At 40.1% G+C, this 288,358-nt stretch overlaps 1 protein-coding gene, 1 non-coding gene and 1 pseudogene across 2 annotated transcripts; 2 read left to right on the top strand and 1 right to left on the bottom strand.

Moving 5' to 3' along the window:
• Positions 1 to 168: 168 nt before the first annotated feature.
• LOC117019258 (U6 spliceosomal RNA) lies at positions 169 to 271 on the bottom strand. Its single transcript, XR_004422457.1, has one exon. It is a non-coding gene; the product is annotated as a U6 spliceosomal RNA (small nuclear RNA).
• Positions 272 to 64,081: 63,810 nt separating this feature from the next.
• Positions 64,082 to 214,794, top strand: PIP4K2A (phosphatidylinositol-5-phosphate 4-kinase type 2 alpha). The gene is made up of 10 exons (XM_033100702.1): positions 64,082 to 64,501; positions 151,860 to 151,957; positions 153,614 to 153,710; positions 168,001 to 168,153; positions 180,106 to 180,252; positions 184,104 to 184,142; positions 198,817 to 198,930; positions 207,613 to 207,856; positions 209,256 to 209,359; positions 212,516 to 214,794. The coding sequence occupies exons 1-10, from the start codon at positions 64,358 to 64,360 to the stop codon at positions 212,594 to 212,596; spliced, it is 1,221 nt and encodes a 406-aa protein (XP_032956593.1). The 5' UTR covers positions 64,082 to 64,357; the 3' UTR covers positions 212,597 to 214,794.
• On the top strand, positions 134,595 to 134,973 carry LOC117019184 (uncharacterized protein C12orf31 homolog; annotated as a pseudogene).
• Positions 214,795 to 288,358: the final 73,564 nt, after the last annotated feature.

Below are 288,358 nucleotides of genomic sequence, written 5' to 3'. Positions count from 1 at the left end.
GTAAAATATACATAACATAAAATGTACTGCATTAATCATTTTAAAGTAACACTTTTATGTATATATTTCTAGTTTTATTCCTATGCATTTTTATTGTGGTAAATATACATAGCATAATATTTACTGTGTTAACCATTTTTAAGTGTACAGTTCAGGGCAGTAAGTACAAAGAAGGTGTAATGCTTCTGAATTTGTGTGTCATGCTTGTGCAGGGACCATGCTAATCTTCTCTATCATTCCAATTTTAGTATATGTGCTGCAGAGCAAGCACTCTTTGCATATTTAAAGGTACATGTTCCAATATTATAAATGTAATAATACTGTATGGAAAAAGAAAAAATGAAGGTGAAAGATGGATTTTCCTAGTAAAAGAAAACCAAAAAAATTTTCTGACCAGTAGAACTGCAAGCATGTTAAAGCAGAAGGAAAATAACAGATGGAAACTTTAATCCACACAAAGGAATAGAGAATGCCAGAAATGGTAAATATATGGGTAAATACAAAAACATCCTTTTCCAATTTAATTTCTTTAAAAGTTTTTTGACTATTTAAAACAGACATAATAAAATGTGTGGAATTTATAACATGTAGACGTAAAATATCTGACCATAATTACAAAGTACAAGAGGAGGATAATGAAAGTACACTGTTGTAAAGATCTTACATTTCACATGAAATGATATAATATTATTTAAAGGTAGATTATAATTAGTTATGAATAGTTAAATGTTGTAAACTCTAGAGCAACCACTAAAACAATTTTAAAAAGAAGGTGTAGCTAGTAAGCCAATAGTGGAGATAAAATGGAATCATAAAATGATTAGATTACTATAAGTGAATAAAGAAACAAAGGAAAAAGAGAACAAAGAATATATTGGGAAACAAATACCAAACTGGTAAATTTAAACCTAACCATATATTCAATAATAACATTGGCTATAAATAGTCTAAACATTTTGTTACTACATATAGCGAATCATTATGTTATACAACTAAAACTAATACAATGGCACATGTCAATTATACCTCAACTTAAAAAAATACCATTAAAAGACTGAGATTATCAGATTGGATAAAATAAAAGCAAGACCCAAATATATGCTGTCTACAAGAAAACTTTAATTATAAAGACATGGGCAGATTAAAAATAAAAGAGTAATAAATATTATTTTAAAAATTTACAAAAAAAAATAGATAAAAGGTTAGATAAATATATGCCACACAAGCAGTAGGCAGAAGAAAGGAAATTTGTTATATTAATATTAGACAAAGTAGATTTCAGATCAAGGGATCATGATGATAAACGGATTAATTCATGAAGAAGACATAATGCTTACGGAGCTTCATAATACATGAAGCAAACACTGATAGAAGTGGAAGAAGAAACAGACAATATTACAGTTAAAGACTTCAACACTCCTCTCTCAATAATTGCTAAAATATATGGACAAAAAATTAGTACGGATACAAAAGACTTGAATAACATTATCAACCAAATTAAATTAATTAGCATTTATAAAACACTCTAGCAACAGCAGAATAAACATTATTTCCAAGTGTACCTGGAACAGTGAATAAGACCAAGTAAGACCATCAAGTAAGACCATATTTTGGGGCCATAAAACAAGTCTCAATAAATTTTAAAGGACTGAAAGCATTCATAGTATATTCTCTGACCACAATGGAATTAATTAGAAATCAGTAATAGATTCTGGAAACACTCTGGTGTTTGGAAATTAAACAACATACTTCTAAATAACACAAAGGTAAAAGAAGAAATCACGAGTGAAATTAGAAAATATTTTGAACTGAATGAAAACAAAAGCAGATCCTCTTAAAAGTGCATCGAAAGCAGTGCTAAAAGGGAAATTTATTATTTCCGATGCTTATGATGGAAAGAAGAAAAGTTTAAAATCAAATATCTAAGCTTCCACATTAAGAAACTAGAAAAAGAAGAGCAACTTAACCCAAAGTGCAAGGGAAGAAACAACCAAAAATCAATAAAATAATAAATGAACAAACAATAGAGAAAACCAGTGGAACCAAAAGTTGATTCTTTGAAAATAAAACTGGTAAATCTTTAACTACACTGAACAAGAAAAATAGATAGAGAACACAATTACCAATATTAGGAATGAACAATTCTACAAACACTAAAAGGATAATAAGGGAATATTATGAAAAACTTCAAGTCAATATATTCATCAAATTAGATAAAATGGAAAAACTCCTTGAAAATCAGAACAACTAAAGCTCACTCAGGAAGAAATGATTGAACTATCCTGACCTACTCATATATTAAAGAATTAAAGTTGTAGTTATAAACCTTTCCACAAAGAAAACCCTTAGTCCAGGTATCTTTACTGGTCAATTTTATCAAACATTTAAAGAAGGAACAAACTCAATTCTACATAATAGAGTAGAAATGAGAAGACTATCCTATTTATTTTATGAAGCTAGTAATACCCAAACACCAATACTGAAAAAAAAAAAAAAGGAAAAGAAAAGAAATTACAAGGATAGGAAACTATAAACCAAAACACCTTATGAACACAGAAACAAAAATCATTAACAAAATGTTACTAAATCAAATCCAGGTGTGTGTGTGTGTGTGTGTGTGTGTGTGTGTGTGTGTGTGTGTATGTGTGTGTGTGTATATATATATATATATATATATATATATATATATATATATATTCACTAAATGGGGTTTATCCCAGGTAAATGTAAGATGGATTCCACATGCAAAAAGAAAATCAATAAATGTAACTCACCATATTCACAGACTAAAAAGGAGAAGCTAGCTATATGATCAGCTCAACAGATGCAAAAGAACTTTTGACAATTTTCAACACCTATTTATGATTTAAAAAACAAATGAGCTCTCAGCAAACCAGAAATAGAAGAAAATTTTCTCAATCTGATAGAGTAAACATACAGCTAAAACCATATTTACTAATTTAAAGCTGAGTTATTTCCTCCTAAAATTGGGGGAAACTCCCCTCTTGCCATTTCTATTCAATGGGAGCTCTCCCAGTCAATATTGTAAGGCAAGAAACCAAAATTAAAACCATGTAGTTTGGAAAGGAAAAAATAAAACTGTCAGTATTCACTGGCTATCTCGTTGTTATGTACAAAATCCTCAAGAATCTACCAAAAAGCAACTACAACTAAGAAGTAAATTTAACAAGGTCACAGGATACAAGGTCAATATACAGAAGTAATTGTTTCTGTATGCTAGCAACAAGGAATTGGAAATTGAAAACAATTAAATATATCATTTACAATGGCATCACAAAGCATGAAATATTTAGGGATAAGTTTAATAAAATATGTGATCCTATGTACATGGAAAACTCCAAGACTTTTCTGAGATAAATTAAAGAAGATCTAAATAAATAGTGAGATATGCCATGTTTATAGTTCAAGTGACTCAATATCGTTAAGATGTCAATTCTCCCTAAATTAATCTATTGGTTAATACAATCCCAATCAAAATCCCACCAGGATTTTTTGTAGAAATTTATATAGAAATGAAAAAAAAAAAAAACTAGAATAGCCAAAACAATTTTGGAAAAGATCACTACTTGACTTCAAGACTTATTAAAAAGCTAAAATAATCAAGACAGTGTCACAATACCATAAGGATAGACATATAGATTCATGAAGCTAAATCTAGCGTTCAGATATTAGCCCATACATAAATGGTCAATTGGTTTTCAGTATATCAACAATAAAAAAGATGTTCTTTTTAACAAATAGTTGAAATAAATTCGGAAAAGATAGTCTCTTTTGCAAATGGTTCTAGAAAAAATGAAATTTTTATATGAAAAAAAAAAAAACCCACTTAACCTTTATCTTACACCACTTAAGAAAATTAATTCAGAAGTATTCTAGATCTAAATGGAAAATCTAAAATCATTAAACTTCTAGAACAAAACAGGAGAAAAATTATTGTGATTTGGGGCTAGCCAAAGATGTCTAACAACATAAGGCACAAACCTTGAATAAAAATTAATAAATTGAAGATGGCATCAAAATTGAAAATGTTTGGTCCTCAAAATATAGTACTACTAAGAAAGTGAAAAGGTAAGCCACGGATTGGGAGAAAATATTAGCAAAGTATACAGATATATGATAAAGGACTTGTATCCAGGAATAGTAAAGAATTCACAAAACTCAATAATAAGACAAACAACCTGATTTTTTTTAATGGGCAAAAAATTTGAACAGACACTTCACCGAAGAAAATATACTAAGGGCAAATAAGCACATGAAAAACAAAAACAAAATGCTCAACATCATTAATCATTAGGAAAATGCAAATAAAACCACAATGGGCTACCACCATTCACCCTCCATACTGACTAAAATTTTTAAACTGGCAATATCAAATGTTGACAAGGATGTGAAACAACTAAGATGCTCATACATAGCTGATAAGAATGCAAAATGGTCCACCACTTTGGAAAAGTTTGTCAGTTTCTCATGAAGTTAAGCATACACTTACCATATGACCCCACAGTTCCATTTCTAGATATTAACCCAAGAGAAATGAAAATGTACATCCATGTGAAGACATGAATATGCATAACAATTTTGTTCATAATAGTCCAAAACTGGAAACACACCAAACATCATCAACAAGTGAATAGCAAAACAAATTACAGAACACTACCTGGCAATACAAAGGAACAAACTTCTGAGATATGCAATAACACACCACACTGAAATTGTATTTTGCTTGTTCTTTTTTCCCTTTAGCTTTTTTCCCTTTAGCCAGCCCCCTCCCCCGTCACCGTCCCCACCCCCAACACACACATACACTTCCACCACTGTAAACTCCTTGAGATCAGGAGCTGTTTCCTCTTTTTTCATCATATTCACAGTGCCTCACATAGAGCCTGACATACAATGAGCGCCCAGTAATTGTTTGTTGAATGCAAGAATTTTATTGCTTTTCAAAGTTCATGAGGTTCTTATTTTGCCAAATCAGCTTGCACATTCTGGGGCATTGGGTTCTTCTCTCATGTAGTCTGTTTTGGTGAAAAACAACCTCCATCTTGACTTCTGGATGATGGGTCAGCAGAGTTTACAGTGGCAATAATGAAAGCTCCTGTGCTCCTGCTTCATTCTCTCCTCTTGATCTGAGAGGTTCAAGCTGAAGTTTCTTCCATGCCTGCTTTAGGCTCAGGCACAGCGCCAGCCCCAGCCCCAGTGTTTGAATTATATGCTCCTTTGGCCAAGTTTTAGAAGCCAACTTGCAATTTGGCTGTTGCAATATGTTCTGGCTGTTTCGAGTGTGGTTTGGGCTCACTGATACTCATGAACTTGCAAAGAGAAGGCTCCTCTCGCCATGGAGGCTAGGCAGTAGAAGAAGGGTCCTGGTTTCCGTGGGACACTGGCCAGGCTGTGTGTCTGCTGAGAATAGCTCAGATGCTTCCTGAGGAATTCCTTAGGTTCCCTTCCAGATGGAACAGACTTTTCAACCTTGAACTTTGGGTGTTTTGGCTTCCAGAGATGAGTACCCCAAAGCCCAATTTACCCTGAAGACACAGATGAAGTTTTCACCTCTTGGAGCCCCTGATGTGTTTTTCATTCAGTTAAAAATGTGTTAGTTCCCAGGTCCAGCATCCCACGGCAGCTAAGAGGGAACGCCAGGACAGAATAATGTCTCCCATGGCAGAGGTTGCTGTAGTTGTGTGGGCCAGCAGCCAAGGAGATTGTTTTTTCTTGGAATAAATTACTATTTCTGCTTTTTTTCTTCTTCTGGTTAGGTCATGGACAAATAGTACAAGCATGCTTTTGCTTTCCTTAATTAAATTAATCCATTTTCCAGAATAAGCACTCTCCTTGCTTGATTTCATTAACTAGTATGTACACGCACGTGCATGCATGTGTGCGTGTGTCAGTATGAGTGTGCAAACAATATAGGGCTCTAAACTATATGTGCCACACTTTCAGGAGTTCAGCAAATGAGGGCTTCCTACTAGTTATAGTAGAATTACTAGCTATAGTAAAATAACAATACCGTGTGCCGGGCACTATGTTAAACATTTTTCAAGGCTTAGCTCCTTTAATCGTTATATTGATTATGTGAGGTAGGCTAGTATCAGCCCCATTTCACAGATGAGGGAACTGAGGTTCATCAAGGTGAAGTAATTTTCCCAGAGTCACACTTCTAGAAGTAATGGGGCTAGTTTTCAACAGCAGCAATCGACTTCAGAACTCTGCTTTTTATCTGCACATATTGAGATCGATGGGTTAGCCGTTGGGATAAAACCATCAAGTAAAGATGGAGTACAACGGCCACTCTTAATTTCATATTGTTGTCTTTGAATGGGCCACTTACTTCTCAAAGGTAAGTGTCAAAGTGTCTGGACTCTAACTTATAGCGCTGGGTAATCTTTTACAGAAGTGACTGCTTGGTGTTTCTCAAACGTCCTCTAACTGGACCCACAGGAACTTGACTGAGGTTCCTTGAGTGGGGGAAGGGGTAGTGATTTTCTAGGAGCCTGTGAAGAATTGTAACTCTGGTGAGAAGAAAATTCCTCCACTACTGAGAAAGCACCGTGAGGAGCCATTTTTTCATTCATTCATCACCTCCTTTTTGGGGTGAGAAAGGCAGCAACAGACGCTGTTTTCATAGAGCTTACAATCTGGCAGAAAGGATGACAATTAAATGAGCAATTACAATAAGCGCTATGAGAGAAATGCTAGAAGAGCTGGTGTAATGGGAGTGTAGGACCCTGGGAGGACACTTGTGTTCCATGGAGAGGTATGGAGAAGAGCAGAGGCAAAAACTAGGGTCAGCCCAACTGTGAGAAAAGGTAGATTAAGACCCCTGGGGGGAGGGTGCTGAGGAGATCCTCATCTGTAGCTGTCCCAGGATATTTTTAATGACCATCAAAAAAATAGTGTTTGCTCTCTGGGACCCTCAGAGCAAAAGACGTTGCAAACTTTCAGCGTTCTGGTGTTTCTGCTGGTAGGCACGCAGAGCCCAGACATTCTTACTCTCATTGTCAACGTCAACCACACTGCTAGCGTGATCTATAGAAACTTGATTCTATGCAGCCAGTGCTAGAAGTTTCTTTTTTCCCCCCAAATATATATATTCATATATTGGAGCTGCCATCCTCTGAGGGAGAATTATTCTTTTTCCAAAGTTGATTATTTTAAGAAGTAAATTCTCCTCAACTTTGAAAGACTACCACAGAGGGACTTGGCAAAAGCCAGGGAAGAAATGCAATAATTAAAAAGAGCACCTCAAGGCTTCTCCAACTTTTCATTAAGTGCCCCAACAAAAGAGGAGGGGGAACCCTGCCCCTACAATGTATGGCACATCACTACGAGCTCTCATAAATTTCTTTGAAGTTTTTTTTTGTTTTATTTTAAAAGGTGATATGAGTATTAATAAATTTTGCATTAACTCTGTCATATATCAGAGGTTATTTTCAAATGAAAAGAGTATATTGCTCCCAAATATACCCATTGATACTCTAAACGAACACCCCTGAGTGAGAAAACCCTTTCCATTCTTTTTCATTATATTTGACTTTTTTTTTAAACCACCGGGAAGTGTATAAAATGTATAGTAAATTTTTATTTACAATTTTTTTTCCAGAGTGAGCAGTTGCCTTTTTTTATTTTTTAATTTTTTTAAAGATTTTTATTTAAAGTTATAGCTAACATACAATAGTATATTAGTTTCAGGTGTACACTATAGTTGTTCAACATTTATATACCTAAAGAGGTGATCACCATGATAAGTCCAGCAACCATCTGACACTATACCACGCTATCACAGTGTTATAGACTATATTCTCCATGCTGTACATTACATCCCCATGACTTACTTGTTTTAACCTGGAAATTTGGACCTCTTATTCCCCTTCACCTTTTTCCACTTTTTAAATTTTTCATTTACAGTTAACATTTGATACTATTTTGTGTTAATTTCAGGTGTACAGCATAGTGTTAAACATTTGTACAATTTAAGAAGTGATCTCCCTGACTAGTCTAGTACCCACCTGGCATTATACATAGTTATTACCATGTTATTGACTATATTTCCTATGCTTTACATCCCTGTGACTACTTTGTAGCTAGCAATTTCTATTTCTTAATCCCTTCACCTTTTTCACCCTGCCCCACCCCCCCTTCAATCTATCACCCTGATAAATCTAGTACCCATCTGACACCATGCATAGTTATTACAATATTATTGATTATATTCCTTATGTTATACTCTACATCCCAATAACTACTTTGCAACAAACAATTTGTACTTCTTAATCTCCCTTTTCACCCATTCACAACCTCCCTCCCATCTGACAACCATCAAAATGTTCTCTGTATCTACGAGTTTGTTTCTGTTTTGTTTGTTTGTTTAGTTCTTTAGATTTTACATATAGGTGAAATCACGTTGCATCTGTCTTTCTCTGTCTGACACTTCACTCAGCACAATACTCTCCAGGTCCATCCATGCCCCACAGGTGGCGAGGACCCATTCCTTTCCACAGCCAAGCAATATTCCATTGTATATATGTACCACCTCCTCTTATCCGTTCTTCCATCGACAGACAGATACCCAGAATGCTTCCACATCTTGGCTATTGTAATAATGCTGCAGTGAACATACGGATGCACACATCCCCTCGAAGTATTTTATATAGTATAAGTATGGATATCCCAGCTTTTTATGTTTTTTCCGTTTCCATTTTCATGAAATATCTTTTTCCATCCCTTTACTTTCAGTCTTTGTGTGTCTTTTGTGTGTGACCTGTGTGTGAGTCTCTTGTAGGAAGCATATGTAAGGGTTTTGTTTTCTTATTCATTTAGCCATCCTATGTTTTTGATCAAAGCATTTAATTCATTTACATTGAAAGCAATTGTTGATGCATATGTAACTATTGTCATTTTATTATTCATATTTTTTATTTATTTATTTATTTTTTGTCTCAAAGATGTCCCTCTAAGATTCCTTGTAATACTGATTTGGTGGTGATAAACTCCATTATATTTTTCTTGTCTGGGAAGTGCTTTATCTGTCCTTCAATTTTAAATGATAGCCTTGCTGAGTAGAATACTCTTGGTTATAAATACTTGCTTTTTCACTACTTTGGCAGGCATATTCTGGCTTGCAAAGTTTTTGTTGAGAAATCAACAAACAATCTTATGGGAGCTCCCTTATAAGTTATTAGTTTCCTGTCTCTTGCTGCTTTTAGGATTCTCTCTTTGTCTTTAACATTTGCCAATTTAATTATAATGTGTCTGTGTCTGGGTCTGTTTGGGTTCATCTTGTTGGGGACTCTCTGTGCTGGGCTTCTATGTCTATTTCCTTTGCCAGGTTAGGAAAGTTTTCAAGTCATTATTTCTTCAAATACATTTTCAATTCCTTGCTTTCTCTCTTCTTCTGGTACACCTATAATGTGAATGTTGTTATGCTTGCTGTTGTCCCAGAGGTCTCTTAAACTATCCATATTTTTTTTTTTTAATTCTTTTTTTTCTTTTGCTGTTCTGATTGGGTGTTTTCTGCTATATTGTCTTCCAAATCACTGATTCAATCCTCTGCTTCATCTAAGGTGTTGGTGATTCCTTCTAGTGCATTCTTAATTTCAGTTATTATATTCTTCACTTCTGACTGTTGTTTTTTTAGAATAATTTCTATGTCTTTTTATGCTTGCTATCTCTTTGTTGAAGTTCTCACTAGGTTCCTTGAGCATCCTTATAACCATTGTTTTGAACTCTGTCTCTGGTAGGTTTCTTGCCTCCATTGCATTTAGTTCTTTTTCTGGAATTTTCTCCTGTTCTTTTATTTGGAATATATTTCTTTGTTTCCTCATTTTGTCTGCCTCTCCATTTGTTTCTGTGTAATAGGTAGATCTGCTACACCTCTTGCCAGGTGTCCTTAGGTAGTGGGTGACCTGTGGGCCTTAGGCACAGTCTCCCTGGTCAATGCTCTGAGTGCTCCAGAAGTGCCCCTTGTGTGGGCTGTGTGTGACCTCCTGTTATATTTGAGCCTTGACTGCTATTGGAACCTCATTGGGTGCGACTGACCCTCGGGCTGATTGGCTGTGGGCTTTGGCCATGTCCACAGCTTATAGACTGCTGCTCGAGGGTGCTTACCTCATGGAGTGGGATTCACTCCAGCAGGCTCTGGTGCCTGTTGAGACTGCTCTTTGTGTGTGCCACTTGTGGGACTAGTTGGGTGGTGCTCTGCTGTGGTCTGAAGCCAACCTCCAAGTATGTTGGTTATAGGGCCTCTTGGGAGGGGCTCTGATGCAGGCCCAGGTCACCCACTGCCTGTGACCGGCTGGGATCTACCTGGTAGGAGCTACAAAGTGATCCATGGTTGGCCACTGCCTGTGTTGGGCCTGGAGGCATGTGGGAGAGGCCATGCTGCGAACTGAGGATGGCTATCACCAGTACTGGGTCTGGGGTAGTTCTGCATAAAGCCAGGAGCAGGGAAGCCTGCTCCCACCTGTCGCTGGTTGCCAATAAAGCCTCCTGTGGGTATGGAGTTGAGTGAGGCAGGGTCACAGTGAGTCAGCAGGTTGGAGCTGTGGAACTCCCAGGCCAATCAGATTCAGATTTGGCCATAAGCATAGGGGGTGGGCTCAACACAGGAAAGATGGTGCCCAGCCGGCTACATGGGAGAATGAACCCCCACAGGGAAAATACCCACTGTCCTCCAGGCCACCCCTGAGGCAACACACCTCAGCCTGCTCCCTGTATGTCTCTGATGCCTCCTGCATCACTGTCCCTCTGCTGGAATCCAGGGTGAGTACCTGTGAGCGAGTGAATCTGTGCATAGGCCATTTAAGAGGATGGCTGGGTTTCCCACCATCTTCTGTCCCACACAAATGGTCGGAATCCTCACTGTTTTTCACAGCCAGATGTTGTGGGGCTCCTCTTCCTGGCACCAGTACTCCTGGCTGGGGAGCCTGGTGTGAGGGGGGGTTTCTTGCTCCTCCCTAGGGAACCTCTGTGGCTGAGTTATCTCTCCCAATTTTCATCTGCCACATGGGAGATTTGGGGCTGGCCCATTTCGTATCTCTGCTCATTTTACCAGTCTCAATGTGTCTTCTTCTTTATATGCTAAGTTATAAAACTTCTGTTCAGCCAGACTTCAGATGGTTCTCCAGGTTGATAGTTCTATAATTCAGTTGTAATTTTGATGCATTCATAGGATGAGGCAGGCATAGCATTTGTCTACTCCACCATCTTAGATCATTCAATCTATAGTAAAATTTGAAAATACTTCACAACACTTAACAATGGATTCCTCCCTCCTTGGGAATAGTGATCCCAAATTTAAACCATAAAGCTGGATTCTTCCTAGATCTCTTTGAATCTCTGTTTTTGTTTTTAACTTGTAAAATGGGGACAGCAACATTTATCACATAGGGATGTTAGAAGGACTAAATGGAATTAATGTATGTAAAGTATTACGCAATAATGGATGCTCCATAAAAATTATTTTCTTTCCCATAGGTGCATTTTATAAATCAAGACAGAATTTTTCATACATTATCTGAAAGTCAAAATACTTAAAATTTAAAATAGATGATTAAAGTTCTGGAAATTTACCTTCTCTTTTCAACTTCCCTGCTGACTTTAGGAATTTATTAATTCTTTCTATGCTGTGGTCTTAGTATTTAAAAATAGACACAGTAATACTGACTTCTTATGGAAATTAATTAGATGAAGGAAAGACACTATAATCATACGTCAGTGACTGCTCTGTGTACCATCCTTGACCATGGTTTTCTAAGTGCATTTCAGAAGTTAGATGACCACCATTCTGATAGAATAATAATTACTCTTCTCCTGAGAAGAGATAAGAAATTTGAGAGAAGAGGAATGAGCAACCTGCTCAGATAAGAATGTTAGTGTCCTATATACCATGGAACACTTACTGAACCATAAGAAAGATGAAAGACTGCCATTTGTGACAACATGGGTGGACCTTGAGAGTATCATGCTAAGCAAAATAAATCATATGGAAAAGGACAAGAACCATATAATTTCCCTCACATGTGGGATAAAAAACAGAAAGCAACAAAGGAACAAGCAAAACAAACAAACTCATAGAGACAACAGTATGGTGGCTATCAGAGGGGAAAATGGGTGGACGGAGGTTGAAGAGGGTAAAGAAGATCAAATATGTGGTGACAAAAGGAGACTAGACTTTGGGTGGTGAGCACACAATGCAATATACAGATGATTTTTTACAGAATTCTACACTTAAAACTTATACAATGTTATTAACCAGTGTCACCCCCATAAATTCAATAAATAAATAAGAAGGGGTAAAAATGAATGTTAATGTCCCTGACTTCCGTACACTACAGAGACCAGCACATCTGTAAAATTATTATGCTAGGTCAATGTTTTGCTGATAATTTGAAACATGTGATCAAACACCCCCTACACATCATTTTTAAAACTATGGTACAAGAAGACTGAAGAAAGGAAAGGAAGAAATGTTATTGGACCTCAAATCTGTAACTTATGTTTTTAAAGTCACAATATAGCATTCTGTATCCTTAAGTGAAATTTAAATGGAGAATCATTGGTCATATGCTATTAAAATAGATAATTATATATTTTATTTTTTTAAAAGCACGAGAACTAAAATGAGCTGTGTGATGCAAATAAATGAATCTATTAGGAAGAATATGAACGAGATAAACCTTCAAATTAAATTTTTTTGCATAATAAATTGTAATGTGTCATTATTTTCTTATAAACAACAAAAGAATTTTCAAATAATTTGGTATAAGTCACTAAGAATTATTTTTATAGCCATATTCCTTTTAAAGTAAGTTTGCCAACTTTAACCATTTTTAAATAAAGGAACGTTGCTAAAGTTTTGTTACACAGGATTGAAGAAAATGAAACCCTATTACTAACGCAAAGTTCTCCTCTTTGCCTTGGTAAAGAGAGCAAAATATTGCATAAATTACTATAATACCTTGAAGAGTTATTACATTTCTTTGATAAATAGGATAGAAGGAAATGGTATAGGAAGCAATAAGCTGGACATACAGTGTGACATTTTATTGTGCACATAAGATTCTCATAGTTATGTTAGATGTGTTTATATCGTACAACTATCATTGACATTTTCCTTAATCTATTTTGTTCATTCACTGCCTTCATAATAACCATCGTGCACTGAAAGTAGTCTCACAAATTTAATCTTTTCCTATTAGATTGCATTTTCATATTTATAGGGCTATTAGGGGGAAAAAAGACCAGGGGAAAATTTTGATGCCAGATTGTCACGTGAAATTAGATCTATGTCCTTAAAAATGAAATGGTGCATTCAGCACATGGCTATGCTCTTGCAGAATTAGATTTAGCATTGTCTATGATTTTTCATGTGGCTAAGAACTATTTCTTGCTGTCTGGAAAATTCCTTTCTGAAATTATCTGTGCAATATTTCATTTAAATTGCAAGATAGGATAATCTGCATTTCACTAACACTTCTAGAACTACTATGCAAATAAACGCATCAACCTAAAGACAGAACACTAGCTTATATGTGTAGTTAAAGAGGCACACACAGAAAAAGCACTCTATTTCTGTATAGCCGTCTATGGCTGATGCTAATTATCGAGTATAATCTTTTGCCTTGATTTGAATTGTTAACACTTAAAATTCTATTTCCTGAAATTGGCTTCTTGCTATGAATATCAAGGCATATGAATTTCAAATAGACATAGAGGAGGCAGAAATGTTTTAATTTCCTAAGAGTTATAATCAGATTTTTTTCTTATATGTATATGTTTATATCATGTTTGTTGATACTAATATAAAATAATGTTAGTAATAACAATATGAAATGAATTTGTTGATTGGCCTCTATGGGCCAGGCATTGTACTCCGTACTTTACATGACTTACCTTCTTTAATCCTCAAAAACCTCTATGGAGTATAAACTCTTCTCCCCATTTTGTAGATGAGAAAACTGAGGTTTAGTGACATTCAATAACTTGCCTAAGGTTGTACAGTCAGTAAGTGGTGAAATAAGGATTTGAAACAAGACATTTTTAACTTCAGATCTCCTACTCTTAACCTACTAGTCTACCTCAAATAGAATTTAAAGTAGTTTTGAAAGATACATACTGTATATCAAAAGAATATGAATTAGGAAGACATAAGAAAGAGAATAGGAGTGGGAATGGGACCAGGAATTAGGCCAGGACATGAGATGTAGGGTACTTGCTTAGACTGAACCATAGATTTACTCTAAGCTTTTTAGCAGTCTTTGCACAGACCAAACACAATATAGTGTCTGTATCATAAAAGTGAACACTTTGGTCAAGAGGAACACAACTATTCTTTATATGAACACTATAAAGACAGCCTCCTAAGGATTCTCATAAACGGAACACCATGCAATAGAATCAAGTTCATTTTCAACAGTATCCTTTCAGTAAAGGCAATGATGAACTTCACAGGGCTGCTTCTTACTGATCTGCTGACACGACAAATAGCACAATTCAGTGAAAACAATTCTCCAGAATGCCAACACAACACAGTCCAGACACACAAGGGCCATAAGCGAGACTGAAGGCGTTCATGAAGCCATGCATTTGCTTTCAAAATATAAAGCTAAACAAAACACACATAATAAACTTACTGCATAATTTCCCTGGACTTTTGTCTATAGTTGTGGCATATGGACAATATTTTTCAAGAAGTGAAAGTAATAAAACATAAAATTTGATCTCAAGAGTTTATATCTTAACCTAGAGGTTATTAAAATAGCATGTGGCCACCTTTTCAAGTATCAGTGACTTAAGAAGACTTGATTTTCACACCTGCTGCTACCCATTCGCCTCTTCCCTTTTTCCATGCTACTGTGACAAGGAACATCGTGGAAAAATCATGTGGAGATTCTAGAAAATCTAGAGGTGCAGAAGTAGACCAAAAAATTTTTTAAAAAGAAGTCATAAAAATCAGTACCTGTTTAAGAGACTGTATCATGAGGTCAGATTTCAAGACAAGGCTGACCTTTTTTATAATCTTTGCTCCCTGATTATTCTGCTACCCACTCTCTGAAGTATTTCACTTCAGTTTGTGAGACTGCATACACACCCAGAAGGAACGGTTGTGTGTAGATAGTTAAATTTTCCAGGGAGATAAATTTATATTAGATAATTCAGATAATAGAATGAGAGAACACAAGAATATTTACATTGGAGGATACATTTGGATGTGTTTTATTGAAAGATATTTTTTCCTTTATGAGTTTCCTTTATCCATACATATAAATGTAATCTTTTAAAAATGGAATGCTTTAAGGTCCAAGTTCTTTCAGCATTTGGTAGAATTCTTGGAATATTGTTTGATATAAAAAATTGAGTTGATTTTTCATGATTGTGTGTGTGACTGTTGTTATGGGAATTTTTGTTTGCTTCTTAATGGAAAGAGATTGACTGTTTTGATCAAAACTGCTACTCTCTTTCTTGATGAGACTGTGGAAAAAAAGGTATTTTCTACATGTGTCTATATCAGAGTAGGAAGACATTGGAGGGGCTTTCTATAAGTGAAGAAGAAAGAAGACGAAGATAGGCATTCTGGTGGAAAATTAAGAAATTCTCAAAAGAATATGAAGGAAAAAAATCAGAGATAAGGAAAAATACTCAGTTTGTGAGGTGACAAATACAAAACCTTAACACGAGAGAGGAAAAGTTGAGGGTAGGGAAGAATAGGTGAGACTTGAACGAGGTGCTATAGATAAAAGTGTAGTGGGTATGAACTAGAGGGAGGAGAGAAGGGAACAAACGCTTTCCCCGAACACATTCTCAGAAGCAATGCTTCATTCTTGGCAAATCTTAAGTTAGTACGTTGGCGAGACAGTTAAGAGTATGATGAGAAGGTGTCAGAGGAAGAGGTGCAACTGACAGACCTGGAGAAGAGAGTCAAAGAGTGTGCTCTACGCTTGCTTATCCCTCCACCAACCAGGGGCTGGACCCACTCCCACGGACACCTGGACACACACACACACACACACACACACACACACACACACACACATCCTGATGTACTGCTGAGGGCGACCCCAATCATAGTAGCCACTGCAGTCCTCCAGATTATAGCAGAGAGTCTAAATGAAAAAAATTCAGCACTGTCTTATCTGTAATTTGTGTTTCTTATATACCCTGGGAGATCAACTAGAAAAATTAAGAGAGTAATGTCTAAGAATGAACACATGAGAAAAATTATTTTTATCCTAATAGAGTGAAATCGGAGAGCTGACTAGATTATTTCCTTTTTAAATGATCTCCTCCCCTTAAAAAAAAAAAAAAAAAAAAGTGCTGTTTAAGGTCCCAGAAGTTTTTTAAAACAAGCAGTTTGTCCCCTTTTTCCAAAGCACAAGGCCAAAAATAGGAACTTTTTGGCTTTCTCTTCTGAGGCAGACCTGTGTAAGGCAAGCCTGAAAATCCCCCTTGCCAGTTAACTAAGGGAGCTGTCAGGAAGGAGTCCTGGGAATTATGATATGCGTTTATACACAGAACGTCTAATTGGGAAACAAAGCTTGACCTGGTTTTCTTCAAAACCAGACCATACTTTCCTTTTCTCTGCTCCCTTTAAAGATGAGGAAGAGAAAAAAGCCTCAAACCAACACTGCCATCTTCTCCTAAGTGAAGGAGAACCTCACCTCATTCTAATATTGACTTAAAAGAAAAGTGACAACATTAGAATTTGTTGTTACTTCCTCCTTGGCATCCTACACAGAATATAGGACTTAACTCCAGTCCTGCTGGACAATGCTTTTGGTCAACTCGAGTCACCAAAAGCAAGATGGTCTCCTGTATGGTATAATCTGATTTTATAAATATTTTGCCTCTAGATAAAGTAAAAATGCAATGCTTATCAATAGGACACATTTACTATTAACAGCTAACCTTTGCTGAGTGCTTCCAGAGCCCCTGGCTCGCCTGCTAAGCATTTTACATGTTATCTCATTTAATCTTCACACCCCAATGGGGACGTGTCATGAAAAGCGCCATTTTACAGGTTGCTAAACTGAGGCTTGAGGAAATGAACACTGTGGTTACACAATTAGTGATGAAGCCCAATGTTAAACCCCGGCAAAGCGACTAGAGCCATCGCACTTGACCACCTGCTGTAAATTTACAACTCAGTTATGGAGACAGAATGGGAGCCTACAGACATTTAATTATACCAGCTAGCCTACGCTTTATGCTGAAGAAATGGAATGAACCACTGCCTGCATGGAGCACAGAAAAGGATTGCTGTCAGTGGGATGAGCAGGGATGGGAGGGCGAGCCGATTGTGCTGCTGCTTCCACCATGGCCTCCACAGAGCAACGGAACAGTATTAAAAACATCGTGGGCAGACTAGAAAGGAAGTCATTTTTTACAAACACTTTAAGCTGTGATCTACTTGTGAAACCAGCTTTATAAATGCAGGAGATGGGTGTAGAGGAGCCTATCAGTTTGTCGGTTGAAATCTCTTTAATCCTCCCCCTTCTCACCCATGACAGGGGCAGGTCTTAAATTTCAAGCCGCTTTCACCAAGGCTACGAGTTTCCCCGGGCTTCCCCGGGCTGTCAGTTTCTGGTGAAGGAGAGCTCAGAATAAATTTGACCAATTATATGCCCTAATCTCAAACAGAAAGAGGAAAAGGTCTTCCCCTATCCCACCCCCACTTAAAATTGTCAAGTCCTCTCTGCAGTTTTTGGCAGACCTTTTGGGAAATATTAAGTTAAACTGAAAATTCAGAGATTCCCAGTAACTTTCTGGGTTACTTTCAAACAGCTAACATATTATGAATACAGCCTAAAATTATGGAAACATTGATTCTATTTATTTTAGCAAAGACAGCAGACCTAGAGTCAGAATTGAGAACAATAATCAACTGAGGGAAAAAAGGCTGACTTTTTATGGAGGCTAAAATGTCTGATGTGATAGATATATTTTAATAGCTACAAAGCACCTCACCTCATTCTAATATTGACTTAAAAGAAGACTGACAACATTAGAATTTGTTGTTACTTCCTCCTTGGCATCCTACACAGAATATAGGACTTAACTCCAGTACTGCTGGACAAAAAGTGCTTACCAATTAACACAGTGACTGCAGTGGGCTGGGCTGCAAATATGTGCTTCCTGTTAGGGTGCACATTTAGCTTGTCTTCGGAGGACAGATTTGGAACAAAAGAAAAGGAAGTGGAAAAGACAATTTCATCTTCAGATGTAGCAACAAACAGAGTGCAACGAAAATGGGAATTTTGGGGGGTCTTGTATTTTAGACAACGTGTTGCCCTATGCTTTTTTGGTCCTCACTTAATGTCATGCAAATATAGTAATATGTCAAAAGTACAGACATTTTATATGTCAGGAAAATTCTCTCATACTAAATTCATGCCCATGCAAATGGTACATTTCTCCTTAATCTTGCCAATGATTGGACCCTTTGCAAGCCACTAAACTGTGACAAAATGTGTACTTTAATGAAATAACATGTAAACATTTCCTAAATGAATCTCAAATATTTCTGAACTATTTTCAGACGTAGTACTTATGAAACTATTAAAACTCATTACTTTTGCCATTTTTTTCATGAATTGAAAAGTAAGCACAGGTTATTTATATCATTGCCCTAGAGACACTAGTAATTTTGGTCTGGAAGACATTTGCATTGAAGATACATCATGCAACTGGCATCAGTTTGTTTTTTTAAAATTACGTTTATATAGCCATCCACTGGTAGCAATTCTAGTTAGTTCTTTTAAAGAACTCTGTAGAGGAAATAGATCATGCCTTTTTTTCATTAATAGAGTTGAAGAATCTTATGCCTTGAAGGAAGAACAAGGCAGTCTCTGGGGAAATCTGAGCGGACACTTACTGTCTCACCAGCAAACTGGACCAGGAGGAAAACAGAACCCCAGAACAAAAATGTTCCCAAGTTCTTTCCCTTTTGTAGATTTCCCATTCCATGTGGAATAGACGGAGAACATGTTAGAACTGATATGCATACACCTCAGAGAGAGAAACAGCCTTGTGCCCCAAAAGACCCCTGAGCATGAGACCATCAACACTTACTACAAAGCTACACAATTTTGTTTTCTACCAGTTAACTTCAAATGACGTACCCTTCTATGTGTGTGTGAGAGAGACGTACACAGCCCGTCAGACTTGTCTTTTAGTAGGACTGAATGATGCTAGTTTCTTCTCCACAGGTCTACTCTCTCATTTTTCAGAAGCCCTTGTCTGAGGTAAGGTTTGGGAAGCTCCCTGACGATGTGAACGGTTTGCACACAAATGTATACCTGTCCTGAAAGCAGTCCAGGGCGAGGTAGACGTTGTTGGGCAGAATTGGTCACACGCTGCCACCACCATCACCACTCCCTCCCACCCCCAACCAGCCCGAGTTCCTGTTTCTGGTGCCCTCGTTGTTTTTCTTGATTTGTGATCCTCAGAACCGGAGTCTGGCCTGTCCTGGATTGTTGACTAAAGCCATCACCTTGAACTTCTTCAGGCTTGTTTATCTGTGCTTTTTTTTTTTTTCTGATTTGCTAAGTAGGTCAAAACTGGCAATAACAGAGCGAATCCTAAATACCAAAATTTAATTATACAAATGACTCTAGACCCCTTCCATTCCCTGCCTGTCACCTCTAATTTATCACCATGTCCTCTCAATTCTACTTCCTAAATACACTGGAATCTGCCCTGTGGGCTCCATGCTCACCACCACCTCACCTTAGGTCCTAAGGATCCCTTTTCTGGAAAGCTGCAGAGGGTCCTCTGGCCTTCTCTGAGTATGCTCTCCCTCCAGCCCCTCCTCCCAAGAATGCCAAGGAAAAGCCTCAAAAACAGAACTGCAATTCTACTTCTGCCCTAGTAGGATACAGAACCCTTCCTTGGTTCCCCATGGCACTGGGAAGGAAGCTAAAGCAGCTTGCTGTGCACAAAAGGCCTCTCCATCATCAGCCTCTTTCCGGTATCCTGGGCCCCCTACCTAGGGCACATCCAGAGTCATGGCCACGCCCACATGAAGCGCTTCTTGCCCAGGCCCCTGCTCACAAGCTCTGAACTCACTCTTCTCCTTTGGGCACTTAACTCTTTTGTGTGAGGCGTTCCCTGGGCCTCGGGACCTTTCTCGCATTCTTCCAGGAGGCTTTGCAGAATAATTGAGAGATGGCAAAACTGGGGGTATGTGCATAGCTGATATAACTGAGAAAATCTGAGGAAAACGATCATCAAAATCTAATTTGAAAGAGATGCTGTTATTGTTAAAGGCATATAAAAGAATAAAAGGAAGGTTTTCAAAGAATGGGAAGTTTTGACTTGAATTCTAGCCTCAAAAATCCTTTATCTGCTCAAATGAATTCTTATATTATCTTTTTGGCTATGTCTCTCTTCCAAAAACCTCTCTCCAAGCCCCAAATGATCACAAGATAACAACATATAAGAATTTGCTTTTTACTTTATCCTCAATCAACCTGGGTTTTATGTGTACAGCTAGGACATGATCACAGCTTTCATATGGACAAAATGAGTTCAAAATGGACAGAACTTTCCCCCCAGATATACAAGGAACTGCTATCTACACAATTAATCAGATTAAAGGGCAAAAGGAAAACAAGTGTGAAATTGGGAGGCATTTTGAATAAATGTCTATGTGACAAGCGTAGGGAACTCAGGTGGATACCCTGGCATTTTCATCTCTCACCCTCTGAAGGGTTTCAATTCCTCCTCTGCCCTCATCCCAGTCTCTCGTTTAGATGGAACCAATAAGAGATGGAAAGATCACACAAATGGAGCTTTGTGAAATAACAAAGAGGAAACAAAGAGGTATAGAGGGGTCCCCAGAGTGGGAGGAGGGGGGTGGAGACTGCCTCTGGCTTGCATTCCTGAATCCGGGGTGGGGGTGAAAGGAAGCGACAGGGCTGCTCACAGGTGTTGGAGGAGGGCTGCCTGCTTCCCCGTCCCCCCCATCGTCGCCAAATTCCAGCCCTTAGTGATGGGTCACTCATTAAACTCAAGCAAATTCCATGTAGAGAAGCTTCTGTTGATATTGCAGAATGACTCTGGAGCCAGGCTGCCCAGTGAGGGTCCTGGCACCCATGCCTACTAGTCACGTGACCCGGGGCAAGTTTGTTAACCTCTCTGTGCTTCAGTCCCTCTGTCTTTAAATCGCACCAGCCTCCCAGGATTGCTCTAAGGATCGTGAGTTAAGATAACTATGAAGCACTCAGAAGATTGTTTCAGTAAATGTTAGCTATTATTTTATTAAGCCAGTAAATTGACTATTTAGTGCCTTGGCTTTTTTGATCTGTAAAACTGAATTTGTTTTTACCAACTAGTTATTAGAAAAATTAGGAGTATGTTGTGAAAAAGCTTAGAAAATATGAACTAACATGTCAACTGGGGAGACATTTGAAAAGACTTCATACTCACCAAAGCGGTCAACAAACAAGAAAGAAATAACCCTGTCCACACTTAATCTTACTTCTTTCAAACACATCCCTCTAGAGATATCATTAATTCTAGCGGCTGTCCACATCAGCAGGCAGAGAAAAAACAACCATCTGCCTTGAGGAGATAAAAATGGAGTTTCCTCACTACTCATCAAGTTCCTGTGAAAACACAAGTCCAGATGAGAGGCTGAGTTTATGTTCATTTGGGCATACTGCCTGACAATTTAGAAGTCAATAATTAGCTAGAATGGGTTAAGTACCTACTATGTGCCAGATAAGGCATTAGATACTTTACATGCCTACTGACAGGAGCACCGTGAATAGAACTATTGCTACCCCATTCTACAGAGGAGAAGACTAAGGTGTAGCAAGGTTGAGTAAGTGATCTGGTCTGCCCGACTCCAGACCCTGTTGGCTCAAGCACTCAATTACGCTGCCTCTTTTGACCCTAAGTATACTGGATAATGTTAGTTTTCACCATGTAAGTGTTGATATTACTAATATTGACGTATTTTTCAGTTGTCAAGTCCACATTCTAAGACACATTTACAGATTATCTAAATGTCCTTTCCTGGGAAGGCCTGTCATTCTGAGATGACATCTTTCCCACTTTTGGAATTAAAATGCCCTTCTCAAAAATGAAATAATGCTCTGTCTCAGTTAGGGCTGTGCTATAGTCTGAATATTTGCTGCCCCCATTGATATGTTGAAATCCTAACCCCCAAAGTGATGAAGGCGAGGCCTTTGGGAGGTGCTTAGGTCACAAGGGTGCAGCCCCGGTGAATGGGATTAGTGCTCTTATAAAGCAGACCCCACCTCCTAATGCCATCGCCTTGGGGGTTACGTTTCAACGTGAATTTTGAGAGGACACAAACGTTCATAACGTTGGGTTAGTAGATGGTAAATTTTCTTTGTTTTTAAAGAGCAAAACAATCCCCCCCCCAAAAAAAAACAAAAAGCTTTTATGGATCTTGCCAAATATTTCCTTTAATTGATGGACTATGAAATTCAAACTAAGAACATTGCAGCATACTTTGAAGAATCTCCACTAGTTATTTAGACTGAAGATCTCATCTCTTTATCACTGATATCAAAATTTGATTTGTTTCAAAATACTTCAGCAAATTGGAAAAGTAAAAGAAAAAAAGGAGAGATGAAGCAAATATGTCAGTCTTGATAACTTTTCAATCTGGGTGATAATCTACTACATTTGTAATATTTATAAATTTTCATAATAACTATATATAATCATATGTAATATTCAAATCCTGTCATCAAGTGCTAATACATTTTCTCTGTTTTTAACTATGTGGACTTAAGCAGTTACCTCTTCTATAAAAATGAGGTGAAAATATCTATTGCAGGTTTTGGGGGGATTAAATGAGATGCCTGGCCCCAAAGATGCATTCAATCAATGTTGATGGCCTTTCTTCCCACTCATCTTTCCTTTTCCTACGTTATATACAAATTCAGAATCATAGAATAATATTCAGAAAGCATACACTCACATTTTACCAAGTGAGATACGAGGGAGTCTTAAAAATAACAAACTTCTCTAGTGTAACTATACGATTCAATTTACAACAATAAAACATAAGAACAGTTCTTCAGAAACATAATTTGTGGAAGTAAGTAAGGTATAGTTGGAACAGGAAATGATGGCCATTTTGACATGGTGTTTATAAAAGTGTTGCTCAGAAATTAATTCTATAAATTCTGAATCCTTTTAAAGTTCTACTTTAAAATTTTTATAACTATATTTTATTAATTGTTTATGAATCTAAAGTATAGCTTATTACATAGTACTGGCAAAATCATTCAGCCTATATTACAATTAAGTTGCTCAAATTTCTTCTTAACTTAATGCAGTTTTATGGAACTCTTCAAATTGGAAGTGATGCCTCCAATTCAGTAACATTTTCTGTAGCCAAAAAAAAAAAAAAAGTAAGTTTCTCTATTACTATAAATAGTTATTAATAATTTTCATAGGCACAGTCACTCTTTTTATTGATATGGTATGTTAAGATTCTTAAATGAAATAATAAAAAATTATGTTTAAATTAGAGAAAAAACTTTTGAAGGGTTTGATGAATCAAAGCTGCAAGGGACACTTTAAGAACACTAGCTTATGTCTTTCCTAGGTTATTTCTCATATCATCATTTTATAGGTTATTGAGTGTAAATGTCGTACTATAGAAAGTACCATATTTGAAACTTTTAGAAAAGAGCAAGTGTATTTACTATGCTTTTCCACATGGATATTTTTAAATTGTCAATTAAGAACTAACATTCATCATTTTCACTAGCACCCTCCTGTGCCCAGGCCCTTTTAAAAGGCATTGGAACAATTTTGTAAGTTAAATCCTGTCAAAATAACCTATCAAGCGGATGACTAAAGAAACCCTTGCTTTGAAGCTTGAAAAAAAAAAATTGCTTTTCACTGTGAAAAACCGTCTGTCTTTAGGATCCTTTTCATGTTTCTTCAAACGTTTAATGTAAGCCTTTCCCCAGAGCAAACTTTGAGATGAAGTTGTGTAATTTATTGTCATGCTTTAAGCATACTGTATTTATTCTCCCCTTTGATACCTTTTTTTTTCCCTCTGGGGTCCTTGGAAACATTGATATCATAGTGAATTAATTGACTCTTCCTGTGGATATTTGGAAAAATGGCAAGATTAGCAGAAAGTGAGAAGGTGACAGAATGCGAGAGAGGAGATCAAGCATGGGGAAAGAGAAAGGTAAAGTTTTGCCGGTTTGATAGCTATAGTCTAAAGGATTTGCCTTTGGGCCTAAAAATAAAAGGTCAACCCACAGGTAAATATTACAAATATCAGTGAGGTTATGGCCCTTGCATCTAGAGTATCTCCATGAAATCAAACCAAGTCCAGCAGTCTGTTTCATGCTACAGAAAGGAGAAGTTATATTTATGGGGTGTCTCTTAGGTGTCATGAACTGTGGTGAATACGTTCTTTCCACATTTATCTTATGTCACCCTCATGGCAACCCCGTGAAATAAATGCCCCTTTCCCAATACATAGACCAGAGACTGAGACTCAAAGAAATTATAAAATAGATCTTAAGTGACCTTTGTAGCACAGCTGAACTCCAGTCTGTTCATTCTAAAGCTCATGAGTCTTTTACAACAGAAATTATTTTGCTATAACGTCAAAGTCCTGTTCTCTCTATGGCCCGTCTTTTACTCAGTTAGGATCTCAGCTCAATCAACAGCATGTAAATGAAGCTGATGTAAGAAAGTCCTGTGAAAAGAAGTCTTTTAAGCCATAAATTAAAAAAAATCTCTGAGGAAATGCATCCAAATAGGACAGAGACAAAAATCAGTAAATTTGGTGAGATGGCTTAAATGAACAATTTATCATCTGAATTTATTATCTCTGTTTGGATCCTGGGACCCTTTGAGATTCTGATGACAGCTATGAAGTTGCACATCCGCACAGCCTTTCAGAAGGCTTAAGGACCATCACTTAAGTTTACTTGGGTTAACAAACCCTACTCTCTACTATTCAAAGTGCAAAATCCACTTAAAAATGAAAATGTTTATGCATATAAATTAAGGACTTTTCAGATACCTTTATGTAGTCTGTAACATAAATTGCCTAAGCTTGACCATTGGTGACTGCATCCCTTTTGATTGATGAACCACTAGCGATTTGTATAATTTTTGACCTATCATTGTGAAAGGTTACCTGGGGCGTTGGACCTTAAATCCACCCATTTTTAAGGAAACCAAATTAAGAAGCTGTCATTGGCATGTAACTACAGTAACAGTCTCATTCCCCTCAAAGTTCTGGGGGACTATACCCTACGCTGAATGAAAATTCAGTTGTTAATTTTATTCTCACCTGTGAGATGAAATGACATCGTAATTATTTCATGTAAATTGGTGCATGACAGGGCAGGCCTGGACCTAGAGTCCAAAGAGTGATAGCCCCTGGGCAACTAGTGAATGCACTAGTTGGTCTCCTGCTGAAGGAGAAGGAAATTGTAAGAGTGTTGCCACCCACCACCTCTCTTCCGTCAAGGGTGAGAAGCAGCAAAGAAGGCACAAGAGAAAAGTGAGGCAGCAGGTTGAGATAGTAAGACGCCACCACAATAAGTACAAAAAAGGGGGATGGTGGTGAATAAGGTGGAGGGTGTTAACCAGCTCAGCAGGCTTTGTACACATTCTTAGCTTAGAAAACTTTTGACAATAATTGGTTTAAAAAAACACAACACTTTAGGAAAGTGAAACTGGTGAGTTAAATAAGATGACTTTTGTCCATGGTTATTATTTATCTTTCCCTGTTTTTATACAAAGCATTGATTAGTTAACATTACCACCAGCAGGGTGGTTTCTATCCTTGGCTCTGCTACCCATTTTCTCTGAAAACTCAAGAACGTCTCGCTGGGACATGGCCCATGACGTGACCTAACAGGATTCTTCAGTTTTCTGATGTTCTAAGGGTCTGTAATGCTCAGCAGATACATATGGAAAATTTCCCAGTGGTACAACAAAAACAGGAAATAGGAAACTTCTGTACCAATTAAGATGAGGATTATTCTGCACCCCTCCCTGCCTGAAGTCAGGGGATAACTAGAAGTCTTTCTGCCAGGGGGAAAAGAATTGGATGTTTGAATGGATAATTTTTTCCCTTCTAAACTAAAAATTAAAGGCTTGAGATGTGACCACAAAAAGACAAATTCTCAAAGTAGGCAGTTTATTCCTGGCACCACTCTACTCTCTGTCTGCCTCTCTGCCCCAGCTTTGGAGCCTCATGGCTGTATCCTTTCTTCAGTCCTGCCCTCCTCGAAACCATGGCGGAGACTTTGCAGGCTCAGCATTCCCAATCGTCTGAACAGCTTCAGGTCTTAAAATTCTCCCACAGCCCCAGCAAACTTGATAGCCTTGCTTTCTTTTAGGTTCTTTAAGAAAAGCAACTTTATTGAGTCAATTTACACTAAGATATGAATGACTAAGAATCTTTGACCATCCCAAAGGCATTTTAACAACATTCTGGGGGGCAAGTGGGGGGTGGGAGGGAGAGAGAGAGAGAGAGAAGGGCGCTTTTTTTTTTTTTTTTTACTAGTAGGATGTTGAGGAAAGTAAAATGAGATTTGAAAAGAAAAAAAAAAAGACCTTTAGTTGGAGAGATGTCTGAGCGCATGGATGCACCAAATCTGCTGAAGTCAGATTCCTATACCTGTTTTGCACAATCCCTTTCCTTCCTCCTTTTTCAAATCTGGGGAGGCTCTGAAAAGTCCTTCCTGTCCCTGCCAACATGACTGCTTTCAACGGGATAGCTGAGGTTCCAAGCAGTGGAGATAAGGGATAAACATTTATAATTGTCTGTTATTTATAAGCCAGGAAATGTTTATATTTACAAGAGTTCTAAAATTCCACTTCTAAAATTGTGACTAATAACTCCTTTCTCAAATATCAAGTTATGTTTAAAAAGCAAATCAAGCAATGGAAAGCATCCTTTTTTGAACCATTTTGCTCTTACATTGTCTCTGTTCTTCTGAAAAAGTCAAAGGGGAAGGGGAGGAAACACAAAAATTAAAAGAGATCCCTAATATCTGATTAATTGAAAACTGACAAGCACACGATTTGGGAAATCACCCATATTGCAATGTTTCTGTGTCCCTTTGAGCCTTTTAAAAAGTGATTTGGAAGTAATGAAAACAGGATTTGAAATTTTCTAAAACTTGTTCATGGTGAAAACGTTATATATATATTCATGCACATCTATACATACACACACATATATGGAAAATATATATGTGTGTGCATATATATATGTATGTGAATATGCATGTGTACGTATATGTGTATATACGTACACATACATATATAGTTGGATTTTGTTCTAAATCTATATACTCTATCATCCCACTTATTCCACTCTTATATTAATTGTAACATCATTTTGTAATCCTTCGCAGTAGAACACTAACATTTTTATACTATTGTATCCAGGATATCAAAAACAGCAAATATGGTTAACACTGTGCTGAAACTGAAAGTTACAGCTTCATCCTGTAGTTCTAGTAACACCCCAATTTTAAATTATTATGTAAATAACTGTTAACAGAAATAAAATAGGCAATTGCTACTTCTCATGACCTGATTTGAGATCTGATTCAATCTGTGCTTTAACAAAAGTTATTTGTGTTACAGGACATAGAAGCAATAACCAGAATACAAAACATATGTATTGTGTTTCCAAATATTTGGAATTGTCTTAATCTGAATTACTGAAGGGTCCTTCTCTACTGGATCAGCAAAAGGTCAAGTTGCTAGACAGGAAACTGTTTGGGTAGTAGAGACCTCATCAAAAACTTGAGAGAAGACAACATAATTTTTTCCTGATAATCTATTATTTTGGTAGGACCTCGTCATCAATAATGGAAGCAACATTAAGGAAATACAGGCTATTATTAATAGTAAGGCAAAAATGTAAATAAGGGGGAAGGAAAATAGAAAAGGCCCCGAGGCTTCCCTTTGTCTATGGAAAGCTCTTTTTCTCTAGTGATGTAACCTTCCCTTGGCATTGAGCTAAGTCATTATGTAATAAACCATCTTCTCTCCAACAGAACCACATCCTCTGAAACTCACACAGTCAGCATCAGGAAGACACATCTTTTCTCTGCACAATCCAAACACAGGTGAAATCAAGGGAGGAAGAATTGGGTAGTAGAGTCTAGAGTCAATAGCTGAATACCAATCACACTTTTGCCATTCATTAGCTCTGTGACCAAGGACACTTTTTCTGGGCCTCAGTTTTCTCATCTGTATAATGGGATAATAGAGCCTATCTCATAGGTTTTGGTGTATTAATATATGTGATGCACCTAGCATGTAGCAAGCAGTAAGGGTGGCTGGGTTCTTATTAGAATGGCCATGATAAAATGACACAAGTGTTCTAATCTACCCTAATCTACTTTATAATCTGTGAGAATTTCATGGCTTTTGTTTTTAGGACGGTTCTTCTGGGTAAAGTGTCATCTGATAGAATAACTAAGCTCCCCTTTATAGTCTCTTCAAACAAATAGCATTCTGAGTAGGAATGGGGCAATATAATATTAGGTTTGAACTTTTACTTACTAAGTTAACATTTTTCGATGTTAGCAAAGTGGTGTAGTGAAAAAAGTACAGAATTTGCTGCCTCTTGAAGACCTGGGTTTAAGTCCAGTTCCACTAGTTATTAGTTAGGTGACCTTGAACAAGTTCATTTACATTTTGAAACTTCAGTTTTGTCATGTGTAAAACTACTTTCCTCATATTTCAGTGCTGTTATGAGCATTAAAATAAGATAATGAATACAAAAGAGCTGTGTCAACCATACAGTTCTAGGCAAATATGATTATATTTGTTACAAAAATTAAATAGCCATTCAGCAATGATATTCAAATCTTGCTATAAAATTACTCCCTAATCACAGCATTTAATATGACAGATTGTTCTCAGAACTCATCAAAGATTGGTTGGTACAAAAGTAATTGCAGTTTAGGAGGTTAAAATAATTGCAAAAACCACAATTACTTTTGCACCAATCTAACATAAAGAAATGTCTCGCTGACCTCATTTTAAGGGGGTGTGGAATACAGATAAAGACCAGAGGATACGAAGGCTCCTAGAGCAATTCCTTACGATGACATGCATAACAGAAGTCTTTTTCATATTTGCATTCTAAAAATAATTAATACAAACCCAATAATGAACTCACTAAATATAACTGGTAGTTAAAATGATTGCTTTTTAAAAAATGCTTTTATTTTGTTTAAATACATACACTCACACACACACACCCTGGGGGTGCCAAAAAAATGTACACGAGTGGACACTTTGGTCAACATTGCTCAAGAAGTAATTCGCCGTAATCAGAAGTGTCTGGACACTGATGGTAACCACTTTGAGCACCTCTTGTAATTGCAGAAGTCAAATGCGACTTGTATTCTCTTTTGTTATCAGTATATTCTGAGTTGCAATTTTAATACAGTTTTCCTTTCTTAAAATGTGTATACATTTTTTTTTGGCACCCTCTGTATATATGTGTGTGTGTGTTTGTGTGTGTGTGTGTGTGTGTGTGTGTGTGTGTATTCTATGTATATGGAAGAAACTTTAGAAAAATACAAATAAGCAAAAATAAAATACAAATCATCTGGAATCTCACTACTCAGAGGTAACCATTATTAATATTTTAGATTACAATTTCATGTATTTTTAATATATATAAACATATATAGAGAGAGAAATAGAAATATAAACAGCTATAGAGTTTATAAAAATGTATCTGAACTTTATTTGTCTCATTATAAGTCCTTTTCATTCATAATTCAGCCACATGCCATTGCAGTAACATTTAATGACTTTCTATGTTCCACTGAGGACACCCCACATTTATTCAACCTAGTTTTTGCTGTGAGATGTTTTGTTTGTCTTCATTTCATTCTGTTTTGAACAGCAATGTCACGAACATTCTTATAGCTCCATCTTTTTTTTTCCATATTCCTGATTATTTCCTTAGAATACATTGCTAGAAAAGAAATTACTAATTCAAAGGGTATGTGAAATGATATGGCTTGTGATAAACATTGTTAAATTCCCCTTCAGATGTGATATGCCAATTACTGCTGATTATTTTACTAGCATGCCTATTTCCTCCTATTATCTTTTGGGTTTTATTATCTTTTTATTCTTTCATGTATTATTCTTTTGGGTTTCTTTTGGGTTTTATTATCTTTTTATTCTTTCATGTATTATTCTTTTATTATCTTTTTATTCTTTCATGTATTTTTAAAAAACTTTTATTTATTTTAAGTGTGTTTTTCCAGGACCTGTCAGCTCCAAGTCAAGTAGTTTTTTCAATCTAGTTGTTGAGGGCACAGCTCACAGTGGCCCATGTGGGGATGGAACCGGCAACCTTGTTGTTAAGAGCACCGAGCTCTAACCAACTGAGCTAACTGGCCATCCCCAGTTCTTTCATGTATTTATCTTTCTTACTAATTTGTAAAAGCCCCTTTATGTAAAACGTTGCAAAATTTTTCCTTTTTTTATTTTTTAAATTTAATTTATGATGTATTTTGATGTACATTAAGTTTTTATTTTCATTACTCAAATCTATATTTTTAGACGTTTACCTTTTGTGTCATGCTTGAAAAGGCCTTCACATCTGATAAAATTTTCTTTTTTACTATTTCCTTTTTACAATTAGCTCCTTAATCCACCTGAATCAATTTGACATCTAGTGTGAGGCTGAGAATCTAGCTAGCCAATTGCTGTAACGCATTGATTTTTTTTTTAATTATCTTTTCATAGTTGATGGAAAGATCTTCATTTTCCTTGGACTTTTATGCAGTCTTTTTCTGTTTAATTTAGCTTTTAATTTAGCTTTCTGGTAGTACTGTACCAGTACCACAGTGGTTAAATTATTTTAGTTTTATCATAAAATTTCATATAAGAGTACAGTAAATTCTGTCTTGTTGTTCTTTCCTGGGAATTTTTCTTGGCTTTTCTAGAATACTTATATTACCAAAATAATGATTGCCTTTAAAAATATTTTGACAGCATGCTTAGACTCTTATTATGTTATACTAAAAGATAAGATCTTTTTTCTAATTAGAAATCAGTATGTAATTGCTCCCTCCTCTGTCCTTTTATTGTGTCTGGTACACACCCTATGAGGCACTTAAGTCTTTGATTTACAGCAGTTTCTTGACAGCTGTGTCTCCATCATATTGACCCTTTGGGGGAACAAGATTTTGTTTTGTTTTTTATCATGACTTTCCTACCACCTGACACTTCTCACATTGTCGGCAATCAAAAAAAATTTTTAAGTTTCTTGAATAAAAAAAATTAATGTCTAATTGTAATACATCACTTTAAAATTTAATTACTCTCTAAGAGATCTAACTTTTATTTCAAACTCTGTTTCTATTTCCTCCAGAATAGACTCTCTCTCTTTCTCTCTCTCTCTCTCTCTTCCCTCCCCCAACCCCCACACACAGGAATGTACACAAACATCGAATTGGGAGCTTCAGTGAGTGTGGCATGAATCACTCCAGCTTTGGAAAAAAGTGGCAGACAGAAACAGAGAAAACTTCTAAAGCATATGGGGAATCAATGATATGTGAAAAATGAGGCAAGTTTCTATATTTTCTGTGATAATTTACATCGCTCATTTTCATCAAGGTAAAAAATAAAGCAAGGGAAAGCTCTGATCCCTTTGCTGTAACTCATTTTTCTTTGTAACTGCTAATGTCACTTCAATTCTATCAGCTCTGTCCAGAGGGCATTCTGCCAACCCAAAGACACACACTTGTTGATTCATGTTGGCACTCTTTGGCTCACAGATTTCTTACTCTTCTTCAGTTGTTCTTGTGATTTCTTTATTGGTAGCTGTAATTAAAAAAAATATTTTAAAAATTATTTTAAGTCATTCTACACAACTTCCACAAAACGTTTCTTCTCTATCTCACCCCACTGTTCAACAAGTGGTGTTTCAAATAGTAGTAGCAGAGAATAATCTAACTTTTTATTTTCTTCAATAACTAATCTTTGGACATCTATTATCAGTATAGATTAGAGAATTGTACAATTTAAAGCCAGGATCCTGTCCATAGTTTCAAATTCATAAAAATAAGTGATGGTAATATCACAAAACTTACCTTCAAACTACAAAAGGATTTCCACTACTCGAAAAGTTTTTTTAAAGCTTTGGTATTTCGATTTTTATGTTTGAAATACATTATAAATAATGCCAGCACATAGTGTTTACCACGTGCCAAGAACTGTTGTAAGCGCTTTTCTTGTTCTATCCTCAAAATGAATGCTAAGAATGAGTCCTAAGGTGCATGTACTATTAGTATCCCCATTTTGCAGATGAGGAAATTAAAGCACAGACACGTTAAATGACCTGCCCAAGGTCATACAGCCAATAAGCACAGAGCTGGAATTCAAACCTAGGCAGTCTGGGTCCAACATCTGCACACTTAACCATTACACTTTTTACCAATTCTGGCTTTAAAACAGAAAAAAATCAGAGATCATGAAACCAGTGAATTTTATCTGAAATTACTGAAATGTTGGCCTGAAGGTGGTGATGAAACATGACATAAATTGGTAAATGAGAGTACCTGAAACTCAGAGTTGAAATTTTTTTATGTTTGAAAACAGTGTTTTGCTGTGAATAAAAAAAACAGGTACTAGGTTGGAGATTTGAAAATAAGAGTAAAAAATATACACATGTTGAAATGTATGCATTTTTGAAATAAAATGTTTGGAATAATAAAGACAGAAATGTTGCAGCACATTGTCAATGAACTCAATGTTCCTGAGCTTGTTCAAAGAAATGTGATGAGACTGGGGGAATGCAAGAACAGCTGTCGTGTGTGTAATACACACCCAGCAAATATCCCAGGCCACATTCAATATAGCTCAGCCCATAGGTGTGTAGCCATGTGGCTGCCTCACAGAGCTTCAACACAGCTACAGCAAATCAGACTTGATTTGAATGACAACAGGTGGCCAGCCTAATGAAGGCCAATGTGAACAGGAGGGGAACATTTTAAAAATTAAGTGTAAGGAAGAAGAGTCAAGAATTTGAAATGAGCATTGTCAAGCACACACTTTGGATCTAATGATGAAGAGGATTTGTGGGACTCCTTTAAAACTGAAAAACACATTTAATATTACTAATTCTATATACAACAACATTCGCCCACCTGCAAACAAATGACAACATTTTAAAAGATAATTCTATGTGGAATATAGGTACAAAATGGTACCTAGTTTAGTAAAAACATATTGGACACTACACCATTATGTTTTATTCGCTGTGATTTGGGAAGTTTCTGGAGATTATTAAAATACTGGGAATTATGTCATGCAGTTCTTCACACAGGTGTACAGTGAATCTAATGGTTTGCTGATAATTGCCTCCCAGATTTAAATTTATCCTTTGTTTCTAAATTTTCATTATGTGCTAACATTACAGAAATTCTTTCTGAAGAACTTAAAAAGGAAACCAAAGACATTTTTCTTTGTCTTCTAAACTTAAAGCAGTATTTCATTGTTAGAGTATTTCATTGGAGAGACATGATGAATATTCTTAAATCATTTGGAACAGAATAGCTAAAATCATCTTGAAAAATTTCAAAGTTAAATAACAAAACAAAACCCTTCCTTTCAATGGAAAAGAAAAACTCCAAGAAAAATCGATAACGGCTACTTGTATAAAATATTTTCTCTACTTCATAAGAAAAATGGAATAAAATGAATAGTCATAATGAAGAACTGAGTACTATAGTATGGAATTTAAATATTTTTAGAGAGCAATTATAGCAACATGAAATAAATTCTAGTTTCACTATTTATACAGAATGAGCCATGAAAGACAGCAATAACCAATCACATGTAACGATTCGATAAGCAGGAAACCAATGTGATCCCAGAACTTCAATTTGAAGGCAAGCCACCATTAGCTCAATTTCAGCTACCATTATATCAACCTAAGTGATCTTGGCTATTTATTTAACATGACCTTTCTAGTAATAGTTTGTGCCTGCTCATTGTTACTGATTATTGCTTTGATTTGGCTAAGCACTAAAGCAAGGGCAGGCTGTTTTATATGCTTTTTTTCCTAAAAACCTATTTTAAAGCATCGCAGTACAGTCAAGGAAATGAAAGCAGTTCTATAAGGCTAGGAGTAGATTTGGGCAGGGGTGGAAAATCAGTGGCAAGACACGAGGTTGGAAAAGTCCATAGCTATAGGCCAGAAAGCTTTGGAAAGCTGTCCCCAGGAGTTCGCACTTTATCCTGAGAGTAATTTAAGATAGTGATATGGTCAGATTGACATTTTTAGAAGCAGTAGTCTGGCAGCTGTCTAAAAAATGTACTGGGGAAAAATAAAACTAGAGGCAAAGAGGCAAATGAGGAGACTAGAAATAGATCAAGAAAGATATGATGAGGAAATGGGAGGTATTTAACAGAAGTGCAACTATTAAGATCTATTACACACTGGACTGGAGACTTGAGCTGAAGAATAAATAATTCCTGAGTTTTTAAGTGTTATCACTGTAAGGAAAGGTACAAAAGTGATCATGTTGGTATACCCCAGAATCCGACTTAGATGAATGACATTCAGCATGGTGGTTTCATAAAACAGCACCTGTTTTTATGGTTTCTTTGGGATTAAAGAATACATAAAGGAAATAGTAGCCCACCATCCGTTAGAAAGAAGATATGATGTATGAGCCTCACATGCAGAAATAATTTCTGGGAACAAAAGTCCCAAGAGCTCAGTGGTCATCTCTAAAGGCATAAGGAACTTTGAACCAGTAACCTAAAACCTGGTGAGATTCTCTCTTGAAAATATAGCTTCCAAGCCTTTGGATGCCATATACACAATGACTCAAAAATGTTTCCAACTAGAGCTCTCATCTGAGCTCCAGCCCCATCTACCCAACTGCCTACTGGGATATCTTCTTAGAAATCTCAAAGGTATTTCAGAATCAACATCTCTAAATCCAGATGTATGATCATTCTCTCCAAATTTGATCTTTTTCCATTGTTCTTTATCTCAGTGATTGGTACTATCCACCAAAAAGAAACCTAGCAGTCACCCTTGACAGATCGCTAAAAACCTGCCATTTGCAATATCCTGTCAATCACCAACTCCTGTTACCTTATTTCTTCACTATCTCTTGAATTCATCCAATTCTCCCCACTCCCTACTCCTAAGGATTGCACTGCACAAATCCAGGGACAGCCACTCTTGTAAACCACAGAGGGAACAGTGGAGCCTCCTGGAGTTGGCCAGGTTGTGGCCCTGTCACCCTTACCATCCAACTGTGTGCCGTCATGGTGTCTTGCCTGACTACCGCAATGCTTTCTCTGTTTCTGTTCCAGCCCTGCTGAATCTACTCTTCATACTTCAGACAAATTTCAAAACTCAAATTTAACTATGCATCCTGCCTGCTTAAAACCCTTATGTGGTCTCCCATTGCTCTTAGAATCAAGACTCAAATCTTTAGCATGGTCTACCAGGCTTGACATAGCCTTTCCTTTGCCCACTCAGACCCAGCTCACATCGTGTCCCCAAGCTGTGGATGATCCATCCTCACGGGTCTTCTTTCAGGCCCAGGAACTTGCCATGCTCCCTCCTCACACAGGGATTTACACATGTGGTGCTCTGACTGTAAACTCTTTCCCTAGTTAATCCCTACTCATCTGTATCAGTTAGTTGTTAAGGCTAATAAATATTTCAAAACTCAGTCTCTAAAAACAACAGACATTGATAATGGCTTATGGATCTTTGGGTCAGCTGGATGGTCAGCTGCTCTGGGCCAGGCTTGGCTGATGTCAGCTGGCTTGACATGGGTTTGTGCCTGCTTAACATGTCAGCTGGGGCCTGGCTGGTCTTGGATGGCTCACATAACTGGTTGTTAGTGAAGGTGTCAGGGATAACTGGGCTGTGCATCTCTTAACATCCAGCAGCCCCGCCCAGCTAATTCATATAGCTGTGTCAGGACTTTCAGAGGGTGAATGAGTAGTCATGCACAAGTCATTTCAGCCATAGAAATAGACGAGAGTGGGCAGGAAATGAAGAGAAAGCTGAGGATAGAACCCAAAGGACAATAATATTTAAGAGGCAAGAGGAACAAGTGAGGTGAAACACAGTGAAGAATGCTCAGAAAATGAAAGCAGAAGTAAGAAACAGCCAGTCTCAGAAGTTAAAGGAGGAAAGAGCTTCAATAAAGAGGAAGTGGCCAATAGCACTGAATGCAGCTGAGAGGTCAAGAAAATAAGGCACAAGAAAGACTCATTCCAAAATGACATATGCTGTTAATGTTGTGAATTCTTTTTCTTCAAATGATTATTTCCACTGATATGTTTATTCTAAGAGTCTTAAGTATAATACTGTCTACATTGCAAGAAGGCAACGTACAAGCACTGCAATCCACATTTCTCCATTTTGTGGATGAACTTCTATTTGAGTGATTAGATAAGCCCTGTTCAAATTCCTGTCCCCTCCCCCATGTGCTACTTGGCCTCTCATTTATATGCATTTGTGGAATTAGTTATTTTGGTAATTTTTATTGGCACTCATATAAGTAAAAATTACCAGAATAACTTAAGTATAAGCTATTCCCATTTTCCACTTAACTTCAATTAAATGTCATTGGGTCAAAATACCTCTAAGAAAAAAAATTTTTTTCTAAGCAAGACTACCTAATAAAGGAAATAAGCATGTTAGATTTCTACTACCAAGTGAGAATTCTCCTGCCAAACCTAGTAAAATTAATTCATTTGTTAAATAAATGTTGACTATTGAGCTATCAACTGAAAAGTATATAGAATTTTCTCTATTCTGTCTTTTCAGAGAATTAAAGTACAATCAAATTATAAAAACAATGAAAAAAGAAAAAATATTAAGCAAGAGATACTAAATGTACCAAGTGTTACGGATGCCCATGTCTTCCTTTATACCGTGTTTCCTCAAAAATAAGACCTAGCCGGACCATCAGCTCTAATACGTCTTTTGGAACAAAAATTAATATAAGACCCAGTCTTATAGTAAAATAAGATTATAATATAATATAATTATAATTATAATATAATATAATAAAAAAGTAAAATAAGATTATAATATAATATAATATATAATATAATATAAAATACTGGGTATAATATAATATAAAATACTGGGTATAATATAATACAATATAAGACCGGGTCTTATATTAACTTTTGCTCCAAAAGACGCATTAGAGCTGATGGTCCAACTAGGTCTTATTTTTGGGAAAACACAGTCGATAGTTTTTTAATTTTGAGAATAATCATACACACAGTTGTTCAGCAATTTTTAAAAATTGTTTTACTAAAAAACTTTTTAATCCATTATTTCATTTTGTTATATTTTAAAATATAATATCTTAGCTTGGTCTTTCTGGTGAATAGCTCTCATCCAGGAACCCACCCAGAGTCACCTCATTAGAACAAAAGGCACTCCTATCACCCAGGAAATTCCAAGGGTTTTAGGAGCTCTGCTCAGGAACCGGGGTCAAAAACCAAATATTGGACCAAAAGATGTTCCTAGTGCTCTTGTCACGTAGGAAAGTTTTAGGAGCTCTGTGTGAACAACTGGGGTGAAAGACTAAGTATTAGAACAAAAGATTTCCCCAGCACTCCTATTTACAAGGGTTTCAAAAGCTCTGTATCAGAAACCAGGAGCAGAGACCAATATATATATTTCTTATTATTCACAGGCTTACTTTTGAGAAACCCATCAAAGTCTAAATGTAACTGGTTTTCAGTCCTTTTAAACAGAGTAAACATTATCATGGTAGTAAAAAATGTAAATTAGCAAGAATTTATTGTAGGAAATCATCTGAAACAATCCCATCTTCCATTTGGAATGATTTTGAGTATTGAACGCTCATCCTCCATTCACCACTGAGGGCCATACATCTGTTAAGTCCCAAAAGCAACAATGCAAAATTCCTTGCTACCTCTGCAATTTGGTTGAGCAATTGTCTGATTCTCATCCAGAATCATCACTTAACTGGACAAGCAGTTTTCATGGTATTGAGAAAAATACCCATATTTGTAGTAAAATGTTTGAGGTGTGGCACTCTTGCACAGTTTCCTGCAATAGTCACATAGCAATAAAATTTATGACTATAGACAAACAGCACTAGCTGAATATAAGCCTTGAGGCTGAACTAATTTTTTTTTCCCCCAAAGGGTCCTATATTAACAAACAAGGTACTTATAGTGGGCCCTGGATGAAAAGTCAGACCTTTCAAGGTGGGAGTTCACAGTGTCATAGATGGGAGCAGTTTCAGAGGTGCATCAAGCTCAGAGGAAATGAGCACAAAGAGCAAATGGGCGGGAGTCCTGAGTGACCATGAGGGTGATTAATTGGAGAGTTGCATTAGGAATAGTCCTCACATTTCAGTTCCTCCCTTGCCCTCTTCTTGTCTTGCTTAGCAATGGGCAACATTGTCTTAAACTTAGATTAAAGCAGAGAATGTGTGTGTTGGGCCTGAGAGAAAAGTAGCACCTGAAGATAAATGGCAATACCCACGAAAAACAGGAAAACGCCACACGCATATGGCAAGCTCCTGTCACACTTGACACAGTATCATATTGTCCCTTCCCACCATCACCAGAGATAAGCTCCTACAAGCAGAACTGGCACCTATGGGTGAATGTGAATGAGTGATTACAAAGGGAGGGAGCTGGGAGAACCAACACTCCAACCTCACTGTCCTCCCTTCTTTCCTTCTCCAGCTAAGGCTCCCCACTTGCCAAACCCAAGCATAAGTCAGAGGGCAAGGAGCCCATATAGATCACCCTCTCAGGGAAGAGTCCAGTGGATAAGGGTGAAGAGAGGATGTGGATCGAGTAAAGGGAGCAAATGTTAGGTTACAACTTTAATTATGACTTTATAAGAATAGAACTAATTTCCAAACTACTAGAATAAAAATATAAAACAGTGCACATTCTTGATCAATTCAACATTATGGTAAATTGCCTACAATGGTGGTGAAAAAGTTCCTCACAGCTGCACACATGACCCTTTATAACGATAGTTTGCCATTCTTCCCATCAAGCAGTGGAGTTTCCTTGTCTACCCTCCACATCAAGGCTGGTCTTGTGACTTGCTTTGTCCAGTCGAATGATGACATGATGTTATGGGGTCTGAGCTTACTCCTCAATATATTTTGTAGCTTCTACTATCGTCGTCTTGGAACACTGCTGTAGGTGAAGAGGCCCAGGATCTCATCTCCTTAAAGATGTGATACCATGTGAAGAGAGGGGTCCAGCTGAGAGTCAGCACCATGTCACTGAGCCAGGCATATGACTGAGGTCCAAGTAAAGCCAGTGCACCTGCATGAGTGGTCCCAGGCTGGACCAGCAGAAGAAACCCCCAGCTGAGCCCAGCCTAAAGTGCTGACCCATTGATATTAGTCAAGTAAAATAGTAGTTGTTTTGAGTTTTCCACTGGTTTCTTAGGTAGCAACATAAAACTAATGAATGAAATGAAAGTACATTTGAATGGCAAGCAGAAAACAAATCCAGCATGGCTGTTTGAAAGAGTTACAAAAAACGAAAGAACACAGTTAAATTGAAAATAAAGGGTCAAGAAACAACATGTTAACCAGAATGTAATATGAAGATCAGAAAAAAATAGAAGAGTTAAAAACCCTTTTAAAACTGAAGAAGGATATTTCATATTGATAAATGTAATCTTTCCAGAAATTTCAAAAGTCATGAACCTTTATACACCTAATTATGTAACTTGAAAACATATAAAGTAAGCATATAATACAAAAGGAAATTTGATAAAACACCTTGGAAGTAAACAGATTAAAAAATAAACAAAAACAGAGGATTGCATAATTAATATATTTAATTAAAGAGTTATATTTTTTTAAAAATCTGTAGGAAACATATGGGGAAAAGCACTAGATAGTTTTATTTATCCTCATTTTTACATATTATTTCCAACACAAAAAGTACAAATAATATAATAGCATGGACCTGTCACTGAGACTTTTTTTTAAAGGTTAAACTTTAAATATGTTTGTTTAGATGTATTTGTTTCTAAGGAATAAAATGCTACAGGTAGAGCAATCATTTACCTCTTACCTCTATCCCATTACCTCTGTCCCTCCCTGCAGGTAACGACTTCCTTACTAATATGGTAAATTTACTACCTTGTTTTTATACTTCATCATACATATGGCTCCATAAATAATATGTGAGATTGTTTTATGTATTTTCAATATAGACACTGTAGATGAGGGGCAAAAAACCTCCTAGGTTCTGTGTCTGGAGGCCTGGAAATTAAACTGACAAAAAGCAGATTGACAAGAGAAAAACAGAGTTTATTAACACACATACCGTGTTTCCCCAAAAATAATACCTAGCTGGACAATCAGCTCTAATGCGTCTTTTGGAGCAAAAATTAATGTAAGACCCGGTCTTATTTTACTATAATATAAGACCCAGTTTTTATAATATAATATAATATAATATAATATAATATAATATAATATAATATAATATAATACCAGGTCTTATATTAATTTTTGCTCCAAAAGACGCATTAGAGCTGATGGTCTGGCTAGGTCTTCTTTTCGGGGAAACAGGGCTAGTAGAAACCCAGTGATGAGTAACTCACAGAGCAGTTAGAGCTCTGGGCTTATATAGCATCTTAAGAGAGAACAATAACTTTGTAGAGAAGTGAGGACAAGGGAAAGGCGGCTTAGGTTTTAGGAGTGGGAGGTAAATATATGAGGGAACTAATGGAAGATAAGGGCTGTTTAGCAAGATGTGTAGATGTAGTAAGGTGATCACAATTTAAGGTATATAAATGTTGAGTCACTATATTGTACACCTGAAACTAATATTATATTGTATATCAAATGCACTTAAAGTTAAAAAAGGAGTTGTTTTCCAATGTACAGCAAAATGACTGTAGTTAACAGTATTCTAGTCTATGTTTGAAAGTTGCTAATAAAGTAGATCTTAAAAGTTCTCATTACAGGAAAAAGAATTGTAACTATGTGAGGTGATAGATGTTAGCTAAATTTATTGTCGTGATTATTTAGCAATATATACAAATATTGAGTCATTATGTTGTACACCTGAAACTAATACAATGTTATATGTCAATTATATCTCAATAAAACTGGGAGGAAATTAAAAAAATAAACCACCAACAGCAAAAAGGTGCTGTTCTTCTCTTCGTGGTACAGACGAGAGACAGCTTTACAAATGAAAATGTGTACCGTGCTTTTAGCCTGATAGGGGAGGACAGAGAGCTACTTTTTTGTGTGTGTCTGTTGTTTCTTAATTTATATAAGTGTGTATCATCCTGTGATATTTTTAAAATTCAATATAAAGTAGCCGAGTTATATTCATTTATTTTTTTCCAGCTTTATTGAAATATATTTGACATATAATATATCCATTTAAACATATAAGATTAAATTCATTCACTTTAGCTGCTGTGAAATCTTCAATTCAGTGATCCATTCTCCCACTGATGAATATTTAGGTGCTCGTAACTTTTTGCAATTACAACGATTCTACAGTGGACACACTTATATACACTTTTGTGAATATAAGTAACAGCATTTTCCAGAGAAGTGGGATTGCTGATTCGTAGGAAGTCTATACCTTCAGCTTTTTTACAAGGAATGCCCAAATTGTGCTAAGAAATCGCCCTAATTTACACTCTGCCAGCAGTGACTGAGATTTCTGATTACCCCATATCTTGACCAACACTTTGTATAGTTAGATTTTTACAATTCTATGCCAAGCTAATGGAAGAGATATGGTATAGTTTACGTAGTTCAAATCAATTCCTAGATTGATGGTGACTTACCCTCAGTTGTCTATTGTCATACGGCATCTAATGTTGCAAATGAGAGATACACTATTGGTGTAACTGTCGTTAATTTCTCTGTCTTTACTATTTTTCTTTTTCTTTGCCGTTATAGAGTTTCCTATAACGTGATCATGTGTTGATATTTTAATTCATTCTGTTCCAGACTAGGCGTCCTTCTTAAATTAGAGCCTTTATAACTTTATGAAACATTTTCGATTATTACCTTTTAAAACATTGTCTACTGACTTCTGTTTCCAGCAATCTGGTAAATTTGGCATACCCATCTATGTACAGAACCATTTTTAAATGATAGATAAAAATAGGAAAAAAGTATATTTCTAAAAGATGTTTTTCAACTCTCAAGAAAGTAAGGGAAAATTAATCAGAGGCCATAAAGCACTAGAAAGTATGATTTCACAATCACTCCAATTAGCATTTCACTGGAGAACATCTGCTGCAGATCACTGAGGGACCAGAATCTGTAGGCCAACCAGAGTAAAGGGTCAGACTAGAGGACCCAAACAAAAGCCAGGACCTTACCCTAAAGATGACACCGTAAATGGTTAACTAGAAAAGATACACCTGGAAAAAGAATACAGTATTCGCCTGTTTATTCTTGGCTCTGAGAAGAGAAACAAGAGAGGGTTGAAAAGTTTCCTGAACATTTGTAGCCACAAGTATGCACTCACTCAGCCTGGGGAGCCAGATGCACACTATTTGTATGACAAAAAAGGCCCAAGCTGGATCCTCTAGAGGAACACACTTTAACCATCAGCCTCCAGAGTGTCAAAATAGAAAGTTCCAACCATATAGCTCTTTCACTACCATGAATTTAGCCCAGTGAAATCCATTCCAGAGTTCTGATCTGCAGAACTATAAGGTAATAATAAATTTATATTGTTTTGAGCCACTAATTTGTTAGATGCCCCAAATTTCTACGCCAAGCTCGCTAGGAGGTTTTCCTCACTTGATCTATAGAAGGGAGAAGCAGCCCCCAGAACATACAACAGTGTTCTATCAAATTTACTATAATTTGTTACATCACCAAAAATAATTTAATAGTCTGGGGAAAATGCTTATGTTTTCCCATGGACTTAATAGATTTACAGAAATTAGCTTGCCCAACCACTTATCTAACTAAACTGCACATTTCTTTGTCCCTTCACCAGCAAGTGGGCTGAGTTCTATTATTGCTTTTATGGGTGGGCAGGCTTTTGAAGTCAAACTTTATACACCTAGTTCAGTTCCAGCTTTCAAACCTGTGCAGACCCAAGGTCATGACTCCTGCGTTTTAAAAACCTGAGCAGACTGCCCTTCAGGCTGTTTTCCTATCAACTGTAGGAAACATGGCAAACATGGCATCAATCTTCACTTACTTAAGTCATTTCATTCTTTATTTCTGGCTTCTAGAGATTTCCTTTTCATCTTAGCTAAGCTATTCACTAAAAATATTTTTGTTATATTTTGTCCTTCATTTCTAAATAACAGTTTCAAAACGACATTCAAAATAAAAGTACAAACTACTCAGAAAAGAGAAAAACTGAGAAAACATTAGTAATCTTGTGAGGTACAAGACGAGTGTGATCAGAGAAAATTTTACAGACTTAAAGACATATATTAGAAAAGAAGGAAGGTTAGAAATATATAAATAAAACATCTCATCATTCAACTCAAAAATCTAGAAAATGAATAAAATAATCCAAAGAAAGCAATTAAGAAATTTAAAAGCTGGTATTGAAAATATAAAGAAACAAACCAGAAGAACTAATTCAATCAATAAACCCAATAAAACTTTTCTTTCTTTTTTTTTAATTAAAGTTCATTGGGTTGACAATTTTTAGTAAAGTTACATAGATTTCAGGTGTACAATTCTGTATCACATCATCTATAAATCCCATTGTGTGTTCACCACCCAGAGTCAGTTCTCCTTCCATCACCATATGTTTGTTCCCCCTTACCCTTATCTACCAGCCCCTCCCCGCTTACCCTCTGGTAACCACTAAACTATTGTCTGTGTCTATGAGTTTTTGTTTCTCATTTGTTTGTCTTGTTCTTTTGTTGTTTTTGGTTTATATACCACATATCAGTGAAATCATATGGTTCTCTGCTTTTTCTGTCTGACTTATTTCGCTTAGCATTATATTCTCAAGATCCATCCATGTTGTCACAAATGTTCCAATATCATCTTTTCTCACTGCCGAATAGCATTCCATTGTGTATATATACCACAACTTCTTTATCCATTCATCTATTGAAGGACATTTTGGTTGTTTCCATGTCTTGGCCACCGTAAATAAAGCTGCAATGAACACTGGAGCACACGTGTCTTTATGGATAAATGTTTTCAGATTTTTTGGGTAGATACCCAGGAGAGGGATTGCTGGGTCATACGGTAATTCTATTTTTAATTTTTTGAGGAACCTCCACACTGCCTTCCATAGCAGCTGCACCAGTCTGCATTCCCACCAACAGTGTATGAGGGTTCCTTTTTCTCCACAGCCTCTCCAACACTTGTCTATTTGTCTTGTTGATGATAGCCATCCTAACTGGGGTGAGGTGATGTCTCATTGTGGTTTTTATTTGCATTTCTCTGATGATTAGTGATGTTGAGCATTTTTTCATATGTCTATTTGCCATTTGTATGTCCTCTTTGGAGAAATGTCTCTTCAGGTCCTCTGCCCATTTTTCAATTGGGTTGTTTGGTTTTTTGTTGTTGAGTTTCATGAGTTCCTTGTATATTTTGGATATTAGCCCCTTATCAGAGGCACTGTTTGCAAAAATCTTCTTCCATTCAGTTAGTTGCCTCTTTATTTTGTTGATGGTTTCTTTTGCTGTGCAGAAGCTTTCAAGTTTGATATAGTCCCATTCATTTATTTTAGCTTTTATTTCCCTTGCCTTTGGAGTCAAATTCATAAAATGCTCTTTGAACCCAAGGTCCATAAGTTTAATACGTATGTTTTCTTCTATGCAGTTTATTGTTTCAGGTCTTATGCTTAAGTCTTTGATCCATTTTGAATTAATTTTGGTACATGGTGACAGATAGCAGTCCAGTTTCATTCTTTTGCACGTGGCTTTCCAATTGTCCCAGCACCATTTATTGAAGAGGCTGTCTTTTCTCCATTATATGGTTTTTGCTTCTTTGTCAAAAATTATCTGTCCATATTTATGTGGTTTCATTTCTGAGTTCTCAATTCTATTCCATTGGTCTATGTGTCTGTTTTTCTGCCAATACCATGTTGTTTTGATTAGTGTTGCCCTGTAGTACAAGCTAAAGTCAGGGAGTGTGATACCTCCAGCATTGTTCTTTTTTCTTAGGATTGCTTTGGCTATTCAGGGTCTTTTGTAGTTTCAAACAAATCTGATGATTTTTTGTTCTATTTCTTTAAAAAATGCCATTGGGATTTTGATGGGGATTGCATTAAATCTGTATATTGCTTTGGGTAATATGGCCATTTTAACTATGTTGATTCTTCCAATCCATGAGCACTGAATGTCTTTCTATTTCTTTGTGTCTTCTTCAATTTCTTTTAAAAATGTCTTGTAGTTTTCAGCATATAGGTCTTTCACATATTTGGTTAAGTTTATTCCTAGGTATTTTATTCTTTTTGCTGCAATTCCAAAAGGAATTGTTTTTTGTATTTCTTTTTCTGAGATTTCACTGTTAGTATATAGGAATGCAATGGACTTCTGTACGTTGATTTTGTAGCCAGCCACATTACTGTATTCGTTGATTGTTTCTAATAGCTTTTTGGTGGAGTCTTTAGGGTTTTCTATATATAGCATCATGTCATCTGCAAAGAGTGACAATTTAACTTCTTCATTCCCAATTTGGATGCCTTTTATTTATTTTTCTTGCCTGATTGCTCTGGCGAGGACTTCCTACACTATGTTGAAAAGCAGAGGTGATAGGGGACAGCCCTGTCATGTTCCTGAACATAGAGCAAAGGGCTTCAGTTTTTCACTGTTAATTATGAGATTAGCTGAGGGTATGTCATATATGGCCTTTATTATTTTAAGGTATTTTCCTTCTATACCTATTTTATTAAATGTTTTAATCATAAATGGATGTTGTATCTTGTCAAATGCTTTTTCTGCATCAATTGATATAATCATATGTGTTTTTGTCCTTTATTTTGTTTATGTGATGTATCACACTGATGGATTTGCGTATGTTGAACCATCCTTATGCCCCTGGGATGAATCCCACTTGGTCATGATGAATACTCTTTTTACTGCATTGTTGCCTTTGATTTGCTAGAATTTTGCATCTGTATTCATCAGAGATATTGATCTGTAGTTCTCTTTTTTTGTGTTGTCCTTGCAGGTTTTGGTATCAGGGTAATGTTGGCCTCATAAAATGAGTTAGGGAGTACTGTCTCTTCTTCAATTTTTTGGAAGAGTTTGAGCAGGATTGGTATTAGATCCTCTTTGAAGGTTTGGTAGAATTCACTAGTGAAGCCATCTGGTCCATGACTTTTGCTTTTGGGAAGGTTTTGGATGACTGATTCAATTTCGTTACTGGTGATCAGTCTGTTTAGATTTTCCAGTTCTCATGATTCAGCCTAGGAAGGCTATATGTTTCTAAGAACTTGTCCATTTCTTCTAGGTTATTCAATTTGGTGGCATATAGTCCTTCATAGTATTCTTGGATGAAACTTTGTATGTCTGTGGCATCCGTAAGAACTTTCCCTTTTTCATTTCGGATTTTGTTTATTAGTGTCTTTTCTCTTTTTACCTTAGTCAGTCTAGCCAAGGGTTTGTCAATTTTGTTAATCTTTTCAAAGAACCAGCTCTTTGTCACATTAATTTTTTTCTATTGTCTTTTTGTTCTCTATTTCATTTAGTTCTGCTCTGATTTTTATTATTTCCTTTCTTCTGCTAACCTTGGGTTTCATTTGTTCTTCTTTTTCTAGTTCTTTAAGGTTTAATGTGAGGTTATTTATGTGGGATTTTTCTTGTTTCTTGATATAGGCATATAATGATATAAATTTCCCTCTTAAAACTGCTTTTGTTGCATCCCAAAAATTTTGGTAGGATGTATTTTCATTCTCATTTGTTTCTATGTATCTTTTGATCTCTCCTCTAATTTCTTCTTTGACCTGGTCGTTCTTTAAACATATGTTGCTTAATCTCCATATATTTGTGGTTTTTCCTGTTTTCTTTTTTCAGTCGATATCCAATTTCAAAGACTTGTGATCAGAGAATATGCTTGGTATGATTTCAATCTTCTTAAATTTGCTGAGGCTAGTTTTATGTCCCAATATATGGTCTATCCTTGAGAATGTTCCATGTACACTAGAAAAAAAATGTATAGTCTGATGTTTTAGGATGAAGTGCTTTGTAAATGTCAATTATGTCCATTTAATTTAATGTGTCATTTAGGGCTGTTATTTCATTATTTATTGTCTGTTTGGATGATCTATCCATAGCTGTCAATGATGTATTTAGGTCTCCTAGTATAATTGTGTTTTGGTCAATTTCTCCCTTTAGTTCTCTGTTAGTAGTTGCTTGGTATATTTTGGTGCTCCCTGATTGGGGGCATAAATATTGATGACTGTTATGTCTTCTTCTTGTATAGTCCCCTTTACCATTATGAAATGTCCATCTTTGTCTCTTGTTACCAGTTTTACCCTGAAGTCTGTTTCATCTGATATCAGTATGACTACACCTGATTTTCTCTGGATACCATTTGCTTGGAGTGTCAATTTCCACCCTTTCACTTTGAGTCTATGCTTGTCCTTGTAGCTGAGATATGTCTCTGGAGACAGCCTATGGTTGGGTTTACTTTTTGATCCAATCTGCTTCTCTGTGCCTTTTTATAGGTGAGTTCAGTCCATTTACATTTAGGGTGATTATTGATATTTGAGGATTTCCTGTCATTCTATCTTTAGTTTTCTGGTAAGACTGTGTCTCCTTTGTTTCTTTGCCTTTTTGTTGTTGTGTTATTTCTGTATGGTGGAATTCTATGATTTTTCCTCTGTTTCTTTTTTAATTACAGTATATATTTCAGTTCTGGATTTTTTTTTTTTTTGAGTGGTTGCCATTAAGTTTATGTAAAAGAAAGTTTGATAGTTAGAGTATTCCATTTTCTTCAGTATGCTTACTTTTTCCATTCCCATATTCTGGTTCAGGCCTTTACTCTCCCCCTTTTTATGTTTTGGTTGCCACAAATTGTCCCTGTTGATGGTGGTCAAAGAGCCTCCTTTAGTATTTCTTGTAGTGCAGGTTGTGTATTAGAAAATTCCTTCAGGTTCTGTATGTCTGGAAAGGTCTTTATTCCTCCTTCATACCGAAAGGATATCTTTGCTGGGTATATTATTCTTGGCTCATAATTTCTCTCTTTCAATAGTTCGAATATTTCATTTCACTCCCTCCTAGTTTGTAGAGTTTCTTTTGAAAAATCTGATGAGAATCTAATGGGCTTGCCTTTGTAGGTTACTCTTTTCTTTTCCCTGGCTGCCTTGAGGATTCTTTCTTTGTCATTGATTTTTGACAGCTTCAATACAATGCACCTTGGAGAAGACCTGTTGGGGTTGAGGTAATTAGTTGTTCTATTTGCTTCTTGGATTCGAGGATCCAGTTCTTTCCACAAGTTTGGGAAGTTCTCATCGACTATTTGTTTGAATATACTCTCTGTTCCTTTCTCTCTTTTTTCTCCTCTGGTAAGCCCATTATTCTTATATTGCTTTTTCTGATGGAGTTCGAAAGTTCTTTTAGAGTTGTTTCATTTCTTTTAAGTCTCAAGTCTCTTTCTTCTTCCATCTGTATTATTTTTAGGTTTCTATCTTCGATGTCACTGATTCTTTCCTCCATCTGGTCAACTCTACTACCTAAGCTGGCTATTTCATTCTTAATTTCTTCTATTGAGTTCTTAATCTCCAGAAATACTATTTGGTTCTTTTTCAAAATTTCAATCTCTTTCATAAAATGTTCATGTTTTTCTTTGATTGTGTTTCTGAGTTCATTAAACTGCCTGTCTGTGTTTTCTTGCATCTCATTGAGTTTTTTCAGAATTGCAATCTTGAATTCTCTGTCATTTAAGTCACATATTTCCATATCTTTAAGTTCATTTTCTGGAGACTTTTCACTTTCTTTCTGAGCTGTCTTGTTGCCTTGGTTATTCATGGCAATTACTGATTTATTATTTCTCTTCCTAGACATCTACAGGAGTGGGTTCTGCAACAGGTTGATAGGAAAAGGTCTCTCGTTTTCCAGTACGTGTTGGTATAATATTTTATTTTCTCTCCAACTGCAGCCTTTTTTTCTGTCTCACACTGTAGTGTTATATTTTCTCTGCACTATTCCAGCTTCTCACACAATGGGGGGATTCCCTGGAAGGCAGGCTTCTCTGTTAACAGTTCGCCTGGGTCATAGGGTGCTGCGTCCCTGTGGGGATGCGGATCACTTTTGAAGTTCCAAAGCTCTTTCTGCACCAGATTCAGAGCCTGTGTGTTTCAGCAGTTCTGTTTACTCCTGCAGGGATCCACCCAGACAGGTGGGGACAGGGACGGGGTGAGTTATGAGAGGTGGGCCGGAGCAATGGTGGCGACCACCACCACAGCCGGTCCTGCTTCCACAGCTCCCTCCCCTTGCAGGAACTAGTTGGGCTGTGAATCTCTGTCTGTGGACCACAGTTCTCAGAACTGCAAATATTCTATTCTTTTGATCTGATACTGCTACTCTTCCGCTTCTAGTACTGGGCAGGTGGGGGTGGGGTGAGCTCTGGGAGGGTAGGGAGCGGGCGGCTAGTCTCAGTGCCTAAGGCTTCCGTTAGCTCGGCAATGAGAGCTTAAACCACCGTTTTCAGCCTTCTTCCCTCAGTCTTTTCTCCGAGGTCTCTGCCATGAGCGTTGGGTTCAGCCGTGTTATATGCTGACCCCTCAGCCCTATGGGCCATAAACTGAGCCCTAGCAGTCCGAGTTCTTCCCTCTCCTGCCAGCTGCGGTAGTTCCGGGATGCAGCGAGCTCAGAGCACTGAGCTAGGTCTGCGTACTGCACCCGCGCTCCGTCTTCACACTTCTCCCTTACCTTCTCCCTTGCTCACGCTCACGCAATTTGCCCACCTTTAGGTGAATTCAGCAGTGAGCTTCTTCGTCTTGCCTATCTGCTGTGCAGGGAGTCCTTTGTGGAGTTATAGCTGTTTAATTTGTTGTAAATTCTAGGGGAGATTTCCAGAGGCTCACCTCACACCGCCATTTTGATGACGTCTCAATAAAACTTTTTTTTGAAAGGAATAATTAAACAGCTGGAATTTTGTCAAATAAAATAAAGAAAAAAATCAAAGAAAATACAACTTGAAATTGTACATAACTACAGGTATTAAAGATATTAATTTACCAGAGAATATAATATAGAAACTTATGCCAATAAAATATAAAAACCTAAGTGGTTAATTTTCTAGAAACATATATATTATCAAAATTGAATCCATAATGTAGAAAACTGAACAGATAAATAACTGCCCCAACAAACCTGCAGTATGCCAAGAGGTTTTATGAGTGGGTTCTGCTATATCTTTAATGAACAGATGAATCACGCTTTATTTCAATATGACAGAAAAAACATGTATGCTTTCCAACTTATCTGTTACCATTTTACGTGTTTACCATGTAAGTAAAATTTATTGGTAAGAATGTTATTATAGACCAATGTCACTTATTAGCATAGATACAGTAAAATGTTAGCAACCAAACCAGTAGATTGTTACATATATAACAGATACATACACACTGTGGGGACGGAAGCTCAGAGAGCAGTTTCCAGGCTCTCGGCCTCATGTGGGAGAGTGCTGGCTCAGGTGGTGGATGGCCATCTGCTGCAGCTGGTCGGCCATCAGCTGTGGTCAGTTGGCCAATTGGCCACTGATATAATTGCCGTGGCTGTGTTGGTTGGTGAGTTGGTTGGTTGGCAGGCAGAAAAGCGGACAGCAGGTTGCAGGTCGTGTGGTTCCAGCCTCAAGTGAGACTATAGTGCCACCAGTGAGACTATAGTGGTATGACTCCCCTACCTATGTCTCCGTGGGTGTTCCTTTTTGGCCTCACCATATCCTGTGTTCTTATGTGGGGAGTGGGACTAGAGACCCCGCAAGCCGCCTCGCATGACAAATGGCGCAGCGAGCAGGGTCTCCCGCGTGACACACACACAAGCACACACACACAGAGGGTACCAAAAAAATGTATACACATTTTAAGAAAGGAAAAAATATATTAAAATTGTAATACTCAATATATACCGATAACAAAAGATGAATACAAGTCATGTGTATACATTTTTTAACACCCCCGGTATATATATATATGTTCTTAGATGATAAGTCTCAATGCTATAAAGTTGTAACATTTCAATTTAGTCTGTAAATTTTATGCAATCTCGATAAGACAATTTCATTCTCAAGTTCATAAGAGAAAATGCTTAAGTATAGCCAACAAGCTTTTTAAAAATTGAGTCATGATGGAAGATTCAGCTAACCAGATACCAAAATACCAAAATACAGTGATTTTAAAGTGAAGTATTAAAAGAAAAATAGATAATAGATCATTGGAATTGCAGAGTTAAAAATTTTTCCTATTTAAATAAAAATTTAAATTCTAGTATGTATGCCCTTTTACATCAGTCTGTAGAGAACAGTCAAATAGTCGAATAAATATATGGTGCTTGGACACTACCTCTTACCATGCATAAATAATAAACTCCAGAGGATTGAAGAACTAGACATTAAAAAAAAATAGATATTCAAGGAAAATATAAAATATTTTTGTAATCTTAGAAAAAGGAAATAGACAAAATTGACTAGCTGAAAATGCAAGATCTTTAAAATAAATGACCCTTTCACAATGTCGAAAAGACCAGTGATAGACTGAGATGAAATATTTGCAACACATATATGGATTAATATCCAGAATAAAGCCCCACTACAAATCAATAAGGAAAGAGAATAACTACGAACAGGCAATTCACAAATTAATAAATATAGTCAGTGTAATGCATGCTCTGCTGTGCTCCAGTCTTAAAGGATTTATGCCCCCAGCTGCTGAGAGGGTTGCTGGCTGACTGCCCTCAGCTGTCAGCCCTCTCTGGGAATTACCATCAGTGGAAGAATGGCCTCACTCAAGGGCATACACATTCCCAGGGCAGCTCTCATCCAATGACTGGGGGACGCTGGGGTATAAGGGCCTGGACGCCATGTTGTAACTCAGACCACTCCAAAAAGCCATCCAAGCCTTGGACATCGCGAAGAGGTCAGCGGAGGCCTTACTAGTTGTGCAGCCCAGTGTTTCCCTCTGCCCAACCCTCTTTCCTTCCCAGGCCCCAGGGGTGTTAATCAAAACAGCACTCCCTAATAATTTCCTGCACCCTAATCTCCATCTCATCCCCTGCTTCCCAGGGCCTGACCTGCAACATTCAGTGAACATGAAAAGATGCCTTGCTTTAGTCCTAATTAGGGAAATGCAAATTAAAAAAAAAAAAATCAAAGGTCCTCTTTTGCTCATTAAATTGGCAATATTTTCAAAGACTGACCGTATCCAGGGGTGGTGAGGGTGTGGGAAAAGAATATTTTCACACACTGTTAGAAAGTAAATTGGGAAATCATTTTTGGAAAGCAATTTGTCATAACCTATCAATTCCACCTCTAGGTACCTACCATAGAGAAATAGTAGAACATTTGTATAAAAAGATATATAAAGCAGTTCACTGAAACATTTTTAATAGCGCAAAACTGCAAACAACAGTACATGTTCTGTTTTATAATCTGCTCAGCATTCCTTCATTTGTGGAACTGCCTCTTTCCTTCTCAGTGCAAGTGGGTCTGTCAATCACAATAGCCCTGTGATGGTTAATTTTATGTGTCAACTTGATTCAGCTAAGGGATGCCCAGAGAGCTAGTAAAACATTATTTCTGGAAGTGTCTGTGAGGGTGTTTCTGGAAGAGATTTGCATTTGACTCCGTAGACTGCGTAAAGATCCCCCTCACAAAGTGGGTGGGCGTCATCCAATTGATTAAGGGCCTGAAGAGAACAAAAAGGCCCAGGAAGGACGATTTTGCTCTCTGTTAAGCCGGGACAGCCTTCTTCTCTTGCCCTTGGACATCAGTTCTGATTCTCAGGCCTTCAGACTTATGCTGGGAGTTACACTGCTGGTGCCCTTCTCAGTCCTTCCAGTTTAGACTGGAACTGTACACCACCAGCTCTCCTGGGCTGCTCATCAGACTTCTCAGCTTTCATAATCTCGTGAGCCAATCCCTCATAATAAATCTCTTTCTGTATATCTCTATGTCAGTTCTGTTTCTCTGGGAAATCCCGATTACAGCAAGCCCCTTCCTCCATCTGGCACTGTGCTGAGCACAGGACCAATGACTAACCATAGATCTCACTCCCCTGGACCCAGAGCCAGAGGTGTGCACTGATTCCAACGGGGCCAGAACTGATAGACAGACATTGGTACAGAGGGGCTCTCTGTAGAGTGGTTGTTCAGCAGGGGGCTGTCACAGAAGGAGCCTGTCAGAGGGATGAAACCAACATGCACACAGACATGGAAACACGGATCTTTGAAGTAATCATTCAGTCTCCAGAACCAGCTATGCCCGAGTCTTCCACTGCAATAATTTCTCTAATTTTGTTAAAACTAGTTTAATACAAATTTGCAAATCTTGCAACCAAAAGAATATGAACATGATTAGTGAAGCATAGGAGGCATTAAATACATGACAATATGTGCATACTAGCAGTTGGCAAACTTTTTTCAATTAAGAGTCAGACAGCAATTATTTTAGGCTTTCCAGGTTCTGACGGTCTAGCTATCCAACTCTGCTGTTGTGGCATGAAGCAGTCATAGAGAATATGTAAATGATGAGTGTGGCTGTGTTTCTATAAAACTTTATTTGCAAAAACAGGTGGCCGGCCAGATTTGGCCCTCAGGAGATAGCTGGCAACCTCTATTATTATGCCACGGAAACTTGAAGTAGTTAAAAGTGATGTTCTTCTACAGATATGGTTTGCAACATAACCCCATGTCTTTTCGTTCTCAGTAATTACTTTTGACCTTTCTGCATTGGAGCCTTTGTACTTGCAGGTATTCTGCCTGGAATACTCTTCCCGTAGGTACCTACCTGGCCAGTTCCCTTCCTCTTTCAGGTCATTACTCAAATGTGTCCTCCATGAGGTTTCCCTTGGCCATACTACCTAAAATTGGAAGCTCTCTCCAACACTACTTTTCTTCCTTCCTGCTTTATGTTTCTCCTTAGCTATTTTCCCCATCTAACATACTCTGTATTTTTCTACTTTGAAATGTGCACGAGAACACATATTTTAATCTGTTTTTATTCACTATCCCAGTGTTTAAAACAGGATCTGGCACACAGTAGATGCTCAATAAATATTTGTTAAATGAATGAATAATAATGGTAACATTTATTGAGCACTTCTTATATGCACTACTATTACTATTGGGTATTGTGGAAAGTGCTTTATGAGTATTAATTATATTAATCCTCACAAACTCCATTTATCACTATTATCCCTATTTGATATATATCTGGGCAGTGGTGATGCTGACACCTATTGCCACAGAGAAAGGCCAAAGAGCAAAACATATAAAGCCAAAATCCTTGGCTTTTGCTTTCAGAATAGGTCCTTGAAACGCATAGTGAAGATAATAGTCTTGAAAGACAAGGTATTTGCTTGCAAGAGCTGAACTTTTAAAAATAAAAAATTTAAGAAGGTTTTTGTGTAGCCAAAAGTGAAGTCCCCAAAGGATCTGAGCATAAAGTTGATCTTTAAATCATAGTTTGGGATGAATACATGCTATCGTGAGGGGTGACCTGCGGGATCTCTTATCCTGCTCCCCACATAAGAACGCAGGATATGGCTAGGCCAAAAAGGAACACCCACGGAGCCATAGATAGGGGAGTCATGCCACTATAGTCTCGCTGGCGGCTTGGTTGGAGACACAGGAAGCAGGAGCCACATGATCCGCAACCTGCTTTTCTCTGCCAACCAACCTCACTTGCTAGCTGCAATCCACCATACTAACTGCAATCTGCTCTTGCTAGCTCAGCTACCATCTTCTTGCTAGTCCCCATTTTCTGCTAGCGTAGCCATGGCAGTTATATTAGTGGCCAATGGCTCACTGGTTATAGCTGACGGCCAACTAGCCACAGCTGATGGCCATCCAATCACAGTTGATGGCCATTTACTACCCGAGTGAGCACCTTTCCACATGAGGCCAAGAGCCTGGAAACTGCACTCCTGGCTCTGTCCCCACAATGCCTTTTAGAAGGAGATGGGGAAAAATACTCTTGGTGTAAATGGGAGATTTTCTTAGAGTAGGAGAGCTACAGAATGAGCTGCTGGTGTGGGTCGGGAAGTGTCTCAGATCAGTAAGATCAAGACTTTGATTATCAGGTGTGTTCCCAGGGGCTGAAAGCCTCATAGAGAAGAACCAGGTGGGATCAGGGCATGGAGAAGTATTGACTAACTCGGGTTCCAGGTGGAAGGGTCAGGGCAGCTCAAAGCCCTGGTGATCCTCTTAGGGCAGGGGTGTCCAAACTTTTTTCAACGTTTTTCACCAAGCTCCATATGCAGTAAAATACACAAACAGCCAGGCCACTCACTTGAGGTGAAGTATGTATTGTCTCACCTGGTTTATTTAAGTAAACTAAATATATTTTTGGAATTTGATGCGGGCCAAGTGAAAAATGGATTGTGGGCCACAGTTGGCCCGTGGGCTGCAGTTTGGACACCCCTGTCTTAGGTTTGGACACCCCTGTCTTAAGGAAACAAAGGTGGCTGAGGGCAGATCTGGAAGGAAGTGAAGTTGCGCTGAAAAGTATCCAGAGCACTGGGCCTGAGTAGAAGAGACCATGGAATGATGTAGGTCATCTTGGTTGATCCCAGGAGATGATGATGCCCACAATTCCTCAGTGGTTTCCATCCCCAAGCCACAACACATCAGCCTCCTGTCCCCAACCTAGGTCACTTCTAGGGAGAGGAGAATTGACTTTCACTGAGAATTTACTTAATGGGGACTGAGAAAAACTCAGAATTGACCGTTTTTATCTAGAAGGGACTGAATCATTCAGCTAAGTTCTCTGCTATTCAGCTAAGAGCTAAATGAAGTACAGGCTGAATTAAGAAGATGACAATTTTGTGTACAGGACATTTCTGATAGTGAGACCACTCCCTGTTACTCTGATAAAGAAAGATCTCCAAAGCATAGTGTTAAATAGAAAGGAAGCAAGTCATAAAACACTATGTACAGTATTTTCCTATTTATACAAATGAGAGTAGAGGGAAAGTGGGAGGGGGGACTTTCCCTTTTCAGTCCATGCCCTTCTTAAAGTTTGAACTTTTTACAAGAATATATTTAGCTGCTTTTTATGTAAATACAACAAAGACATAAAAAGATACTGTGGTTATGCTGCATACGCTTTTTTTTTTTTTTTTTAACTCAAGCACTATAATTTCAGGACTACCTTCTCTGCCTCTGACCACCCACTGTCTTTTCCTTTCTCCACCCCACAGGCTGATGGAGTGGTCCTCCTCCATGCACCTGTATAATCTTGCTATAGCATATGTACTATGTAGTATTGAAAATGACTGACTCATTGGTTTATCTTTACTAAACTATGATTTCCTCAAGGGCAAGGAATGAATGTGTCTTATTCATCTTTGTGCCCAGAATCTTCTAGGACTTCAACGAATATGTGATGGATGAATGAATGAGGGAAAGAATGATAGAAAACCTATTTCTGATTTCAGATTTGTCCCTAAATTTTATTTTATCAAGTTTTAAAACACTACTCTTATGACCTATTTCAAATTTGAATATGAAAGCTAAAACATAAAAAGCACAAATTAATATAAGAAAAGCAGGATTCTTTATTGAAAGTTAGCTTTCTGCTAACTCTCTAAAGAAGAACCATGTCATATTTAAGATGGAAGTACAAAGGGCATCAGCATTATGAGTAATCAACCGTCCCCTATCTTTAAAATCTAGGCCCAGAATTTTATGTAACAATGATTTCATCTATAGATTTCTTGTAGTACAACATATGGCACTAAAAATATGTAAGGGAATTAAAAGGTACTCTCCTGAGTCTAAGCAACCCATGGAGCCCAACTTCACCCGTTTCAAGTTTAAGAGACTTGAGAAAGTGACTAAGGTATGTATGGGGGCGTTGACAGAATGGACACCAGATTATTATGACTGTAAGTATGCAGCATCCAAGCCAAAAACAGTGAGAAATTCTGGCATAGGGTTTTGAGGTGTTTGTAGGAATGACAGAGAATGTTCGGTGGCTTGCAGACTTCTATAGAACTCTCTGGGGTAAAACTGGGACAGTAACATTGAGCGCCCCTAGGTTTGGGAGAAGGGGAGTGAGGAAGACAGATAAGTCTGAAGGACGCCAGGCATTGCAGTGAGCCTCCTGACTGGTGGCTCTGGGGCCTGTGCTTATGTAGGATGCTGAAACCCCTCATTTCAGGAACTGAGAGCAACGAGGAAGAAGTGGAAAAAGCCTGGGTAGGAATGGGAATCTCTCCGGGATCCCTTGTTCCTCTTACCACTTCAATTCTTCCCCATGGGCTGATGGACTGACCCTGCACGGGGTGATCCAACTGAGACACTGGGTGCTATCAGGATATGAAGCCTTTTGTCCTTTAGTAGCTTTCAAGGCTGTTTATTGTACTGCATCATCCATTTGGTTCTTCTCAAGGCAGTGTGGACCATGGGAACCATCCCCTTTCTGGCCCCTGGACACAGCAGCAGGAAGATGGCTGTGATCATTTGCCTTATGCTGACCTCAAGTTACATTTCTTTGAATGTGTTTCAAACATACACATCAATTATTCCTCTAGGTTTTCGTTAGGGTAGCACAAACATAGCATACACTGTATTTTAGAATTAAAACACTTCCATTAAAGCAGACTTTAGGGGACATTTCTCTTTAGGTGCCTTCTCATTAGGAGCAACAGGTGCATAAACCAGGGTGTTCCTTGATTGCAAGAATGTTAAAAAGGACAAATGCAGCAGTCACGGGGATCTTCCACTATGTGCCTGGCAGTGAGGCCAAGTTTGCCTTTTCTCCACCTCCATTCACATTTAAAAACTACTGCCTCTTATAGATGAAAATTTCCATTTTTTTCTTATCTTTATTTCAAGAATGTAGTCGAAGCCACCATCATCTCTTACCTGGAGTCCCGGAATCATTTCCGTACTTGTCTCTCTACTTTGACATTTCTTTTCCTTCCATCTATTCTTCACGTAGGAGCCACTGAGGTCTTTTTTATAAACAAATCCTGAGCTTCTCAGGGTTCCCACTGCACTTAAAATAAAATTCAAATCCTTGCCAGGGTCTCAGTGAGCGGATCCCTGCATGCCTTGCCAACGCAGGCTTCCTTTGGGTCTAGAACAGAAGTGATCAGGCCAGTGGCCCCTCTGTCCAGGCCACTCTCAGCCCCATTCTTTTCATGGCTGACTGCTTCCTGTCTTTCAGGCTATGTATCTCTTCTTCGGAGAAGGTTCCCCTGACTCTGGTTATTTTCTGTTACTGCACCAGGTTTATTACCTTCAGACCCCTCATCCCAGTCTGTAATTATAGAAATACCTGTTTACTTGCTTCTCCTGTGTATCATCTCAGACTGTAAACTATGATAGAAGAACTCACATGCAGGATCTACCATGTTATCTGGCACATTGTAGGTGCGATCAATAAATACCGGTAGCATGAATGCATTTTTCTGAAGTGGCAATGAAACAATAAATAACTGCGGACAATACTGACCCCTTAACAATAGTCAGACTGATGTTGCCACAGCCATAAGGGACAGAGGCAAATTCACAGGCACCTCACAGGGTTTCCTGTCTTCCCTGTAGGGTCCTCCCCAGTCTCCACACAGCAGGGGTCCCCTAACTTTCTGCTCTGGATGGCGTGGATTTTTCCCTTAGCCAGGACAAAAGGCTCAGCCTAAAATCTTCTGGTTCCCCTAGTCTTCTCGTTCAGCTTTGGTTTCTGAAGGTCTCAGTGATTTGTATGGACATTGTTGATCAACAAAGACTAAACCTCCCATCTTCCCAAACTATTTGAAAGACTTCGTTCAGTGCTGGGCATTCTGAGTATTGGAGGCTCCACTCCCTCATCGTATCAAACACATTAAAAGGAATTCATAGCCCACATTTAATACAATACTCTTGTTGTAAATTAGAAAAAAATTTGTGATTTTACTTTTGGAATTTTTGGCTACAACTAACGTTTAGTTTTTGATTGGCTATTATCTTTTTATCAATCGTTATGTATACTTGTAAGATAAGAAAAGCTAACTCACAAATTGCTTACAAATGTAATTCTTGATACTAAATTTGGATTAAATAAATGACGGTAGTATGTTATGTTTTTTTAGATGTTTCATAAAATGTTTATTAATATTAATTTTGCAGTTTTCTCTTACTGATTTCAAACTTTTCTGATCTCAAACTTTTTCTTAAAAAAAAGGAAGAAAAAGTCGTAGGCTGTAAGCATTGGGAATATGATGTTTCCTTAATATTTGTAGCCCTCCTTTTACTTAAACACTCTATGTGAACTAGGGGGAGCTGACCCTCACCCTCTGTAGGAAAATGGCCACTACAGACTTAGTTCTACAATAACTATAATAAACAGCAAGGAATAACTTTGAAAGCTGTTCTTTTATAGAAACTGGGCTAGTATGTTTAAATGCCATCACTGTGTTAGTTATTAACCGGGGAAGAAGGTTGCATTTTTAAAAATTATTATAAAAGTAATAAAAATGCAGAAATATATATTTTAAGTCACCCACAAATACATATATACCATGTTTCCCCGAAAATAAGACCGGGTCTTACATTGATTTTTGCTCCAAAAGATGCATTAGGGCTTATTTTCAGGGGATGTCATCCTGAAAAACATGATAGGGCTTATTTTCCGGTTAGGTCTTATTTTCGGAGAAACATGGTATACACGTTTTATAGTATGAATACAATTTTGTATCTTTTTATCTTACTTTTTTCTTTTATATTAACGTGATTATTTTACATCATTACATTTTCTGTGAAAATACCATTTTTGTTGGTCACATTCTAGTCTGCCATATGTAATTCATTTCATTGCTCTCTTGGAAATTTCTGTTATAAAGGTATATATAATAAAGATATAATGCCAGTGGAGACTGACTCCTGTCCTCCACACAGCTTCCTGTCTTCCAAGGGGCTGCTAAAGCTCTCATCCTTTCCTTAGGGAGTGGAGGGAAACGCAAGGCAGGCTGGGAAATGGTCACCCTATGTGTTAGCTCTTTTATACCCAGTCATCTCTTAGTCCAATTTCCCCAAGGCAGGCCAAGAAAATAGTTGCCAACTACGTGGTAGATTCTTGGAATTGCTGCCACTGTCCTGGAAGTCCCAGCCAGCTGCAAAAGCCAGAAGAATCACCATAAATATTTCAACACCTACCAGCTGGTGCCAAAACACAGCCAGTCCAGTTGGGGTTTGGACAATAAGGACCCTGAGAACTCTCAGATGGCAAGCTGTGTTCCATCATGTCCACAAGTCATCCACACCCTCCTCCCCCTGCAAAAGTGACTCACATGTCACAGTTGAATTCTTGGAGTCCACTTATTGCATTTTGGCTGAATTTGACTGTATAGGCACTGTAATTATGGTCTTCTAAAATAATATCATTTCGAATGGCAAGGCTCAGGATGACACTACAGAAGATTGAATGAAATTGTCCCATATCTTGCTCTGATCTCACAGAGCAATGAAAAGCACAAAAGCTCCAAATATCACCAAGGAAATTACTGAATTCCTCTTCTCAAGGTAGAGTTCTAATTGGAATTGTTCAATTGAGGACATATTTTTTGAACAAAAAGGTAATAAAATAAAACACAGAGCATCCACCCTACTTCAACCTCCATTTCTGGTAGTACAATCCTTAGTCAACATAACACTTTCACCATACTCTTCTAGGATAGTAAATAAAGTTGGTTACAGTACAAGAAAGTTAAAAATAAATAAATAAAACCAAAACAGTAACCACAAGCAGAAACAAGTCAGTATCGGGAGGCTTTCAATCTTCCTGACATTTCCTTCCTTCTTCCTGGTGTACTTGGCTACTGGAGCATTTCTTGCAGCTGTGATGGCCTCAGCACCTGGATGAACAGCCCAACAAGCCAGATGTAAAGGGGTGGGAACAACTGGGTGACACGACCAATGCCCATCCTGAGATGGAACGTCCTTTCTCTTCTTTCTCTAGCCAGGCCTCTCATCAAGACCCTTGTTGAATGCTGGTGGTTGGGGTGCTTCAACCCTTGACAACGTCAGCAGCCTGAATTAAGTGCTGAACTTAGGACATAGGCATCGTTTTATCATCACACAAACTCCAAAGGAAAACAGTAATCAAACTGCTAGATTGCTAAATCCACATAGTATTTAATCCTCAAGTTTAAATGTTATGTCTAACCTAACTTAATTTCCCAGCATAGTGTTTCTGAATGGAACCTTGCACAAACATTTCATGGGTGTGGAATCTTTGTGTATAACTTTGCTATCTGTGCTATGGGAAAGGGAGTTCATTGGTAGGATGTAGAGTTAAATACAGCATGGATCTTGCCTTCAGAGAGTTTATTGTCTTCCAACAAGTCAGGAAATCACTTATATTTCTCTAGATCTCAGTTGTCTTATGTATATAATTTGAGAACTGGATCAGGTACTTTTTGAGGTCACTTCTATGACTCTAGGTCTCCTGCATCGTACACACCCTCTGCAGAACTCAAAGTTAGTGTGAAAGGTCATTGGCAAAATCATTTGATGAACCTACTCATGAGTGGCATTAAAATCACCAAAAATTCTGTCCCTTAACAATGCTGTATTATATTCTTGAAAATTGCTAAGAAAATAAATCTTTAAGGTTTCCATCTCACACACACACACACACACACACACGCACACGCAGTAATTATTTGTGATGGAGGTGTTAACTAACCTTATTGTGGTAATCATTTCACAATATAAACTGTATCAAATCATCAGGTTGTACACTTTAAACTTACCCAATGTTGTATGTCAATTATATCTCAATAAAGCTGAAAAAGTATCTGCCTTTTAAAAGTTACAAGTCTCCTCATTACTATCTCAAAATATCACATGGATTTTCATTTTCATGCCTATGCCTCTGTCTGTCCCTAACGGAGGTGACACCTTGTGCCTCCATCCGTAGTTTGCTGCCCTCCTATGTGAAGCCTTATCTGACAGTGAGTGTCCACAAGCATCCATCTCCTTTTCCTGTGTGTCCATTTAACACTTTGACATTGCTATATACAATTTTATAAGCATTCACAGCAAGCCCATTATTAATATATGATTAAGTACAACAGAGCTGTTATGGAACAAATAAAGTGCTATGGAAACACTGAAGTGAACAGATTAATTTCAACTAGAAGGACGGGGAGGTGGGAGGAAGCAACAGAGAAGAGATAATATTTGAGGACAATTGTTTTCAAGGACAGGACCTGGTAAAAGGTTCATGCGGAGTGGTGATGAGAGGTGTAATCAATGCTGATTATAAGCTTTCAAGCTTGGGTCAATGAAAATTTGTTAAACAAATGAACTTCTAGCTGGGCTAGCTGAGTGACATGAATGCCATTTCCGATATAATAGAAAAATGAAGCAACATATGGGACGGAGGAGGATGTTGAACTTGATTTTAGACACTTTTAAAAGGTGCTTGTGAATAATTGATGTAGAGCTATTCAACCAGGCACTTCTCTGAGGGCAGGGGAAAGTGTATGAGTTATTGGCAAGTACTCTACATTATATCTTGTCTGTATATAGTGCTTTATGATTTTCAAAGGGCTTTTCAGAGCTATTGTCTACTGTTGATTTTGATTCTAACAACCTATGAAGTGGATAGAGCAGGATTATAATTACCAGGCCCAAAGTAGTCCCCAAAGTGACAGCTGTGTCTATCCTACTGTTAACACAAATAAACCCCTGAAGTTCAGAGAGGTTAACTGCTTTGCTCAAATAAGTGGGAGAACAGTGGAACCCCATGTTCTCACTATATATTTAAGGTTTATTTTTTAACCCCTAAGAGTGGTGATGGTTGATGCTGGGGGTGGGGGGAAGCAGATATCATTTTGGACAATAGTCTGAAGAGGGAAAGAACATAAGGACTTTGTGGCAACCCTTATGTTTTCAGAACAAAGAAAAAAGAGGAGCAAATGAAGGTGACCACATGACCTGTCACTCCCCAACCCCATGAGACCTAGGTCCTTAAGGATTGAGGGTCTGTCATCCTTGGTCTGACAGAACGAAGCAGATTTCCAAGCGCACAGGAGGTCTCCACTATATTTGAGTGGAGTAATAATGGCAATAGATAACATGTTTGTCCAGTGGGCTGTGTCAGCGTAGGTACATAGAACAGGATGACATACTTTGAATGGCAGCTTCCTGAGGTGGGCAGGGTATGGCCAGCACTAAGAAGGGCTAAATAGATGTACATGGATAAGACAATGAACAGTTTTCCAGGGAAGTGAGTGGAATGGAAAAAAGGAAGGGATGTAAGGAACACAGTGGCGGGTTTGAAGTAGAAGTTGCAGTTTAGGGCATAATTCTCCTGGCCAAACCAAGGAATCCAGGGACCTGCCTAGGGAGGGGCTGGTGGTGGGAATGACAGGCCCTTCGGAGATTGTGGGAAGGCCCAAGTCTGGGGTCCGAAAGGAACGACGGTTAAAGGCACAACGGGATTAAGTTCATTTCAAGGCCACTTTGGGAGGTGGCCAACGATGCGCCCAGGTCCTTTCCTCGGCGCTAGGGAAGCCCTGGTCTGCATGCAGCACTTCGAGTCTCACTAGCTCTCCCGACTCCTGGCACCCGCAAGCCTCCTTCTTTCGCCTGACCTCCGCCTCTGGATGCTCCCCACCCTTCCCTTCCCTCTTTCCTCTCTGGGGAGCAGAAGAGGATGCCTTGCGGGAGTCCTCACGCTCCCCGCGCCGCACACCCACCCCGCGGCCTCCTCAGCGGGCCGGGAGCGGCCACCCGCGCTCGGCCGTGCACAACGGGCCCCGCCGCCACGGAACCGGAGCCGGAGCGCCAAGACGCTTCTTAACGGTCCCACGAGCGACCGCGCCCCGCCTGGCGGCGCCGCGGCTGCTGACAGCCCGCCCCCTGCGTCATGACGCCAGCGCCCAACGCGGAAGCCGCTCGCCGCGCGCCTGGTCCAGCCGCGGGCTGAGCGCGGAGCCGCGGCGGGCGCAGGATCCGGCTCTCGGTCCCGGCACGAGCCGAGCGCAGCCTCTGTCTCCAGCCGGACAGAGCGGGCAGGGCGAGCGAAGTGGGGCCGCACGCGCCGGCGGGCGGAGCGGGGCACGGCGCGTTGGGGCCGCCGCCGGGGGGATGCGGCTGCCTCCCCCGGCGGGCGAGTAGAGAGGGCGGGTCCCCGGCCTCGGGAGCGCGGCGGTGGAGGGGACAGAGGCGGCGGCCATGGCGACCCCCGGCAACCTGGGGTCCTCCGTGCTGGCGAGCAAGACCAAGACCAAGAAGAAGCACTTCGTAGCGCAGAAAGTGAAGCTCTTTCGGGCCAGCGATCCGCTGCTCAGCGTCCTGATGTGGGGGGTAAACCACTCGGTAAGGGCTCGGGCTGCGGCGCGCAGTCCCTTTCCTCCTGCTCCTCTTCCTCCTCGCTCCCTTCCTCCTCCTGCTGCAGCTCCTGCGGGACTGGGAGCCTGAACGGGGTCCCGGCCCTCCGGCTGCTCGCCCTCCGGGGCTGCCCTCCTTCCGCGGCGCCTTGGTCACCCCACCCCGTGCGCACGCCCGCCTCTACGGGCCGCCCGGGCGCCACTTGGACCCCATTTGGACCTAGGTCCGGATGCAGGACAAGGGGTCCCATCTGTATATGAGCCCTGCAGCCGGTACCAGTGTCGCCCCCCTCCCCCCGTCCGTTCGCCGGTCGGTCTGTCACCGCAGCCGGGGAACTGGGAAGTTTGTGCGGGCACGGCTCGTGGGGCTGTCAGCCTCGGCGGGGCTGCTGGGGTCAGAGATCTGGCAATCGCTCCTTTTTGCGGGGGGCGGCGGGGCGGCCCGTTCCTCCGCCAGCCGGCAGGTGTACCTGCCCGAGGCTAGGAGCGTCCTGAGCCTCCCTGCAGGGGAACGTGGGTGAGAATACTGGAGATCGGGGAGATCTGGACAGCGGCTTTAGTGCTTAGGTCCTTTTTTCCTTTAAAGGCGATTTTATGGGACACAGGAATCTCTCTGACAAAGAAAAGCCAGTGTAAATATGGCACTGGGGTTTAGCATCTTCCTCTACTCCTCTTCCGCATCACCCTGCCGCTGTGCTGGCTGGAGAGCTGCTCCGCGGGGAGGCTTCCTCCCCACATCTCCTCCCCCACCTTGGGAGCCTGGCCGAAGTCACAGACTGCGGAAGGGCGGCTTGGGGATGACCGCAGGAGGGGGTCTCGGCGGGCGCGATGGAAGGAGGTCTTGAGTTGACCGCACCGGTTCTGGGGCTTCTTTAGAAGGCCCGGAGGAGAATGCTTGGAAAGGTTAGCTTAACGCACAGCCAGAGGTGGTGGAAGATGCGCCGCTGCGGGCTCTGCGGACTGCGGTTTGAGGGTCTCAAATAGCCTCCTGCTGGCCTTACAGCGAGAAACTCCTGCAGCTTTAATCGCCCTAGGATCGGGAAACATGATAGGAGCTGTTGGCCGAGCCATGAAAGTTTAAATGAGCCTCTGAATTTTGACCATGACCTTACCCACTGCAGTCAGTTAGCATGTAAGCCTGCTGTCTGTACTTTTGATATCAGTAGATGTCTGTGTGCCCTTTTCAACATAATAAAGTGACAGAAAACTATGCTCGTTTTTAAAAGAGCATTCTGAATTTAATGAAGTTGTGTAAAATGGCTCAAAAGCATCGTACTTGTATTTTTCTTTCCCAAGCTGAGCTAGGGAAAAGGTGAAACACTATCAGGATTATGTTTGCATGGAGTGACAATTTTTCAAGAAGACTGAGGACTAGTTATTTCTATCAGTCTAATGCCTGATCCATTTAAGTTTATTTTAACTTCCTGACAATCCTAATTTAGCAATTAGGAATGTAAGCTTTGACAACAGCATACATTACTGCACCAAAACTCGCCTAAGTTTTATTACAGTATGTAAAAGGAAAACTTTCCAATGTACTAAGTCTACAACTTAGAGTTGTGTCTAATTCTGTTAAGCTTTTTTAAAAATTATTTCTGTTGTGAGTTACTTTTTTTTCAATTAATGTTGTTAGTTCTGTATTTATGGATGCTTTTATCTCCTTTGGAGTTCTGGTGTTTTGGTCAGGAGAGTGTTTATGTCTGAGGGTTTAATCTAGTAAACTAGTGTCAACAATATACTGCTGAAAAAGAGTGCTCTCTGGGAATTAGTCTAAATTCCAGTTTACTTTAGAAAAATCTTGTAATTGTGCATGTTGTACTGTAACCGTTTATGTTGGTACTTTATATTTATGAATTGCTACATTTGTTTTAGAATTTTTTGCCAATTGGAAGTATTTTGAAACTACTTAAGGCTTATATAAGTAATGTTTACTTTGAAGATAGTGCATTTTGTGTTATTTTCTTTTGCTTTCAAGAAAAGTTAGCAATTCTAAGTATAGTCATCCAGAGAAGTCAAGTTTCCATAGTATATAATGTAACCATGTTATTCATTCAACAAATATACGTGAGGCCACAAAAAAGTGCCAGCCACTGTGCAAATATTGCTAAAAACGCCTCTCATATTTTTGGCTAAATATGTTTGAGGGCTCTGAGAAAAGTCTGTTTCACAGCCTATTTTTTCAAAATGTCTATTTTATTTATTTTTTGAAAAAAAAAGAAAGGAAGTGTGTATAAAGATGAAATCTAAGCATTTTGATGACATGTGTTTCTGGCTGATTTCAGTTTAGGCAACACAGTCTAATGTTAGATAAATGTTTTTATATGCCCTTGTGTGTACCGAAGTCCATAGTATATAATATGAGAATAAATAGGTCTGCATTATTAAGAAGGAGCAAGCATGATGTTGTGTATGAATGGGGACATTTGAGAAAGCATAGCAGAGAAGGAACAGATCATTCAAATCAAGAATCTTTTCTACATTTCTAATGCGATCAGAATTAATGTGAAAAGATTTGTTATGAGTATAGCAATTTAATGCTTTTAAAATTCATTGGATTTGTCTTAAGATCATTTAGAAATAGCCATACTTTTGGAGCCCTAAAAGGGAACTGCTAATTTGTTTTATCATGTAGGCATCTTCTACGGGTATTGGGAACCTTCTGCATACTATGGTAAAATACTAATCTTTTTCTAATTCTGTTGACCTTGGGCATGTTAACTAGTGTTGCATCAATGTTTGCATCTGTGAAGTAAGGTGATTGGACTGGATGATTTCCAAGTTTTTTGTAACTTCAAGATTCAACTGTTTTTAGAGTTTACTAGGTTCATAGCATTATTAGGATGCACTGACTAGTAATAGTGATAGTATGTAACAGGTTGCATGCTGTTACAACCTTGCCAATGCAGCAGCATTCAAGGCCATGACTAGAGGGAAGGAAATCGGAGGTGACTGTGAGAGATGTGTGAACTACAAGATTGTTGGATTGATTGTGGTTGGACTGCATTGCCGTCTATTAAGTTGAAGTCTATTTGATTGAAGTATAAAAACTTGCAATTAAGGTAGGAATTTTCAAGTGCATTGTGGCGGTAATTCTCAATAAGAATAACCCTGACTTCGTGTGGTTAATTTGATATGTTACTGCTTTCTAACTTAAAATACCCATCAGTGAATGGATCACTGCCAATTTTTAAGTATTTTAAGCAGAGACTCTAATTGAATACATAAAGGAAAAGACAATTTAAGTAGGCAATTTTGTCTTGTTACATTTGAAATTAAACTAAAAATGATCAGGCAGTTAGCTTCTTAAGATTATATTTTAATAGTGTGGAAGGCATGTAGAATGATCTGAGCCAAGACTTGTTTTAAACAGATATTCTAAGAGATTTTTATGTAGAGTGACATGTGAGCCTTTTAGAAATTATATTTAAAAACCTATTTAAATATCTAGAGGAAGACATTATCTCTATAGAAAAAAAAATTGAAGGATATAAAACTTGTTTAAAACAAATATAGAATCAAGAACCAGCCATTATCTTTTGGTTATAAGCCGTAGAAACACAAACGAGTTTTGGCAAAAATTTTAACTATTTGGAGGATTTTGGAGGGCTATCACTGAGGGAGTTAGGATTGGTAAGCAAATCAGGAGAAGAACACGAATAGGGCTTCCAAAACTTTTGGATCTGGGTGCTTGAGTGCTGTTGGGACTTTTCTGACCTTTTTGGCTTTTTTCTTGCTCATAGCAGACAGGTTTCCTCCACAGGGCAGGGAACTATTGTTTCCTGAATTTCACATTTTGTACTTTCTGCCCTCCAAAAGGGACTTTCTGTCTCAGATTCAGTTATAAAAATCCCATGGAAGATTTCTGACTGGGCTGGCTTAGGTCATTCGTTGCCTTCCCCTGGATGGAGCATTTATAAAAAGGTGACAGCTCCTGCCTGTTGGAGTTGGGGGGGAAACAGTTCCCAGAAGAAGGGAAAGGGCCTGGGCGCGGAGTTTCAGGCAGGTCTCTGTCCTGGTACTTGAAGTGTTTATCTTGGTGTTGTGTACCGCATTTTGTGTTTTAACGAAGATGTGGTTTTCTGGGTAGAGTATTCATAGCTTTTGTTACATTCTCAAGGTCCAGGACTGGAAATAGGTAAATACCATATTGGAGAAATAGTGATGTCTTTTAGGTTTGTGGGTTCATATTCGGGCATTGGAAAAGATAAAAGAAAACCAGGTTTAAAAATGAAGTATAGGGCTATGAAATATTGACTGAATAGAATACAGTAAGGTAATTAAAATCATAATTAGCTAGACATTAAATGAAACTCATTGCGTAGAACCCAACTAATCGTTTATTCAAGAACTAGTCTCACACTATTTTGTTTCCTTCTCTTTTTAGAGGACAGTAGAATGCCAAGCAGACATACACAAAGTTTTTTATCTGGGAAATAGTTTCATAAGCCCTAAAATTTGGGATAATAGCCTGAGAACAGAATACATTTTCTTCTCATACACCTTAGAGTAAACTTAGAGTATTTGGAATGATACCCACGACAGGAAAGTGATTTCTCTTTCTATAGTAGTGTTGTCTGCTATGCCTTTCAAAAGATTTTCAACAAGAATTGTGATAAACAAACAAAGTCTACCTTAAGCTGATTAGAAAATACAGTCAACCAGAGTAATTCATTTTGCCAATACATCCTTTGAAATATAAATTTTGCAACTGAAAGGAATTGGTGGAATTTGGCAAAATGGTGTGGGCTCAGATAGTTTAGGTTCAAATCCTGCCCCCATCACTTATGGGCTCTTTGAGCAGATAGATGATCTAGCCATTTGAGCCCCAGTGTACTCTTTCTTAGATGATGATTACCTCACGGGATTATTTTGAGGGTTACGTAAGATTATGTATGTAAAGCCTAGCACTTTTATTAGCACATAATAAGGATTCAGTAGTTGATACCTAGAAATGATCAGATTCAGAAGCATATTAATAAACACTAGACAAGTGCTTCTCAAAATTGAATGTGTATATGAATCACTTGGGGACATTTTAAAAGTGCAGATTCTGACTCAGGTATGGGGTGAGTCCTGAGGTTCTGTATTTGTCACGCTCTTAGGTTGATGCTGCTTTCCCCGGGCTGCGCTTCAAGTAGCAAGAGAGTGGAAGGAATGTTCAGGATTTGTGCCGACTGTATGTGATGAAGCCTTGGAAGAAGGGTGGCCCTGTGAGAGTTAGGAAAGTTAGGAGAAGGAATTGTGTGTTAAAAAGGATATGTATACATATTTTTAATTTAAGAAGTGTTGGGTGATAGTGAGTGGGCAGTGCCCACCTGTGTGGTGTTGGAAGTTGGGATTAGCACTCGGGAGCAAGGTTAGGGTGTGGATGGAGAAGTGAGAATTGTCCGTGCAGGATTGGTAAGCCGTGGGGGTAGATTAGATCTCTGAGGGAGAAGTTGGAACACTGGGGCACTTGCTTTGAGGGAAGGAGCAAGGAAGAAGAAACAGAAAGCAGGGGAACACTCAGCAAGAAGACCAGCAGGATTGGATGCTTCACAGATAACGATGGCCCTGGATGTGCTTTTTTGAGATAGTGGTTCATTGGGGTGTGTGTGTGTGTGTGTGTGTGTGTGTGTGTGTATGTATGTACAGTGTGTAAGCTTAAAGATCTAAGGTGTGAATGAGTGAAAGTAGAGGCAGCCTCTCTTTAGAAGGTTAGAAGTAGAAGAAAGGTGAAAGATGCTTTTTTATTTAGCAATAACTACGTATTTTCCTTGATGCCATGCCATCTCTTCCTTTCCATTCTCACCTCCGGGAATCCTAACCACATTTGTTTCTCTCTTTCTGTTATATTATAGATACATCTTAGCTTTTTTCCCTGTCTCTAGTTTTATGCACATTTCCGTTTTTGTCATGGACCCCTATGACAGTCCAGTGAAGGCTATGGATCCCTTCTTAGAATAATGCTTTTGAACAAATAAATGAAAATGTGTAGGGTACATACTACCAAGCTCACTGATCCTCTAGCTCTATCCATGGGCCACTTGAAGGTTCGTGGAACCAGTGAAGGCAGGGTGGGAAATGGGAGAGCACACAGTGGCCGGGAAGAACACTACATAGTAGGAACACTGCACAGGTTGGGTTGAGGTCACAATGCTGGCTGGCAGTGTGATTCAAACCTGTACCCTTACTCATCGATCTGTGCTGCCTGGGCAGCCCTGGGAGTTATTAATTTCATTGTGATACTTTCTTTCCTTTCCTTAGTCTTAAAAGCTTTGACAGAGTACAGTGGTCCCCTCCTTATCTGTGGGGGATATGTTCCAAGACCCCCAGTGGGTACCTGAACCATGGATACTACCGAGCCCTATATGGACTATTTAATTTATAAATCAGTCACAGTGAGAGATTAACAACAGTAATGAATAATAAAAGAGAACAATTAAAACAATATACTATAATAAATGTTATGTGAATGTGCTCCCAGCGACCCCATCCCACCTCTCTTACTTAACCAATCTGATGGCTACTAAATGACTAACTGGCAGGCAGTGGATATGCTAGTCAAAGGCATGATTCACATCCTGGGCGGGATGCAGCGGCAAGGTGAGAGATTTCATCACGTTACTCAGAACGGTGTACGATATAGAACTTACGAATTTTTTATTTCTGGAATGTTCCATTTAGTATTTTTGGACTGCTGTTGACCACAGGTACTGATACCATGGAAAGTAAAACTGCAGATAAGGGGTGACTACTGTATTAGCTATTAATATGGAGGAAAACTGTTTGAAAACATTGTTTTTCTTTTACAGAAAGAAAACCATTGCTTATGTTCAAAGAATGTAGGAAGAGAGAGCATACATATATATATATATATATATATATATATATATATGTAAAATTTATTCATGAAAAATGCTGTAGGGAGTTTTAAAATAGTAATGTACTTAAAGGTAAGCCTTTTACATTTAAAGTAAGTTTTTATAGTGTCTCATCTGTCTGCAGTGGTTTAGAACTTGCACTGGTTGGTTGGCTGTGTGACCTCGGGCAAGTCATTTAGCTTCTGTTTCTCAGTTCCTTTTTTTATAAAAGGAGATAAAAAGTAGTACCTTTTATAGAGATTTGATATGAGGATTAAATAAGTCGGTACTTGTAAGATACCTAAAGAGTTGATGGCGTATGTTAAGTTTGTAGTAAATGTTAAGCTGTTGTTATTACTTTTTAAAAAATATTTTAAATGATAAAACATGTTAAATTAATTGTTACATTATCCTGGTTCATAAATATAAAGTCCCCATTGCACTCGGCATCCTTGTAGGTCTTTGAGTTACAAATTAATCACTTTAGAATTATCGTTGTGTCCTTGCTTGAATTTCTGAATCTCTTTGGTTATAATGTTCTTTATTGTATCTTTAATGCTTCCACTAGTGATCACGTTGTTTGAAGTGTCAAAAATTTAATTCATAGTCATTAGTTGCAAGTGATGTCAGCTATCGATTTGATATTTTACTTTTTTTTTTTTTTTTAATGATAAGAGACACTGTGCAAGATGCTTGGGATGCAAAATGAGTATATTGTAGGCCCTGCCCGCAAATTGCTTATAAAGGCAGGGGACACAGGCATACGTATAAATAGCTATCGGGAATGGTGGGGGTATTCAGTAGCGTGGTCAGAGTATAAACCTCATGAAGAAGACATTTGAGCAAGGGGATAATGGAGATGAAGGGGTAGGCATGAGGATATCTGGGGGAAGTGCATTTTAGGCAGAGAATAGCTGGTGCAAAGGCCCTGAGGCTGGTGCTGGCTTGGCATGTGTAGGAAGCTCAAGGAAGCCTGTGTAGCTAGAGCAGAGTGAGAAAGGGGGAGAGTGATAGGAAACGGGATTGGGGAATGGATCATGATTGCTTCTCCCAGGACTCTTGGAGAAGGGTTCAAGAGGAGCTGACATTGACGGCCTTGAAGATGGAGTAGGATCTCGCAGTTGGAAAGGCATATATGGCCAAGGGGCCCACCCTGGCAAAGTAAGCAGACCGCGTGGAGAATGGTGAGAGATCTGGTATGGCCACTCACTCAGGTGCAATCCACAGAATGGTGGCATCAGCCATCACGCAGGAGACTGTTAGAAATGGGGAATTATGGGCCTTTCTGCACACCTGGAACAGAATGTTCATTTTATTAAGACAGGCGATTCGTAAGCGAATTCCAGTATAGGAAGTGCTGGCTGGGGTAAATCTTTGGTTTCAAACCCTGGGGTTCCTTGGAGGTGCCTTAGAGGCCGAGGGAAGGGGGCCGAGCTGGTGGGGGAATTGAGCCCCTGTCTCATGGTCACCCAGAGCAGCTCCTTTTGTCCTCTTCCTCCTTCCTCCCCGTCCTCCCTCTTCCTCCTCTTCTCACTGAATACATACTGTATATATCCAGGGGAAAATACGTACGTGGGCAAAAAGGTTCTGCAGCCAAGACTATTGAAAACCACAGAGGTGACTGGTGGGAATGTTGGGAGATGGCTGAAAAAGTAGTTGGAGGCCAGATTTGAAAGGTTGAGCAGCTGATGTTTGCCACAGAAACACGTATCAGCGGTTCTGGCAAGGGCCACTTTTAAATTTACCGTAACTCTCAAGTAGTACTCAACCCCGAATTGTTACTCTTAGCCTGTTCTCTGCTGTTTGAAACTTTCTTACCATTTCCTCTCCTTAAACTTCCCTTTAGCGGTTTGTCTCTTTGCCCTCCCACAGCTGGTGATCTTTAGCTGTAGAAAACATTGAACAAATAGAAGCCATCAACTTCTACTCTTCACCCAGTCTACCAGCTTTTGGATGGCTGAATGCATCAACCTTCGCACAGGCTGGAGGGCTGCACTGTCTGGTTTGGTAGCTTCTACTACTCACACATGGCTATTTAAATTTCGTTTAATTAAAATGAAATCTTAAGATTCAGTCTCATATCAAGTGCTCAGTAGCCGCACGTGGGTGGTGGCTACTGTATTGGACAATGTGGGTATAGACTTTTGTAGCATTTTTGTAGCACTTTCTGTTGGACAGCGCTCTGTGCTCTGGGACTTCCTGTCTTGCAAACAAAATAGCCACCATGAGGAAAATCTCACCTTTGATGTCACATCTCTCACTGTGGCCTTGTCCACTCTCTGTTCCTTTTTGTAGCAAACGTTAAGAAGCCTTGTCTCAAGCTGTCGCCTGTTGTCTGTAGTTGCTCGTCTGCCTTCACCTGCCATTCTCCGTCTCTTGCTCCAATCTCGCTTTCATCCCCACCACAGCGAGGAAACTGCTCTCTGCATCACCGATGCTGTTCATGTTCATGCTTTCAAATCCAGGGGTTGCCTTGTTCTGTCAGTTCTTGTTTTCCTTCGGCCTCGCTAGGCACTCCTCGTCTTCCGTGCCTTGTCAGGTTGCTGCTCTTTATCCAATCTTCAAGTGTTGGAATGCCCCAGGTCTCTGTCCAGGGTCTTCTTCCGTAATAGACACATTTTATTTACCCGAGTTTATTTAGTCTCATAGCTTTTGATACCATTTCATGCTGATGATTGAGACAGTTCTGTCTTCAGCTCTAACTTCCCCACCGGGCTCCATATTTAGTTTCTTGCCGCATATCTTCACTTGAATACCTGCCTGATAGGCATTTCAGAAGTGTCCCAAACGAGAGTTTTAATTTCTTCTCTCCACCCTGCCCCACCTCCTGTCATGCCCTAAACCAGTTTCTTCCTCGTCTCAGCAAACAGACCGCCGTTTGCCCAGATACTCAGGCCAAAGACCTAGGAACCAACCTCGACCCCTCCTTTTTCATCAGCACTTGAATTTTTCAGTCCTGAATCTTCATGCGTCTCTTCTCCCGTTTAAATTCTCTTTCTTTAGAACACTGCAGTGCTATCCCTGTATTCATCCTTGCCCTGTTTTAATCCAAATCCTTTGCAGTGGGGGCAGAATGATCTTTCTGAAATGTAAATGATACCATGTCGCTTCTTCAGTGAAAACCTTCCGGTTCCATTGCGAATAAATCCCAAACCCTCGGCTACGGCTTGTAAGGTCTTAGGGGCCTGGCCCCTGCTTCCTTCTTGGCCTGCAGCCCTTACCACTCTCTTCCTGACTTCTTCCTTCCAGCCGCTGGTCTTTTTCTGTTCCTTACACAAGCCAACCTCACAGCAGCCACAGAGCTTCTGCATTTACTTTCCTCTTTGTCTGGCATGTTCTTCCCTCAGACCTTTGAGTGGCGGCCCCTGCTTGGCGCTTCAGTCTCCGCTGTTGGCATTTCAGTCTCTGCTGACACGGTTGCCTTTTTATGGCCTGTCTGAGCCCCTCATCTAAAGTAGCCACTTCACTCACATATTCCTCTTTTATTTTTGTCTGTGTATGACACTTAACGCCTGGAAACTGAGTTGTTTACGTGTTTATTATTTATCTTCCAAGTAGGATGTTGAGTTCCATAGCAGCTGAGACTTTGTCTTATTTACTGCCTACTCGCTGCACCTAGAACTGTGCTTGTATGTAGCTGGCGCCCAGTAAGTACTGCTGAGGGAATCAGGGGAGCTGGGATCTTATAAATGGTAGGCCATTAGTGCTTAACTGGTGGACCATGGGCCCTTGCACATTAAATTTTCAACACTGTATAAAATGTAGTTTTGCTGAGATTGAGCAGAGCGTTTAGAGAATTTTTTGATGAGTAGGTTGTGCCATGCATTAGAGTGGGGGAACCTTGCTGCACGTTGGTGATAAGAGGGGTGGGGTAACCGCGAGCTCACGCCAGAGAAAGAGCTATGTTTACAGCCGTGTGCCAAGACCTTTGCCTTGGGAACACGGCAGCAAAGGGTCAGAAAGGAAACCCCTCGCCGTAGAAAAGCACCGGTGAACCGTGTGAAGACTACGAGTGCGTTTCTGAACAATCGGAGACGTTATTATATAGAAGAATGTGCACTGCAGTGGTATTTCTGGTTTATTCAGTGTAGTTCGGATCTTTTAACGGTTTCAGTTATGCCTCTCCCGATTTTAATATTCAGAAGTGTGCCAGAAGTGAAATGTAAGGTGTTTTGAACATTGTAAGAATAGCGATAATCCCAGTATCTCAAATCTTTGTGGGTCTCTTTTGACCATGTTATGTTTCTGCTGGTTCTTAATCATGGGGCCTCGTTTTCATACTTCCCTTGATTGTTTTTGGCTGAGAGCTTCTCACTTCCCTTGGACAATTATTTAGGGACAATTATTTGGGGACAGTTCTTTTGAGTCTTAGGGTGAAAGTGTGTCCCTCTAGAGAGAACTGTGGTTGCCAGGTGGCCAGGGCTGCAGCAGACCAAGTCCATTTTAAACTAGGCTCAGAGCTTGGAATTTTTTGGACCTCCTGGTGATAGAAATTTGGGCTGCAGTCCCCTTGGGGTGGAATGGTTTATTTTTAGTTCACCTTTACCCTGAAGGTATGACCCTTGTGGGTCGTAGCCCTAAAGGAGAAAGACTTTCCTATTAAAGGGCCTCTGGCATTGTTCAGGGAACTGCCAGACCTTCCTTCAGGTGCCATAATGCTCGCTGTCTTCTGTTCTTAGGATTTTATTTGTTTTCTTTTTTCACTTATTTCTGTTGAAATTACTTTTTCTTTTAGGCTTGGTTATTTAGGATTAGAATCATAGCTGCAAGTTGGGATACCTTAACATTCAGAGCTTAGTGTTATTTGTCATCGTAATAAACATACTTTGCTTTTGTTTCCTCACCCTGGACTTTGAGGAAGGTATTCCATAGTAATTAACCCAAGAATGACCTCTGGCATGACATATCACATCACCTGCACAAAGCGCCTGGGTGGGGGCTGAAATTAGCATTGCCACCTGCACGCCATGGCAAGGGTGGCATTAGCCAGAGACAGACCCCTTTTTTGTCATTTCCTGCACAGAGGCAGCTCATTTTCCGATGTGCACAGAGGTACCTTGTGTGCTAGCAGCTGCCCTGCTTTGCCTTGCTTTTCTGAGTCATGCATCCAAAATTTCTCATGTCAGGTTCCTAAGTGTTGGTATCCTTGAGGCAGCTTTCAAGTGGTGTTTATGCTGGAACGAAAAAGCAGGGTTTACAAAGGTACAGATTTTAATCTGCTTTAGGAAATGCGTAGTTATGTGGTCTTTTCTGCTACATGCATGCTTCTGTAATGCAAATTAGTCCACACAAGACTGCTAACTAAGGGATGATGGCATATGATGGCAATTGGTCCCGACAGGATTTTCCTTGAACATGTCTGTTTGGTGCATCCAGGTAACAGCAGCAGGATGCAAAGTATACAACATGGCGGAAGGCAGCAGGCCAGGTAGGACAGCGGGCTGTGCGCCTCACCCCTCATCTTTGTTCTGCCTCTTGACTCAGATGGCCAGGTACTTGGTGTTGGAAGTACTAATTTCATGGTCTCTCGAATCTTTGTGCATTTTGTCCTAGTCTGTAATATATAGCATTATAAATAGAAACATTTGCATTTACAATTTATTTTGCATGACTATATGCACAGACTGGATTTTCCCTAATCCCCACAAAAACACACAATCATTGTCGTTGTTTTGTTTCCAGGGATATTAACCAGGTATAAATAGATACTAGAAGCCTTGCTGACTGAGTTGTCCATAGTCTTAAAAATTTGAAGACACTGATCTAAGCAAGCAGACTAATTTCTTCATGAGCCCTCTTGAATTTCCTTAATAATCCCCCTCCTGCCTGGCCATGTTGCCCTCCGACTCTCTCACACTCCCAGGTGTAGAGTGTGTTCATACATCTTTCACAAGTCTGCCCTGACTCCTTAAGTTTCCATGTCTCCCAAATTACCTGTCTCACTGTACCTTCTCGAAAATTTCCTCTAGCTTTCTTCTGTGCCCAGAAACCCGAGAAGAAACTTTTCAACTGACCCCTCCCTCATCGAACCCATATGTTTCCCCATAGAAGCAAACAGCCAACTTAGAAATTTTTGGAGCACAACTTTTGGAATACAACCTATTCATAAATTAGATCCTGCTTGCACACAGATGAAAAGTTCAAATGCTTTGGCATAGAAAGAACTGTTCAGAAACAATTATAATAAGCCCATAAGGCACTTGGATTTTTTTTTTTTTTTTTCACACTGAGCCAAAGTAGGAGGACAGGAGCAAATTTAAGAGACATTTTAATTTTAAAAAAAAAAAAAGGTTAGGAGAAGCTAGTATATCCCTTTGTCTTACTTTTCTCTTGCAGTTTTGACATCAGATATTCACCAATTGAAAACATGCTGATCAAGATTTGATCCAGATCCAGTAAATAGCCCTTAGTGAATATTTTTATTGTGTTACATGAAACGTCTTATATTTATTTAGGTGAACTAGAAATATTCATGGTTCAGTGGAATTTAAGTTCTAATAAGTACAGAGGAAAAACGTGTGTGTGTGTGTGTGTGTGTGTGTGTGTGTGTGTGTGTGTTAAATTTTCTGTATGGAAAACTCAAAAATATTGACAAACATAGTGAAGAATTACCATAATCATTCTACCCAGGAGCAATCAGTGTTAATATTTTGGTGTGTACCTTTCCAATATCTTTTTTTAAGTGCCTTTGAGATTATACTGTCTATATATTTCCTCATATTATTATGTGTTCTTCATAATGATAATTTTTAATGACTTCCTGATAGTCTAATGAAGTTGTAATAGTCTCTCTGTATTGGTTCCAGTGTTTTGCTGCCATAGGAGTGCTGCTATCAACGTCTCCTTGTATAAAACTTTTTCTTATTTTGGATGATTTCCTTAGAAAAGAGTCCCCTTTGGGGGAATTACTTGATCAGAGGGTTTAAGTATGTTAAGTCTCTTAGTACATGTTGCCAGGTTGATTCCGGAGAGCTGTACCAGTGTTTAACCCCAGCCATGTGGATGAGAGTTCTTTTCCACACCTGCTTTGAGTATTTCTAAGTTGAACAGCAAAGATTGGAATAAAAAGATACACATTTCTTTACGTATTTTTTAGAGGATGCTTTTAAAACTTAAAGTTCTGTTGAAAGGAATTTTAGGCAGTTCCACAAAAGAGGGTGCACGCTGGGCAGTGTGAGGGTGTTGAGTTTGGGTGTTGGGTGCCTGGCGCCATGTAGGCTGTCTGAGGAGCCTGGCCTTTCAGCTGGCCCACTTCCCACAATTTCTTTCTTTCTTCTGCTTTAGAATCCTCAGGTTCTCAGAAACATAAAGCTTGGCAATTTCCTTCCGTTCTTCCTTCCTTCCTTCCCTCCTCCCTCCATTCCTCTTTTCCTCCCTCCCTCCCTAAAAATAAAAGCAGCAAGACCAAATATATGCTTTCGTACAAGTCCACAGTCTGGAAATGGGTTGAGATGGAGTAGGACAGCGGTGGTGAGTCAGTGAGGTTGGTGATTTGTCAAGCAGAGTGCACCTGGGTTCCAGAAGCAGTTCTGTATCCACTCTTTATGGTTGACTCACTTCCACCGGCAATACCCTATGTAACTTAGATTACACCCAACCCAGTAGTGTTTACTGGCAGGCCAAATTCCTCAAATACAAGTATACTAGTCAGGAATGTGCAGTTGGTTATCCAGTCTTACCACTTCACATTTGACTTGACTTCTAGATGATTCAGATGAAACTGTTGAGAAAATGTAATGTGACATCCACCGGAGTCCATAGTCAAGAGTGTGTGTGTTTGCTTTTTAAAGGTTGAGTGTTGTCACCCCTCTGTAGTCCTGTCATTGGGTTGCAGCTTGATTCCGTGTGCTGTTCGCTCTGTTATCTGATGTAAATACGTCAGTCACCGGTGCTGACTGTACAAACATTCTACAGCCTGGCGGGGCCACGTACGGGAGGGTGAAGCCTCGTCATGTAACCCAGTGACTGGCTCCTTTTTATTTAGGTAACGTATTCAAAAAGGAGAAAGCAATAGACTTTTCATTTTCAGCAGAAGTAAATGAGTATATTGTGTCTTTTCATAATATAATAAAATTCCCTATGTTAACATTTAACTGTTTTATATAACATAAAAAGTAACATTTGTGTTTTGCTGAAGGAAAAACTCCTGAGAACGTTGAAGAAAATTGGAAGAACAAAGGCAGAGATCTCTTAGGAAAGATCATGCTTATAAACCAAAGCCATCCAGATAAACTATTATTTCCACTTTTTGTGGATGTGTTTTATTGTGACATTGGTAACTACAGTTGCCACTTTTCAGGAGGCTTAAATTACTATTTCAGATGGATATAGGCATTAAAATTAGCCCCTGGATAGTACATTTCTTTTAAAATTGGACCTTAATTGATTTTTATTTTTTAAGCTTGTATTAAGTAGAAAATTAAGAGCCATTTATAAAAGATGGTAATATATATTTAACTTGAATGATTACCAAACAGAGAATTATTCCTATCCTACTATTATTTTAGGATATTAAGTGTTTGACACAAAAAGCAGAAAATAGTTGATCTTTTTAATGAAATCTCTTCATGTTTTTTAAGTTACAGACTGTTCTGAATAGGCTTGGGGAAGTGTATTCTGTGAGAACATAGCCAGTGTGACTGTTCAGCATTACTAAACTATATTAATTTCAAAATTTTAGAATTTTGAATGTAAATCTGTTCTGCTCTTTCTGTTTTTAAGAAAGTACCTTTTTTCCTTGTGTGAAAAATTTCTACAAGAGTTCAGAAAGCTTGAGAACAGTAATATTTTGAATGGAATTCATTGTTTTATACTTAACCAGAGTGGTCAAATACTATTTCAGCACAAATTTATTCCCATTCCTGAACCTCTAAAATGGGACCATTTAAGAATTCATTTCAGTTTGGTTATTTATAAGAAGAAAAGACTGTTCTGATGGCATGTGCAATAGTCCTAAATAGCAAATTAAGCTATAAACTTTTACTTACAACTGTTGCATACACCACCTGAAGAGAGACCCTTTTATCCTGTGTTTTTCTTTAAAAAACAAAACCCAAACACAGGTCTTTTATAATAATAAGCAAATTGGGAAGAATATAAATACCCGTGAGCGTGATATTTGGGTTAAATAACATTTTACATATCTGTACATTGAAAACTTTGTAGCCATGAAACATGTTTATGAAGTTAGTGTACGGCTGTGGAGAAGTGACTGTGATATGTTGAGTGAGGACAGAGCCAGTGTGTTTTCAAAATATTACATGTCTCTTTGAGGAGAGGAGGGATTATAGATGATTTTGCACTTTTTACTTATATTTTTTTATAGTTTCATTTAAAAAAAAACTGAGCATGCTGTATACTTTTATAATTAGGAAAACAAGACATGTTCTTGGGTGTGATGGGTGGGAAGAAATCTTCTACATGTTGAATTTGATGAGGCAGAAATAACTTGTAATTTGTAAACTAGATATACTTGCTCGATATAAGGGATTTTTTTCTTTGGATAGCCATCCCAGGAAATCCCTTGATTAAGAAGCATTATTGATTGTATTGGGAGCAACGATTAAGTACTAAATGATACTAAAAGTTACTACTTTTTGTGAGATTTGGAAAAACAAAGGAGTGATTACCACTGACTAACTTATAGGTATCCAAGTTTTTATTGAGTGTATGACATCAATACATGAATTTTTTTTATACGTGAATTTTTATTTACACTTTTCATGTGTGTACTACTGTATTATTTTATTTGTTTTATAATACACAGATGTTTTTAAAGAATGCATTAAAGATAAAATAATTAACAGCTCTCATTAAAAATTATCTTAATATGTTGTGTTTTTTTTAATAAGATTATATGGATAAATTTGTGTCATCTTTTAAAAAAAAATTTTGGTGAACACTTTGCAATAAAGCAATTTGAAGGTCTGGTTCTACATTCAGTTTATTTTGCTATTTGGTTTTTAATCTTAAAATAGCTTTAAAAGAAGCTGCCTCATAAAGATATATTGATCCAAATGGCTAAAGTACATTATTGATCTAATTTATTAACTAGCAATTACCATTTTCAAAACATCTACGAAAGTTTGGGTTAAAATTTATCTGGTAAATTTCTGTGTTCCCTGATATCATTAAGTTTTAGAAAATATATTGCAGTTTGTATTAATAAGAATGAGAGGTTGAAATAAAAAACTCTTTACATTCATTGAAAATTTAAAAATAGATGAGAGAAGAATTTCTAAGTTCTCTGTAAATACAAACATACATCTCTCTTTAAATTACTTGGTCTCCGTAATATGAGTTTCTTTCAAAAAAACAGCTATTTTCTTACACTTGTTAAAACCTCATCTTTACCTTGAAGAGACTGATTAAGTAAGTTCATTTAACAAAAAAAAAAACAAAAATAATCTGCCAGGTAACATATTACAGATAGCCACTAGTGATCAGAGAGTAGGTCAGGAAATTTAAAACAAATTGTATATATGTAAAAGAAAAATGTGTTAATCATCCTTGAGACAATTCTTCTATATATTTTGCCATGAAATAACTATAACACCTCTGTATGGTGCAAAATACTTTTTGTGGTCACTCCTCATCTCATTAATTAAAGGTTTTATTTTTTTGTACCACAGAGATGGCATTCTACTGTAAATAAACTGAATGCATGACAGAGAGGCCATCTAACATGCTAAACGCCAATGAGGATGCTTGTGTTGGTAAAAGCTGAATTTCTTCCCTTTTAAGGTAAAAACAACTGTAAACGGACCTTCTGATAGTTTCTTCTTGCTCCCAGTAGATTGTCTTGCTTACCCCTCTCCAACAGACACCCTTAGGAGAGTAACAAGTAGTATGTGAGTGAAGGAGTGACTCCAGATTTACACCTCTTCCATGTCTTAGATTCCATCTCAAAAAGCATAAAATGTTAGAAACAGATGGTATTTATGATTCTCCCCCCACCCCAACTTCTTACTTTATAGGTGAGAAACAGACACAAGAGAGATAAAGAGACAGCACTCAGAGGCCCAGTCAGGATCAGAATTCCGTCTCCCCCTGAGCACCGGGCTCCTGCCTGTGTGTAGCTCATCTCCGGGTGGTGTGCAGATGACCAGCAGCTCCCCAGATGTGATACCCGACTTCCTAAAGACTAATTTCCTTCTCAAATCTCTCTGCTCTCTTATTTTTCTTCCCAAGCACATGGCCTTGAAGAATTATCTTTATTTTTTTTCTTTCCTTTTTTATCTTAGACACATACTTCGTTTACATGTTATTGAAACGTGAAGGATACTCATAGAGTCTCATTTCCTGAGATGAAGCCTTATAAGTGAATCAAGATGTGGGGTCGAATCACTCTTGGACTCTTTTTAGTGATGAAGATGAAATCTTTAAAATGTGTCTTCTCTCCAATAGCCTTGGAGACTTTTAACGATAAAAACATAGGTAAAATAAAACAGAAAGCAAAAAGGGTAAAAATATCAAGTTGTAAAGAAGGAGAAGGAAGTGTATATTTACTATAAAGTTTCACACAGCCCTAGTTAAGGACATTATAATATTTGTATTTGAAACTTAGGTCTGAATTTCTTAGCAGCCATGACAAAGCTGTGATGTAAATATGCTTGTCTCATGGGAGGACAAAAACTAGTTTATTTTCACTCCCTGGTCCTGAGGGAAATTTGTTGTGAAGGTGTTTAAACAACCAAGTGAATGGCCCCAGTGGATTAAAACAGGATTGAAATTAGTGGATATGCATACTCTTTATTACTGAGCTCTATAGAAGCGAAAGGCAAAATGTGACGCGGGAATGGGGACTCAGAATGATATAGTCCAAATGCCTTCTCCTAATCTAGCTTTATACTAAAATAAAGCTGAATAAATGATTGCTTCAAGAATCAGTTTTTCCAGTTGGGCTTGGTGAAAAGTTGAGGTTGTTATCAAGTGCCTAAAGGATGTATTTTCTGCATCGTTGACTGAAAGAAGATTCATATACTGTAGGTACCTTGGTAGGTAGGTGGAGAAGACCATTTCTTTAATAGGTAACATAAGAACCTGACTTGTGGGCTCATCATAGGAAGAGCTCTGTCTAGGGGAAGCTCACGGGCAGGCCCCGGGTGTGTCTCAGAAGTGCTCCCCAGTAATACTCAGTTGAAGCCCCAGATTCTGAACTATTGAGCAGAGAAGACAATGTTTAGGATAAGAGGTAGCAAGTGCCTGCTCGTATAATAGAAGACTCTAAATAAAGCTTCCATAATATATTTATTTACAGGTGTATCCTGTTTCATTCCTCAAATGAGCTATGTAGATTTCAGACTATCTTCTGTGTCTAAGACACCCACAAGTTGCTGATACATGGTCCAGATTGACAATGACAAGGAATTTAGTCTTGATTTTAGTTCAAAGACGCTTTCAGCAGCTCTTTCTATTTAGTAATTATTAGAAATGTTATTAAGAAAGCTCATTTTTGAGAAGTTAGTGTTGTGCTGCTTTGAAGTGGTTCGTGAAAGTTGCTTACCTAAGCCATGTGGGTCACATATTTGCTGAGAGCAGGGCTTCCCTTTCCATCAAGAGCTTACAACTGAAAACAGAGGAAATAAAGTCCAAACATAGCAATAATGGATGGGCCACCTCATTCTGTTGAATCAGGTTGGGCATACAGAAGCAATGAACAATTTTAAGTGTTAAAGTATTTCTATTTTACACAAATGATGGTGTAAGGACTTATGTTGTATGATGAAAAGTAAGGAGTAAAAGTTTTAAAACTCAGTAACCAAAAAATTTTATAAGTACTTCTGCAGGAAAAAAAAACAGCCCAATAGTCTCCTCTTGTATGACAATGCATATACAAAGAAATATGCGGGGATGGAAATCCATAATCCTGAGAAGAGGAGAAGGATCGGGAGGATAAGAATAAATCTGGAGCTTCATCATGTACAGATGTGAAGGAAAGAGATGGTACTGGAAAAGCACTCCAGATTTTTTACCTTTAAGGCCCTGGCAGACAGTGCACATCCTCAGGAGGTAAGATGACAAAGGCAAGGTGGGACCAAGGGAAGGTTGGCCAGGGGACGAGCTCTGGGCTCAGCTGAATCACCGCCACCATCCTGAATGCTACTAGAGTAAAATAGTGTGGCCAGGGGGTCAGTTGCTGTCATCGGGCACAGGTACAACACAGCAGTGTTGTTTGAGCCTCCCGCATTCTTCAGACTTCACCGAAGCTATTCAGTTTTCTTCTTTGTAAAAATGGGGATGCTACCACCTCTGCCGCCTCCCTCAGGGTGTCACAGGGGGACCCCATAAGATGATGTACGCTAGAGTATAAGGACGTTTACAACCTTTAGTCTAGCATGGAGCAAGTGCCAGGACGAGGTGGGGGTGGGGTGGTGCAAGTAGTAGAAATGTTGGCTTGAGAGCCCCACAGCCAATATATACCCCACTGCTCTTCTGCTTACATTAAATCCCTTTAATTTTTTCTTTTTAGAGGAAGGTAATATATTTATTTATTTATTTTACATTCGAGGCAGCATTGCATAATAAAAAATGGTTGCATTGGAGCCAGATTGAAATTCTACTTAGCCCTTTCATTTGCCTCGGACAAGTAACTTATCCTTTGAATCTCAGTTTTTCTCATCTGTAAAATGGGGTTGACATTTATTGTCATGTTGTTAATGAGGACAAAATGAGATAAAGAATAGAAAAGTGTCTGGCATTGTTAATAGTTGTAGTGCACTCAGTAACTGTTAGTTTTTTCCTTCTTCTGTATTTGTGCTCTTTGAAGAAAAATTTTCTTGAAAGAGCAGATACTTGCGTTTTATATCACCAAGAAAACCCTGCCAATAAAGAAGAAAAAGATGAGTCCGTGTTTTTAAAGACAGACAAAGGGATTTTTTTAAAAAATTTTATTGGGGAATATTGGGGGACAATGTGTTTTTCCACGACCCATCAGCTCCAAGTCAAGTCGTTGTTTTCAACCTAGTTGTGTAGGGCGCAGCTCAGTGGCCCAGGTGGGGATTGAACTGGCGACCTTGGTGTTAGGAGCACTGCGCTCTAACTATAGCTGAGCCAACCGGTCGCCCCCGACAAAGGGATCTTTAAGTGATTCCTTTCTCGAATTTAATTCTTGATTACAGTGGATTATTTTGACATATGTGATAAATTATAACAAGCCCAAACCGTTTTCTAGTGGTTGTGGGTATGTGTATATGTGAGGAACTTAATGGAAATAGGAATGCCTCAATTTTTGTAAGTAAAACATTTCATGCTTTTTAGAGACTGTAGTTTCCCCACCATTTTCCATCCTTACTACTAAAGAAATATATAAGTAAATTCTATAAGGTGGTTCTTTGTGTTTGATATCTGAGACTATGTACAGGTTTATTAGATATAATCCTTCAGATTAAATCTGTATAGAAACCTGTTCTCTACTGATACTGTGTTTTAACTATCTTGGGTTATATTATCAATTTCAAATTTTTCCACTCATAATTGCTTTCTTAATGTATTCAGAAATTTTTCTTTTTTAAATTATTTCAAATTATTTTTATTTTGGTGGGCCCTCTACTCATCTCTGATAAAATATGAACTGTATTCATTTACAAATTTAAAATTTTGAAATGTTACTAACCAACTTGTTACCATATTCTCCTTTATTCATAGATTAAAACAGAAAGAAGAGCTTGCTTTCTTCAATTATTGATTGGCTCCTCAATCTAGAATAATGGACAGGAAGAAAACAGTCTTTTTGACACCCACTGATAACACTTTCCAGGTCTCTGAAAGGAACCCAGGCGTTCAGCGTCCTCTCCTTCAGTTCATTTGTGGGGTTTGATTAAGATGTAATATGAATAGAAACAATTGGGAGATTAGATTTCCTTTAATAGATAAAAACAACTATCTAGGAGTTCAAGTTGTCCAAGGATGCAGTCAGCTGCCTTTGGGAATAATGAGTTTCCTGTTCCTGAAATTATCAGAGTATGTGCTGGGTCAGCATGTTTCAGAGTTTTTTCCCCACAGTGTAGACAAGATGGATAAACATTCATAAGCAGCACACACTCCCATGGGCAGGGGTGGGTGTGTGTAGCATTCTTGACACATCAGCTGTAGCCCACCCGTCTCCCTCCCTCAAGAATGAATGTTGAAGTGAGGGAAAGGGATACTAAGACATTGAATCTACTTACATTCATATATAAAAAGCAAGTTATTAGGAAAAAACTATGATTGTTGTTGGTATCAAATGACCAAGAACACAGTTGATCACTGAGTATTGCCCAGTTACCAATGTGTGTGACTGGAGTTGACAACTACTGGCCCCAAAGCCTTCTGTTGTGGGCGATACGATCAGGCAGCTTTTCACTTCTTAACCTTGCGACTTTGATTCTATGTCATGACCACATTTCAAAGGGAACATTTCCTTTTTAGTGATTCATCTTCTGAAATTTGTTAATAGTTGATAATTATGGTTCAGAGAAGTAGAAACTTTGATTCTTACGCCCTAGCCCAGTCTGCCTATTTAGCAGTAAGTGCTTGACTTCATACCAAATATGAGAAACATTGGGTAAAAAAAGGAACTCAGTTGAAGAGTATGCATAGGTACTTTGTTAATAAACTCCTCTTAAAAATTATATGCATATAATCTCTTATGCTATGTAATTATACTTTATAATTTCCATTCCAGAATTTTAAGTACTCAAAGCAGAACCACTTTAAGAATCAAAATCCTATTGAAAATGTAAACCTTAGAATCCTTCAAAAAAATACACGTGGCCTATCTGCCATAGCTGACATTAAGTAACAAGATTGTCACCAGTAATGAGTTCGTTTTTTCTTTGCATCTGTCCCACAAGCATGAAAATAATCCTCTCTAACTAGGCTGGACACTTGCCGAAATAGCCAACAATATTAGAAGTTAAGCAGCTGTGCATGGTGAGCTGACGTGGGCCAGCTGCGAGCAAGATGGGCCTAAGAGACGCCGTCAGGACACAGCTCAGCGCAGCGTGAACTGGTTTGGCATGGCAGTGAAATGCTAGGTCGCAGCGCTCAGCCTGGGCATTGCCCCAGAAGTTTTCCAAGAACTCAAAGGTACTTTACAAATGGTCACTTTGCCATGTGCCTGAGACATCGTAACAGTGTTTAGCAGGTGACACTGCTTACGAGGGTAATGTGGAGGAGACTTGTGTCCTGTAGACCAGGCATTTTGTTTTGATGACAGGGAGCTTGAGCTGATATATTGGGGTATTGTATATTCAGGCTTTCTGGAAAACATAAATTATGTTTCATTCATATAGCATTTTTTTTTTGAGGTAGCAAATAATCTTTAAGAGGACAAGGCAAGCCAGTGGGTATAATTTTTCTTTTTATTGTAATTATACCATATGTACACAAAAGAGTATAATGACACAAACAATTACAGTTCAAAGAATAATGGTAAAACACACTGGATGTGAGCTTTTGTGGGTGGGCACAGAGAGAAGCTTTAAAAGTTTCTGGACAATTTCCTTTGGCAAAAGAACTAGAGGGACTGGCTATGGGAGAAAAAATTGGGTAGGGACAAAGGATACTTATTGTTGACTGATGCTAATGCCACAGATGTCGATGGTGGTTTTTAATAATAAGATAAAAAAGACCTGGTCAGTAATATCTTTGAGATTGCCTAAATTTGCATTTTAATATTAAGCATTTATAGATACTAAAACAGTAAACCAGCGAGGAAAATAAACTGAAAGATAATTTGTCATGGATATGAAACCAGGGTGTCAGCATACTAAATTGTGTACAGAAAAATTTAATGCATTTGGAACAACAATAAAAAGAGTCTACGTAAAAAATATTTGGACTCCGGACTTCTTGTTAGTATTTCAAAACAGGATCATTCAGATTCTTACTAGTGGATGTGTGGCTGGTGTGCTGCCTGTTGTAGCCAATAATGGCAAGAAAATGTTGGGCAGATCCAGGACAGGTATAAAGAAAAGACTTCAAGATCTTATACTTTGAGTAGTGTGTGTGTGTGTGTGTGTGTGTTCGTGTGTTCGTTCATTCACTGGTAGAAGGCTACACGGGAGCTGGGAAGGGTTAAGAGGGACAACTGAAAAACTAAAAGAAGTACCAAACCAGGAGAAGAAATTAAAATCAAAGAGGACTCTTCAGTCTTGAAAGATGAAGCTGTGATTAAAAAACAAAACAAAACAGGCCAAACAGACTTTTTTTTAAATCAGAACTTGCAGAACTGAACAAAAGATGGTTGTTGATGCTTGAGGAGGAAAGTTTTTAATGAAAGAAAATCACTTGTTTTAACGTTTACAAAACAGTTGCACTTTTGTCATTCGCTTGACATTTGTACAGCACTGAGGAGAGGGCACTCGTTATTCACATGTGACAATGAGAAAAAACTCAGACAGTACGCGACTTGGCGAAGTTGACACTAAGGGGAGGGGATCAGGATCAGACTCAGCTCGGACTCAGGTCTGGGCGCTTGTCCCACGTCTGTGTGTGGAAACTCACATGTCAATACATACTACATGTTGAGTCTGTGTCAACGGTGACTTAAAATGTGATGGCAGGCTACATAATGAAGTAAAAACGTAAAATGTGAGTACCATTGAGATCGTAAAGGACAGCCCGACTCTTTACAATATTAGCATAACTTTGAAGAGTTGAGAACATAGAGATCTGTCACCTCTTAACTCCCATTGTTAGAGGCTGAGGGTTGACTATCAAAAGTTTATTGACTTGATCCAATATAAAGTTTCCTCATTTTTATTTGTACTGTACTATAATGTAAACTGAGGGGTTTTTGTTTTGTTTTTTTCCCTGTTTCGTTTGTATAAGAGATTGCCTCTGCTGGGCAAAAGCAGAAGGATCCAAAAGATCAGTCTTGTGTGAAAAAAGGACTGCAGGTAACGATGATTACACGTTGTTCGTTTCCTGGGTCATTGGTAATGCCAGAATTTTCAGACGGAGATGATGCATATTTAAAGATTATCGGACCATCTGTGTCTCTTCAGATGCCTGGTGAGAAACCCAAGTGTTCCAAACAAGGATTAATGTGGTCTGTTGACCCTAGCTAATGTCAGGTTGTCAGCTTATACTCATAGCTGTCCCTCCTGAATAGAAACTTGAGGAGCCAAATTCAAATCTGGAGGAATTCACAGGTTACGCAGGTTTAATGTAAGGGCAGATATCCTTAGTATTTTGGAGGCCCTGTAGTAGTAGTACCTGTGCACCACCACCACCAATAATGGTGTTTGTTCCACCAACAGTATGTGGTCAGCTAAACGTGCAAGTGTCTAGTTGTTTATACTTTTCTTACGTTCATGTTCACTCTTAATGTGATCTCCAACAGTTTTTTTATTCAAAACTTAAATAAAACACTACACTAGGAATAAATGATCAGGATAGGGTAGTTTCCTAATTTTCAGGTTGCTGGAATTTTCTGGTAAATAAAGGTAAAATGTACTGGGGTTTGAAGGCTATTACTGTCTTCTGGCAAAGGAAGTGAGCAGGCCTTAAAATTTTCAGTGACAGAACAGCTTAAAAGAAACTAATAGTTGAAGTAATGAGACCAGTTGAAAGAAAGGTGAAATTGGCTCTTAAGCAGAGCAATTTGAGGATAGTGAAATATGTAGTAGTGAAAGGTTGAGTGTTTTACACGGGGAATGTATGTGGATGTGTGTATAAGGTATTCAGCAGAGTGTTTCCTTGTTTGGCATTTTCATTATATCTTTTGAATTAACATAGGAATTGACAAACTGTGGCCTGTGAGCCAAATCTGGCCCCAGAGTGTGGCCCTCAAACTCAGAATGGATTTTTGCATACCTACCTAAGAATGGTTTTAAAAAATTAAAAGAATATTTTAGGACACGTGAAAATTATATGACATCAAAATTTCCGTGTCATTAGTAACATTTATTGGTACACGGTCACACTCATCGGTTTGCATATAGCTGCTTTTGTGCTGTGCTCAAGCAGCGCTGTCTAGTTCAGAGACTGTATGGCCCACAAAGCCTAGAACATTTACGATCCATCCCTGCTATAGCAAAATCTTACTAATAACAGAAATTAGAGTTTTTCTCTTTTTTCTGTGATTTTTTAAAATAGTAAAATTTTAGCAAATGGAATGTGATTTTTATCAAATGAAAGGGCCAACATTTTTTCAGTGAAGTCCATCTCTTGTTTTATAAGGACAGTAGAAAATAGGGATTCTATATAGTAGCCTTTCACCAAACACAAAGTTTATCCGTTGTGTATCTATCTCAACAACCAAGGGCTCACTCTACTGGTAATTGGTTTCTTCAGGGTATATGTCTCCAAATTGTTGGCAAAGAGGTTCACAGCAGTTTCTCCCATTCTTGTATGCACATATCACTTCTCCTCAAGTGATAGAGTCTGTGTTGCCTCATTTCAATCTGGGCCAGCCCTCTGACTTACTTTGACCCATAGAATCTGATGATCGTGATGCTGTGTGACTTCCAGGCCTGCAGTGGCTTTGCAGCTTCAGTTTCGCCCTCTTGACAACCAGCCACCAGGTGAAAGAGGCTTCAGCTGGACTCCCGAATGATAAGAGACGAGGTGGAGAAGGAAGGCACAATAGTTGACAGCCATGCCCAAGACGAGAAGAATGGGGTCATCTTCCGTTTCCCCAAAAATAAGACCTAACCAGACCATGAGCTCTAATGTATCAGCTCTAATGCGTCTTTTGGAGCAAAAATTAACATAAGACCCGATATTTTATATTATATTATATTAATTATGTTTATTATATTATGCCCGGTAAGACCGAGTCTTAATATTAATTTTTGCTCCAAAAGACACATTAGAGCTGATGGTCCAGCTAGGTCTTATTTTCAGGGAAACACAGGTAGGTAGCTCACAGGAGCACTGCAGAACTGAGCCCTACCTGAATTCTTAACCCTCATAGCCAATGAAACAAACGGTGGACTGCTAAGTTTTGTTGGACTACTTTGTTGTGCAGTATTATTTAACAAAAAAAGTTTAAGGATGTATGTGACTTTTTAGTATGAAAGATGAAAGGGAAAAATATTCTCTGATATGGGATGTTAGAGAACTGCAGTTAAATACCACATAAAGTTGCATGATTGAGTTCCTGATGCATGTGGGCCATCTAAAAAATTAAATAGTTATTTTTATGATTATAATGTATGCTTAGGAGAAAACGTTGAAAAGGATAGAAAATTCTAAAGCACGATATTTAAGTTACAATTCTGCCATCTAGAGAAGAATTACCGTTCTAGCCTTTTCTTTATCTACATTTTCTTATTTTATAAAATTTATAAATACAGTTTTGTACTCTGCTGTATTTGTATAAGATTATACCATCATTAAATATATTTCAAAAACATAATTTTTAATGGCCACAGCAGCTAATTTAAGTGAATTATAAAAAATGCACATAAGCCAAAGTTCTTCATTTTCTATTTCCAGGTTTGCTAGTTATAGAATTTTTTTTTTTAAAGCTAAGCTTTTTTTTTTGAAAACAGCTTTATTGAGCTATAGTTCCCTAACCATACAATTCAGTGTTTTTAGTATATTTACAGGATTCTATAGCAATCGTCACAATCTAATTTTAGAACATTTTGTCCCTTTAAAAGAAACCAAACCTCATCTCCCACCCAACCCCCACTCCCCAGCCCTAGGCAACCAGGAGTCTACTTCCTGTCTCTGTAGGTTTGTATATGGCATTTTGTGACTGGCTTCTTTCACTTAGCATGATGTTTTCAAGGTTCATCTATTTTGTAGCATGTAGCAGTACTTAGTTCCTTTCTATGGCCAAATAATATTTCATTGTATGGATAGACCACATTTCATTTATCCATTCATCAGTTGATGGACATTTGGGTTGTTTCCACTTTTTGGCTATTAAGAAAGAATGCTGCTATGAACATGTGTGTACAGGCTTTTATGTGGACATTGTTTTCATTTTTATTGGATACATACCTGGGAGTGAAATTCATGGGTTATATGGTAACTATGTCTAACTTTCTGAGGAATTCCCAAATTTTTTCCCTAAACAGTTGTATCATTTTGTATCCCTACCACCATGTACATAGTTTCTAATATCCCTCAATTTTTGCCAACACTTGATAGCATCTTTCTGATTACAGCCATTCTAGTAGGTGTGGAGTGATACCTCATTGTGGTTTTGATTCACGTTTCCTTAAAGGTTAATGATGGTTTGCATCTTTTCATATGCTTATTGGCCATTTTTATATCTTTTTCAGAGAAATATGTATTCAAATATTTTGCCCATTTTTAAATAAGTTGTCTTTTTATTATTGAGAATATTTCTGGATACAAGTCCCTTATCAACAGTTTTATTTTTCAGATCTTTTCTCCCATTTTGTGGGTTTTCTTTCACTTTCTTGATATAATTTTCTGCAGCATTAATATTTTCAATCTTGATGTAATCCAGTTATCTTTTTTCCCCCCCAGGTGCTATAACTGGTGTTTAATTGTTTACATATTGTTGAAAGGGGGATTGGGCATGGCTGAATACCATGCACCTACTGTTTCAGGTACTTGTAACAAAATAAATACATTTTATAAATAAAAGTTAAAATATATAAATGTATCAACATAATACATTGTATACTTTAAATTTACACAATGTTACATGTCAGATTCATTCAATAAAAGTTAAAAAATTGAAGATAATTTTTATATTATTTAATCCTATTCGTTTAAAATGAGTAAAAAACTTACAGGAGCTTGAACTGATGTCCTGGCCCTGTAAAATCTGTGTTAACATAATTAATGGCTTTTCATTTGGAAGAACCAGAGTGGCAGATGAGTGTTTTAGTATGTTTAGATTTTTTTAAGAGCCTTTAGTGGCCTATCATACTGACTCTTCATTAGAACTTACTGGGCCTCCTTTTAATAAACCTTAAACTTGTTGCTGTTATTTAGAAATTCAGCTAAGGACTTTCATGCCTTAGACTGAAATTCTAAGTTATATTTTAGCTGCATTACTGTCATTGTTTGGTATGAGTTCAATTAAGCAAATCATTTGTAGGAAACCGACAGCAAGATGGGCGTTCGAGGACAGTTTTTTTTTCTTTTAACTTTTTATTAATGGGAACTCTAAGACATTTCAAAAGAAGAGAGAATGGTACACTGAATACCCAGGAGCCTATGACTCATCATGAGCTTCTCAGAGCCAGTCTTGTCTCGTTCTGCACAGTCCCCCATGGCAGCCACTAGGGCTATGGCTGTTGAGCACTTAAACTGTCGCCAGTCCAAACTGAGATGCACCCCAAGTGTCAAGTCCTACCTCACAGCCTTTTTGGACATTCTGCTCTCCCTCCCGGGACTCCTCAGAGAATTCTTCCCTGACCCTCATACCTAAACCCTATCCTCCCAACCTTATTTTCTGTAAGCTCCTTGTTTGTTTCTTTTTAACACTTTTAAAGCTTGTAGTTATTTAATTATTTGACTTGCGTGGTAAATTTCCATCTGACTCCCTACAATCACGTAACCTCCAAGAGGGGTGAGGCCCACGGGGACTCCTTGGTGATTCCCTGTGACTCCCAATGACTGTTTGGGGTTCCCTGTGACTCCCAGCGAGTGAACACAATCACAGCAGGAAGGCCCAACTCAGGCAGACCCAACAGTTCCTCTTTCACAGAACATATATTATAATCTCTTACTATGTTGATGTGAAACTTGTAGATTACAGGAATTATCGACACATATTTTTTTTTAAATGAGGATAATGCCCTAACTATAATATTAAAGAAAAATATAAAGAATTTGCAATAAAATAATGTTTTTTTTTTCCTGTTTCTAATATTGACATTGTGGCTTGTATCAGAGTAACCCTCTGCCAGATACAGTGCTAAACTCCAGTTAGTATCTTTATAACACACACACACACACACACACACACACACACACACACAGAGCAACGACAGTCCCGACTGCTTGGTCCCTCGGTTACTTCAAGTCTCCCCTAAAGAGTTACCCCTAAAGAGAAGTGTGTCTTGCCTGAGTCCCTTAACACCGCAACACCCGTCCTTCCCATTCCTCATTACCTCAGCCTTTTCCCCCCACAGTACTTAGTACCGCCTGGCATTCTCTCTGTGTGTGTTTTTTTTTTTCTTTTTGTCTGTCTCATAATAAGAAGCTCCATGAGGGCAAGGGGTTCTTCTCTTTTGTTCACCACTGAACCCTGAGCACCCAGATCAGTTCCTGGGATGTAATGGGTGCTCAGTACATTTTCTATTAAATAATGAATCCTTCTTGCTTTCTCTCGCTCTGTTATTCTTCAGCAAGAAGGGCCTATGCATAGCTGGATTGTGGCAACTGTCAAAAAAGAGTCTCCCTCATCAGCCCATCTTTGAGTCCAGCCATTCCTGCTGGTTGGTCCCTCACCCGCTGTGTTCCCTCATATTGGGAAGCCTCTTTGAGAGGGAAATGATGTGAGATGAAAAGACTCACCACCTATAACTTTTTCCTGTCCTAACAGACTTAGAATACCCCTCTTGATCTGGCAATAGTATGTTAAATGCCATTTTGTTCAGGGAGTGAGGCAGAAAGCTGAGAAGTGATCAATTTAAAGGTTGAACAATAGATTCGGATCCAGCACTGACGGGTACTTGGTTTGGGGTCCTGGGGGAGTCACATTGCCTGCCGGCTGCGATCAATGCACCACTATTACTTGTCAAATGTTCTGTTGGTGCCAGTTCCTAAAAGAAGGGAATATGTTTTGGTTAATATAGATGCAGTCTTAACTTTCTATGCTATGTAATGCGACTTGGTCAAGAGTTCTGTCAAGTAGAAGAAACTTTTGGGAAATGAAAGCACATAGTATCTGGACCATAGTCTTTGAGCCTAAGCTGTCAATGGAATAATACATTTGAAAAATGGTCTACATTGAACCTTAGGAGGAGACCAGAAGAGGACGAGAAGACTGCCATTATAGAGTGATGACAGTGATGGAGACGGAAGTGGAGTGGCAGTCATGAGGTGGCCAGTGGTTAGACCGCTTGCCTGTGAATGGCACTTCGGAAGTGCTAACCAGTGTCCTCAAAGTGTTTAAGTAATAGGTTTTGTACAATAAATTATGTATCTCAACAAAATACGAGTCAGTTTCCTTCTTCCAAGTCAGGAAATGTCAAAGAAATGGTATTCAAGGATGATGGCCAAGGATTAGTAAGGCTTTAACACTTCTTGGCTTTGTTTCTCTTCTTTTCACTATGTGACAGCCCATTTGTGGAGCTGTAGTTCTTGTGTCATAAGAAATGTGTGATAGTGATCATTTAAGGGAATAGTCCGTTTGTTAAGGAGAGTCCCTTCCTAACTTATAATGGCTTGTTTATTGACCTTCCTTATTTCCTGTTTTTTCTAAGAGTTAAAGCAAAAGAAGGGAATATGTTTTGGTTAATTTAGATGCAGTCTTTAACTTTATCTGCTATGTAATGTGACTTGGTAAAGAGTTCTGTCAAGTAGAAGAAACTTTTGGGAAATGAAAGCACATACTGTGTTTCCCCGAAAATAAGGCCTAGCCAGACCATCAGCTCTAATGTGTCTTTTGGAGCAAAAATTAATATAAGACCCAGTCTTATTTTACTATAAGACCAGGTCTTTATAATATAATATAATATATAATACTGGGTGTTATATTAATTTTTGCTCCAAAAGACACTTTAGAGCTGATGGTCCAGCTAGGTCTTATTTTCGGGGAAACACGGTATTATCTGGAGCCATGGTCTTTGAACCTACTTCATTGCTTACTACTTTCTCCACTCTTGTAATAATACAAATGTTTCCAATAATCAATGTACCCATCAACATTATATGAATAATAAACAATGTACATTGTAAGAATGAAGGACCAGAAAGATGTCACCTACTAGAGATGACCATCCTGAGCTATGTTCTCTTAAGGCAATTAAATAAGTTCTCTTTGATTAATGGTTACCTTGGCTACCTTTTACTGCCCAACTTAAGTATAGTTGAAATTTTCTTTATTAAGCAAAACTGGTTAGTAACCCAAGTAAAATTTCTTAATGCTATAGGAATCTATAAAACTCCATTTTCAGAAAATATTTCCATCCATTGTCAGCTGAGGCTAAGAGTAGAGAACTGTATGTACCTAGCTTAGTGCCTGGCATAAAGTAGACGCACAATAAAAACTTGTTGACTGTGTAACTGTGTTTAAGGAACAAAAGTCGAGTAGTAAAAGCAGTGAGCCTCCTCTTCTTTGCTCCCAAGTCTCTTCCTTCCTCTCTCTCTCATCACTGTAGCATGGTTCTTAGGAGTAGAGGTATCTGTTAAGCATGGAAACTGCGCCTCTGAAGGGAGGATTTGCCAGAAGAACATGATATAAGACGAAAAGGATTATTAATGGAGAATAGTGTCGCTGCAGATGTCAAGGTAGTTAAGGTTTTGGAAGCAGGCACCACGTAGAATGCAGTGTCTACTAGTTGCTCTAAGGCTAAGATGATAAGGAAAGTGAAAGTCTGTGTCCCTGTGGTTAAATGGTGTCAGCATGCACAAAATAGATACGACACCATATTAGAAACAGGAAAAAGCAGAAGAAAAAGGTTCTGTGTAGAGAAAGAGTATGGAGTCAACAAGCTTTGCTTGCACAACACATTTCTAAAAAAAGTTGGTCTTTCAGTTGGTGAAATGACTTATCATTTGGCTGTACTATTCCTCTGGGACGGCTCTGTGAATTCAATAAAACAAAGCTAAAGAAAAACCTATTCGTTTGTCGGGAATATATAATTAACCCATAGAAATTAGTGCCATCCAGTATATAACTGAGGAAAAGGATTAAGTACCGGTATGAATAAAAATAGTATCTATTATTGTTTTCCCTGGGATAAAATTATAAGGACTGTCAATCATCCTCCCTAAGGGTCTAGTTTATTATTGGCTGGGTTGGGAACAGTGCTTTCTCTCTTCCCTATTACATAATTGTCCACAGTTAGATGACTAGTGGGATTTTTCTCCCCCCCTTTTCTCAGAAGGGTCTGGTGTGAAGTGTTACGAGAACAGAAGAAGCAGTTGTAATTGTCTTGGAACTGTGTTTGGTATATGTTTAAATGCAGTTAGAATGATTTGGATACGTTAAAAAGGAAGCGTTATGAGTTTTCCATACCATGGAGGGTATAACTTTGTGAGTTGAAAACAAGCCTGTGTCCATGGTGTTTTCTGAGTTTTCGGAGTGGCCTTTCCAGAAGGCTGACCAAGTCTCAAGTGTGCGTCTGCAGCATGCTCTCTTTACACCGCAAGGCTTGTTCTCTTATCTCAGTGGAGATGACTTCTGTAGCCAGAGTTGTCCTTTCTCCTTCTTCTTTGTTTCATAACTTAATTTCCACTTCCGACAGGGTGTGTTTTTTTTTTTCTATTTATACATACATTTTTTTTTAATCTCTTTTTTGATCTTCAATCTCTCCGATTTTCCTCTTTCTCTTTGTGTACCAAAAAAATCTTCCCTGATTATAGTTGAAAAACACATGGTCAGTACTTGGAACACTGACCTATCAAAGTATTTCAAAACTATAAATTTTGAAGCAAAAACAAGACTTAAGTAGTATCCAAAGTTCTCAGAGGCTCCGTAAGAGTGTTTACATGATCTTTCTCTCCCATGAAACATGCTTTTCCTGAACAAATTTAAACTGATAATTTTCTGTATAATAATAGTGTGTTATTGTCAACTAGCAACAAAAGAATGGGTATTGAAACCAGGAGTTTTTTATTTAAAATGAAATAAATAAAAACAGATAATAGAGTTAACAGAAGCCAGATGTGAAGATACATCCCCCAAAGTTTGCTAATAAATTATCTTTTTTCTTTTCTTTTTTTTTTTTTTTTACAAAAACAGCCCAATCTATGTTTTGCTTTAAGCACCAGCTTTCAAGAGAAGTAAATATTTCTTAAATAATTTCCATTAGTGTTTTGTTTGTGTTTAATGTCTAATGCTGGTGATAGAATGGATATTGCCGAGGAAATTATTTTCCGCACTGAAACACATATAATAGTATTTCATCTACATATGGGTCACACAGAATTTTGTGGACTAGTTTAAAAAAGCAGCTTCTATTTATAACATTGAATTTTAGGGAAAATGCATTCTGAGTTGGGAGCATTCTGAGTAAGGCAACTTATAAGCCAACAAAGGGCTTTTTGCTTTGTACCATATTGAAATGTGATCCAGAAGCATCTAGTTCATCCAGCATCCAATAAAAGAAGAAAAGCTTTTGACTAATTAGACAAGAAAAGCCTTAGCTTTGCTTTGAAATCAACCCACTCATTGTCTTTTAGTTAGTGATAGTCGGTGATGAAAATGCCTGAGAAACTTTTAGAGAATCTTTTCAAATTTTACTGCCGAGATTTTTAAGACCAATTAAAAAAATACTACTTGTAAGTCCACTGAAAACTTCATGATTTTCCATAGCTAAGAGTCATACCAATCATGAAAGCATGACCTACTTCTAAAATATCTTGGAGGGGTTTGAAAACTGCTGTTCATGTTTTTATTTTCAAGTGTTCTTTTTACAGGTATGAGTCTCTAAGGAAAACTGTCTGAAAGGCACATATTTTCTAGTCAAGAAATACAAGTAAAGGATTCACTTTCCAAGAGAATTTCAATTTTATAACCTCCTATTAATGTTTTGGTGTGAAAATGTGTCCATGGAAAGTAACATGAGAAATATTTCATTTGTTAGGTGTTAATTGTTTTTATGATCATTCATTTTACAAATGATTCTTTGTTGAGAGTGATTAAAACCGCAGAGATGTGACTTTCCGCTTTAAACTTTGGGATGAAAGCCAACACATTCAAAGACACAGAGTTTATAGTGGGATCTTAAGATATTTGCTGCCATAACTGTAATTTGGTATTCTGTGAAATAATCATGCAGTATTTCAAGAGTAGTACTCTGTATTTGAATACATGCATCAAAATATGCTGGTTACTTTCTTTTTTCTATATGCGATGTTAATTTAAGGCTACTTAATGGAGTGTAATTGAACACTAGTTATTTTAATTTCCTTGCTACTTGATCAAGATCTTGCTCTTTTAAGCATCTTATGAAGCCATTGGCACCCACTCTCACATGGTAAAATAAGGTGTTTTACATGATGTGGAAAATATTCTGAATCTGATGAAGGCTTTCTGTACCAGTCAACACATTATTATTTTTACAAAGTTACAGTCTATGGTTTAAAACATGAGTATTTTTCTTTTCATTTTATTTGGTGTAATTATTAGTATTGTCAATATATTTTACTCAAACATAGATTTACTAAAGCAAGGCAGTAAACGGATTCATCTGCTTTTTATACATACGGCCCATAGAATAGCATCAGCCAATGATTAACTTTCTTGCAGAGATGCGAATGTTGGTTATTCTGATGCTGTGCTGGCATATTACTCTTATCAGCATAGAATTATTAAAAAGTTTTTACAAATATAATGGAAAAAATGTGCGTTTGGGGAGCAAAGGGGGAGGGTTTATCAAATGCAAATGACTGCTTGCCAGGAGAAAAGTCGGTGCCCGGAAACAGTGCAGTGAGAGCTGTGCCCTGGGGAAGAACCACAGGGGGCGGTTTGTGCAGGCTGAAGCAAGCCTTTGATGATAAGCTATCTGCAAGATGTTGACAGAGTGGCTCTGTTCACCTTGGGGTTTGCAGTTGTCTTCTGAGTAGAATTTTAGAGCTGCTTCGTGGTTCTCCCTAAGTATTTGATTATATCTTTTTGGACTGATAAAATTTCAAAACAGACTTCCTAAATGCATGCCTTTCTGCTGCATAAAAAGCTGCTCTTTGGTAATTTGGGGAAAGAGGCATTAAGAGATCCTTGTTTCTCTTACGACTTTTGCCACTTACTTAGTTTTTTTTTTTCCTCCCTCCTATAGTTTACATAGCTGACCTGAAAACTGTGGGTGCCAAAATGTATACACATGACTTGTATTCATCTTTTTTTATTGGTACATATTGAGTATTACAATTTTAATGCAGCTTTTTCCTTTCTTAAAATGTGTATACATTTTTTTTGGCACCCTCTGTATATGCAAGTACATTTATTGCATCATTTTATATAGCGTCAAAATATTGGAAACAAAGTAAATGACCTTCAGTAGTGGGATGGCCAAATAAATTGTAATACATTCATATTCTGGTATATTGAGTAGCTATTAAAAGTGAGTTAGACCAATTGAGTAAACCCTGCAATGTGGTTTAGGGAAAAGATGGTTCAGAGAAGTGTATTTAATATAATTCCATATTTTAAAACCCAAAGCATTTCTCTGAGTTGATTTTATCATCACACATACCAACCAAGCTGTCAATATTGGTTGTGAGGTTTGGGAGCAGCAGGAAGGTTAGGGGGAAAAAAAGTGAAGTGAAAGGACAGATATGGAACCAGTTGTTTTATGTAAAAGTATATATGTATGTATATGTGTTTCTCTATATGAATCTATTGCATATATGCATAAATATATGTACATAAAAATGTTCAAAATATTCATGGTGGTTATTTTAGGTATTACAGTGTTTTTTTTTAAATTATTCTCTATTTGAATTTTTTTTTTTTAAGAACCCCATGTCTATGTAATGTGAATAAAAATAAAACTTCATGCAGTGGGAAACAAAAGAATGATGTCTAATATTCAATTTTGTGTTTTTAGCATTCAGATATAAACATCAAACCTTTAATGAAATGTGCTTCCTACACACAAATACATTTATTAGTTACTTTAGTTACATTAGTTACATTTACAAATGAAAGTAATTGTTGCTCTGGGGTAGTAATTTATACTGTGTTTCTGTGAAAATAAGACCTAGCCGGACAATCAGCTCTAATGCATCTTTTGGAGCAAAAATTAATATAAGAACCCGTCTTATTTTACTATAATGTAAGACCAGGTCTTTATAATATAATAATATATAATATAATATAATATGATATAATATAATATAAACTGGGTCTTACATTAATTTTTGCTCAAAAGATGCATTAGAGCTGATTGGCTAGGTCTTATTTTCGGGGAAACATGGTATTAATATCAAAAAGCTGTTTCTTCTGTGTTAAATCTGTTAAACATTTATTAGTATTAAAAATTAACAAGTAAAACATTTCAAAATTGTAGATATTTTGTTTAAAAACACGTGAACACCAAACTGAAAACATAAAGGGAAAGACGGCTAGATTTAACCACATAAAAATGTAAAGTGATCAATGCTCACCATAAGTAAAGTCAAAAGAAAAGTGAAGAAACACTGACAACCATCAAGATTTGTGTGTATATGATCAAGAAAAACCAGTTGAGCATGGGTAAAAAACATGAACAAGAAAAACCACAGATAAATATACGTAATTCGTAAACATTAAAATGTTCAACCACAGTAGTAATCAATATAAATTAAAGCAGCAGTTACACGTTGCTGATAAGAATATACTAAGGTCTTTCTGGACAACAGTTGGGTACATTTCTCAGTTTACAAATGTAATATGTAATATGTTCATTTTCTACAGTGAACATATATTACTTTTATAGTTAGGAAAAAATGACTTGGTTCAGTAGATACATTAAGGAAAGCCAAATAGAAAAACCACATGGAAAATACAAAGTTTTCTTTAAAGTTAGAGGGGAAGCAGAGAGTCAAAATAGTGAACATTTATTAAGCACCAATTGTGTGCTAATTCTTTGCATACATTATTTCAATTAAGCATTCCTTTACTAATTTAGCAAATATGAAACACCCGCTATTGTGTTACAGTCACACACAAAAAAACAGACCTTTTTACAGAAAAGGAGAGAGGCTCCTAAATAGGTCCTTTGAGATCACACAGCTAGTTAATTGGAAAGCCAAGAATTTGAATTCAGCTCCAGTTGCCAGGATCGTCTTAATTTACCGCTGACAGGAAGCTGCAATGCTTGCTCTACTAGTGGTCATTAGACTGTTGGTAGCATTAGCAGGATATGCATCCTATTTCCAGGCCGACCCCAGAATTTTGGAGTTTGCCAACGGCCTCCCCCCTCCTCATCCTGGGCCAACATACTCTGGATGTTGCAGGACTGAGTGTGGGCTGCATGGCGTGGCCACACCCACCTAGGTGTGTGCATTCCACTGTAAGCCCAGGCTTGCAGATTCCTAGGTTGGTCAGGGGGTCAGATTTTGTGGGGACCATTTGTTATCACTGTCTTTAGATGACCCACCATTGGCGTTTCGTCATTTCTTCACCTCCCTGTGTCCAGATACGCTCTGTTAGTATAAATTCTCTATTTCCTGGTGGGGTCTGGGATTTTCTAAGCCATGCAAGTGGTCCGCAGGCTAAAGGTTCCTTTTATATTACTTAACTTCACATCTTGCCAACTGAGCTTTTCCTATAGCTCAGGAGTGTATCCCCACCCCCACTCCCCCCCCCCAACGTGTGCCCTGCATATTAATGGGGAGAGCTAAACCCTGAAGGCAAGAACCCTTCATTATGTGCAAAATGTTTTCATTCGCATCTTTTGGCATGTTCACAAATATCAAATTGAGGTTGCCTTTTGGAAACCTCACAGCATAACATTTCAGAAGTCCTCTTCAACAGTCAGCAGAATCTTACTGAAATGTTGGACTCAAACCAGAAAGAAAACTCTTCTAATCTTAGAAAAGGCTCTTGGTTCTTTGAATTATATTTAGCAAACAGGAAAAGGAAAGGATTTGGAGTGTGAGAAGATAGGAGATAGAAATGATGGAAGAAGGCAGTCTAATAGAAAAATGGAGATGCTTAGGTTAAATGATTTTAATCTATTTTTAAAAATGAAAATGTGGTGGAATAGGAAAGTGGAGAATGTAGTGAGGAAGCAGTGGTACCAGACCCGATGGAAGGTAGAAACTGATACAGAGCTTGTCCTTTCTGCTTCCTCCACTGTAAGTGGTGGGCACTTCCTCACATTTTCCTCTTGTCGCGCCTTGTGTCCAACTTGTCAGAATTCGGTTTGTAATAAACTATCAAGGCGGTCATTTATACTGGCTAAGGAGTTTTTATTCTCACAAATTATCAGTTCATTTTGGCCTGACTAAATTTCACAAGGTGCTTTCTACATCCCATCCTTTTCCTCACTTTCCCCAGTGTTTGCCTGTGCTTTTCCTGCTGTGTCTGGTTTTCTCATTTTTAGCCTCTTCTTTCTGGTCCTCGACTCCCAAATCTGGTATCTCCCTGCTCTGAAACACTTAAAGCAACATGTGCATTTACCAATTCATCATTCAGACAGCACTTGTTGGGTACCTACTACATATACCAGGTATCAGGCAGGGGAAGGACACCAGTACATAGCAAGTTCCTTGCCCTCAAGGAACTTAAGGTTTAAATTAAACGCTCACACTGACTCACACTGACCATGATATCTATTAGAATGAGGTAAGGAGAAAGGGCTGCAGGATGCAGGGCAGTGGGTTAGAGGCTTTCAAGCCAGCAAGGGCGCAGCTGGGAGAGGAAAAGGGCTGAGTGGCTCCAGGGCATCTGTGAGCCTCGAGCTGCTGTCCAACGATGATCTCATTACCCGGTGATCTCATTACCCTGTTGGTAGGATTTCCCACGTCTGGCAAGGAATCCCTTTGCTGTCCAGGCACACACTTTTCTGCTTCTTCCTTTATGTTGTCAGCCCTGCTCTTCCATGATTAGGAAATGTCACCCCAAGTAGTCTACTTCCTCTTTGCTTCCCCTTCAAACTCGGTTTTAAATGCCCTCCTCCTTTGAAGCCTTCTTGATTGACCCCACCTTGGGGACGAAGGGAGGAGGTTGTCTTTGATTGACAGGATTCCGTGGTCTGATTTCAGAACGTGACGTTTTCTGTCTTTGTTCTCATATATTAAAAGCATTCATACAGATAGGTAGCCTACTATATACACAAGTCTGAATTACAAACAAGATGAATTTGGAGGATAAATACATATCTTTCATGGGAAAACTTCGTCTGATTCATTTTAGCCACTTCCAGATAACAAATGATTTTGTCATGTTGTGGTTTGCAACTGTAAGGCTAGATAAATGATCTAAGTTAAAACATTCCAGTCTTGAACAGTGCAGATTAACTGAATGGTGTGCATGTTCCATGACACATTTTTTCACTTTAAAAAAATCCTGCAAATTTTCTGGAGTTATAGAGGTTCTCTAGAGTATTTAAGGATTAATTGTCCAGAGATGGGGGTTATACAGATTATTAAAGAAAATTATAAGGAAATATTATGTTTGGAATTAAAGTTAAGATTCTTGGAAATTATTAGCCAGATAAATCAATTTATATTTTACCTTTCAGGAACAGGTCTTTTGTGCGAAATGAGACAGGCCTTTACTTGGTATGGGTTTAATGGGAAGCTGTGAATCCTAAAGTACATAGATCACCTAGATTGTTTTCTTTCATCTGCCTTCCTGCCTGCCTTTAAAACAAAGATAATTCAATATTAAATGAACACTTGTTGAACACCAGTTATGTGCCCAGCATGGTATAGCAAGGCGTAGGCATTGGGGATACAAGGATAAGATTGTGTCCTGCCCTCAAGGAGCTGTCACATCTAGCCAGCGGAGTCATGGAAACCATCATCAAAGCTTGTGTGTGTGTTAAGGACACATGTCTGTACTTTGCGGCAGGGATGGACTGTGAGAGCTGTGCTGTGGGAGAGAGATGTGGGCAGGTAGGGAAAACAGCCTAAGACGTGATGTTTGAGCTACGCTCAAGATAACCAGCTTTGCCGCAGCCTTATCTCTCTGAGAACAGCCTCTAGAAAGAGGTCCCCAGTATATGGCTATTAAATGAAGACCTTTTGTCCAGTTAGTCCTCAAGGCAATTGAGTCATTTTGTGGCTAAAAAGACTAGCATAGCATGCATTGTGAGCTATTGGGTAGTATATCTCAGGAAAAGAGAAAGAAAATCATTGAAACCTGGTTAAAGCTCGATTTTTCAAATTGAATTCAACCTTGAGAACCAGAAGGAGCCAGGATCCACCCAGTCCCACCTCCTGGAGAGCTGAGGTGGGGGTGGGGGGGTGGTTTGTGTGGTCAGCAGGGAGCTAGGACGACCCAGATCTCTGGGATTCTGGCTGGTGCACATTCCACAGTGCTGAGCAGCCCAGACAGCTGGGAGGAGCCCGGAGGTCTGCTTGGGGCATCGTGGGCCTTGATCTAAAGGACATGAGACACTGTGGGTTTTGTTGTGGGATTAAGTATGACTTGTGATCTTGGGCAAGTTATTTAACTTTTCAGAACTCAGTTTTCTCTTCTTTAAAATACACATAAAAATTCGTATCTAATGGAATTGTTCTGCAGACTTTCTGAGACAACATGTAAAATGCCTAGGATTTATTGGGGTTAAAATCTTCATTCTCATTCCTATGGGATCTTTTGCTACATAGCAACTATATAATGCTGGTGGATTAACAGGATAGGGGAGATTTGGTAAAATCTAGTCAAAGAAGCTTCTTTTTTATGTTTTGTTTTGTTTTTTTACCTGTAGGTATGGGGTTTCTTCAAGAATTGCAGTTCTTGAATTTGAGTTCATTTTTACTGTCTCACTGTATTTTCGTAGTTTAAACCTATTATTATTTTTTAAATGTATTTACATCAGTTTAACATGTATTTTTTGAAAGTTCTCAGATATATATATGTGTGTGTGTATATATATACATATATATACACACACACACACATATATATGTGTGTATATATATATAACATTAATGTGCCATGGTGGTTTCTCTCCCAGTGCAGTATAGTTCAAGTATTAAAGACAATTTTATGTTGCAAACTGTTGCAATTCTTTCCAGGAATACCTCTCTTCTACTGCAGTTTGTAGCATTCAGCTACAAACTTTGAGTCATTTTTATAACTTATATTTCCTAATTGGCCGTATTTTACTAAAATGATTTATACTGTGGCATGACATTTTGCGCCACATATTCTTGAAAGTCTAATTCTGAAAAGATCAACAAAAGAAGTTTTTAGAAAACAGTTTCCCTCTGGGGCGAGTAAAGTATTTTTGCATTTTATTCATAGCTGATTGCTTAGAAAAAATTACATGTTTCTTTTTCTGTCTGTACATCTGGAGCCACAAATGTCTGTAGTGGTGACCTCAGCAGGGTTTGCAGCCCCCCAGAATAGGTAGGTCCCATTTGTAAATCCAGTTGAAAGTGATTTCGCAATAGTCCTAGCCTGTATCCTTTAAAAAAGAGATACTGGATCTGAAATTTAGCATGATTGCATCTATTTTAAAAGTCATAGTATTAATATCAATATTCCCATCTACTCTCTCATCCCAAGACTGGATTTTAAGCTTTTCAGGTGGACTGGCCAGCTTTGCTCTGTGCCTTTCAAACAAGAGTCCTGTGATGCAGAACACAGTTCTTAAATTCAAGCTGTGTCTCCAAGTCCTTGTTTTTTTGTTTTGTTTTGTTTTGTTCTTTTGGTGGGCGTATTCTTTTAGAAGACATTTATATTAACAACAAATAGCAAGATGATTGAATTCTAGAGACCTTCTGTACAACACTGACTATAGTTAATAATACTGTATTGTACACTTAAAACTTTTGTTACGAGGTTAGATCTCATGCTAAGTGTTCTTTCCACAATTAAAAAAAAAAAAGAAAAAAGACATTTCCCACTGTAGCATCTAAACAGCTTTAGTGTTTTTTGGTTTTTTTTGTAAAAATAGTCTTTCTTTCAATGAAACAGGTCTTTTTCTTTCTTTGGAGTTGGGGGGTTAAAGGCATCCTTTTGAAGATTCTTCAGGTGAGGAGAAAATTTTGACACTGCTCTTGGAGGAGTGGTTATGGGCCCACAAAAGTAAAAAATAAAATTTAAGAAGTTTCTTGAAAAGGCAAATATTAGTCCCTTGAAATGTGGAGGTGTTGACAGAAGACGTGCTGTGTACCTAACAATCAATCATTGCCCTAAGTGATTGGGGTTGTTTCCAGCGGTTCTCCTTGGATGCCGAGCGGGGATGCATTCTGGGAGAGGGCAGGAAGGGCACTGCCAGTGACATTGGCTCCACCAGTAGGCTGGTGGGGTCGATGTTTATGAGAGTGTTTTTATTTCAGAAGGTGAGTTCTGAGAAGTAACAGACAGATGTTTGATGTGTCCATCACAGTATTCGGTGTTGGGACAGATACAAAGCAAAATAAAACATGGCCCTGGAACCAAGGTGAATATGAAACACTGGACAATGTTCTTGGCACTGTTGGGAACCAGCTTAATCTCAAGCTCAGGGAATTAAAAATCTAATTGGCAAGTCATTTAGGACTCCATTTCTTTAAATTGATTTTGCAGGTGACAGAAAAGAACTTAGGATCTCTCAGTCAAGGAGGGAACTTACTGACCTATGTATACAAAATTCCAGGAGTAGTTGCATCTAGAGGCTTACATAGTTTGCTGATACCTGGTTCTTTCTTTTTATCTCAACTCTACTTTGTTTGAGTTTGCTTTATCTTCACCCTTATGGTAGCAAGAGAGCTTCAACAGCCCCAGCTCTAGATTTTTCATCAAGTCCAGATGGAAAGTATCTCTTCCCCTAAGGAATACAAGTCTTGGGCCTGATTGTCATTGGTCCATATTGTGTTGTGTGTCCCTGAAGCAGTCACCACCATATCCAGGGAAGAGAAAGTGGGTATTTCTCGGGCATAGTTCACATGTTCCACTTCTGGAACTGAGCAGGGAGTCAGAGAGGCTCTGGTACCCCAGGTAAGAACACAGACAATGTTACCTGAAGGAGCTGAATGGATGCTGACAGCAAGAACAGCTTGTGTCCACCACAGGGAGATGGGACTACTCCAAAAGAGAAAAAAAGTAACATGACATTAAACAATTAGGGAGGGATTATATATCATTATTATATATAATATTAAATTTGTTACATCAGTTGAGAGAAGGACATAAGTGAGGGCTGGAGTCATTGGGGTATTAAAGCTTCATAGAGCAGAAGGATATGAACTTGGACCGTAAGGATTGATAGGATTATTGATTTGACTCTCCCAAGAAACTAATGAGGCTGGTGGCAGTGATACTAATGCCAGAATTGAAGGTGTCCCTTTGAGCCCTTTGTGAGCCTGCAGTGAATGATGTGGCCCTACGTACATAATAGATCCAGCCCTTAAAATGAATCAGGAACCGAGAGACTCAACTCTCAACCTGAACAAATGGACGTGACAAAATACCAGGGAGTGTTTCAACAACATTTTAAAAAAAAATGAATTATGGTACAGATAGATGTTAGAATAATTTCTAGCCATTTAGTCATATTAACATTTCAATAAGTAGGTCTCACTAAAATATTTTGAAAAATTTATAAATGAGTAAAACTAGGCTACAGAATAGTTTACTGGATGAGCTCAGCCATCTGCAAACTACTTAGACCCCAAAGCCTAGAAGGAAATACATCAAAATGATATCTGGTTGCCTCTGTTCCTTAGACTTAACTGTATTTTCAAAACAAAAGACCGCACAGCTGTGAACTGCCTTAAATAAAAGCATTTGAAACATGGGCATCAGGCTTCTGCAAAAGGTTCAGCGAGAATTACCACAAATTTGACAGTCACAGCAGTAGTCACAGACAGAGGCCTTCAACTTCTGCGAAGGGCTCTGGCCTAGAAGATCTGTATCACACACACAGGAGCAATGACTGTGGCACTTTCCACAGTGCCTATCGCATTGGTTTAAGCACTCGCCTTTTTCTAAAATCTACAGAACTCTGCCTCCTCAGGGTTGGGTCACATTGTTATTTTTTCAGCTGGTGGTTCTCCAGGACCACCATCAACTTCTCTTCCATATGCCCCATCACCTCCCTCTTGTGAGGTACTATTTCCTTAAATCCACTCATTTCTTTCCCCTGCATTTTCCTCTGGCAAAGCTCCAGGCCCACGTTTGCCATAGCTTTTTTCTCTTTGGCTTTCTTTAATTTGAAATCTCAGAGGCATAACCTCTCAGACGTTTCAAAGCACATGAGTACTCTCATGTCTCATTCGATACCTTGTGATAGAGCTAGATGAAATTATTATCCTATTTCAAAGTGTGAGGAGAGTGTATGGAGGTGTTGACTGGCCTGGAATGACATAACCAGGTCTCGTGGCTGCTGATCAGTTTGCTTTCTGTGGCGCCATGTTGCTTCCGACATTAGGAGGGCTTGACTCTCACCAGCAGTAGGACCAGCTCCTTTGTCGGGAATTACACAGATGACCACCCTTGCATTTCTTTAAAACTTACCTATCTGTGCAGACTTTGCTTCTCAGAGACAACTAAACTAGCACTGTTAGTCTACTTAACCACCTTCTGTCCCACCACCTTTTTAAAATTCTGAAATCTTAGCCCATGTCAAGAATGCCTTTCCAGGTGTAGTTATTAATAGGATTCTCTAATTTGTAACTTTTTATACGTGGTGATTTGAATCATTGGTCGACTGTAAGTATCCATGTTTCTCCTTTTTCTTTCCTCCTCACAAGGTAAATTCTTGAGAAGTGAGAGCTGTGTTTTCCATTTTCTTACTAGTTGATTTTTCTCCCAGGGAGGAAGTTCCGTAAGTGCTAAGGGACTGACCGACATTGAGGACATAAAATAATTCATCCTTCAGGAACGTTCTCATAGCATTTCTGAAAGTAATTATGAGATTATATTTTCCTGAAAATTTACGGAAACAACTGTTTTCCAAAGTTAAATAGGAAATATGCATGGCCGTGGGCATCTGTACCCAGCAGAAAGTCCTTTACCATCCGGGAACCCCTAGCCAGGGAATCCTTCCTTTCACATTATTAAATCTGTGCCTAGCAGCCAGCAGAGATACTGCTACAGTCACCAAAAAACCGAGCTACAGCTGTGTTGTCTTGGCATTAATACTGACCTACTGACTGATTGTCAGTTGTTCGGATTGCAGACCTTTACCAGAGTCTCCACTACCTTGTGGAGTGTCAGATTGATAGGGCCATTACGGACACTCTCTGAGGGCCATCTCACCACACTTTTCTTTAAGCTGACCGAAGGGATGTCCTCTGCTCCCTGCAGTCACGCCCAGCAGTTCTTTAACCACCCAGTTCTAAGCTACTTATGGGCAGGAGCTGCCTTCCTCTTTGCCGTCTGTCTCACGGCCATCACACACCATGTGTATGGTCATCACACACCATGTGTATCTGCCGAATTGAGTCCTTAAGAGAAAGATGAAGGTGGGTGGATGCAAGCTGTTAGTTGATGATGCTGACAGTTCGTTTCCCCAGTGAAACTGGCCTGTGTAGAATAGACAAGGATTTAGAAGTTTAAGGGTAAGTTTTTCTGTTTTGTTGTTGTCAGCATGGCTCCTTATCTTAGGGGCTCCCTCAACGTAACTGGGTGGGGAGACCAGGGTAGGAAGTGGCTTTGCTTGGCAGAATACTCTGCCTGCCTTCATTTCCTGATCGCCGTGCCCCCGTATTTGAGGCAGGAGGGGAGAGGACTTTCCCCCTTTCCACACTTTCTTCCTTATCTGCTCCTTCAAATGGCGTTTTCCTTCTCAGAGTTGCCCTTGGGGTGCGCCTGGAACTTAACTTACACACAGTGTGGTCCCTGCCTCTAGGAACGACCCTTTCTCATAAACATTTTTAAGCAGTATTGAAGGAGAACCAGGACCAGCACTTTATAGTTGAGGATTATTTGTATAGTTTTCATTGGACAAATGCCATTCTCCATTTCCTTGTGTTGCACATATTCAATATAACCTGAGTTTTAGGACTGAATTTATCCCAGACAGTGACAGACTTTTTTAGTTTTTAGTTGTAACACACAGTTGACTATCTCAAAAGCAAATTTATTATGTGAAATGTAACCATAAGTGTTGATCACTCTGAGGACATTCTTTTGCAAAAGGAATCACCTCACAAAATATCACAGTTGGTCTGTAAGACAGTTGCTAAAGTGGATAGTTATAAATTCATTCATGAGTATTAAATCATCACTCACCTCATATTGACCATCGTATGAGTCAAGGTGCAGTTACAGAAAACAAAAGGTACTGAAGCTGATTTAGATAAAAAGGCATTAAATATATTAGTGAGTATTACTAGTGGCTTGAAGAATCTTTGCAAATGCTGAAGAAGCAGCTCTAGGTTGAGCTGGAGAGTGGTTCTGATTGTATATTCAGATGCTTACTGAGGAGGAAGTTCGAGAAATGTAGTTTTTAGCCCCCCAGCCTCAGCAGCACGGGAAAGCATGCAAGGAGGCAGGAGTGGGAATGGGAAGTGAGTACCTGCCCACCCAGGCATCTGCTCTGCTTGCTTGTCACGAGCTGACCCTCCAGGCATAGCACCAAAGGGCAGTCATGGTCTGGTCTCGTGGGGTTTGTTGTCCACATCAAACACCCAAATGGCAACGCTGACAATCCTGGTGAGGCTGAGAAGGACATGTACATGAGCTTGGACGTAAATAATAAGGGACTTAATCTGAACTGAACATGGGGGTGGAGTGCTAGGAAGGCCTGTCGAGGAAAATGCATGTGAACTGAGGCTTGCAGGTGGGGTTTGCCAGGTGAAGCAGGAAGTGGAGTGGGTAAGAGAATTCCAGGCAGCGGAAGCACGTGTGAGGGAGTGAGAGGTGATGGGGCTGCAGAGGGATCGGCTGAGGACTTTGAGGTCACTAGAAGGACTTTTCCTAAAAGAAATCGGAAGTCAACTTTTGAGTATAGGAGTGAAAGCAGATGAGTGTTTTTAAATGATGTCAGCAGCTGCAGTTTGGAGGGGTTTAGAGGAGGGAGGGAATGAAAGCCAGGAGAGTAAAGAGCCTGGTGTGGTAGGTAGACCAGATGACAGTGGCGATAGCAGTAGAGATGGAGAGAAACAGGGATGAAGGCACATTTCAGAGCCAGACTCTTCAGTTCTCAGTGAGTGATTGGGTGTGGGGAGTAAGAGTGAAAGAAGCACCAAGAATAAAATTCCCTGGGGGTGGCCGGTTAGTTCAGTTGGTTAAAGCATGGTGCTAATAACACCAAAGTTGCGAGTTCGATCCCCACGTGGACCACTGTGAGCTGCACCCTTCTTAAAAATAAATAAATAAATAAATAAATAAATAAATAAATAAATAAATAAAATGCCCTGGTTTCTGGCATATTTAACTGAGCAGTGAGTGCTTTGAGCCATCTACATGGAGCTGTCAGGAAAGTCATTGCTACAGAGGTCTGGAGCTCAGAGGGAAGGTGCAAGCTGGGGTTACAAATGGAAGTGGTCCATCTAGATGAGATGTGGGCCATGCAGTGGAAGAGGGAGCCTTGGGAGAGGGCCTGCGCCCAGATGACTCTGAGATGTAGAAGTCTGCTACAGGAGGAACAGCCAGGAACAGGTAGAAAAAAGTCTCAAGTGAAAATCAGTGTTTTTCCAAAAAGAAGAGACTCTCCATCAACTTTAGCAGGGAAGGTTCTTATTTTTGAAAGTAGGCCACTTCTAAAAACTGTAGATATTGTCCAATTTTGTTAGCAGCTAGATCATCAGGAAAAGTTCATTTAAAATAATGAATGCATTTATTTCTGTATTAACTATTAACTACATTAATTTGCATATTAACTGTGTTAACATACCATAAATGATACCTAAAGGAGAGACTACACTTTTGAGATGAGAAATCCAGATTATTAGCAAAATCTAGCTAAACAGTGACTACATTTATATAGTGCTGTTATAGTGTACCCTAATATTTCATGGTGAAGTATGTAGGGCAAATGTTCTTATTTCCATTTGATAGATGAGAACTCTGGAGCTAGAAAAGAGCATGTGACCTGACAGCAAAGCATTTCCACCCACGAATACATTCCTCCATTGGATTATCAGACCAGCTGTCACCTGGAAGTCCCCCAAGGGAGAGGGGCACAGGGCAGCCCACTTTGGATGGGGGATAAGTTGGGAGCACAGTTCGGCAGTTTGTTGCATAAACAAATGTTTATTGAGCCAAATGCCATGGGTGGTTCTGGGGTGAAAATGAGCTCCTCTTCCCAAGGAGTTTGTAGACTAATGGGGGGTGGAGGAGAGACAAGAACAGAGAACATATAAACAGTGGGACTGCAAGTGCTCCTGCAGCGGATACAAGGGACCTTTGTGACCAGATGGGAGGGGAGGGTGGTATGAATGACCCTAAGGGAAATAGAGAAGGAAATTTTGCTCAAAAATATATGTACTTAAGTGTTTTGCCTTGGGCAAGTCTTCCTTCATGTGCTGTGCAGGTCACCAAGGGGTCTGCTGTGGTCACGTTTTGCTGATTTGTCTGTTCCGTTATGTAGCCATGGACGCTGGTCCTGGTATAAATGCTTGTTTGCGTGGTCACACTCCAGAGGTTAGTAGGGCAGTGTGTTCAGGTTAACCGCTCGTCCTGAATATGTCCCCTTCTCCATGCTTTCCAATCTCTTGCTTCCTTATGTGTGCAGTGTCACCTCTCTGGACACTGTCAACTCCTGGTGGAGGACAGGGAACATGTCTCCTCTTAACGCTGACGCCCCCTCATGTTGTACTGTCCCAGACGCAACATGGCTCAGAAAAGAAATGGCAATTTGACATGTATTTTGGCTCACGGTGTTCTTTCACAATTCAACAGTGACTCTGGTCCTTCTGCCCTTTTTATGTGCAACATGATTCATTTGATGCCCAAGTTAATATTTTGGAAATAATGAACTTAATAAAGAAATTGCTTTTTTTTTTTAATAGAAAAATTATAGCCAAAGGAGAAAGAACCATCTGATATTATAATATTGTAAAATGTTAAATAATTGATAAGTTGCTTGATGACTGGTGAGTAAATGCATGATGGAACATTTAGAAGTTGGCAAAGCCTTCTAGAGAATCCATTAAACAAAATGCATGCTCAATCTTACAACATCTGCAAGAACTTCTGCAGAAATTTTTATTCTGAGAAATTGAATGAGATGTAGCTAAACTGCAGTTAAAACCATGAATGAAAATAGTCCAGGGCCTGTATTAGTGTATTAGTTTTATCAGGGCTTTCTGACTTGTAAAAATAAGATTTTGAGGGAATTCTTGAAGGGAAGATACTGATATGTGCTTACTGCCCTCAAGCAAATGTCTTTTGCCATGTTCAGATGATCTCAAACATCTCTCTGCTTTCTTATTTCAGGAATGTGTGTAGTCTCCAGCCTTAAAGACATTGTGGTCTGGCAAAGCCATTTCTTGCTCATTAGGCTTGGTGTATGTTTTACTTACACATTCAATTATATTTGCTGCCTTGAAGCATGTGAAGAGAATATGCCTGTTTCAGACTATAAGAACAAGGGAACTTTTTAATGTTCGATTGTGGTTAATTTTCTGTTCGTCCTGGAGATAAACTGCCTAAATAAAGATCAAGTTTTCAGGGTCCTCCCATACAATCAGAGAGATGCATGAAGAGACAGGAAAGAGTCAAATATTAATGAATGTTTTTCAGTCTGAGGGAAAATACTTACAAGAGGCGAAGTTCATTGTCTGGAACAAGTGGTTAAAGATTTTCAAAGATATTCATTAAAATTTGAATAAGAGGAATAATGAAAAGAAGCTGTTTCGTGGAATAAATTTGCTTTACATAACTTTTCCTCTTCTTTGATACAGTAATAACTTGTGGGCCATTGAATGCTACCTAGCAGAATATTAACAGAATGACTATATTATGCAGATTTGAGGAGTTAACTGACTCCTCTTTTTAAATGAGTGCTAGTTATTTTAGTTGTATGAATATTTTTCTGTATATAATACCACTAATTATACGGTACCTACTTTTTTTTTCCTTTTATAAGGTACCTACTTTTTTTTCCCTTTTACGTTGCTCAATATAATTTAAGATATAACCCTTGCAGAAAATGGAGGGAAAAACTATGCATCTAAACACACTGACAAGTGTGTTAAATGTCCTCCAGAGGACCAGAGACTGGAAGGAAGATCAATCTGGGCTGGAATCTTCCAGGATGGCTTCAAGAAGGACAGAGATCAAATGTGAACAGACTTGAAGTGGTCGATGTGGGGAAGAGTTCAGGAGGGAGTTCATATAGAGATGGTTCACTGTGAGGAAAGATATGCCTGAGATGTTCTTCTTGATGTATTGTTTGTTTGTTTCTGGTTTGTTTGTTTATTATGTTCTTTAGATTCCACATATAAGCAAAATCGCATCGAAACTGTCTTTCTCTGTCTGATGCTCCACTCAGCACAATACCCTCCAGGTCCATCCCTGCTGCCGCTGACGGCAAGAATCCTTTCTTTTCTGTGGCTGAGCAATATTCCTGGACTTGTATGTCTATTTCCTTCACCAGGTTAGGAAATTTTTCAGTCATTATTTCTTCAAATAGATTCTCAGTCCCTTGCTTTCTCTCTTCTCCTTCTGTTACGCCTATGGTGTGAATGTTGTTACACTTGATATTGTCCCAGAGGTCTCTTAAACTATCCTCATTTTTTTTTTAATATATATTTTTTCCTTTTGCTGTTCCGATTATGGTTTCTATCTCTTTTTTGAAGTTCTCACTAAGTTTCTTGAGCATCCTTCTAATCATTGTTTTCAAAGCTGTCTCTGGCAGGTTGCTTGCTTCCATTTTGTTTAGTTCTTTTTCTGGAGTTTTCTCCTGTTGTTTCATTTGGGACATATTTCTTTGTTTCCTTATTTTGGCTGCCTCCCTGTGTTTGTTTCTATGTATGAGGTAGAGCTGCTACATCTCCCTGTCTTGGCTGGTTGCCTTATGTAGTAGGTGTCCTGTGTGGCCCTGGCACAGTCTCCTTGGTCATCTGCTCCATGTCCTCCAGGAGTGTCCTTTGTGTGGGTTGTATGTGCCCCCTGTTATAGTTGAGCCTTGATTGCTATTGGCACATCAGTGGGTGGGATTGACCCTCAGGCTGATTGGCTGTGGTTTGGCCACATGCACAGCTTATGGGCTGCTGTGTGGGGGGCATATCCCACTAAGTGGGATTTGCTCCAGCAGGCTCTGTTTCCTGTTGGGATAGCCCTTTGTGTGTGCCACTTATGGGGCTAATCGGGTGGTTCTCTGCTGTGGTCTGAAGCCAAACTCCAGGTATGTTGGTTCTGGGGCCTCTTGGGAGGGGCTCCTGTGCAGGCCCAAGTCACCCAAGTCACTGCCTGTGACCAGCCCGAGACTACACTGTGAACCAAGGACAGCTGCCACCAGTTCCTGGCCTGGGTAGCTCTGCAAAAAGCCACAACACCCCAAGTCCTGCTGCCACCTGCCGGCTCCCTTAAAGTTTAGTGGCTGATAAAGCCTCCTGCAGTTTGCAAGTTGGGTGAGGCAGGGTCTCAGGGAGTCACTACAGTGAGAAGCATTGTGGTCAGCAGGTTAATGTAGACTCTGGTTTGGTGTCAATGCTGAGCCTGAAGCTTCTCAGCAAAAGTATCAGGGCACACCGAGTCCAGCTGTTGCCTGTCTGGGGCCCATGGATTCCAATAGTTTTCCAGGAAAGAGTTCAATTTGGGGCAGGGCTGGCTCCTCACCGAGAAAGTGCCTTTGACATGGGCAGAGGTGGGTAGGGCGTGGTTTCAGTGAGTCAGCAGGGCAGAGCCCTGGAGTTCACCACACCAATCAGATTCAGATTGAGCCATAAGCATAGGGGGAAGGCTCAACACATTAAAGATGGCAGCCACCTGCCAGGTGACCAGGAGAGGGACCCCTCATTGGGAAAATGGGACTGTCTTGCAGCCCTGGCCTCAAAGCCACAGACCTCAGTCTGTCCCGCTTGCCTCCGATGCCCTCTGAGTCTGTCCCTCTGTTGGAGCCCACGGTGGGTGCCTGTGCAAGGGCCCTTTAAGGGGATGCCTGGGTTTCGCACAGCCTTCCATCCCACCAAGATGGTTGGAATCCCCACAGTTTTTCACAGCCAGATGTTGTAGGGGCTCCTCTTCCTGGCACCAGTACTCTGGTCTGGGGAGCCTGCAGAGGGGCAGAGGTCCCTCGTTCCTCCACAGGGAACCTCCACAGCCAAAGTATTTCTCCGAGTTTTCATATGCCACACGGAGGTTTGGGACCAGCTTATTTTCGCATCTCCACCTCTCCTACCAGTCTAGATGGGGCGTCTTCTTTATATCTTTAGTTATAAAACTTTTGTTCAGTCAGACTGCAAATGGTTCTCCAGATTGATTGTTCTGTAATTTAGTTGTAATTTTCATGTGTTCACAGAACAAGCAGACATACTGTTTATCTACTGTGCTATCTAGGGTCTCCTCCCTTCATTATATTTTTATCTTCTAAATGACTTTCTTGGATATAATTCTTATTTCTTTTCACCCGCTGCTTTTTTATTGTGCTCAACACTCTACTTCCAGGTCCAGGTCTAAATTCTGCTTTAATGCAATGGAGATTCCATTGCCTGAAATCCCAAAGCGTCACTTTGCATATGCTTGTTGCCAGTAGCATATTTTCATTGGGTTGTTTACTGTGGCTCAGTTTGCCAGCTTCCTGCATGGACATGGCATGCGGAAACTCTCCACAATCCCGTCCTCTGTGACTTTTCAGGGGCAATTCCCGTATTACTTGGAACACAAATGAGATGGCGAGTTGTGGGAAGAGGCGTTCCCTGTCAACCACCTCACCAGTCCCTCTGTTTTTTCCATGAAGTTGAAGACACACTGAATTATTGTCGTTGTTTCTACATTATTGTCTTCCACATTGTCTAGCTCAGATGGGTCTCACATGGGGTTTAAGATGGGATGCTTCAACCAGCAAATCCCAGGAGTGCGTGTTTATCTCCTGCCTCCTAATGCTCTTTTCACTTTCTTATCTGTGTTCCTGCCTCTACCTGTGTCCCCAAACCCTTTCACAAAATAATGACACACCTAAGTAAAGACAAAGTTGAACACACACACACACACACACACACACACACACACACTCAGAATATTTAGATACCAATTTATCTAGAAAGACTCAGAATGTGATTTTCCTTCCCTGTGCCATGCTCCTGGCTGGCATGTGGGCAAATACACACACTCATTCGGCTTCTTAGAGCGCAGGAAACGATGCTATTAGAGAGTTATGAGGACTTGTGTTTTCTAGTCTGTTTTTGCCAGAGAGCAATAAAGCCTCTTTTAGAAAGCAGTTTTTAATACTTGTTTGAGAAAACTTTATAGTCTAGGTAAACAAAATTGTTTATTTATTTTAAGAAGAAAAACATCCGTGGGTCAGAGTTTATAGCCTAGTCAGCTCTCATCCTGGCTTTTTTTGTTTAGTTTTGTTTTTCTGGTGCTGATTCTTTTCTGTAAGAAGAGTGGGAGTTCTACTCAATCTACATACGTAGAAGGCAGCAATTAAAGAGAAGATTGTATCAGCCTGCTTCTCCCAGCAATGATCTGACTAGATAATCCTTGTCTTTCTTTGATAAGTGTATTTAACACTTTGGCTCAGTGCTAACTCTCCTGCTCTGCAGGTGGGTGTAACAAACTTGCTTCTCACTGGAGATTCCAAAAGGACCACCTTGCCTCCTGACCCCTGCTTGGGTTCAAAAAGGTAAGAGAAAGTGTCCCGAATATATTAGAAACTCAGTGTATATACTGTAGTCTTTACTCTCTGACAAACAGATGGCATTCCAAACAGTTATTCTCAGCAGAAGTAAGGGTGGTCTTGATTTTTCCCCATCTGAACTCATCTGTTTCCTGTCTCTAAGAGCTCAAGGCTGTTTGGTAAAAAAATATCTGTATTTAAAACCACCATTTATTAGATGAGTACAAGATACCTAGAAGCAAAATGCAAGCAAAACACAGATTGTTAGCATTGATTTAAGTTCTTTCAAGTGAGATGGAAAAATAAAACCTCTGTGAGACTATGAATTATTTTTTAAAGTAAGAATATAGTCAAAAGTCCAAGGAAATCTTAATCTTCCTTTCCTTCTCCCTCTCCTCTTGGTTCTTTCTCCAGCTACATTTGGGGACAAAGATTGTCTTAATTGAGGGACACATCAAGGCCCCAGAGGTGGGTACTTCACGACAAAGTTGCCCACAGAAAACAGCAAAGTTGCTTCTTCCTTGTATCTACTGGAAAGCTGGCTTTCAGATGTAATCCCATTTGTTGTCCTGTTGTTGGGCAATGCCAGGATTATCAGTTTCCTGAGGGAAGGTGATCGTGAAATTAAAAGTTCTACCTGGGTTAGGTATAGTATTAAATATTATGCCCAATTCTAGGTAAGCAAAAAGAGGGAGTTGTGTCCAGGATAGTGGAGTGGAAGCCAAAGCCTGCATAGCATGGTGAGAACCCGGGCTACAGATGCTGCCAGGACCTCTCTGTGTCTCATCTCTGTCTCTGTTGGCACCTCTGCCTCCTCCAGGACAAATTGTGGAAGTTGCCAAATACCTCCATTCTTTATATCTCATCATTCGCAGTGGGGAGGGTCAAGCGTCACGGTCCCCAATCCAACCCTGGAAAGAAGACTCACTGCACCTGCTTGGGGCTGAGCCGAGTTCTAGGCCAAGCAGTTATGGTGGAGACTGGAGAACTCTGGTGGCCAGGGAATAGGGTCACAGTATATAGAATCCTTACTCCTGTGGTACCCAGGTGGGTGTGGGGAGGGATGCGGGTGGTGAGCTGGGCATTCAAAACAGAGGGTTGGTTGTGTATTGAATAATTATGAAGTCTCTTGAATAGAACATAAATTCACTTCTCATGTTAAAGTTAGAGCGCTGTAGTCTACTGAGGATCCATTTTCTGAGATAGACTGTGTGACAGAGTGGCCATGGCAAGGCAGGACCATTTCAGGCTGTAGGTAAAAGCAGAGACTGTGTGGGCAGTCAGGAGCCCTGTGGCTTCGCCAGGCTTTTCCATGAATGCCCTTGGGCCTTGGTTTCTTCATTTATAAAATGAAGGGGCTAGATTAGGTGGCCTGCAGAGTACCCTCCAAATCTAAACCTATTTCTATCTGTAGCATCATTTGTCACATAATGTAATAAATTTACAGTAAGACATATGAAAATAAATTTTAAAATCACTAACTGCTTTATGAGCATATATTGATTGCATTTGTAAATTTGATAAGACTTGATCATATACGATAAAGGCAATTTTTTTTTCAAAATGCAATGTGAATAAAATTATGCTTTTTCCCAGGTCTTTTGCCTATTTCTTGGGTCTGCATATTGCTTTTTTGCTTGATAATTTTCCCCTATATCTCCTTACACTCCACATCACGGTACATGTTTATATAGAATATTAAATATTATTCTCTTTCATCTAGCTACCACTGCTTCTCCTCGATTTCAGCTACACTTTATGTCCACTTTGCATCAGAGAACACAAAACTGAGCCATGTTTAAGCAACTTTGTGTCAATCACTGCAGTCTAGATTCCATTTTCTCACAGGATGAGAAGAAGGTAAATAAATTGGATCCAACAAGTAGCCTGAACCTTAGGCTGTGCCTATAATTGTCTTTTTCAATAGAACTCCATGAAGAGGGCAGGCAAATCCCCAGGCGGGGTCCAGGTCACTGGGAGCCCTGCCTTGTTACACAGCATCAGAATAATCCACTCCCGGGGTCCTTTGTGGGGCAGTGGGTCTCAGCCAGGCTTTCTGCTACAGCTGCTGTCCTTCCAGTGGATTCTGCTGCTCCTTAAATCCTTACATGGAAGCATCATTTCCATGAAGAAGACCTTGTGTTGGTAAACAAGTTGACACTTCTAGGGATGAGTCTCACTTCTCATCCCTCACGACCCCTGTGGGGACAGAGCCAAGAGTGCAGTTACCAGGCTCTCGGCCTCACATAGAAAGGTGCTGGCTCAGGTAGTAAATGGCCATCAACTGTGATTGCATGGCCATCAGCTGTGGCTAGTTGGTTGTCAGCTGTAACCAGTGGGCCATCGGCCACTAATATAACTGCCGTGGCTACGCTAGCAGAAAATGGGGGCTAGCAAGAAGATGATGGCTGGCAAGCGTGGATTGCAGTTAGCACGGCGGAGTGCGGGTTGCAGATTGCAGAGAAGTGGACAGCAGGTTGCAGACAGTGTAGCTCCTGCTTCCTGTGTCTCCAACCCAGCCTCCAGCAAGACTATAGTGGAGTGACTCCCCTACCTATGGCTCCGTGGGTGTTCCTTTTTGGCCTCACCATATCCTGCGTTCTTACGTGGGGAGCGGGAGCAGAGACCCCACAGGCCACCCCGCATGACAACCCCGTAACTGGGAGTCCTCTTCTGCCTGTGGACAGAGCACTTGATTGTTGCTAAGGTTTCTTTTAGTTTTAAAATACCTAGTGCTACCAAGGGAGATACTGAAGGAGTGAATTTCCCAGATGTAATTCCATCATCATCCTTCTATGATTTGTGAGTCTTTATTATGTTAAGCCAAACAAACATTTTCTTTCAATATTCTAGAACTAATAAAAAACCCAGTGAGCTTCATGTAAAGGATTGTTTTAATAAAAGTGGTAATTCAAAACACCTGTTTAACTCGTGGCTTTCAATTCTAATCAAAGCTCTGTTAATCCTTTCCTTGGGGCATCATGATTTTTCTTTTGCTTTCTCTTAAAAAAAAAACAAAAAGACGACACACCCATTTGATTGAAATTTGATTCTTCTTTGTAAAACTGCCCGTTTTAATTATGTTTGAAAATTGAAATACGGCTGGAAGTTGCATAAATTCAGCATAGTAATTTCCTTTACGTGTTCTGTGTGTTCTGAAGGGACTGTGAATTTGTGTAGATGAAGACGTTACATGACCCATTGTTCCTGCTTCTATGAATTAAATACAGCTTTTTAGTTTTGTTGGTGTTCATAAAAAAATCCTTTAATGCTTATTAAAGGGAAGAGATCAGTAAAAAAGATGTTCACTATTAAGCTATGGCTACTTCTTTTTAGTAGCTATAGCAAATAGTCCATTCAGGGATTTAATTAGGAAAACTAGAGGGATTTTGTGTTGTGAAAAAATGTGCTCTAATTTTAAAGAAATTTTAGAGTTGGGTATTCTTCTGTGATGGGCACACTCTGTATTTTTAGAAATTTTAGTCCTGGGGCTATCATCACTTTATTCCCTGATCATTTCCAAGTCACTTTGGACCTCATTAAAATTGGGGGAGTACACTGCATTTTTTTAAAAAAGCATTACGCATTTAGTTCTGACTCTTAAATCTAGTAATTAAGGGAAATACTTTTATTTGGTGTCCCTTAACTAACTAAAATGTAAATTCTCTTAAAACTTCCTTTGATTTCTCCTATGTATAAAGTCAACAGGGCAACCAAGGAGGGTGTTTTTGACAAGCTGAGCTGTGGTTTCTCTGAGCACTTTTTGATTTGCTTACTTTCATGGGAAAGGTTGACAATTATCTAAATGTGTAACAGGTAGTCTTTCTTGTCTTCGTTGGATTATGTGTTATTGGCCTTTTATTGACAAATTTACATGCTTTACTTTTTCCCCCCTGATATCTTTGATTTGGTGGATGTCCTGTATTGAGGATTCTTTTCTTTCCCCTCTCCTGACCACAAATTTGACCATGAGTAATTCTTTTCCTATGAGTATAATCATACTAATTTTATTTTGCTGCCACAGTTGATGATATAGGATCATGATTCTGGCTCTGGCCTTGAAAATATACCTTCCAGCTTAATTGTGTTGTTAGTCACAGCATATCCTCAGGGTGATATTAACAAACATGCTGCTAGCATGTTATTTATTTTTAAACAAGAGCTGGAAATCTGTGAGGATTAAAAAATGTGGATAGGTAGAAGAAAGATTCTTACTTGGGCATAGTACTTCTAACCTTTTAGAAAACTATAACAACTGTTCCAAGGCACCGTGAGTTTTAGACTTTCTCCTTCACTGACCTTCAAGGTCCTGCAGAATTCTTATTAAACAAAAGCCAAAAAATTGTGTCAGAGAATTTCTCATGATTGAATGTAGAATAATAGTACAAAAGTATTTTTTTTCCTTCCCTTCCCTTTTAAAACTGATCCCTATTCACTAGAAGAATGGTGAGAGAGAATTTCTAGATAAAATGTTTATTTTGAAAAAAGTTTAGATGGTATCAAGAGAAAGTAGAAAAACAGAAAGGGGAAGGTAGAGCATGTAAACAAAAATTCCTAAAGAGGTATGGAAAAGGAAATACTTTATTCAAGTGAAACAGTTTGCAAACAGGAGAAATGCAGCCTCTCCTAGAAACCAAAAGTGGGCTCCATGGAGACAAAGGGGAGGCCCTTTTATAGAGAAATTTCCTGCCCAGGTCCTAATTGGTCCAATTTTATGCAAATGAGGTTTCCAAATTCATACAGTTCTGATTGGTCAGTATAGATAGAAATCAGGATACAATTGTGCAGTTCTGATTCGACAGGGCAGGTCTCAATCCATTGGTGAAAAGCTGAAACCAGGGCTTCCCTGTAGGGGTTGACTCAGACACATAAAGCGGGGCATCGTGCAGGAAGCCAAGAGTTCAGTCTTCCTGCTATAAAGAGTACATGGGGAGCCCCTGTCAGCAAATGGCCACTGAACTCTTAATCACTTATAAAGTGTTGGCCCTAAGTTGACCATGGAGAGTCCATCTCACAGATAAATTCCTTCTTGAGGTTCTCATTAAATGATCTTTCTTCTCAGGGTCCATAAGCATGAGGTGTTGTGTTGGACTCTTCCTGTCCCTTTCTTTTGGTTTCATTCTTAATGTAAGTATGGAATACTTTTAAGATCTACTTTAAAGAGAATTGAAGACAGGAAGTCAGGAAAACTGATTCTGTGGAGATGGGAAGAAGGAGTTACTGAAAGAGGCTCTAAGTTTAGGTCACGTTAACCAAAGAACATGGCCATATGGATATAGGAACGTAATAGGGAAATGGAAAGAAGACGTGATTCAAAGAAAAGGAGCAGCATGGTAGAGACATGTGGAGCTCATTTACTATGGTGTTTTCTAAAATCCATACCCCTAATTTTATATCATACAGGGATGTTGTAAAAATATAAAACTAATGTTTTTTATTTTAATTATATTAATTCTTATAATGGAAGAATATGGACGGAAGATGAAACCTGCTTCAAAATGCTGGGTATTATCCAAAATGTAGCCTTCCCGGAGCCCCACTGGGGAGCGTTACTGCAAATTGCACTGTAGGCCTCGGTTCTGAGGACTGTTCAGGAAGAGGGTGATGAGAGAACGAGCCAGCCAAATGGCTGAGCACGAGATCTCCAAAGGGCACGTTCTCGAGAGATGGTGTTCACTTACAGATCCACTGCAGAACTGCCTTCATACTTATTGTCAAATCATCCATTCGAATCACTGTGTGAGTCAGAAAGCTCTGTTTCAAAGAATACTTGAGGCCTTCTTAGTGTGCATCAAGGCTCAATGTTGAGTAAACGCGCTTTATGGGGTGTTTTTGGCATGCTCTTTGTTCCTGCGGTCGCTTTGGTGGCGATGGCCTGAGTTCTGGTCCTGTCTCAGCAGCATGGCTACTGTGACCTCTCAGCCAGTGTGCGTCATGCTGCTTGCCTTGCTCTGTGTTGCTGTTTTGAGCACCACCTGGGTGATTCCACCCAACCACTGAGCAGGACCGCACAAAGAAGAGACGATGTGGCCCATGTGTACGAGGCATGAGAAAGGCTGGTTCTCTTGAGGACAGCAAGTCTGTGAATACAGTCTGTAAAAGGCAGATCAGTCAGTGTGTCATTATGACCGGCAGGTTTGCACAGCCCACAGCAGAGTATATCACCCTGAGTGGCAGCAGTTCTGATTCTGGTTTTGACATTGAATTTGCTTCTCTTTGTGCATTTCCTATTTTCAGTGTTGACTTCACTGTTCTAGTCTCAAAAGCTCAAAACCTGTCACCCTTCCCAGGTCCTCCTGTGCCCCTCCCCTCGGTGTACCAGAAACCACATCCTGTGCCCCCAGCTCACTGCCTCCCACCTGCCCTGTGATCCTGGCCTCCAGGCTTCCTCCTTGCTCCAAATTCCTTTCCACACAGTAAGGAGCTAAGTCCCTAGACTGTCCTCGTCTCATAACCCCCGGCACAAAACCTTCCATGACTCCTTCTTGCCCACAGAACAGAAACGGGCCTTCTCAGCCTGGTCCTTAAAGTCCTGTCAGTTTGGTCCCTTGAAATCCTTCACTGTCATTTCCCATATCAGTGACACGCTCTCTTCTGCAAACACCATTTCTTTGCTTCCTTCAAGTTCTGGCTCCAGTATCTCTTCATACGAACTCAAGGAATGACAATTTCTTCCTTTTCGATGCTATTACATGCTGGTAGCACTTTTAAAAAAACTGATAGACCTTATATTTTAGAGAAGTTTTAGGCTCAGAACAAAATTCAGGGAAAAGTACAGCGTTCTCACACACCCTTCTGCTCCACCCAGCCTCCCCCCCATCAACATCCTGCAGCAGAAGGCACATATGTTGCAATTGTTGAGCCAGCAGTGACACCTCATTACCAACTAGAGTCCGTCGTTTACATAGGGTTCACTCAGTGTTGTACATTTTATGGGCTTTGACAAATGTAGAATGACATGTATCCCCACATTTTAGTAGCACACAGAGTATTTTCACTGCCCTACGAATCTCCTGTGCTCCCCTTATTCATCCCTCTCTCACCCCAAAGCTGCTGTCACTTTTCACTAATCTTACATGTCTGTTTCTGACACTTGGTTTTGACCACCCTACGTCTTCGTCTCCCTTCACTACATTGATCTCTAAAAAATATGGATATTTAGATACATCTTTAAAATCTCAATTAAAGAGCAGTAATTATCTCCTATGGATGGCCTGGGTTTTACACAAATTGGAGATTTTGAGGGACACCCATACCACCATCCACTTTAGAAGTTGCTTTTGGAAAAGAACACTGGAACTTGACATCTCAAGGAGACATTCATCAGCTTATTACAGGTTAATAAGTATTTGGTGAAAGTAGAAGTGATTTTGCAATGTAATAGTTGTGTGTTCTCCTTCCTAATCCATAGATTTAAAAATCTATGCTTCCTTAAGACCTCACCACTCTACTAAATTGAGAGACAGAGACAGAGACAATTGGGCCTTGGAAAAAATACTTAAGTGAATCCTTTAATGCAATCTCCATTTATAATGTGAATAACTACCTCTTATTTAGTTTTCTAATTTCAGACTTTTTCAAGATGCTATTGAATTATAATAAACAAGCGAGTAGATGTCAAACAGGTTAGTATAATATGATACCGCTGCAAAAAGCTAAAGAAAAAAGTTCACAGCCTTCTAAGGTTTTTGAACGGCACTGTTCACAGGTATCTAAATGTTCCCCAAATCTGCAATCACTAAGGAAATGAACATGAGTGGTAAACAAGAAGGACCATAGAAAAGAAAGAAGCTGCACCAGAATAAGATATTACAGCTTCTCATAGAAGGTGTGATGTATGGTTGTCTTAGATTTGCTAATGGCAATGAAGGGAAACGGGCCACTTCTGGAACAAAATCCTGATTTGGTCAAGCCTGTTTCTTCCCATCCTCTCTGGCTGCGCTCTTTGGTCTGGGCTGCAATTGTGGGCAGACGTTGTATAGGTGCTAGGTCCGGTCGCATTGACTCTGGAATGTCAGCTGCAGATTCTCCCCTTAGTTACAGGCTCATCATAATTCTAAGTCAAATGATCATATTTTGACATAACCACATTTTATTCTAAATGAAAGTCAGCAAAGATTGCCTGAGCATCTCTTCTGGAGCACTTCTGCGCGGATATTGACAGCAGTGACAGTGAAGTGCACTCACCAAGTGCCAGGCATGGTTGTAGACTCAGGTCATCCTCACAGCAACATCAGGGCACACGGGCTCAAAACACTGTACACTCCGTTGGTCTACATGTGGACTCTCACTCCCTGATGCCCAGTGGCCCCCATACGGGGGCAAGGATTTGAGAAAACAAAACTATACTCATGTGTTTCATATTTTGTCTCTTTTCTTCAGTGATCAGTTTTATGAAGTGTTTTTAGAGCATAAAGTTACGGGCAGCCTTTGGGCTGGCATCAAGGAATGACAGCCCGTTGAGAAGGAATCGACAAGCACCGTGTCTCTGACCCCTGCCATCCCGGGGTCGTTGCCTGTGTACCTCTCCCCACACCCACTGCCTTGCGTTTTCTTCCTAGACTCTTTGCACCAGGCTCTGAGGAGCACCCAGAAACCCCCACCCACGCTAACTGATGAGGATAACGTTATTTTTCCCCTTTCTTTACTAGCAGATGAGGCAAAGGTGGAATTTATTCATGAGGAATTTTTACTGTGGGTGCCGGGGTAAAATAAAAAGAGCGGAAAACTGTGGACACTTAAAGAAAGGGGATAAGTGTATTTGACACAGACCTTTTTGTGTTTGTTTTATCTAGTTGCCATCTGCCCCGTAAGCACTTTTTCTCTGGTTACTTTAAGTAATTGAACAGGGTTTTTTTTTCTTTTTAAAATTTATGTCCTTTTCATTTATTTATGTGTTTATAAGACAAGAGGCAGGTGAGTGCCATGGCTGAGAGCCCAGGTTCTGGAGTTGCACTGACCAGCTGATCAGAATCATAGGTCGTTGCGTAGAGGGCAATATGACCTTGAGCCAGTCACTAATTGCTCTTAGCTTCAGTGTCCTTATCTGTCAAGGGTTGGGGAGTATAATAGTCTTGTCTCTTTCACAGTGTCCTTAAGATGATGACATAAGAAAGACTAAAGCAATTAACAGATACAGGACACACGGTAAACCTAAATAAATATCAGCCTTGAGAATGTGGTGTTAATTTTTAGAAATGATAAATGAATGCTAGGGATGGAAAGGTGCTGTACAAACAGAAAACCAAAGAATATAAAATATAAATTAAAACTCAACTACCTTATAAAAATCAGGCTCATTTTTTTCCTTTTCTTCATAAAACTTGGTAATGTAACAGTCAAGAATATTTCACTTCCTGTTTCGCTTGTCTTTTTGTCCATAACTTTTATTTTTTTTAAAAATTTATTTATTAATTCAACACTGATCCAGGCACTGAGCGAGGCACCTGGGATGCAAGTTCCTATTTTACCCGAGAAACTTGCTTCTTGCTCATGGAATGGAACAGGTGAGACTCTTATCCCTATGGGATATGAGAGAAATATTCCAGTTAATTCTATGTAAGATGCGTAAGAACTGCAAATTGAGGTAAGACCAAGTTGTTAACTTCAGTAAGCAGGTGTGGATTATTAGGGACAGAAATAATGGTGGATGTACCAGAGTAAAAACACGGTATTCATGTATTTTTTTTTCCTTTTCATTTTGAAATAATTTCAGACACATAAAATTTTGCCAAAAATAATACAAAGAATTCCTGTATACCCTTCACCCAGATGTTAACATCTTACATAACCAAGAGTGCTGTTAATGAAGATCCGAAAATTAACACTGATACGATATTGTTATAGAATCGATAGATCTTTTTCCTTTTTCCCCAGTTGTCTCATTTTTGTCTCCTTTCTGGTGCAGGATCACATGTTGCATTAGTTGTCATGTCTGCTTAGTCTCCTGTAATCTGGACTAGTTTCTCAGTCTTTATATTAATAGGTCTCTCCGGATCTGCACACTTTTGATGAAGAACACAGACTAGTTATGTTGTAGAACGGCTCTCTGTTAGGGTTTGTTTCCTAGTGATTGGATTCCGATTCTACGTTTTTCATCATAATACCAGGTTATTGATTCTGTTTCTGTTTTATGCATCATATCAGAAGACACGTGATGCTGATTTATCCCATTACTGATGTTAACTGATCTGTTGGTTATAGTACTATCAGCTTTCTGCACTGTAAAGTTACTGTTTTTCCCTTTGTTTGATAACAAAGGGAGAGGTGCATGGATGTTGTGTAAACATCCTGTTTCTCACCATACTTTTGCTCGTTAATTTTAGCATCCACTGGTGATTCTTACCTGAAGCAGTTACTTCTGTAGTATTTGCGAGTTGGTGATATTTTTCATTTTTTTCATTCCTCTACATTTATTAGTTGGAATTCTACTATAAAGAATAGCTTATTCTCGTCTACCTACCAACCTATCATCTATCTATTGTCTATCTCTTCCTGCATGAACTCATAAGTTCTTACTCTATGGATTGCAATCTATTATTATTTACAAAAAAAGTTATTGTTAAAAAAATATTTGGAAGAGGAGTTATTATTAAAGCAAAGAATCTCCCTATTGACTGTCAATACCAAGGGCACCGGCACATCATTTGTGTGGTAGTGTGCTGTGGTCTTACTGGGCTGCTTCCTGTGCAGCGTACGTGACTTGACTCCTCACCCACGAGAAGTTGTCATCTTAGTTCCTGCCAACTCCCCTCACCCGTTTCCATCTTACTATTTACTCTTGGAAAAAGAGTAAGGTAATTGATGTGTCCAACTTTGCCTGTGTGCCAGCTTAATTGGCATGGATGACAAAGGAAGGTGAGAGGACTTCAAACCTAGATTCATTGCAGGAATTGAGACATGATGAGTCAGACCTCAAATTTGCACATCCTGTCTGAGCTTTGGGTGGGGATTGTGGTTCCTGAAACCAAGACTTCTATAACACGAGTTTTTTGCTGCTGTTCTTTTTGAGGTTTTTACTATCCTCTAAGGCTCATTCTAATGTTTTGCTGATAATCATACCTTTGCTAATGTCCAAAAACAGAATACTAGGGTTATTGCTGAAGTGAACAATACAACAGTTCTGGAATCTGCTGACCTGGTGGATTCACATTGACAAGATCAAGCAGTTTTCATTGATAAATCTCCATTTCATGTTATAAAGATCATTTCTATCTAGTTATATTTTTATCAGTCATTCTGTATTTATAACATCTTATTAGCAACTATTTATTACTACATTACTATTATTACTATACTATAATATTACTATATTAACTACTAGCAATTATTTATTACTATATTACTATTATTATTATTATACTATAATATTACTATATTAATAGTAATTCTGTATTTTAAAATCTTACTAGCAACATATTATGATTCTGTGTAGCTACAGAGTAGGGCATTTGAAACAATCTTTATAACATCACAATATATAGTAAACACCATCAATACTCTCAATTTTAATGTTTTATGTCATAGGGTTAGAGGAAAGAGTATACACCACATAATTAAACTGTTACCGTGATAATCGGGGCACTGTAAGTCATTAAAATTAGCAATTTGGGTAGAGGAAATGGCATGGTATCATTAACAGCTTCATATCAAACAAGAAGGCCTACATACTCCTTTCATGCTGTGGCCTGTGGTTGGAAACCTACCTTAGCGGGAAAGCTTTTTCAGTCAGGTGGACCTTGCTTACCAAGTACAGGTTATCACTTATACAGTCTAGTCAACTGAAGGGTCAGACTTCTGGGGAGAACATCTGTCTTAATCCATTGCAGCCATTATATCAAAATACCACAGACTGGGTGGCTTATAAATAACAAATTTATTTTTCACAGTTGTGGAGACTGGGAAGGCAAGATGAAGGCACAAGCGTGGTCATGTCTCTGTGAGGACCCTCTTCCTGGTTCATAGGTGGTGCCTTCTCTCTGTGTCATCACATGATGGAAGGGGCCTAGGGATCTCTGTGGGGTCTCTTCCACACACTAATCCCACTCATGAGGGCTCTACCCTCATGACTTAAGTGCCTCCCAAAGACCCACTACTTGATACCATCATCTTTGGGGGTTAAGATTTCAACATATGAATTTTGGGGGAACACGAGCATTCAGACTATAGCAGCATCTAACTGGAAAAGCTTCCATTCTTCACTCTCAAAGATATAAGTGTCTCCTGCATGTGATCAGGGAACATTTCCATCAGGCAGCAGTGACTTGTGCATGGCCAAAGGGTCCTTTCCTACTGCTGAGGGACGGAGATGAATTCAAGTCCTTTGGCCTTTCCTGAGATACATGTGATAACAAGGTACAAAGGCGGGAAAAGAGAGCATGAGAAAAATCATTAACATTGGTAAATAACAAAAATTCAACTGAATAAATGTAAAGCTCTAACTCGCTTTGTTGAATGATTCATGAATCGGGCAGCATCTCATCCAGCAACTAGAAAGGAGCTCAGAGGAGCTGCACAAAATGGAAGGCATTATAAGGCAGAAGGGGGAAGCGATAAGGAAAGAACAGATTACCTCATCTTCCTTTGGGGGATAGAAAGGGCCTATGTGGCAGATGACCTCTATTGTTGCTGACCACAAAATTCCAGATTGACTGGTTAAGACTCCTAGTAAATTCGAAACTGCGTTTAGGTTAGGTGTTAAGTCTTCGTTTGCTAACATAGGGCTTAGAAAGGTGACTCATTTGGGGGCCTGTTGATTCTTTTCAATACAATGAAACAAGAAAATTTTGATTTTCCTCTGCTAGGATTGAAAAATTTCATGATTCCTATGGAATTTCATGCAACAAACCCTTGGTTTTACTATAAACAGGGTTAGCGGTAGAAAAAAAATAAATTGCCAGGGATTAACTTATTCAGAGTTGACAAAACATGAATCTGGAGTTATCTAAATCATGTTTCTAACTGAATATTGAATGATAAACTTTGTTAGGTTCTTTAAATCCTGTTTTCCAAAGGCAAACATGCTTAAAACTCTGAACTTAAGACTCATGCTTTAGTCTTTAAGCAAAGAGGAAAATACATCTGAATGCTAAATTGACTCCTGAAGTAAAAGAGACATTTTGAGAATATTAAAGAAACTATAATAACACACTGTTTAAGATCTGCCTCGTTTACCTGATAAGGAGATCTGCATCATAATACCTCAGACCTGACCTTGGAGGGACCCTGTAGGGTAGTTCTCTGTTGTTCCTGAGCATTGGGTTTGCAGTGCTTAGACCGGCAGTGGGTCAAGTGCTCACCTGCGGTCGGTCTGCTCTTTACCGTAATGAAAACTATTAGCCTCAAATCATTCAGAAAAAAGATGATTGAAATATAAGGATGTAAGAAAATATTTGAATCTCTTACAACAGCTAAGAGTATCATTCCCTGTCCAACCTTTTAGAAATGTCCAGGTTTAAAATCCAGTGAGAACTGCCTGTTTTAAATCTGGTATGTCGCATCATGTTCATAGCACATGGAGAATGAGAAACTAATTTCCGTTGATCTAATTAGGAATTAAGATTCTCTGTTATCTAATTATCTGGGTTTTGTTTTTGTTTTATCTTCATAGTTGCTAGAATAGGTGGAATGTAGTGGGAGGAGATGGGGAAAGGAGAGAATTATTTATGCAAACTCATGTGTGGAAGTGCTTTTTTTCCTAAAATAATGAAAACAATAGTATTTTTGTTCTTTTGACAGTTTGTGAACTAGTATTTGTGGGTAGGAGATATATAATTGGTATGGCATGCTTTTGAAAATTCACGAATCATGTCATGGTGAGTTTTTTCTTACCAGATGAGAAAAGGGCTTGTATTTTTATTATTTGTAAAACACTTCATTACATTTATTTGTTAGTACATGTGCATCTAAGTAAAGAGTTAAAAATATCCTATTTTCAGCTATGAAAAAGATATTAGTTGAGCTAATGATTATTTTTTAAACTACACCTGTGTCCTTTACATCAAAATACAAAGTAAATTCCAATCTGAACGAAAAAGTGATTTTCTGCATTTCAGTGTAATGGAAATGTGGGTATGCTAAAACCTAAACTGAAATCTAAGTTGAGCGTATCTTCAACTTTGGGAAACTTTTGCAGTGACAAAAGAAAGTTATGTAAAAAATGTAGTCTGGTATGTCTTAGAAACAGTCTCCTATTGTTCTGAATAAAATAGCTTTAGACTATTGTTTGCTCAACAATTATTTCTTTTTTAGACAAAACTTGAGTCTCCTGTTGGATTTCATTTATTAGCATAATGCATTTACACATGCTTGAAATAGTGTATTGGCTAAAGAATGTAACTCACTGGGAAAACATGACTAATTCAGCATATTAGATGGAAAAGCTCAAAAAGCAAGCTTAAAAAAGCTCAAAAGCAAGTTATTGTGAACTTTTTGAACAGACTATATTTAAGAAATGGGGGTGAGGAGAAATTAACTTAGAAGGTTACAATTTAGTTACTTAGATACCAAAAAGTGCTGTTTATCCCTTGCAATCATTTGATATAAATTTGTATCCCAAATTTTCAAAGTTTTTGCAAACTCCTCGCATGCTTTACCTGGTTTTACCAGGCCCATCCTCCCACAAACCCACTCAGGGGACTCACCTGGACCCCTGCTTCCTTGTAAGATTCAGGGTCACAGCGGTGGCTGTAATGTCATCTCTTTCCGTGGGGCACCCTGTTCAGGCTCTAGAGTCCAGTTTCAGAAATGTGTATGCGAGGTTGGCACAAGTATAGGGCTTAGCGTAGAGGAATCTAATTCTCCCTTCTCTCCTCATGATCTAAAAGAGGCCATTTACGTTCTCTGCTGACTTATTTCACTTTATTTCTCATCTGTTCAATGAGAATAATCCTATGTCATTATTATGAGAGAAAAGCAGGTGGCACATATGAAAGTGTTTTTCAACAGTTTTAAAGTGAGACGTTGCTATATCTAAGTGTGCATGCTGTGTAGTATGCCTGCCTCTGGCCAGCACGAATAAAACACGAGGGAGTTTCTTCCTCAGTGGTGCCTACTAAATGCTCAGAACATGCAGAGGGCCCGCTGGCTCAGTGGCCGGGAGCAGAGAATACTGTCAAAAATACGTGGGGACTTTTGATCCTCCAAAACATACAGCCAAATGCCCTTTTCCACCCACCCTCCCGCAGGGATAGGAGATGGATAAAGATATGAATATTTTGAAAACTCTCCCATGGAACAATAGATACCCAATATTTTTAATCACACATCATGTGTGTGAAATATAAACATGCTAACATGTACTTATTTATACATTAGGTTCATTGGCAAATATCAGTGTTATGTGCATTTTGCAGAATATCTAAAAAGTTAAAATGGTGATATTAAATTTTTAAAATAATTTCAACAATATGAAAAATATTTTGCCCTCATTAAAATGATTGATTTTTAGTGAGACCAGTTTTTGAAAATTTTTTTTAATGCTGATTTTTTTTTTAAGCCTACCTCTAAGGTTCTGTATATTTTGATTCTTGGTATTAATGGCTTTCCTTGCTGAAAAGAACCCTCACAAAGATTTATAAATACAAATAGAAGAACTGTATCACTGGACAATTTTGCTAAATCATCCTAGTCCTTGTGTCAGCCCATCTTGTCAGTTTTAGTTGACTTGACAGAGCTTTTAGTTGACTTTTAGATGTTAAATTTCATTTTTCCTGAAAATTTCTAAACATATTAGAAGGTATTGTATTTTGTTTTTATAGTTTTAACAAATGGGTGCAAGGACTTCTCGTGGCTCTGAGCATGTTGAGTGAGTGTGAGCTTTTTCAGATAAAATATGGGTGAAAGTTTATCGAGTAAATGGTAAAGGAAGATGTTGAAAAGAAAAAAAACAATGCCCCAAAGGAGCTTCGGAGACTTAAAAGTATTCTTTAAAAAGATAGTGATGTTTTAATGAAAGATGTTCAAGAGATAGCAACTGTGGAGGTCCCCAAACATTGTGAAAATAAATCCCAATGGGTGGTGAAAGATGAAAAAGATGACATGAAAATGGAGACTGATATTAAGAGAAACAAAAAGAGTCTTCTAGAGCAACATGGACACTACTCCATATGGATGAACCAGAGGCAAAGAAAAAGGCTGAAAGAAAGCAAGAGAAAGGGAAGGGGAAAAGCAAAACAAAAGCAGTGAAGACATTGAAGGGTCTGGCCTGGTAGACTCTTAAAAACCTGAAAAATGGCACATGGGACAGATCTGTGATTAGAATTTGTACACAGACTTCAGCTTCCACCAAATGAAAACTTTGTTTCCACATTTTAACTTGGCCTTTTTCTTCAATTCAAACATAACATAGCTCCTCAAATTTATTTTGAGAACTTGAATAAAACATTTTCTTTGATGAATGAACGCTATACTGATATTTTAATTGGATGTTGTCCAATTTGCAGCATCCAAATTCAGAATTCTGTCAAGTATTGATGTGGTTGTGATTGTTTGATCTTCGTAAAGAGTAATTATTACACTGACAAATTTTAGCTAACTCTAGATTTAAAGAAAACTATTGTGTTATTTTAAAAGATAATGTCAATGGATCTTATAAGCAGTACTTTTTGGAGTTTTGATTTTGTATAATTCAGAATAAAAGGTATCTCAAATAAATAAATAAATAAATAAATAAATAAATAAATAAATAAATAAATAAAAGTTTAATAGATGGGTTCAAAGCTCCTTAACAAATGGGCTCAAAACTCTCTGGAAAGATTTCTAATAAGCTACAAGATTCTATTTCCAAGTGTGTTGGTGTGCTGATATAAGAGTTTTCATAGGTGACAAAGTTACATTGTTTTTGGCCACAAGATCACAAAACAGTGGAAACATTTCGAAACATCTGTTTTTAGAATCCTCTGTTTTCAAAGCTCTAGTTTCTCTTGAAAAGCAGTTATTTTCTTAGTCGATGCTGAGTCTCATCACCTTTACTTTGAAAGGAAGCTTAAAGTGCATTGATTTCTTCGCTGCTAAATAGCACACTACTGACAGGCACCTCTGACCCCTGTAAAGGTCCACCAATTGGGAACACTTGTCTTTTTGCAAAGGAAAAGCACATGACTCATCTTTCAAATTCCACAAATTTTGAAAGTGCTTGGGCTCTGTTTCCCTCCCAACCACACAGAGTAGCTCTTTGTTTTTTGTTTTTTATTTTTGAATTTATTTTTAATTATAGTTGACATACAACATACACTATTATATTAGTTTCAGGTGTACAACACAGTGATTCAACATTTATATACCTTACAAAGCGATCACCACGGTAAGTCTAGTAATTATCTGTCAGCATAAATATATTATTGACTGTATTCCCTATCCTATAAATTACATCCCTGTGATTTATTTTGTAACTGGAAGTTCGTACTTCATAGTCCCCTACCCCTTTCCTGCCCAACCCCCACCCTAGTTCTCTGAATGTGTGGAATATAATTTACCAGAAGCAGAATGATGTTAGAAACATCTTCACTTAGATGCAACCATAAAGCAAATTTCCCAGGTTGTGCAATTTGTTCTAAACCTTGAGTCTTCAAATACTGATCAGTATTTTCTATGTATCTGCCAATAGTATTTGCTGACAAAGGAATTCATTTGAATTTGGTGCCATATTGGCTTTCATGTACTTACGGCCATTTTTTTCTTGGTAAGAATCATGCGCGGTGTGTGGTTTTTAGTATATTGCTTTAACTTAGAAAGAAACTACTGTACATTAATCATTAAATTAGTAAAATTTTGTGAAGTGCTGAATTTGGTAGTTTAGTATTACATGATGTTAAACATCATTGACAAACTGTAGACGTTTGTGTTCCCGTAGGGTGCTTAGTTTTTAAATGACTTGCGCATTTGCCAGCTCCATACTGTCATCAGCTAATACCTGAAGGCACAGCATACCCTTAACTGATATGTGAGTATCTGATAGTCAAAATGGATGGGAGCCTACATTTTAAATAGTCTTCGCAATAACTCCAGTTGTTTTCGAACTGTTCCTGTCAGATCCGATTAAATCATCAGTGCTCTGACCTGGTAATATGGACAATAAGGGACCGCACCAGGAGCTCAGCCCTCTGTTAGCTCTGCCATATTCTTGTTCACTCGTGCTTGTGTTTTTAGTGTTAGCTTCAGTCGGTTTCTCTTCAGGCGTCCTTTTAAACACGTGTCTGGTCTGTGAGTGTTAATTAAAACCAGATGTCAAAGCCAGATGGTTTGTTCCGTAAATCCACTCAGCGGGGCACAAGTAAACTGCAGTCCTTTGCAATAGCCTGGATGTGGACGAAGGCATGGTGCTCCACCGCCACCCCTCCAGGCTGTGGGGTTCTGCTGTTTCTTCAGGTTGTCTCCCTTACAATATACAGCTCATGACTTGAACATGTAGACCGATGAGGCCATGTGTCAAACTGTATAATAAATTTTGCCAAGGTTAATTTTCTTAGATATACAATAAATAGAAATAGAAATTCTACCATCTCGTTGCTAGCGAGCATGCACCCTGTGTTGGGGACCATTGCGGGCAGAGTCCTGTGATGTGTCCTCTGAGCTAGATGCTTCATGAGTGCTTTAATTTTCCCTTCATTATTATATATATAATTTCCCCTGATATTTACCCCTTTATTTCTGCATAATAGGCTTATACTGTTCTTTATGAATTTGTCAGTTATAGGTATAATCGGTGGACTTTCTGCCATGACAGATGATGCTATACCTCTCCTACACCTTTTCATTTCTCCTCTTATTCCTCCTTTTGGTTAACATAATACATAGCCTCAGGTTAAAGTAATAGTCAATATTCACCTTAGTGTGTCTCAGTGATTTTGAGTACTTTGTGAAGTACTGAATTTGGTAATTTAGTATTGTGCGATATTAAATATCACTGAAAAAATTATAGATTTGTTGCAGCCCTTCTCGTTCGTGTTAGAGGCTTTTCTCATGTGTCTGATGGTTTGTTGTTAATCATTGAAATTCCAGAAGGAACCACTGGAAAGCAGAATGAACATCCTGGGACCCAGGGTGGTGATGCTTGCTGATGCCGTGGGTTTTTACCAGAGGGTGGGTGGGTCGTTGCCCACTGCTGGAGTTTTTTCTGGGGCCTGTTCTCCTGAGAGGAATCTGCAGTGTCCCCTCAGGGAGTGGCCACGGGCTGCAGGTGTGACTGCAGCAGAGCAGAGGGTAGGGCCTGAGGGCCCCTGGGTGAGGGCCCCGGGCTGAGAGCGGAGATTTCCATGCCTCCTGTGCCCAGCCGAGCCCTGCTCTGTGCCCGGTGTTAACTCTGAAGCCTCCTGGGTTCAGTTCCCTAAAGAATCAATCCCTCGTCTTCCGTGGGGTGCGGTGGTTGGCAACAGGCAATGCACTTTCTGCTCCCTGAACTCCAGGCACTTGTTCTGCATCTGTGACAGCAAATTGGCCTCGGCATTTAGGTGGCATGGCAGCTTTCTCTCCTCTTCTGTCACTTAACAATCCTCCATTTTTTCCTCTTTTAAATGTCTCCTCTTCTGTTGTCTGCTAACTTCCTTTACTGTCATTTTCACAGTGTTTCTCGAAGGGAAGGAGATAAAAATGCGCGGTCCATTCATCACCTAAGCTGGGAATCCAGGAAAGCTGTATAAACTGCCGAATGGTAACCTTCCTCATACTGTTCTTTCTGGTGCAGTGAAACAAGCTGCCCCCTCTGTCCTTTTCATGGAAAGAAAAACAAAAGTCCAACCCTAACCGAATCAGGAATTCAGTGCTTCCCTTCTGGAATGTTAATATGGGTCCCAACTGGGAAGTTTGCTGAAGACATCATTTTATTTTAAATACTGAACTATACGTGCCCATTCACGTTTTCGTCATGTTCCAGGTTTTATGGATCTCATGTGAGTAATTGGTTTTCTAAATGCTTGGCCGTCTCTCATCACTTTTTCAGCAGATGAGGTCCTCTGGTTATGCCGGTGAGACAGCCATCTTACATAGCAACTCCTCTCCATCTTCTCCATAGACAGTCAGGACCCCAGCCGTAGGGGACCCCTCTGCCTGGAGTTCAGGGAGCAGAAAGTGCATTGCCTGTTGGACCTACTGCCATAATTGCTGTCAACGTGGTATCTTCCACTGCCTTCTGGGGGGTTTTCTCTCACAGTCCACTTGGGGCACTTTACTTTTAGGGTGTCTTCATCGCTGGACAAATACACAGAGACATCAGGAAGTGTTAAAATATTTTGGTGTGATAGGTATCTGGCTAGAAAAAGTAAAATATGTTCATTGGAAACTTTCAAGATCGGTATCTTGGAGTGTTGTGTCATTGCTAGCATTCATGCCGTCCTCCCCAGACCAAAGGAATTTATATTCATTTGACCTCTATGAAGTATTTGAGTGTTATATTTGGATGTCTTCAATCCCAGGTGTTAGAAACCTAACTCCCACTAGCCTGAAAGGTTGATTGGTTTGTGTATCTAGGAAGAATGGCATGGGGTAGGCTGGTCTCAAGATGCACTGGGACCAGAGAGTCAAAAGACATCATTTCCACGTGGCTCTTGTCCCTCTTACCATGACTTTCGTGTCTCAGGCTCGATGCCCTTCTGGAAACAGGCTGAAGACATGGAGACAGGCAGCTGGAGGCATAGCATCTCACTTTAGCATCCCTCCTATGTGTGTATGTCAATTGCAATGAAGGACCAAGATCATGCAATGTCCTTGATTATAATATTGGAACTGTGGCTTCTTACCCTATCTTTGTCCCTGCCCTCCTACACCCATAGAAATAAAACACTTTGTGAGGTCATCTGTGTCTTCTAGAATTAACAGAATCTCTGTGGGGAGTTATTTTTTGGATTCACTGGTATTTGCCTCCCATGTGCCAGTCACTGGAGCCCAGTGGTGGCTGCAACCCTGGAACGAGCAGTCATTTAGGCTAAAGATTATCGAGAGTGGTGGGACCTGTGCCCAACTAGAGGTGTATTCCCACTGGTGCTCAGCACCAAATGAGTGAATCTAGGCTGGATGCCAGATCGTCTACTTTTTCAAAGAAGCCTGAAATCAAAATCTGTATGTAAATTTTCTCAAGTCTGAAAAAAATTGGTAATTAATTCAAGCATTTTCTAAATCACTGTCTGGGCCAAACAATACATCATTTGCAATCCCTTATCTTCTCGAACTCATTTGAAAAAGTATAAAGCGAGATCAAGAAAGCTGGAGCGATGTCCTCAAGGATAGGCAGGGATGAAGTGGCAGAACTGGCTTTGTCATAGGTCTCCTGACGCCAAGCCTGGGGGACTTAAAAATGAACCACATTCACATTTAAATCTTGTTTTTCTTGGCAAAATTTTTCCTGAATTTTTAAAAGCTGGTTTTACTCTGTTATAGCAAAATTTTGGCTTTATTTCAAGTCTCATGTCAAATTCTTTGGTTCATGGAAGGTAAAATTTTAACATGACTTCATTCTTTTGGGTGAAGTTGGCAGTGGGCCAGCCAGTGAGGAACACCCTTCGGAAGTCTGATTGAGCTTGCAGATACCACGTTGACAGATGGCCTATGATAGGGTTTGTCTCTGTCATAAATTAAGTAAGATTCTAAGCAAGAGTTTAAATATTTCTGATGACATTTTAATTGTAGTCAAGTAGTCATTAATCAAAAGATTGACTTAATGATCCTTGTTCAACAGGAAAATCCCCTTAAGTGTAATAATTTGGGCTTTTTGGTTTAATAGATGCTGGAATGACAGACCTTTGTGCCTTAATTCATTTCACATCTCTACTGTGCTTTGCTCTCAGAACATTTTTATCTGGCTCGTCAAAATAAAGCATTTATTTTCTAGACGTCTGAAGGTAGCTCACATTTCAAAAGAAGGCTTTAATTAAAATGTACTTGTATCTTTGATTTTGTATTATCTGAAAAAACAAAGATGTGAACTTTTAAAAAGTGATCTTAGAAAATGAATAGTGATGGAGCAGCTGTAGAAAATTGAGCTCTTGCCTCAAGACCAGTAAAAATCCATTTTACAAACATCAACTGCCTGTTTTTCCTACCTCTATAGTTGACTCTAATTTGCTCTGCCTGCCCCTTCAAAGCCTGAGAACTTTAACATTGCTATTTGATTTGCAGCATAAGTTGAGAGCCACACCATTCCAAGTGAGGGCTTCGCGATTGAATCATATTGAGACTTCAATTTTTTACATTTGTAATTATTTCAATCTATATGCATTACAAGATTATATGCATTACATGATTGTAATATGCATTACAAGATTATTACAAGATTATTTCAAAATGATAGATGATGTTCAAGTCAATTTTTTACAAACATGGAATAAGAAATTACAAATAGGTATCAAAATCATTGTAAAAATCAATCAGGTTAAAAAAACTTCAGGTAATCTTTCCCCTACCCTACCCCCACTCCTCCAAATTTGTTAAGAAAGATAGTAGAAAAAAGTAAGAGAATATGATGCTTTTATTATGTTCTTTGCTCTAAGGACATTATGGTTGCTATCTCCAATAAAATATGAACTTTGTTATAAATTCACGGCGCTATTCCCACTTACAAAGGTAGTACAAGAATTTTTCACACGTCTGTTGCCAGGTATTCGAAAGGGGTGGTCGTAGTTATTGCACCCAGTTTGGACAGTTCTGTGTACACCAGGAAGTCTACCTGATCTATTCAAGTTTCTTATTATAACCCTTAAGTTGTTATGTCTCTGTTTCCTGCTCCTCTCAGGCTCCCACTCCCTACCCTCTCCCAAAACAGTGCAGATGGCTCTGGGGAAGAGCATGGAGAAGGATATGTACAATCTTGAGGATCTTTTCTAGCTCACACTAGAGAAAATATTTTCTTAGGAATGCACTGGAGGTCATTTTGTAGACCTCTGGGGAGAACTAGTCAAAGTTCCGATGCACAGTTAAATGGGCCCTGCTGTTTGTGGGACAGTGACAGGTGTCAGAACCTCCAGCTGTGATTCCATTCAGTAGCTCTGGGAATACCTGCAGCTTTCATCTACCGTGTTTCCCTGAAAATAAGACCTAGCCGGACAATCAGCTCTAATGCGTCTTTTGGAGCAAAAAATAATATAAGATCCAGTATTATATTGTATTTATTATATATATTATGTTATGTTATATTACGTTATATTATGTTATATTATGTTTAAGATCCAGTCTTATTTTACTGTAAGATGCATTAGAGCTGATTGTCCGGCTAAGTCTTATTTTGGGGGAAAAATGGTAGTAGGAGTTAATTTTAATTTTCTAATCTTTCACTTCCAGAAGCCAATGAACCCTAGGGCAGAAATGTTCAAAGTAAATAATTTGGTGTGAGGAATCCTATGCTTATCAACCATAGAATCCACAAAGGAATTTTGCTTTTAGGGTGAGTCCAGTAAGTGGAAAGTGTCTCTTTTCAGGCACTGATAAGAAGAGATATGGAGGGGGAAAAGAGATTGTTAACAGCAACGGTAAATTGGTATTTGTGTGTGTGTGTGTGTGTGTGTGTGTGTGTGTGTGCGTGTGTGTGGTCAGAATCCTTTCTTAGAAACCAGAAGCAACTGAAAAACTTGTAATGTTTGAGAAATCTGGTATGACATATTTGTTATTTGATTTCCCTAAGAAATTAATTAGAGTTAAAACAGGACCCCAAATAATAGTCACGTTGAGTTATGCATTACAGTTTTTTTCCCATTGGGTCTTTACTGGTCTTGAATCCTTTGTGTTCATCGTGCCCAGGTTTATCACCCACTGTATTTTTATTATTGAATCGTGTTTTAAAATGTGCATTCATATTTAAGTGGTAGGAATGTTGTTTGGGAGATAAAGTAAGCCTTCTTCAGTCTTCATCTTGAGATTTCGAAGGATAAATGGGCTTTTTAAGATAATTCCCACTCTTGCCGTCTCCCATTTTGCCCCAGTCTCGATGGACTAGCTGCCATGAGCAGCTCTGCCCAGCAGCTCTCATTCAGCCTTTGTACCCAGCAGCCACCCTGTAGCTTCCCAGGCTGGATGCTTCCTATTTCTTCTCAACATGGTCTAATTTGTAATGAATTGTCTATTCTAATCAGATTAAATATCTCAGTGTCTACTACATGTGAGAGTTTTCTTTTGCTGTTGTTTTTTCTTTGGTCCTTTTTGTGTATGCTTGGCTGAAGGAAAGCCAATTACTAATTATGTATTAGTCTGGGAATGTAGTATTTAGGATGAATATATCTGAATTAATTAAGCGCCATTAATAATGCCTCACAATTTATGAACATATTCTTTACTTAAGATTATATGGATTCGTGAAGTTTATTTTTTCAATGTCTCTGTGTGAAATGGCTTTGTGGGAACACCTCTGTATGTCTTAATTTCAGAACCATTATAGGCTGGGTCTTACTTATTTATTCCTTGTCCAATACCTATTTATTATGCTCATTTTTGCATTTTCATTGCAAACTCTGATTTCTTGTCAGTTTGAATTTAGTGTTACATCTGCAGGAATAACACTCATTGCAGTTAGCAGATCTAAAGCCAACGCCCCCACTCCCACCACACACACACACAAATACACACACACACACACACACACACATGTTTTACAGTGTTGGAGGGAACTTGAATGGAATAGAAATGTAAATGTTTTGCTGAAGATATGAATCAAGATACGTTTTCTGAGTTGGGCCGTATAGTATTTTAAAAGGAAAAATCTGGATAAATTTTATTGTACTATGTGTGAATCATTTTTATTAAAGGAAAGCATGGACAATTTGCTTTAATAAATAATTGCTTTGGAAATCAATTTTATATATTTCATTGATATTGTTCATAATTCATTAAGATTTAATGGAGCTGTGAGGAATATTTATTTTCCCTTTTTTGAAATGACAAGGAATATCAGAGAAATTGTAACTTTTCAGAGATACAGGTCTTTGCAAATTTAAATTGCACTTATTCAAATCACAGCTGACATACTTGCAGTAGACCATGTTGTACATTCAATTAAATATGCCTTTAATCATTTATTCTAAACATCTAGTTAATTACTCCTTTTTAAAAAGAGGAATGCTTTAGAAGTTTTTAACACAACGAAGACTTAAATTTGAGGTGTACATTCATGAAGTTTCCTGTGCATCTTACCTCATAGGCTTTCAGAAGCTCCAAATGATCTTGGAGTCAGCCAGTCCCACTGCCTGAGTTTTATATTTGAGGTAACTCAAGTGAGTTGTCTGACAGAGGAAGACTTAGGCTGGATTAGTTTACCTACTCTCACTATTAGCCTCAATTTCCTGGAAAATGGGGATAACAATAGTTCCTACTCCATTTGGTAGTAAAGATCACATAGGATACTTTGTCTAAGGGTTTAATGTGATGCTTGGCAGGTGTCTACCAAGTGTTGGCAGCAAGATGAATGTATTAACGTGAGTTAAGATCAAAGTAAGCCTGGACCCCAGTCCTTCCTATCCTTCCCTCCTTCACCACCCTCATGTCAATCAACAGCCTCCCCTCTACACACACTCGCCCTCTCACCTCTCCTCCCAACTCGAATTATAATACAATCAGGAACATTTGGGCCCCTTGTACTAAACCTGTTACCCTACCCCCATGCCCTTGTGTGTTTTGATGACAACAAAACTTCTTTATTGTATGTCTTATGTTGGGCCCCACAGCTATCCACATTGATGCCAACTGGCTAAGCCGAAAGGCAGAGCTGGTCCACACCTGTCTGTTTTGGGGGTGCCTGGTGGGAAGGTGCCTAAATAGGAAGAAGAGGCCCAGCCCACAGCCTCTGCAAGGGTGTATTAATGACACTTCTATGATCATGAGCTCGATAGGGCTGTCAGCACAAATAGAAAATGAAAAACTATTTGCCAAAGTGGTCTGACAACTAGTACTTCACAAGCATAAAGTGGTATTACACTTTTTAGTGAGAGTTGGTTAAATATTTGCAACTGGAGGGAACCTTAAATGTGGCCTTAATAACAGAAGTAGTGCTTTCAGTTTATAGTTTAATTAACCTAATACAGTTTTAATAAACTCCAAAAGCACTTTTATCTCCATAAATTAAAAGGTATTTGGATTTCATGATGCATGCTTATTCCTGTGTTGGGGTGAGTTATTCTTTTCTTCAAAGTAGTAATGGTTAACACAAATTGTTTTGTTTCCTTTCGTGAATATTATGTAGTTTATATAAATATATATATATTTGTGTTTCCTATGTAATTATCTATAAAGAAAGACAGAAAGAAAAGTATAAACTGTTTGTTAAAATACTGACAATGACAGATGTAAACTAATGATGATAAACTACTGTTAGTTTAGCAATTTTGAGGTGGGCCGTATAGAATGATTAGGCTAGGTAAAATGCCAGGCTAATAAATTAAAATTTCCTCAAATTGAAGACTTTGAAATTAAAGAAATTTGTCCTGAAATCATAAAGTTCACAACCCCTAGCCCTTTGTGGAATGTAGAAATTAACAAATAGGATTAACTCAACCTTTTTCAAGATGATGGATCACTGCCATTACCTGCATCACTCATGAATGTGAACTAGAGACAAGGATACATTCCAGTTTGTGTGATGTCCACGTAATAGGCTAACGGAGAGATTTATCCAGGAAGTGAAAGGGCCTTTTATTTAGTGGGCAGCACTATAATTAATACATTTTGGTAAAACTGATAAATGACAGATGAGCCCCATATACAGCAAAATAAAACATGTTTATAGCAAAAATAATATAGGCGCTCATGGATACATTATTGAAAAATACTGTTTACTAATAAAAAGTTTCTTTGAAGTGGTAGATCCTCTGGTTGGTGAAGTGTTCGTTTACATGTCATGAGCTCTAGCTACTCACCTGACCAAGAGGTTTGGGAGGAATAATTTGGAAGGGTGGGGGAGAGAAACCCAAAGGAAATGTGAATGAAAGGCAATGGAAGAAAGATAAAGTGCCGGTGAAGTAGATTATATAACTTTGTATCAAACTACTGCGCGATTATAACGGTATAGATATATCAGAATACACTGTAATCTGCACAATGAGAAAATAAGACTGTAGAATCTCTAAGGTTCTCTCTTAATTTCATCACCTGTGACTCCCTGTAAATTAAGGTGTGAGCGTAATCATCTTTGATTTCTCATCTCTTTTCTCCTCTAGTAACAAGGGCCAGACATTCTCTACTTCCTGGGCGCTCTGATTTTTTGAAGATGGGACTTGTAGAAATAACTAAATGTGTGTGTTTTCCAGATATTTAAATGAAACACGAGTCACATCTCTCCACCTGACAAGAGCCACATGGGTTTCACCTCTGCCAGAAGCCCTGGCCCTATTACAGTGCGCTCCCTGTTGAGTTCCTGTGGCACTTACTATCTCATGCTGCTTCGTATTTCACTTTGTGTATATGCTGGCCCATCAAATATAGGGGAAAACTCTTTATGGTCAGGAATAGTATTTTGTATTGAATTTCCATTTCCAAGTGATTATCCTGGAATTAGTTCCACTGCTCTTTATGGCACACTCAACTAGCAAAAACCTCACATCTGACCCCAACCATCCTGTCCTCTGCACCTGCACCCTGAGCCTGACTCTGCTGGAATGTCACTCCTATAAATTCACCATTCCACCTCTGCCCAAATCCCAGCCTTATTTGTTTCTTCCAGCTTGTTCTCCCACATTCTGCAGTCACTTTTCAAGTTCTCCGTGTCCTCTATAAGCCCCTGAGCCACCCAGCCTGCCTCTCACTCCCACCCAGAGCATGGCCATGGCTCCAACTTCCCAGAGAGAATTGGAGCCAGTGAACGGGAACTGCTGTCTTCCCTCAGTCAGATTCTGCCCCTTTCTTCTCGTGCACAGTGCCTGTCCCTTTTCCCTGTGCGGTTAGAGGAGCTGCCTCCCCAGTGCCCTGCCCTTCCTGCTTGCTTTGCATTCCCTCCCCTCCCCCTTTCTCAGGAAGTGCTGTGGAAAGCAAAGCTCTTCTTTCTCAGGCCCACCCTCGATCCTCATCGTCTTCATGTCTCCCCTCTCGTTCACGTCCAGACTTAAAATCTAGACGGACACGGTGTCTGCGTGCTCTCACCTCGCCTGCTCTCCTCAGCTGACTCCAGGCTGGTGGGCACTGCTCTGCTCCGTCACTCCAACGTCACCAAAGACCTCCATTTAGTTCAGTCCAGCGGACGTCTCCAATCACCCCACCTGGCTTCTCAGGAGCATTCAGCACTGTCTGTCCCATCAGTTCCCTCATGTCCATGAGGTGACCCTATGCCTTCAGTTCTCCCTCGCAGTTCTTCCCTTTCTCCTTTGCTGGATCATCCTCCTTTTCCAACTGGTAACCGTTGGCGTTCTCCAAGATGCCTCTACGCCCTCCAGTCCTCCATTGTGTTCATTCTCCAGTCTAGCGCCTTCACTGCTGAGAAATAACTAATGTCTTATACACAGATACGCATAATTCTATCCCTTCCCCAGACTCCCCTGGGGTCTTCTGACCCACATGTTCAACTGCCTACCTGACATCAACACTTGTAATGTCTCGGGAGCACGTCAAATTTAACAAGTTCAAAACTGAAGTTTTCTCTTAAACCACTCTATCTCAGTAAAATCATGGTCCCTCCTGTCATGCAAACCTGTTTTACCTCCTCAGTATCTCTAGAATGTATTTCCTTCACCTCGGCTGGCTGCCTCCACCCCTGCCAGGCTAGCATCCTCTCATGAGTTCCCCGGGAGCCTCCCTCAGGCCTCTTAGGCTAATGCTCAGCTCCATCCCATTGTGTGCCCTCCAGATTTCTGCCCTCCTACCACTTTCCCCTTTCATTTCCCCTGGGATGCTCCCTCCTACCACAGGCCCTTTGCACCTATCACCCTACTTCCTGGAACCCCTCTCCACCTGCCTTCTCCTGCTCTAGTCCAACTCCTCCGTCAGTCATCACCAACCTAGTCCATGCCTCTGTCATGCTTGCTCGTAGCCTGATGGCCTTCCCCCTCCTGACACTTGTCACTGTTGGAATGTTACATGTGTGCAATTCTTCAGTTAATGTGTGTACCCCTCTATAAGCATCAAGAGGGTGAACACTGGTGTTCGAGCAGTCCCCAACCCAGAGGGGACACTCACACATTGTACTCATGAAAGGATGGGGGTGAGCGTGTATCAATACGGGAAATGCTCAGATTACACATTCCATCTTGGCTGAGATGGAACATTTTTCAGAGCAGGAACTATAAAGCAAAAAGGATTCAAAGAGTTTCTCTTTCCCTACTTCCAAATTGGATTTTGCTTTCTTTGTAATCACTTGAAGCATAGATGTGATAAAAGAAATTATTTATTATATTCTCTTGAACTCGTTTCTATATAAGTTAATGAAAGCAATATGAAGTCAATGACTCCTTATCTTTTCTTTACCACTCTGTAAACATTTTTACATGCTTTTCCAACATTTTTATTTCCATGAAATATTGAAAAATAAATTTTCATCAAGCTTCGTTCTAATTGTGCTTATTGTCACAGACTTGGTTTTTAGTTCTGATTCTCTCTTTTTATTTAAACTTTGATATTCCAGTGATAGTATAAAGATATATAAATTTAAATTTTTCATAAATATATTCTGAGAATTATTTAATATTGTAAGATACTTGAGTAAACTGAATGGGCGAGAGTATATGATTTTAAATTAGTGTCGAGTTTTATTAAATGGCAATTTCATACATTTTTATACAGCATAACATGAGGAGATTTTAATTAATATAGAACAGGCTAAGAGTGATGCCTGATTAAGTTATTGTAATAATTTGATAGGAAGAGATTTGTACATTGGCCTTGCACAAATGCAGCTGATAGTTATACCAAGAAAAACACTTGCAGGGAAAGCTGGTATAGATCATAAGTATTTATGAGTTAAGGATTAATTTGTGGTTGTAATTAAGGTATTTTCGGGATGAATATAAAGTAGTGATAGATTAGAATCCGTTACAATGCATTTTGAGGTATTATCTTATTCCATAATTAGATGATATCATTTGCTGTTTTAAGCATCTGCCACCATTTATATTCGTGCTTCCCAAACTGTGCCAAGGTGCCTTAGGGCACTGCAGCAAATTCCACAGGAGTGCCACAGATTATTTTAAAATTCATAGGGCACCTTGGTAATGCTCAACATCTGTAAGACACTGTGCAAACTGTTAGCTCGAGGGAATTCACAATTTCAACTTAGATTGTACTACTTTCCTTTAAATGACATGGTATCTTCAGGAAGCTGGATTCTCAGCAGTTGTGCAGAAAAAGCAAAAGCACCCTCGAAAATCAAAGTGGATCAGGAAATGAGCGTGGTGGTGTCCAATCTGATCATAAGGTTTGGGAATTTGTGCAGTACCCAACATAACCTTATTATATACTAATTAGTGTACGTTTTAATTGTTATATTAATCAATATATAAATAAATGTGTCTATATTTTTATAAAACATATCTGGTAGTTTGCATATATGTTTTTCATAGTTTTTTTAAAAATTATTAAAGTACTTAATTATTAGAACAGGCAATTTTTTTGACATGATTTCAAAAATCAAAAGCGTAAGAAGGAACACAGTGAGAAGTTCCCCATCTGGGTTGATGGCAGTCCCATCCTGCCAATTGCTCAGGCCAAAGCCTCTGAGTGGGTCGTGGCTTCTGTCTTGCTCACACCCCACATTCACTACTACAGGAAATCATGTTGGCTCTACTTTCAAAATACATGCAGAATCTGACTCCTAGCCATACTGTTGTCTGGTCGAAAGAGGCTATTGCTACAGTTCCTAGTACTACGATTACTAATTTAGTGAAAGAATATGAAGTTGATTATGCCTTCACTATACTACTACTACTTATTAATACTGACCTCCCTACTTCTTTACTTATGCCCACTGTACCCCTCACCACTCCCCCCGCCCCACCACCAAGGAATCTTTTTAAACACAAAGTTAAGTGATAGCATCATTCTACCACCCAGAACCTGCGATAGCACACATATCGCTGGGAGGAAAAGCCAGTCTTTCCAGTGATCTGCAAGGTACTACAGGACCTGCTTTTGCTTAACTCTCTGATCTCAGTTCTTACTATTTCTCCCCATACTAGTTGGCTCCAACCACACTGGTCTCCTTGTTCCAAGCAGACCAGGCATGCCCCTGCCCTAGGGCGTTTGCACTGGCATGCTAAATCCCTTATCTCTTTCTAACTTTGACCTACCCTAACCCATCCTATTTTAAATATCCCAGTGACACCCCCCCCCCCAACCCATGCACTGTGAGACTTTTCCTAGCCCTTTTATCTTGCTCTTTTTCTTTTTTCCATAGCTTTCCAACATAGTGAATAATTTACTTCTAACAGAGTTTACTAAGTTTATTCTTTTATTTTCTGACTCTTCCCACAAAAATATAAGCTCCAGGAGGACAGGCACCTTAATCTGTTTTGTTCAACAAAATATCTGAAGCAACTAGAACAATATTTGGTAATAACAGGTGTACAGCAAATATCATTCTTAATTTTTTATCTATTTGAACTATCAATGAAAGCATTTTCCAAACTTTCTCTGTAATGATGGATTGTCCATTCTCCCTGTGGTCTGAACAGTGTTTGCTCTGTTTTCAAGCTAATTAGGTACTTATAAAATATGAATCCTATCTACCTTGCTAACTGAAACTTTTATCATTATGTACAGACTTTCTTTATCCTTAATAATGCTTTTGCCTCAGAGTTATTAGTGTATCTAATATTAGTAATGTTAAGCTAGCTTTTCAATAATTTTAGTACTATTTAATATATTTTTTCTTTCCCTTAATTCATTTTGACAATCTTTATTTTTAACTGCTAGTCTTTTTATACTTATTGTAATTATATATAGATCCAGATTTGTTTCTATCATTTGCTTTCTATTTGTTCCACTTTTGCGTGCTTAATTTTTTCTTCTTACTTGATTTATTTTCTTTTAAAAAATAGGTTTTATTTGTATTTTTACTATTTGTTCTCTTCTAATTATGGGGAGGTTATGTACAATTTCTATTCTTTTAATGTTTGCCTCCAAAATTTTACCTTAATACTTAGTCTAAAGTGAACATCTTGTACACCCGAAACTAATATAAAATAATATTGGACGTTAACTATAATGGAAAATTTAAAAAAAAGAAAGTAAGTAAAGTTGACATCTTAAGTCTCCTGAACAATACCTGAACACTGTAACTCTGTTCTTCTGTTTCCCAACTTACACGCTGTTGCTATTAAGTGTTTATTTCTGGCCTTTTTAATCCCATAAATTAAGCATTATTATTTATATAGGCAGTGTTTACTTGTGTTTATCTGCATATTCACCAGTTTATTTGTTTACTGTTTATTTGTTTGTATCTCAGATGTTCCACACATATTTACTTTCTTTCTGAAGCATATTGTTAGAGTGTAAATATGTAATATGCTTTGAAAGCTTATAAGTTCCTTAAGTGAGGTCTGTTATAGGTAAATTCTCAGTTTATATGAAAAAGCTTTTATTTTGCTTCCTTTTTTTGAAAGGCAGTTTTGATGAATACACACATATACACACACACACACACACACCATATATATTTGATGTGTATTTTTTCCAACACCACGAAGCAATTAACTCAACTGTGACACTGTCTTCCAGAAGATAGCATCAGATCCCACAGGTTAAGGGATCCTTCCCATAAGACTCTTCAGAGGCCAATCTTCAAATCTTAAGTCCAGGTTGTTTCTTGTGGTTCTTACTGACCAGCTATAAATTGGAGGTAACCAAGACAGTGTCCTCAGGTTCAATTAACTTGCTAGAGTGGCTCATGGAGAAACGTTTATTCACAACTACCAGTTTATCATAAAGAATATTATAAGGAATCCAGATGAAGAGGTACACAGGGCAAGGCCCAGAAGGGTGCAGAGCCCAGGAGTTTCTGTCGCCATGGCTCTGGGGTGCACCACCCTCCTGGCATGCCTTCACCAACATGGAAGGTCATCAACTTTTGTTCAAGAGTTTTTGTAGTGCTTCTTCTTCTCCAGCATCCTCCTTCCCCATCCCTGAGGTTAGTGGGTCGGGCTGAAAGTTCCAAGCACTTCCCACCTAGAGAGTAATAACCTATGCCATTTATTTTATATTTTTCTAGATCAATGAACTGAGCCATGTTCAAATCCCTGTGATGTTGATGCCAGATGACTTCAAAGCCTACTCAAAGATAAAGGTGGACAATCACCTTTTTAACAAGTAAGTACAATTACGACCTTTTCTAGAACTGATATGTCTGCCAAGAGTATGTTTTTTTGTGAATTTCTATAATCACATTATTTTTCAATGGGTGGGAGTAAAGTTTTGCTGATGAAGTTAATCCTGTGATAAACATAACCATCTGTCATTTTCAGAAAAGCGACAGCAGGCCCTCTTGGGTAATATCCTTTTACCATATGGCATATTGTTCTCTATGAATATCTTATATGTTAAAAGTGATATTCTCATTACAATTTAAATGCTTCAAGCTGTAAAGTGCTAGGATTTTTTTAATAGCTATGGACCTCATCTATCTTACACAAAACTCTCCTAATGATTACTTTACGAACAGAAATGACAACTTCATAGAAAAATAAAGAATTAAGGTGCGTTTTCATAACACATCACTGGATGCCATGTTGGACATTGAGAATATTTCTCCTTCATTTGAATGTCATTGTACACGTCATTAGGGAGCACTATATGTGTTAGGAAGTCCACTGAGAGACAGAGATACAGGGATGTATAAGAAATGGCCCCTCCCTCATAGGGTTCACATCGGGAGGGTGAAAACTGACACATGTACAAATTACTATAATTTGGTGTGCAAACTACCACAATGAGGTGTGTGTGAGAGAGACGGAGAGAAAGAGAGAGAGAGAACACAAAAGAGGAAGCAATTCTGAAGGAGTAGAATGAGCCTCAAAGAGATCCCTCCTACATGAGGACCAATTGTGAAATTTCTTAACGGGGCCATTTTTCTAACATGAAGCTAGTGTGTTAATTCTTCTCAAACTACTGTTTAGAGGTTGACCCTTTGAAAGGACTTGTACTATGTGAATTTGAATGTGAAATTTATATAAAACGAAATAGGTTGTTCAGGAAGTGAGAGAGTCTTGTTCTGTAAACTTGTATCAGCAAGTAATGGAGACGCCTGTGCGGGCGCTGTTTGCGGCTCGCTGTGCTGCCTTTTCCTAACTCACCACAGTTTTGCTTTTCCTTCACCGTTTTGCTCAGCAAGGTGCCTTCCCTTTGCACCTCCTTTTCTTTGGAAAAGCAGCTGTAGAAGGTGGGCAGGATAAAAAAGGTCATATACGCCGATTGCTGCTAGGTGGTGAGAGGACACAAGTGTGATCAGTCTGTCCCTTCTGTCCCCTGGATCTTACCGTGGGTTGTACAGTTGACGTTCACAATAGGGGTTTGAATTACGTGTGCCCATTTAAGGTGGAGTTTTAAAATAAATACGTACAGTAACGTAATGTGTTTTCTCTTCCTTATGATCTTAATAACATTTTCTTTTCTCTAGCTTATTTAATTGTGAGAATATAGTATATAATACATATAACATACACAATATGTGTTAATTGACTATGTTATCAGTAAGGCTTCTGAGCAAGCGTAGGCTATAGGCTATTAGTAGTTAAGTTTTGTGGGGAGTCAAAGGTTATATGTGGATATTCAACTGCATGTGTGGGGGTCAGCACCCATGTGTTGTTCAGGGTCAGCAGCAGTTGGTTGTCACAAGCCCCTTTGTGCCCTCTGTGCGTAGGGAACTCCAAGCACTTCTTTGGCTACTGATAGAACTGGATGGTGGGAGTTTCAAGTGTGGTGATCCCTTTGTACATGTGAGCTTTATTCCACACTATACTGTTTCAGAGAAAACATGCCGAGCCATTTCAAGTTTAAGGAGTACTGCCCGATGGTTTTCCGAAACCTGCGGGAGAGGTTTGGAATCGATGATCAGGACTTCCAGGTGAGTTGCTTTTGTAACGTTTGCTTCAAATGGGCTTCATTGTGCCTTTTGCTCTGTGAAATACGATTTATTAATACAGTTTTGTCATTACCAGTACGTATATGACAGTAGTTTTGATTTTATAGATTAATTTTCAATGTTCTTTCTGAAATAATGAGTTCTTTCATTTTGGGACCTGTCTACAATATGACTTCATTAGTCGGTAGGACAAGAAGTTATTCTTTGGGAAAAGAGCAGACAAGTGAGACTTTTATATAACACTCTCACTTCCAGGTGAGGGTGTTCTGCCTCTTTTTGATTGATGCCGTGAATGTGCCACCAGCCTGTGCAAATGTCTATGTGTGTGTTGAATGCGCATTTCCTGTATTTATAGCGGCCACTTAGAAATCAGAGAAATGTTTTTGTTTTTGCTGATCTGCTGCTTTTCAAATTGGCCAATCGAGATTCTCACTCGCAGTATCTTTGTCAGAGGCCACACATATTCACTCCAATGCTGCGTGGTACGGTGGCTGCAGCACCGCTGTCGCCACCAGCAGCCCACCTCTCCCGAGAATGGCTCTGTAGAGCACCACCATGGAAAAAGGTGCACTGCTGCTTTTCTCCCCATATGTTCCTGGTTCTCAGTTTTAACTTTTAAAATTGACATCATGGTGCTGTCATATCTGCTGATCCACAGTCATTCTCCCAAGAAAGAACCTGACATCGGTTACCCGATTTTCATTTGGCCAGCCAGATTCAGAAAAGCCAAGGATTTTCTTTGTAAGCAGAAATCTGTGTTAAGAGATGCAAGGGCTATTTTTGGTTTTTTTATGACAGTCTATTCATTTTATTGAGTTCTGATTTACAATAAATCCCTTCAGATCTAGCAAACCCTTGATCTCATTTGCCCTAAATGGGAAATCTTAATTGATCCTGCATTAGGTGCCATGTTGCCTCCCTGGGTGACCTCATAAGTTAAGTATTAGCACAGCTTACCCTGTATTTTCCCTGAACGATTAGGCTCTCCGAGGCAAATTGAGCTTAGTTAATACACTTTCCTAAAGACTTGGGCCACACCACCCTGCCCTGCCTCAATGTTGAAACCTTCCAAGAATTTCTCCCATGCCATCTAGGACTGAGAAGCCTCCCAGCTGCCATGTTTTGAAAAAGCAATGCTGGCCAGGCTGCAGGTGACATTCCCTCCTCGGTTGTTGGGGCTCAGGTGTCCAGGGAGGTCCAGGTTCTGAGCAGAGTGCGCCCGGGGAGGGCTGAGGGGAAGTGTCACAAGGAGGATGTGGGCGCTCCGTTTGCTTTTAAAAAGTGCGGTGGAGCCAACAACGCTCAGGTTTGACCTTCATGTGTCAGAGAGAAAGAACTCAGACTTGCAACTGAGGCTGAAAAGAATAAGTCACTTTTAAAGAATACATTTTTGGAATAGTAAAAATGGTTTGTATAAAATAAAGAGGAATAATTCCTGATTGTTAAAGAACTGTTACTACATTTAAAGAGGCCATACTAAAATAAACAGAGTACTTTAAAAGGAGTGAACAGCTGGTAATTTTGATGTCCTAAGATCTGTGGCTGACTCTCTCGTGCTAAACTGAAATATGTTCCTTTCTTGGTTCCCCTCTTTTTTTTTTTTTTTTTTAAATAAAACTACTCTGGCATTTCACAGAAACTGACTTTAAAGAGCCTAAGCAACAGGATCTTGTTAGATTCCTCAATTCATTACCAAAATGAAGACCTTGTATTTCTTCTTATAATCAGCCCTGTTAAATGAGTCCCAAAAAGGGGCCCATTGAATCCCAAGTTCTGCACTCTAGCATTTTTTTAATTTCCTAAAATGACCAATTTTAATTTCCTAAAATGACCAACTTAGTTGCTGAAATACTAAGGCATGAGCCCATGTTCTTTCCCTTTCCCTCCCTAAAACCAAAACCATGTAAGTTGGTCTTGAAGGAAGCACAAATTGCTGAGAACCAACTTTGCAGGCAAATAGGCCAGTGGAAGGCGACTCACACGCCCTCATGGGCAGGTCTCTTACGCTCTTAGCGTGAGCAGCATAGAGGAGAGCCAGTGTGAATACAGTGAATCCCGGGAACTCCACTCCTGTGCTCTGGTACTTTTGGCGTTTAAATTGCTGCTTTCTCCTTGGCAACTGTATTTCTATTTAGAAAAGAAAAAGGTGGGTGTTCAAAGTAACTTTAGTAAACCACAGAGGTACTGGTTTCCCTCCCCAGGCCTACGTCCAATGTCTGTACCTCTTAAACAACCGTCAACAGAGGCAGGACCCCTGAGTTTACTTTACACCGAAAACAAGATCGTAAATGTGGGGCTCAACACATTTTGTTGGCTTCTTGGTTTGGAGAAAAGGAGGAAGCTGTGCCAAGGCTGGCTCTGGGTTCATGCCTTGAGGGTCCCTGCACAGGCGGGTGAAGGCGGAAGCGCTGTGGTCCTTTGCAGGCTGCAGAGGGACTAGGCCAGGACCGGGGTTCTCCTCGTCTCAGCTGCTTGGCACCTCCACTACTACCCAGTTGTTTCATTCATCATGGCCAGAACAAGTAATAGGTATCAGTTGACACATGTAGTACCAAATTCCCAATCTGGTTTGAAAAGTGGGATCAGTGACCTGGTGTCTCGTCATCTATTGGAGGCCCTGGATTGATCGCTCAAGGGGACCAGGCCTCATGCTGCTTTGCCTTGCTGTGTTTATTTTTCTGAAGCACTTGCATGTTGGACTAGCAGCTTTATATCAATGTGGCGATAAGGAGCTCCATTGTCTAGTTCATTTAGGATTCAAACCTTCACATTAAGTCACATGGATAAATGGTGTCCACTGGCCTTGTGTGTGCAAATTCCTTTTTGCTGCACCTGAAAAAAGTCAGTACTGATCACTCCGATAAAAGCAGAACATTGTACTTAGCCTGCCTCACTGACTTCTATCAGTGAACTTAAACTTCTTAAAGGAAACTGAAAAGCAGTCCTGCTAACCCCATAAACATTTGCATCTTTCCTTTGGTTTTGATTTCTTGAATTTCTTTCAAAGATAAAACTTTCGTTCCTTGCTGTTAAAGACAAATTCAAGCAATAGTTCTAGAATATTCATCATTGATAACTGTGTCGCCTACCAAACCTGCGTGTGTGCGCGCACGCTCGTCCGGTGCTTCCAGATTCAGAACTTTCTGCAGTTTATTAGTGCTTGTTAAAATTACTTCATTGGTTTGTAATGTGATCATTGTTGAATTATGTTCTTCTGATCATTGCTGGGCCAATGTGACTTCCCATTACCACACTTTAAAGATAAGATGTCTTTCAAGAGGACTGATCCCATGGAGTCCTCCACTGTTGGTGCAGTTCTGATTCTGCCATCACCATAAGCTCTGGTCCTCCTTAGGTCAGGGATTTCATGCACAATTATCAACTCAGTGTGTGTTTATTTGCACCTACTGCAAGTCAGGCTCTGTGCTGGACATTGTAGGAACTGCAGGAGAGAAGAAAGAGTGAAGGAATTCCTTTTTTTTATTTTTTTATTTATTACATGCCGGATTCTATATTAGATGCTAATGAGATTGACAGAAACCCAGACATCCTGATTTTCAAAGTTCTTCAAGAAAATCTGCTTTCCAGTCTCTCAGAGAAACAGACCCTCATAACAGGCCCCAGGAAGTTAAAGGAAGGCTTTAGTTACAGTTTCTGAGCTGTGGGAATGGGTTGCCCACCAGAAACCAAGAAGTTATGCAGGACGGAGATGAAGCAGTTAAACCTAAATACACCCCGTAATTGAAACCCAGACCTCTTGTTCTTTTTGGAGGATAATATCAGGTTTACTTTTACCCGACAGCATCTCCTGAATTAGAATCCCTCATTATTCACATTTGATGCATTTTCTTCTTTGTATTTGTAACAGAGAATTCTAATTTTAAAATAATTAATTTTAAAAGCTAGTGTTTTAAACTTTTGATGGTCTTGTTCCAGGTTTAAAAATAAAATTTTTAAAATGTTAACACCCTTAGAGAACACTAAACTTTGGGGGAAAAAAATCTGCCAGTATCTCTAGAATATAGTCACCATGTTTTCCAATGCAGATTTCCCCAATATAATTTAAACTGTCTGAGGGCAGGTATTGAATCTAGCTTGCTTCCCGGGCTGCAGGCTCAGAATAAGTGGGCCTGGGCAGCCACTTCAGAAATACTTGTGGGAGGAAGGGAGGAAGGGCTGAGGGGGGCATTCCAAGAGAAGTGAGCCTTCTGGGCCAAAACAAGGAGGCCAAGAAGCTCAGGAAAGTGTGAAGCAACTGGAAGGTGGCGGGATTGTGGGAGATATCTCTTAGTAGTAGCTTGTTGGCTCTTGGGTTGGCTCAGCCTGCGCTTAGAAAGTTTCTCCTCGTACTTGTTGGCCTCACAGGTTAGCTACTGTGAGCCTCCTGAACATCGATTGGAAGCCCTGCCTGGGCTGAAAACCAGAGGAGCTGCGCTCTGATTGGACAGGCTCTTGAGAGACCTTCCGGAAAACTCAGCCCATCAGTATCATCCGCTTTTTCTTGTGCTTTTTCTGCTCCTTCTTATGAGTTGAACCAATGACTGTCCCCACCACAGACTGCTCCCCTCCCCACACGTGGGACTCAGGCTTCCTGTTTTACCTGCATTTTCCTGCCCCTGCACCCATTTTGGGTGGTGATTTGTGATTTTCAACCAAGAGCTGCCACAGGGAGCTCCTGTCCGGGTTAAAAGCCACATTCGTTCCTTATGAGCCTGGGCCAGGTTTCTGGCATTGTCATCTCAGTCAAGTAGCAACTGAGATTTTTTTAAAGGACATCTCATGGCGTTCTGTGAAGTTACTGCAAGTCTGCTGCTTTCGCTGCTGCTCATTACCTTTCACTTTTGTGTTCTTTTCTGAGAAGTTGTTTCATTATTGATAAGTGTTAAATTGCTCTGTGACTTGCTCCTCTCCATTCAACACCTGGGATCACAGCTCAGACTTTCTTTGAAATCCCCCAAGAGCTTAACACAGGGCTTTGAACACAGTGGGCACTTAATAAATCCTTGATGATGATGTTTGAGTTCGCATGTTGGTTTTCACCTCCCTGATGAGGTCAGGGGACCATCTGTGCTCGCTCAGACAGGTCCAATGCAAACCCAGAAAACAGCCTTGTCTGGGCAATCACTCCCAGCTCCTGGGCCATGTGATTTCAGGCATGAAATCATAACCCTGAGTTGTCAGAGGGCAGCATTTGGCTTCCAGATTCCTAGTCTGAAACAGGTAGCCTGAGTTAGGAAGAAGAATATTTTCTCGGGAGTTGGGAGGCTAGTTTGAGTCCTGGATCTTCAGTGACTGACGCTGTTACTTGATACAGTCACTTGGCCCTGGAAGGTCTTTGTTTTCTCATCGGGAAATGAGGGAGAAGGACGTGATGGTCTCCAAGGCCCATCAGCTGTGAAATCTCTGAATCTATTACCAAGTCACTATGAGTAGATGACTGTCACATAGGTTCTCACACACAGTATTGACAGGTTCCCTTTGTAAGGTGGTGACTTTTACGCATTTGAGCATGGCAGCATTGCTTTTTAAGTGGCCTTTCTGTTGACTAAAATAAAAACTTTTCATTCATGATCTTTAGCAGAAACACAAACTCATATCAAAATGGGGGAAAAAAGAATGTATATAAGACTATATGAGTAGTTCAAGAGAATTAAACATTCAAAATGCTTGGGTATTTAAAAATGTCCCGGGGACCATATGGTTACTAAATCATGACATTTTTATGGGAGGTGTGTAAGATTGGTGGTAAGAATGAGCTAATTAAATTGACCTTTAAATATCCTCCACCCTTCTGGAGGCCTCACTAATCCGGGACCCCCCACTGCAAAAATAAACATCTTCAGTGCAGACTTTTAGAGGAGTGGAAAGGAAGGATAGCACCATTAATCCCTTTCTTTAGGGAAAGAACAATAAATTTCCAATTATAAATGTAAGAAGGCCATTGAAGAGTGAGCTTCATCTCTCATTATTTCTTTTATTTCCTGTTGAGGGCTACATGGCCCCGGAGTTCAAACACAGCTGTTGAGATGTGAGAGAGGGTATATTGTAAGACCAGTAATGGATTTGGCTATGGGAAATGGAAGTGCTGAAAAATAAGTTTACTTACCAAGTGACAAGACAGACAAAAATGGACTAAATTGTCAGGTTTTTACCTGCCCTTCATCTGATAGCTTTGCCTTACAACTTCAACTTTTTTTTGTCAAACAGTTTATTTGATTCCCCAACTCCCCAGCGTGCCTTGGAGCATCCTAAGAAGCGGCTTCGGGGACCATAACATGTCCACTGCAGTGGACTGAGTATAGAGCCCCCAGAATGTCACCACACTCACGCAGAGACAGTCCAGGATCTACAGTTGGCACAGTGGGTCACTTCAGGGTGATGAGTGTGCTCAGGGGACTTGCAAGAAGAAGGTTTGGGCTAGTCACAAATACCTGTGTCCTGTATGATTGCATTTGTATGAAATGGCCAGAATAGGTAAACATGTGTAAGACAGAAAGCAGATTAGTGGTTTACCATTAGGCGGCTGGAGGAAGAATGGAAGTGATTGCTAATGGGTACGGGTTTTTTTTCTTTTTCCTTTTTTTATTATAGTGACATACAATATTATTTTAGTTTCAGGTGTACAACGTAGTGATTTGACATTTACGTACCTTACCATATGATCACCACGATAAGTCTAGTAACTATCACCGTGCAAAGTTATTACGATATTATTGACAGTATTACCTGAGCTGTACATTCGGAATATGGCTTATTTGTTTTATAACTGAAAGTTTGTACCTCTTAATTCCCTTCACCTTTTTCATCCATCTCCCGACCCCTTTCCTCTGTGGCAACCATCAGTTCTCGGTTTCTTTGAGTTTGTTTCTGCTTTGTTTTGTTAAATGTGTCTTTTTGAAGTGATGAAAATATTCTAAAATTCATCGTGGTACTGGTTGTTCAATGTTGTAAATATGCTAAAGCCATAGATTTGTAAAATTTAAATTGGTGGATTGTGTGGTATGTGAATCATATGTCAGTAAAGCCATTAAGGAAGAAGAATGTTTGGAGTTTAAGATTAGTTTATATTCAATTTGAGACTTTTTTCCCTCCACCATTGAGTTGGCTCTTTTTCTTGAGGGTAGGGGGTTATGATAACAGTATTTTCAGTTCAAAAATGTGAATTTAAGGAATTACGTAGTATTTAATATGAGACTATCAAATGTGTAGAAGAAAAGGGTAGCCAAAGAATAGAGCATATCTTTTGCAGTTTGTTTCCATTTATCATTAGATTTTTCTCCCCAAACTAACAGCAATTCATTGTCCATTTCCTGTGACTGCAGTAACTATTACTGAGTACCAGTTAGTAGAGCAAGAAGGAAACCTAGAGACCATTAAGTCCAACTGTCTTTACTTGCAGATGATCAGATAACAGAGTTAGGGGTGGGGGTGGGGGATCGTTGAGGGGTCTCATTGCCCTTGACTGGACCTCTGACTCATCCTGTTTCTGCCACACATGCTGAGACTGGAAAACCTGAAAAGAAAAGAAAGGTAGTAAAGGCAGGCTGCTACTGCCGACTGTGGGCAGTGAAGGCAACAAGACACTAGATCAGATTTCCAGTACGCCTGCATTTTAAAGTTGAATTAAAGTCTTTTAAGGCTCCGCATTGAATGGGATTGTGGATTTTGTGGTCGCTCCACAGGTTACACAAATGACTTCTCAGACTGTCAGTTCCCAGGTTGCTTTTCTAAACCTCCATCTCTTTCCTCAAGCCCTTGGTCTCATTCAGCCAGTTCCTGCTCCACCCTCTCCCCCTATCCCTCCCCTCCAAGCTCCCACCTCACCACCACCCCCACTCCTCCATCCCTGCTCTCCCCTGAACCTCAAGGTAGCAGAGGCCACACCTTGGGCTCCCCTTCCCTCCTCCCTCTGAGGAGGGAGTCCTCCACTTCCTTCCCCTTGAACTACTTCCATTACAGAGTTGTCCCACCCCTCTGTCATCCCACTTTCCCTTTGACTGGAGAGAATGCTGGGGGTGAGCAGGGCCCAGGATAGAACTTCTGTGTAAAATATTTTAAATACTCTTAAAAGTAGTTATTATTGAGAGCTGTAGAAAATAACCTGTAAAAGTGATTGGGGGGAAAAAATGTATAGCTGTTAATTTTTACTGGGTACAAACCAGAGGCTTGGCCAGAATGGACGAATTCATTCTACAAGTCCTTCTTTATTTTTAATTTACCAATTTATAGCATAATTTGTTAATATTGATCTGCACCTCTCATTATCTTCTAAGTTGGAATTTGCTTTTTATAATAATAGCCACAATTTATTGAGTGCTATTATATTCCAGCCACTATTATAAAAATTCTCCATTAGCTAATTAAACCCCCAAACATTATTATTATTATTATTCTCATCATTATTACCTTTCGACAGATATGGAAACTAAGGCACAAAGAGCTGAAATGACTTGTCCAAAGTCATACAGTCTTGACTTCTAAAGCTCCCACGTCTAATGCCATGCTCTGCTATCTATCTTGATCATTAATACTATTTGAAACTTGAAAGGTCATCAGGCCCTGGCTTTTGGCAATATGAGCCTGAGAAAATATGAATAAACTAAATAAAAGTATAAATAAACTAAACACAGAGAGATGGTTTTGATGTTGAGAACGTTCTGTGAGTGTATACTTAGTGAGTTTGTGAATGTGTTCTCTTCTGACAGCTCCTAGACTTGGGAAGGCTTATGAGGACATTTCCAAAGACCAGTGGAAGATTTCATGCATTGAATAAGCCCTGGATTGACTTTGTATTGTGTTGTGACTTTGACCCCAAATATCCACAGAGCACTTGTTTTGCACATTCACACTTTTGAACTGAGAGGTTCAGAATCCCAGATTTTGAATTTAAAAAAAAAATGCCATTACAGAACATATAACACTCTGAGTTTTGTCCATGACAAGGAATTTGTTTCCTAATGAGAATAGATCTCTCCACACCCTAGGTAGTTTTCATTGGGGAATTTTATCTGGCAGCTTTCTCATCAACACAGATTTGTAGGTAGGGGCAAGGGTTCCTGAAAGTGAACATTTTACTTTGGAAATGGGAATCATCTGGAAGATGACTAATGCAACCCTATAAATGGGGCATTTTAGGCCATTGGTTGAATCAGGTCTTCATCTCAGAACTGGCCTTTTACGTTAGGGTGCTTAAGATGAGAAATCATTTTTAGAAATGTTGCCTTCAGCTAGACCTTCTTTCTTCCATGCAAACCTTGTCCAAACTTGCAAATTTTGTCTTAACTTCTTTTTCTCTGTCCCCTCCCCCAACTCCCTCTCCCCCAATTAGTATTATAGAGAGTATCCCAGAATTCATCATTCCCAGTGTAAAATTTACGCCTTTCAGCCTTGGCATTCTTTCCTAAGAAAACCATAGAGTTTTCAGCATGGAAAGATGGAGGATGGGACAATCTTCTAAAGGTAAAAGCCAGTGACCCAAAGAGAATGAAAACCTCCAGTTATTCTGAGAACATGTGAATTAATTAAAACAGACATGATGAACTGTGCCACATGGTCAGAAATGTGAAGAATTCTTAGGATTGACATTGTCACGGGATTGTAAGAAATCCTGAGTGTAAGGCCTCTTTCAGCCCTGTCTTTGTGCCACATGATTGTCTGATTCTAAAGCCCCAGGCTCAGCAGCTCATAGTTTTCCTGTCCTAAAGGCTTGTTCCTAAGACACACATCTGTCTCTTGCCCTGAGAGAAGATGACTCCTATTCCTAGCCGCTTCAGGTAAAGTCAGGTAATGAACAGTCCTAGAATGAGTCAACACAGATTTGTACACGCATTAATGAAAGCGTAAATCAACAACTCTGGACTGCATTAGCACTGACACTGTTCTTGATATTTTCACACATTTTTTTTTTTTTTTTTTGGCAAAATTGAAAACATAAGGAGAGGTTTGGTTTTTTGCCAGTTGGCTCAGGCTCTAAATTGTGATTAGAAGGTATTTGTCACCACAGAAAACTACATATCCACAATCTCATAATGCCCACCACACTCTCAGGCCCAGGCAGGGTGGCGACAGTGGCAGGAAGGATGGAGGCCGACTGCCCTGGGCGAGGCCCCTGGGAGGGCCTCCACATACACCATCCCACTGGGCTGTTCACGAACTGAGACAGGCAAGTCATGGCAACTCTCTGGTCTTTCTTTTCTGATCTGTAAATTGAGTGGTTTGGAATAATCTCCAAGGTTGATTGTAATTGTCATACTCTTTGATTATGAGAATTATTTACACATACAGGGACCCCAAGGAGTGAACGTCACTGCGCCACGCTCTGTTTCTTCTCAGGGCTTTCTCCTCTTGGCCTCCCAAGTGTGTCCAAGCATCCCATATGATGCTGTGGTTCATTTTTCCTTTGTGACAGTACAAAGCACACGGAGAGATTTCAATATTCAGTTTCACTAGACAGTGGACTGTTTTTAGGACCCTCGGTAAGGACTTCCAATACATAGCAATGACCGCCTTTCCTTAACTCATCTTCTCGTTCTCACGGGAGTTGTCCGAGTACATCCGGAATCTCTGAAGTATTATTTTCATGCCGCTCTAAGAACTAGTGTCACTGTCCCTTTAAGTTTGGCCCTGATGTCCTAAACCCTCATCGTGCCCCCGCTGAGATGATGTTCGTGCTGTCTTCTGACTGGACTGTTGTTGGGAAACATCGAATCACCTTCCAAGGCCTGTGCTTTCCAGCATTTCCTAGAGTAGCATGCCGTGTCATCAAGTAAATACATTTTTAGAGTTATAAAAGGTCTGAGGTGGAAATCTAATTCAGTCTACCCTTCTCCCCTGGGCTTATTCTCTGTCACTTTACAGACCAGAAACTAAGGCACAGTTGGCTATGACATACATCTCCAAGGGATAATGAGTGGCAAAGCGTGTTCTGGGTCCCAGACCAGCACTCTGCCATTACACAGTACTGCCTTTTCACATAAGCAAACGAGCACTTCTACCTTATTTCAAAGGCTACAAAAAAAAAAAAATAAAAAAAAATATATATGATTATGATGTTAAGTAATAGCAAACATTTAGTCTTGTCTTTGTAAATTGCCCTTTTTGGTTACCTGAAAGGAACTGTTAGGCAGGAGCCATAGGCACATTACTTGACTCCATTGTACTCCATTTTCGTTATCTTCAAGTAAGAAAATGCACCTGGCTTTCCTATCTCACAGGAATGTTGTGAAAATAAGTAGGAAGTAATGAGTTGGATTCTTCCAGGCCTTAGAATCATTTCAAGGAGCATGCATTTTGTGTACTTACTTTTCTGGTTTTTCTGCTTGTCCAAGGCTTTCAGTAAATTTGATTCATATGTTCTTATGTTCATAGTGATCATAAAAGATATGTTTTAAATTTTGATTAAGTCTATGTCCCTGACTTTACTGATTATCTGAAAATGAAGAGCCTTAAAAAAAAAAAAAATCCTTCCACACACTGGAAGTAGACATTGTGGATTGGGACCACTCATTTGATTATTGAAAAACTGAGTTGCCGCAGAATCCAGATTAGAATTTGTAAGGTGTTGTATCCCAGGATTAAGACTTGACCGGTATCCTAATGCAAAGTCTATAATAAATAATTAGCAATGTCTTTCAAACTGAAGGGACACACAAAGAATTTGGAATGAGGTAGCATGTGAGCCGAGGCATTACGGCGTCCCTTGACTCTGCAGTTCCAGCCCTGTGCCTTATAAATGCATACATTGCCTTGAACGTAGTACTATTACACATTTCTTTAATGAACTAACACAGTGAATGCAATGAATTATTATTCTTCACTGTAAGGTTTCCCATTTAAACCAGAGTTAGACAGAATATAATGGGAAAGGCGTTCACGTAGGGAAGTCTATAATTATAACACACGTAATGCATAGGCTCTGAACACTCTGCACCAAACAAAACACATGGTAGCCACAATTCAGTAAACTCTTGGTTCTCGGGTGGAATCCGAAGCCCTGCTGTATCAGCATCATCTGCTTCTTCAAATGCCCCCCCACACACACACCTGCTGGATCAGAATCTGCACAGGAACATGATCCCTGGGTGATTTGGTTGCTCATTAAAGTTTAAGAAACACTGACTGTGCAGCTTTCCATTTTTTTCTATCCCATTGGTCCGTGATAGAACACTATACTTTCATACCTAATATGCCAGAGCAAACGATATCTGGAACTGATGCCGCTGTAATTCTGCCCTTTGCTGGATACAATTATCCTTTACTATTATTTCCCACTCTCCTCAAAACTCATTTTACATGGAGTATCCGTTGTACAAAGTTTATAACCTGTTCTACCCGACTGTCATAAAGTTGGTTGTTCCTGCTCTGATTTTATGCCTGAAAGTAATTCGTAATCTTACGATTCCTAGTATTCTTGTTTTATTTAGAAGACCTTTTGCAAATTAATGTTTGGGAGGAGAAAGAAAGACTATTAGCAAAGAGCAGCAATTGCTTTCTTTGCTAGTGTTTCAAACCCCAAAGGGGACATTCACTTTGAATTTCTACCTTTTATTCTTAGTAGGAGAAAAGTATGTAAAGGAGATTTTTTTTTTTGGGAGGGGGAGCAGCATACTTGAGAATTAAACTCCTGTTAATATAGGCATTTTCATCCTGAAAATCATTTTCATCATTCTCAATCTAGCTAGTGAATTTCAGTTGTCTTAAGAATAATTGAACACTGCCAAGTCCTGTTACTTCAAGTCATTGGGAATTACACTGATTATTTCCCCCCTTCTCTCCAGCTTTCTAATAAGCTAAGGAAAGCAAATTCAGTTCATTGGCAGTATTGGCTCTGCACTTGAGAGATGTGCCTGCTCTCATTCAAATCCAGATGTACTGTCTCAGGATGGAATGATATGCGGTGCCAAGGCCCATCCTCAGAAATGAGAATGAGCTCACAGGCCACCTCCGTCTGCAAGCACAGGACCTGCGTGCGCTACTGTGTCACTGCAGTGTACTTACACTTTGTATCGCTAATTCCTGTTGAATTTCATCAAGAAAGGAAGGAAAGGTTAAAGAGACGTGAATAGGGAATATACAGAAAGGGAAGTCTTTCATTGAAAATCTATGATCCAGTGATATTACTGCCTCTCTAAGGATATCTGTGTCCCTTTAACTGGACAGTGTTTGGTTCACTGGGGCTTTTGAATGCCCACTTTTAAAGTGGAAGTTGAAGAGCAAAAGTGTCTGCCTTTGCACCCCTCATATGCACCCCAGTGGGGCCAGGCAGGAAGGAGAGTCAGCACCGAGCAGTCAGCAAGGGTATAGACCAGACTCCTCAGGTGCTGGCGGTGTGCTAACCCCAGTAGTCTGGGTGGCCATTGTAGGAAGGGTGGGGGAAGGGACAGAGGCCTCCTGGAGGCTCTAAGAAATAGGAGATTCAAACAGGAGAGTCACATGTGAGAAAAGGGTAGACTTACCTAGCTAGAGTGTCGGTAGCATGAGCCAGGTACTGGAACGAAATGGTACTAGAGGAGCCCCTACTCAGAGGCCCTCTTCATCCACCCTCCAGAAGATTAGTCCTTCTCAAAAAGGGCTGAAGGAGAGTGTGGAAGATGGACCAAATAAGAATCTTCTGAGGAGCTATTTTAGAATCTAGCTGCCCAGGCTTCTCCCAGGGCACACCATAGGCAGCAGAAGGTACTGAGTAATTCACTAGTTGAGAACTTGGGTTCTGAGCCAGCCACACTGGCGATGGAATTCTAGCTCTTCCCCTTACTTGCTGTGTGACCTTTGCCCAATTACTGAATCTCTCTGATCCCCATCTCCTCATCTATAAAATGGTGATGATGTTAATAGTAACCATTTCACAGGGAAGTTATCAGGATTGGGAGAAATGCTCTGTGCCTAATGCTTGGCATAATACCTGCTGTTAAGGAAATACTCCGTGAATATAAAATTTTCTTTCATGACTGGAACCTAATTTTATTCAGAAGAAATTTGAGCTCTTGTCCAAATCGGAAAAGAGCAAGGTGAGCAAAATAACTTTGATGATAATTCTAGACCTTAGCTTACTTTAAGGACGTTAGAATCATAGTACAGATCCAAGCTGTTTTCATTCCATTTGCAAGACTAGCAATTTTAGTTACGATGAACATAAAATGTCGCCATCTTACTTACCAATTTCTTCCAAATACAAATGTGTTTTAAAAAGTTGTGATGACAAATTATCCGGAAATCGGAAAGCCACGTCTTTAACAGGTTCTCTTCCCTGCTCCCATCTTATCCCAACGGGAAGAATTCCTTGACCAGGAGCGCACCCCTCCCCAACGACTCCCAGGCACGCAGTGGAGCTCGGTTCCACACGTCCTATGACAAAAGATACGTCATCAAGACCATTACAAGCGAAGATGTGGCCGAGATGCACAACATCCTGAAGAAATACCACCAGGTAATTTTTATTTACCTTTATTTGAACCTCTGAAAAGGTTACCATTCGAGCCTAAATATCATAAAGGCCAAATATTTAAATACAGAGCCAGGAAATGATACCACATTTGACATAAACATCTCCTGTAGCTGGGTTTTTGAAAATTACATTAGCCAGATTACTGACAGATAACATTTAGGAATGCTTATCCTATGAAGATGATTGGTCATTTATATAACACTTTTAATCTAAATACTCTTCTGTATAATAGTTTTGATGATTGCCATACTGATTTTAAAATCACTCAGCTTAAAATTTGGCAGAATTTCAGAACTTTTTTGCGTATGCCAGAAGTTAGGTGGTAACTTGTGAGTGTTTATCCATTTACACCTCCAAGTCCTATCCTGCTTTCACTGGTTTTTTCCTGTCCTGGCCCCAGAAAAGTCCACCCCCACTCACACTCTACTGCTAGAACAATCCCTGAGTTTTCACCCCTCAGCATTATCCCTTCATAATCACCTGGGGAAAGAATCAAACTGCTCTTGGGAGTAGCGTCTCTCTCTCTCTCTCTCTCTCTCTCTCTCTCTCTCTCTCTCTGTCTCTCTGTCTCTCTTTCTCTCTCTCCACCTCTTCTCTCCCTTCTTTTCCCTCCCCCTCTTCGAATAAATTTCAGCACAAGTTTCCAGGGGAGCAATGTTCCCTGGTCCCAGCAGAGCTGTAAGAGGCCTTACTTACTGTGTAGGAAGAACATGAAGTCTAGTGTCAGACAATCCCAGGTTCAGATCCCAGGCTTGTCATCTACTAACCTCATGACTTCTGGACTTTGAAGCCTCAGTGTTTTCTTGTATACAGTGGAGATAATAACTATACCTAACTACAGAGTCCCGAAGATTAAATGGGAGTATGTACGTGAGGTACTTAGCGCCGTTTGTGCCACACACTAGGGGTTCAATATTTGGTGGTGGTAGTCGTTATCAAGTCATGTGAAAAAAACCAATAACTACTATGTCATCTTGAGAAATTGTAGTCTAATGGCATAAAGGTGACTGCTGCTTGCAACATCACAGAAATAATCTTCAGAACTGGTGTTTGAATCACATGCCAAAACACACACAAATACATCGTGTGCACGTGTGCACGTACTTTTAGAGTCCTGCTTTTTTTTTACCTAAATGGCTCCAAATCCTCCTCAAAGGTAAAGATTGGCTACCATAGAGAGTATCCAGAATAAAGAGCTCGGGGCCCTGACTGCGTAACAAAAGGATTCTCAAAGTGTTCATACTATATTGCATTATTAAGTATCAGCCTCTCCAAGTGATGACTTTGAAGGCTTGAAGGCAGCCCTCATTTGTATTTTTGAGCAACTACATGTCTGTTTAAAAGTCGGCTTCCTTACCTTATGGTCATGCTTTCTGCTCTAACATCATAGAGTATTTCTTGGCAGTTGGCTTATTCTTCTTCAGTCTTTGCAGATGTGATCACTTGCATTTTTGTTGCAGTGAAGTCTATGAAAATTTTTGGGCTATATTCTGTTTCCGGAAACTTGGGACTGTCCCTAATTTGTTTCTTAAAGACATTAGTCAGCCCCTAAATACATTTAACATATAATAAATCTTTTATATCATATATCCCTTTCGAAATTTGTTCTACAGCACTTATGCTGTTCCCTATTATGAAGGACATTTTAAAATGCAGGGATAGTACCTGTGAAGGTAAAAACAATAAGGCACTGGTTTCTGAATGAACTGAGTTACAGGATGCAGCTTTAACTACTGAACTTTTAAACTGTCTACTATTTCATATCTCCCCTGTGTAACTTAATGTCATGCATTCTTTTTATACTTTCTTCAAATCTCAAGAACTTCAAGTCTCAGAACTTTCAAAGTGAGGTGATACCTCAATGACTGATGAAAACGTTATTCTGATAAATGGCTATGATCCCGGTCTAATAAAATGTGACACTCAATTCAAATAGCGACTTCTGGCTGACAACTTTGAGTTCAGAATGTTTTGACTTGATAGACATCACAATTTGAAACGTTCTCTCTGGGGTGGTTACCATAACCTAACATGAAGATTTGACATATCCTGAGTATAACTTGAAATGCACTAGGGATCCGAATACGTCTATTAACATGCTCCAGGGGCTTTCAAGTACTAAACATTTTCTTTCATTTCATTATTATAAAATAGTTATTTTCTTGGTGTGTTCTTTAACCACAAAAGTCTCATTTATCCAACATCTATATTTTTCTTTCTTCTTATAAATGGTGTTTTAAATACAATGTAGAGGATCCTAGCGATTGAGAATCACAATTTTTAATACAATTTATTTAAAAGATACTAAGTTGAACGTCAGGAGACAGACAGAAATCCTGCTTGTTATGAACTGGTCACTTAGGGGGTCTCTGAACCTCGGTTTCCCCGTCTACATTTTATTTATTCATTCATTTGTTCGTGTATTTACTCTTTACTTAATTCCAAAAAGGATATAAGGTGGCCTTCAAGGAAGTTGGAAATACAGGATAGAATAAATAGGAAAAAAATGAAGCTAGAAAAGGGAAGGAGAGGGTGAAAACACAACATGGAATCTGAAATGAACCGAAAACTCATGCCATGATGACCAGCGAGCTTCCTACATTGAGGGCCACTAATTTCACGCTAGTTTCTTAGCAGCCACAGTGGAAAGTGAAACCTGAATAAGCTAGTTACACAGTTACTGTGCCTAAAGATACAAATGAATCAGTTGTTAAGGAGAAATATAATTAACTTGGTACTAAGATCAGAAAGGGTTATTTCTAGGCATTCCCCACAGAGAGGACACGTGACATGATAAACATCATCCTTGCAGCCAGCTGTGCAACACACAAGAATTTCATAAAACCTCAAAAGAAAATCATCAGGATAGGCTGCTGACCCCACACCAACATGTAATTCCCATTTAGCCAGCATCACTGTGCGGAGGGAGGATGCAATGTACACAGCTACCCAGCACTCTGCCAGGCTGGCTCCCACCAGGCAGGTGTTTGAATGTCCTCAAGCTGCCCTTTTCATGGACCACGTGCAAACAAGGTGTTGCTAAATATTACATGGCAGCGAACTTGGCCTTGTGCATCCTCAGGTGTAGCTATTTCATGCGATCAGACACAGGCCTTGTCATCTGTAAGCCAGGAGAGGTCCTTCTAAACTTTGTTGTTCTCTATTCTATTCAGTGAGGCCCAGGGGCAGTTGAGATGGGTCTTAGGCCTTTTCTTCCTACTTCAAGAAGGCCCAGACCACTTTTAGGATTTACGTCTAGTCTTGTAAATGTTCTGTCTCCTACTTCCGTGGCTACTGTCGGTTCTTCTATTTCTTCTTGTTTTTTGTTGCTTTTCCCTTGTACTTTGCTGTACTTCTGAACTGCCCAGTCTGGAAAAGTACTTAGGTTTGTTCAAAGTGCCTATCAGTAGATGGGACAGGCTCCGAGAGAGGCTCTCTTGCAAAACAAATTGGATGGACTTTCTGACAGCTCTGGTTACTCAATGGCCCTTGACTTCTCTTTTTTCTTTTCTTTTATTGTTTTTTATTTTAATGAAATATATCCAGAGTTGCAATTATATTCCAGATGGTTAAAATTAGCATAAGGTCAGCCTCTGGAGATGTGAAACATGGCTAGCTATTTTAATAAATTCTTCCTGGGATTAATTTTCTGATAAGTCAACCTTGCCAGCAATGCAGTGTGGTAGGTAGTTCAGAGCATGGACTGTGGAGAGCTGGCTGCTGCATTGAGACCCCAGCTTTACCCCTACCAGCTGTGCGACCTTGGGCAAGTCACTTAACCTCTCTACACCTGCTTCTCTGTCTATAAATTTGGATAATAATACCTCCTTTATTCAGTGTTGTACTAATTAGGTGAACTGATATTTTTGACCTGCTCAGAACAGTGCCTGGCATATCATAAATGGTATTATATAAATGATTGAGTAAGACAATTAAATACCATTTCTCTACTCAATTGCCTACAGCCCAGTATTGAAATCATTAACTCTTTCAGTCCCCTAGGGGGCCTGATTTCTCGTAGAATGTGACACTGAGGCATAATTGTGAAGATTTGAACCATAAGGAATTAGATTTCTTCCCAAGCTCCACCATCTTGCCTTGGTCTTTATCTGTTGCCAAATCCTACCCTAATTTCTGCTCTGTGCTAAGAAAGGACAGTGTCCTCTCTCAGACCAATGGAAAATTTATATTAAGCAGAGCAAACATTTATAAGTCTCTTCCTTTATTTGATCTTTCTATTTTTTTTATGGTTAGGAAAATAATGTTTGAGTCTAAATACCCTTTTCTTCAAATTTCTGCTAGGCTAGAATAAACTCAGTGATTATCAACTGATTAGCTAAGCAATGTCAGAAGAGCATTCCGGAAGAAAGTAAGTGGTCGAGAAACTACGTGAATACCTTATTTCTCTTAAATTGACTGATTATTTTTTTCACTGACCTGAATTCATTGGGAGTTTTGGTATCATGCTGCTTCAGCTTTATTTAAAATAAAGAGTCAATGTCAAAAAAAAAAAAAAAAAAGAGTCAATGTCAGTAAAACTTTAGAAATTTTACAGGAGGGAACAAGTTACAGTGTAGATGATTAGGAAATGTCTTATGAAATTGTTAAGGATATCTTTTAAGTTTTTGAAATACGGGGCTTAAATTTATTTGTTTTTTTTTTTATGTCAAAGTGACTGAATTGATAAATTGATAAAGTATCCTAAAAATCCTTTCTTATCCTTTGCACGTAGGAAACAATTAGTAACTTGAGCCAAATCTAGAAGGTATGCCTAAAAGTCTGAATTCCTTGTTAAATCAGCTAGCTAGTACCTCAAATTTCAGTGAAGGATTTTAGGGTGAATGCTTGACTTTTTTGGACCCTGTATAGAGTACATCTTTTTATCCTCCCATGAAGGATACTGATGTCAGCATTATCATTTGAATATGAGCCAAAATAGAGGAAAACTGAGAAAGCAGGCACCATAAAAGCCAAAAATTACAATGAAAAATTGGGTGTGTGGCACTGAAAGAGAAAAAGTTATACACTCCGTGGGTGTTTCTCAAACTCTGATTATAGACAGGACACCTATAAAAACGCAGATTCTGACTCAGCAGATCTGGGTGTCTAACACTTTCAGGTGACGCTGATGAAGCTCCCAGGACGTGGCAGGTCCGTACCTGCTTTCTAGAACAGGAGAAACATTCTGAGTGCGCTCCGGCTTCTTTGGTTCTATCTGGAGGACAAGTCAATTGAAATGGGAAAAGTACACTTCAAGTTTTCAGGTCTACATGCACCTAGAGCTATGTGACCAAAGGCAGGCTCCCAGCAGAGCCTGTCTGCCGTCGGGAGCTGCAGAGACATTTCTTGCTTCCCTCTTAGAAACGTCAGGAAGGCGTTTGCTATCTCCTGGCTCCCTGTGGCCTGGGTGGTGCCCCTTCAAGCTCCACTTTGCTGACAGGGAGTCACGGCTTGCTAACGGGGGCGTTTGGAACCCTCCGTTCACAACGCCCTAGCCAATTGCTCCCCAGGTTTCCAGGGAGCTTCCCAGCATAGTCCTCAGAATGATTTTCCTGCAGCAGATTTTCTCCATTTTCTGGAAATTCCATCATCTTTTTCTCTTCATATATTGCCTGTCTGCTCTGTTCTCTCCCTGTGTCTTTCCAACAGCAATATAGTTGACGTTCTTATTCTGACCTCTACGTCTCAACTTTTCTTTCCCATTTTCCTTCTTGAAACATCTCCGCCCACTTCTGGGTAAATTCCTCAGCTATATCATCACCCAGTCCTAATTCTCTCTTCAACGGTTTCCGTCTGTTGTCTCCCCTGTCCAGTGATTTTTTTTATTTCAATAATTGTGTTTTTTCTTCTAGATGTTCCATTTAAAAAAATCTACCAGTTCATTCCTGGTAGTTTCTTGTTATATGCTCATCCCTGACATTGCATCCTTTGTTTCTTTAAATGTTTTATGCATAACTTCAAATTCTATTTCCGGTAGCCCAAACTTCTGCAGTTCCTGGGCCTGAATTTGCCTGTACTGTCTGCTGACACTCACTCAGAATGACTTGCCCAAGCAGAGTCCCACACAGAGTTTGGGGTTAAGATATTGATTAGGGATCCAAACCTATGTAGGGAAGAGCAAAGAAGTAGGATTGGACAGAGGGAGAAGTCACAGTGTCATGTAGGCCTAACCCAGTCACAGCCAACCTGATGGTGCACTCTGGAGTGCTCCACCCAGAAGCTCCCATGATGCGCCAGAGTCACAGGGAGGCAGACCCGGGAGGAGCTGCCAACTGAAGCTTCTGACCACATTCCTCAGCTGGGCGGCCAGACCTCTCACAGCTGCCCACCAGGGTGATGCTTGGAGCAGCCATTCTGCATTTCAATCGTAGTCAGTGACTAAAGTCCATCTATACTTAAAGTATTTTTTACACAGTCATTTCTTCTTCAATGATGATGTTATTTATGGGTGTTGATTATAGTTTAACAGAGGGAATTAGGAACAATGAGTGTTTGAGTTCAGGAATATTCCCCATTATCTCAGTACTAAGAATGTTTGGAAACCCTCCAGAGGAATGTTTGTTCCTTTTAAGCCTTTTAAGAAAAGTAAATTTATTTAAGAAACATTTATTACATTTAAGAAAAGTAGTAAAGTTTTGTATTTATATTAGCTTAAGTGTTGTCATCCTTACATTCTTTTTTGCCTTCAAACCAATATGAAACCAAAATAAATTACATTAACTGACACTTATACACCATTATCCCAAAATCAATTCAGGGCAAATTTGGATTGTTTATTTATTTGGTCATTCTAAAACAAAGTAATTCTTAATTTCAGGCAAGTTGATCTCCTTCCTCCCTCCCTCCCTTCCATCCTCCCACTCTTCTTCCCGTCCTCTCTTCCTTCCTTCTTTCCTTTCTTCCTTCTTTCCTTTCATGTCAAATATATTGTTCGAGTGATCTATAAATATAGCCAGTGTCACAATAAGGATTACAGATCATTTAACCTTTCAAAAACATTTAACTGAAACAAGACTGTACATTGAAGTATTAATTTAATGTCATAATAAATTGTCATCAAACCTCTAAGATGAAAATGAGTGAAACGTGATAATAACAGCAATTTATAGTTATAACAAGCCCACAGTTATACAGGGGAAGACATGGAGAGACATGGAGAGATTAAATTTGCCTGTATTGATAACACCATGGAATCATTTATATGTCTATTTTTTAAAGAAGACACAAAAAAGTAAAAACTGTGAGTGTTGGAAACAAAGGTTACAGATAAAACATTGCCAGCCAATATATGTTTCTGAGAGGAGTCTTGGAAAAAACAGAAGCCACTGCATGATAAATAACAAAGCAAGGTGACAGAAGTTGTCCAGCTATGAAAATGCAAAAGTGAAAAGTAATAAAAACAATATTTTAAAATGCGAGCATAGGTAATCAGTGAGTTTAGCACTGAGAATATGGACCCCAAGAATGACTGTGATTGATTGAGCTCCATATAGTAAGCACAGTAAGAACTGATGGTTATCAAGTTCACTTTTCTAAAATTTGGGAGTGTATATTCAGGGCTTATTCAGACGGACACTCTGTGTTACCACTGAATTGCAAACATCTGAAAGCCGCCACTCTAGGTACCAGACCAAGTTTTCTGTTTGGTGTGTGAGAAGAACGTGGCTACAGGTGACCTAAAGAGCCCAGAAAGGTGGGAATAATGGCTGGCACTGTACCACAGAGAGGAAAACCTCAGGGAAAATGCCATATCTGAGGGGTCACTGAAAGGAGCATTCTTCAGAAGTGTATACACTCAGCCTGTGCTCTCGCAAAAGAACCATCTCTCTTGCCTGACGTGTGCTCTTAATTTCTGAGCTGCACACAGATGAGCAGTGTAGTCTGGTCCACTTGTGGACCCCCTTTTTCTTATATCTTGCCCAGGACCTCAGAGTAGCAGAGGACAGAAGTCTGCAGAGTTCTAGAAAGGAGTCTACCAGGCCGCACTCAGGCATTGCACCTGTGGTGTCTGTAAACTGAGACATTAATACCGCAGCGAGGGACACCACTTGTGTTGCTTATGTCCTTTCCGGGACTGCCTTGTAGCCACCTCAAGACAGTGGTTGAAACTGAAAGAAATATTTATACCTTTTTTAAAGAGGGACCCTCAGGATTAAATCACTGTCTCTCCATTCTTGTAATCTGGAAGTGGAGCATGTAAAAGGGAGGAAGCAAAGTCTTGTGATCGAATCAACAGTGTTATAAAGAAATTAACAGATTCTGAGGACGCTTTTAACTATTCTAAAAAAAGGTTGCTTGTGCCAAGTAATTGTTTGTTAAAGAAAGACATTATATTGTAGTGCCCCCAACACCCCCTTTTTCTTATCATCTTTGAAGCATTTATTTACAAGTTATTTTGTTAATTTGTTAACACTGTTTAAGTTCTTGAAGGGAAAGTGCTCAGAGTTCTGATCCTAAAAGCAACAAGAGAGAAATATATTTTTCAGTGTTTTTTTTTAATTTACAAAAAGTTTACCTCACTTTATAAACAAATACATGCACACACACAAGCATACACATATGCAACATTATTCATGTTTGGAAAGTCTTTGTTTGATGAGATTCCTTGAAACTGGGACTTCCATCATGCATTTAAAGTAGAATCCATTTCTCAGAGAACAGTTTAGGAACATATCAGGTGCTCTGGGCCATCTTCCTCCCTCACCCCTTCCTTCCTTTCTTTTCCACCCCTCGCCCCAGGGCCTTGGTTGCATCCTGCTCCTGCTTGAGTCGATGTCCTTCGGGCCTTGGTTGCATCCTGCTCCTGCTTGAGTCGATGTCCTTCACCCCAGTCTCATTTCCCTGCTCTTCACATTCTTTGCAAAAACCCTAGGCACCGAGTTGTTTCATTGCCCCTCTTCTCCAAATGCAGAGACACACAGAGGTTGAATAATTCACTCAAGGTCACACAGTGAATGTGAAACTGGACCAAGAGGACTCCTGGAATCATGATGTGCCTGAGTCATGCCGAGAGCCCAGCGAAAGCTGTGGCCATGAATTTATAAATAATCTCCCTGGTCGTGGGATTTCCTGTAGCCGACTGTGTGTGTAGGAATCCTTATAGATGTGCCCATTCGGGTTAGAGTTTGTGCACAGCATTTCCTGGGGCAACTGGTGAAGAATCAGAGGACTAGCATTCAGGCTTCCACGTGTCAATATGTGCATATAGGGACACACTGTGCTAGAGTACAGTGGTCCCCCAACCCCGGTCTTCATAGACCCAGTGAAATGTTCCATTACGATGAAACAGTGTGTTCTTTTCCCAGTGCCCCCACCCAGAAAGTCAATTAATGGGTAGAATTTCCTCTTCTGCAAAGTTTTCACCCACAAATGCTTTCTAAACCTTTGCCACCAACTGCTGCTTAGTACTACTGGAATCTAATATGATAGTTTTTAATATGGTTTACGATTTTGTACATATTTACATACTCAGGAGCTTTAAGTTTATTAAATCTATTTTTTCAAGCTGTTCATCAAAGAGCCTCAGAGGTGAGCCGTGATGAAGAGATCACATTTGATCTATTTTTCATATGTAGTAATTTATCTAATCTTAAAGATAGAGGACTTGTAGAATGTAATCTGTATGTGTGTTTTCCTCTGAAAAAAAAAAAAAAAAAGGCTTGTCAATGACGTCCTGCATAGCATTCAGAGGTTCTTTAACATACTCATCAACCTGAATAATGGTGAGCACCCACTCTGTTCCATGGCGTTCTGTAGCTCTGCACAGACATTGTGATCAGAGACACCGTCTACTGGCAGGACCATGATGAGAGTAATCTGAGCAGAACAGCACAAAGAAGGTTGAGCGGCCAAGCTGAAATTGGCGTGTACCCTCCAGAAGCCCCCCAAAACACCTACTCCAGGCCTCCCTCAGAGTAGATGCCAGTACCTGTCTCTGAGTCAATTTGGAGCATAAAGCAGCAGATAGGTGTAACATAAAATTTCTTATCAGAGTTTTGAATGAAAATAATTATTATCTTTGTCACCTGTAGTAGGTGGAAGAGTACAGTACAGCACACAAGCATAGTATGAAGTATGTTGACGTACTGTTATCTGTAAACCTCACAATAACCTTCGAGTTAGAATTATGGTGCTCACTTTCCAGAAAATGAAACTAAAATGATGAGTAACTTCATAACTTGCCCAAGATCCCACAGCTGGTAAATGGAGGCACCAGGACACAAATGCGCATCTCTGTCTCACAAACCTCCCTTTTTTCTACTGTGCTTATTACACAAAGTACACTCCTATAGTCTCCACAGTTTTAAGGCCCATCCAACCATCTTTCTTCAGAGGCGAGGGACAACAACCCGCTTCAGTTCTTTGGGAGACATTTTCCCTTCAACCCAGGGCTATTTATCACCTGGTTTACCTTAGCAAAACTCAAGTCTATTTTTTGAAGGGAGAGAAATAGAAAATGTTCTGCCGATCTGACTTCAAATTAAGAACAAGTTGAGCTAAAACTCAGAAAATATATCAAATTAAAATGTGTAGCTCAATTCTGATTAGTAAACATAAAAAGGAGGGGGGCACACAGAGCATCTTTAAAATCTGCCAAAATTTTGGGTAGCAAAACTCAAACTCATACTGATTCTGTTCATCCTTTCTTTCATGATAAAAACTAAATGCTTAAAAAAAAAAAAACTCAAGATAATTAAATATTATCAGATTTGTTTATTGATGGTGTTTGCCACTAAAAAGTTTGAAAGGGCAAACTTTCTTATTTTTATAAAACGTTCATTGTAAAACAGAAAAGTTCAAGCAGTAAGATAATTTTTAAAAGGAAAAAAGCAATGTAACTGAAAATTCCACCATTAACATTTGGTGACCATTTTTCCAAGGCATCTCTCTGTAAATATGCACAATGAGCACAATTTTTACAATTTTGGAATCATACTATTCATGCTGTTCATTATCCTGGTGATTTCAACACATGGACATAAAAAAGCTGTTTTGAAATCTTCTTTCCCCCTCGGTTTAAAGAAAAGAAAAGCTAACTTTCCTTTGGGAAGTGCAGTGGGACCCAGTTTGTAAAGATTGGCTTTCGAGGAGAAGTGTCTCCATCTTGTGGTCTTTTAGAGTATGGTCATGAAAGACTTCGGAACTCCTGTTGTGTTTTTGCAACTCTACTTGGAAATGGTGTCCAAGCTGGGACTCGACCTATGGTCCTGATGAAGTCCCACATGGAGCCAGAGAAGCTCCGTGTGTGTGGAGAGCAGGAGTGTGCTCTCTACCCTTCACACTGCTGCTCTGATGGGCAGCTTAGCTCCAGACAGTAGAGTCTCAGTGAGAAACAGAAAAACTAGGACTAGGGCCCAACCCTCCCAGCTTCTAACATTGGGCTCTCTCCACAATTTGTTTAATCTGAACTTCAGAAAGTTTCTTTAACTTATTCATCAACGTGGATAATGGTTAGTATCCCCTCTGTTCCATGATGCTCTGTGACTCTCAGTACGAAAGGAGCTGATCTTAGTGGCTGAGTGACTCTTTGTCAACCTCATAAAATCATCATTACGTCTTCTGGGGAGGAAGATGAAGGCCCCAGGTGGAGTGTAATTTCACTTTAATTTAAATTAAAGTGAAAGGATCAATCACTGGTCCTCTCTCCTTACACTGTTATTTATATCCAAGTTTTGACTTTACCAATTGGTGTGGAATGTAGGACAAAAATCTCTCTTTGGAGATAAAGTTGAATTTTCTTATTTGTGTATACATGGTAAATACAGACCCTGTGTTAAGCAGTACAAACGTGGTCATTTTCTGTAAATAAGACCTTAATGGTTGGAGGGTTTCACTCTGTGTAAATGCCGTAGGCAGAAGTGTTATATTTTACATCAGAACAAACACCTTTTAATGCGTTTTTTCCTGTTTCTCTCCTGTTTCTCTCCTCTGCAGTATATAGTGGAGTGTCATGGGATCACCCTTCTTCCCCAGTTCTTGGGCATGTACCGCCTTAATGTTGATGGAGTTGAAATATATGTGATTGTTACAAGAAATGTGTTCAGCCACCGTTTATCTGTATATAGGAAATACGACTTAAAGGTGAGATTGATTTTGTTAATTTTTCTGAAGTAATTAAGCTTACTCGTCCACATTGTAAGTGTTGTAATTGAAGATGCTGAACAGTTACGAGGTGCTCAGAGCTCAAAGCCACCAGGAAACTCGCAGTGCACTCCTTGTGTTAACTGAGGATCACTCGCTGGCTTTACCAGAAGATGCTTGTATGCATTAGAGAGATCGTGCCTAATTTATTCAACAAATTTTTCTTGAACACCAACTCCATACCAGACACTGTTTTAGAAGCTGAGAATGAACTAGTGCGATGAATTAGAATGAATCAGTGCGATGAACTAAAAAGACCAAACCTGATCTCAAGGAACTGACTTTCTGGTGGACAGACAGTAAGTGAAAGACAGACAGTAAGTGAAAGTAGTAAGTAGATCATATAGGATTTAGGAAGTGATCAGTGCTATGGATAGAAGTAAAGGTGGGGAAGGGATACAGTTTTAATAGGGTGTCAGGGGAGGTTTCACTGAGAAGATAGATGATAGTGGAGCAGACATAAAGGAGGTGAGAGAATGAACTGAAGGAAAACATTTCTGGCAGAGGGAACAGACCCTGAGACAAGCTGTTTCAAAGACATTGAGGGAAAGGTGGACCACTGGAATTTCTGGGTGGGGTGTAGTGATCTGAATTCTAGGATCACTGACCTAGAGGGAGAACGCCCCGGTTAGGAGTTGACAAACTCTGACCTGCCTATATGGTGAATCCAGCTTGGCCATTTTTGTCAATAAAATTTGATTGGAATACTGCCATATCCATTGTTTCTACATCACATGTGGTTGCTGTACAGAGTTGAATAGTTACCACCAAGACCATTTTGGGCCACAAAGCCTAAAACATTTACCCTCTGTCCCTTTTCAGAAAAAATTTGCCAAGCTTTGGTCTTCATCAGTGGATCTCAAATATTTTGATTTCAGACTCTTTCACACTCATAAAAGAGAAAAGCTCTTGCTTATGGAGGTTATGAGTACTGATATTTGTAGTGTTAGGAATTAATATGAGAAGTTTTAGAATATTTGATTTAAAATAATAAAACCATTACATGTTAGAATATTTTAATGAAAAATAACGGTATGTTTCAAATCAAAACAATTAGTGAGACAGGTGGCATTGTTTTACATTTTTACAAATCTCTTTAATGTCTGTCTTAATATCAGACAGGTGGAATGTCCTGTCTGGTGTTGCTGTCAGTCTGTTGCGATGTTATTTGAGTGTAGTATATGAAGAAAATCAAGCCTTACCCAAATATAGAGCTGGAAAAGGGGGAGTGGGTGTTTTTATAACTTTTTCAGAAACTTGTGGATATTCTTCTTTCATATTATACCAAATTCTTGACAAATGGTAATTTTTCAAAGCTTATGGGGAATGTGGAATCTGAAATCCCCTCAGTGAACCTTTGTACTCTTTTCGTTAAAATCCATTGGTCTGTTAGCATGCATTGGTCTGAATGCTCCATGCTTTGGTCATTTGGAATGAATGGGTTCACTGAGTTATGTGCTCTTCCAAATATTGACACATTTTACTATACAATATCAAGAAGTCACATTAATATCACCACCAGTCTCATCAGAAAAGTCTTTAACTATTGAGGATCTCTCAAACTCAGGGCGGTAGATACAAGTTTTTAAAAATTCTAATTTTCCATAAAAGCTCAAATTTTACCACTGGCAACAAGTCCTATTAGTTGGTTACTGTGACATGACATCACACAGCCCCCTGCACATAGCCGAGTCCAACAGCTTTGTTCGTCTTTGAGCAAATATATGACAAATGCCTAGATTTGCGTAAATATAGATTGCCAGTTGTTTTTTGAAGTAAAAATGTTATTTCATGGAAAAAGTGGCTGGTTCAGCTCATAACTCAAACCACCACAAAAATGACTGTTCTTAGTCCTTTCATTCTTTATAAACAGAAGAGCTTTATGCATACTTCCTACACAGAATATTGAAAACATGGGTACTCCAGGGTCAAGATTTAATAAAAAAATAATTTCATTGCTTCATCAAGAACATTTGTATATTTATATATAGATACATATAGATATAGATAAATGATAGATAGATAGAAAGATAGATAGATATACAGATACAGATATATTATGACACACTACTCGTACCATTTGGTGCCACTGCTGGATTTGTTCTAAGCTACCAACAGTTGTACCCACCATTGTTTTTGCAATACCATGCAATAACAAGACAGCGAGAAGGCAAATAATGTCTCAGTATTATTATAAAGATAGTTTTGACTTTGCAGACCCCTGAAAGGGTTTTGGGACCCCAGGATACTGAACCACACTTTGAGACATGCTAGTCTAAGGGAGAGAAAATGGTCTGGCTTATCTCCTAACTTCTGGAGTGCAGATAAACTATATAAGCTTCCCAGATACAATCTTTGTCTATCTTGCCTCCATGTCATAACTGTTTTATTGCCTGGAATCCCAGCTACCCGACAGGACTCTCTGGCACTATCTCTCTCACGCAGTCTTTGCACTGCTATGGCCTCTCAGATCCACCAGACCTGGGAATACTGAGACTCCAGCCTGGTGTTGGTTCCCTTCCCAATACAAGGCGCCCCCTCAGTCTCAGTCTCCTCGTGTGTGAATTACACATCCTAACCTGTGCCTGAGCCTCTTGAATAAAAGAAGGTCAGAGAGTAAAGCTTTTTATTTAAGAATGGCCAATCTAGAACGTACTTTAACGTAACCCAAGTTACATATACGTTCTCTTAATAATTGACTATTGCAAGTATTACAGGGCAATAAATGTCTATTTAAGAAGTGGTCAGGTAAACGAATTGCTCCGTTGACCTCTTCATAGTTTGGGTGCCTGGTGCTGGAGGCGAAGGGAGAGCAGTAAATCGGTGTGTGACCTCCTCCAGCCATTTATCCAGAGACCGCCCAGCAGTGTTGTGTGAAACCCCGCGGTGGTCACTGAGCAGCACAAAAAATAAATAGTCCTTGCTGTATTGACATGGTTAGCAATACACTGGCCATTTGCTTCCCAACTTTTCTTTTGCTTTAAAATCTTCCACAAACAAAGGAAAATATCTCTGCTTGAACTCTACCCCAAAGCCCCCGTCATCATGTGAAGTCTTGGCAACCCCACAGCCCTGAGACATAGTTGTGAAAACCAGAGCAGTAGCAGAGAAATTGCTGAGATCAAGAACTGTGTTTTCTTCCACTTTACACCTCTGTGCTCAGCCAAGGGCCTGGCCCAGATGTGGTGCAAGTAAATGTGTGTGTTTGAAGGGATCTCCAAAGTGAAGGGGAACAGCAAGTACCCACAGGGATCTTACTCACAGGGAGTAAAAAGAACATCTTCATCAGTAACTCTAAAACGGGGGCGAGGCAGTCAGAGGGCGAGGACCTGGCCACCCTGGAAGACACAATGTGGGACAAGAGGCATTTAATGCACCAGTGGCCACTGTGGCCAGCTGACGGCCCGCTTCACCTTGGAAGATCATGGCACCAACCATTTCTGGCAAGTGATGCAAGGAGAGCGTGGTTTCGATTCAGTGTTTAGGAAGTAACCATTCCAGTGATTGTCAGGTTTTCTGGCTCCAGCACGAGGACAAGACCCAGGGGAAAGGCAGCACAGGTGGCATGAAGGGAAAGAGTTGGTGTGGAGTGGACAGGAATACCTACGGAGGGAGCAGCACACCGGGCAGAGAGTAGTGATCAGAGAAGGGACACAGCTCACTCAGGACAAGGCTCCAAGCAGAGTTGGTGCTCATCTACTGCTGTGCTCTGCCCTGGAACGTTTGCATATCTTAAACATGACACCCAGTGTCTCTCATGTGCAAGTTTCAATTGTTTCTTTGTGTTTCAGGGCTCTACAGTGGCTAGAGAAGCTAGTGACAAAGAAAAGGTAAGTACTCTGACATAGTCCTCACCATGATCCTCGGCCATGCTTGAACACTACCCCTTGTTTCCTTCTTTCTTTCTGACTTCCATCACTGGGATTCTTTCTGTGTTCCCTTCTCTGCCCCAGAGAGTAGCCCATTATCAAACCCGAGTGCTCCCCTTGTCTTCTCTCCTCAGATCGACTGTCCCATAGCACTTGGCTGAATAATGAAGTAGTTGTTAGTTTTATGTGTGGTTGGAAGAAACTTTTCACATGCAACGTGGTCTTGAAAACTCAGTAACTTATGATCAAGACTGGCAGGTACAGCTCAGCACCAGGGTCCTAAGCCTACATCTGACCACTCACTCGCTGGCCATGACCTCTCTGAGCCCCCGTTTTCTGCCCTGTAAAATGTTGGCTTCTATGAGCTCCAAGCTCTTTTCCAAGGATAAACTGTTAAAATACGATAAGAGTATTTTTTGTTTAAAGAATTAGGGATGAGGAAACTATATCTTTTTATCTTTTCCTGAGTCGCTGGAGAGTAGGACATATTTGAACTACATTTAGTTTACTAAGCAAGATTATAGCAATTCCATCTTGAATCAGTTCGCTTAAGAATTTGGGAAGTAGCTTTCTGTATGTAAACCGAAACTGACCAAAATTGATATTCATTTATGTGAAAGGCACCTCTATATTCAAAGTTATTATTCCTCTTCATTGCCTTGGAACTGTCTTTATTTTTACCACATTATTGAAAAGCTGGGCTCAAGATTTTTGCTTTTGAAATTGAATTCTTTTAAAATGATATTCAGTTTTAGTTTAAATTTTATGGATTTGGAAATCTACATTTTCATTCATAAGTGTTGATAAATGTCTTCATGGTTACTATCCTAGCTTCAGGGACAAAAATAGTGAACCACACAGACATACCTAGCGGGAGATACAGACATTGATTAGAAATGACAGTGCCGTGTGATACTTGGATAGGAACCATGTAAGAAGAGCACCTGACTCCAGCTTGGTGGGGCCAGGGAAAGGCTTCCTGGAAGAGGTAATGTTTGGAAACCTGAAGGATAAGTAGGAATTAGCCAGGGGAAAAGGTGAGAAAGAGCAGCACGTGCGTGAGCACAGCGGGACGCGCTTGGTGCTCTAGCTAAAGAGTGAGAGGGGGCCATGGAGATGTTATGGATATGACGCGGATGAGATGGTGGCCTGAGCTGGGACAGAGGAAGAACATAGATTACAGAGAGATTTAGGAAGAAGAATCCACAGAACTCGGAGATTGAATGTGAGAGGTGAATGGTGCCAGGGAGCAGGTGTCAAGGGGGGGTCGGGGTTAAGCACGATCCCCAAGATTCTGGTTTACACCGTTGGGTAGGTGTTGGTCCTCTTGTTGAGAGAGGGAGCAGCGTGGGAGGAGATATTTCACATGCCAGTGGGGCATCAGAACAGAGATGTCCAATAGGCATGAGGGGCTGCAGAGAGGGTTTCAGCAGGAAAAGGGGCTGGGAAACCTCATGGGAAAGATGATCAGCAAAGACAGGGAAGTAGATGAGGTCACCCAGGATGAATGTATGGAGCAGAAGGAGAAGTGTGTCTGATGCCAGCCCAGAAGAACATAGCCTCTAAGGATGATGGATAAAGGAAGAGTCTTGCAAAAGATCAGCCAAAGACACAGGAGGTGAGCCAGGAAAGTCTGGATCATTTGTCTGAATGCTTACTGAGCATCTATTATGAGCAAGCATTTCCCAGGCATTCTGAGAAGTGCCTCAGTGAATAATGTCCCTACTCTCACAAACTTACCCTCTGATAGTGTCTGGAAGCCAGAGGAAGAGAACTTTCCCCGTACCAGATGCTCCTGCAAGGTCAGGTAGCATGAGAACTGAATACTATTTATTGGACTTATCAACAGGGAAGTTACTGGCGACCTTGTCAGTGATAATGGGTGGGGAGAGCAGAAGCAGATAGCAGAGGATTAAGAAGTGAGGAAGAAGTTTATTGGTTACCAGAGGTTAAGGTGGGAGGGAGGTGGTAGAAGAGGGAAAAGTGAATCAAATATATGGTGATGGAAGGAGAACTGACTCTGGGTGGTGAACACACAACGTGATATATAGATGATGTATTACAGAACTGTACACTTGAAACCTATATAACTTTATTATCTGATGTCAGCCCAATAAATTTAAAAAAAAAAAAAAAAAAAAAGAAGTGAGGAAGAAAAAATGAAATGGTGATCCTTCTTTGACCATTTGTATTTTTACTGTACACTCGTGAATATATTTTTACACTTCCAACCTCCATGGAAATCACCCGGAAGGCTCCAGCTTTGGCCAAAGAAGTAAAAAGAGTAGACTGTCGACTTCATTATTGCTATACATTTGTTCCAGGTGCCAAAGAACTAACTAACAGCTGACATCTGTTGAGTGCATACTATATGCCAGACACTGTTTGAAATTTTACATGGATTTGGTCATGTAATCCTTACAACCACCTTATGAGGTTGGTGCTATTATTGCTTCCTCTGAATAAATGAAGTTCCTCACAAGACAGAAACTTGTCCAGGGTCCCACAGTTACAATGTGATGGAGCCAGGGCTCCAGCCCAGAGCTCTCCTTTCCAGCCACTATATTAAATGTGCTATTCTAAATGTCTGCGGCTTCTCTCTCTCCTTTTTTGTAAAGGACATATTATCAAAAATACATATGAATCATAAAGATGAACAAGGCAACACTCACTACATTGGAAAAACCATTGGTTTAGAGTTAAATATGGTACTAAAACAGTTCATTCCGAGTCTTGATTTAAAAATAAAAAAGTAGTGAAATAAATTGTTTCATTCCCGACTATGTTGGCAAAACAACTGATTCATATTTCCTCCATATGAGGAGTTGGCATTTTTGGAATACAGCCCATGTCACTATATCTTACATTGACTGTTTGCACAGTAAAATCGTCTACATAATTGCCCTGGGGAAGAATTCAGTGCTCTCTACTTTCTCGGCTTGAAGTTAACGATAGCTGTTCTTCCAGAAGGAGAAGCTCCAAAAGGCCAACCACCTGTCCTTCTAGATCATAAGCGCTCGGTGGGAAGGGGCGAGAGCATATCTCTTGATGATATGGAATGTAAAAGTAATTAAAATCGGTAATTGATGAGGGAAGTGTATGCCTGCACTGGGACATGATCTCTCAGATATGGCAGTTTGTTTAGAATCCAGCCACAATGAAGTAACATGTACCTACCTATATGCACAAAAATAAGTGAAATGTATTACTAGAGCTGAACTCATAAAAACATTGGGTTTTTAAGTTTTAAAATTTTTTCTTGCTTTCTTTTTTCTAGCAGTTTTCAGGTTGTCTCTCCATGATCAGTTAATATGTTTTACTATTCCAAAAAGCATGCTATTCTTTGTCTTCACAAATAAAACCTTAAATGTTATCTAAACAATCACTGTTAACTCTAGTTAGAAATATTTGGAGAAGGCTAAAATTATTTCTTTTCTACATGTTAGCCTTTTATAAATGAAACCAAGTGATTTGCAAGAATATTATGTCCATTGTTTTCATTGTGTAACCCTATTCTCTACAAAATGATTGTCCTGGTACAAAGAACAATTTTCATAGAGACTCTCCATCAACAAGACTTAATTAGTTATCTGATTTCTTAGTTTTTCTTTCATTTGAGTCATTATAACTGTTTTGATGTCCCATACTTTTAACTTGTTGATGACAAGTTTTAAAACTGTCATTTCAAGTATTTGGTGATATAGGTGCAGACAAGTCCCATCTCTTCGTTTTCAGCTTGACACATAATTAGTGATTTGCATTAGCATAATAACGAAGATGGAACAGAAGAAATAAACAAGTTCTATTCCAAATATAATGGGATCACTTTCGTGGCAACAAGTATCAGAGCACCATGTACAGATGTCTTGAATTTTAAAAAAAGAGCAGAACAGTGCTTTTATTTTTTTTAAACCGTTGTCAAATTCTGACAGCTGTTATGATGTGTTTTATTCTTTAATTCTTCCCTTTTTAATGCAAGGCCATCTTCCATTCATGTCTTCAGCAGTTTAGCCTGCTCTAAATGAGACAGAGAAATGCGAATCTCCCTGGTGGTCGATCTTCTCACAGCTGCGCTGCAATTCCAGTGTGACATCAAATTAGTAATTATAGCTGAGCGGACGGCTTTTTACAAATGACAGTCTTAGCATGCTGCTGGCAAGCAAGCTCCTCAGCAGGGAATCGGAGCAAGTAAAAGGAAACATTACTGGATTCACTTGATTTCTGGGGGATTTGACCTGACTCTTTAAAAAGCCCGATAAAAAGAGAGAGAGAGAGAGAGAGAGAGAGAGAGAGAGAGAGAGACTGAGACTGAGACCTAGGGATTTACACAAACAGGCATTTGGTCATCATTCTGCACAGTTCTTCTCAAAACTCATGTCTGATTTTATTAGGTAAAGTAAAGCCTGTGTAATGGAGTCCTAGGGTCACAATAAGAAGATTCCTTTTAACTTATAACCTTCTTCCTGGAACCCATTTGAAAGAAAACAGCTGCCGTGCAGTTGGCATTTGTATAACTTATATTGGCAATAATCATTGTTGACACTTTGATAATGGGCTACAACAAGCCACCTTGGCAATTCTTAGGCACTGTGAATTGCACTAGCAATTAAGTGACTCTCACCATCTCTGACATTTTACCTATTAATGACTGAAGGCTCTGCGAATTAATCGTTAGTAACCTCACATCGAAAACTGCTTTCCTAAACCAGTTTTCAGCATTTCTTTTGTGATCTTTAGATCTTAACACATTATACTTAATGACTACCTCTATCCGGTTCTTCACGCTGCAGTAAAAGGTAGGCTGGGAGCATAGTGTACAAAAGCACAGCAGTGTGTGTTTCTGAGAATCTTCCTCTGGCTATCAGTCACAACGTGCTTCCTTTACCGTGTCAGTGGATGATCAGTTAAAGGGAGATTGTCAAGGCTTTTAGGTGCTGAACTCGGGATGCTTTAACCTCTAAAATTCCTTCTCTCCCAAGATGGAAGTGAATCATTTCCATTTGCCAGTCACTGTTAGGAACACCTATCCCGAAGCCCAAAGTGCAGGGGAAAGTTTCCCGTCAGAGCAGAAGCAGGGCCTGTTTCTCAGACCTTAAATTAAAGACAGCACCAGTCACATCTGCTCCGTGGCTGGAGAAGCTTTATAAAAGGGGTTTTGGCAGGGGGAGGGCAGCAAACAGAGCCTTAGGGACCCTGACTGAGTCCCAGCGCCCGCCCTGCCATTAATGGAAGTTTGTGGTTTGGGGAATAAATCATTTCACGTTGTCCTCATTTGTCAAATTAAAGAATATGATTATATCATTGGTTCTCATGCTTTAGTGTTTGTGAGAATCTCTTCTTTCAAATGAAGCTTTCCATTCCTTCAGAGGTGCTCTTCAGCAGCAGACTTTTAGAAGTCCTGGACTTGACAATCACTAAAATTCTGTCTGTTTTAGGTATGGGTTAAGGCCATTGCTATTAGTGATGGAAAAAATGTTCTGAACCGTCATATTGTATCAGCAGATATCTGAGCGAGTCTTAAGAACCCTATAATGTAAACCCTGAGGTTTATTCTGGGAAGTGGAGTTTTTAAGATTCAGTTCATTTGAAATATTTCCCAGTCGGTATGAGTGGCACGTGCAAAAGAGAGAAGATCACATGCAATGACCTGAGCATCTCCCAGATGACAGTGTTAAACTCGTCAACCCAGTCTGGCTTATGGTGGTGTATGAACTCTCAATTGCTTTAGATTAACTTTTTTCCCCAGTGGAATGAACTCATCTCAGGGTTGAGTTCATCTCAAGCACACATGAGAACAGTGCTGTTAGCTTTGGGAGTTTTCTTCTTAAGCGGGAAACTCTTATTCACTGAGTTCCATACAGAGTTGGAAAGGGGAGAAGACTCCCAAAATTTAGTATGTGGCCTGAATTTAAGCCAAGCTGCTGCAGATGTATAATTATTAAAATAATAAAATTATGATGTTCACTAGGTAACTAGTGTTAAACCAGTAACTACAGGACTTAGCAAACTTCTTAAGTTTTCAGACATTGACATTTCTTAGGTTATCACCATCGATGACTGTGCAACAGAATCTTCCAATCAGATTATAACAAACCTATTTCGTATGTCTTGCATGGAGCTTAACTGTCACAGCACAGCCCATGGAGGAAAACCAAACCATCACCTTTGACATCGCCACTTAAGGGGCCATTATGTTCTGAAATGTATGACAATATTAGAGAAGGAATAGGTACCACTTTTTAAAATATTAGCTTCAAATTTTTAGGGAAAGTAAATAACCAGCAGCAAGGTTCCGCCATTCTTAACTCTTCTAAATTGCAAAATCATGATAGGGCTTACCCAGTTTTGTGCCTCTTAATTGCAGCGCTGTTTCACAAGTATGTTGAGGTATATTGTCTTCTCTACATTTACACATAAACAGATTCAAAATCAAAACTTTCACATTCACATGAATATGTCACAAATGTATATGATATCCTTTTGGAAATTACAAGTTAAATGACCCATTGGATCATTTCCCAAGCCACAAACTTGTATAGACATTCTGCTTATGTTGATAAAGAAGGTTGTTTTCTGTCCTTTTTTTAGGGAAAAAAAACACCTGTTATCTTTGCTATTTCTGAATGAACTCTACCCATATTCACTAATTTGCCTTTTCAAGTATCAAATTTGTGGCTTGGATGTTTTCAGAAGCAGAGCTGATCTTACTATAAATCTCTTAACATCTCTTATTACCACAAAATTGATACCGCATGTATTCATTCAAATTATCTGTGTCCTTGCTCTCATGTAAGGATTACCTAAAATTCTCTCCCTTACAGAAATATTTCTGGAGTATATTTTCAGCCCCACAGGCTGATTTTATGAAGTTTTTGGCAAGTTTGGTGAAAGGGGATTTAGTCTTTTTTGCAAGTTTATTTTCATTTAGGTGAGCTTCTAATAACAAGTAAATCAGGAACATAAGCAGTTCTGAACATGAGACAATAATTAGTACATAGTTTTAATGTTGTGTATTCAGCTCCAAGTGTTACAATACGGCCATCAAAGGGACACCAGGCAGCAAAATTTGACATCAAGGCTTACAATTAGACTTCTTTTAAATGGGTTGCCAAATGAGCACATCCAAGAAAAATTTATTTCTTTCTGAAATACAAGTCCTTTAATCACAGAGCACTATGCTGTGTTATCCTTTGCATTGAAACCTTCTGGTACCAAAATCCTGTTTACATTAAATACTCAAGTGTGACAGGAGTACATTTCACCTTCCCACTAAGATTTCCATCCTGGCTAAAATACAAACTTGGTTCTATGTGATACAGATTTTGGCTTTGTACACTTTAAATACATGTATTTTTTTCCTATTGCTAATGGCAATTTAAAATACAACAGACTCTTTTTGTATAATTTAATGTAATTGTAGAATGATAATAAAATCCCGTATCGTTTTAGTTTGAAGTCTGTGTATTTGAAGTTATGTTTTGGACTGTAAATACAAATTTCAAATATTTCTGATTTTTTGAAAAAAATTTTGAGTCATCTAAAAGATCATTAGATGTTTTAAGTCTTGCTAAAATGAAATTTCTCTATCATTTCTGGCTTTACTAAACTTTAAAATGTCCATTATTGCTAAACTCCATGCAAATGGCCACAGTCATACATCAGACCACAGAACCTAATGATATGAGTAAATGTATATATATATGTATGTATATGTGTGTATATATGTATATATATTTACTAAATATGTATATTTAACAGTTAACATACATTAAAAACAAGTAACATCCATTTGAAACAAATAGAAAATTTAAATCCTCGTAAACGTTTATTTTTGGGTTTTGTTTTCAGAGAATCTGCAATATTTTTAGTGATTTGCTCTATTAAAGTTTTTATAAAAAGTGCTAAGTATTTTTATATTAGAAGGGAGATTCTGATGCCTTCTCTCTCTCTCTCTCTCTCTCTCTCTCTCTCTTTCTCTCTCTCTGTCTCTCCTTCCTTTCCTTTCCTTTCCTTAACTTTCCTTCTCCTTCTCCTTCTCCTTCTCCTGTCCTCTCCTTCTCCTTCTCCTTCTCCTTCTCCTTCTCCTTCTCCTTTCCTTCTCCTTTCTACAATTCTAATGGGAAGAGCAGAGCTCTGCCCTCCCAGGATCCACACTGTCTCTCTGGCCACCTCCTTTGCTCCCAGGTCTTTTTCTAGTGAGCTGGCCACAAAAGCACATGTTCATTTCTGGAAAATGAGAGCTCTAAATTTTGTAGCTGTTAGTTCTGCATATTGTTCCCTGTTTCTTAAAATCTCAAACCCTTAGCCAAATCTATCCTTGGAGATCATTTAGATCTTTTATTGAATCCTAGAGAATAAGGAGTAATTATTTACATTCAGAAGCATTTATACATTTAAACTTTTACCCACATGTTGGTTATCGTCAGGCTCCGACTCAGTAGCTTGCATATCTTGATTCTCACATCCACGTTCATTCGTGTCTTAGTTACACATAAGCCAGTTTTGACCGTGACCAACACTGTGACATAGAGTGTTTCTTACTCTTGAAGAATATAGACTTGCTGAGGGACAGACTATAATACTGTGCTTTAAAAGAAACCAAAACCTTTTCACCCAATAATGTAATTACAAAAAGGGAGAAAAAAAATATTTCTAAAGAAACAATTTTCTTCTTATACCTCATAGCAATGAGCTTATTACTCTCTGATATTTGGGTTAATGTTTTGTGGCTACTAAAATTTCAGGTAATGAATTTCTGCTTTAGGACAGCAAAATGATATTCACTAAATTACTTAGTCTTATAATGTATTCACCAAGGAAAACTAACCCATGGAAAATTAAGGTAAGACAAGAGTCAGCAAATTTCTGTCTTTGGCCATGTATATAAAATTACTAAGTTTTATTCCACATTAATAAATATAAACTTAGATACCTTATTACTTCAAGAAGTTAATTTACCCAAGTTTTATTATCATATAAGAACATTTTATCCTCATTTGGTATTCAAGAAGGGTATATTCAGTGAGGTTTTCCAATTAGGGATAGCTTTTGCAGTGACCACAGAGGTTTATCCAGCCGGGACAACTCATAGCTGAAGTTTGGAGAACAGGGTAGGGAGCTGGAGCAGACACCGCAAGGGAATAAGCCTCTGGCCAGTATCGACTTTAATACACCTAATGTGCCCTCTACGAGATGCGGAAATTAAGTTCACGAACTAATCCTAGCACAAGTGCTAACAAACCTCATTGCTGAATATCACTATGGTCACCTTAGAAGTACTCCCCTGGGGAAGCTATGCACCAACGCCAGCGCCTAGTTCACCCTTGAAAGCAATTCTGGAACTCTTTTTCAGGAATGGCCGTCAGAGCTGTCATCGTATTACCCTTGATGTCATGAATGTCATCAAAATGTCTTCCTTTCAATATTTCCTTTATCTTTGGGTAAAGAAAGAAGTCATTGGGGGACAGATGAGGTGAGCAGGGAGGGTGTTCCAATACAGTTGTTTGTTTACTGGCTAAAAACTCCCTCACAGACAGTGCCGTGTGAGCTGGTGCATTGTTGTGATGCAAGAGCCGTGAGTTGGTGAAAAGTTCAGGTCATCTAACTTTTTCACGCAGCCTTTTCAGCACTTCCAAATAGAAAAACTTGGCTAACTGCTTGTCCAGTTGGTACAAATTCATAATGAATAATCCCTCTGGTATCAAAAGAAGGTTAGCAACATCATTACAACAAGTTTGCAAACTTAATTGTCAGACCTCATATGTCCCTCATATCTGCTGCAGTGAAATGAGATAATAACCTTCCACTTGTGTACGCTAAGTTTGTGTGCAGGAAGTAAAGAAAGTGTCTTCAAAGTGTAAAGGAATATGTAGAGAATTCATGTGAGATATTTGTGACTAATGAGAAAATCTAAAAACAAAGATTTTAAACGTGGTAGACTATGTTTAAAGAGCCCATTCCTTTTAAAAACAGGAAGGCTAAGAGAAGGGCAAGTCTGTATTCTTCAATAGTAAGAAACACACTATATAAAAATACTGGTCCTGGTCAATGGCTTAGATGGAAATAGGCGCAAACTAATATAGAGTGAGTTCTTATTGCCAAGCACGGTGTGTTTTGTGGCATTTACTTCATACACTAACCCTATTACATAGGCATTATTAACTTTCCGTTATACGGATCAGAAAACTGAGGTCTGGGCACATGAAGCACCCATTCAGAATATCACAGCTAGAATAAAAATGTTAAATACGCCAACATGTTTTGTTTTTTTAATCTTGCTCTGTATTTATTAGTGATGAGCTTTTGTCTAGGTACACAAGCCATACTTGAGACCATGGCCAGCAACTAACAAGAACAATGTTTGTATGTAACCCTCCTTGTGGCAAGCACTGGCCTAAGCTTTTTACATATGTGAACTCATGTAATCTCACAACAATGCTATTTGCTAATCCCCGATTAAAGATGAGGAAACAAGTAACAGAGAGGTTACGTAACTTGATCAAAGTTACACAGCTAATAATCGGAGGAGCTGAGATATAACCCAGGCAGCCTGGATTCAGTCTGTGTCCTAAGTAGAAACCTGGACCATGCTGAATAGACCTGGGGTCTGGCATCACCCAATAGGAAAGTGTGAGGGATATTCTGCTAATTTTACCCAAACAGTAGAAGCGGAATAGCCAAGTTGCAGGGAGAATGGTGTCTCTGCTTATGACTTTAGCTGTGTTTGTGAATTTCCATGTCACATTCATTGAGATGATTGCCATTTGGGGCCCACGCCACCCACCCCAGTACAATGCCCTCATACAAAAGGAAAAATGACCTTGTCTCATTCAACTTGGGCTGTACCGAACTACACAGCCTCAGTCAGCTGGCCAGGGCTTGGGAGCAGCTCCAGAGGCCCCCAGGCAGCAGTCGTGGCCCAGGGCTGGGCAGCCTGGAGCGGGGGAGCACAGCAGGTCCCTCCCATACCTCGTCCTCCGTGGTGTTGCCTCCCAGCACGTATGAGTGTGCTGCTGCAATTTGCCCCGTCACATTCGGGGGCTCCTGATCTACACGGAACTGACCGGGAGAAATTAATCCAGAGCGAACAAGGACTTAACCTGCTACCACTTCAGAAAGGTTGCTGACCACTGGCTGGACGCCAGCCTCCGAGAGTCCACAGTTAAGAAGCGTTTCTGAGCTGATGTCTTTCGCTCGGGTGGGTTCCTCCGGCCTCTGGCTGCTTCTGCGTGGAACTAGAAAGAGTACGAAAGGCACCCATTACAGAAACAGACCGAGTGACTTGGAGGCTTTCAAAACTCCTCAGTGCAAATAATTCAGTGTCGCAAAGCAAAAGGTAGAAGCCATTGCTGTTCAGTGATTTCTGGGCTGCTCTGCAGGCATCACCTTTGTGGGTAGTGTGGCACCAAGAGATCAAGTTCATTAATTTATAGCATAATAGTTTATCTCCCTTTTAAAAATTGTTGTGCTTTTAATATAAATGCTGCTCATTTTCAGAGAGATAAATTGAATTTTTTTAAAAAGGTAAGCAGTAAGGTTTTCTTGAAGGTGAATCATTGTTAGGCGACTTCATCTTTGTCATCTAGTCCTTAGTAGAAAAGAATGACTGCTGTAAAGTTCTCTTTTTTATGAAAATATGTTGTATGTACTCTCAGACTTTAATACCAGTTTTAAATCTAGGCAATTTATTGAGTGCTCACAGCGACGAGGATGGTGATGACAAGTGTCACCCACTATTTCCATGTGTCACACAGGTTTTGGTCAAATTCTCAGAACAACTCTGCCTTAGCCAGATGACCAAGCGTCAGAGGGTCTGGGTTCCCATCTCAGCGGGAGAACAGGCTTACCCGGTCCACTCGCCAGGCTCACCTACCAGGCTAGTCAAGTTGCATAATCTCTCTAAACTCAGTTTCCTTGTCTGTAAAAGAAGCTTACAGATAATACCTAAGGTTGTTGGGAAGAGTCAATGAGATGAGGCGCTTAAATAAATTGATAAATGTCAAGTGCTTGTTAGCATAGTACCCAAGGCTGTTGCTGCTGGTGGTGGTGTTTTCCCCATTCTGCACATAAGGCAACAGCCTGGAGAGGTCCAGAAACCCAGCCCTGGCCCTTGACAAGTAAGGGGTGGGGCCAGGATTGGAACCTCAGGATTCATGTCTCCAAAATCCTGGTGCTCCTAAGCACTGTGCCATCCCACAGACACTTCGGGGTGAGCGTTTTTAGACCAGTCTCAGATCCCTCTAGCAGTTGCCCTGCTAAGGACCTGCCTTTGCCTCTTGAGCCTTTCAATAATATAAGCCTTTAAATCTTTTAACCAATCTGGTAGCCCTTTTTAAACTTGATCCCTAGTGCCTGTGAAATTCACAAGTAAGCCTAATTATACGGTACAGAGTATGCAAAGTATTATGAGGTAGGATTATGCTTTGCCTGTCACATGAGGTAATTCTGCTGGGGTAAACCTGAAGTGACACTCATGTTCATTAATGTGACTGCTATCAAACACGTGTCTACTGTGTCATTTACTGCCTTCTCTTTGATCTGTCATCCCTGCCTTCAGGTTTCTCTCACTCACACACACAAAAATCCCTCTCCCCTTCTTTTCTTACACATATAAAATGAGTTGTGGAGTTGAGGCAGATATCTTAACCCTTATCACCCCCACCCACACACACCCCAAAACAGACAGAAACGCCCAAGTTGTCTAATTGGAGAATCGCGATCCTTCGGCATCTCTGTTTTTGTGTGTACATAGATCTGGCTTCAGCCCATTCTTCTGAGGTGCTTCTAATTCTGTGTTTTGGGCAATGCCCACCGCTGAATGAACTTGTTGAACTTCAGATCCTTGCATTTCCTTCACGGTGAAACTTCATTTTGTTTAGAGTTCTAATGGAAGAAGAACTAAGGGACCGGTGTAAGTGACTCAGACATTTAACATCAATGTGCTACCTTCACATTCAGGGGTTTCTTTTACATGTATTACATTATTGTTAAGGTATTAATGACAAATTTGGAGGGTAAGTCAGCCAGGCCCCTCCTTCATTTCTGTGGAGAATGGCACTGCCTTTTTACTTCCTCAAGACTCTAGGACTTGGCATAAAAGTATTTGAAAGGAGATCAGTCTCCCCCCAAGAACTGAATTATTTATCTGTACATTTTACATACTCACGCCGCCTTGTTTTCTGCCTACTTGCTTTTGTGTCTTTCATACTAGATTATAAACTACTTTAGAATAGAAGTGTTGATTAGTTCATTTTTGCATTCCTGTACATGACAGTCATTCAGTAACTGCTTATTGAATTGAATCTTTGGATTTCTGATCTTTGTTATACCTGCTTTGCAAGGATAATTACTTTGCCAGTAGTTATGTCAAATTCAAAATTACAAAACTGAAAACTTTCTCAAAGTTAAAATGAGTAGCAAAGTTACTGACTTGGAAATGCTAATATATGTGCATATGTGTATGTGCAGAAAGATGTGAGTAGTTTACTTACATGTGTATCCCTTAGAAAATTAGGAGAAAAAGTGAGTTCAGGCATTTGAAGGATGTTTCAGTAGGTATGCCCAGTGAGTTCTCTTTTATTGCGCTGAATAAGGAGGGAGGCAGTGTGGGGACCAGTAAGGAGAATAATGTTCTTTCCTTGGATTTTTTTCTTTTTTTCATTTAATCTCAGTTATAGAAAAAAGAGTCATTTAGACATTCATTATTTTACTCAGAAAGGCAATATATTATGCTGGATTCTTTTCAACTGGAAGAAATAAGCTATGGTTAGCAGAAAGGAGGGGGGCAGTTTTGATTGGTCTTGAACTCTCCCAGAACGCAGGTTGCACCAAGTTAAATAGAATGATCCACAGTATTTGAAAATTATATGCCTATATTATCATATAGCACAAGCTAGAGTTTTTCTGCTTGTGACCCATGTTTTGATAGCCATCCATTATTTTGTGTTGGTCAACGTAAGTAGTTTAGTTGCCACCTTCTTGTTTATAAAGGATAACATTTCTCATCTTAATATGTTCTATGCTAAAAGAAGACATTCTCCTTTGACATTGTCCAAATGAAAACAGAATTTCTGTCTTGGTCTGGTGGTGAAGAGGCAGGCATGGAAAGGCGGATGGCTACCCTCTGGCTACGTTTTCTCTGACTCAAAAATTAGATACCGGTATGATTATGGACGGTGCTCTTCTGAGAGAAGACAACATGTTATTTGTAACATGAACCAGCAAAGGCTACCCAAAAAGTGTGGGGGATATGGAGTTGGGTTGTACAAGTAAGGAAATTGAGGGTTCCTGACAATTCCAAGAATACAAATTCTATACTTAGAAGACTTCTTGTAAGAAAGTGAATCTAAAAAAGCAGACCGGTTCATACCTATGAAAACCATGAAATCTGTTACAAAATCCTTATAATATGGAGTAAGTACCCCTGATCCTCCATTCCTAGTGGGAATCCTTCCAGTGTTTATAGCTCATTGATACTCAAGCTACCTCACATTTCCTTGCCTTGGGTAAGACCTCGCAGTGAACAGGGCAAACTCAGTTTCCAGGCGCAGAAACTTAACCTCCAGGATTGGGAGGCATACGTGTTTTTTAGATTTCATTCATGCCACTTTCCCATTCTTTTCCTCATTTGTTTTAGGCCAAAGAACTGCCAACTTTAAAGGATAATGATTTCATTAATGAGGGCCAAAAGATTTATATTGATGACAACAACAAAAAGGTGTTCCTGGAAAAACTGAAAAAGGATGTTGAGGTAAGAAAAATCAATATAAAGGACAGCCCCATTGTATAAATGTCAACACTGTTGGTCTTTAGGAGCTTTTTAAACCATCTATTTTAATCTGCACAAAGGCAAAAATATATATTGTACATTATCCAAATCAGATATAAGCAGGTGCATCTCGTATGGGATCTGGTTTGAAAAAGAAGTGTGCTGGTTCAGCAGCTCCCTCCTTTAGATGACAAACAAAAGAAAGTGCCTGCTATCTTCTGATGGCTATCCCCACCCTCGGGTTTCTACATTCTTTGTTGGTAGGGATACCCTGGGCGCAGTTAAAACTCATTCAGACTGACCGCTCACAGGCACCAGAGTTGGGTTGGAGGGGAATGACTGCATTTTGTCAAACAGCAGAGCATTTCAAAAACAAATGTTTAGTAACTATTTGAATTTGGGGTTTCCTCCATCGACTCCACAAATTGGTGTTAGTAAACATAGCCTTGATCACTTAAAGCTTCACTATTTCTACCAGCCTCTATGAAACTAGCATCATTAGCCACATTAAACCATCCTTACGCATCATGGGAACAGCACGAGTGCACTTTGGACACTAGAGTCATGGGGGATTGTTGTGGAAAATAAAATACTATCTGGAAATGGGCTTTAGGTCTATAATGAATTGATTTTCTTTTTAAATATTTTTTTTGTTTCAGAATTAAAAATACACCTTTTTCTTTCCTTTTGTTTATTTAAAGGCATTGCAGCTCTCCCACTGGACTTCGTTATATAATTCTTTTCGAAATAAATTCAGGAAGAAAGTTATTTTCTTGAAATGCATTAGATCACAAGACAGTGCAAAGAAAATTCTAATTTAGACTGATATTAAACTAAGTGTTTCTTAGTTGTTATTGTTTATATGTTCGTGTATGTGTGTGTGTGCTTTTTTTTTTTTTTTACTTTGAAATACAGTTCTCTGAATACCACTACAGATCTGCTACTTAGCGGCATTGTGGATTTTCTCTTTCATGTCATTGAGCAAGAGCAATTAAAATGAACTGAGGCCAAGACCGTATGTCGTGCACTGGATCACATTCCCCACGAGGGCAGAAGAAACATTACAGTTTCTTTTTGAATCTTTTAACGTCTCTTTCATTGCAAGACAGTCAGACTGACCAAGTTAGTTCATAATTATTTTTGGTAGTCAATTATTTTAATTTTGAAAATTTACATTATTTTAATCTACGTGGTGCGTATACTTGGTTTAGAACCAAATATTTGGTTATTTGTGAAAGGTATGTGTCTACTTAAAATAAAAATCGATGTGTTTGCTTTTATTACATAGCATTTTTTCTCCAGTCTTTCATTAGTGAGCATTTACTTTTCCTCAGTTGTTAGTGGTTATTATTAAAATGTGTACTAGTTAAGCATTTCCCCCTTACCTTTGGGGTTAGCTTGATCTAACTGATAACTAACCATAGGTAGACATACCCTCTTTTGGATTTTTATTCATTAATCAGCAAATCTTTGATCCTGAGAATAACATTGTTTTAGCAATTATGGTAAATAGTCCTTAGGGTTATCTGTGATCTGCCAGAAAATTGTTTTCATTGTTTTCCCTGTTGGCTGTGTATCACTATATGATAGAGTCCAGAAATGCTGTAACAGAAGCAGTTCAGATTTACAGTTGAGTTACGTAAGGATCCTCTTAGCCCTTTTGTTGTCTCCAATAATGTCGTTGATTAAAGGATTTGGATAGTTTAATCCCTTACATAGCTCTCACACTTAGCTGTTTTGTTGAAATAGAAGCAGGGCATAAAGAATTCTTTCATTTTTAAAAATTCTCAATGGTTGATAAAAGTGTCTTTAGTTTTGAAATTCATGCTGAAGCATCATTAAATTTTTAAGCAGGTAATTATGGTGAAGTAGCTTGACACCTGATCTTGCTAATGAGGCTAGAATTTAATCTAATTTACTTTCTTCTTCAGTTTCATGCTCTCTAATGTATCTGACTGGCCTGTTAGTTTGAGTACAGTTTGCGGGGAAGTGGGGAGGGATTGGTTTTTACTTGCTGAAAGTAAAAAATGAGTTTATTGCAGCTTAATAAGTAATCTGAGAATAGTGAAAAACAGAGGCTGTTTTTTGTAGAAAAAAGAATTGTCATTTGATAATCTACCTTTTTACTGCAATTAAAATCCTATTCTATTTGTGCCAGAAAAAGTACTTTAGTTCATAGCTAAATATATTAAGCCCTTTTCTCCAAAAGGAAGTGCTCTTTGGGGGGTGAAAATCGCTTTTGCCTTCTGACCTGCCTGTTGTCAGCTCTGATCATGACTGTGGACTCCTCTCATTGGTCCACACTGGGATCCAAATGTCACACAATGTAAAACTGGGCTCTCCCTGTGTGTCTGGGAACGCCCCTAACACAGGGCCTCTCAATGATGGTCCCACAACCCCGGCAATGGGTGGGAGGGAGAGGGTGGCAGCCAACATTTACAGAGCCTGGAGAGCTTAAGTCCTTCCCGTGCGGTCATTAGCTCTTTTCATTCTTATAACAACTCCTTGAGGATGAGTGCCGTTATTATCCCAGTACAGGGATGAGAAAACTGTGTCCAGAGACACACAACTACTAAATTCAGTCCGGGACTTAAGGCCTTCAGAGGCCACACTCCTAAACTGCTCTGATATAAAATGCAAATTAAAAATGTTTGTGAGCACATTTCAGACTTTGTTTTCTGATAAATGCCCCAAAGGAGGATTAATATAACTTTTAACAAGTGATAAAACGTAACTCTTAAAAAGGGCTGGTTGGAATTTGAATTCTAGGTCACAGATGTGTTGGGGAAATTCAGTAGAGCAATGTGTTGATAAAGTTAGCAAAGAAACAAGTTAAATCTGTTATGAAGGAGAGTTTATTAATGGGCCTTCTGTCACACACTCTTCTGGACGGGTTTGGGACAGGGCTCATAAAGATCTTGAGGAAGGTACTAGCTCAAAGATGTGGCATAATGAGGAATTAATTATGAAGGAATCAGATTAGACAGGATATTCTGAGGGACAAAGAGGCTGATCAAAGATCTGTCAGATAACTATCAAGAAATTGGAAAAGAGGAAAAGGAGGGGCCCTAAAGATTATAAAGATTTAAAGCTCTTCATGTTTTGAAATCTTATGTACTTTAAAGAAATCAATAAATTTGAATCAGAAGCTTAAAGGGGTGAACAGAAACTGAGCAGATACGTATTAAGTCCCTAAAGCGAGCTGGAGGCAGACCCAACAGTGGAGTCCTTGACCCCTTTCTCTCCTTTCCACCTATAATCTTCCAATCCACAGTAGTTTTGTGGTCCCAATAGGAATGTTTTCCTAACAAGAATCTTGGATTTATTGCCACATTTCATTTCACTCTACTTCAGAAGAGATTTCAAAGAAAGTTTGTGAAGATAAGAGCTGGTGACTCAATGGTCGTTTCCACGTGTTTGTCCTGTCAGCCCACCTAACGTACAGTGTAAATTGCACGCTTGATGAAAACAGGCCCTCTACCGTACTGGTAACGACACGGACAATTGTAATGACAGCTCCCTTTGTCACAGGTTTCATTGCCTCAGGTGCATTATCTCTTCCCCATCTTTTCCACACCACTATGAGTTGAGCGGTATTGTCCCATTTTATAGTTAGAATAACTGTGGCTCAGAGAGGTGAACTCATTGAAAAGACACAGAGCTAGTGAGTGAGAGAAATAAGATTTAACATCCCATCTGCCTCCAAAACCTATACTCTTTCTATTTTTAAGATTATCTGATGCTTTAATTAAAGAATAACAAATGGGTCACCCTTACCAGCAAAACCCTTACTCCTAACCACTGTGCTGTCCTTGGTCTTTCCCCTTTCTACTTCAGGCTCACAGATCTGGGCCTGAAGTTGGTTTTCCTGATCTTCTGGAAATGTCAGAACAGCTTCTTACCTAGAAATGCATTTTTCATTTTGTGATGCTTTAGTAGGCAGTGCTGGGAGCTAACTTCACTTCTATTTATTGGGTACAATTGTTTCCTTATTGGAAGAGCAGCCTGAGCAGTGGTCTGACCGCAGAGAAGAGGCCCAGGAAAGGAACTGGGGGCCTGCCTGATACGGGGAGCAGCACAGATGCAAGCGGAAGGTGTGGGCCTGGGGCGGCGGTCCAGCCCCAGAGGACACGCCTTCCCTGTCTGACCCTTGACAGGTTAATTACAGGCAGCCCCTTACTTTCGTCCGTAAAGCACATGTGAAAGGGAACTGTCTGAAAGTTAAACATAGACCTATGTGTTAGAGACAGATCTGTTCTGCAGAGCAAAGACACATTGTAAGTGGTCATTTTGCTTCCGAAAGGTGCTGCCTCTTGCAGTCCCAAACAAAGGCTTTTTGGTGTCGTTTTGTTCTTTGTTTTCATTTGGTTAGGGTAGTTATTTCTTGGAGGAAAGGGTTAGGGGCAATTGGGGGGAATTAAGGAGGACTGGGGAAGGAGAAGCAGGCATCTCAGTCACTTGTTCAGTAAATGTCGAGTACCCACCATCGCTTCCTGGGGGTCAGGAATGCAGTGAGGGCACAAACAGCCGGAGCCCCTGCCCTTGAGGGGCTGTCGTGTTTAGGGAAGACAGAAGTTACTCAGATCATCTGACAAAATGAATGTGCCGCTAAGCCAAGTGTCATTAGGGGAAAGTGTACAGTGCTATATATGCTCATGTTTGGGGATGTGGCCTAGGCAGGATCAGGAAAAGCCTCCTGAGCAAGTGCCCCTGCAGCTGAGACCGGGTGGTTGAGTGGGAGGTAGTGGAAGAAGGTGGGAACAGGGTTCAACATGGCCCGGGAGGTGATGGGACCAAACTAGCCCAGTCCCCTGGCCCATGTTAGAGTTTGTTTCTGCCTTTTGAGAAATGGAACACTACTGGAAAGGTCCTAAGCAGGGGTGTGACGAGGTCAAATTTGCCTTTTGGAAAGATGTTCCCTTTCCAGAGGGCTGGAGGGAGAAGTTCTGGCAACGTCCATTCTTTCCCACTTTCCGGAGACCTTCCAAGGGCCCAGAGGAACAGGGATGGTTAGAAGGGGGTCTGTGTCCCACCACCATACGAGGTGCGCAAGACCCGGCGTGGCCAAGCCCCCACCCACCCTGCACCCCCACACACACGTGGACTCTGGGGGGAGATGTTGCCACCTGGCATCCAGTGTCCCCAGCTGTACCCGGGCCTCTGGAGGGCGTCCAGGATGGGCTCTGTGGGGGAGGGGGGGCGAGAAGCAAGCCAGAGAGAGGCCCCAGATAGAGGGGCTGGGGCAGGCTTGAGCTAGGCGTGGGAGGGGGCACTGGACGAGACAAAGAAGGCACTGCCCTGTTCCCTAGGAGCCCAGAGGCTGAGCTCAGCACCAGGCACAGCCTCCTGGGAGCCTGAACGACAGACGGACGGGGCAGACGCGAGGCCTCTCCTGAGCATGCTGCCCGTCGGACCTCCTGGGGGTCAGAGATATGACTGCATATTCCGAATGCAGTATTTCCCACATGGCTTTTGTTTCCAGAACACTGGGCCCACAGGGTGCTGGAAAGGGGGAGAGCAGATTCCGTGATCGCATGTCGTGTGAGGCATGTGTCACCCCTCTCGGAGACCAGCACTTACTCACTTTGGGCGATCCTCCTCCTCCTCAGAAACCATTTGGTTTGTTTAACTCATTATTTCCCTACCAGTGTTGTAAAGAACAAGATTTGGGGAAAGCTGCCTTCATGCAGCTTCCGGAGGCAGCGTAATGCAGTATAAAGAACCTGAGCTTTGAACACGGGGTCCTGAATCTACTACTTCTTAGCGTTGAATCCTTGGGCAAGATTTTTTTAATCTGTCTGAGCCTGTTGTGTGTCTCACACAGGGATCCAAATGCCGGCCTCGTGCCAGGCCAGCTGTCTTTATACCCCAGGGCTCTTAGTTCTCTTCCCGATCATGGGCCCGTGGGGAGCAGAAGGGGTAACCGAGACCCGGTACCTGGCTGCGTGACTGGATCTGTGTTGGTAGTGGATTCAAATGTTTTATGGTATTATGACTGTCTCGAGATTGGCAAGGTCATGCCCACAAACGTGTTCCTTGGCCAGATGCACTGTGAAGCCCAGCAGCTGCCAGGATGACATGGGAGGATAAGTGGCCTCTGACCACTGGAGAGGAAGTCTGCTTGAGGGAACTGGAAGTGGCAAGTTGCTTCTGTGATTACTGTAATGGGGGAGTGTGGGGAAAGCAGGGGCTCAGAAAACTGTTCACGACTTGAGAATCAGCATTCGGTTTTCTTTGTTCTTTAAATAGAATAAGTAACACCTTTATTTTTCCCCCAGCTTTGTTTGTTTTACAAACAAAATTGTAAGCTATTTAAAGTATACAACGTGATTTGATTCTATATGTATCTGTTGTGGAAGGATTATCCCCACTGAGTTAATTAAATCGGCATTCATCACCTCACATGTTTACCTTTGTGTATGTGAGAACATTTAAATCCTACTCTCTTAAGAAATCTCAATTATACACTACAGAGTTACCAACTTTGGTCACCATGATTTACATTAGATCCTCAGACCTTATTCATCTTATAACTGAAAGTTTATATCCTTTTACCGACCTCTCCCTATTTCCCACACCTCCCCAGTGCCTGGCAACCACCGTTCCACTCTGTGTCTATGAGTTTGACCTTTTTTTCTTAGATGCTACATGTTATACCATGCAGAGTATGTCATTCTGTGACTGGCTGGCTCATTTCACAGTGTAGTGCCCTCAAGGTCCATCCATGTTGTCGCAAATGACAGGCTTTCCTTCTTTTAAAGGCTAAATAATATTTCATTGTGTATGTGTGTGTGTGTGTGTGTGTGTGTACACACAACTTCTTTATCCATTCATCACTGATGGACACGTAGAGTGTTTCCATGTCTTGGCTATTGTGAATAATGCTGCAGTGAACATGAGGGTGCAGATACAGCTTCAAGATAAGGTTTCACTTTCTTTGGTTATATACCCTGAAATGGGGTTGCTTGATCATGTGGTAGCTCTATTTTTAATTTTTTGAAGCCCCTCCTTATTGTTTTCCATAGTGGCTGTGCCAATTTACAACCCTACCAACTGTGCACAAGGGTTCCCTTTTCTCCAACACTTGTTATTTCTTGCCTTTCTGATAACAGCCATTCTAACAAGTGTGAGGTGATATCTCCTTGTGGTTTTGATTTGTAGTTCCCTGATGATTAGTGAGGTTGAACCCTTTTTCATATACATTTTGGCACTTCAGTACTATTTTTTGATAAAGGGTTTGCTTTTATCTATTTTCCAATATTAGGTTCCTCTTACCTTGCTTAAAGATTTGTGTGATTTCTTTTTTTCTGAGCTCAAAACAAATGGGGAAAATGAGAGAGAATTGGGAGCTGAGGGAGCGGTGAGCAGGCAGGAGCACGCCTGGGCTGGTGACAACCGAAGGCATTAGGAAACAGCTGCAGTGTGCGGTCCTCTCCTCGTCTTTAAGGGAGCAGGCCTTCTCTTTCAGCTCGGAGACAGAGCTGCTTCCCGGCTGGCTTGGGAGAAAGTAATAGTTCTGCAGGTCTCCGCAAATTGATTTCATTTCATTTCAGCCAGATCTTCAAGACCCATACTTTCAAGACCTCGCGTAAGGAAGTTCATTTCTTAAATCCTGTCAGAGTATCCTGAGGCCCATCACTGCTCTGCGTCACTGAGCGAGGCTGGCACCAAATCCTTCAAGAATCAGGGTGACATATCTTTTTGGACCATGAGCCCAGGGTCTGAGCAGAACTGGTCCCTGTGCAGAGCCAGCCAGCTGGGGATTAGGGAGCCCTTTAGTTCCAGCCAACAGATAGGCTGCCACATTTTGCCCTCAATAATACTATCCACATTTGAATCGATTGATTAGGATGGTGTGCTTAAGGTCATGTGCCTGGGTGCATCTACTGAAACAGAAGAAAAGAAAAATATGACACGAAAAGTCAAAAAAGAACTTGGCCGGAGGAGTGGCCAAACCCCCGAGCTGGGCCTGGCCCCACATTACGATCTTGCCATGGCTGTAACAGGACAGGCAGGGAGAACAGGAACTTGGGCCGGTGCTGCCTCGTGGAGAGCGAACGACCTTCTGCATCGTGGTCTCCTTGCTTCCAGCAGAAGGAAACGCGAGCAGGACAGAAGGACTGCGTTATTCGCTGGAGCACTGACACGGGCATTTGCTGGTTGATTGGAACATTTGGGCTTTTGCTTATTGGTGATGAACAGCATAGTAATCTCAGCGGCGTGTACTGACTTTCAAAGTGCTTTCACAAACCATTCTGAGACTGCTGGCAGCTACTTGGGAGGTCCCTGGTTTTTCCCATTAGCCAGTGTTAATTGTTGGGAGAAACGTTCCCTTCCCTCCCTCGGGGTCTTTTTCTGCCAGTCTTGCTCTCTGCTCTTTGGCATAATCCAACTGACATGTGATGAATGCCTTCCTCGCAGCATCCAGCTTTGCGTTTCAGGGAAAATAATACTAGCTCGGAACCAGCCCAAAGTGCGAGGCGTCATTTTTGGCCAAAGAAACTGCGTCATAAAGGAGGCTCCCGGCCGCCTCAGGGAGACCCTCTTCTTGCTTCTGTGGCTCCTTCACTCACAGCTTCCCCCATGTGCATTGTTTTGAGCTTGTTTTCTTTAAATCTGGGTTCTGTTTAAACATACCTGACCCTGTCGCCTCCCGCTCTCCAGTTTCTTGCCCAGCTGAAGCTCATGGACTACAGCCTGCTGGTGGGAATCCACGATGTGGAGAGAGCCGAACAGGAAGAGGTGGAGTGTGAAGAGAATGATGGGGAAGAGGAGGGAGAGAGCGATGGCGCCCACCCTGTCGGAACCCCTCCAGACAGTCCCGGAAACACGCTCAACAGCTCCCCACCCTTGGCTCCCGGGGAGTTCGATCCAAACATTGATGTTTATGGAATTAAATGCCATGAAAGTAAGCTGAGTTACTATCAACTCTTTTTACCTATGAAGCAGTTTGGTGTGTGCCTTGTCTGCCAATAATCACAACCCCAGTTTAAAGTATACTGCCTTGCAAGCCTCATTCTCCAGAGTCCCAAGTAATTGATTTGGGGACAAGGGTATATTAAAGGTAACGTAATCCCTGGTTTTGAAGTATAATGTGATGAGGTCCTTGAATCTTGTGATGTTGAGGGAATAGAGTGATGTAACACAAACTATGTTACATGTACAACATACATATACATGTACTTACACGTACTTATATATGCATAACGTATATAAGAAATATTTTTAATTTTTTCTCTGAGCTATCTCTTTTTTATGTGAATCTAAAGTGTCACGAATCTATCCTGAGCCCTGGTCCACTCTGAACCTCATGTGGACATCCTGTAGGACCGTCATGTCGTCTCAGCCAGCCCTTCCTTCTCAGAGAGCTGAAGCCAGCCCAGGATGTGGGGCGAGAATCTCTGATTTGCTGCTGTGTCTGTCCTCTGCTTTTCCTCCCGTTAAGGGGTCTGTGGCCCTCTTGTCCAGAGTGGGATCTATTTTAATCCTAAACATCTGGGCAGTTAGATATCTGAAAGACTATTACATTCTACCGTACCTAATTATACATAAAATCCCGATATATATACATATATATACTAGCGATAAGGTGAAAGCAGGCGTGTTTTTTTTGAGTAATGAAAAGTATGATTCATAATTGATTTTTAAAAAATCTCATATGGCATATCAGCCGAATGAATTTGAGTTGTGTTTTTATTTTGCTCACAAAATTGTTTTTTCAACACAGAAAAATCAGATATAGTCAAATGTACTTTTCTCATTCTTTATAATTCAAAGAGCATCATATTTGTGGAAATGTACAGAAGATAGATATCGTACATGACATATGCCTTTATCCAGTTCTGATACTATATCCAATGAGAATGAGGAACTAGCATCTAATTAGGAATTAGCATCTAACGATGGAAAAAGGATTAAGTAACATACTGCTTCTACTTGTTTTATAGAATGTTTTAAAAATAGACTTTGTCTTTACACCAAAGCAATTCACAGTTATTTAAAAAATGCCGATTAACAAAAAATAAAAACACTCCATCTCACCCTTGGACCTCCACTGTTAATATCCTGGGGTTATATTCTTTTTTCACTTTTTAAATTGAGAGGGAATTGAGTACAGAGACTTAATAGGGACATGCAGGAGTTACATGGAATCTTCAAAAGCTTCTGTTGCCTTTGTGTTTGGACTCCTCCAATCTCCAATCCACCAAGTCCCTCACCCTCCCATGCTTCTTCCTCCCTCAGCAGGCAGCTCAGGCCTTTTCCGGTGTTGTCATTTATGCCCCAACTTTGCTCTCATCCGTTTACAGACTCACCTAGGAAAGAGGTGTACTTTATGGCAATTATTGACATTCTGACTCATTATGATGCAAAAAAGAAAGCTGCCCACGCTGCAAAAACCGTTAAACATGGCGTAAGTATCTCCGTTTTGCTTCCTTCTCTGTTCCTGGGCCCTTGACGTTGTCTGTAATGCAGGGACCAGCTCCAGGCTGCTCCTTTCCACTGTGCTGCTCCAAGTCCTTCAGTGGGTCTCATTCCCTGCGGAGGGCTGAGTGCAAGACTCAGACTCAGAAAATGTCCCTGCCCACGCCGCTGCCAGGACTGCCTAGGCTTTTGGCAAGTCACTTAAACTCAGGGTGTCTCTTCTTTTTACACACCGGGGATATTCACCGACACGTGCATCATTAGAATGTTATACAAATACTTTTTTATTTAAAAAATGTTTCAAAGATAAAAGTGCTAAAGATAGTTAAGTGTTTTAATATGAAATGTTCAGAACTGAACAACTATTACCTGCTTCAGACACTTCCAAAATATGCAGTATTATATTTCTTTCTCACAGTGATTGTATTTTTTCTATGACAGAAATCTTTCAAACGCCAGGTTGAAATTTAGTCATCTGAATTCCTTGCCTTTGTTGTGCTTGCTCAGAATTATCACTATTCCTGGCGTATGTTAACTTGTTGATCCCCATGACAAGCCTGGGAGGGGTACTAGGGTGTCCCTGTTTATCAGTTGAAGACGTGGAGGAAGCGCGCTTAAGTGGTAACGTGTCAGGCTCACATCACTAGGAAGTGGCAGAGGTGGGATCGCTCCCCAGGTCCTAGCCTGGCCCCAGCTCTGTGCTAGTCGTACCCCCCACCCCACCAGCGAACCCCACCTGACTGGCTGAAGTTCTCAAGTCGTGGGTATCCATTAGGCTGTATTGTAGGGATCGATTTTGGCTTTCCAGGTGCTCTAAACAAGCCGTAGAGCCCATCCCACACAGATGAACTCCTGCCCTGGCTGGTTCGCACTGGAAGGAAAGCGGCCACCCCGGCAAACTGTGTAGAGCAACCCAGATACAGCAGAACATCAACTTCTGTTAAAGGCTCTTTTTCTCTATTTTAAAACCAAACAAGCTTCCCAGCAGTGGAATCAGCCTAAAACTATATTCCATTTACCACAGAAATATCAGTCACTTCATCACCGACTATTTATTGTGTTCCAGCCGTGTGGATAGCACGGACCAAGACCTCACCCGGCCCACTGACCACATCAGTCAGAAACCCTGACTGAGTAAGCGAGGCGGGTACACAGTAGCTCTCACCTAGCGGTTGGCCTCAATCTTCTGAGTCCCATTTGTAATGATGTGCAAGCCAGAAGCACCGTCCCCTTTCCCTGATTCTGAGTCCAGTTCAGGAGCTTGAGCAATGGATCTCTAAAAGGCTCCATGGTTGTTCTGATGCTCACGTCTGGTTGAAAACCATGGATATGCAGGTTCCTCCACTGTCCGAAAGCAAACCATTCCTATGAAACGTTTCGTAAACCAAAATGTGTAAAGCGAAGAAGCAATTGGCACTAATTTATATGGAAAACTTTTTGAGCATTCCCAGACCTCACAAAATAACCTGCCAAATACGTTTAATTACATTCAGTTTTACACAAAGCGTAACACCCTTATGAGCTCTTAGGCTTTTCTGATACCTTAGGTCCCTTTAGCTAACAGGTGCACAAAGCAAATCGAGATAAAACACAGGTGCTCAGACACAGTGCAAAGCTCTGGCGCTTGGTGCCAAGATACTGACTGTGGTTCCCGGGAAAGGAGCCTGGCGGGGCCGTTGTCCCTGCTCAGGGTCCGTGTTGCCTCTCTAAGGGCTCGCTGCAGAAAAACGCTGAACCTATTTTCACTTTTCACCTTTTTTGTAAAAGCAAAAATTGTTTTTGGATTTTTTTTGGTTAGCCAAAACAGGTACTAAGATGGGTCTTTTGTAAAAGTGAAGTGGCATAACTAGAAACTTGGAAGAGTAGGAGGTACCTGTATTATAAAGACAGACCTGGGTTGGAATCCCCATTTCACCTTTCCCGGTTGTGTGAGCCTGAGGAAACACTTTGGAGCTTCAGTTCCCCCCAACTGATAAAGGGGTCCTAATGCCTTGCTGTTTCCCCCCACCCCACAATTGTGGGGGGAAACATGAGAGGAACAGGCTGGACACCGGGAGGTGCTCTGTGTTGTTCCCATCCCTCCTCAAACCTGCTGCACTGTTCTATTCCATATGGAATTGGAAATGTACCACAGCAAACATGGCTCCATTTTCATCTCCCCGGTAAGTCACCAGCCTGGTAATATACCACGTGGCCTATAATCGTATGCAGTTTGCAAGAACAAGATGTTGCTCTTTGCAAAGGAATGTTGTGTTGAGCTACTGCTGGGAACCATGCCCAAGGCCTGGGCTCCTCCATGGAGACCCCAGTGGCCCAGGCCAGGCAGGGAAATGACATGCTCCCCAGTGAGCATGGGTGTCTGAAACTAGCACATGGTGACTTAGTAAAACTCTGGTCTTCCCCTTTGCAGCTCAGGCCTCTGGCTAGTAAGTATCTTGGGACCGCTCCCCTCTCACAGTAGGAAAGCCCCTTCTGAGCCGCTGTGAGGGGCCCAGCATCCTTGCTCCAAGCAGGTCTTTGTGAGGGGCAACAATGGCATCCCCAGGCCCTGTGCTTGATGGAAGCCAGCCCCTGCCCTCTTGGGGAGGTGCAGTCAGCATCTGGTTCGGGTGTCGGAAAGAGCCCAGGCAGCTAATGTGGAACCTACTGTTGCTGCTGCTGAGCTTATCTTAGAGCACTGGACTGCTTACGTTGGTCCAGAACAATGAACGCAATCCTTACGTCATTGGCATCGGAGTTTCCCTTTAGCCAAATGTTGAGGGTGTGTCATTCTCAAGGTATCCCCAATCTGCTCCCTTGAAAACCAAAAGCATTGTCCCCATGGCTTCTGAATGTAGGCCACACCCACTCCACTGTTGGATAGAAACATCCCAAACGTGGCTAGTTTGATCTTTTTTTTTTAAGTCGCATCAGTCACAGTGTACGTGTGTGATAATAGCATGTGTTGTTCCCACCGCTCTTTGCCTCATTTTCACACACAGATCCCTAAGAACCCTGATTATTCAGACACACTGTCCAAATCCAAGATATTTTGAGTTATGTTTTAAGAGCAGAAGCTGCACAGATTTGAGAATGATTAGTTTTATGTTCAGCAAGATACTGACTAGTAATTGTATCAATATTCCTCTCCTTTAAAACTGCCCAGGCTGGTGCGGAGATCTCGACCGTGAACCCAGAACAGTATTCAAAGCGCTTTTTGGACTTTATTGGCCACATCTTGACGTAACCTCCTGCACCGCCTCGGACAGACAGGAGCATGGGAAGGACAGGGGTGGCTTCCATGTAGGAAACATGAAAACCAAACTCAGTGAAGTACACCTCCTCGTTTACATCTTCAGGCCAAGATGACTGATTTGGGGGCTACTCGCTTTAACAGCTACCTGATATTTCCCAGCATCGTTCTAGCTATTTCTGACGTGTGTGTGTGAGAGAGTGTGTGTGTGCGTGTGTGTGCACCCGCGCGAATCTTCAAAATTAATTAATTGATTAATGACAACTGATTTGCTTCTGTGTGTTTGGCAATGACTCTCTGATTCCAGCTGTGGACGAATGAATGAATGAATGAATGAGCACCTGCAGGGGGGAGGGGGAGAAGGAAATGCATGTCTGACCAACCATGTTGGCATCACACAATAGACTGTGGATCAGTTTATTTTTTGGAGTTGAAAGATGTGAGACAGTATTCATAATAATAATGAAGATAATAATGATGATAATAATGATGGTAATTAAAAGAAAAAACTTAACCACGAATGTTACACTCCTACCACACACACTGACACTTCCTAACAGTGTACGCCCAGCCCCTGGCGCCGGATGGAGGAGTGCTGGCATCTCCTGTGTGTCCTGGTTCAGGGTTCTGCCTCCCTCCAAATGGTGTCGGGACTTCCAATGTCCGGGGACAAAGGCCCCTTCTCCAGCAAGAGGCTGGTGCCCCTCGCCATTCTATCTGTACATTTTCACCTCAGTAAGTACATCCAGGAAAACTGCTTACTTCTCTTTTCTTGCCTGGAGTTTCTTCATTGTTACACTCTTATGTTGCAACATAGGAATTAATGCTAAAAAAAATAAAATAAAAATAAAGCTTACCTGAAAATGCATAGTTTGGGGCAATGGTATCTTCATCTCCCATGGTGGGAAGGTGAGCAAAGTATTAGAACTCTCAATTCTCCTGTTACCAATTGTAAATCTGAATTACAAAATGTTTATGTTTGACCGTTGTTTAAACAATGGTATTTTGTTATGAATTATCCCTTTAACTGAAACCCTCAATATTACTGTTTACATTATTAGGAAAACAGGGATATTTTTGAATCTAAAAATTTAATGTACAGCATGTGATTTTTGAAGTTTACATGTAAAGTCATTTCACAGTGTGGGTGAAATAATGTTTGTCATATTTTGAAATGTATTCTGCAGTCATGTTCTGGGGTGAATATTTTATTCAAAGTACATGGTGACCAGTCTTCTACAATTAGAGGAAAAGGGTTGTTTTGTTTCCTCCAGATGTACATTTATGAACATAATGATTTTTTTTTAAATGCTTATCCCAAATCTGGTCATGTAAGTTCATTGCCCTAAACTGTGCTGATTGTGTTTAATCAAGTTATAAATTTCCAACATCAATCATGTATTTACCAATTTTCTGGCATTTTCTGAAAGGCGTCAAGCTGAAATATTAGACTTGCTTAGAATAGGTTATCAACTTATACACTGTGCTAAAGCTGTGCCTTTGAAATTCTTTGTTTGAAACATGAGACGATTTTTGTAGGCAGTTTCAGAAAAGGAAAAAAAAATTCACCCTTCAATAATTACTTATAACTCAACAAATACCCCTGCCATACTTCCTCTTCCAGTAACTTTACTTCAGGGCTTATCAAGACTGTAATTGTGCCCAATATATGTGGGTTTACTTCAGAAAACACAAGGTGATAGCAAATCTGTTGCTTTGGAAGCCAGTAGCAACACCGTCCTACTATTATCTACTGAAGCCACATAGATTTGCTATCCTCAGCAGAGGGTGTTCACACCCCTGTCACATAGTTGTCCAAATCTGTATTTCATGCATTTGAATTAATTGAGACTGATTTAGTCCCACCCTCCCCACATTCCTTCTGGCATCAAGTGACTTTCAGTGTTCTGAAGTTATACTACAGTTTCTTTGACCCAAGACTACAAGTGAGACCCTGAAGTAAAGAAAAGGTACACATACATTATTTGAGTAACTATTTCCTTTGTGGCCAATCTGTGTATGCTTTTAGAAGTTTACAAAATGCTTTATTTTTGTCTGTAACAGTCTCTGTCATTCATTTCTGTTGAACTATTTGGACAGAGTGAGGAAGTTTGCCTTGTATCTCTTAGTGCTAACAGTACACTCCAGTCATGAGCCGGGCTTTACAAAATAAAGCACTTTGATGACTTACAGGGTGAATGCTTTGTTCCTCTCTCATTGTATTTCTCTCTGTTGCAACCTAATTTTAAATACTTGGGACTAAGAGTATCTTTTGCTAGTCCGAGGAGAAGTAAAAGTGAAATTGAAACTTTTCACTAACTAGAGTTTTGCCTTCAACCTGTCAACTATTTCATTAGTAAATCATAGAAACTCCCAGGACAAAATTGCCTTACTACAAGATGGACAGGCAGAGAAAAGAAATCTCTTCAATGAATACCTTAAAGTATAATCTTTTTTTTTTTTTTTAATTTTGACCAACCATAGTTCTGTGTCAGCGTTTTTTGAAACTTTATTGGGATACCGTTGAAGGATAAAGACCTTTTTTACAGCATTCCACTGTCACTGGTGCCAGATTAGCAAACACAGTTAGTTCAGCTGTAGCACTTGTTTTGAAAATGAGTATTTGTTCCAGTGCAATTGATACATGAGGGGGATGGTGTGAGCACATATACTTTTCCCGTTTACTTGTGTGTACTTTGATCTGCAAGGAACATTAGGTGAACACAGGAAGCTGCACGCAGCAGCAGTGTGCCTGCCACATAATACACAAGACACACACCCCTCAAACATCTACCAGCTACCTCAGTTCAACACATGTTAGGAGTCACACTGGTCCACGTCTGGAGTTACAACTTTCCATCGGATTTCAAATCACTTTCCTGCCTCCACTTGACAATAACCCAAAAGCTGCAGCCCTTACGACGCCCACTACCACAGGCGCCCTTCAGGTCTTTTACAAAACAACCTATCACATTTATTATGGTATTTGTGTATTTTCCGACTATTTAGCATGTTTAAAACTGTGCTGTTTTTATTAAGTTCCTTCTTTTTTAATCTCTAATTGATGAAGTATTTGGATGTTGTACCCCTAGTTCTATTATTCCATAAGCTGTGTGGTTTTTATTATGCTATTTTGCACAGAGCAGTGATTTTTTGGAACATATATGCTGCATTACAGCAGAACTGACTGGTCAGCAGGGGCTTTAATTCGGTTTTCTTTGTGGGCAGTTGGAATGCAGACATTCATTTTCATTTTGGTTATTTAATTTCCTGAATTGAATTCACATTAGTCCCATAAAATTGGATATTGCTAATTTATAGAAGGATAGAAGTTGCTATGAAGCATAAATCCTTAATGCCTCACTTTTGGAAATAGTGGTTAAGCGTTAAATGCAAGAGATTAGGAACTGCATATGACGAAGTAGAAATGTACATGTATATAATGTATGTAATGAAGTGGGGTTGTGAAGAGAAGGCAAGGCCAAGAGGTTGAATATGGACTTAAACTCTGGAGTTCTTAAACATCAGTGGACTCTAAAGGTCCCCAGCACCACTGCAAGTGACCTTTCTAGAAATTTTAAATTAGCACACTCACTAGGATGGATATAATAAAAAAATAATTTAAAAAACAGACAATACCAAGTCTTGATGAAAATGTGGAGAAATTAGAACCCTCAAACACTGTTTGTTGGTGGAAATGTAAAATGGTGCAGCCACTTTGGAAAACAGTTTGGCAGTTTCTCAAGGTTACACATAGGTTACCAAGACTCAGGAATTCCACTTCTAGGTATATACCCAAGAGAAGGGCTGCATTCCTTCTGAAGTTGAAGGAGAATCCATTTCCTGCTTTTTCCAATGTCTAGTGGCTGCCTGTGCTGTGGACTTTTTGGTCCTTCTTTAATCTTCAAAGCCAGTGGGATAGCATTTTCAAACACCTTCTCCCCTCCCCCCTTCTCTACCCCTCTCCTCCCTCTGACTCTGCTTCTGTCATCACAGTTCCTTGATTAAATTAGCTAGTGCTCTATTTTGTACATTTTTTCCCAAGGAACAAGAATGTTGATTAATGGATTTGATCTACCATTTTTCTGTTTTCAATCTCAATCTCTGCATTTATATTTATTATATTTTTGTGCTTCCTTTTAGTGTAGTGGTTTTTTCCCTAGATTTTTGAATTGGGAATCTATTTTCATTTTTAATTTTACTTGATATAGGTGTTTAGGGCTATGAATATTTTCTGATCATTGATTCTTATATAGAGAAGTAATACACTCTTGAATTATAGTCTTTGCACTATCATTTTTCAGAAATTCTGTAATCTGTTTATATTTCCCTTTTAACCCAAGAGGTTAGTAGAAATTTTTTTTAATTTCCAGGTGAAAGTGCCTTTTTTGTTTTTAGTTTGTTTTTAATTTCTACTTTTATTGTATTGTTTGCTGAAACTGTCAGTAATATTTCACTTTGATGAACCCTAACAATGTCTTCTTTGGGCCCTAATATCTGATCACTTTTCAGGAATGTTCACATGTACTTAAAAAGAAGGCATATTCTCTATTACCAGGGAGTAGTGTTTAATATATATCCAAAGGATCCTAAGACCCAAGGTGCACGATTCACTCTAGTGATCCTGTTTACTGAACTGGAGTCCACAGTAACTGCACATCCCAGTTTTTGTTTTTTTGTTCAAGTTTATATACACTTCCGCATGGCCAGAGACCCCCACCACCATTACATGCTATCACTCAACTCACAGATTGCTCTTGTCAGATCAAAGGCAGTTTTCACTCACCTCCTTCCGATGACCTACAATTTGAATTTTCCTGTGTCATTAACATCACAGGACACTGGCCAGTGTGTGTGATCTTCCTCTCCAGTAGGCAAGTCTACGAGGTACTCTGAGGCAGGCTCAGTGCCACCATACAGCTCTAGCCCAGAATCTAATAGAAGGTCACAGCTGCCATCTTGCCTGGCTGACCCTTGACATGACTTCCCAATGCATGTGCACTCTTTTTATCATTTAACAGGCATCCCTTGTCTCCTATTATGAATACGCAACATATAATCTTATTCTACTTTCCTCTTTCCTTTCTCCTACTATTTTGATTTGTATTCTTTCTACTTTTTCGTTACATGTTTATATGCCATTCTTATACCCATAAACCCACCCTTATTTTAGCCTTGGCTCTACAATTAAGTATAGAAAATAACATCAGTCCTTTTACCAAAGTTTCCTCAATCATCTTTATTGCATGAAGCTCATCCTCTAGTACAAGAATAGATGAGCTTTTTCAGAAATGAGCCTGATAGTAAATATTTTAGGCTTTGTGGGAATCTATTGAAATTAGTCGACTGTTGTAGTCCAAAAGCAGCCATAGATGCCATAAATGAATGGATGTGGCTATGTTCCAACAAAATTTTTACAAAAATGGATGGTAGGCTGGATTTGGTTCATGGCCAGTTTGCTGACCCCTGATGGGTAATCTTATGTGTCAACTTGCCTGGATCACAGGGCAAAGCCAGATACTTGGCTAAATGTTATTTATAGGTGTTTCTGGATGAAATTAGCATTGCAATCAGTGACTCAGTAAAGCAGTTTGCCCTCCCCAATGTAGGTGAGCAGTATCCAATGTGTTGAGGGCCTGATTAGAACAAAAAGGCAGAAAAAAAGAATTCCACCCTTTTTGCCTGATTGCTTGAGCTGGACATTGGTCTTCTCCTGCCCTAGGTGCTCTCGGGTTCTCAGTCCTTTCACCTCAGACTGAATCACACTACTGGCTTTCCAGCTTGCAAATAGCAGATAATGGGACTTCGCAGCCTTCATAATTGTGTGAGCCAATTCCTTACAGTAAATCTTTTCCTATATATCTGTCCTACTGGTTCTACTTCTCTGAAGGACCCTGACTAATACACCTGCTTTACTAGATTCCTTAGGAAAAGCACCTGTGTATGGTGGTCCATACAGTGTTCTTGCATACTCGGGAGTGTTCATCGATAGCCTTGATACTTGAAGGCTGAATAACTTCCCTGCTTCATACTTCCTTTCCTAAAGTTTCTTAGATTACCGTTCTGTTGCCACTGAAATTATTTCATCTTTTTGCCTGGAGGCCCTGAAGATTTCTTCTTTATCTTTAAATTGTAATCATGTTACTAGACCTGGTAGGCAGCCTCCAATGATCCCTTCCTCCTGATATTCATGCCTCGGTTTAATCCCCTCCCCTCAAGGGTGGGCTGGAACAGTGACTCCCTTCTCACAAATAGAATATGGCAGAAATGATGAGATGTCACTGCTCAGACTAGGTTACAAAAAGACTCTGGCTTCCATCTTCTACCTACATTCACTACAACCCCTTCCAAGTGGGGAACAGAGAACGCCTTCTCAGACTGGTTTAAGGTTTGATTTCTCTGAGCTTCCTCTGCAGTGGGGCAGGTGATCAGGTGTTTATACTTCAAAGAGCACTCATAGAAAACAGTGGGACTGAGATGTCCACGAAGTGATCCAAGCACAGGGTTCATTCTGTTTCTCATGGTGGCAGTGCTCCTAGATATTGCCGCCTGCATAATAAGCAGATAGGGTGAAGCCTGGCAGCTTTTAAAGCCCTTTGTTTACCAAGAAAGTTGTAGGTTTACCTTCAGTTAAATTCTCACTTCCACATTCTCAACACACTGAGCAGATTTCTAAGTCTGGTGTAATGTCAGGTGTAACGTCAGAGCTCAGCTCCTGGCAGGTAAACGTAGGATATGGTGAGGCCAAAAAGGAACAACAGTGGAGCCATGGATAGGGGGTTCATATCACTACAGTCTCGAGGGTGGTCAGTTGAGACACAAGAAGCAAACACCCGCCAATACCCCAACAAGAAGTCTCCCTGCATCACAGTCTCAGTGGTGGCTGGTCCAGAAACAGGAAGTAGGATCCTCAACATCCGCCACATCCGTGCTTGCTAACACAGCCACGGCAGTTATATAGCATACAGAATAGCGGCTGGCGGCTAGCTGGTTACATAAGTGCTTACATAGGGATGCGTCCTGCCCATGTGTGGGCTACATAACCGAGCCAGCACCTTTCCACTTGAGGCCAAGAGCCTGGAAACTATTCTCTGGGACTCAGTCCCAACACTTCACCTCTCCAGACTCTCGCCTCAATCTACAAGACAAGTGTCTTCCTCAAGTGGCCCTGTGCAAGGAAACTGAAGCATTGCATCCACAAGCCATAACAATAGTAAAGGCTGCCACAGCAGACCACCACCATCCCACACTGGGGACCCCCACCCAGGAGCAGGTTGATTCACCCAGCCTGTGGAAAAAGTTCCAGTCCAGTCCAAGCAATGTCCCAGAGGGTGTCCCTTGATGTTCACCTGTATAGCTGTTGCCACCCTGAGCGGTGAATTTTCCACAGAAAACAGAGGCTGAACTGGCAGGGAGTTCCGGGCAGATCCAACAGGCCAACTGATTCACCACACCAGCAAAAGTGTGGGCCCAATCCACCAGGGCCAGACAGACCGCCTTTACCCGGATGGACTGCCCACTATAGCTGTCAACAGCAGCCAGCAGCACGGAAAGCACTCCAGGCTCCCATGCAGGAGGGAACTCTTCACACTTGCATTCACGAGGGCATGGATTTGCTGCACATACCATGTTTCTCTGAAAATAAGACTGGGTCTTATATTCACTTTTGCTCCAAAAGACACATTAGGGCCTATGTTCAGGGGATGCCAACCTGAAAAATCATGCTAGGGCTTACTTTCAGGTTAGGTCTTATTTTTGGGGGAAACACGGTAGGTGGGGGAACAACAAATAGTCAATTCAACATGAGGCCTCCAGTCCACAATTTCCCCTGTGAAGTGGGTCCCTCAACCTTCTCCCTAGTCAAAACTAAGGGTCCAGTCATCAGCGTCTGTTGCTTCTGAAGTGCTGGGCAAGGCAATCCTGTAGGGAAACCGCCCGGACACAGGGACAGGCCTTGGCAGCAGGTTTTTTCTTCTCTCTCAGGGGTCTGAACTGCTGCTCTGGCTTTAATTGCTGCCACAATTCCAACAGAATCTTGTTCGGCTCTCCATCCAATTTCTCCCTGTCGGCCCCCACCTTTAGCAGGTCAACCCACATTTAGATTTGGGTGACCCAAATGGGTCCCCTTTTTCCCTTTTGGGTGGTGCTACAACCTCCTTCTGAACGCGCACATCTTCCGCCTCTCCCAGATCCGCCACAGTGCGAGTGATGACATTCACTGGCCGTACTACGTAGTCAAAATGGCCACTAAGGAGCCAAAGAGGGCAGAGGGGGCCATTTGCAAGATCGTGTCTCCCATACCGGCTCTAAAAACCTCATCCAACCTGTGTGTCCCCACATTGTAAATAGCGTTCTTCACACCCAGCTCTTGCAATACTTGCTGGAGCTCTGCATATATTTGCCATGGCTCACTGTGGCTGGAAGGTCACCAGCATTGGGTCAAACGGTTCAGGCTAGGCTCTTACCCATTCCAGTAGGGAGTGGTTACCCCGGATTAAGTGAGCGTTTTGTAACTGTTGCCATAAGGCAGGGGGGTGGTGAAGGAAGCCAACTTTCTCATCTCTAGTCCCGATAGTATACCGTCCAACCCTACATTTCATAACCACAATAACCAAGTGGCCAGCGACTCAGAGGGCTCTGCTGGAAACAGGACCACAAGTCCATCAGCTCCGCCTTGGTATACAGTTGGAACACCTGGTGCTCGACCACCTAGGGCAGGGAAGGTGGCTGTCCCAGGGTCCCACATTGCTCCATTTTCACTTTCTGTGTTACCACGGGCCTGGCCTGGAAACAGGGAGGGAGTACCAACCCCTCATCCTTATCGTCTTCCTCAGAGGAGTCTACAACTGTGTGAGAGGCCTCCCCACCGCAGCAATAGACCACCAAAAAGCAGGCAATGCAGGCTATGGCCAATAGGGTGGTGCGCCATCTGGAGGCTAGAAAGCACCACCAATTTACCAAGGGGTCATGTTTCTCCCAGGCAGATCGCATTTTCTGCTTCCTCACAGCTTCTCACCGGCTTCTTGCAACTGAGTTTCCATGAGCAGAGACTGCTCCACCACCGTTCAGAGAGTTGTGAGAAACAACCAGCCCACAGCACCCACAGCCATTCAGGAACTGTGCTTTTCAAAAGATTCCCCCAATTTCACCAAGGCCTCCTCCGAGCTTTTAGGGAACATCCATCGCCTCCCATTCCTTAGAGGGGCCCAGGCCTCCAATAGCATGGTGACAACAAACCACATACTAATAAGAGGTCACCCCAGGTTCCCACCCTCCAAAAGGGCGGAGGGCTCCATGCCTTTGGCAGACATTGAATCCTGCCGACTACGCAAAGTGTAATGCAGGGGCTCAGCTCCCGGTAGGTGTCCTTTGAATATGGTGAGGCTGACAAGGAACAACAATGGAGCCATGGATAGGCGTTCATACCACTATATTCGCGAGGGTGGCTGGTAGAGACACAGGAAACAAACATCGGCCAGTACCCAACAAGGGATCTTCCTGCACCACAGTCTAAATGGCAGCTGGTCCAGACACAGGAAGTAGGATCTGCAAGATCTACAACATCCGTACTTGCTAATGTAGCCACGGCAGTTATATATTAGGTTGGTGCAAAAGTAATTGTGGTTTAATAGGTTAAAAATACAACCTACTAGCATACAGAATAGTGGCTGATGGCCAATTGGTTACAGCTGATGGCCAACTGGTTACAGCTGATGGCCAACTAGTTACATAAGTGCTTACATAGGGATGTATTCTGCGCATGTGCGGGTTACATAACCAAGCCAGTACCTTTCCATATGAGGCCAAGAGCCTGGAAATTGCTCTCTGGGACTCTGTCCCAACACTGGTAACACCGAGGTGCTGATTGGCTGGGTCTTCTCCTGGCTGAATTAAATCACAAGTGTCAGTGACGGTACCAGATGTAGACTCACCTTCTCATTATTCTTTGAGTGAATGTCAACTCAACAGTTATAACTTTATTTGGAAAATATAGGATGTTGAAGTTATTCCACCCTCTTTTTTGTCACTTTTATTTCTTCACTTATATTAATTTATTTATTGTTCCCCAACCAGAATTCTCACAGGGACAAAAAGAATTGAAATGTGTGTATCATATGTCAACAGCAGCCCTGATGTTTGTCCAGGGAGCAGCCATAACAATCATTAAAGGAGGAGAGAGGGCTGCATGGGCAGGCTGTGTCGAGGCTGTCAGAGTAGGTGTCCCAGACGCCTATAAAACCCGGCTGAGATAGAAAATGCTGCCAAAAAACAAAATCTCTGGATGAATGGAAAAGACAGACTTCTAGGATTTGATTAGACAGAATTTGCATCATAATCTCTTGTCTAACGAATTGTATAGAGCTCCTCTATGTGTTAAGCTATGTGTGAGCCACTGATGATGTAAAGGAAATGAACTAAGGGGGCTGATGGGCTAGCATGAAAGGTAATTGTAACATCAGGCCAGAACTGGAGGACCAAGAGCACTGAGGAGGCATGACCAGACCCTGGGGACCACTGTGCTGAGGGTCTGGGCCCCTGTTCTCTGCTTGCTGCCTGTGGACAGATGTGTGTCTTCAAGCAGCACACTCTGCATTTCTAAGTGGAAAGCCTCGAAGTGCTTCTTTCCTACCCCATCATGAAAAGGGCACAGACTATAAAATCATTCAGATCTGAGGCTGAATCCAGCTCTGTAGCGTAACCCTGGACAGGCTTCTGGGCTTCCATTTCACATTTATATAATATGCAACTCACACAGTTGTTTCAGTGATTAACTGAGATAACGATATGTTATGCACTAGCTCTAGGTCTTAGCACATAGGAAGTGCATAAGACCCCAGATCACTCAGGACTGTGGGCATCATCACATCTCCTAATTTATTAATTAGAAGGAATAATTGAATCTATTTCCATACAATCATTTAACATCACAGATGCTGTATTGGTGTAAGAGATACATCAATATTCTGTCTTCATCCATGGTTTGCATTCCTTCCTATTTATGGACCATATTGTCCCTTCCTCTCATTCATTCTTCCTTTCAAACTTCCTTTCTTATATATTCATATGATGTCTCAGAGCAAGGTCAGCCATGTCTACTTTAATATGTCAGTGCAAGCTCAACATTTTGGGGTTATGATTTGATTTGTAGGCATGACAAGGTAGGTTCCGAGACAGTAAGAACAAATGAGTCACCAAATGGGATCAGATGGTGCCCTAGATGAGGTGATGTCTTTTCAGGCTGTTTAACAAAGCAACACAGTGAGGAGAAGGTTATAACTTCATGGAACCGATGGACCTACCTCAAGATCCCAGGTTCTGGGGCAAAGGAACAGGAAATACAGGCGGATAAGGAGTTCTAGCTGACTGTTCACCCCACACACCAACCTTCCAAGTGAGACTTTTCTCCCAGGCAGATGGCATGACAGACTCTCACCTCCAGTGACAGAAAAATAGCTTTGCAGTACCTGTTTGTTGTACACATAGCTCTGGTGGGTTTTCTGTAGGGACTAGAATTTTATCTGAAGGTGTCATAACAATATGTTAGACATACTTTTCTTCACCTTCACTTTGCCTCATCATCATCTAGCTACTGGCTCAGTATTTTCCTGAAAACTTCCTCTCTTGCTAATGGCTTCCAGCCTGATTTTTCTTTACAGGTAAAATGTGTGCAGACCCTCTGGCAAAGTATTCTTTAGACAATTTAGGATGCAACTCAGAAAAAAATAGCTTAACTGGAACAGGAATTCAGGAAAGCATGTTGATGCCTGTGCTCTCTGTCTCAGGGAGACAGAGGGATGAGTCATTACCAGTTGCTTGGATGTTGTGAATACGTGACCCTTATATATTTTACTAAATTAAAAAATAATAATAATGGAAATTTCCTAGAAATGTTTTTGAAGAGCAATGAAAAAGTTTTAAAAATATAAGAAAGAAAAAAGTTACCCATTTCATTAAATTGTAAATATAGTCAAGGTCACAAAGAGAAACTCAGCAATACAAATTCCAGAACCTCAGTTTTTTTGCTTGTGGCTTAAATCAGCCAGTTCTTCTCACTTCCAGAGGGTCCCTTTCTGTAAGCGTCTAGGGGCCCACTGAGGAGAATCCCACTTAGTAAAGTCAAACCCATCAACAAAGGTCAATGCTGTGGTGGCCCTTACTGTACTATTCTTCTGTCAAAATTTCAAGCATGGATTAGATAATAGCATGTTTTATAATCTAAAAGCAAGAATAAAAATGTAAGTAAAATAAATTCCTATTTATCAAGAATCAAAGTTATCTGAAAACAAGAGTTCACAGGATGCTTTTGCTGAACTGTGCAATGATAAATGATGCCCAGGCACTGCAATATCCTAAAGGGCTTTATGACTCACCAAAGAATCACATAAATCATGGTTGGATTGGTCTACGTGGTGTGAATGTTATTAAGGCCTTTGCACACTTTTTTGAAATTAAGTGGTTCATTTAGGGCTTATTAATCAACTTAATCAGAAGTCCCCATTTCCCAGTCATTGGTGGTAGTGGGATCGGGGGGGGGGGGTTCCCACAAGAAAAAGCATTGACTGACCTTTCTTTGTGATCACAAAACCTTTCACTGGGTTCATCCAGTCATCGATCCAAACAACAAATCTTTATTGACGTTGCATTACATACTGGTAGCTCAGCGGTGCTTGCAATTCCTCTATTCAACCAATACCTTCTCTGACCCATTTGTGCTTTTCTGCCCCTCTGTTTCTAAACTCCTTCTTGTCTAGCCATTTGTGACAGAAACTGTGAAATAAAGACAGGCCCTGTTTCCTCCAAACTTATCATAGGTTCACAATTTTACAATTAAACATTTAGGACTGAGACATTTCCTCAAATGCACAACTTCCTATGAGAAATAGTTTTTAACAAAACAAAGAGGTTTTAACAAAACAAAGTATTCATTTATATTCTGCTTCTAAAAAGTCATGGTTTTATGCTCGGAACCAAAGGCAGACATCACCTCTTTTGACCGCCACGTGGGTTCCACACAGGCACCCTCTGGTACCCGCTCCTCCATCAGCTGCTAAGAGGCTCTTGCTGACCAAGGCTCATTAGATGTTACAGCATCTATCATGTGCTTTTTCAAAAACAAACAACGGAGAATCTCACTTTCTCTTCGGAATTCCTCAAATTAATAAAAAGAAATCATCAAGCACAAAATCTGAAATAATAGGATTACTTTCTAAGCAATTACATTCTAAAGCATTTTAACCTTATGGATGACAAAAAACGATTCATCCAAACGATTCTTTTACATAGAATGGTACTTTAACAAGGTGATGTCAGTTTCTTTTGATGAATACACTTTAGTAGCACTTTAAAATGGCTCTTTATTTATAAACAGTGAGTGTAAACTGTATATGTTCACCCTGTTTCAAACCTTGTTTTTACTTTTTTTTTAACTAAAAGTGTCTGGAGTCTCTAACAGCAGCTAGTGCTTTCTTCCTTTAAATGACAATACTACTTTAAATTTTTGTCCTTTGAAATCTAGCCCTCATTAAAAAATGTATTCTCATTCATCTCTGCTGCAAAGCACTTGTCAGCACATGCTGGCTTTGCTGTGTGTCTTTGAGTTCGTCTGTCTTCCTCCGCCAATTCTTAATACATGTTGACTTGGAGAAACTGGCCAAATTATTTTAAGGCATTTAAAAAATGTCAAGTGTTATCACAGAGCAAATAAATAACCATGCTGAGTATAAAAGAGCAATGAAAGTACCGCTAAACTCATTGCCCGTGAAGTGAGAGGAAGGGCTTGACGTCATGATGCAGAGGCCCGCTTGGGGCGTAGCTGGAGGGAGCACTTTGCTTGGGGAGGCCACTCCACTCCTTCAGGAAAATCACCTTCTTGTGTGTTTTCTGTATTTGGCTACAACAGGACTATTTTACCAATTAACTGTAATTTAAAAAAAAAATTTATTTAAAAATAATTATACTTGACATGCAACATTATATTAGTTTCAGACATACACCACAGTGATTTAACATTTATATATCTTATGAAGTAATCGCCACAACAAGTCTAGTATCCATGCAGTTATTACAATATTATTGACTGTACTCCCTATGCTGTACTTACATCCCTGTGGCTTATAACTGGAAGTTTGCACCCCTTAATCCCCTTTCACTGTTCCACCCATCCTCCCACTCTCCCCTCCGACAACCATCAATTAAACAGTAACTCTTAACTCCGTTTAATAATAATTTTTATTGACATGCATGTCTCTGAATCTCGCCTGAATAAGCCCCCTGCTCTGGGATGTAGAATAATCTGAAAAGAGTCCTGTGTCGGGAACTGATATGTCAGGATATTACTTTAGACATCTCTTCTGACTTTCATGTGAGAGTCTTAATAAAGGCTCATAACATTCCTAAGAAAGGTGGTTTCCCTGATTTCCAAAGATAGCAAACAAGTCCCACAGATGAGAAAGGTTTCTCTAGTGTCACACAAGAATCCTGCGGCTGTGGTGAAGGTTAGAATTTGACGTTTCTAACTCCTCGTTTTCAAATATTGCTAGGAGAACATGCTCTCTCCCTTTAGACCCATAAGTCATATTAACCCAGGAACTGATGTTGCTATTCCAATCTAATCATAAAGGTCACTTTCAGTAATGGGAAAAGGACACATTTGCATATATCACTCGCAGTCCATTGTCCTGTGAACATTGCCACGAGCTAAACAAAGGATTCTTCACTCAGTTTAATCACAGGGGACTTCAGAATTCTTATCTGTCTTGATCGTCCCAAATATATGGCCCGTGTCACAGTACAAAAATATGACTGTCAGCTCAAGACAGGTTTGAGTTACTCTAAATGCCACAGGAAGGGTGTGTGTGTGTGTCTGTGTGTGTGTGTGTGTGTGTGTGTGTGTGTGTGTTTCATCAAAGCCTATAAACACATGTTTTTCCTATGACCCTCTTTATAATTCCTCATTTGAAAAGGGAGGGGGCTGGGGAAACAGGATGACTCGTGTTGCCTGAAATGTGTGGAAAAAGTGCAAATGTACATAGTGATTACTGTGAACTGCAGCGGCTGGTTTGGTTTCGTTTTTTAGCAGCCTCTCACTGTTGACAGAAAACAATTCCTGAATGATGAGCAGATAAACATCACTGAAAAACACCAGAAACTTCTGTCTCTTTTCAGCTTTAGCTGTGATGAATGCAAGTGTCTGCATCCTTTCCCCGAAGCCTGCCACCACTGGACACTGAGTGCATTCATCTTCCCTTCAAGCTTTCCTCACTCAGCATCTTTGCTAACATCTATTTCCTACCAGTCTCCAAGCCCTGTGCTAACCTTCAAATTGGGGAAAGAACTGGATTGGCTGCTGCCACTGGAAACTTTTCTCCATGAATGCTTTTTATATGGTTTTGGCTGGCACATATACACCAGTGGAGAGAGAAATCCCGCTGGTGAGAGAAAATAAAACCTTAACATAACTGTAATGGCCCTGAGTGGTGTTTTACATGCTATGCTTGCTCAAGATTTATGTTAAAATCAACCTTGCAGAAGAGGTTTTTCAAAAGTCTATCAAGCTGCCAAAATTTAAACAGCTTTTTTTACTATCCAATGACGGTCGGCTTAACAACCTCAACGACCTGGTAGTAATTGGCATTTCCCAGCAGTCAAAGCCCTTGCAGGCCCGGTCCAATTTCACCAAGTAATTTTTCACTTACTTTACTGATGTCTGAGTGCTTCTATCCCTCTCTCTCCCCGTCTCTCCTCCTCTTTTCTCTCTTCTCCTTTCCCTCTTGTTTATATTCTTTCTGTCCAAACTTAGGCGGGACCCAAAGGAAGTGATGCTAATTAATCCAAATTCATTGAAATTAATATTTTAATTTAGAGACTACATTTGGCAATGCTCTCTCTTCGCCCTAAAGCCCCTCCCCTCAGACATCGCTGCCAGGCCTGTGTGTTCAGATGACCACTCCCGCGCCACTAATTGCTGACAGTTTCTTCCTGAATTAGATAGTTGTCACTTTTCCATGCACACCTGCCCCCCAGAGCAGCTCACCACTGCCAAAACAGTTCTGCCTCAGGAGGAGGGTCAGGTCTCTCAAATGCAGCTCTTTCTGCCCCTACCTCCACCACCCAGGACTTCTTCCACTCAGGGAAGAGGAAACACCTCTGCATGTGCGTAACTAAGCAATATTTCTCTCCCTCTCTCAGCTGGCTAATTCACTTACCTGGCAACCTACACTTTTTCAATCGCTGCCTCTGACAATTGCTGAAGAAAATTATTTTCTACACATGAAGCTCCTTCATGTGGTTTAGAATACACTTAACTAGAATGAGGATAATACACTTAACTGGAATACACTTAACTAGAACTAGAAGTATGTCTCTAATAAGACGCAGATCTGACAACAAATCAGGTATGTTTTCTTTTTTCTTTTTAATATATTCATCATGAAGAGGCCGCCTGCCTCCAAGAAGGAGCGGAGGCAGTGGGACCACGCAAGCAGGTAACGAGTTTCATGCTGACATGCTACCTCAGCCGCCCAGCAACTGATGAAGGGCTACACGCAACAGAGGGGCCAAGAGAAAGGGCAGAACTCAGTAACCATCTTTAAAGAGGAAGGAGGTTGGCCAGCTGTTTTCCATTCTGAGTGAGGACAGAAGAGAAAGAAAGAAGCTGAGGTAGTGACATCGGGAGAGAAGACAGACTTGTCAGGAAACACAGGTTCAAGGCTGAGTCTGTCCCACCTCCTTTGGGAGTCTCACCAGGCACTGACGAGTCCCCATCAGAAGAACCAGATGAGGCCCCTCCAGACACAGAGTTCAATGAGGGGACTCTGAATCTCTTGTGGATTAGGCATCCTCTCGAGTTTGTATTTATTTACAGTGTTTTCTATTTTCTCTAACAGCTTATAAACAAAAAGGTGGTGGTGATGACCATCAAAATAAGAGAACCACTATGCTGCCCAGCCGACAGCTGTGAGTCCCTCACTCACACTTGTGTTTTCAGCTGTCTGAGAAGCAGTAGAGCCCACATTGCCTAAGGGGATCTTCTACTTGGGACCCTCAAGTGGGGATTTCGTAGAGGTGAGGATGGTTATTTCCTGAGAGTATGGCAGGAGCAGAGGGGAAGCCTGTGCCCTTTGAGGGCAGATTATAAGTGCAGTGGTGCTCAGACACCATTTGACTTCTCAGCTGGAATGACCCTTGCCCCCATCCCCGTGTTTACCACCTGAGGTCCTTCCCCAATTCTACCAAGGAATCCGTGAGCCATGGAGTAGAATTTTGCACAAGTCCTCCCTTCAAGGACCTGGTGACCTGCCTCAAAAAATAGTTTTGGGTGGTCATACTCATAATTTTACAAGATGCCCACTGAAAGTCACTTTTCCCAGATATCTAGAAAATCCTAGGTGTCCAGTAAACTCTAAATCACTGAGTCAATGTTAATTTGTCTTTTTTGATGGATAACTAGAATGGTCAAATAAAACTGGACTTGTTCCACAATGGTTTTGCTGCCTTTGGTGGTGGAGCCAAAACAGAGAAAAAGCCAACCCCTGGGGAAGACCACATGTCACCAGAAAGAGACTTAAGGTATCAGCGGACATCCTGAGGAAACAGACTTGGAGAGTGGAGACTAGGTTGGCTGTCAAAGATCTCTGGGAGGTCGAGGAGCCCAGGGAGTTAGTGCTGGTTAGTATAAACATCGGAGACGGCTTCTGGGCTGGCTCAGGCTCCCTGCCGCAAATGGTTAATCAGAGTCTTTTCCTAAAATATTCACCTTGTTGGGACAGAGTCCCAGTGAGCAGTTTCCAGACTCTCAGCCTCATGTGAAAGGTGCTGGCTCAGTTGTATAGCCCATGCATGTGCAGGACACATCCCTATGTAAGCACTCATGTAACTAGTTGACCGTCAGCTGTAACCACTATTCTGTATGCTATATAACTGCTGTGACTCTGTTAGCAAGCATGGATGTTGTGGATCTTATGGATCCTATTTCCTGTGTCTCTATTGGCCGTCATTGAGAATATAGTGGTATGAACCCCCTGTCCATGGCTCCATTGTTCCTTTTTTGCCTCACCATATCCTGTGTTCACCTGCCGGGAACTGAACCCCTGCCCTACAGACCTTATTATGTTGCTGCCCTATTAAAAATAAATAAATAGGCAAATCTGCCCCCACCTTCCTCGAGCCCCTTACCTGTAACACAAAATTCAGTCCACTCCACCAAGCATTCTAGAAGTTGCTCCAGTCTGCCATCGACCCTTTTATCACATGTGCTGCAGTTCTCAACAGGGGCCCTCTGCTCTAACCAAGACCTAAGTACCTGGACAGACCAGACTAGGTCTACCTTTCAGTTTTGAGAGCAAAACTCTGCGATCAGGAATGCCTTTCCCCTGTCTCTCCATCTATCCAGTTACACTTATTTACATTGAGTGTTCCACCAGTGTTCCCCCATTCTCTGGAGCCATTCTGCAATGGTACCCTCATAACTTAGCCAAAGTCCTTACACATGGTGTTTGATAAACACTTTTGAATGAGTGAATGGCTTTCATGGGCAGGTAAGTCAGAGCTACGGCCCATTTGGTGATGCATCTCATAGTCTGGGGCTGGATGCATTACTGGCTTTCTTGCAACTGAAGGTGAGGCGCCCATGGAAAGATGTGCATGAATGAATGCATTCTTTAAAGGATGGCTAAGTTCATGCTTTGATGGAGCGTGAGTCCTGTCAATTAGAAACATATTAAAGTCTTAAGATTAATTTGTTCATTCTTTCACTCAACAAATACTTCTTTACCCTGCGGTAAACACTGGGATGTAAAGATGTAGAAAGTTCCCACTCTTCACTCTTGCACTGAACTTTGAGTTGAGAGGGGAAAGCAGGGGAAAACAACCTCAACAAACACAGTGAGGATGGATGTGCACAGGATACTGTGGGTGCCAGAGCAAGGACCCCTCCCCTGTTCAGCCTTGAGAAGGGCAGGGGGCTCCCATAGGAAGGCTGGTCACTGGGGGGAGCAGCGGCCTCCAGAACCGACCACAATCCTGTGTGACTGGAGCAGTGGGCTTCAGCCACCGGGAGGCCTGGAGGATGGGCTTAAATGTCTGTGTAATCCATTAGAATAGTTAAAATTAAAAAGATGGATGATACCAGATGTTGTTGAGGATGTGGAATGACTGGAATTCTCAGATGCTAGTGGAGGGAATGTAAAATGGTGCAGATACTGTGGAAAACAGCTTGCAAGATTTTTATAAAGCTAAACACACACTCACCATAAAATGCATCAATCCCGCTCCTAGGAATCTACCTGAGAGATGTTAAAATACATACTCACACAAGGACATGTACACAAAAATTCCTAGCAGCTTTATTAGAATAGTGAAAAACTGGAAATAACCCAAATGTCCATCAACTAGTGAATGGATAAACTAATTGTTATATGTTCACCCAATGGAATACTAATCGATCATTAAAAAGAACAAACTTCTGATACACAAAGCATCAAGAATAAACGTAAAAATCATTACAAGAAGTGAAAAGAAGCCCGATATGAAACACTACATCCTCTATGATTCCTTTTGTATAAAATTCTTTGTAAAAGGCAAAACTACTGTGAACTTAAAGCAGATTGATAGTTTCCACGAACAGAAGACAAGGGAAAGGGGTGGGATCAAAGGTACATGAGGAAATTGTCCTATATTCAAATTACGGTGGTGGTTGTTCTATGGAAAAAGACACTTGTCTGTTCAACATCACTAATCATCAGAGAAATGCAAATAAAACCCACAGTGAGATATCACCTCACCCCAGTTAGGATGGCTATCATCAACAAGACAAATAATAACAAGTGTTGGAGAGGCTGTGGAGAAAAAGGAACCCTCATACACTGTTGGTGGGAATGCAGACTAGTGCAGCCGCTATGGAAGGCAGTGTGGAGGTTCCTCAAAAAATTACGAATAGAATTACCATATGACCCAGCAATCCCTCTCCTGGGTATCTACTCAAAAAATCTGAAAACATTTATCCATAAAGATATGTGTGCTCCAATGTTCATTGAAGCTTTATTTACAGTAACCAAGAACTGGAAACAACCAAAGTGTCCTTCAATAGATGAATGGATAAAGAAGTTATGGTATATATATACAATGGAATACTATTCTGCCATAAGAAAAGATGAAATAGTACCATTTGTGACAACATGGATGGATCTTGGGATTATTATGCTGAGCGAAATAAGTCTGACAGAAAAAGTTAAGAACCATATGATTTCACTGATATGTGGTATATAAAACTGAAAACAGCAAAAGAACAAGACAAATACATAAGGAAACAAAAACTCATAGACACAGACAATAGTTTAGTGGTTACCGGAGGGTAAGTGGGGAGGGGAATGGTAGATGAGGGTAAAGGGGATCAAATATATGGTGATGGAAAGAGAACTGACTCTGGGTGGTGAACAAACAATGTGATATGTAGATGATGTGTTACAGAGTTGTACACCTGAAATCTATGTAACTTTACTAACAATTGTCACCCCAATAAATTATAAAAAATTTAAAACAAAGAAAAACACATTTGTCAAAACTCATTGAACTGTACATGTAACATCAGTGAATTTTATTGTATGTAATTAATATCTCAATAAAGCAGATTATAAAAAAAAGGAAAGGAAAGGAAAGAAGGAAGGAAGGAAGGAGAGAGAGAGAGAGAGAGAGAGAAAGAGAGAAAGAAAGGAAGACTTGTGTGTCATGCTAAGTGGATGGATTTTATCTGGAAGGTTCATGGAGTCAATGGAAAGAAGCTTAAGCAGGGGAGTGACAGATGCTTTGACAATAATCAGGCCTATAATGCCCAGCTCTGGGGCAGTCTGAAGGAAACAAGGTACTAGGCAGTCCCCTTGATTAGGAAGGAAGTGCTTCCATGCCACATATGCCATAAGTTATGGCTCCTACCTTGTGGCATCAAAACAGGGTCTAAATGTTAACAATGATTATTTCTAAATACTAAGTCATGGACAATAGCCTTCTTTATAACATCTTATGTTTTCCAAATTACCTATAATGAACATGTTTTACTTTTATAATCAGAAAAGTTGTTTTTTTAAAAGCAAAAGTGTTCCTTCAAAAAAATTCAGCTAGCATCTAATTTCAAAAGAATTTTAGGAAATAGGACTTGCCCCTGCACTCTCCATCCAGACAATGTAGCTCTGGAACATCACTCCTGAGACATGTATGAGGGCTCCATTCAGTAGCACCTATGATGTCGGTGGTCACCTTGTAGATTTTGAGCAACTTGCCTATGTGTTATTTCAGCCTGCTGGTCCTCAGCTGGCGTGCTGGCCTCATACGCTGCAGGTTTGACAACAGTAGTCATGTGGGAAACGGACAGTGAGAGTAAGATCAGAGATAGAACAAAGATTAAAAACACACACACACACACACACAAAAACAGAAAACCGTCTCTGCAAATTGAGTGTCAGGGAAAACAAAAGTTGGGTTTGGGGGCATGAAAGAGTCAGAGGTGGTGATTGAGTTGTAGGTCTACAGTGGACAACTCTTCCTACCCAAGTATGGAGAACCTAAAAGTCATTACAGAGCTGAGGGTCAACCCCAGTTTATAGCTAGGGCACTGGAAGACCTCACATACATGAAGACTTTGATACTGGCAAATCCTGCCTCAAGCATGAAATCTTTTATACTCTTCCTGCTCTAACAGCAGGAAGAAAAGGGAACATTTGCTACAATATAGCAACCTGTCATAGGAGTCAGAGCCTAATACCCAACCAGTCATTTAGATGGATTCATTCATTCAACTTATACTTAGTGCTATAGACTGAATGTTTTTGTCACCCACCCCCAAGTTAACATGTTGAAATCTAATCCCTACTATGACGGTATTAGGAGGTGGAGCCTTTGGGAGGTAATTAAGGGTGGAGCCTTCCTGAATAGGATTGATGCCTGCATAAAAGGGATTCCAGAGATCCCTTGGTCCTTCCATCATGTAAGGACACAGCAAGAAGGCAGTCATCCATGAACCAGGAAAGAGGTCCTCACCAGATATCGAATCTGCCAGCACCTTGATCTTGGACTTGCCAGCCTCCAGAACTGTGAGAAATAAAATTCTGTTCTTTATGCCACCCAGTCTGTGGTACTTTGTTATAGCGCCTGGGGCTGATGAGGACACATACTGAGTACCTACCCCATGGCGGGGATAAGGAGAGTTCCTATCTTCAGGTAGTATGTATTATGTTGTGATTTGTATGCTACCTTGAAAAAGAGTTCATCATTTACGAAAAGTTGGAGCACACTTAAAATTTCCATTTAGCAAGTGAGGTACCACTTTTATATAGTAATCTGAGTTGTACCAGGTCTTACAGTCGAAATAATTCAATCAATGGGGTGTCCTACTGGGACACTGGGAGAGCAACATGAGTGCTGCCATTTGACCTTTCCAGTCCAATCCCCCTTCTCTGTGATTCAGCTCTCTGTCAGTATATGAACGAGTATATGAACTCACTAAAAAGTCAACGTGTTAGATGACACAACTCAGATCTTAATACAATCTTTAGCTCTCCTCCTTCTGGTCTACTATGATCATTGTGTACCCATGATGATGGTGGTCGAGACTGACTTTAGGACTCAACCAATAACATCATCAGTGCTTCTAGTTAAATCTGGAGGTTTTAAAGAAGTGATACTTTAATCATCAAGTTTCAAGTGTTTTAATTAGTTTAGGTAAAATCCCTCTTTTTTGCATTCTCAAGAGACCACATAACCTCTCCCTCATGGCATTAACCATAGTTGAAATTTTACATTATGTGTGTGGTTATTTAATGTTTCCCTACCCATTAGACTCAAGAGTCATGAGGGTAGGCACCACGTCTGTTTTATCTCACAAATTTTCCCCCTGAACCCAGTATAGTACCTGGAACATAGTAAGTACTCTACAGAGATTTGTGAAAGTGTGAAGAGGCAGGGTAAGGCGGGGGCAGGGTGAGGAGAGATAGGAAACTAGAGAAAGGTAGAAGAGACCGCTCTGCAGCTGCGCAGCAATGCATGTTCCCATCTGGGGTGGTCAGTTCTGTGTTAACTGAGCTGAAACAGTTCCCTGGAATTCTCCTGCCAGCATGGTTCCAGGTCAGATTTGGCCAGGAGAAATTTGCACTGGGTTTGGAAAGCAGAAGCAGAGTGGCAGCCATGACACTGTGAAGATCCGTGAAGGACACCAGGTGCCACGGCAGCACCTGCGTGTGATCTGCGGGCCCGCCTTGTCGGTGAGGAGCAGCCCCCGGCCAACAGCTCCTTCAGCTCCCACCACATCTCCTACCTCAGCTTCTCTGAGTCCTGGGCTAGGTGTGCATGCAGCTCCAAGGCAAAGGGCACCAACTCCTACAGGTCTGTGACGCAAGGTCAGGGTTAATGGGAGAGCACGTAGGTTCCAGTTTGTCCTTGTGAATTCATTTGTTCTCAGTCTCTCATATCTGCATTCAGATTTTCTTCCCGACGGCCAGCTCTGCTGACCTAACACGACTTCAGGATGGCTCCAGGCTCACAGGCAGCAGTAGCATGCGGTCACCTAATCTGTATAACAACTCCTTTATTCCAAATCACTCCTAGTGTTGCTGCTTCCTTATAAGATCCCAGGTGCACCATCAGAGCAGTTTGAGTCTCTTCCTTTTGGAGGGCAGTTGCTCTTATGAATTAAGGGCTTCCATCACTGATACAATCATCAATGGTATTAGCTACCGATTACTATGTGCCAAGCTGAGAAATCTTCCCTATGTCACACAGCTGAGGCCCTTGCCTAGATCTGGCTCATATCCTTATTATTATTATTATTATTATTATTATTATTATTATTATTATTATTACCTGTTATTCTTTCTAATATGCCATGCTTTCTTTTGTACTAGTAAGGTTTTGTTTTTAAGTTGAAGTTTTGTGCTACTTAAGTTTCATCCATAAGCCATAGTAACCTGATGTTTCATTTGAGTAAGAAAAACAAATTTTAGGCTGCTTAGAGACGCCAGGTGCCATTTCTTCAGCAACAAAAGGATCAACATTCTATTTTTATGTGATTTTTCAGTGTGAGGTGTCATGAATTGAGGATTCAATGAAGTTGATTTTCCAAAAGTGAATTCATGGAAATCTGCAAGGACTGCGGGGCACCTAAGTCCAGCACGGTCCTTTCTCACCACCCAGGGCGTGGCTGGCTCCACCGCAATCTTCTTGGGAACAGCAGCGATGTCGACTTGGTATTGTTTCTCCAGCACCTAACACAGCACCCAGCAAACAGCGGGTGCCTGATGAATGCTTGTTGAACAGATGGGTTATGAATGACTTTGTTTATTCTACATAGCGTTTCGTTCCACCAGCAGACTGTTGTCCTTAGTTCATGGCTGGTAATGATAATCTCATCGTTATCTCTATTAGCCTCTCAGAATATTTTGGCATATTTTTTGTGTGATGATTCTTCTTCATTACATTGATCGAATAGTGATGCACTTAGCAGGCAGGGCCAAGTTTGGGAAGTCTTTATGACAAAGAAAGGAGTTGGGTCGGCCCATCTGACTTATAACATGTCTGCCATGAGCAAAAGTCCAAATTACATGAAATGATGTAATTGGAGTAGATGTTCACATATATTTTGCTTCCCATAAAAGACTCTCATGACAAACACTCCTTTCATAGGTCGGAATCTACGCAGCTTCAAAATTCCCTCAGAATTGAAGGGAAACTTCTGTACAGTCAAATGGTAAATGGTTTTTGTGAGATTTCACTCTTCTTCCAGTCTTAAGGAATGGACCCAGGAATGAATGCTGTCTGTCAGAAAGCAATCTGTTTCCAAAGTGACACACGGCTTCTCTGTCATCTGGCTGTTGGTGACAGGTTTGTTAAGGAAGTTAAATTGGGACTTTCCATGCTTCCTTGCCATTTGGAAATTGATAGTGAATTTGCTAATTTATTTTCCATGTAAAACATTTATCTCGTCTTTATGAACCATGGACTTCACTTCTTTCAGGCTGGCCTCTTTGGGGATTCACAAACTAACAGTGGTTTTCGGTAGAGCCTTTCCACTGGCCAAGCTCTTACTATTTTCAGAGAACTGAACACATCATGAAATTATCCAGCCCTTTCACCTCTGTGATTGCTCAAAAATAATAAGTGGTGTTCCTACATTTAGGAAATATTTATTAGGAATGTGCCACATGCAAGGCATCAGAGAGGATTCAAAAGAAATGTGTGAGAGGCCCTGCTGTGGTCGTGAAAAGGAAAATAGTTCTAGACCAGCATGCAGTGAAAGGTATAGGTGGTTGTGCTTGGAAGTCTAAGACAGGAGGCAGCACGGCCTGAGTGAGCAGGGAGGCCTTCTTGGAGGAGGTGAATCAGATTTACCTAAGCCCTGGGAAGCTACATGTATTAGAGACCAGTAGGGACTCGTTACTAGAGACCTAGAACAATATATTTATACAGTTTTAAAGTAAGGAGTGATGGCTTTCTGAATAAATAGGCAACAACAGGGTACAATATCATGATGTAAAAATAAATCAGTAGCCACAATGAAACCAACAATAAAGGCCATAAAGTGACTTTAGTTTACACTTTTCATAATTACTTTAGTTTCCACCATTTTACCTTTGCTCCATTCTCAGTATTGTTTGGAAGGAGAACTTGTCAGGGACCTAAAGTGATTCCAGGCCCAAACTTGGAGTTAGGCCAAGTGGGGCCAACCCCAGCTCCCCTGTTACCGGTTTGAGAGAGATAAACCATAAGGCTCAGCTTCCTGATGTTTCAAATGGGAGGAATGATACCTATCTGGACAGACTGTTCAGAAGATTAAACGAAATTGTATGTCTAGAGTCCTAAGCACAGAGCTTGACATGTGGTATGAGCTCAAATAAATGGCAGCCATGATGGCATGGTTTGATTCCTCCGGTTTAGCAAGTACAGAGTGTCAGGCAGATGTTTCTTCCAGAGAGGACATGAAACAGGCATGTAATAAATGTTTACTGAGTGAATGACTGAATTAATTAAACAAAGGTCCTTCCACTTCATTTAAAAGCCACTATTAATATGGCATTCATTTTATATTCCAGTGTTACTTGAGCTTTATTGTTTTAAAGAAAACCTGTGACAGAAAAAGCTCTTACATACTTGACCTCAGAGGAAATAAGTGAATATATTCTGTCTATAAAAATTGCTAGGAACCGCTGATGAAGTCTTCCATAACTGTGGGAAGCCAAAATAATCAAGAGAGTACAACAACTCTTTGGATGCGACAAATAGTGGCTGCTGAATTCAAACTTGAAGACTCACGAGGTGTCTCCCTTTCTCCTCCAGTGGAATTTTTCTGGGTCTTTACAATAATTGACTCCCCCACTCCGTTCATGTAGGAAGATCAGGTGAATTTTTAAAAATGTGAACAATAAATTTGTTTAAAATACATTGCTTTTTAAAAAGAATGATGCACAACCCAGCAGAGGACACAATTTCTGACTCTTCATTCTCACAAAAGGGCCTTGTAAGCTGCCTTTATATATGATGTTGAGATTAATTTTAAGAAGACATTTCAAAACCTGGGCATACAATCAGCTCATTCAGGAAGAAATCGATTTAGGAAGAAAAAGTATAAGTAAAAATGTCAGAATTGGAGTAGGAAGGCCTAAGGATTGATTATATAGGGCATCTTATCAGAATATGAGAGAGAGAGAGAGTAAAGTAGAGTAACGAACATTGGCAATAAACTTGTGTCAGGACTGATTCCTTGGTATTCTGGACACCACATGGGTCAAATTAACTCCATGGTTCAAGAATATCCTGTTTTCTGAAGCTACTGTGCTTTGAACAATTTTGCCACATCTGTTGGAAGTAAAATATAACCTGTTCCATCTCACTTGTATTTTTTTAACTTTGCCTCAGCAAGCCCTTCAGATGTTCTAAGAATACATAACCCATTTTTGGTGGCAAAGCTTTGGTAAAAGTTGATGGTCTCCAAGAGAAGGAGAGGAGGCTGCTTCTGGCTACTTTACTGGGGGGTGGGGGTGGGGGAAGAGTGTCTGGGCAAATGCCAATGGTGTCAATGAAGACAACAGCCATCATTGCCCCACACCTCACAAAGAACAGGCGCTGCTCTCCAAACTTTGTATTTTCCTGACTTCTTTTTATACTTAGATTTGTTCTCTGCATATTTGAGGCAAAGAAACTTTCAAGATGGCCAAAGGCACATATTGTCCTACATTAAAAGGAAAAACAGTGAGGGATTGTCTGACTCCAAAGGCATGTAGCCTCTGGGTACAGCCCAACTGCTGGTGTTGCTCTTGGGGACCCTGCAGAATGGAGAACAATGGGGGCGGGGGAAGGGAGGTGGACCTTTAAGAAACAAGGACCTTGTGTGTGTTGGGGGTTGGGGAGAGGGAGGGAGTGGAAAAGTGATAGGGGAGAGTGACACCTTCTAATCCTGCTCTTCACCTAATGGGTGTGTAACTACCCATGAGCAGAGTTTTAAAAAACAAAAGCAAAGGTAAAAAGTCTCTGTGAATGAGTTTTAAAAGATTCGATGTTTGTTTGTGCGTGTGTGTATGCTAACATGCACAACTTTAAGGCATATAGTCAGAGATTATACCTCAAAATAGGAAAAAAATAACTGATACACATGGTATTTCCACCTTTATACTTACAGGAGAAGAGTACTGTGTAGTCCCCAAAGGCTGTCTGGTGGACTACCTAGTAAGATTTCAGAAAATTTTCATTTTCCATTTTGGGAAAGTACAGAAATAAGAAAGTGAAAACTACATCTGAGTTAACAACATAATCTGTCCTTTCAGGTTACTCATGTTGACCTGGATAAAATATTCTCTATTCTTTGCTTTAAAAACATAAAATCAGAGATGTCTATGCCAGTTTTTGTTAAAATAAATGTCAGTTGTTATTTTTAAAGACACACATAAAGGTGACATAGCTTACATGATTCTATTTGAGTGTCTCTGACTTCAATGATGGAAGATGGCAGAAATATGTTCCCTATTCCATCCAAGCTTGAGCTTGACTTGTTAGAGTTGAGGAACTTCACCCCTAATTAACTTCAAATGGTCAGCTTCAGTTAGTTTTGATAAATAATACTGTATAATCGAATTATCACTTAGTCATAGTGGTAGTGCTGAAAAATTTTTTTAAGTGTAGTCTACAAAAAAATTACTAGGTCAACCACAGACTAGGACAATATTTTAATCAACTATGAAAGATGAAGGTTATATACATAAAATATAAAGAGATCATTCAAATTCATAAGAAAAACATTGACACCAATAGATAAGTGGACAACATATATTAACCACAATCCACATGTAAGCGGAAAGGCAAATTAGCAAACATCAAAAAAATGTATCTGCACTCATTTGTAATGAAAAAAAATACACAGGGCAAGCGAAACTGTGATTTTATGCCTGCCCAGGTAACATCTTTTTAAAGGAATAACAACATCCAATGTTATCAAGGCGAAAGTGAGACTGATTCTCTTCTTCATTGCTAGGAGGATTATATGCTATTGCAACCCCTTCCGAAAGCAACATGGCAGGGCATAAGAAGAGTGAAGGAGATTTATTGATAGATTTCCAGGGAAGAAAAAAAGTCTAAAGGTAGCGGGGCATGGTAACCTTGGTTGTCACTGAGTGACTGAAAGCACAGGAAGAGAGGGCAGCCTTAGCTGACTCTGAATCCCAGCTTGGCCCCTTCCTGTGTCTGCCACGCCCACTCCATACCTCTGTTTCCAAGTCTGTAAAATAAGATTAATAAAACCTACGTTCTGATCCTTCTATAAGCCTTAAATGAAATCATATACACTTTTAAAGTGCCAAGCATAGCACAGAGTAAATGCTTAAAATGGCAGACTACATTATTTTTATCAATTAAAGACCAAAAAAATAAAATTGAAACAGCTTAATTTTGCATTTTCCGAGGTATGGTTTAATATATTGTGGCAAACCATTAAAACAATATGCACAGCCATTTTATTAGTATGAAATCTATAGAAATCATGAGAGGCTTATACAATAATATATTAAATAAAACATAAAATAATATGCTTTCCTTTATTGAAACTTCATGTAAATGCGTTTTTCAAAAATAAAAACAGTTGTATAAGGATGAGGAATTATGGTTGATAAAACATTATTTTTATATTGTTATACTTCTATTTACAAAAGTAAGTAGTATGCTAAAATTAGTCCACACAAGAATAATTACACATTTTAGTATGTATTCAATAAATCAAATGCACTGTGTGGAGAAGAAAAAAAAGACTAAATCACTTTCCTGATCAATTATTTACATCTACTTAATTAAAAATATTTCCATGGGGCCCCGCCTGGCGGCTCAGGCGGTTGGAGCGCCATGCTCCTAACGCTCCACGGGGTTTGATTCCCACACGGGCCAGTGAGCTGCGCCCTCTACAGCTAAGATTGTGAATAACAGCTCTCCTTGGAGCGGGGCTGCCATTGAGCAGCTGGAGGTTGGCGTGAGTTGCTGCAGGCTGCTGTGTGCCACAGTGAGCGGCCGGCAGCCGTCGTGAGCAGCTGGCAGCTGGCAAGAGCTGATGTGAGCTGCTATGAGCAGCCGACGGATGACTGGCCACCGACTGCCACAGCCAGGGGGGGAGTGCAAGGCTCATAAAACCAGCATGGGCCAGGGAGCTGTGTCCTTCACTAGACTGAGAAACAATGGCTTGAACCAGAGGGGGTTGCGGAGAGGCAGAAAAAAGGCAGGGAAGAAAAAAAAATATTTCTATGCTAAGAGGACCTCTTTTATCAAACTAGCAGTTTAGAAGTTGACACATTCTGCCATAGATACATACATAGGTTATTCAGAAGAAGCAAATAAAAAGTCTTATAGTTATTTTGACTAGATATGGAGGCATAAAACATTTTTTGGAAACAGATTATAACTTCTTAGTCTAATTGGCCTTTTCTTTTTTAGTTTTACTAACAACCAAAAACACTAGAACAATGATACATTTTTAGGAAATAAATATCTGAAAATATTACCAGCTAATTAACCAATCCCCTCAAACTTCAGTTTCTTGATATGCAAAAAGAAGGTAATCGTACCCATAACTCAGGGTTATTTGGGAAATAAACAAGAAAACATATATAAAGCATCTAGCTCTGCCTTGCACTAGGAAAATGACTTTTCCTTTCTTTCCCCAATCCCACCTACTCATTTTCTGAGAAAGGATAACACATCCTATCTTTTTTGATGTGACAAGAATGAAGAAATAATATGTCTCCTCAAAAAATGCTTTGAAAAATAAAGAAGCACTCTAACAACACAGAATTATTACTAAAAACTATGTTTGGAGGACAAGGGGAAATACACACATGTCTCAAAATGCTTTGAACTATAGCAAGTTATTAGTAATTACTCAGCTTATTAATATTTATAGCTCAGAGCGACAGGACCTTTCACTCCCAGGGGGCGGATTTTTCAGCTTTTCTCTATGAAAATCTTTAATTGCCAATGATAAAAAAGCTATTTGTATATTAATCTAGTTAGTCCCTGTCATTCTCTCTTATTTTTAGTTCATTATTTTACTTTTGGTTTCATTTTGTTCACATCTAATTTCTCTGGTTTATTACATTGATTTCAGTTAGCTTTACCCTGCTGCCTCTCTCATTTTCTCTGATTTAAGAGAAAGATAAATAAGAAAGCAATGCCGAGACAAGCCATACTAAAGCTAGAGGCAAAAGGAAATGTCAGTAATACTATTTTTTTTAATTTTTGATTATTTGTTCACTGTGGATTTGTGTTTGTTTTGATTTTTTAAAATATTGCATTAAAATGTTTATCTTGGTTACTGCGTTTTCTGGCACCCCCTTAAATTTTGTGCACAAGGTGAGTACTTCATATTCCCTAATCCCAGCCCTGTAAAAGCGGAGGAGATCCAAAAGTTAGAATTGTTCATAACAGAGCTGACAGAAGCAGGTGCAACAGCAAAGGGCGTATACGCTGTCTGACAATCAAGTTCGTGAACTTGCCACCATGCGCTTACACTGGCAGCACTGTATAAACAGCTCGGTAAGGTTTCATAAACTTGGTGTGTCAGTGTCTCACAGCTGTGTTCATGTCAACATGTGGCAGCATCTTGCTGAGTGGCATTCATTATTGTTCTTGCGTGTTTTTGTGTGCCGTCACGAGAATGTCTGAGCTTGAATTACAGCAATGAACAAACATTAAATTTCTTGTTAAATTTGGCAAGAGTGGAAGAGAAATCAGGGATATGTTAGTCCAAGTTTATGGGGATAATGCCATGAAGAAAACGGCAGTGTACAAATGGATTAAATGTTTTTCTGAGGGGAGAGAACGAGTCACTAATGAAGAGAGGTCAGAGCTGCCAGTAATGAGCAGAACTGACGAAAACATTGCAAAAATTCATCAAATTGTGCATCAAAATCGTTGGCTGACCATGAGAAACCAAGTAAACAGCAGACCAATGAGACCATGAGAAACCAAGTAAATAGTAGACCAAGTAAACATCGATAGAGAAACAGTTAGGAATATCTTAACTGAAAATCTTGGCATGAGAAAGGTGTGTGCAAAATAGGCCCTTCAAAGAGCTCACCGATGAACAAAAGCAAAGGAGAGTCAAAGTTTGCCAAGACCTTCTGGAGAGGCTTGGGCCATGTTTTGGGCCATGTTATCACTGGTGATGAACATGGGTGGACCAATACAACCCTGAAAGAAAGTGTGAAAGTACACGATGGAAGTCAGCCAATTCTCCATGACCAAAAATGTTCAGTGAGTCCAAATCAAGAGTCAAAAGGATGTTGCTAACCATTTTTGATATCAGAGGGATTATTCATTACAAATTTGTACCAAATGGACAAACAGTTAACCAAGTTTACTATTTGAAAGTGCTGAAAAGGCTGCGTGAAAAAGTTAGACAAAAACAACCTGAACTTTTCACCAACAATTCATGGCTCTTTCATCACGACAATGCACCACTCACAAGGCACTGTCTGTGAGGGAGTTTTTAGCCAGTAAACAAATAACTCTATTGGAACACCCTCCCTACCCACCTGATCTGGCCCCCAATGACTTCTCTCATTATCAGAAGATAAAGAAATATTGAAAGAAAGACATTTTGGTGACATTCAGGATATCAAGGGTAATACGACGACAGCTCTGATGGCCATTCCAGAAAAAGAGTTCCAAAATTGCTCTGAAGGGTAGACTGGGCACTGGTATTGGTGCATAGATTCCCAACGGGAGTACTTCAAAGGTGACCATAGTGATATTCAGCAATGAGGTATGTAGCACTTTTTCTAGGATGAGTTCGCTAACTTAATTGTCAGACCTCATACACAATTGAACCTAATTTGATTCTTCTACTCATATGAAGAAACCTGCATGTGGACCATCCCACTTTCTGCCTTGCCAAAGACAGGAACAAAGGAGGAAGAGAAGAAAGATGCCGGGAATTCCTTTAACACACATCACCTTTCTGGAGACATTACTCTGACATATTGGAGTTGGTCTCCTGTCTGAATGTCGCCCAAGAGCAAAACGGATTGTTAGACAGGAGAGGCAGAAAAGCAGCTCTGTGTCATGCTGCAGATTGGCCCATGGAGAGCAGAGTTTCCAAACTCTGCCTTGGGGAATGGGACAAGAACAACTTAGGAAGAAGACGTTGAAATGGGAGCCAATAGCACAAGTTGTAATGAAGTGAAACCCTGTGGGAAAGTGTCTGGGTAAGACTGCCTCCCTTAGATCCTGAGGGCTGCCTTTGCACTTTCCTCCTTCAGTGAGTCCCTGGGTTCTGGGTGGCACAAGTTGCCCTAGCCTGGGGTCTTTTTCACAAAGGACACAGTTTTTATTCTAGAGATAAGGCCCCAAGTGCAAAGAGGAAACATCTAAAGTGAGAGGCCAGGAGTGACTGTGCCTTGTAGACTGTAAATCTGTAAATACGTGCAATCTGTGTAAAAGGCACCATTGTCATTGACCTAAGACATATTGAAGGTTGAGTAACTGGTAACAGGTATTTACTTCATACACTTCAGCCCAGCTGCATTCAGCCTGGAGCACTGCTGGCTGGGAGCTGTGTGGGACATAGTCAGGTTACAAGGGGAACTCATGGCAACAAATCACTCCACTTTTAACCACTTGCCAGGTTCCTCCAAGCACAACCACAGGAATCTCAGGTCTAATGGGGGGCGAGGGGAGGAAAGAGGAGGAAAAAAAGTTGGAATGTGTTCTTGCTAAGATAATAAAGACTTACTTTCCAAATGAAGCCACCTAACATTAGTGACCACAAGTTTGGTGGAAACAGCTTCACCTGTTGGATTGTTGGCTCATGCTAATTCACAGGTGAAAAAACTTTAGTCAAATCCTAGCTCTGCTTCTTACCAGCACTGTTACAGAACACCTCTATGCCTGTTTTCTCATCTATAAAACGGGCACAGTCATAGTCATTGCCCCGTAGGATTGTCATGAAAGTGAAATAAGACAATACGTGTCAAGCGCCTAGCATGGTGCCAGGCACATACTAAGTGCTCATAAACGTCAGCTATCATTACTAATCAGACTCACTGCTTTGGCAAACAGCAGCTGAGCACTCATTTTCATGCATTTATGTTTACAAAAATCTTCAAATTATCAAATGCTTCTTAGTCTCACTCCAACCCATCAAAGATGCCATCTTCTCTCTTCTGATACACCTTCCTACCTCTTTCCAATATTTTCCATGCCAACAGTCTGAGGACATGAGCAACTCTAAGTAACAAATATGAAAATCCGAGCAAAGAGAGGACGTCTGTACTCCATTCTTTTATATCCCGGTCCCATCGTCTCAAGGCCTAACTAGGGAGAGATGTAAGTTAGAGTGAGTTTTCATGACCATGAATGGCGGGTGTGTCTGGGTGTCTATGCTCTTTAAAATTCTGCAGGCATTACAGGTCTGAGATTGTTGAGTGTCTAGTGATAATAAGTGTCACACCCTCCAACTTCTGAGAAGGAAAAAACACTGTCCCCGTCCATGGCCTGCACTTCCCATCAAGGCCAGCTGCCTGGGCCTGTGTCCTGTGAGTCAGGCAAGGGTGGAAGGGAGGGAAGAGGAACCCCATCACCACCTGGTGGGGAGGGGAGGGACAATCCCCTGTCCTGCTGCTGTTTGCAGAGAGGGGCTTCTGCTTACTCAGGCCTTGTCCTGTGGAAAGGCCTGCTCGCTCGCTCACACTTGCGTCTTTAGCTCTGGTGCCTGGGCTGCACCCAGTTTCTTGATAGGAACCCACTGTCTCTCTGCTGCTGAGAGATGTGTTGCACCCACTTCCTGCCAAACAGAGCTGAGATGCAATGTGAATTCCAGGGTAAATCCCCGATTAGAGTTCACACTGTTTACTGCTAACTTTAAAGTGACAGGTGTGGTAGCAAGAGCCCAAGGACAGATTCCCAAGACCCCCTTCTCTCCATGTGGCCTTGACCTTACCACTTCACCTCTCTGGCCTTCAGTTTCTTCATCTATAAATGCATAAGTTGTTGTAAGGAACTAGCAAGAATTTTGTCAGCTCTAAAGTCCTACAAAAACGAGAGGTGTTATGTTGTGATTTCTGTCACATCTCCAGGGGTTGAGGGAAGATCACTCAACACAGCTCTTGTTTGATCCAATCTGGCACCTTGAGGCCAGACTCAGCAGCTGGTGATAGACCCAGCAGCCTTCTGGGCCCGGCTCTAGTATTGCATCATCTGGGGAGGAGCAGGTGAGGCTGAGTTAGCAGAATTCAAAACAGCTTCCAGACTTTACTGCCAGGGACGACTAAGTTATGAGTAGAGTTTTGAAGAGACAAGTTGGTACCTGACTTTGATCTTTATCAGGCAAAAATGTTTAACACAAAATATAGAAAGTGCAGATTTGTGAATGTGTGTGTGGGAGAGAGACAGAGAGACAGAAACAGAGAGAGAGAGAGAGAGAGAGCTCCCGCAAGCAAGACTGTCATTAGCAAAGAACAATTTCTAAACACCAGTCTCAGCCTGTGAAACCCTTCTTGGTTGAGATTAAAGAGTTTCCAACACGATTAGAGAAATGCTCCCACTAGGAGATTTCCAGATGCCTTTCTGCGCTCTAGGGAACTAGAGGCTGCCCACCATTGCCTGCCTCCATGCACCATGGCAAAAAGAAACGTAGGACAGAACAGGTTACTCCATGCAGCTCTAGGCCTAATTCTAAATCAGGCCGTTCGAGCTAAATTTTCCTTAGAGAATGCCAGCCCCACATTGTCTTCATGCAGCTCTGCGTCTTTTAGCAATTATTCAACACCTGTTGGGTGCAAGAAAAAAAATAAATGAAACATATGCCTGTCCAAATGCCACTGCTGCCACCTCCATTTGTCTTGCACCTGATGCCCTCATGTCCTCATGCCCTCCCAGGCCACAAACTTTCCCATTACAGGTGACCTGGGTGCTGGATGGTAGAAGCAAAGAGGGGGAGATGCAAAACCACAGTGCTAATGGAGGTAGCACTGACCTCCTGCCCTGACCATCCAAATGGGGCCCAACGACTCTGGGCCTCAGTTAACCATTTGCTGCCAGAGCCTTGAGCCTAGGTCAATTTTACAGGAAACTGATTTGGTCAGCCCCAAAGCTGATCTTGCCTCTGAAGTGACTTGCAGAAACTGCCTACAATTCACACAGCTACAGTTCAAGCATCTGACCTCCGAGATGGACTTCTTTTTGTCTTTTCAGCAGTTACTATTCATGAAACTCAGCGACCACCACAGTGTGATCATGACACATCAAGTTGTAGAACACACAGTATTTTTAATTAGGCATCAGATGGATCTACATTTTACTGAATAAAATGCGTACTAATTTAAGTGCTGTGGGAGTTTTACCTAAATCTTTATTTTGCATTTTGAACTTTCCTCTTGATGCAGTTTATAAGGGGAATGTATCAAGTAAAAGGACATGAATATTTTTACATGATTGTAACCTCTAGGGAGTGGACCGCACATCTGTCTTGGGCAGCTGTTTGTTGGCACACCATTTCTCAAATAGAAATAAGTGGGCAAGAAATAATTTGGCAGTTCCTCTTGTCTTGCGATGGTGACTTAAAAATCTGAGCAACCGGGTCCGTGGTCAGAAAGCTGGGCCTTCTGAGGCACCCACGGGCTTCGCCAAAGGGCTCCTGGCCTCTGCCGCTTTTCCAGGAGGAGCGCGGCTGGGCTTCCTCCCGTGTCCCTGACGCCAGGGTTCCGCAAAGCCTCCTCCCGCTGCTGGCTCCACACGCCCTGGGGACACAGCTGTGAGTGTGGCCTGTATTGTCGAAGTCCGCCGGCCAGGAGGCCTGGGCAGTGGGCGCAGCCAGAGCAGGGCTGGGCGTCCCCAGCGTCGCGCCGACACCCTGGCTCTCAGCGTTGGCCGCGCGTGACGAGAAAGCGCGGTGAATTGCACCAACCCACGCCCCGCATCCCAACCGCTGACCCCGGGGAGGGAGCGCTGAGCCTTCTGGTCCCCCCGCGCCCTTCCTCTACCGCGTGCTCGCCTTAGTGGCACAAAGTGGAGCCCTTTGGGAGGGAGTAAGAGGACGGGGTGGCGGGTAAAGGGCCCCCGCCCGAGACGCAGCGGGACACCGAGTGCCCGGCCGCGGGGGAGCCGCGACGTGTGCTTTCCTGGGGGCAGCGGGGCCGAGGCTCTCCCGGGGTCGGAGGCCTTGGCGCGCTCTGGGGCCGCCAGTTGCCTTCGGGTCAAACCCGCGGCGAATCCCACCTCGTCCAGGCGTCGACCCTGTTGGTAAAACCCCTCAGACGACTGCTTTAGGGGCATGAGGTCTGGGTGGGTAGAGGCGGAGTCCCCTGGTCGCCCCGGAGATTCAGGCGACTGAATGAGAGGCGAAGGGGTGTCAGCTCGAATCGCTCCAAGGTGATTTTAACACGCGGAGAGGCGCAGCACTCGGTTTCCATGTTGGGCAGCGGGTGCAGAGAACGAGTTTGCGCCGAGGGAGTCTGCTGACACCGACACTCAGCAATACCGATTTAGGGGACCCTGAGTGGAAGGGGGCTGGATTTTTGGTTGAGTTGCAATTAAAGGGAGATAATGATGCCTGAGCCGCTGGGCTCATTAATATTTATAGCCGGGATTGACAAGACCTCCGCTCCCTGGAGGCGGATTTTTCAGGAGGAGGCGCGGACGCCCGGTGTCCCCAGAGCCAGGGGCTTCGCCAGTGACCCGGAAGGAGGTTTGGTGGATAAAATAGGGATCATCCGCCCTCCACGTTTTGGCTAATTACAGAGCGAAGACAGTCGGGCCGGGGTGTGGACGCGCCTGCGGAAAGCCCGGCCCGCGCGTCCCCAGAAGGGCCGAGGGGCGCCGAGCACAGAGCAGGCCCGGCTCCCGGCAGCGAGCGATTCCGAAGCGCAGTGATCGTCTCTTTATTAATTTTCTAAACATCGCCTTCCTGCAATACGTGTCTACCTCCCGGGTCAGACAGCGTGTTCAAGAAATGTTCCAGTAACTAGGACTCCGGGTAAATATCTTTATGCTCCCTCCCTCCCCTGTGAGAAACTGCACAAGAGAGAAGGATAAACGCGGCCTCGCTTTGGGGCGGTTCCGCAAAAAACGCCCACGCCGGCCTCTGACGTCCTACATCTGCCGGCGCTGCGTCCCAGCGAGGGTGTCAGCGGAGCCGGGTACCCGCCAGAGGGTCTCTCCGAAGCCCAGGTCGCGTCCCCCCGCCGGCTGACAAACCCGAGCGGCGGGAAAGATGGGCTGGCGGGCGGGTCCCCAACCGGCCTCCACGCTGGGCTCCGAGCGGCCCGCTCTGGGCAAAGCTCACGAAGCGTTTGCAATTTACACATCTTAGCGTGGTCTGGTTTCTGCTTTTCCTGCGTGGATGATGGGGGCAGGGAGGAAGCGCGGCCCTCCGTCCCGGCGTGGGGGTGGTGCCCGCGCCGGTCGATTCTCTGGTCATAAAGGTGGGGCTCCGCGGGGGGCTGTTGCTATGGCAACCCAAAGCCACCACTGGCCAGCCAGCTAGGGTTGCGGGAGGCTGCGCTGCAGATGGAGGTCTTCGCTGCGGGCGCTGCGGTAGCCACCATCTTCCTACTCCTGCTGTTCCTCATCTTCGTCTCCGTCTATGTCGGCTCCCGGCCTCTCCACCAAACTCTGTCCCAGAACTGTTAACTGAAAAAAGGGATTTGTCGCAAGGGATGTTTTCCCGATGGAGCTGCGGGCTGCAAAGGAAGAACCCTGCTGCATCCTGTGGGTACCCTGCATCCAAGCCCAGGTGTGGCGACACCAGACATCGCTTTCCAGTTGTGCTTGGCCCATCCAAGCAGCTCCGAGGGCTGCTTGGCACCGACACCAATAAATGATGAGGAAGATTTCCTGCTTATTAAAAGGGGATCCACGGATTTAAATGTAGTAATTATGGATTATAGCATAAAAGCGTATTTAACAAAGAGACATAGACGCCATTACAAGAGTTTTCTTCACCCGTCTCTTTCTATACACGCACACCTGAGAAGAAAAACGCTTTGGCGGGCATGAAATGTATTTTTCTATTTATACGTATAAAGAGTGCGGGTAACTCAAGGATGGTGGCATTAAATGGGACGGAATGGTGCCATAGATAATTTACAATGAGGAATCTGCTATATGAAAATATAAAAAACTATACTGCTTATTCAGTCCATTGCCATTTGCATGTGTACAACCCCCTTTTTAACGTTAGCCAGCTTAAAAAAAATATGCCATAAGGATGACAATCTTCGGTTTTATCATGGGAAAGTAAGTCTGATAGAGGGGCTATCTATTTGACGCTAATGTCCCACAGATTAAAAAAAATAAAAACAAAAACTTGGTCATTATGCCTTATTTACACTTATTGCTTGAAATAGATTATACTGACATTTTCATTTTCTTGACTTTCCAGTAATGTCTTGGGTAACTGCGATATTATCCATCCCACCCACCCCCTTAGCCTGTTTCTTTCTATTTTTCAGATAAGCTTTTTAAATTTTAGAATACTTTTAGGCTCGCAGAAAAGTGGCAAAGAGATTTTTCTATACCCAGTTTCCAGTTTTCCCAATTGTTAACATCTTTCATTAGTGTGGTACATTTGTCAGAACTACGGTATAGCACCAATTCTGATACATTATTACTAACTAAACTCCATACTTCATTGGATTTGGGGGGTGTGTTTTTTTTTCAGTTTCATTTTTCTGTTCTTAGATCCTATCCAAGCTATCCCACTACATTTAGCCCTCATGTCTCCTTAAGCAGTGATAGTTTCTCAGACGTTGCTTGTGTTTTATGACCTTGAGAGTTTGAGGATTTAAGTTGAGGTATAATTTACATATAGTGAAATGCAGAGACCTCAAGTTACAGTTTATGAGTTTTGATAATTGCATACACTTAATACACTTTTGCACAGAAAACATCAAATCTCCTATTTGTAATATCGTCCCACAAATACTGCAGATGTATTGGTATAGTTTTTCCCACACATATACACAATTTATTAAAAATTTTCCCAAAATCTTTCTATTCCAAGTTAATATTTTAAATTTTCAGTTCCAAAGGATGTTAAAGAGCTATTAACCAATTGCTACATTATAAATTGTTGATCATTTAGTCCACTAATATTCTTTTGGACACAATTTAAGCTACTGATTGTCCTCTATTCTAGATCATTTTCTTCTCCATGGAGAGTATAATCTAGTCATGCTCCTTAAACCAGAAAATTAGGGAATGAGTCAGTCTGGGATACTTTCTGGGGAGGCTTAGCAATTTTAAAAACTTCATTTTTAAGTTCTTAATGTTGAAGCAACAATTAACGCACTCAATCACGCACAGCTCTTAGGGGAATTGTTTTTAAGTATATTTCGGGAATTTTGTCATAGATCACTGATTCTCCTAATTGTCAAAAAAAGTGTTCCACATCTCCTTAAGTCCTTGAGCATCTGACACATGGTATCTATAACCCCTAAAGATGCATTTGTAAATGACGTTAACAAACTTAGAACTAGTGCTCAACAATGAGGAAAAAGAAAACACAGGTCTTACACCAGTGTGGACACTTACACTATAATCCAGAACTTGATGCAGACATATACATTTAAACAGATGAATAAAGCAGTCAATTAACATAATCTAATTCCTCTTTATTTCTGTAGTGTTTCATGTTAGCAGGATCAGTGGACCACATTTTTCTGGTTGGTAATACAGAGTAGTGGACATCAGAGAGAAAAAATTCAAAGCCACATTTCTCCTCTTTACCATTCATCATTCCTACAAAACTATTTTCAGAAACCTACAAAACTGCCCAGTGGCGTGGAGACCTTCTGACCACATTTAGTTGAAGCTGGTCTTGTCAGAGGACACTTCTATAAGTAATTTCAGGAGCTGCCTTTCAGAAGAAATTTTTGGCTAACATAGCTTTTAGAGTCAGGCCATTTTGTGCCAACACAATTCTGGCCCATGTGACCTTTTCCAATCCACAAGTAAAGTGCAAGCCAACTAGGGAAGAAGACCTGTTCAAAGGTGTTTCCATTCTTTTACCGTGACAAAAGAAGTTTCAATAATCTGTGTCAATAGCATAAATATATTTTACTCCCATTCTAAAAAAACCTCAATTACTACACAAACACAAACCAAGTAATATGAACTAAGATGAACAAATATCTTCCAGAAAGATAATTCTGGGGAGGAAGAGAACGTGGAAGTTCTTGAAGAGTAATGTCTTTTTAATGATCTATCTTTAATCATAGTTTAAAAATGACAATGTGAGCTGACTCTGGGTGGTGAACACACAGTGTGATTTATGGATGATGTGATTCAGAATTGCACAACTGAAATCTTTGTAATTCTACTAACAATTGTCACCCCAATAAATTAAAAAAAAAAAAAATGACAATGTGAAGCAACTTAGCATGTGTAATATTTTAAATTATTTGCCTGAATTTGAGGAAGTTGTGACTATCAGAAAGGATGTCAGAAACAGAAATCTGTTTTCTACGTACTTACAAATCATATTTCAGAAGCAGTCACTCACTGGCTGAGAGTTCGGCTGAGTAGAACACGACACAGTCGTGTGTGCACTGGTTCAGGCAGTAGTGACTAATGAATGTGGTTTCTGAAATTAGACAGCTGGGCCCATATCTGGTGCCACCACTAACATATAGGCAACCTTAAGCCTGTCACTTAACTCTGTGCCCTCAACTGTAAAATGGGGATAATATCAACTTTATAAAATTGTTGTGAGGATTATATGACATATGCACATAACACTCAGAATAGGAAGCATTCAGTAAGTGATAATTATCATTATTGTGTTTACTGTTATTAATGTTCAAAAAGCTACTGTAGCCAGGTAGTATATTACATGCTTACATGATGGATTTTTTGTAATGTAGAAAACAGATATGTTACCTCAGGGAGTCTAAAAACTAAATCTCTAAGTTTGAGCCCTGTCTGACTTATCCTTTTCAATTTTTTAATTTATTTTATTAAATTTATTGGGATGACAATGGTTAGAAATATTATATAGATATCAAGTGTACATTTCTATAATATATCATCTGTGTGTTCACCACCCAGAGTAAGTTCTCCTTCTACCACCATGTATTTGACTGTCCATTTTAATTTAACAAGCACTTATTTCTGACCTGTAACCCTGGGCTAAATGCTGTTGAGCTTGCTGTGTTCTTGTTTATTATCACAAAGAAGATACAAACGAAAAGGAATCAAAACTCCTGGAGAGCCTACCCTAAGCCACAGGTAGATAAGTTTGTCATCAGACACAGATCCTGACAAGACTCCCCAGGACCAACTGCAGTCTCCTCCATTTACTTCAACAGACATTAATGAGTAACCACTGAGTGTTGGGCACTGCTGGGAACTGGGCTATTTATAGTAAGACACAGACCCCACCCTCAAGAAGCTTAGGGGCATTTGGGGCAACATACAAAAGGAAACACACAATTAGGGCACACAAGAGAAGTGTTGTGATAGATATGCACAAGATGCAGTGTGAACATGTAGGATATTGAGCCCATACTGAGGGGTGCGAATAGGCAAGAAAAACCTCCAAGAGAAGATGCCTAATGTGGGTGTTGAGAAAAATCTGTGGCATTGATCTAGGTGAGAAAGAAAAAGAGCTGAGCTGAGAATGGTGTGTGGAAGGAGAGAAGGGATTAGGTTCTAGAGGAAGAAGACGCAAAGCCTGGCCACCTATTGGATGTGAGGTGAGGAATAAGGTAGAGGAGAGAGTGAAGGAAGACGTCAGGTTTCAGTTTGGGACACTGGATGGACCAAGAAGGAAGGGGCTGTAACATTTACATGAGCTAAGAGCCCATCCCTGTGGCCATAGGAAGGAAGGGCAATCACCTAAAGAAGGGGTGGACAGAAGACATGTTAATGGGTGTCGTTATCATATACAATTCCCAGGTCTAGAAGGTACATAAATACTTAATCTAAAGGAGAGCATCTAGAATTTTGCAAGAAGGAAACCTATGTCCCTGTGGTCTAGGAAGAGAGAAGACGTAAGGATAGGACAATGGGGGTGGAGGGGTGATACCTGACTTGGGACCATCATGAAAGTCTGCTACAAGGGTCTCTAGGATGTCCAATATGATCATTCCTATAACTTTAACCTTTTAGGACAGATAATTTCCTGTGAAAAATGGACTTCTGGTTTTCATCAGTGGGAAAGCTCAGTGGGAAAATAGCATTCACTCTATACAAAGTCACATGACTAAATTGAACACATTCTAATCCTAAAGGTAAGTACAGAATTATTGCTGGTTCCCTTATTTAGCTTCAAACATTTCTTATAAAACTCTTAAGGAATTCTAAGAATTGTGAAAAGGGATTATGATAAATACTTTTCACTCCTGCCAACTCCTTTGCTTATTCTTCTGGGCACGCTAATAACCAAAGAATGAAGTTCTGAGACCTATGAACAAAGAAATTACTCTTACTGACTCAAATGGCCTGACTGGGGTGGGTGTTGAGGAAAATCTGTGGCATTGGAGAGAGTAATTCACAGTTTAGGAGAGATGGTTTGCACTGAAATTGAGAGCACGGGCGTTAGAGTGAACTGGGGGAATTTGAATCCTGCCAGGCTTTACCACTTGCTGGCTGTATGACCTTGGACAAGTTCATACCCCCAAGCCTCCGTTTCCTCTTCTACATATTTGATATCATATTAGTGCTTTTCTTGTTGTTTGAGGATTCAATCAGGTAATCCATGTAATATCCTCAGCACAGTACCTGCGACGTAGTTAAGTCTCAATAAATTTAGCTGTAACTGACAATTCACTTAGCTATCTTGGGGCCAAGTTTTCTTCAGAGTAAGTTGGTGTCTCTTGGGTCATGTACTTCTTAAAGTTTGGTTCTTCCAACAAGCCATCCTGGGATTTGCTACTGCCCATAGAATTCTGCCTGCCTTGAAAAGATTATACTGGAAGGAGTCGCCTTACCTATTTCACAATACTAAAAACAATTATAAAGTTTTCGGTGTTATTTCTTAGGTAAAATTGAGACCTGCTCTATGCTTCTCCTAAACTAATGGTAGCAGTAACAAAAGGCTCTTTTCCTCTCAAATAAAGCCAACACTTGCTGACTTTTGGTTTAGTTAACTTTTCCATCATCTCTCCACATGTTTCTTAAAGAGGCCTCAAGGGTGAACTCTGCAGACTGGAAAGTGAGGCTGGCTGGTGCTTGTGGCAGTGTCTTCCTCGAGCACCACAAGCTCTGGTTAAACACCGTGGAAACGCTTCTCTGAGAGCTCTGACTTGTACCCTAAACCTCTTCTGCAAAAGGAAGCACGATATTAAATGTTGTTTTTGACAAGAGGTGGCATTTAACTTAGTAGAAAGTTACATTTGGCCAACATCCCTTCCTGCTGTACTTCTAGCAAAGTGGTCTGGGGACAAAGGCCAGTGAGAGGTTGTGTCTTGTGGGAATGCCACCACTCTGCATTGAGAGCCCAAGACTTTCCAGCATGGGACACGCCCAGGAGAGCACCTTGAGGGTTCAGGGGACCCAGGAGGAGTGCTGCATTTTGTTCTCAAGCTCTTTGGCATCAGTACATCGTGCTGGGCCTGTGAGGGGGCAACAGACAAGCTTTCCCTCCTGCTCACTCATAAGACCGTCACCGCGATATCTGTAGTTCCAGACCTTTCTTGTACACTCAGTATATATATTTTCAGTTGCCCTCATGTTTTCTTTGAGTTAAAAAAGAACTCCAGGGTGAATCTAGGGGGTGTGGGGTTAGGAAGTGAAGGGTCCAAGAACCTGGAGTGACATCTATGACTTTTTTTTTTTTTTTTGCAGAAGAGAAAATATTTATCAAATAAATATTTGTTGAATGATGAATCACTGCACAGACACTATATTTTCTAAATATTTTCTATAGTGATGTTTCACCATCTTTTACAACAATCTTTTTGGAAAGACTCATATATTATCCCATTTATGGCAGGTTAAAGCCAATCACACCAAATCAAGCAGTTTCTCGGTAGTGCCAGAGAAGTCAATCAGCTGAACTGGAATTTCAGATCTCTTAATTATGAGCTGCACCAGCACACTCACACACCTTTCAGTACCACAAAAAACCATTTTTGAATATTTTTTCACAAAAATGTAGAAAATAAATGATGAGTGACATATATGTTAAATGTTAAATTGTTACCTATATTTTTATGTGAGACAAAAAGGGAAGAGCAAATTCCACACGTCTGATTTTTTACATAATGCTTGCCTAGGATTGTTTTTATTTCTCAGGAAATAGCTTGAACTATATAGACTATATAGTTACATTTCTATAAAAATCCTTTTTAAATCAAACATCAGTATAATCCCAGCACACATCATATGAGATATTTTCACTCTTTGCTGTTATCTGTAATAAAATACAGAAAGAAGCACAAGTTTGAGTAAGGACAAGTGTCAAGTCAATGCACAAGTTTAAATTGTTATTAGCCAATTGTGTACAGTATTATATTTTCTAAACCAAAATCTGGCATCTGATCTAATAAATGTATCTGAGAACAATACAGCAAATATTTAACCAGAAGAGTGTAAGAAAATTTGGATGATCTTCTTACTGTATTATTAAGTGTGAGCAAAGTATTTTGGGATAACTTTGAAATACTTGAACATTCTATTAATATTGACTTTAATTGTAGCTTTTCAGTTCTTGTTCTGTATATGTGCCTATCTCTTACAAACCTAAAATAATTACTATTAGTAATGACAATTCACCTTAAGGATCTTTTAAATATTAAAATATTAAATGTTAAACTTCAGAGAACATACTGCTAATTTTTCCCAAGATAAAACCCAAAGGCTATGTCAGCCGAGGCATTGGAAAATTGCACATTGAATGATGTCAGTGTGAGCAGACATAGTGGAAAATCAGACAAGATCTCTTTCCCCTCAATTTCAAATGTTGTATTTTTTCTGATTTATGTGGCTGCTTTGATTTATTTTAAAATTTTGTCACTGCCAGATATGTCATTATTTGCTTGATTTGAAAGAAAAATAAAAAGAACACAGAGAATCATAATATCTGGGAAAACTTATTTACTGAGTATTTACTACGTGCCTGTTTCAGTGCTCAGATACAGAAAAAGAAGAAACAGCCAAACCAACATATGGCAGATTGGCTCCTGCCTCAAGGAGCCTCTAAGGAAACAGACCAGTGAGGAGATCATTGCATCACCATGTAACAAGGTTTTGATGGGGCAGGGGTTTGCACCAGGAGCTGAGGTACTGCAGCTTGCCTTCCATCACACAGCCAATAAGTGGTTTGGTGACATCATCCAGCATGGTGGCTATCTCATGGCACTGCCTCTCAGGGATCAAACCTTTCAAAAGTTTCCATTGAAGGATATTGCTCAAGATTTCACAGAACATATGTAACAGTTGAAAATATGCTTTGTGGGGATAAAGATAGATGGTCGTCCCAAGTCTAGGATAAGTCTTAAATCACCTAGCCCGCTTCTTAGAGCGATCTGTTTTTGCCCAATAAGATTTTAATGTCAAGTCTTAAGAGTAGATATGGGAATGAAAGCACAGGAAAGCCAGCTCTGCTTGACAAGCTGCAAATTGTAAGCTAAATATGCAGCCATTTCAATGGTAAAATTAACCCTGACCAGGAACTAAAAACAATATATTTGCTCATTTACATATTCTAAGTGTTTGATATCGGCCAACTTACTAACCAACCTGTGCCTCATTTTCCTCATCTATAAACTGGGGTAACATTAGTATCTACCTCACAGGGTTGTTGTGATGATTAAGTGAGCTAATTCACATAAAGTACTTAAAAGTTTGCCTGCTACTTAATGCCATTATATTTTAAACCTAAACAAAATTGTGTCTCGAGTAGACATATTAATAAAGAAAATAGAAGTAGTTTAAATAATTTGGTTTCTCAGAATTTGTATTTTGAAGTCTTCCTCTATTTTTATATTTTATTTATTATTATTAAAAATAGAGTACTTATCTTTCAGAGATTCATACTGAAGTATTTGTGTAGGAAATGATATGATAGCTTGGATTTGTTTAAAAATAACACAGTGGGAGGGTCTGGAGGAGGAGTGAGTGTAGAAATGAAGTAAGATTGGCCATATATTGATAATTGCTGAAGGTGCTGACACATGAAGCTTCATTAGACTATCTACTTTTGTAGAGTTCGAATCTATACTAAAAAGTTAGAAAATAATAATGAAGTCAGGATTTATAGGTATTCCCTGCTCCTATATATAAATTCTCTGGTGAGGATTAAATGTCCCATTTTTCTTTTCAAACCAGGCAAGCGTGAATTTATGTCAAATTGATACAGAAATCATGTTGCTACGGCAACTCTTCACCACATTAAATGATTGTAATGTCAAAATGGCAGTAGGTTTTCTCCAGATGATCTGAGTACCAGAGAGAGAAATGCATCTCAAAGACACCTCCCAGCCACCCCCACACCCTAAAATGGCCTGCATACCCTGCATGGGGGACTGAGGGGTGTAGACTATGACAGAATTTTGAGCCCAGGAGACTAGGGGACGGGGAGCCTCTGATGCAGACCCCTGGAGGAAGCCACCTAATTCAGAGTTCTCACTCTCTTCGACTGGACTTGATGTGGAGTCTTCATAGCCCAGGTGAGGGCCACTGGTTGATAAGCAACGAGATCTCTTTAGGAAGACAGGCCATCAATGAACATCTCTTTCTCTCTTTTTATGCTCTTTCCCAACATATGAAACTGATCAATGACAAGAAATGGAGCCCAACCCCAACTTCCTGCACATGGTATTCTGTTTCCTAGAGGTCCACTATGTGTTTTTAGACTCATAAGAAAACCATCATGTGGCCACGTGGTGAGTTCAACAGCAACATGAGGGCAGAGGGACCCCAGGCAAGAGGTGTGAGTTTCATTCCATATACAGAACAGACCCTCTCCACTTTGCTCGCTGGAGGGATTGGACCTGTTTTGCTGTGTCACCCTGGGAAAGTCATTTAACTTCTGTGTGTTCATTTCCTCGCTTAAAAAATGGTTCCCTCAACATTGTGACGAGAATAAAACCAGACAAAATATGAAGAAACGCGCTGAAGAATGTATGGGTGTTTGCTACTCATGTGAATAGGGGAGAAAATTACAAAGTCACTTAAGTTGTTGCTTTTATTCCCGTTTCCTTCTTCCTTCTTCCTCCTTTCTCTCTCTCTCTCTCTCTTTCTCTCTCTCTCTCTCTCTCTCTCTCTCTCTCTCTCTCTCTCTCTCCCTCCCCCTCCTTTCTTCTTTCCTACCTTCCTTCCTTTGTTTTATCTTCCTTCTTTTTTAAAAAAGTCCCATAATCCAGCCTGAGGTTTTTTACCATGCTCCCTGGAGACAGTCTCCTTACATTTTCAACAATTATTTTACTATTTTTTAAGTTTCTGGGCTTTGTCAGTAAGCACCTAGTACAGTGCACACTAGTCCTTGGGTTCAATCACCCATCAAATTCCCTGATAGCGCCTATTACACTAACTCACCGGGCTGTCTCTCCTTCAATCTCCCTTTAGCCAATCGAATTCAACACTTTGTCATGCACACTATTATTAAGTGTCTCTGAAAATTTCCTATACGTGACAATCTGGAAATCTGGATACCTGGAATTTCATCTACTCAATCAAGAAGTTGTCTTTATTATGGGATTAATGAATGTTTATTTTGGCTGAGTCAACATGAAGGGGTTTTTCTTTGTGTGTGTGTTCTCTCTCTCTCTCCCTCTCTCTCTCTCTGTCTCTCTTTTTCTCTCTGTCTTTCCCCCTTTTAATGTTTCCCCAACACTTGGTGCTGGCTGCAAGAATCCCCCAGCATTCTGCTTGACATCGGAGATTCAAAATATTTTTAAAGTGACAAAACATCTATGCTGGTGTGTATTTTAATATATCTCAGTGGTTTGGAACAGGCTGTTTTTCATGAGGCTGCTTCTGGTTCTCTTTTATTATTTCAGGTAGAAATGCTGACAAGTGTAAACAGTCTTTACATAATGCTTTTATTTTAGTTTTTTCACCCTTGAAAGCAGTAATATCAAATCCTGTCTTTGGTTTTCAGAATGCTTGATGCTTGTCAGGCCATTGCATGAGATGTTAATTGTAAATTGATTGAGCATGTTTTCCTTTAGTAACCACAATTTGCGGGCTATGGGAAGTGAAGCACATTTTTCCTCGAGATCCGCATGGCATGGAGGCTCCTGAGCAGGCAGGGGCTGCAGCATGAAATGCAGTGTGAGGGAGAGGGATAGTGTGGACCGGACTCTTGGGTGCGTCCAAAGGGCAAAGCAGAGCCACCGAAAGTCTTAGAGCAGGGCCACGATGAGAGCCAGTTAAGAACCACCCATCTTGTGGTCTCCTTCTGGTGACTTTGGTGGTCTGTAACAATCAGATCAGATCATAAAGCAATCTGCTTGATGGCTGAGCAATCAAATGACAAACAATGGTCTAGATGGGGCTCAAATCCACTCAATCTAAGATGTGTCAGTATTAAATAAAGGAACTAACACACTGAACTAACGCAACCCAATGATTTAAAAATAGCGGTGGAACAGCTTCCTTATTTCTAAAAGTATACCAAGGATTTGTTGAGGAGAAAGCCCCTAGAATTAAAGAGTTTTATGAAGGAGATCCCTATCTCTTAGTAATATTTGCCATCATTAAAAATATATATATACAGATACAAAGGTGAATTTCATGCAACACTTTGCAAACTCCTATATGAAGAAGCAAGTGAAGTCTTTGCATAAAAGAAGCTTGAACTCCAACTCAGAAAAATATGCAAGACCCATCAGCCAAGCAGATAGACTATTCACGTACTGTCAGTGTAAGCCATTTGTCCCAAGACCACCAGTTTGGGATAAAAAACTGTCCAATCAATAGTCACCATTTCATACTTCTGGGACACAATAGCACTCAGAGCAGAAGCTCCAGCCCTCCCGTTAGATTCCCAGATTCCCCCCACACACACTTCCAGGACTTCCAGGTAGGGGATGCTTGGGGAAAGTGGGAGTTGTCTCTCTTGGCTCCCAGGTCAGTTGTGCACTTTTTCTTCTCTTCTGCCCCAATTCACAGCAGCCTGTCCTGTGTGGCCGGGAATGGGGGTTACTGCAGAGCCTGCCTCAGTGCACACAGGGTTCTCTGAGTCTCCATGTTAATTAAGTATGTCTCCACCTCCACGGCCACTGACACTGCCTTCCTTTTTTGCTCTCTGTGTTCTGTGGAAATTCTAGGGAAGCAGCTCTTAGTTTTCACCCTTCCTATTAGCCACTCTAATTGCTATAAGCAAGGATTCTTATTCTGGGATTTGGTTCCTAGACACTCTTCCATCTAGCTTTGTGACCTAGGGCAAGTCACTGAGCCTCAGTTTTTCCAGCTATAATACTACCTGTGTATTAGGGTGTCCCCAGGACTAGTACCTGATCTTCGTCAGGCGCTCAGTAAACACAACCTGTTTCTATTCACGCTGCAGTCGTTGATGTTATTGTTGCTGTTGTTCCAACTACAGTCTCTTTCCTGCTGGGATTCAGCCATGAGTCCATGGGGACAAGACAAGAGAACAATGTGCATGATCCACACTATACTATTGTAAGAAAACCCAGTGTGGGGACAGAGCCAGGAGTGCAGTTTCCAGGCTCTCGGCCTCACGTGGAAAGGTGCTGGCTCAGGTAGTAAATGGCCATCAACTGTGATTGCATGGCCATCAGTTGTGGCTAGTTGGCCGCCAGCTGTAACCAGTGAGCCATTGGCCACTAATATAACTGCCGTGGCTACGCAAGCAGAAAATGGGGGCTAGCAAGAAGATGGTGGCTGAGCTAGCAAAAGCAGATTGCAGTTAGCATGGTGGATTGCAGATAGCAAGTGAAGTTGGTTGGCAGAGAGGAGTGGTTGTGGATAGTGTGGCTCCTGCCTCCTGTGCCTCCAACCCAGCCGCCAGTGAGAGTATAGTGGTATGGCTCCCCTACCTATAGCTCCGTGGGTATTCCTTTTTGGCCTAGCCACATCCTGCGTTCTTATGTGGGGAGCGGGAGCAGAGACCCTGCCGGATGCCTTGCATGACAAATGGCGCAGTGAGCAGGGTCCCCTGCACGACACCCAGTCCATCAAGCATCAAACGCAATGCGTGGCACGTGGCATCTGCTCAATAATGCTGATTTCCCCCGTTGAAATGGTCCTTCTCTTCTTTAAACACATGTCTCTCACCTGTGGTTCCAATGGGCACACTTGATTACATATGCTTTCCTTGGGTTTTCTTTTTACCATTTTTAAGCTTTTTGGAAAGCTCTAGAAAGATCTTTGTGTTGTTGTCATTGTTGTTTTTAACCTTTGTGTTCTCTGCAACATCTAGCTTGATTAATTACAGTAGTCCCTCAGTTTTAGAACATCTCCATTGACGAACATTTCCATTTATGAATGCCGTAAACCCGGAAGTAAATGATTCATTTTTCAAACACACCTCAGAAGGCGAACACGTCATGTGGCTTCCGCTGAGTGCAAGATCCTGAGGCCTAGCTGTCAGCTGTTTTCAAATGTTTCAGAACTTGAACGGTCTCCCGGAACGGATTACGTTCGAAAACCGAGGTACCACTGTATTTCCTTTTACATCTCTTCAAGAACTGCTTCCACTCCTGGAAACCAATCCGCTCAGCACCATGGGAGTTCCAGCTTCCATCTACACCGCTGTTACAGGAAGTGTGGGAAGTCTTCAGCCCCCACAGCATTTACACCGGACTGCTCCAGCCTATTCCTCCCCAGATTCTGTCTGCTCAACACCAAGCCTCAGCTTGTCAAAAGTCTTCATGACAATGAAAAGAGTCCTCAGGCTATTTTAAGTATTTCCAAAAGTCTAACAACTATCATACTGGGACCTGATTAAAATGGTATGAAACGTGGCATTTGGCTGGAAGTCCATCAGCTGGTCCCTCCTCCTGATCAGGTGCCCTGAAGCTGAAAAAGTGGAAAATCAATTAATGATTACTTCTTTTTTTCCATGATGGAGGATATTAGTAAAAGTTTTCGGTGGTAAAAGTTTGGATGCCTCTGCTCTAGTCAATTCCATTCTTCAATGCAGATTTTCATGGAAATTCAACAAAAGAGGGCAAGACAAGTTATGCAGGAATTTGAAGATATTATAAGCCTTTAATGGCCAATGCCTTGTATTCCCAAAGCCCAAAAGTCTGGTTGCTTTTAGGCTGGAAGCACCTGGGCAAATGCTTAGGTGGGAGGAATGTACTGCCGCTTTCCAAAATCAGCATATCCAGACAGTTTTAGATTTTAGACCACCTTAATGGGTGGAGGACAGACAGTCCTGGGGAACATTCCAGGGCCCCTTTTCCACTGCCCTTCCAACTCAGGTCCACTCCTACCTCACTCTTTGCCCGTTATGGCAAACAAATGGAAATCTTTTCCTGCCCCAGAGCCTTGTGGGTAGCGGGTGGGGTCAGACTCCTCATTCCTTCCTAAACTATAGAGTAGAGCATAGGAGGAGCTATTCCGACCGAACTGGAACTTTCTCTTTAAAAAACTTTCATTATATCTTTATATTTTTTTCTATGATGACTCTGACCACATTGTCTGATGAACCTTAGGAGTTGATTCCACTTAAAACCACAGCAGAGGTAGGTACTCTAGAGGGACTATTTCACAGTTTGGACATGGGGATGACCATTTCCAATTTTGTGATCTTAGGCCTCCTTAGCGCTAATTCGTATGATACTTTATTCTTCTCTGGGTTGATCATATTAATAAAAAAGCATATGTAGGGAAGAATCTTTCCTAAAAGAGGAGCTCACTCATCCTTGAAAGCATACAGGATTTTTTTAAGTGTCTCCTTGGGAAAATGCCATGGTAGCATTGATAGACAACAGGATTTTAATTATGAATCTAATATATTTATATTACAAAACCTGGTAATTTCAATGATAAACTACTATGATTACACCAAGCATTTTTAGAAATAATAAACTTCTGCTGAATATGCTCACGAACCACATTAAGATTCAATTTCAGCTCTCATTAGTCATATCAAATAATATGGGTGGGTTGTTTCTTTTGAAATATATTAAATATAAGTTGATTTTATATTGTCAGAAATAATATTGAGGGGCATTCTGTAGTCAGTCTCTTGCATCCTGCCCTGGCTCTGGACCTGTATGTTTCTAATCATGGAAAATTGATATAGCATTTTTATTTTCATTATGTGTTATCGTGATTGCCTGATAGACACTTGCTATACTTGCTTCCCACCAGCCTTGGGTTTGTCTAATATGAGCCAGGGTCCAGTTTGGAGATAAACACTCAGCACCAAGCCTGGGACAGCACCAAAGAGAACAGGGGAGAACAGGGCAGTGTCCCAAGTGCAGGCTCATGAGGCAGCTGCATCACTTCCAGGTTCTTTCTTTCACAAGATCACTGGTTCTGCTATTTCCAGGGCCAGTGATCTTGCATCTTAGTCGCAAATATTAGTTTGTCATTAAACATGAGTTAAGATTTTTAGAACAAAACTTATTCCACTCTTGGCTGGATTATGAAGCACTGACTGCAGTTTCCCTGGGATCTGAAGCAGTGGATCTGGGTACCTTTAACTCTGGTTTGCTCATAAAATACATTTCAGGGAATGTTTAGTAAACATGATAATCACATGCCTCCAAGGATCGTGCATCTTCTTGGGTACCTGAAATCTGCCCTGTATGAATATGTATGAAAAAAATGAAAGTCCATGAAATTAGATAAGAATGCAAAACCTTAAATGATCAACTATACAAAGCACAGAAAACACTTGTGAAGGCTGCACTGAAATGAGGAAGAGAAAAGCATTTTCTGGGGAAGAGACCAGCATATACAAAGACTTAGAGGCAGGGTGCATTAGAGAGCAGAGCAGTGTGGGAGTGAGGGGAGGCTGGGAATTGCCTTAAGTTTCAGTTTTAAGGCACTGAGCAGCCACTGAAGGGGGGGGTAGAGGTTGTCTCCAAAAACATATTTTATATTTAGATTTTCTTTTTAAAAAAGTTGTAGTTGTCCATAATCTGTGTTACAGCCTGTTTTTTCATTTAGCTGTAATGCCATAGACATTTTTAATGTTCTTCATTGGAGCCATTTTTAATTGCAAGATGGCTAGTCATTCATCAATTTCATTGTAATCAGATAAAATTTTTCAATTGTTTTTATTTTTATAAATTACAGTACTGCTGAGTAACTTGTACATAAAAGTTTTTCCTCCTATTTAAAAGTAATTCTGTGCCATGATATATTCCTAGACATCACACTGGCAAATGTGTGGCAAAAAAGTATACTTGCTAAGATGACTATTTGATGTGTAAAAAATCATTATCTTCTAGTTTCAATTTACATTCCTTTGATGACTGGGAAAATGTAACAGGTCTCCATATTTTTCAACAAGTATTCTTAGGGCAATAGTTAAAGTTATAAAGTAATTGAGTAAGCAGATAAAGAGAATACGTATTTGGTATGTTACACCCCAGTAAATTTTTGCAGACCAGGAAAACAATTTTAGACTCTAAAATTCTTTTCTGAAGCTATATTATTATTTTTAAAAATCAGTGTGGTTTTTAAAGGCTAGATTGTTCTTTGTGAGAAAGGCATTAAGACAAGCAAATAAATTATAACTATGGACATGTATGTATAGATAGTGAAATCAAGTATCCACATGGCTTAGACACCAGAGTAATCTGTTTATGTAGATAAGGCACAAAGCTATGCCTAAACCAGTGTCCAAGTATCTGAGAACTCGCCTAATCTACTACTGGAAACACAGGCTCAACTTCTTTTTTCTGACCTCAGGAAGTGTCTGGAACAATCTCATTGGAAAGGGCACTGCACAGAGCTGCAATGGTTTTGACATAGTGGCTTCACTGAGCCACCCTACACAGGAAAGCTGATTTCCAGCTCATCAGGTCAAACTCCCAAATCAATCTCCAACTGGATTCATTAAAAGCTCAGAGCAAGTTACCTCGTAGAACCTATTTCAAAAGCCTAGTTCTCAATGGGAAATCTGTCCCTCTCTAGCTGCCTCCAGCATAGGACCCCATTCTTAAAAGTATGTTTGAAATGTATGTAAAATCAGACTGGTTCTCTGTGACATAAACACCACCACTGAGCCGACGCCAAGCCTCAGATGGTCAGATGCCTGAGGTCTGGCTGACTCTACCACACGGAAAGTAGAACCTTGTTGGTGAACAGTTCTGGTGGTGAGTAGAACCACCCACTTCCTGGGATTGTTTCCCAGAGTTGAGGTGACACATCCCAGAGGCCAGCCCTGGAGCACCAGCTCTGAAAGCCCCAGCCGACCAGTGCAGAGCTGGCATCTGGTGGGCACACCCAGTAAAAATCAAGATGTGGCTTCTCAGGAACTGTGCTGAGGCTACTGAGTCGTGGGACAGGGAAAGCCTTTGGAGTCCACAAAGTGTCATGGCACGAAGTACCCCAGGCCATATTAGCCCAGGCCATGGAGAAATGGGCATGGTGGGCTCTTCTCCATTGCTAGGGCACTTCAGCTAGTCCAGAGAACACATTCTCCACCAGCAATGCATCTGCTCTGCAATCAAAAATTCAATGCCCTTTTAATACCCTCGTGAAAGCCAATCGTTTAAAACTGATTTTAGAAAAGGCTGTCAGAATTCTATATGACATTTCAAACCATAATACTGAGGATAATTATTCATTTTAGCCCAATCAGCGTAAAGCCAACAGAATTAAGATTTAGCCTCTTGGCCTGCATGGTATTTTGTTCTTATCTTGGAGCCTCTCATGTACTATTTTTGAGTGACCTCCAAATGCATCAGATTGAAGAAGAGAAAGCATTTTGCCAAACTCTTCCATGTGGAAAGCCACTGTCACTAGACAGACCCTCCTTGATTTAATTATTGTCTTTGGCACAGTCAACAAGTGGGGAAGTTAGCAAAGGACCTGAGGGGTTATGGAAAGTTGTTCTGATATATTTTCTGCCTCAGGAAATAGGGCTGTTCATTTTGGGGACTTCCTGTTCTCTCCCATGCTCCTGAAACTGGACACCACTCTGGTGAGGGGAATAGGGAGAGCTGGGGCAGCACAAAAAGGAGGATAATTAATCGGGTCATTACTTGGCATACAGCCATAGCTTCTTTGGCAACATGGATCCTTCAGCTGTCAGCAATCAGACTACAGGCAACTTTCAATTATCAACACTATTGGAGGGGGCAGTGATATGGATAATCCAAAACAGCAGAGAAGCCCTCCAGATCATTTATCTTTTGAATAGTTTTCACATGTACACACATGCAAACACACATGATTCTTTCTTTCCTCATTATGTTCTGCTTAGGCCAAAAATGAAATTGATGTGCATTCCTTGGGCATATACCAGTTGATAAGGTTGACTGCAGGAAGCCCGTCCTTAGGTTAAATATTTTCTGTGGATCATCCTCTCATGGATAATCAAGGGTTTTAAAATATTGATTTTGTAGACTCATAACACTGGAAGGATCCAGGAAATCATTTCCAATCCTTTGCTTGGCAGATGAAAAATCTAAGTCCTGAGCACTTGACTAAAACCTTGTGGCTAGCCCATGAGTTTGTCATTATTTCATTCATAACACTTTTCCTTCCTTTGACTGTTCCTTTAACCAATTGTGCCCAATGGGGAAAGTCATAGGAGCCAAGGTATAGTGTCTGCTCAAGAGTGTCTCAAGGACTGCATAGTATGATGCTAAGATGCCCCAGACTGGAGGCCCCAACCCTGGTAGCTCATTAGAATTGCCCAAGGAACATTAAAAAAAAAAAAATCCTGAACAATTAAATTAGAACCTGGAATTGGGACTGGGGGTGGGGTGGGGCACTACAGGTAAGACCCAGGCATCAGTGTAAAAAAAGCTCTCCAGGTGAATCCAAAGTGCCATCATGGTTGAGAATCACTGCCCAGAGCCAGAATCCTGACTCCTCTCCCTAACAAGCTACAAAACCTCGAACAAATCCCCTCACACCTCTGTGCCTCAATTTTCTCTCCTATAAAATGGAACAATGAGGATGATAGCTTAAGAGTTGCCTTACTGAGTTATTGGCAGGATTAGTTTAATATATAGAAAACACTGACAACAGTTCTGTTATGAACGGAATGTTTATATCCTCCCTCCCAAATCCATATGCTGAAATCCTAACCTCCAATATGATGGTAATGGGAGGTGGGGCCTTTGGGACTGGTATCAGTGCCCTTAGAAGAAGAGACACAAGAGAGCTTGCTTTCTCTCTCTCTGCTCTCTGCCATGTGAGGATACAATGAGAAGTCACCATCTACAACCAGGAAGTGGGCTTTCACCAGCCCCAGGATCTGCCAGCACCGTGGTCTTTAACTTCTCAGCCTCCAGAATTGTAAGCAATAATGTTTATTTGTTTAGGCCACCCAGTCGATGGTCTTGTTTTAGCGTCCTGACCTGACTAAAGCATGTTCCTAGTACACAGAAAACATCACATAGATGTTGGCTGTTATAATTATTGTTGTTACTACCACTACCACTATCATCTGGGACCTCGTAGAACAAGGGACATGGTGAGGGTACTTCTGGAAACATTGGACTAAACAGGGACCCCTTTTGAAAAGTTGTCTTGGGACTTTGACATTTAAGTTGATTTCTCTACTCAACAAAATATCCGTGTGGGGGGAATGTCAGTGTCAGGGCTGGGGAGAAATACATCAGCTCCTGAAAACAGATTCACCATTCGACTTGGTAGGAAAGGAGGAGCATTTTCATGGGTTGGATTTCAGGGCTGTTACGAGAGCATTTGACCATTGTTCACTTAACACTTACCTTATTGATTTTAATCATGTGACTGTATATTATCAAAGTCTGAATTTAAAGCATTACTAATCCTGTATTACATTACAGTCACAGCTCCCTTTGTGCAGCTGTGATGCACCTTACGTTGGATGAATGTCAAAATGTGTTTTGCTTCCATAGGCCCACAGTGGCGGTGATACCAGTTTACTTGTGGTTTTAAGAAGTTTTGTATTATAATTTCACTCTGATGCCAGGAATTCCTTCCTTTCCCATTATATTTTATTAGCAAACTGGTGGATTAAAACTTATCAGCTACTGGCCTTCAGAAATTGACTTATTTACTGTTCCTTAACAAAGTGGCAATCAGGCATAATGTAAAAGCAGTTTCAGGCTATATGAAACTCATGCTTCTCATGAAATGCTTCTTACAAAAATGTTAGCAAATAGGCTTCTTTCTAAATAGAAAACTACTATTTTATAGAGAAAATTTTAGACTACTCATTTCTAATAACATATAAAGCACTATGATGTTTGTATATTTAAATGCTACAAGATTTCTCCACTTGTCCCAAGGCAAGTCTGAATAGTTAAGCTTACATTGCATCAGTCTTTCTGGTTGATTCATTATTTTCCAAATTTAAATCTCAAATTTTCTTATCCTTGACCCATGTCTTTGGCATCGTTCCTTTTCCTACTTTTTCTTCACGTAGTTTTAAGCCTCCAGATGTGTTCTCATTTTTCTTAAGTGGTTATTGGGTAATAACACATAGTCAGAAGGGTGAGCTTGGAAAATGTGGGCAAAGAAACTTGAGCTCCTCCTGACCTAAGGGTATAGCTGTATGACACTGACACGTGAATGATTTGCTGAGATTATCTAAGAATTATTAAATATCCACTTGGATTAAGCAACCATGAAGGCCCCAAAGACTTGAGGGGCTCACAATCTTGAGGAGAAAATAAATAAACAGGGCACAAGGGAAAAGAGTATAAACCAGAAGAACAAACACTTGACTCCCTGCTCCCACCATGTAGAAGCTGTAAGCTGTGTGACTTCAGACAAGTTTCTAGCTTCTTTGAGCCTTACTTTCCCCATCAGCAAAGTGGAAATAGTAAACCACTCCTTGACTGCATATTTGGGAGGATTAAATGAAACACCTGAAGAGCACTTAGCTTGTAAATGTTTGTTCTTACCCTCTACCCTTACGTCTCAGCCATACAGCAACACTCACACATACCTTAAAAAAAAATCTAAGGATGCATTTAAAACTGAGAAATATTTTAAATAAATTTTACATGTAACATTGCTATATTAAATAAATGCACACATTTAGCAACCATCATTTCCAAGGACTGATTCAGTGTCCATAAATTACAGGGTGATATTTTAGGGGTTGGGGATGCAGGATAATGACCCTTCAACCTCAGATTATGTTGGGCAAATCTGACAAAAGAAAATACAACTTTTGATACATAATCTTTAAGTTTTAGAAGACATTTATCATAAAAAAAATCAAGTTGAAGATACAGATAATAATTGTGCAAACTGATTCAATGATATTCCTTTTTACTCAAAAGCATTGCCCATGTTGGTATCACCACACCTTTTTTTCTGTTCTTTTTATTTTTATTTATTTATTTATCTACTTATTTATTTTTAAACTAAAGTTTATTGGGGTGACAATTGTTAGTAAAGTGACATAGATTTCAGGTGTACAATTCTGTATTACATCATCTATAAATCCCATTGTATGTTCACCACCCAGAGTCAGTTCTCCTTCCATCACCATATATTTGATCCCCTTTACCCTCATCTACCATCCCCCTTCCCCCTTACCCTCTGATAACCACTAAACTATTGTCTGTGTCTATGAGTTTTTGTTTCTCATTTGTTTGTCTTGTTCTTTTGTTGTTTTTGGTTTATATCATATGTGAAATCATATGGTTCTCTGCTTTTTCAGTCTGACTTATTTCACTTTCCATTATAATCTCAAGATCCATCCATGTTGTCACTAATGGTCCTATTTCATCTTTTCTCACTGCCAAATAGCATTCCATTGTGTATATGTATCACAACTTCTTTATCCATTCATCTATTGAAGGACATTTTGGTTGTTTCCACGTCTTGGCCACCATAAATAAAGCTGCAATGAACATTGGAGCACACTTGTCTTTATGGATAAATGTTTTCAGATTTTTTGGGTAGATACCCAGGAGAGGGATTGCTGGGTCATATGGTAATTCTATTTGTAAATTTTTGAGGAACCTCCACACTGCCTTCCATAGCGGTTGCACCAATCTCCATTCCCACCAACAGTATATGAGGGTTCCTTTTTCTCCACAGCCTCTCCAACACTTGTTACTATTTATCTTATTGATGATAGCCATTCTGACAGGGGTGAGGTGATATTTTATTGTGGTTTTTATTTGCATTTCGCTGATGATTAGTGATGTTGAGCATTTTTTCATGTCTATTTGCCATTCGTATGTCCTCTTTGGAGAAATGTCTCTTCAGGTCCTCTGCCCATTTTTCAACTGGGTTGTTTGTTTTTTTGTTATTGAGTTGTATGAGTTCCTTGTATATTTTGGATATTAGCCCCTTATCAGAGGCACTGTTTGCAAAAATCTTCTCCCATTCAGTTGGTTGCTTCTATATTGTGTTGATGGTTTCTTTTGCTGTGCAGAAGCTTTTAAGTTTGATATAGTCCCATTCATTTATTTTAGTTTTTATTTCCCTTGCCTATGGAGTCAAATTCATAAAATGCTCTTTGAACCCAAGATTCATAAGTTTAGTACCGATGTTTTCTTCTATGAAGTTTATTGTTTCCGGTCTTATGCTTAAGTCTTTGATCCATTTTGAATTAATTTTGGTACATGGTGACAGCAGTCCAGTTTCATTCTTTTTGCACGTGGCTTTTCAATTCTGCCAGCACCATTTATTGAAGAGGCTGTCTTTTCTCCATTGTATGTTTTTTGCTTCTTTGTCAAAAATTATCTGTCCATATTTATGTGGTTTTATTTCTGGGTTCTCAATTCTATTCCACTGGTCTATGGGTCTGTTTTCTGCCAATACCACGCTGTTTTGATTATTGTTTCCCTGCTGTACAAGCAAAAGTCAGGGAGCGTGATACCTCCATCATTGCTCTTTTTCTTAGTATTGCTTTGGCTATTCAGGGTCTTTTGTGGTTCCAAACAAATCTGATGAGTTTTTGTTCTATTTCTTTAAAAAATGCCATTGGGATTTTGATGGGGATTGCATTAAATCTGTATATTGCTTTGGGTAATATGGCCATTTTAACTATGTTGATTCTTCCAATCCATGAGCACGGAATGTCTTTCTATTTCTTTGTGTCTTCTTCAATTTCTTTTAAAAATGTCTTGTAGTTTTCAGCATATAGGTCTTTCACATACTTGGTTAAGTTTATTCCTAGGTATTTTATTCTTTTTGCTGCAATTCCAAAATGAATTGTTGTTTTTATTTCTTTTTCTGAGATTTCACTGTTAGTATATAGGAATGCAATGGACTTCTGTACGTTGATTTTGTAGCCAGCCACATTACTGTATTCGTTGATTGTTTCTAATAGCTTTTTGGTGGAGTCTTTAGGGTTTTCTATATATAGCATCATGTTATCTGCAAAGAGTGACAATTTAACTTCTTCATTCCCAATTTGGATGCCTTTTATTTATTTTTCTTGCCTGATTGCTCTGGCGAGGACTTCCTACACTATGTTGAAAAGCAGAGGTGATAGGGGACAGCCCTGTCATGTTCCTGAACATAGAGCAAAGGGCTTCAGTTTTTCACCGTTAATTATGAGATTAGCTGAGGGTATGTCATATATGGCCTTTATTATTTTAAGGTATTTTCCTTCTATACCTATTTTATTAAATGTTTTAATCATAAATGGATGTTGTATCTTGTCAAATGCATTTTCTGCATCAATTGATATAATCATATGTGTTTTGTCCTTTATTTTGTTTATGTGATGTATCACACTGATGGATTTGCGTATGTTGAACCATCCTTATGCCCCTGGGATGAATCCCACTTGGTCATGATGAATACTCTTTTTACTGCATTGTTGCCTTTGATTTGCTAGAATTTTGCATCTGTATTCATCAGAGATATTGATCTGTAGTTCTCTTTTTTTGTGTTGTCCTTGCAGGTTTTGGTATCAGGGTAATGCTAGCCTCATAAAATGAGTTAGGGAGTAATGTCTGTTCTTCAATTTTTTGGAAGAGTTTGAGCAGGGCTGGTATTAGATCCTCTTTGAAGGTTTGATAGAATTCACTAGTGAAGCCATCTGGTCCATGACTTTTGTTTTTGGGAAGGTTTTGGATGACTGATTCAATTTCGTTACTGGTGATCAGTCTGTTTAGATTTTCCAATTCTCATGATTCAGCCTAGGAAGGCTATATGTTTCTAAGAACTTGTCCATTTCTTCTAGGTTATGCAATTTGGTGGCATATAGTCATTCATAGTATTCTTGGATGAACCTTTGTATTTCTGTGTTGTCCGTGATAACTTTCCCTTTTTCATTTTGGATTTTGTTTATTAGTGTCTTTTCTCTTTTTACCTTAGTCAGTCTAGCCAAGGGTTTGTCAATTTTGTTAATCTTTTCAAAGAACCAGCTCTTTGTCACATTAATTTTTTCTATTGTCTTTTTGTTCTCTATTTCATTTAGTTCTGCTCTGATTTTTATTATTTCCTTTCTTCTGCTAACCTTGGGTTTCATTTGTTCTTCTTTTTCTAATTCTTTAAGGTGTAATGTGAGCTTATTTATGTGGGATTTTTCTTGTTTCTTGATATAGGCCTATAATGATATAAATTTCCCTCTTAAAACTGCTTTTGTTGCATCCCAAAAATTTTGGTAGGATGTATTTTCATTGTCATTTGTTTCTATGTATCTTTTGATCTCTCCTCTAATTTCTTCTTTGACCTGGTCGTTCTTTAAACGTATGTTGCTTAATCTCCATGTATTTGTGGTTTTTCCTGCTTTTGTTTTTCAGTCGATACCCAATTTCAAAGACTTGTGATCAGAGAATATGCTTGGTACGATTTCAATCTTCTTAAATTTGCTGAGGCTAATTTTATGTCCCAATATATGGTCTATCCTTGAGAATGTTCCATGTACACTAGAAAAAAATGTATAATCTGATGTTTTAGGATGAAGTGCTTTATAAATGTCAATTATGTCCATTTAATCTAATGTGTCATTTAGGGCTGTTATTTCATTATTTATTTTCTGTTTGGATGATCTATCCATAGCTGTCAATGATGTATTTAGGTCCCCTAGTATAATTGTGTTTTGGTCAATTTCTCCCTTTAGTTCTCTGTTAGTAGTTGCTTGGTATATTTTGGTACTCCCTGATTGGGGGCATAAATATTGATGACTGTTATGTCTTCTTCTTGTATAGTCCCCTTTACCATTATAAAATATCCATCTTTGTCTTTTGTTACCAGTTTTACCCTGAAGTCTGTTTCATCTGATATCAGTATGACTCACCTGATTTTCTATGGATACCATTTGCTTGGAGTGTCAATTTCCACCCTTTCACTTTCAGTCTATGCTTGTCCTTGTAGCTGAGATGTGTCTCTTGGAGACAGCATATGGTTGGGTTTAGTTTTTTGATCCAATCTGCTACTCTGTGCCTTTTTATAGGTGAGTTCGGTCCATTTATATTTAGGGTGATTATTGATATTTGAGGATTTCCTGTCATTCTATCTTTAGTTTTCTGGTAAGATGTGTCTCCTTTGTTTCTTTGCCTTTTTGTTGTTGTGTTATTTCTGTGGGGTGGAATTCTATGATTTTTTCCCTCTTTTTCTTTTTTTTTTTTTATTTATTGGGGTGACAATTGTTAGTAAAATTACATAGATTTCAGGTGTACAATTCTGTATCACATCATCTATAAATTACATTGTGTGTTCACCACCCAGAGTCAGTTCTCCTTCCATCACCATATATTTGATCCCCCTTACCCTCATCTCCCACCCCCCACCCCCCTTACCCTCTGGTAACCACTAAATTACGTTCCCCAGATTAATTTTCAAAACCCCGTGGCCATCTTGTGGTTACTGATTGTTTTCTAATCCCTTCACCTTCCCCCTTACCCCCACCCACCCCGCCCATCTAGCAACCCTCAGTTTTTCCTCTTTGTCTCCAAAACTGTTTCTGATTAGTTCATTCACTTATTCTTTTCTTTAGATTCCGCATATAAGTGAGATCATATGGTACTTGTCTTTCTCTGTCTGACTTATTTCACTTAACATAATGTTCTCTAGGTCCATCCATGTTGTTGCAAATGGTAAGATTTCTTTCTTCTTTATGGCTGCGTAATACTCCATTGTATAAACGTACCACATTTTCTTAATCCAGTCATCTACCGATGGGCATTTCGGTTGTTTCCATGTCTTAGCTATTGTGTATAGTGCTGCAATAAACATAGGAGTGCATAAAGATTTTTGAATTGGAGTTTTGGGTTTCTCCGGATAGATACCTAGGAGTGGAATTACTGGATCATAGGGTAGTTCCATTTTCAGATTTTTGAGATACCTCCATACTGTTTTCCATAGTGGCTGCACCAATCTGCAATCCCACCAACAGTGCACAAGCGTTCCCTTTTCTCCACATCTGTGCCAGCACTTGTTGTTTGTTGATATATTGATGATAGCCATTTTGACTGGGGTGAGGTGGTATCCCATTGTGGTTTTTATTTGCATTTCTCTGATGGTTAGTGAGGTTGAGCATTTTTCATATGTCTGTTTGCCATCTGTATGTCCTTTTTAGAAAAATGTCTCTTCAAGTCCTCTGCCCATTTTTTAATTGGGTCGTTTGTTTTTTTGGAGTTGAGTTGAGTGAGTGTTTTATAGATTTGTGATATTAATCCCTTATCAGATATATCATTGGCAAATATCTTTTCCCATTCAGTAGGATCCCTTTTTGTTTTATTGATGGTTTCCTTTGCTGTGAAAAAACTTTTTAGTTTGATATAATCCCACATGTTTATTTTTTCTCTTACTTCCCTCGCGCGAGGGGATATATCAGTAAAAATCTTACTCCGGGTAATGTCTGTGAAGTTTCTTCCTATATTTTCTTCTAGGTATTTTATGGTTTCAGATCTTACATTTAAGTCTTTAAGCCATTTTGAATTTATTTTTGTATGTGATGTAAGGAGGTGGTCCAGCTTCATTTTTTTGCATGTGTCTCTCCAGGTTTCCCAGCACCATTTATTGAATAGACTGTCTTTACCCCATCGTACATTCTTGCTTCCATTGTCGTAGATTAAATGGCCATATAGGCATGGATTTATTTCTGGACTCTCTATTCTGTTTCATTGATCTATGTGTCTGTTTTTATGCCAGTACCATGCTGTTTTGATTACTATAGCCTTGTAGTATAATTTGAAGTCAGGTATTGTTATACCTCCCACTTTGTTCTTATTTCTCAAGATTGCTTAGGCTATACAGGGTCTTTTATGGTCCCATATAAATTTTAGGATTATATGTTCTATTTCTGTGAAAAACGACGTTGGCAGTTTGATAGGAATTGCGTTGAATATGTATATTGCCTTAGGCAGTATAGACATTTTAACTATATTAATTCTTCCTATCCATGAACATGATATGTGTTTCCATCTATTTATATCTTCTTTCATTCCTTTCTTCAGTGTCTTATAATTTTCTGAGTACAGATCTTTTACTTCTTTGGTTAAATTTATTCCCAGGTATTTTATAGTCTCTGGAGCAATTGTAAATGGGATTGTTTTATTAATTTCTCCTTCTGATGTTTTATTATTGGTATATACAAATGCAACTGATTTCTGAATATTAATTTTGTATCCTGCTACTTTACTAAATTCATCTATCAGCTCTAATAGCTTCTTGGTGGAGTCTTTAGGGTTCTCTATATATAGTATCATATCATCTGCATACAATGATAATTTTACTTCCTCCTTACCAATTTGGATGCCTTTTATTTCTTTTTCTTGTCTGATTGCTGTGGCTAGAACTTCCAGCACTATGTTGAATAGAAGCAGAGATAGTGGGCAACCTTGCTTTGTTCCTGATCTTAGGGAGAATGGTTTTAGCTTTTCCCCATTGAGTATGATGTTAGCTGTGGGTTTGTCATATATGGCCTTTATTATGTTGAGATATGATCCCTCTATTCCCACTTTCTTAAGGGTTTTTATCATAAATGGATTTTATCAAATGCTTTTTCTGCATCTATTGATATGATCATGTGATTTTTATTTTTCATTTTGTTAATGTGGTGTATCACATTAATTGATTTGCGGATCTTGAAACACCCTTGCATACCAGGGATGAATCCCACTTGATCATGGTGTATGATCTTTTTAATGTATTGCTGAATTCTGTTCGCTAATATTTTGTTGAGGATTTTTGCATCTATGTTCATTAGAGATATCGGCCTGTAGTTTTCTTTTTTTGTGGTGTCTTTGTCTGATTTTGGGATCAGGGTGATAGTGGCTTCATAAAAAGTGTTTGGGAGTTTTCCCTCCTTCTGGATTTTTTGGAAGAGCTTGAGGAGAATAGGTGATAATTCTTTTTTGAACGTTTTGTAAAATTCACCTATAAAGCCATCTGGTCCAGGGCTTTTGTTTGTTGGGAGATTGTTGATTACTGATTCAATTTCCCTGGTGGTAATCAGTCTATTCAGGTTTTCTGTTTCTTCTTTAGTTAGCCTTGGAAGGTTGTATGCCTCTAGAAAATTGTCCATTTCTTCCACATTGTCAAATTTGTTGGCATATAATTGCTCATAGTAATTTCTTAAAACTTTTTGTATTTCTGCGGTGTCCGTTGTCACTTCTCCTCTTTCATTTCTGATTTTATTAATTTGGGTCCTCCCTTTTTTTTAATGAGTCTGGCTAAAGGTTTGTCAATTTTGTTTATCTTCTCTAAGAACCAACTCTTGGATTCATTGATCTTTTGTATTGTTTTTCTGGTTTCTATTTCATTTATTTCCGCTCTGATCTTTATTATCTCCTTCCTTGTGCTCCCTTTGGGCTTATTTTGCTGTTCTTTTTCCAGATCCCTTAAGTGTGAAGATAAACTGTTGATTAGTGATGTTTCTTGTCTTTTTAGGTTGGCCTGCAATGCTATGAATTTCCCTCTTAGGACTGCTTTCGCGGCATCCCATAGATTTTGGGTCGTCGTGTTTTCATTTTCGTTTGTCTCGAGATATCTTTTGATTTCTTCCTTGATCTCCTGCATGACCCATTCATTATTTAGTAATAAGTTATTCAGCCTCCATGAATTGGTGTGTCTTCCAGTTTTTTTCCTGTAGTTCATTTCTAATTTCATAGCATTGTGATCAGAGAAGACAATTGGTATGATTTCAATTTTCTTAAATTTATCAAGACTTGTTTTGTGGCCTAACATATGGTCTATCTTGGAAAATGTTCCATGTGCGCTTGAGAAAAACGTGTATTTTGCAGCATTGGGGTGAAATGTTCTGAAAATATCGATTAAATCCAAGTGGTCCAATGTATCATTTAAGGCTGTTGTTTCCATATTGATTTTCTGTCTGGAAGACCTGTCCCTGGTTGTCAGAGGTGTGTTGAAGTCCCCTACTATGATAGTGTTACTGTTGATCTCTGTCTTTATGTCAGTCAATACCTGTTTTATATATTTAGGTGCTCCTATGTTGGGTGCATAGATGTTTACTAGGGTTATGTCCTCTTTTCGGATCGATCCCTTTATTATTATATAGTGCCCATCTTTATCTTTTAATATGTTCTTCATTTTAAAGTCTATTTTGTCAGATATAAGTATTGCAACTTCAGCTTTTTTCTCATTTCCATTTGCATGAAATATATTACTCCAACCCTTCACTTTCAGCCTGTGTGTGTCTTTTGTTCTGAGGTGAGTCTCTTGTATACAGCATATACAAGGGTCTTGCTTTCTTATCCAGTCAGCCACCCTATGTCTCTTGATTGGAGCATTTAATCCGTTTACATTTAAAGTGATTATTGATAGGTACATAGTTATTGCCATTTTTAAATTTGTAGTTAGGTTGTTTTGATCTTTCTTCTATTTACAGAAGTCCTTTTATTATTTCTTGCAATGCTGGCTTGGTGGTAATAAATTCCTTTAGCTTATTTTTTTCTGGAAAGCTCTTTATCTCTCCATCAACTTTAAATGATAGCCTTGCTGGATAAAGCAATCTAGGTTGTAGGCCTTTGTTTTCCATCACTTTGAGTATCTCCTGCCACTCCCTCCTGGCCTTCAATGTTTCTGTAGAAAAGTCATTTGATAGTCTTATGGGAGTTCCCTTGTATGTAACCCTCTGTCTTTCTCTTGCTGCTTTTAGGATTCTCTCTTTGTCTTTAACCTTTGCCATTTTAACTATAATGTGTCTTGGTGTGGACCTGTTTGGGTTTATCCTGGTTGGAACTCTCTGCACTTCCTGGGCTTGTATGTTGGTTTCCTTCATCAGGTTGGGGAAGTTTTTGGACATTATTACTTCAAATATATTCTCAATCCCTTGCTTCCTCTCTTCACCTTCTGGTATTCCTATGATGCACATGTTGTCGCGCTTGATGTTATCCCAGAGGTCTCTTAAGCCATCCTCATTGTTTTTTATTCTTTTTTCTTTCTGTTGTTCCATTTGGGTGATCTCTGCTACCTTGTCTTCTAAGTCGCTGACTTGATCCTCTGCTTCATCTAACCTGCTGGTAATTCCTTCAAGTGAGTTCTTAATTTCGGTAATTGTGTTCTTTAGTTCTAACTGGTTGTTCGTTATGATTTCTACATCCTTCTTTATGTCTTCTCTAAGCTCCTTAAACATTCTTATCACCAGTGTTCTGAACTCTGTCTCTGATAGGTTGGTTACCTCTGCTTCATTTGGTTCCAGCTGTGGAGGTTTCTTCTGTTCTTTTATTTGGGACGTGTATCTTTGTTTCCCCATTCTGGCTGACTCTCTGTGTTTGCTTTAATGTGTTAGATAGATCTCCTAGAGTTCTTAGTTCTTGCTAGGTTATCTTATGTAGTATGTGTCCTTTATATTTGACTTGCACTACTTCGTTCTTGTCCTCTGCGTGTGCTCCAAAGGTGACTCTTGTGTATATTGTCCTGTTCAAGAAGATCTTTAATTGCTTTTTGCTTGTGAGTAGGTGGGGTTAACTCCTAGGCTGACTCGTTGTGAGACTTGGCTCTGCTCACCGCAGGGTGTTCTGCTACGTGAGGTGTGACCACTTAAATGTGGTTTGGCCTCTATGGGCTCTAGTGCCTGCAGAGAATTCCCTCTGGGTGTGTGACTTGTAGGTCAAACCCAGTAGTACTCTGGTTTGGTCTGGAGTTGGCCTCTGGACATGTTGAATTTTGTGCCTCTTAAGCTGGGCCCTGGTAGGGCAGTTTCAGAACAAAGCAAATCACCAAGCACAACAACAACAACAACAAAGAAAAAAATCAAATACATTCACATGTAAAAACACCCGATAACCCCCACTCGACACAGGCAAAGATATCAAAGATATAAAGACAAAGCAAAACAAAACAAAACAAAGCAAAACAAAAAGCAGCGCCAGTCTTGGCTTAAGCCCACCAAGTAATGTCCAGGTTGTCCTCTGCTGTACCAAAGAGCCCCCTGCTTATTGCGCAGGCAGAGCCGGTCACCTGGTGCCCAGAGTGACTTTGGGACTGTAGATTTAAATGCGTGGGCCTGAGGGGTCTGGATGACAGTTTTTACAAAGTCAGTGCAGTTTCTGCCCTTGCCTGCACATATGCACACTGAGAGTAGCACCACCAGCCACGTGTCCAGTACTCCTGAGTCTTAGGGCACTTCTTCAGTGTGTGTGTATGGGGTGGGGGGGGGGGGGTGCGGGCGGGAGATTTCTGAGCTACTGAAAGCCCAGACCTGCGTCTGCCGCTTACTGCTGATCCCTGGGAGTGTCTCCGCAGTTGCACTTGCCCCACCCTAGGCAGGCCAGAAAGGGTGGGGGCTGGGGATGGAGGGGTCTTCTCTCTCCCAGCCCAGCCGCGCGTCACCCTCTTCCCACAGGCCAGAAAAGGTGCTGGCTGGGGGTGGAGGAGTCTCTTCTCGACTAGCCCAGCCAAAATCACACTCTTCCCAGCCTCTTCCCTGGGTCAGGGCTGCCTGTCAGTCTTCCCAGAGCCTGAGCACTACTATGGCTCCTCTGTAATCTGACACTACTCCTCAGTTCAGGGGCCAGTTTAAGTCTCTGGAAGGGCGGGGGTAGGATTGGAAGAGCGGGTGGGGGGGTGGGAGGGTGCGAGGGGCCCAGGTATGGAGTCTGTGTTCTTTGTCCGCCCTAGGGCCCACTAGCCACCCTCCTGGCGGGAGAAATCAGCCGTGGGACGCAGGGAAAGAGCCCACCTCCTGGTCTCTGTGCTCTCCGTTCCGCCCTGGGATCCCGTGTGTGTGTTTGGCACTGCAGGTGCCACTGCGGTTTTCACCGCCGCCGGCCGGGACCCCGCCACGGGCCCGCGCGTTTTTGCTCCGCTCCCTTCCTTCCTTCCCCTGCTTGCCCAATTAGCGCACCTTCAAGTAATCCTTCCATGAGTCTCTTAGCTGTTTTGTGTGATGAGCAAAGAGTTCTTTGATGGGTTATAGGTCCCGTTTGTAATAAGATCCAGAGGAGAACTCAGAAAGTGCGCCCCGCTGCCGCCATTCCTATGACGTCATCCTCCATCTGTTTCTTTTTAAATTACAGTATATATTTCAGTTATGGATTTTTTTTTTGAGTGGTTGCCATTAAGTTTATGTAAAAAAAAGTTTGATACTTAGAGTATTCCATTTTCTTCAGTATGTTTACTTTCTCCATTCCCATATTCCGGTTCAGGCCTTTACTCTCCCCCTTTTTATGTTTTGGTTGCCACAAATTGTCCCTTTTGATGGTGGTCAAAGAGCCTCCTTTAGTATTTCTTGTAGTGCAGGTTGTGTATTAGAAAATTCCTTCAGGTTCTGTATGTCTGGAAAGGTCTTTATTCCTCCTTCATACCGAAAGGATATCTTTGCTGGGTATATTATTCTTGGCTCATAATTTCTCTCTTTCAATAGTTCGAATATTTCATTTCACTCCCTCCTGGTTTGTAGAGTTTCTTTTGAAAAATTTGATGATAATCTAATGGGCTTGCCTTTGTAGGTTACCGTCTTCTTTTCCCTGGCTGCCTTGAGGATTCTTTCTTTGTCATTGATTTTTAACAGCTTCAATACAATGCTCCTTGGAGAAGGCCTGTTGGAGTTGAGGTAATTAGGTGTTCTATTTGCTTCTTGGATTCGAGGATCCAGTTCTTTCCACAAGTTTGGGAAGTTCTCATCGACTATTTGTTTGAATATACTCTCTGTTCCTTTCTCTCTTTCTTCTCCTCTGGTAAGCCCATTATTCTTATATTGCTTTTTTTGATGGAGTCCGCAAGTTCTTTTAGAGTTCTTTCATTTCTTTTAAGTCTCAAGTCTCTTTCTTCTTCCATCTGTATTATTTTTAGGTTTCTATCTTCGATGTCACTGATTCTTTCCTCCACTGGTCAACTCTGCTACCTAAGCTGGCTATTTCATTCTTCATTTCTTCTATTGAGTTCTTAATCTCCAGAAATTCTATTTGGTTCTTTTTTAAAATTTCAATCTCTTTCGTAAAATGTTCTTGTTGTTCTTTGATTGTGTTTCTGAGTTCATTAAATTGCTTGTCTGTGTTTTCTTGCATCTCGTGGGGTTTTTATCAGAACTGCAATCTTGAATTCTCTGTCATTTAAGTCACATATTTCCATATCTTTAAGTTCATTTTCTGGAGACTTTTCACTTTCTTTCTGAGCTATCTTGTTGCCTTGGTTATTCATGGCAATTAATGATTTATTATTTCTCTTCCTAGACATCTACAGGAGTGGGTTCTGCAACAGGTTGATAGGAAGAGGTCTTTCGTTTTCCAGTACATGTTGGTAGAATGTTTTATTTTCTCTCCAACTGCAGCCTTTTTTTCTGTCTCACACTGTAGTGTTATATTTTCTCTGCACTATTCCAGCTTCTCACACAATGGGGGGATTCCCTGGAAGGTGGGCTTTTCCTCTGTGAACAGGTCACTTGGGTCACAGTGCACCATGTCCATGTGGGGATGTGGAGAGCTTTTGAAGTTCCCAAGCTCTTCCTGCACCAGATTCAGAGCCCATGTGCTTCAGCAGTTCTGTTTACTCCTATAGGGATATGCCCAGATAGGTGGGGACAGGGGCGGGGTGAGTTGTGGGAATTGGCCTAGAGCAATGGCAACAACCACCACCACAGCTGGTCCTGCTTCCACAGCTCCCTCCCCTTTGCGGGAACTATTTGGGCTGTGAATCTGTGTCTGCAGACCTCAGTTCTCAGAACTGCAAATATTCTGTTCTTTTGATCTGACACTGCTACTGTTCTGCTTCTAGCACTGGGCAGGTGGGGGTGGGGCAAGCTCTGGGAGGGTAGGGAGAGGGCGGCTAGTCTCAGTGCCTAAGGCTTCCGTTCTCTGCTGCAGTGAGGGCTTAAACCACCGTTTTCAGCCTTCTTCACTCAGTCTTTACTACAAGGTCTATGCCATGAGCATTGGGTTCGGCCATGTTATATGTTGTCCCCTCAGCCCTGTGGGCCTTAAACGGAGTCCTAGCAATCCGAGTTCTTCCCTCTCCTGCCAGCTGCGGTAGTTCTGGGATGCAGCGAGCTTGGAGCACAGAGCTAGGTCTGCATCCTGTGACCACGCAGCTCCATCTCCACACTTCTCCCTTCCCTCCTACCCTGCTCGCGCAATTTGTCCACCTTTAGGTTATTTCTGTAGTGTGCCTCTTAGTCTTGCCTGTCTGCTGCACAGGGAGTCCTTTGTGGAATTATAGTTGTTCAATTTGTTGTAATTCCATGGGAGATTTCAAGAGACTCACCTCACGCCGCCATTTTGATGACATCACTCTCACCACACCTTTTTTAACCACTCCGATAAGCACCCTTGGAAACTCACCATTTAACTTATACAACTTTGGACTTCATGGGAGTGAACAAACTTCAAAATCTAATTATTACTGTGAAGATTGTGGTTAGAAACCATTTTTCCAAATTCGCTTTGCACCTAAGAACTATTTGTAACTGGTAATATTAAAATACTATAGCTTACTAGTTGATAGATTAAGCTATACATCACTATAGATATCCCTTTGAAAAAACAGATGTGTCCCCTAAAAATGGCTAAGAAATTAAATTTCTAAATATAAAGACTCTAGAGTGGCCAGTTAGCTCAGTTGGTTAGAGTGTGGTGCTAATAACATCAAGGTTGCTGGTTCGATCCCCACATGGGACACTGTGAGCTGTGCCCTCTTTTAAAAAAATAAAATAAATAAAAAGACTCATTTCTAATTGAGTTTACTTATTTTCTGTTAAATAAATATGTCCCTTTGGAAAATATTCTAGCACAAATACATATGCATACATTAAACTTTCCAAACATATAATTGCACTGATAAACAGTTCAGTACTTATCTCTAAAATATAATAAAACTATATTTCCCAAAACAAAACTAGCACCAGTATCACTTCTAAAACAGTTAACAACTAGTCTTTAAAGCCATCAAATATCCTGTCAATGTTCAAATTTCCAAAGTCTCAGATATGTCATGCTTTATTATTTTTTAAAAATCAACATCGAAATAAAGTCCATGATTTGCAATTGATTAATAGGTTTAGGTCTCATTTAAATTATTGGTCCTCCTCCATTTCTCCTTCCGCTCCTTGCAAGTAATTTTTCAAAAAACTGGGTTGTTTTTCCTAAAGAGTTTTCCCATTCAGGATTTTGCTGATTATATCTATGCTTCAGGTGGCATCTAACATTTTTTCTGTACTCTATTTATTGTAAATTGGTAGTTGGAAATTTGATCCATATGTGTGATTTTTAAGTGCTTTCTTTGGCTGACATTTCCTTTTATTCACTCAACTTTCACTGTATACCTACTATGTGTCTTTTACTGCTGGTTGCTATGGAAACAATGGTGCCTCAGGAATTTAGAAAAGAGCTAAGGAAATGTATGCAAACAGAATTATAATCAATATATTAGTGTTAAAACAAAGTTTAAATAGCTGCTAAGGTAGCAGTTGGCCTCCTTAAAGAGGTCACTTTTGAACTGAGTTTGAAAGAACAGGAGAATTTTTCCAGACTAGAATAAAGGTAGAGAGAAAGGGCAGGCAATTTCCAATCCAAGGGATCAGCACATGTGAAGCAGAAAACTATATAAGAGAATAAATACAGCTCAAAGAGGTACCCATCTTAAGTAGGACTATTGATGACAGTGTTCCTGAACTGAATAAAAATATCTTTAAGTCCCATTCCCTTTTTCTACTCCAGGAAAATCAGTTGCTTAGTTCCTGCCTTGTCAGTCTCTATAGAAGTTTGTGACTTTTACAGAGTTGACCATGTTGGCCAAGGGGAGCAGGAGCAGAGTATGGAGAAGATTCCAAGAGCAGCAGAGAAGGAATAAAAGGGGATGAGCATCAGAGGATCCTAAAACTTGTGACAAAGCTTTGGGCAGTGCCCTTGGGCACATTAAGTGATTGGCACAATATTTTACCTGTATTCAGAGGCAGCCTTTGGTAAGATAGGCAAGTGAAGTTTATCCTCAGCCCCTTTACACACTCCTCTCCTCTCCCTTTCCCTCCCCTTGTCCCTCTCCTCCTCTCTCCTTTCCTGTGTTCCTCTCTCCTGTCTTCTGCTCTCCTCTTCTCTGCTTTCCTTTCCTCTCATCTCTCCCTGCTTCTTCCCCATCAACCCCGCCATTAATATAAGGGTAGCATCTGATTCTGCAAATATGAAAAGATGCCTCGGGGAGAAAGGACTAGAGGAAAATGTGGAGGGGAGGAGTGGAAGAAGCAGAAAGTTCCCTGGGCAGCCCTCCTGGCACAATACTTCCAACTATCCCAGGCTACCCTCTCTGAGACAGTGTCAACCCCCTCGCCCATCCCTATCAAACAACAACCCTCGAACTACTTGTCACTTATTTGTAACATGTCCTGATCATTTCCACTTTTGGTCATGCTGGTCGCTCTGATATGATGCTCCCAACCTCCCTTCTCTAACTGGCAAATTCCCACTCATCCTTCAAGGCCAGCTCAGAGGCAACTGTCCCTTGTACCTGTGGAGCCTTTCACTGTGCCCTGGTGGGATGAACCCCTCCTCATCACTGTGTTCTCACAGCACATGCACAGATCTTTGTTCCTGCTTCCATCACTCTGTATTGTGACCATCTGCTTATGTGCTCCACTTCTCCTCCATTTGACTCAAAATAGGAACTATGTTCCATTCACCCTTAAATCTCTGTGCCTAGCCTAGTGCTGGCACACAAAGATATTCAGTAAACATTTGCTTTGTGACTATGTATTTGAAAGTAGAAAGTAGAAAGATTTGGTCTGCACCCTTTACCTCACTCAACCTTTTCTATTCTCCCAGTTATGAGGTATTTTATATGGTGGTCTAGAAATAATGTCCTGACCTTGCCATTGTGGCATAAGGCCTAAAAATAAGACCCGATGTTATGTATGCCTTGACATCTGAGGAAAACTGGGAGACCTCCAATGGCCTAACCACACGTTCCCTTCCTCCCTTTTCTCCAGGGGATAGGTCCCCTAGCCAAACAACCTTCCTTCTCAAATAGACCAGGTATCAGTCCTGCTTATCCCTGAGTAGTGGGTTTCAGCTCCCTGCCAGCCCTAGGAATTCAAACAAGCCAGTCACATCCTCCCGTGGGAACCAAGGGGTACCCCACCCTTTTGATACTACAAAGAAGTCTGTCCCCCTCAGCTCCTGGTTGTTAGTTCTGTTCCAGAGTGCAACCTCCATGTGGCCCCATGTGCAGCGTCCTCCTCCTCCTGGCTGTGAATACAGGTGACTAATAAACTGCTGTCAATCTCATCTGTCTCCTTTCAGATGTGTTGTGTTTGACCATCCCCATGACTCTAGAGCAGAAATCCCTCCCTCGCCAATGGCAAGAATAGGAGGTGATTAAAACAACCATCAATTCCACAGGAATGGCAATGATGTGGGAAGTGGAAACAAGGTTGCAGGAATGTAGAAGACCTAGAAGTTTTGGCTCATCTCCCTCATGAGTTTCATGTCATGCTGGAATCCTGAGTTCCTAAGGTAGTACTGGTGATCTGTACATGGTTCCCAATGCTATTGAAAAAAAACTTACAAAATGTGTGTACCTGAGTAAAGGCTACAAGGGTTATGAATACTACTACATGTTGGGTAGTCCAGATATTTCAAAACATGACAGCCGTGGAGTGGAAATATAGCTTTTAAAAAGGTCTTTTGTTGAGAATGTCTGGCCTAAACCAAGCTAAGTTTTGTAGGATTGCTGAGGTTAAACTCTAAGAGAGCCATGGGCCGATTTCCTTACATGTCATATTATTTTGCCCTCTTTAACCCAACTTATACCAAGGGGAATCCATTCAGGACCAAGGCACTGCCCAGCTGGGGTAATGCAAAGAGTAGAATGTTTTGGGCTTGAATTAGTTCCATAAATGAA

The sequence above is a fragment of the Rhinolophus ferrumequinum genome, assembly GCF_004115265.2.
Source record: "Rhinolophus ferrumequinum isolate MPI-CBG mRhiFer1 chromosome 5 unlocalized genomic scaffold, mRhiFer1_v1.p scaffold_110_arrow_ctg1, whole genome shotgun sequence".
Taxonomy (NCBI): domain Eukaryota; kingdom Metazoa; phylum Chordata; class Mammalia; order Chiroptera; family Rhinolophidae; genus Rhinolophus; species Rhinolophus ferrumequinum.
This window is presented reverse-complemented; position numbering and strand designations above follow the sequence as displayed.

Excerpts from the sequence above, each read along its gene's own strand:
- PIP4K2A (XM_033100702.1), top strand. The coding sequence starts at position 64,358 with ATGGCGACCCCCGGCAACCTGGGGTCCTCCGTGCTGGCGAGCAAGACC. Across the intron at positions 151,958-153,613 it reads GACAATCACCTTTTTAACAA|AGAAAACATGCCGAGCCATT; the intron begins GTAAGTACAATT and ends ATACTGTTTCAG. Across the intron at positions 184,143-198,816 it reads AAGCTAGTGACAAAGAAAAG|GCCAAAGAACTGCCAACTTT; the intron begins GTAAGTACTCTG and ends CATTTGTTTTAG.